The sequence below is a fragment of the Excalfactoria chinensis genome, chromosome Z (assembly GCF_039878825.1).
Source record: "Excalfactoria chinensis isolate bCotChi1 chromosome Z, bCotChi1.hap2, whole genome shotgun sequence".
Classification (NCBI taxonomy): domain Eukaryota; kingdom Metazoa; phylum Chordata; class Aves; order Galliformes; family Phasianidae; genus Excalfactoria; species Excalfactoria chinensis.
Genome location: NC_092857.1, coordinates 21612190 through 21883469, shown reverse-complemented (window position 1 = coordinate 21883469; position 271280 = coordinate 21612190). Strand labels below are relative to the sequence as shown.

Here is a 271280-nt window from a genome sequence, read left to right as displayed (position 1 = left end):
TGCAGTGCATGTACGTTAAGAAGCAGTTACGCTCTGCAGCCCCTCTCACAGAATTAATTAAATTAGTTTTAAGCTGATTTGTTTTCTTTTTGTTTCAGAACATCTTTGAAAGCTGTTGTTGAGGAGACAGTCAGGAACAACTTCAAACAGCTGTCAGATTTAATGAGAGCACCCTACATCTGAAAACTTCATCCAGGAAAAAATAAGCGGCGAGGTGTAACACCTTCAACCCCTTATCACTTGATAGAAAAACAGAACCCTGAGAAAGGACATTCTAGTTATTGGCTTTCTGTACTTCTTCCCAGCCTGTCTTCCGTCCATCCGTGTGCTACGCGATGAATGCGGATATTCTTGCAAGTTAGCTGATTATGCCGTTGCGGAGCAGGTTGATCGCGTACCAGCAACAAGCAGAAAAGCTGGCTCTTCTTGGTTACAAATGAAAACGAAAGCAAAACGTGCCACTGAAAATACTTCCCTAGTATTAAAAAACACCAATATTGAAAATTTGAAGCGTGCGTTAGATCACTGCAGACGTTGGCTATCGGGGGATATTGGGGTTGTTCACTGCTTGCTTGTAAACCTAAGCAGCATATGCCCTCCAATCCTTTTGGAGATACTGACCTTGTCTCTGGCTGATCAGGTGCTCAAGCCAAAGCAGTATTTACTTCAATAACGTAGTTAAAAAGGCTTCTGGCAGTGGCAACATTCACACTGGATTGCTACCCACTTCAGAAAGGCTAAAACTCCAGATCCAACTGATAGAACTCTGTATTAATTAAATTTTTTAGAATTAATGTTCAGCCAGTTTATAGCTTACTCTTACTCTTAACAGCCCTTCTTTTCCAGTTATGCTGTTGACAAAAGCACAGCTGAGCTAATGCCCCAGCCTCCTCAAGGATGCACTCCAGTAGAGGGCTCAAGAGGAGCACCAAAGGACGTTTCCTATGGCATCACAGCTGTGCTAAACAGGTAGCACACATGCCCTTCAGTGTGTGTGTGTGTGCGTACCTGGGAAGGAACAGGAAACCCATGAGTGTGGTCAAGACACACTGGCTGAGACTTTTTGTCCTCAAACACCGCTTTGTTCCAAAAGCTCTGTTTTTTTAAGAGCAAATTCTGCTACATGCAGATAATTGGCATAAGTGGTTCCAGACCGTTTTTTAAACTTAAATATTTCAAAGAAAAGTTAATTACCCGTTTTAAAATCTACACTATGGTGGAAGTGGGCTAGAGAAACAGGTGAGCGCAAGAAGCGGCTAATTAAAACAATCCCTTTTTAATACTGGTAGAAGTCGATCCTGGTTTTTGAACAGTGGCTCAGTCATCAGCTCCACATCTGTCCGGCACCCAGCCTGAACATGTGCTGTGTGCTGATGGGCACTGGCAGGGAGCTGAGCCTGCTGCTCCACATGTGGGCTGGGCTGAGGCGGGGTCTGTGGGGCACAGCAGGCACTGAGGGGTGCTCCAGCACCAGCGCTCAGCCACGCTCAAGGCCAGCCCTGGGCTTGCATTAGTGGCTGCTTTCACAGGGCTTGTGAATCACCCAGAGGAGCAGTGTATTGAAATTAGCCTTCTACCTGTGCAGTAACAATTTTTAACACCTGTAAGTAGCTAACGGCATACTTCCATAGACTGACCAGGCTCCAGTGATAGAGAGATGAATTCGTCCCAGTGCTTCTGTGCCAAGGCTGCATCATTCCTTTTTTATTTTATTATTATTTTTTTAAATACCTTTGAAAATTTGTTTTTACAAGTAGTTCTAGTAAGTGACGGGACACCACAAGTAATGCAACCGACTGCTTTTCAGAAAGGAATGTCATTTGTGGCAAGGTCTGTTATTTCTGCTGATTTAGCTGGAAAAGGTTCCACGTTACATGTGGTTCAAAAAATGGGAAAAGATCTTCCCAGCCATTGAGAATTTGGCACGGCTTCCTGAAAAATCTGAATTTCTTAAGGACGTAGCTGGTTCTGGGACATGAGGCATCCTGATCTATGATTAAGAATGAAGTTTCACAGGCAAAAGGAAGAGTAATACCATGGAAGTCAAGCATTTGACGTACATTTGTACAAGAGGCTAAAGCCCAGCTCCAGCTGTTGGCATTCACAAAATAATGCCCAGCTGTGCTCTGGAGTGTTATCATCTGCTTGGGATTTGGGGGATTTCAGATAAAGGCAGAGTTGCTGTTTCAACATACGTTAAAATGGTATTTCTAACAGCTGCATCAGAATCAAGTGAAAACCAGTGTTAACAACAGCATCTCTACTGAGTCAGGGGAAAGAAAATAATGATGAGCCTGCTAGACAAGGCGCTGCAACCTCATGTGGCTGAGTTTCAAGCAGGAGATGTAGGTAGGGATGGTAGGGATTCAGCTTTAACTGTTCAAAGATCTGTGTGAACTGCATCACGTCAGCTTTGATCTCTCCATCATAGACTTACTTACTGTCTGAGAAGGCACTGCACTTTAAGGAAGTTCTGTATGAAAAAGCACCTCAATTGAAAATACGGTACGGTACCAAACCAGGCGGTGATGAAAGATTCACAGGTGAGGGGAGCCCTTGGAAACGAAGCCTCGTTAAAACAGGCTTCTTGGTTGTGTAAAAATAAAATGTGCTGGCTTTTACTATTTTAAATCCAATTTTTTTTTAAAGTGACCAAGGTGGGTAAGGCAATCCAATCAATCAGAATTTATCAGCTACGTAAGAATATCCCCATTTATATATACGATTCCTCACATCCCCAATCTGATTAATATACTCCACAGTGTCCTGATAACATAATGAAACTAAAAAATCCCCAAGTGTTTACATTCTCCTTTCTCGGGATCCTTTCTCTGATTTTCATTGCCCAGCAAGGAAGAAAGACCATTTCAGTAGTTCAGGGCTGGAATGCATGGGGCTCAATCACACAAACTGTGGTAACTGGTAAGTGGATCTCCTCATCGAGTCAGTGGATAGCAGATCGATATCCAGGCACTGGTATTTTTTTCCCACTGGAATTAAAGGAGGCAGATAAGGTTTTTTCCTTCCTCTATTTCTTCTTGCACTTTGTCGCTGGATGTGGCGATTTCAGCTTGCGCCGAGAAGACCGCACAGATGAATGTCAGAATAGTGCCACCAATCGCCGTGTAGAAAGCCCAGCCCAAGGAGCAGTCTCCCAGTTTGTAAGCAGAAGCATAATGTCCACAATAGCTTATTGCTTTCTGGCATCCCCAACCTGCAGGGTAAAGTATCAAGCCTAAGATAAGGAAGAGGCCTAGAAATAAAAAAAAGAGAGAAAAGGCAGAAGTTTAATAACTCGTAAGCTTAGCAGTGAACGAAACACATTAAACGGCAGTTAAAATAGATACAGACACTGCTGACTTTAAGTGCCAGACCTGGGCACAGACAGCTCTGTCTCATCCCTCAGCTACTGGTTGTTCCTTAGTGTATCCTGTGTAGTTTTGTCTCAGCATGGGGCTGTCCTGCAGTTTTTTAATTGTGCAAGGGTTATTTCACATGGTAACGACCTCGTTCCTAGGCTTACTCTCTGTATTCCTCCTGCATATCACTGCTACATTTACACAGCTTGCCAAATGTTTGGACATCTCACCTACTGTTTGTATTTGGTGCTTTTCAAATACTTACAATTCTCTGCATCTACTTAAATTTTGTATTTAGCCAACCCTCATTCCACTTTATTTAGTCATTCATAAATATATGTGTATCATCTTCTTTCATCTGGATTTTCCCTACATCTGTTTTCTTAACCCGAAAAGAACAACCTCACATAGCACTGCTTATCTGTCCACATTCAGACACAGCAAAGAATCACTTGGCACATTCAAGAAGCTTCTTTTGCAATGAGGAGGTTCTGGAGTCAGACACAAACAAGTGGATGTAAATACCCACTACCAGTGCACAGGTGATGCTGGGATCCTCTGAAGAAGGGATGCTGTTACTTATAGCTTCCTTTCTGCTGAGGACCAAAGTTAGCAAAGCAGTGAAGAGTTTCACTGTGGAGATGAAAATGTTGTATGAGAGCCCCTATACATATATCAGGCTATCATGCTGTCATGCAACCTCTGCTGAAAATCACTGTGCCTTAGAAACAGATCATCTCCATGCAGCACGGTACACAGATACTTGTCAAGACAGCCCATAGGCATCTGTAGCTCCATGCTGTTTTCTTTAAGATTTTACTTAGAAGAGCAGGAAGAATTGCACAAAACAGCTGAAAGACAACCCGTTTATCCAGAAAGTGAACACAGCCTTCCACATCCTGTAAGCACTACCCGATTTATTTCTCCTGTCCTAAATAAAGCCCTTTATTTAGCCTGGCATGCTGAAGAAGACAGCTGATAACAGCAGTATTCTTGGCGCTGGCTGAAAGTTGTGCTTTTTGTTCATTCATAAATTTAATTTCAAAATTTCTACCAGGTCATCAAAAAGTCTTATTTTATTCTCTCTGCTACATTTACTACCAAGAACACCCGTTAAGACTTGTTCCCATCTGCAATTCAGTTAGAACTGCCCATTCTGCAGCGCATTCGGTTTCCTCACCGGCTGTCCAATGTCTATAAAAGCCAGGTATTTCACAAAAGATTGTCCTTCCTTCAGCATTTCCCTAACGGTAACGCCACGGGCGAGAACAATCTAAATGCCATCATTTAGGGCAGCAAAATCCACTCGTGAATGATACCTGCTCTGTCTGAGGGGATTTAATCGCTGTTTACATTTAAGAAGCAATGACAAATTTTGTGCAGTGATTCCAGTCCAACTGGCCAAACTACATTAAGCATAAAGTACTGCTTTGTCTTGGGCAGACCTGGATAAGCTGTGCTTTCATCTTGCTGAGCCCAGCAGCTGTTTCAGACTAAACACCAGCAGTTTCTCTCCTCTATTCATCACTATCTTCCTGTTCAGCATTAACCAGCAGGACTAAACATTGTATTTCTCTAACCGTATGTAGGTTCCAGCTGCCATTTTTTCTAAGGATCACAAACCCTTTGATAGTTAAAGATCTCCAGCTCTGAATTAAGAAGCCAGGCATGAAATGCCAAAGTAGCTACTACTGCCAAGTTAGTTTTTAAAGCCTACCACCCTATCAGTAACAAACCCGGAGGTCCGCGTTTCACTCCAGATGGCTTAGTTACAAGCAAGTCTAAGAAGTCGCATCCATCTCTTTTAGCCAAAGCCAGAGCACTGAGCAACTCTTGAGAGCTCCTGCTGCATAGCATGGGCCCCCATGCTGAAAAGCCGCTACCAAAATCTCAGCCACCTCTAAAAGGCTGCAGCACCTCTACGTATTCAACAATACGCTACTGAATTAAGACTTTTTTAACCTTTTTTAAACTTTTTCTTCTCTAAAGAGTGAAGAAAATCCCTGTAGAAATGCAGAAGGCAGCCCACAACTCGACAATCTACAGTTATTCCCTCAGTTAAGATGATTTGGAGAAAACTCCTGAAGTACGGGCCATGACCATGGACAGATTCTCCTTCCCACTCCAACCCCTCTACTACCTAAGCACCCAGCCTGCGTTCTACTCCATCCCAGTGCAGACTCAAGGCTTCTCAGCACACTCCTCCTATCGCTATCGCTCATGTTTACCATCACTTACAATTTCATCAGTATCTGGTTCCTTCCTGTTAGGAAAGGTTAATAAAGATTACCTAATTAAGTCAATTCAACACACCCACAAGCAGAGATGGCACTCCTTGTGTTTCATGCTAACTAGCATGAAGTGGAGAGCTGCAGACTCGTCCTGTGCTCAGCTCTAACCTGCAAAGCACAGTGATGGAGCTGTGCGGGCTTCAGAAAAGGTTCTCTCCATAGGGATCTCAAGTGAAAAGGTCAGGAAGACCTTTGCCTGCTGCTTCCCAGTCACTACAGAAGAGGTGATGGCATGTTGCAGTGATTCCTGCTGCTTAAACAAAATGGATGGAAGATTTTCATTATCCAACAGCAGAGAAAACCACGGGCTACAGCAGAAGTCAGCAACCAGCAGCACTTACCTGTCCAACTAGCTCTAGCCAGAGGCATCTTCCAGAGACCACAAGAAAAGAACCGCTGTGCTCCTGGGAACACAGATGCAGAGGGAGGGAAGAGAGGCCTCGTGTGGAAAGAACAAGCTCAGATATATCTGATACCAAGGTCGGATGAGGCTGTGATACTCCTTGGAAAGTCAAGGTCTACTTTTAAACACGTGAAATGGTTAAATGTAATACGAATAGCTCAGCAGCCTCTGTGTTCTTTCACCTTTAACCCAAGGATTGCTGCTCAACCATTTTAAGAAACGCAAAAAAGCCAGAGGCATGTTTCTGTGGCTAATGCCGCAGCCTTGATCTATGCCTCAAACACATGCAACAAGCTGCAGCTGAGCAAAAAACAGTTACAGGATAGCATCTGGCCACACTGGAAGACTTTCAGCACTGAATTCTCATACTGGTGTCCACAGGGCAGAGCCTGGCTGAGCCCCTCACATCTCTTTGCTTAATTGCCTGTATCTCTCCTTCTCTGCAGCCACTCTCAGTCCCTGGGGCTTGACCTGCCTGCATCTCTCTCACCTGTTGTTATTTATTTGCACTACTGCAGCACTTGGCAGCTCTGCTGGTAGTTTCTGTCAATAGCTGGCAAACTCTTCTTACACAACAAACAGAGCACAAAGAACAAACCAGTTAACCCACTGGCAATAGTGTTTCATTGTGGTTCTAGTGGGTAGCAGTCCTGCTCACATCAGGGTATTAGAACTACATGGATGCTCTTGAAGGTTCATTACAAGCCAAACCATTCTGTGATTCGAGGATTCATAGCCAGACTGCAGCAAGACAGAGAAAAAATGAAGATCAACTGGTTTTCAGCTGCTCATGCAAAGCACAAAACACGTTTTTGTTTTTTGAAGCATCCACGGGCAGATGGCAGAGGAGGGCACTGGACAGGCTGCACGGAGCTGGGCACGAAGCTTCCCATCACTGAGCATGGGGCTGTCACAGGAGGCATGGGGCACACCTGCAGCGTTCATTTATGTCCACTGTGCACAGGGACATGGGAGCAGCTCCTAGCACTATACTCATCTGTGTATAAGAAGTTCTTGTCTGGATTGATTAAGAGTTCTCAGGGTTCTTGACTTTGACTCAGTTACTCTTAAGCTCGACACATTCAAACACTGCTTGTGTATTTAATCCGCACCATGAGGCTGAGGCACTGAATGCCATAAGTTAAAATTGAAGCACTTAAGCTCCTGTTGGCCATAGAAATACAAAGCTCACTGTGTGTTGTGTAACTTTATGTCAGCACAATCTAATGAAGCAACAATTATCTCACGTCGACAGTTTGTCTTAAGATGAATCTGGCAGGAGGACAGTAAATTATAATGATAATGATTTCCTTTTCTTAATAAATCTTTTTTATTTTTATTTTTTTGCTATTGTCCCAGTGTATCTGAACAGAAGCCAATCTTCAAAAGGAAAAGCAGAGAACAAAAGTCTGGTGCTTTAGCTGAAGAAAACTTTCCTGCAAAGAATCCTTTCAGTTCCTCACTCTAACGCACAGTAAATGAGTTTTAATGCACAGCCAATCCACCTGTTAAATCACTGCTGTTTGTTCCCCATGCCAGGACAGCAAATCAATTCTGAAAGCATGACATGAGGCTGTTTTCCACTGTGCTTCTCTGCAGCCTTGCAGAGCTCAAGTTTGCTCTGCTGAAGATTCAACCCCCCCCTCTTTGCACAGCTGCACTGCTATGGGTGCAGCATTAATTACATTTTTCCTTCTGCTAGCTGTTGCCAGCTTTCATACATGTTTCTTCTTTGGATTCCTTAAAACAGAGGTTCTCAGAGCAGGCTGCATAATGCAGTCAGATGCTTTACGAACAACACAGGAAAACTATTCAAATAACATCTCATACAGCTCACTGGTGTACCTCTGTCAGCAGAGAACATTTTGGCATGTTTCACTAAAGGGAATTTGCTCCCGTAACATTTTATCAATCCCAAATCATGTGCTTTCAGAAGAAAGCCTTTAGAAATACAAAATGTAGGCTAAACTTTATGAGGATTATTAGCCCGATCCCATTACAGCTCAGACAACCCATTAAGCACTTGCCCTCAAATGCTGACCCTAAAGCCAAACTTCTCATACCGAGAAACATCAGCATGGACACAGCAGAATGCTCTGACAAGAGGAAAAGCTTCTGAAGACAGTCCAGAAATTGCACTGATTTAAAAAGACGTTTTTCCACCTGCAGCCCAATGCTTTCCCTCCTGGCGGCCTAGAACTGCAACAAGCAAGTGCTCCCCATTTTTCATGCTCTATAGCAGCGTTGCTAAGCTAACATCACAGAAAGACAACAGATCAGTCTGCCACTCCGGGCATCTGCATGTCACATCACGTGCCGGCCAGCAGCAGGGTCAGAGCTGAGTAAAAGCCTTCTCGTTCCATCCTTGGAAACAACCCTCAAGAAAGGGTCTGTGCAGATGCCTGTTTAGATAAGTGAAGGCATGCTGTTTAGTTCTGACAGTCTTCTGCGCAGCTGCTGTTGTGCCATATTAAATGCAGCATATACTAACACAGCCAATTTCCATTGCAAAGCTTGAAACTATCTTCTCATTTCCTAGCAAAATAGTGAAAACAAGCAAACAAAAAAACAACCAACCCAAAAGACCAAAACCAAACAACCCTTCTAAAAGTCTGCTGAAGATAACAGGGAATTAAGCAGCTGTGATCAATGAGGTGGCAATGCAATAGGCTCCCGCAGAGCAGCACAACCCAGCAACAGCACTGCAGCAGACAGGAGTGGAAGAGGGAAGGTGAACCTTGCTCCACTCATGTGGAGACCTCCTGGCGGTGGAAAGCAGTGACACTGCTTTTCTTCCCTTCTGCACAGCCACAGGAGACCAGTGCTCCGCCCCAAGGGCACGCAACAGCTTGGCACAACAACCACACCTTTGTTTACCATGGGCACGTTAGCAAATGCGTCAGCGTGCTACATGAATGCCTGAAAAATGTCATGCTTCAAGTATGCACACAAATGCACCTCACCGTCTTAAACTGAGCAAGCTTTTGCATATGCGGACAACTGTAGCGACAGCCTCGGCACACGGTGGACATGGTGGACGGCCTCTATGCTGAACAATCGCAGTTCCACCAGCCACTCCTAAGCCTGGCCAGCCTGGGCCAGTCACAGAGCTCCAAGTCAGGCGGAGGGGGTGGAATTGCCCACAGAGGCTGGGACAGGACCACTGTGGTGCAGCAGGCTGGGCACCGCAGCACAGCCCACATCCTGCCCACGGCCTGTCACGCTGCATGACCTCCAGCAGCCCCGGCAGCCTTCACTGGAGTGAGGCGGCACACACACAGCAAGAGAGGGGAGAATCTGTGAGCACAAGTGCCTTGAAGATGGCCTGTCTGGAAACACTGCAAAACAGAAGAATCTGTGATTTCAAGACCTATCTCGATACTGCCGTCACTGTGGGTTCACATCCACGAGGGGATCTTGCTCACATTCCAATTCATTAAGCCAATCAAACATGCATAATCAAATAATGTTTTTGACGTCATTACTGATATTAGGGTGTAAAATAGGACTAAGAATATGTGGTGGAGGATGTCCACGACAGGAGGAAAAGCAATGGACGAGAAGCTATTATCACTATTATGTATATTTTGCTACCCACGGAAAGAGCCAAAATGAGGCCATCTTATTAAGCCTTGATGTGGGCTGCTTTGGCAGAACGACAGCATACGGGCGATTCCTGCGTGGCGTTCGGGGTTTCTTGGGTTTAGGTTTTGTGATTGTTTACTCTTCTGCTTGCTCTTCTCTTTAACGAAGCGTAAGCACACAGACTCCTCTCTTCAGGAGCAGGGAGGCCGAGCTGCATCCCAGAATCACAGGATACCCTGCGCTGTGCCAACCCTACGCGTCACGCCAATGTGCAGGCCCTGACCGACCACCTGTGTGGCTGCAGCACCTTTCTGTGAAGCAGGCCCTGTTGGTGTGCTCACACACACACGCAAGCCCTGCCCAGCTCTGTGCTCAGAGCACCACGGGAGCCAGGCACTCTGCTGCGCCTTCTGTGGGGCTGCCGCGTGGCCACCGGGGTTTGCCTCAAAAGCCAGCGAGGTAGTACAGGCGTTTTTAATCTGAGATGGCCTGATGGCAGGCTTGAAGCAGCTAAATGAGTAAGTACATTGCAGTGGTTGAATTTGGGAGGTTAGTTAGTTTGGAATGAGAATACCAGATGATGTCAAACTGTCCATCTGCGAAAGAAGCAGGGGAAAAGACCCAGAACATTTCAGTGCTTGCTGTAACTGTTTTCAGTGCTGTCCAATTGGCTGTTGCCAGTGGCCTCCTAAACATGAATCGGTTGTGCAGAATCAGCAGAAAGGGAAAGAAAAACACCTCGTGACCAGGGCTCCGCAAAGGAGCTGCCTTGGCTGACACAATGAGGTAAAAGGGCCCTGGGACGTTTTCTCGTTCCATTACATTTCTTCAGTGCTGATGCTGCAGTGCAAGCCAACCGTCCCCACCCCTCTCTGTCTGCTGAGCCTGAGCTGATTTCTTCTTTTCTCTTGTGTTTGCGTGAAGGCACAGCCTCTGCATCTAAATACTCTCCTACAGAGTTCACTGTTCTACGTAACAGCAGCACCAGTCTTGGCTCTAAGTCTGACAGCAAAAATCCACCCTGCAGGAGAGGCAGCCAACTGTCCCACTCCACCAGGCAGCGGGGAACGCAGACATCCCCAGCCTCTCAGCATCGGCACAAGTACTGCACCGCTGCACACGTGCTGCAGGAAAGCACTTCTCAGGGTGCTGCACAAGGCTCCCACACTCAGCACCCAGATGGAAGGTTCATGCATGCTGGCTAAGAACATCAGCTGCTAATTTTTGTTAGTGAGAACCTCAGCACTGACATCCAATGAGTGTCTGCTGATCCCTGTGACCATCACGGTAGCACAGGAGGCATGCTGACCTCCAAATCTAACTCAACACTAAAAAGCTTCACTTTATCTCTTTAACTGTCCTTTAACTACTTCTTAATACTGTCCCTCAGGCTCAACAGCAGTTTAGCACTGGAACTCATTTTCCTTCCCTGGCATACTTCCTCCTGCTCCAAATCAGCAGTCCCCTTAGCTTGAACTTTCAGCAGCCATGTGTGTATTGGATGCCGTGCTGGCAGCTGGCCATATAGGTTACAGGAAGCACTATACCGCAGACAGCAGGAGCAGTTCAGACCGTCAGGATTTCCATTAGAAATCCCCACTCCCCACCCCTTTTTCTTTCTTCCCACCCCAAGAATTCAGAATTCTGGCATCAGAAAAGAAAAAATTCTAAGATGAATCCAAGAGGAAATATGCTTTTGAAAAATGCATGCTCTGCATTTTAGAAAGACAAACAAGAAGTTCCCTTGCCATTGAAGGCTGAACTGCTCTGGCTTCGCTTTCCTCCTGCTCGGGCTCCCAGCCAAGCAGCAGCCTCAGTCACCTGTGGGCAGCGGTGTGAGCGCGTGCGGTGCTTCCCCCGCGCACCAGCTTGGCCTCTTTGACACAGCAGTGCTTCTTAACAACATGCACAAACACCTGAAGTGCTCCACAGCCACAAGCCAACCTCGGCCTCTTCCAGCCTCTGTACTTCAAATGGTTCCACAACTGCAAAAACGGAATACTTTCCTGAAGAAGATGTTCAAAAAGTCTGCCTGGACTTCTTGCTGCTGGGTGGTAATTATCTATTTAATTACACAGCGCCTTTCTTTGCACTGTCTATTGCAGGGAAAATGTTCTTTTCCAGATGAAACAATCTGCAAATACTTCTAAAACCAGGACAACTGATTACTACTTCTACAAGTCCAGAGTGAAAGACACTGCAGCCTGAAAGCAAGTGGGAAGACGTCAGGCCCCGTGACAACAAATGGCAAGATTTCAAACAGAAGCTGTATTTTCTTCCTGTATAGTTTTTTATTTCTAATTTTCTGCAACGGCAACAACGACAGAAGCTCCGTGGACCAGATATCTGCATGGCTCCTATCCACTGATCCAAACGAGGGTTCGTCAAGGGACCATACAAAAAGATGTGGCTTTGTGTTAGTAATTTCACCGTAGGCATCACCCAGGTCACAGCCACTGTTGCTAGACAGAAAAGATAAATCCAGTGTCTGTTATTGTCTTTTCATGATGAATTCCAGGAACAAACTCACTTGCTGTATGTTTTTAATTATATTAAATCTCCATGGCAAAGACATAGAGATTTTAAATGAGATTAAGTCTGTGAGTTCCCGTAGATTACTCTGTGTGGGCGCATCTCATCCTTGAAAATGAAATGTTTGACATGCTTAAAAACACTGGGCTGATATATGCTGATAAACAAAATGATTTTGCAAATTCTTGTTCCTCAAGAATATTAATAGTTCACATCTGAAAGAATGATCTTAAGCTGGAGACAATCACGCTGGTCTGTGTCAAGCTGTTCTCTGGACGGGGCATTAGTTCACATATCATAATCCTCACACAGATTAACCATGCCAACAACTGTCCTGCTAAAAACATGCCTAAGTGTTTTTCAAAGCTCAGGAACTGAGAAAGTTGAAATTAACAGCTGTGATAAGTCATACGGAAAATACTTTCAACTAAGTAAGCAGATGCTGTAATGCTACTGGCACAAGAGCAGCAGTGGACCCAATAAAATTAATCTTGAGAAAATGAGTTGCTAGCCACAAGGCGCCTGGCTGCAAATACTGGCAGCGGTATTTCTCATAGCAACAGTTTCAGCAACGTGACCCTTCGGTTACCCAGTTTCAGGCCGTGTCATTTATCTAAATCGTAGTAAGGGAAGCGCTTCTCTTCCCAATGCAACTCAAAAAAAGGACTTAGCTACCTCTTCGCATTACAAACGCTTGCTCCACCACATTGTTCAGTGCCATCCTTTTACAGGCACAGCTGGTTTGGTATTAAAACCCAGAACTGTCACATCTGCTCACAAACGGATGCTTTCCAGAACAGTCTGCTAAGATACAAGAATCTACTTCCTGCCTAATCTGATGCTAGACTGTACGTATCTTGATATGGCACTGGAACCAGAAGCAGAGTTATCTTTTCAACAGACACGAGCCTGCTGCACCAAACAACTACTTGTACCCATCTCTCACACAAACATAACTTTAAATGAAAAGATGTAATCTCTTAAAAAACAGGTTTCATGGATTATTGCAGAAGTACAGGATAAGAAAGCGGGGAGCTAAAGCCTTCCACTAGCTCTAATTTGCACTGCAGAGCTGCTTATTTGTCACGCTGGTGCTGGTAGTATTGTGAACCAGGAGGGACTGCTGAAAAACATGTCATTTTTTATTTGAAGGACATTCATCTGCTCCCATAATCTGAACAGAAGCAGCTTGAGCCAGCGTAGGGATCTAATTCTGGTGCAAACGCACAAACCTTATTGTGGGTGACAGAAAATAACCCATTTGCTTCTATACTGCTTTACAGTGCTTTAGGAGCCACTGTCCGCCACGTGACACCTCTGTGATCGGAGGAAGGTGAGCACAGCCCTCATCCAGGCCGAGGAGCAGTCGGGACCCCAGTCAAGATACAGCCAGCACCAGGGCCACCACTGTCCTGGCAAGGAGTGGTCAAGATGGACCCCTCGTTCCAGCAAACAAGTCCCAACTCCTCACTTCTGCTTTAACCAAATCACAGTAAAAACTGAAAACATCTGGTTAAGAGCACCACCAGGAGGGAAGGCGGAGGCAGCCTGTGCCACTGCCGCCTCCTTTGCCAGTCCCTGAGGGCAGCTGGTTGTGGCAGGACCACTCTTCTTCCTTCAGACCACCCCATGCACACACCGCAAAGCACGGAACTGGCACACACAACCAGTCCTAGTGACCACAGAAAGCCACACACTGCTCTGCCTAGGGCTTTCCAGCTTCAGACTGCATTAGTTACTTAATCCCTGCAAACCTATGTTATAAACAGTAACATGACATAGCTAGAGTAGATCCGTCATTTCAAACAAAGTACAGTCAGAGCACAAAAAGATAAGCTCTGTGACTGCAGCTGAACAACGCAATGGGCTGGCCAAGGGGAGAGTTTACCGTCAGGTATGACTTGTCAAGCACACGCCCTTGAAGGAGGTGGCTTAGCATGAAACCTGGTACGCAGGGTGTACAGCTGCAGGCCCTGCCCTGGGGTGTTTGCTCTCACCACAGCCATGGGGCACCTGAGCTGCCCCAGGCCTATGGAAAAATCACCAAAGTAGTGAGTGGGAAATGAACTGCCTTAGCATGAGGATTAACTTTGCTCTCTGCTGGTAACAAAGGAGAGAAGTTTTTTGTTGCAGAAAGAAATTCACACAGAGAGAAAGCACTGAACAGCAAACAAAAGAAACATCGGTCAGTTCATTTTGGCACACCACAGACTGCAATCCCACTGCCAATGTCAACGCATTACATGCTGTGTAGCTATAAATTTCAGCTGTGTTTGAATAAACACCAGCATATAGAACCACTCTGGTTCTGCCTAATGTGATCTCCCTGTAGATACTACAGAATTGCTGTGTTTCTGTAGATGAGCAGCACAAAAATTAGCGTTTTTAGTTGCTCTCAGAGCTCACGTACCTGCAATCCCTTGTAGCAGCCCACAGACATTAAAAATACTTTTCTTCATAATACTCTGCACACACATAGTAAAGACAGACACAAACGCCACGGCGCAGAGGATCAGGATTCCCACAGCTAGGAAAATAGCGGTTGCCTGCCAGAACCCACTGGCAATCTCACTGAAGTTTTCAGCATAAGGGCCACAAAGCGTATCTCGCCTGGAGAGCTGCATGTGAGAGATCCTTGTGCAGCGCCCGTAGATGCCCAGGGTCGGGCGGTAGGGCTCCTGCGGCCCCCCCGTTCTGTTGTCCATGTCGTCTGTGCTGACCGGCTTGGCTTTGCCAATCAGCCAGTCCGCGCTCATGAAGGCGATGAGCTCCGCAAAAGCCACTACGATGCTCAGGAGAGTCCATAGCATCGACCGACACGTTACAATGACATGACACATATTGGTGTCCACTGCTTGCGAACAGTGAGGCTGGCAGGCTTAAATCCGGGCACGAGGAGGAAAAGGTTAAATAACAGCAGAGAAAAGGGACCACGAGGAAATCGCTGCTGCAGCACCGCTCGCTCTTTCAGCTCTCACAGCAGCCAAGACAAAACTCCTCCGGAGAAAAAGTGAACTGCTACAAGTTTTGCAAGCAGCTCAGTCATTTGTTCTCTCCGCTCAGTTCCTCCTTTCTTCTTGCGGGGATGCTGAGCTCTGAAACGCGCTTTTCCCTCTTACTGCTCATACTGGCACATGACGCTCCGGGCTGGCGGGGAAGGCCGTGGGGACTGCCCACTGCTTGACATCACGCACCTACGGGAAACAGAGAGACCACATCAGCAGCAGGAAAAGCCCTCGCGCCTCCGCACAACCCAGCAAGCTGAAACCCCCGCGCGCATCCGCATCCACATCCGCATCCACATCCACATCCACACGCCGAAGCTCTCCGTGCGCGCTGGAAGCCGCCCGCCTCGTCCCGGGGGAACGACCGCTCCGTCTGCCCGGCGGCACTCACACATCCGCTCGGTCCGTCCCGCACGGCCGCGCGCCGAGCGAGCTGCCAGTGATGTCTTGGTGGCGGCCCGGTCCCACCCACTCCTCCAGCACGCCCACATCATCAGCCCCTGCCTGAAATCACCACGGCTGCCGGCGGCCCAGCACAGCGCCTTGGGCGCGTTCAAGCCGTTTTACAGCCGCGGAGTGGATATCTGGGCGAGGCGGGGAGCACCTCGGTCGGGCAGGAGCGCGGCGCGGCGCTCCCCGGGGCGTCCCCTTCTGCCGCCTGTGACAGCAGCCGGGGGACGTTCCCTGAGCTTTATACTTCCATCGGAACGAGAGGCGATGCGGAGATCACTGCGCTCCTCACTCATACCCTGAAGCCTTCCTTGAAATAACAGATGAATCAACACACTTGTCTCCGCGCTTAAACTTAATGTGTCTCGCTTGGAAAGAGGGGGGAGAGCAGGAAATGCAGCCATGCTGCCCCTCAGCAAAGGGAGCGCACCGCTCCCCAGTTCTACTCACAAGAAAGCCCAGAGGCAAACAGTGCCTCATGCACTCTGCCAAATGGAGAGGGGTCAGCAGGTGCCAGAAACAAACAAAAAGCCATTCCCATCCTCCTTCCAGGTCTCTGAGCTTTGTCAAGGAGTGATGGGGTTGGTGTGTAATTTTGTAGCAGTTTCTGAGCCCAGCGGTTGAATCCTAGTCCCACTGAATGCAAAAGTAAAATAAAAAAGCAAAAACAACTCCAAAACCCTCAAAATTCCATACTGGCAATTTCTTCTCCTTCCTACCCTAGGAATTATGGACTATCCACAAGATCTCACCCCCATTACTCTTCTTCCCCACCTTGATCCACAGGCTCCTCCAGGACTTAGAGAGCTGTGTGCTGAGCCTTTCATGCACACAACCGAATTTCACTCCCCCCCAGTTCATGGTTACCGTGCTGCCTGGCCTGGTTTTCTGACAGATGCTCCCACATACCCTGCCTGGTATTGGGCTTAGAACAAAGCCTGCAGCTTTCAGCCTCTCTGTTGTCAATGGTCAACTAGAGAAAAACATCAGAGAGCACCAGAAAGACAAGCCCAAACCGACAGTGCATGTCTGGTACTCAGCTCATTTCATGGCTTTACTAAGTAAGTTATGAAAATGGACTAAGCTAGATGTTAGCAATTGGCAGTACGCATTTAGCTGCGCACTCAGCTGTACTGGGACAGCCATTCTCTTTCCATTTTTTATTCTGGAAAAGCTGGGGAAAGCATCGAGTTTTCAAGCAACCTGACATACCAATGACTCGAATACACCCTTTGTAATAACAGAGAACTAAAGTGTCAGCCTGCCAAAAAAAAGTTAATTCTCTCAGTATTTCCACTTTAAATAACAACTGGAATGTAGGAAAAGCATACATGCTTCTTATGTCAGAGGCATGATTAAATACAATTTAATAGAAAACACCTTTATTTTTCCAGAGGAGTTCCAAAAAGAGTCTGAATTTTTGTGTAAGCACCACTCCTGTTAAACTCATCTTTGTCATTAGTTGTGTTTTTAACTGCGGTGCAAAGGACCTAACAGTTGAATCACAGCTGGGACACATCACTCTGTATCTACATCAAATGATAAAATGCAATTTACTGAATGCAGAAGAGAATAAAGTTCATATTTACTTAGGTAGGTGGAAATTCCAAACGAACATTGGAAGCCGTAATACATGTCACTAATAAAAAATGGTGCGTGCGTATTGGAATAAGGGAAAGTAAACACCACCATGCCCTTTTTTCATTTAAAATGCAACCATACACAGTAGTGTCATGTTAAGATATGAGCATCTCCAAAAAAGTCAATGCATGAGCAGAACTGCCCGGTCAAAAATGATAGGAAAACTGCGTCAAATCTCAGGACTTCCATGGGATATACACTTCCCAGGTTTGCTATATGGTGAAATATTCAGTGTGTGAAACTTAATGAACGCCACCAGTAACAACAGCTCCTCCTGTCACACTTACCTTTCAAAAATGAAACCTTCACAACCCAGGTTATTTATGTGAAGCACACAGATAAATCTGTTCCTGTGCTAGTGATAAGCTGAATGTGAGTGCTACTCCCCTCATCTCCTGTTATAGCTCAGAGGACAAAACCACGCTACAGAATATGGTTCAGGGGTCAGAGGAAGGGCAGGAACATTTCTTACCCATTAGACTCAGCACAGAGAGGTTGCAGATGAAGTACTGAAGACTATTCACAGTTTGGTCATGTTTCTGTAGTTAACGTTTTTGTTCCAGCCGGTATCGCCTTGAATTTCTGAGTGATTTACCCAATTCTCACACAGCTCCAACACGCACACTGTACATCGGAGCCTTTCCAGCCACATGCTGCACTGTGCAACTCTGTGCTTCATGAAGCTGCCCTCCAGCACTTTTCTCCCATCTTTGCTGGACAGAAACTCAAGCTACTTTCTTTCCAAGCTGAAAACTAGCTGTTTATTCCACCTCAAAGTTTCCCATCCCTTGACAAACTTTTTCCATGACAGAGCTGCATGTTCTTCACAGCACGCCACTCAATATCCACTTCTGAGAGACTGTCAAAATATTTGCCTTGACAGCCTGAATTCAAAATATACAACAGTTCTTTAACCCCTTTGCTATTATCTCACTCAAACCAACTCTAGTTGAGGAGGCAAACTTCTTCCTGCAGGCTCATCTCCTGGCCATTTGGGTTTGCCCCTTTATTTACTGCTGTGATTATCCATGTGGGTGCTGCAAGAGGGCCCCATCTGCCCCAGCGCAGTCCAGCCCAGCCCCTCAGCCAGGTGCTGCATTTGGACACACTACAGGTTCTTTTGGAGGGCAGAGCAGGTGTTTTAAAATTCAGGTCATTCCAGCCAGCAGGTTCCCATCGTGCCCCTCCAAAAAACGTGAGGGCAGCAGCAAACCCTGAGTAAGGCAAAAGGGCCCTCAAACATTTTTCACTGTCGAAGACAAAACTATCTAGAAACTACACCTTCACTTTTTCGGTTCCCTTGTGGTCAAATAAATTATGCATTAAGTGAAGTCTAACGAAGTTAAAAGATGTTTGATCCTCACAGCAACCAGAGAGGACAACGCTGAAGGCAAACTATTATTTTGATTGCTTTAATCTAACAAAGCAAACTGAGCTTAAAACATCACTAAAATTTTCCTTCTCTTCAGACATAATTTTGACAGCCAGATATTATGCCTCAAATTATACTTACACATCTCTTGTTAAGGATTTTTAGCCACTGCCCGTACTGCACAGCACTGCTATATCCTCAGTAAATGAGTAACATCTTATTTTCTGAACTAGATAAGGAATCACACTTGCCTCCATTTTGCTCATGCTGCCAAAACCAAAAGGTCAGAAGCTGATCCAAACTATAATATTAAGTTTTTGATTTTAGAGATGTTGAGCTGGAGTTTTGCTCTGGCATACCACACAGATAGGAAGGAACAGCTGCAAAGTTCAAATTTGAGTCAATCACATACCACTGCTGTTTATTTTAAAAAGTGTCCTACAAGCAAAGCACAAGAGTCCCGCAAGTACCTTCCAGAACAATGTTATGGCCAGGCCTTTATGCTCTCCTTAAGAGTCTGACTGGAGGGGGCTCATACCAAACCCACAGCTCAGCTTTCACCCTTCCCAGCCTGGTTCTATCAGCTCAAGAGTGAGAATAAATCATCTTTAGATAAGTGGCTTTTGGCTTGGCTTAAACAAACAGCTGAATGGAAGGCCACACAGACTGCTGAAATGACCCCAGTTTGTAAAATGAATCCAGGCACAATTACAGCCTTTATTCTACAGTTTGCCATAGTCCAAAGCACGGCTATCCAGAGGAGCTTCTACATCTTGTTTACAAAACACAAGCTTGAGCATCTCATAACCAAAAATGTGAAAATCCTAGAAGCTTGGCTTCTGCTTTCTCTGAAGCATTGTTCACTAGCAGTTACAAACGCTGTGAGAATGCTTTGAACCACCAGAGTGGAAGTAACTCCTATTTATGTCGATGCTTGCAAACTCACACTTTAAAACAAATACAGCTGAGGCTCACACACCAAGGGTCAGTCACTTCAGACTGACCCTAGCCAGGTCAGCGCAGGGTACTGCGCTAGGCAGCTCCTTCCCTGGTGCTCTCACAGGCCAGTGGTCAGTGGAAGGCTCACTCTGCCCAGCAAGCGGGGACAGCTCACAGCATAAGCATTACAGACTGTTCATTTACGGGTGAGTGACACATGGCAAATTGGTTTGCTACCCTGAGGGCTGAAGACAAAGAAGACAATAATCTGGGAGGTAGTGGATGGCAGGATAAGGAAAGAGAAAGAGGAATAAAGCAGGGAAAAGAACAGTTGTCATGTGAGTTGGCTCTAATGGCGCTTGGCCCCTTCTTGGGATGTGTGTTCCTGCAGGAGGAGCTGCCCGGAGGAGCACTGTTTCTCAGGAGATACCACCACAAAGATCAAGTCACTCTGACAAAGGGCTATCCCCACATGGTTACATGTGACCTGCACGTGTAAGAGGAGGTACATTCATCATATTCTGCTCTCAAAATGTAACAGGGATGAGGACTAGTTCTTAAGGAAAAACAAGTTGTCCTAAAAGGTTAGGAGTAAGCTCTCTCTGCAGGCCACGAGGAGATCTGCTGACACTGGTTTGTGCTAAGCAGCGCGCTCACCACAGGAAACACCTGGGTCATGAAGAGGCAAGGCATTTGGATACTTCAGTGTGTCATTGTTTTGTTCTTTAAGCGGAACAGATTTCAGAGTCATCAAAACATTCAGAGTCAGATAACAAAATAGGAGCAGGTGGTTTAAAACTGAAGTGGTAGCATAACTTCAGACATACTTCATAGAATAAAAAAAGGATCCCCTCCTCGTTCCATTCACCATCTTGTTTTCATAAAATTATTGCATACAAAAGTAATACTTATGAGGAACAGATCTTTTTGCTTGAAGAACTGAAAGCAAAGCTCTGAACAGTTGTCACTTGTGAATTAAAGAGAGTAGATATTTGCATATTATAAATATTTAACTATTATAAAGCTGTACACAGCTATAAATGAGTGCATTATTGTGACAGGTTGCTGAAAAACATACCAAATTCTGTTCAAAGACAGATATGTATGTCTGTATAACAAAGAACAGCTGGTGACCGGGGTCTACTGCAGGCCATCTGAGTAAGAGGAGCTTGTTGATGAGGCCTTCCTGTATTGAACAGACCAGCCAGAGGCAAAGCGTTGCTGGACCTGGTGCTCATTAGTGCAGAGGAGACTGTTAAAGATAATAAGATCGGAGGCAGCCTGGGCTGCAGAGACCATGCCCTGGTTGAGTTTGTGGTCTTGAAGAATGTGGGCATCACAAAGAGTGGAGTCAGGGACCCTGAACTTCAAGAGAGCAAACCAGGTATTTTAAGGAACTGTCAGATGAGATTTGCTGGGAAGAGGTCCTTAGAGACAAAGGAGCGGAACAAAGCTGGCTAGTCTTCAAGGATGCCTTTCTGAGAGTGCAAGAGCTCTCCATCCTTCAGAATAAGACAGCAGGCAGGGGAGGCAGGAAATCAGTATGGCTCAACAAGGACCTGCTGATCAAACTGAGGGAAGTGAAGAGAAAATACAGGCAGTGGATGCAAGGGTGCAACACCTGGGAAGAATACAGTGATGTGATGCTGTCTGGCTACAACAGATATGAAGAAGACTGAGGTATTCAAAGAGTTCTTTGCCTAAGTCTTAAATGGCAGCCAGGATTCTCATGCCCCTGAACCTCTAAGTGGAAACAGGGGAGCAAACTTCTTCACTGTAAGGGCAGAGTAAGTCCAAGATCAGCTCATGAGAGTGAATGTGTACAGGTCCATAGGGCTGGATGACATGCATCCCAGGGTTCTAAGGGAGATGGCTGATGTGGCTGTCAAGCTGGTCTTCATCACATCTGAAATGTCGTTGTTGTCAGGTGAAGTCGCTGGGGACTCGAAAAAGGGGAACATCATTCCTTTTTACAGGAAGGAGAGAAACTACAGGCCAGTGAGCCTCACCTCAGTGTATGGGAAAATCATGGAACAGATCCTCCTGGATGACATGTTAAGGCACAGAAGAGACAAGTCAACATGGCTTCACCAGGGGAAGGTTCTGCCTGACCAATCTGATGGCCATCTACAATGGAGTGACGACACTGGAGGACAAAAGGAAGAAAACTGATGTCATCTCCCTTGACTTCTGCAAGGCCTTTGCCATGGTCCCCTACCACATCATTATCTCTAAAATGGAGAGAGATGGATTTGAAGGATGGACTGCTGAACGAGGATGAGGTGGATGAGGAATTGGTTGGATGGTTGCAACCATAGAGTTGTGGTTAATAGCTCTCTGGCCAGGTGGAGGCCAGTAACAGCAGTGTCTCCCAGGGATCAGTCTTGGGGCCAGTACTCTTTAACATTTTCATCGATGACATAAATTATGGGATTGAGCCCACCCTCAGCAAGTTCGCTGATGACACCAAGCTGTGTAGTGCAACTGATACAGCAGAAGGAAGGGGTACCATCCTTGATGAACTTGAAAGGTGGGCCTTTGTGAACCTACCCAGATTAAATAAAGCAGAGTGCAAGGTTTTGCATTTGTGCCATGGTAATCCCATATATGTATAAAACTGGGAGAAGAACTCCTTAGGAGTAGCCCTGCTGAGAAGGATTTAGGGGTCCTGATTGATGAAAAACTTAAGACGAGCCAGCAGTGTGCACTTGCAGCCCAGAAGGTCAGTGGTATCCTGCGTTCCATCAGAAGAGTGGTGTCTAGCATGGAGAGGGAGGCGACTGTTTCCCACTGCTCTGTCCTTGTGAGGGCCTATCCAGAGTACTGTGTCCGAGTCTGGGGCACCCAATATAGGAAAGATGTGGAGCTTTTGGAGAAGGTCCAAAAGAGAACCACAAAGATGATCCAAGGGCTGGAGCACCTCTCGTATGAAAATAGGCTGAAGGAACTGGGCTTGTTCAGCCCGGAAAAGAGAAGGTTGCAGGGAGACCTCGCTGTGGTCTTCCAGTATTTTAAGGGAGTATATAAACATATGGAAAATCAACTTCTTACAAGGCTAGATAGTGACAGGACAAGTGGGAATGGTTTTAAACTAAAGGAAGGGAGATTTAGATTTGATGTCAGAGAATCATTTTTTACTGAGTGGTGAAGCACTGGCACAAGCACCCGAAGAGGCTGTGGATGTCTCATCCCTGGAAATATTCAAGGCCAGGTTGGGGGTCTGGGCAATCTGATTTAGTGCCTGATCTAGTGCTTGGCAGTCCTGCCTGTGGCGGTGGGGTTGGAACTTGATGATCCTTGAGGTCCCTTCCAATCCAAGCCATTCTATGATTCAGTGTTACACTGCTAACAGGGAAAGCAGATTAACAATACATCATGTCTTAGTCATGTTGGAATGATGTAATATACCAAATATAATTAAATTCTTTTGGAAATTAGTTAAAATTCACTGAAGTATCATTATCTATTTCTTATTTCCCTGTGTTTCATTTGAATTATGCTCTATTTATTTCAGTTTTCCTACTGTTTAGTATCCATGTGCCAAAATGCCCATATTTTCTGCATGTCAACAGGTTTAAACAGGTTTAGAAAAAAAAAAACAAACAGCATCTATTGTTCTTCCTGATGCAGTGCAAAGTTATTCCACCCCATCCTGCAAACAAATTCCCTCCTGTCATGTCACAGAAAATCTTACCTAATTACAGGTGGATCTGCATATCAAATACATCACTGAAGAAGAAATGAATAATAATTTTAAAAAAAATAGAAAAAAAAAACAACAGCTAAAACGCACCATTCTTTTTCTGACCTCATTAAAATCTGTGGCAGGACTCCCACTGATTTTTACAGGGCCAATACATCACTGAAAAATTACTAAAAGAACAAGAGCTTCCAAATTTTCAGACCAACTGCAGGGGAGATTTAAGCACAGGACTCATTTCCCTCTTTTCTCATCCAGACAAAACTTTACATATTGCTCCCACACTGAGATGAGATCAAGCTAACTTGGGTTTCCAACGTCTCTCTTAAACTGCAAATTCTCATGCAGGAGATTCATTCCATTGCTTCATATTTATTTACAAAAGTCCTTAAACCTTCAGCCATTACATTATGTTTTGAAAACTTACTCAAGATCTTCTGTAATTCCAAAATGTAATAAAACTTATGAGGCAAGGAAAAGCTAACATGTATTATTTCTATTGTTGTATCTCAAGAGAAAATTACACATCACATAAAAAATCATTACTAAGGGAGCAATCTTGGCAACAATTACTGATAGTCTAACTGCTCAGGAATTCACCAACTGGGAGTGGAGTCGTGAGTTTCCTTTCTCACTTTCCCACTAGGTCACTGAAGTCTCAATACTGTAAGCATCTCATCTGAAGCACCCTTTCTTGGTCACCTAAAATATTACATCTATCAGGAAGACTCAAGTACTGGGGTATAATCATTTCTATCGTCTCTTAAGTTCAGCTCCTAAAGGACTCTGAAGCGGGGATGGAGAAAGAGTGTCTGGGAGGAAAATGAGAAGTCAGAAGGAAAGCATCACTAATATTTGATAGTAAACAAAACCTTGCTATTTTTGTGCTAGGAATTTTTACCTTAAAAGGAAGCCAGGCTTTCACTGTTTAAATAGTTAATAGTGTGTACATGAGCTAGAGCATCAGCCCAAAAATACTTGGAATCTGTGCTTGCTGTAAAAAGAGTTCAATCCCATGAGTTCACTGTGACAGATTTGGAAATGCTCTTGATAATTTATGAATATTTCATTATGATATTTATTATAGAATATAGTGGTTATTGTTTAATAAGAGACTGGTGAGAAAAACACACAGGAAAGGAAAGAATGGCTCTATTATGCCACTTCACAGAAAGCTCTGGAGAACTGCTTACTAAAAAGACAATACTATGACAGGAAAACCCTTGCAAACACGAGAGATCAAAGACACAAGGGCTGTTTAGGAAGAAACAGCTTCTCAAACTGAAGGGAAACTGTTTCAGACAAACAAGTTCTAACTCTAAAACAGATGATAGTGCTGTATTCCCTTCCCCGTTGTGGACACTTAGCAGAGTTATAAATGGTTATCCATCTGCTGCTGGGGCAAACACCATGGGATGGGCACTTCTGCTGACATAAGACCTACAGTTTGACGGCTGCCCAATAAAACTCAGGTTGTTTCGGTGTGTCTCACCCCTTATTCCTGTAAGCAATCACCTCCGTCATTCCCTCCAGAAAACCACCATCAGTTCACCTACCAACAAAACCAGGAGCTGGCACACCTATGATGCACCTGTCACATTTCAAAATGTATGCCTTCATTTGATTTCCCCTTTATTAAATTGAAAACAAAACATCCTCCCACAAATCAATATGCACGAGCACCGTAGCACAGTAAAATATACAAACTGGGATACGTGTCAGAAATGACCTTCTTGAGCAAACACTGAATTCTTGTTATGCAGGAGCTGAGAAGAATTGGTAGTGACGTAAAGGGAACCAAAAGGGTCCTGATGGATCAGAGCTGGCATGCAACTATGCACACCTTTGTGTGCAGACATCTGAGTATCTGGACATCGCATACAATAGTAAGCAACAATAAGTGTGAAAAAAAGTGTGAGAAGATTGTTTTATCTAGTCAGGGAAAAGGCAAAGTGCTCAGAGAAATACAGATACGATATCTCTGCAAACATCTACCAAAGGTGAGCTATAACCACAGTTAATAGCTAACTATTTAACCACAGTAGCGAGTGAAGAAAAAAGATGTATTGCCTATGTCATTAATTAATAATTAAAGGAATGGAATACGCATTTCAGCTTAAAATGGGATCTCACAGCAGAGAGTTTGGAAAAATTTTGACTAGTAATTCAAATTCTAGACAACCATTTTAAATAATTAGAAGAATCCAATGATTTATTTTAGCAAATGGATTCAATTCTGAAGTCAAGATTGGACGTAATTCTGAAAGTCATATACAGTTCTAGCTTGCTTTGTGCACTGTGAACAATTAGATGAGGGAATCGTAATAATCCTTTTTCTATCCTCAAAAATGCATACAACTGTGAAAATCAGCAACTAAAATAATTTTTTTAAAGCTGAAAAGGACTAGCTGGTAGAAAATCTGCATCCCCCCCAATTGTACTTTCTCTGAAAATGGCCCACAGTCTCTCTCTGCTGCTGAAGTTCAGGTTGGATGTCAGGAAACACTTCTTTACCAAAAAGGTTGTTAAGCACTGGAATAGGCTCCCAAGGCAGGTGGTTGAGTCACCATCCCTGGAGGTGTATAAAAACCGTTGGGATGTGGTGCTCAGGGACAGGATTTAGTGGAGGGTTGTTAGAGTTAAGGTGGTATGGTTAGCTTGTGGTTGGTCTTGATGATCTTTAAGGTTGTTTCCAACCTGAGTAATTCTACTATACTATGGTGTTCTGAGAACTAAAACTGGAGCTGTGCATGAACATGCACATATATAAGGCAAGGCTATGCCTTCTTGCCTTCCAGACAGATAGAAAAAGAAATCAAAGGAAAAAGATGTTATAGCCATCCTCATTTTCCAGATGAGGTGTTTCTCATCATAGCCATCCTTGTTACATTCATATATCCACTGGAAACTGAACCTGAATGCTGATACTGCAGATCCTGAACCCACAGTGGTTTGACATGTGTCATGCATTGTGCCTTTCTTGTCCTCACAGTCCTCAACCACTTGAGGATTCATTTGGACTCTCCTGCCTGGACTTGCTGCAGGCAAAGGTACGCGTCATTTTCTGCTAATTAGGACCTATGACAAATGATATCAAATGAAAAGATTGTGTCTCCAACAGTAACTTTTATCTACCTGATCACTGAGAAACAGCTTCGTAATTACACTGCAGCTCTTATTCCTACCATATTCACTATAGAAATAAATAACTCCCACTGCAACATTACACAGCAGTCTGATCATCCTGCAGGGAAATACAAATTAATTTGCAAAGAGACAGACTTAACTCTACAACTAGCCTGAACTTTTCTCTAATTGTGCTTGAGTGTAGAATATACCTCTGTCGTAACACCTATAGAACATGCTTCTGCTCAAATGAGTACTTTATAATAAAGAGAATAAGACAGATAATAATAGCGTATTAGAGAGTGGACTTCAGGATAGACAGCCTTTCTGCACACTCTTTTCTTGTTAAAGCTTTCACAGATTAATCCTCATGAAAGCAAACACAGCCTACAAACTAACATAAACACTGCATCTGATTGTATCACTGCCAAAAGGCGTGAAGTTCTAGACTATGCTTCCCCTTGAGAAACGCAAATAAATCAAAATAAAAGCTACATATCTGAAGATCTCCCAACACTTGGATGGATATCTATTTCTTAGATCCCCGTATGTCATCAACTTTTAGAGAATTAGTCTGCTCTGTCAGTCTCAACTCCTTAATTGATGTTAAGATGACCTGTACATGTATTTTTGCTGTTGAATCACCCTGTTACATTTCCAGCTCTATACAGACACAAAATTCAGTGCAAAATTAAAAGTTCCAAGTACTTACACAGTACACTGTCTATCATACAGCTATCAGTCTTAAAATAATTCAAAAGTATATTGACTTTTGCAAATTGATAATGGCAACTCTTAGCATCAGTTTCTTGTTTAAAACACACAGTTTCAACTCAAATTTTATATTCCATTTCCTAATAAATACTTGTCCTAGAAAACCAAGTCACTTCATCAAGGACAAATTTAAGTGGTCCCTGATAAATCAGTAACATTTATAAAATGGAGAGAAAATAAAAACACCAAGATATGATGTTTACTTAAACAGTTTATCAGAATTTTATTCTTCCCCCAGTGTCACTAATTCACAAGGGTCTTCTAATTTCACACAGTAGCAATATTTGGATATAATCCTCCATATTTTACTCAACACGTAAGCCAATTCTGCACTGGAACAAGCTTCCTAGTTTGCACATTTGTCTCTTAGAAAACTCATCAAATTCTCCAGGTCCACTTCTTAAAACTGTTGCTTTTATTTGGACTGTAAAATCACAGTCCTTCAGGTAGATCACTGCCTCTAATATTGCCTTCAATTTCTGTCAGATTATGCAGCTCTTCTACTACACTTGCCTATTTGGTCATGTCAAGACCTTAGAATTAACCCTTCAGAAAAAGCTAATACACAATCAAAACCATTTGGGTTATAACACATTGAGTTTTGATGTTTTGTTTGTTTATTTCTTTTTCAAAATGCTTAGCCTATGATCTCTTACTGCTGAATGACAACGTTATGAGATTGGACTGAAGTATCAGAGGAAGGAAAAATGAGCGACCTAAACATGGAGAAGACAAAAACATGCAGGTAGAGAGCCAAAAGGCAACACTACACTACAGCCAGTTTCCTATGCCAGCAGGGCTTTGTTTTGCTTTTAATAATGTATTCATGTACTGCAATGCTTTTCAGCTATCTATCCGTTACTGACCTTCAGATCTCCACTAACACATACAAAAAATCTATTGTACAGACTTATCATTTTACATTATATACACATACATATATATTTTAAGTGGCAATATTCTTTCCTTATAAAATCTTGTATTATTCTTGCACAGAAGTTGTTTCAGGAGATTTATTTATTTTTCATTTAAACAGAGAAAAGATCAGGAGACACTGATGTTCTTGTTTAGCATTAACCAGTAAAAATGCTTATATAAAAGGCATAAAATTTCCCAGCAGCTGACTTCAACAACTCATCATTTCAAAGCATTAAAAAGAAAGAACTGTTATATATTCAGCCACCCATTCAATAAATCAAACTGGAAGCAAAGCAGTTGCATGCACATCAAGTACCATGCCCATCTGCAAGCACTGCTGAATGAATAGTGACTGCAACACATACAGTTCATCAAGCTTGGCACCTCTTGCAGAGCAGGCCCCTGTGATTCTGAAACTGTAAGTAAGATGTATTAAGCATGTCCAGTAAATGCCATCTTTATCAGAGTAAGGGGTTATTTGGTTTTGTATTGTTTTTCTTTTAAACTTTATTTCACTGTCTACAATAAGAGCTGACTGATTTGTTGAGTGTTCTGTGTAGGATAAACTCCAGAAACACCCTGCTTGGTTGCATTTAATTTTCAGTTACATTTTCCATCCACTTTTCCTCTCACGCTGGGGAAGTATAGTCCTTTCCATGTCAAAAGTAAACAAATGAGCAGGCTGAGCTGATCACTTTGGGTCTTTTGCTGGAAAGCAGGGATGAGAGACTCTCAGAGCTAGATCCCCTGTGGATGTGCCCAGGGGCTGGCTGGAACATGCACACAGCTGCATCAGAGCTGACAAGCAGTGCAGTCGGAGCCTTTGTGGCAAGCTCTCTTCTCCCGAAGCCCTTTGTGCATTGCGCAGGCCCTGCATCTGACCTTGTAGAAGAGAGATTCACCTTGACTGCTTGCCTCAGTATTTGGAAAAACTTTCTGAATGCCAAGCTTCAGTAGCAGAGCTGTCACCATTGCTCAACAGCTCTGCTGGTGACACCTGCATTGAATTTTTGAGTTCCATGACTTGCAGCAGCAGCTCTGTATAGAGTAACTAGAAAACAGAGCTTACCTTTTACTAAAATTTGCAGGCTTGTCTTTTCCTGTAGATCTTCTGATCTACAGTAGGAGATGAGCAGCAATTGTGCTCATTGTGTGTTCAGGTTGCATATCCCTGACTGTAAGGGTAAGAGGGTGTAAGCACCCTCACATCCGCTTACTATATGGGTATATCACAAGACGGGGAAAAAAAACCATTTGCTTTATTCATTTTTCACTAGAATCAAAATGTGCCATTCTATACCAGTAATAATAAATAAAAAGCAGAAGGAACTTAACTTCAGTATTTACTTCAGGGACAGGTTATAACTAACATGGACCAGAATAACTGAAAAGCATTCTCAAGAGTTTAAGAAGTCTGTTTATCTAGAATGCACCCAACTTGTCTCCCAGCTGCAGATTAAAAGAAGAAACCACAGGAGTTTTGCAGCAAAGCTGCTCTCATTTGCCATATGCTGGAGCCAGATAGCACTTCCAGCACGCGCGCAGCTCCGATTCTCTTTGGTATTCCAGAGGCAGTAAATCTTTGAGGGCTTAAAAACAACAAAGCTGCAATGAAATATGCTGCAAGAGCAATAAGACATATAGCTCCTCTTTCCAAATATGAAAAATATTTTGTGTACTAGGATTCTGGTTTCTTTATGAAATGTTACAGTAACGTCACATAACAAGGTACTTGGGAAATTGGTTTGTTCATAGAAAAAGCAGACAGGTTATGTTAGATTGGGCCTGACATGTAAAACTAACACGCTGGTCACAGTTATACCTATAGGACAATCCTCTGCTCTGTTTTCAAAGCAATGCTTATGTTTAAAGATTGTTTTTATTTATTTATTTTATTTTTCTTTAACAGGAAACTATAAAAAGAAACAATAAGCAGAAAGTACATAAACTACAAGCAAATGCAAGGAAGAGATAAGGTGAAATACTAAAAATAAGTCTGGAGGAGTTGTAAGTGTGGCCAGGAAGGAAAGTAACAGTAAAACATCCAAGTCTTTATGCAAATATGGTTAAAAAAGAAAATAAAGCAAAAGGGACCAGGGAGAGGTAGGGCACAGTGGGATAAAGCACACTATGAAAATGCAATATAGTGCAGAGGAAAACTGTATATCTAAGAGCAGGCCATACCAGCATTACTATTTTCACAGAAAATAAGTGTGGTAAAATAGGAAAGACTGAAATTATGGACGTGCAGTTGCCTCAGAGACTGATACATGCTAATAGCCTTGCTGCTGAGGGCCAGCTTGGAAAGCCTGTGGTGTTCTCCAAGGACAGCCCAGCAGAGCAGCTCAACAGCACTGACACCTCCCTGCAGCACTGGAGGAAAATAAGCTCTGCCTGACCTCATGAGCAGGTGTCCTTGCTTCAGGCACTTCTGAGCTCAGGATGCTTCATACCACTTCCACTACAAAGTACAAAAGAACCCGTAGTTTTAAGGAAAAGATATCAAATCATGACCTAGGAAATGGGATAGGGCATCTCACAGGACTCTGTAGAAAAACAGTAGATAACTGAAACATAAGCAAAGAAATAGTTAGTGATGGGTCAAACTCTGAGAATACTTGGAGAATTTGTAAGAAGTAGTTTAATGCAGGCAGCAGGAATTTATCATCCGTAGTCAAGACTTTTCAACATGGGAGAATGCACTCATGAAACAAACGAGAAAATCACCCCAGACTCAACTAACAGCAAGGAACAGGGCATCTAAGAACTCTTGTAAGCAATTATCTTTAATTTATAAAGGCCAGGAGTTTATGAAAATGAGCCTGATCTTTCTATGGTGTGCTGATTTATAATGACAGGCTAAAATTCAGAGCTTAAGCTATATGTATATATTTTAATTTTTAATTATTTTTTTTTAAATTGGAGTAAAAGATCAAGAAGAGTCTTGTGACAACCAGAAATATTCATCCCTTCACACATCTTAAGTACTTTTGTCTTCTGAAAATACCATTAAGACACACAGGGAAAAATGCTGCTAAAGACAAGTTCACTTGAAACTGATACTGGCTACAAACTCTTATTAGAGCCCAGACAATTCAGGTTCCTATGGGCTGAGCTGCAAATGAAATGGTTACTTATAAGAGAGAGCAGCATTCAAGAGTTCAGTACTGTTGCTATGACTCCTAGAAGTTTTAAATCACATTGCAGTCATGCCCTTATGAGTAAGTATGACTATTGCTTAGAAGGCAGAATTTGTAAGAAACTTGGTTTTGAAATAGTTCAAAAATAATTGCTTATCAGCACAGTGATGCATCAAATAAGGATGAGTTGTTCGCTTTCTCTTCTGCTTTATGAGAGAGAAGAGAAAAAAAGGCATTACTGACTTTTTGTTGGTAATATATTTACATGGTAGTAAATCACTAATCATGATGCATTTATACAACAAATGAGTCATGGAAACAATTAATGAGGAAAACTTCTATTTGCCTTTTTTTCCTCACTCTGTTGATACACAAAATTATTGTATTTGCATCCATGCTGAATAAACAGGGGATACTGTAACAATTTGACTACTGTACCTTCCTTAAAGGGACATTTTAAAAGAATTATTTATGTCTACCCTGGGAAAATACAGTATTAACAAAGAGCACGTGCTTAATTTTGACAATAATCACACAAGTATATTTAATTCAATTCAAAGCCATGCTTTGAATTTGACACAGTATCTCAGGGAGGCTTTATTCCTCTTCTGATGAGCTGTTATGTATCCTGTCAAACAAATGTACTGCAAAAAGAAGTCAGGGAGAGAATAGAGAACACTTCCACCCACTTTTTATCCCCAGTCATGAAAGCAAGACACTGAACTCCATCTGATTCCAACAGCAAAACTCAGGCAACGCTCGCTGGGCTGGAGTGGTGACACTGAGCGTTCTCTTTGATTTTGAAAAGATTTCCTACAAACATTCTGCAGTAACTTGTAGTAAGTAATGCTATCTAAGTCCCTGTTAAAATAAAACTGTGGTTTACAGAGACTGTGGCACTGATCTTTCATCCGGTTAAATGTTTTCACATACACTCTGCAATATTAAGACACAAATCTCCTCGGTGAGTGAGACAGAATTAATTTCCCAGAATAAAATAATATGCAACACTGAGGTCGCAGATATATCAGACTTCTCAATTACTGTAATACTTTTCAAACTATAGATATGTTTATGTAGAGTTTGTTTACTGAGCAGAAAATTTTCACAGGATATGCTTAGAAATGTTCAGTATCATTTGAAAATTCCAGCTCCATCTCCTACGGTTTATGAGGTCATCGTTTCCACTAGGCTCCCCTTGCCATCTGAGCACAGAAATACAAACTGCTTTTGAGCCTTAGCATGAATCTACAAATGTAATCTTAGAAACAAAACAACAAACTGACTCAGTTACTGTGTTTTCACTTAGATTGTCTGGTATTCAGGAAGCTGGGCTGATTAGTAATCATCTGAGAGTGCCCTTGAAATGATGAGTGACCTTTTAAAGTTCAGAAGAATAAACATGTATCATGAAATCATTGGGAAACAGCTTTTCAAAGAAAACAGGTAATGGAGAAACTTAGTTGAGGGCGAGTGTTTGGCTTTGTGTCTGTCACATCCTGGCCTTAATGTTTTGAACATGACATTAAGTTGAGCCCTCCCTAAAAAAGAGGGATGCTTATTTTAATTGTGAAGCAGAGAAGCAGACACTTACAACACAGTGACACTGTCTGTATATTCTGCAACACTAGCAGCCTACCTATGTTGAAAAATCCTTGTGCTTTGTTGACATGTTGTCAGCTGAGTTCCCAGTAAGTCCATTTAGGAAAACTTATGTGGTGGTTTCTATAAAGTTCACTAGCAGCTACCAGAGACCTTGCTTCAAAAAGAAAGAGACACAGCACAAAATACAACGAAAAAACACATTAAGCTAGAACTTATTAAATAAAAGATAACCCTTATGATCTCTTGCAACATGGCAGATGTGATCCTAAGTAGAGGAATTCAAGAGTATCCTCGCAGAAGTCAGTAACTGGATATAGTGATATATACCTACGTATGATAAAAGCAAGGATCTTGGTAAATATCATGAACTACAAATTAACTGACATCAATAAAATTAAACGAGAAAAAAGAAAAATGAAGTAATACTATATTGACGAATTTTGGACAGCTCTGTTGTTTCTTCAGCCAGAAATGATAAAGGAGAAGGAGACAGTCTTTCACTGTATCTCGAGAATGTCTGTATTTGCTCAATGTCCAGAAAACTGCAGACAGACAGACAGGACATGGAGTGCTTCTGGTTGAAGGGACAAAAAGGGGAAAAGATCAGAATACCCTCTAACTTGAAAACTGTACTGTTCTCCTTCTACCAATCAGAATGAGGTGATGAATGAGTGTCATAGGTTACCCTAAAATGCAAAACCATGACAATGAGGTCTCATTTTTACTTCTCAGAAGTACTTGAAGCATCCAGGAGTCTGGACATAGTGGTAACAAAGAACATCATTCAGTTATTTCTTGAAAGTACAACATAAAGCAATATGAAATCAAAAAGAAAACATCCAATAAGGATAAGCTACAAGAAAGATAAATCAAATCTATAAATACAGATGGAAGAATAGCTTGCAATATTACAGAAGAGGATCCAAGTATAAAATGAATCACAACTGAGTAGGAGTGAAAAGATATGGAGGGAGGGAAAAAAATAAAAAAAAATTAAAAAAAAATTAAGAAAAAAAAAAACCTTAAAAACTTCTAATTCAAGGATGTGTCAGTACTCACACCATGACACAGAAGGCAATGAGATTCCATTCACATCCAGTGCTTATCACTTTATTATAAGATGTAAGCAAGAAAAGAGAGTCCAGAGGATTGCAATAAGACTGTCCACAGATTTTTAAAAAGTGAAGTACGAGAGAAGATCTCAGGAACATCTTGTGTGAAAGAACAGGTCCATAGTAGGTTATTAATTAAGATGTGTAATAGAAGCACTTTCCCAGAAATAGCACATAAGCCCTTGGCAGAGGGATATTTTATCCAACAGTTTTGTTCTCCAATATGAGAGACTAGCTGATTAGCATACTTGAAACCAACAGCACTGCTGAATGAGCTGTAATAAAACAGAAAGAAAAAAAACGTCCTGTGTGGGGTTAACTGAAAGATCCCATTCAAAAATATGAGTACAGATTTTCCTCTACCTTTCTGCCAGTTTCAAGTTTCAGCAAGAGCCACAAAAGCAGCTATAGGTGTGTTAAGCTCCCACTGCAGTATGGAACTGCAGTAAGAATTTCAGTGAGCTTTGAAAAGAGCTTTCTTTCACACTGCAATCAGTCAAACTTGAGATTCATGCCCTTCACACAGCCAGCCTATAAACTGCAGGACAACAAATCAGCCAAATCAAAACAGGATGTGCAAGGCAGTTGCTGTGTTTCTTGAACACCTCCTCTGGGATGCAGATGCAAGGCACTCATGGGGATTTGCATTTATTTCCAAACCCAGGTGATGCACATGCTCAGTGCAGTGCAGAATTAATTATAAAGTTGAATCCCAAAACACAATCTGCTGCTTTGCTTCCTGATGGCATTAGCAGCATCTTCTTTGTATGCCATCAGAGCTCAATGGTATTCTTCCTAAATTTACAGTTAAGCTAGCACAGAGCTTCTCTGTGCTTCACTCAGTAATAGCTGCAAGTAACAACTACTTAACTCTCAGAAAAAAATGTTTAACTGACATAATTGGTTGCGGAAAAATTTCAGTTTGGGTACAAGATGAAAGAATGTTGTTGCAGTTAAGTCTAAAACTCCATCACAAATTCCCCATCAAAATGTAAGCTCTGTCTTGCTACAGACATTGTTCAATGCTTTCCACTCTTAAAAGACGTTTTCATTTTGGACAGTTTTGCCAGAATAGCAGTTTGGGCTGAAACTTTGCATGCCAGATGCCTGCCCGAGGCTGAATCTTCTTGCACAAGTTTCAGCCACACAGTTTGGATGTTTCAGAAAACGAAGCTACATTTTTCAGCGTCAGAAGCTTCTGGTGACATTTTCTTCAAGAAGAAAAGATATTCCTGTCAAATTTCAAATGCCTGTTTGCATGACAGAGAAGTAAGATTTGTAGTAGAGGATAAGATCTTCTAGTTACTCCAGCTGGCATGTGACACCGAGGGCTACACATTCACCCTGATTTGGAAGCTGCAAGACTTACCGAAGTTAGTTTAGTAAATTCAGATCTCTAAAGACTGCATCACCACTTTGCCCACCATTCCCTCAAGCCAAAGTCCTGTCCAGAATGCAGAGTCACCATCCCCAGAGGAAAACATGTGTTTTCCATCAGTTGCACACCACAGCAGACCAGAGCTGGCATGGGAGCTGAAGACAGGGAGCACTCTCTCTCTTGCCAGAAACTGGGAGATGCTTTGGAAAGAAACAGTCAAAAAGCTTTAAAAGCAAAACAAAAAAAAACAAAACCCAACCCACCAACCACCCCAACTAAAACAATAACAGACACCACAGCACGGCTGGAGACTAGGTGGGCTGAAGAAATGAAGTGAGCTGGAAGACGATGAGGGACTGGACTTCTTTTCTAAGAGACAGAGAGGGACTGTCCCAGGGACACACCAACCAGCTTACCGAGGGAGAGCATCCAGTTCTGTAAATGGTAAAAGGTGGAAAAGCACATAAAAGCAGGGAGAATTTATTTTGCATGAGTAATCTCAAATCTGACACTTACTCACAGAGTCCTGAAACTCTGTGTGACAACATTCTTGAAGCTCTTTAGTTCTGCATCTGCAACACTACTTAACAATGTCCACTCATACTATTTTGAATGAAACTGGACACTTTGGCAAGACTGTCAAGCTTGGAAAATTAAAATTGACCTTTTTCTCCCCAGTTCCTATCCATACTACCCTCCTACCTTCCTTGACCACTCTGGCCACTGCTAGATCCTTCTGTGAGGTGAATGAACCTACCAAATAGTAACTCAGAAGGAAGAGAGGAAAGAAAACCCAGGAAAGAGCTGCTCAGGCATCCTCCAAGTGAGTCACACAGCTCCCAGCAGAGATGAGAACACCCACAGCCAGAGGTAGGAAAGGGCAGGACTGCACAAAAGGGAGCGAAGAGGGAGGAGAGCAAGCCCCCCCTGGTCTTCAGTGTAGCAAGTTGAAGGATATTTATTTCCACAATTACAGAGTGGCAAATCAAAGCTTCAGAAGGAAGAATAATGGAGTAATTTGGCCTACCTGAAGTCAAGCTATTATCTCTGTTCACAGACAAGCAACATTTAAGAAAAGCTGCTGAAAGTCCTCCTCTCCCTACAGGTTATGGCCCCTGAAAACAGCAGTTTATTCCTGAAAATCTGACAAAACTGTTGGTATTTCCATGTTCACTGTCACAACTCTACTGTGACCCACTAGAATTATTTCACTTGAACAGTGCCAACGTGACTCACAGGCTGGCGTGCAGTATCCTCCCCTTAGAGAGCTAATCTCATTTCTCTGCTGGTTAAAAACCAGTACCATTTTATTTAGTCTCTCTTACATTTCTGTAGCTCAGTTATACTGGCATTCTGCTCACTTAGAGTCTAAAACCAGCAAAGTTTTTATTAAAAGTTCTTCGGACCATACCCATGTTAGAGTTGACACTACAAAGTTTTTAAGTCTTTTTCTACCATTTTTTTTTCCTCTAAACAACAGCCTGCCAAGCCCAGCCCAACTATGAATCCAGAAAACACCTGATAAATCATACAATTAAACTCAAGCCATAAACCGGTCAGCAAACCAGCACCCAGCTGTAATAGGTGTGTTTGCAAGTAACAGTAGCCAGCAGCAGCGCCTCTGGTTCTGGATGAAGCAGTGCAGCCTTCGTTTGGCACCAACACAAAGCTGGCATGCAGCTGCCGCAAGATCTGGTGAACCTCATGTTGGCACATCAAGAACCTAAGGGCCTCACTAGATCCCAGACAGCTGTCAAAACTCCCATGCTGAGTGAGACCTCCCTTGTATTCCAGAGACATCTGGTGAAAAGCATCTCTGTTGCATCAGGGCTTGTTGCAAAGAAGCTAATTATAGACATGAAGCTATTATGTATCTTGGAGCAAACACTGACGTGTGCAATGGACTTCTCCTACTTCTTCCCTGCAATTCAGTCCTTACTTCACAGAGGTACGGATCCTGTTGAGGTTTCTCCCCACTTCAGGATCCTCTTGGCCAGAGTTGTCTCTGCATCAGATCCATTGCATGAAGCCTCCTGGAGTGAGGAATGAGGACTGACACATCATTCTCCAGCTACAGACTAGCACCATTCACCACAGCAGCTGGCAGATCAGAACCCTGTGCTGAGCACGGAGGAGGGAAATAAACAAAAAACAAAAAACAAAACAAAACAAAACAAACAAACAAACAAAAAATGTATCACACATCAAGCAGTCTGCAGCAAGACAGAAAGACTCTTGCATCACATTTCTCTTCTCATGCTGCATTCAGGGCCTCTTTGGCCCAAACTCTCTTCCTGACCTCATCTACTATGACAGTCCTCCAAGGCCTGACTTAAAGCTCGTTTCCTCTAGGGAGATTACCAGTTAGAAATTGTAGCTGCATGAGCACATTTTAGAAAAAAAAGAAAGCTCAAAAATATGCACAAGAGTGTCCAAGCAAGCTTTCAAAGAATGAGCTTCCAGTTGGTTTAGTCATTCAGTTCCAGCAACCCTCTTCGTTTCAGTTTCTTATCTCCAACACACTGACTTTCTCGTAGGGTCCTTTCTGGGGACAGAGTACTTTTGAAATCTGAACAACGGACACTAAATCCCAACAGGAGATTAATGAGAGGAGGCTTCTATTGGAAGCTTCCCTGGGCTCTTTGAAGGTAAAATGTATTTGTTGAGAACCTCCATCTCATTCTAGAACATTAAATACTGATTACTTGTTATTATACACACAATTTAAAATACATTTGCTCTCTGTCACGTTACGTCCTACATGCAAAATGTCCTCTCGGAGTTTAAAAGAACAAACAAACATGAATCACTGAATTGCAGGGGTTGGAAGGGATCTCCATAGATATGAAGGTTCCAAACAATTAAAAACTTTTAAAAGTAATATACAGTGCAGAAAGACACAGTACATCTGTCTATATGTGCAAACAGTTCAGAAAGCAATGAGATTCAACTTCCAGCAAAATAATAAAAGCATTAATAAATTTGTACTTAAGAAATAAATAAATTCCTTTTTCCCTTCAAGAAGAGTTGATACTAACTGAAGTCTTTCAGTTTTCAGATAACAGACTGGAAAGTATTTCTCCAAGAAAGATGAAAGGATTTAGGTAATGCAGTATATACTATTAGAATTCCCATGTTTGCAGCTCCTGTGGGTGCTGGGGGAAAGATAATGCTTGATTGAACTGCAGATACAAGTCTGTTCATAGACTCAGATGTGATACGGAATAAAAAACTACTGCCCATTAATGTACTGGTAAAATACCTGAAGTCTGCTTCCCTATTATTTTTAACATAAAAACATAGTTTAATATGAGCTTAGAAACAAATGAAGTCCAGTGCAAGTGTTACACAGGCAGGTGAAGGCAAAGAAAAATTACTTCAATCTAAGAATCTTAAATGTGTATTTCGTTGCCTCTTTGTTCCACACGTTTCAATTGTGTTTGTCACATGGTTCCAGTTCATGTAATGATCTATTCAACTTAACCGCCTTTTATTTTCATCTCTAATCACTTTTTAAAATGTGCATTTTTGTCATGACAAGATTTTGCTAATATAAAAATATTTTTTGGATACTTATGAAGCCCTACTGTATTCTAACTCTGATGCGGTAGATGGTTCAAAAATGGAAATACTATGAAACAAACACTCAACAGCACATTTCAACAGAGAAATCTAAGGTCAGAGAGTGAAGGATATGGAAATCCAGCAAAACTCTCCTTAGTCCAGAGCCAAGACTGCCGGGACCACCAAACAATCCAAACAATCAACTGTATTCTAGTCTTCATGGAAATGCAAACACACTCTATACTGACAAAACAAGTTTTAGTCCCAAACAAAACAATTCTGAATATTGACTTGGAAGATGTGTAAGAGTTTGCCACTTACTCCAGGAAAGGCAGGATTTAACCTGTTCAATCCACTTTCCAAAACACTTCCTGTAAGTGACTACCTGAGCTGGATTCAGATTTGATCCCTTTGTTTCAGCTTGCCACTGAGAGTAAAAAGTCCCTTCTGTCCCTAGAAGAGTCCAAACAGTCCAAAACTAAGCACTTCTTTATAGGATGCTTGATTTACACACATTACAGAAGAGAACTAAGTTAACTCAAAATGCATCTAAAAGAAAGGCTGCAGCTTTTGTGGCTAACCTGGCCTATATGAATAACAAAAACACCCAAACAATTAAAATTTCAAGCTAGAGCATGAAATACGTCCAGCCTTTAGTGTTTTGTATTGTCTCAGTTTCCCCCATCTTTCAAATTGTCACAAATTGCCTCTGTGCCAGAGAATTTGCCTTTCCTTGCCCCAATTCAGAATGCTTGTTTATGTGAAATACACTGCTGAGTTAGCTTTCACCTCTTGTGTCTCATCATAAATTATTCTGCCAGGCAGATTTACTAAAAGCTTTTACCGCTACTTTAGCAATGGAGATTGAAAAAAAAAGAAAAGAATGCTGAAATGGGGAAAAAAAACACAACTTCTTTCTTATTCTCATACTTAAAAGCCACATGTGAAGAAGTCCTCTAAAACCAATCCTATTTCAGTCACTGAAGTGAAAAACCTTTCAGGGCCTTTCCTAGTGTAATCCAGGCTGAGAAACAAATTCACAGAAGCAAAATAAAGCAAGAAAATGGAAACTACAGAGACGTGCAGGGCTGAGTTAATTGGCAAGAGGTGACCTTGTGTGACAATGCAGGAAGCACTATGAGGTGAAGGAATTAAATGTCATGCCTAATGTCTCATGTTAATGGCTTAGCATGCCCAAGGAGAGTAAAAATCTATGTAAAAGTGAAGTTTTATACAGTATATTCAGGTTATTCTCTCAGCCGTTTATCTCATACTCCCTAACAAAGTGCTCAAGCAACAACAGGAGGAGTTCCTCCATACAACAGCTTTTCCTTGATTAGTTTTTGGTAACATCAACACCATTCACGTAACAGTTGGCTGATAAATCTATGCTTTTTTTTTTTTCCCCACACAGCTTACACAAAAATCACATAATGTGACTGGTTTTTGTGTCTGTAGCAGCAAATTTGTTGTACGGGACTAAAGATTACACTGGGCTCCTTTAAGAAAAAAGCAAAAAACAGAAAGCCACAAAACCCACAATAAAAAACCTCTAAGAGAATGCTTGTTATGGAGCTTCCCCACAAGTTGAATTTTAATGCTTCCAATATCCACGTTCTGAAAAAGACCATTCACAATGCTGAAAATGTTGCATTATTACTTGACTGCTTCCATCAGCTAGCGCTGACAAATGTTTGAAATGAATCTGAAAAGAAAATTCAGTCTAGAGCTACTGCACTGCTTGCACGCTCTCATTAGAGCATACTGAGAGAATACATTCTCTCTAACCTCTCAGAGTTAGAAGAAAGTGACTGGAAAAAATACTGACTGTAACTAGAATAGGATTTCTGCTCTAATGTAGTAATTCTGGTGTTTTTGTTTTTTCTTTTTTTTTCTTTTTATTTATTTCTATTTAGATAGAATTTTGGGATAGAGAGAGATCTGTATTTACCTCTCCCTTCCTGTCATCCATCTCTCCCCCACAAGCTGCAACTTGCAGGCTCTTCATTTACAGCTGTCACTGCTATTATCGTAAAAGTAAGGGAAAACCCTAGCTTTTCACACTACCACTTGGCAAGTCACAGGCAATTCCTGACACAAATAGCTGATGCATGAAGCCAGATTTTGCTTTTCACTAGAAAGGAAGCAAGGTTAATTTAAATGTTCCTTACAGTCTTCTGAAAGTTGTTATAAATTGTGTTTAATGCCAAGGACTGAGTTGTGAGAATAGGAAGTATTTTGATATGCTTATCAAAACTTCTTATCGCTTCTCTCAATAGCTTGGCTGAGAACACTGTAACAGACAAATAAAACAGAAGAACGCAGATTCATTTCACAGGTATTTTGAAAACACACTATACAAGTCATCACACATTGGGGTGTTTCTGGCTTTGGTCTACCAGCATTACCATAACATCGACCACTACACCACAATGGAAGCAAGACACATCAACCAGCTAAGTCTTTTTTTCCAGTGGATGCTCCTAAAAGTCTTGGAAATATTCAATTTATCTACCTAGCTCTGTATCTTTCTAACATATCATTGGGAAGAAGCACACCCCCACTGCAAAAACTTCTTACAAAAAGATCTGATGTTAACCTTCAAAAAACCTGCACTAAACTTTTTCAGTCTTTAAGCAAAATTGTAAATCTTTGTAATTGTGTGCCTTTTTTCCTGAAGGAAAGCTATATTACTGCTGGCTGATCTGATCTTTTGTAAAATACCTTTGAGGAGATGTGAGATATGATTTAGTAGCTTGTGGTAGCAATGGTAATGGGAGAACAGTTGGACTAGATGATCTTGTAGGTCCTTTCCAACTTTGTGATTCTATGACTCTATGGAAACTCAACACATGAGTGATCTCAGGCATCCACAGCTTCCCTGGGCAGCCTGTGCCAGCACCTCACCATCCTCCCAGAAGAGCTTCCTCCCAATATCTAATCTAAATCTCTCCTCTTTTAGTTTAAAACCAATTTCCCTTGTGATATATCTCTATCAGACTGTTAAAAAGTCACTCTGTCTCCTCTTTATAAACTCCTTTTAAATAGTGGAAGGCTGCAAGGACATCTCCCCCACAGCCTTCTCTTCTCCAGGCCTGTCTATCCCTCACCCTGTCTTTGTATGTGAGGTGTTCCAGCCCTCCTAGCATTTTCCTTGCCCTCCTCAGGAACAATGGAAAAATTTTGACAAATCAATGACAAAAACAAGACAAACTGGGAAAGTGCCTTTAATCATGGAGATACCCTGTGCATACACGAAACTTAACCTTAAAATACCATTTATTTTTAAGAAAAGAGAGGTAATTATTGTGATTCTATGTTTGGGAACTACAGTATTGCAAAATAATGCTCTGCATACTCGTTTTACTTCTGCATAAATATTTACATTGTATTAGAGGAAGAGTAACCCATGCTCTTCCCTCCCTAGATTTAAGCATCACCACCAAATTACACAAGTCATGGCTAACTGGAAACAGCTGCTAAGCCACTTGTATCTCCTTTGCTTTCTAATACCCACTAATAACTCAAAGGGATCATACCTTACATCTGCTTCTCTTCTACATCAAAGTTTTAACAGATAGCTTGTAAGTGAAATTGTCATAGAAGCTGAGTCTTGAGGAGATGCACAGAGAGCTATTCTGTTGTTACTGCAGATGTTCCCCTCTGTACGTTTACTAATAGCTGCCTGCTGAGTTTTAACATTCCTGAAGCCAAGGTTTCCAGATGTCTCCTTCAAAATGAATATGATTAACTAGAAAGTTTATGTAAGACAACATACAAGTCTCTTTCCCCACATTTTTTCCCCTTCAGCCTCTGATATTCACAGTGGAATTGTATGTAATGTGTAATGTGTATTTGCTGCTGTAATCCAAACATGCACACCAGTATTCTCAAATAAAGACTCCACACCATAAATCACTACTTTCACGTATCAGATACAGCCCCTTAAGGTCACCGGAATTGATCAGGCCACAAAGTTTCACTGCCTCTTCCTGCTGATTTTGCTTGGTATGACATAAATGCTCATCACCACACAGACTTAGTCACTTCAGAGATTATCCATCAGGCTTGATAACGCATAATGAGATACAGAGGCTCAATACACTAAAATTTAATGAAAATTCGCCATAATGTAGACTTTACGAAGATTTTTCTGGCCACTTTATTTTATGTGGCCACAAGCAAATGCATCTACTTCATTTTCAAAAGCCTTCTGCATTCAAAAGCAACTAAGATGTATGATGCACACATCCAAACTTTCAAATAACATAAAGTGAAACCCTGCCAAGTTTCTTTATCAAATTCATCAAATATTTTCCTCTTTCTCTTTAAGAATGAAAGCAGTCACCCAATTCTTATTAAAATTCAAACAAAACAGATTGTAGTGACAAGGCCGGCCACAGTGATTGCTGTATTTTATTCAAGGGTTCAAACTGCTTCCAGTCAGCAACCCTCAACAATGGCCTCTGAATATGCATTCAGGCGCTTCTTTTTTCAGCAACGATTTTATGAAGATGTACACACACAAAACAGGTTCCATGCAGACAGTATTTACTGCCTTTCCTGCCTTCTGCCAGAATTTTTTCTTCTTCTTTAAACAAAGAACTACTGCTTTTCCTAATGGAATGAACATTTCTAAAGCCCCGGAAATCTAGCTGCAATTAGGTAATATAAATCAAAACAATAATGAAGCACACAGATGACCCAGTTTTCTAACCAACATAGCAGGAAGCCTTTTTGAAGTATACCTAGTGATTTTTAGCACTAGCATACAATGTGCTTTTATCTATCTATCTACAACTATTCTCCTTTCCCACAAAAAGAAAAAAAGAAAAAAAAGAAAAAAAAAAAATCCCCACAATTCTGCCTTGAAATAAAAAGAGTGAAAAAAAAGGCATGAAATAAAAGGCAATCCTGTTCACTACAACTAAAAGCCACGGTCTCTTTGGGAAACAGAAATAATTCCAACTTTTTAACAATAGGGAAGACAAACCATCTTCCATGAGCTATTATCATGAAAGTTAATCACTTCAAACATGGATAATACTTCAGGATCTTAACCTAGCAAGGCCACAGGCCAGAAACCAGGGCTTTCATCTGAAATGGGAAGCAGCTTCTTCCCTGTTGGCTGTTTTAGAACAAATACACATTTTTTTTGCAACTGCCATTTACATTCTTGTCACAGTCTGTCACATACACCTATGATAAAACACTGATTTTCGTGAAGTTTCAGATTTAAGGAAAGTTAATGGAGAATTAATCAGCTTGATATCTGCCAACATCAGCTGGTAAATGACAAGCTGAAACAACCGCAGACTATTCTCAAAAATACTTCAAGCATGTTAGAGAGAGATTTGATGAAAGAACATTTCAGAACAGTTTTGGCACAACATTCTTCTTGAAATAAAGCACCATGGACTTTCTGTTGACCAGCATTCACATTGTTGCTACAGAACTATATCTATCAGCTTTCTTTGTCTTCAGCACCTCTTTATTTTCCTGCCATCCCTTCATGCGCTAAAAATCACCTTAAAATGTGTGTGCAAGGATAACAGTAAGAATTGTATAACGAGACATCAGACTGTCAAGAACTGTGATTCTCTTATTAATCAAGGGATGAGAAAAGATAATGAATCTATCTCTCACTTTTGGGGACTAATTATTATTTGTAGCAAGCACCAGCTCATAGTAGAACAACAAAGAACTGCATAATGCAACTGCACTTCAAAAGATGGCAATTACGAGTAAACAAAATACTGCACTAGAATACTATTCTGACTACATAATTTATATTTTCTACAACACTGCAAACTCCAAGGAGAGAAATGAAGGGAAAAAAACATTAGTTAAACAACAGTGAAAGCTTTCGTCTGAATACCTCTGCAGGAAGGCCTTCCACTCAGCAAAGAAAAGGCTGAACCTTACCTTTGATTTTAGTACTACTCAGCACATTGCACATAGCTTCTTAAAATGTCTACGTGGTTTAGAATCCCTACTTACTCTTTTATTTTTTATTATTATTATCATTATTTTTCTTCAACTCCACACATAGTTGTATGTGACCCTTAGTCTACTTTAGAAAAGAAGTTAGCTGCGAAGGATTGCCAGGTTCCACGAGGTCAATAAATTCTTGGAAAAAAGGGGTACAATTCACTTCACCTTTTAAGAAGAGCAAGTAGGCAATTCCATCCTCCAGTAAATAACGACAGTACTACATAACATTAATATTAATTAATATTAACATTTGGGAATTAAAATGAAGATGACCTGGGACACTGCACCTCATTTTACTAAAACTGTAAGGCAGCATATTAACCCGCACAGCTGCAATCAACCCTTGTTGTGCAACCACAGGATATCATTTGCAAGTCAGCAAAATGCTCCAGTAGCTGGAAAACTTTCAGTCTAGACCGTTATCAGAAGATGATCTGAGTAATAACAATAATAAGATCACGAAGACTTGTGCATCCATTTAATTAAAATAATAAGCTCTTTAATAGAATATATACTTCATCATACTTGAGCAAACATCGAATCAGCTCTCATCCATCACTGTTTAAGAATATTTTCCATGGAAAAAACAAAGAACAAAAAAACCCAACCCTAGTCTACTGTCATAAATTTAGATTGAACGATAAAAGCTTTACTCAGCAGCCCTTTTTCTAGACTATACCATAGAGACATAAGACCATTATGACATTTAGAAACAGACTTGAATCTGATTAGCTCTTTTTCTTCTTCCTCAAGACAGAATTTAAACAAACAAAGTCACAAGCTGTAAAAAAAAAAAAAAAAAATTACTAGAACTGAAAAGCAGAAGAAAAAACAATTCCGTTTCTTTCATCTAGATAGACTTCACATTCGAAACTAAAAAACCATCCCTTTTGTTCCAAACATAATTAGAGCAAAAATAAGATGTCCAGTTTTTATCTGCTGTTATCTATCTCTGCTCTCTTCTTTTCCAAGCACTTCTACAACATGTGGCTAAACTTGGCTATATTTCTCTCTGTGCCCATTTTAACAATGTGATTTGTAACTCTAGAAGTGAAAAACAAGGCCTCAAATATAATGAGGTGAAAGAAATAAAACTACTTAATAATGTTCTAGTGAGAGCCTTTTTGCATGCTTTTTCCAGTAACCTGCCATGTTCTATGAAGTTTTAGAATGAGGTTCATTTCAACATAAACTTCAGTTTTAAGGATACAGTCACTGCACACTGAAACCAATAGGAGTTCTTCACCTACATACCTTCAGTGGACTCTGGACAAGAGGTGTTCCAGTTTTACTGCAGACACAGACATATTCTTCCTTCCTTCTAACTTAATTGTGTGCACACAAACATCATGGGAATAGCTCTTGAAAAAGCTGCAGCTGTTTCTCAATTGAAGCATTAAATCCAGGTGGATCATGTAACAACTCTTTCAGTTGTGCTGAATATTCCAAATCAGAACACAGCCAACTTTTAGAAGATGTCTAAACCTGGATGGATTAGGCCACCCTCGTTGGAAAATCTGACAAAATACATAACTTCATTTAATTCTAGTTGATTTAGGCATGCTGCAAATTGCTGGACTGTTACAATAGACAGTGCATCATTGCACCCTCTGCCAACTGGGAAACTGGACAAACATGCACAAACAGCTAAAAAATGTAATAAATCTACAGATTACTCTCAAGTGGAAAATCATTCACTTCCACTTCATCTAGGACTGTTAGACTCTGTCTTATCTCTCATGGATAAGAATGGAAATAGTCACAAGAATACTGAACGCTCAGTTTAATTTATCTGTTTTGGAGAGCAAACCTTTTGTTAAATATGTGACATTTTACAATATACTACCTTCCAATGAATTAAACTGTAAAGATCTGAGCCGCAATATTTAATATCTTCTGTTTAATCAATATGAATCAAGCTAATATTGTCCCTTAGTGAAGGATGAGATATAATTACTTCTATCGGTACTTATACTTTCATCACCTGGCACAGAAAACAAAGTTCCATTATCCAAATACCACTGTGCAGTTCCTATTGATATTACTTTCCTTTTCATCAGCAGGGATAAAACCACAAAAATATGCTGCTAGGTGAATCTACAAGCATGATCCTGGATACTATAGCAAAGCGTGCAACTATAGCCGATATCAATCAAATGATTTCCAGCTCTTGTGATCTTACGATGAATCATATTTAGAGTTCTGATTGAATCAAACTTTTAGAAACCTTGTGGTGGTGTGCACAATTACAATTTCATTACTGTTGTGAGAGGCAAAGGAATCTGCCTCTTCACATGCATGTACCCATACACAAAGCATGCACAGGATACCCGTGGTAACATGCCTGATTATCAAATGCTGTTGCTCAAAACACAACAGATTGTTACAAAAGTGCTTTTCCTCTGCTAATGATAACTTCACAGTGACCATGAGTGCCCACTTATTTGACTTCCAACACATCTTCTCTGCTGTGTACTTTTAACTAATGAAACAATTCTCATATACTCCATTTAGGAAAAAAAAACAAAACAACAACAAACAAACAAACAAACAAACACACAAAGGTTTATCAGCTGGAAAGGTTACGACAGCAACACTATAACATTCCACACAGAAGCCAGCCTGTTCAAGTCAAAACCTTAAAGAACATAGATGAAGCTTATTTTTCTGCTTTCTGTCCCCTTTATTCATTCAGTGACTTTTAGAAGTAATAATCAAAAATGGACCACTCATGTTCCTGCCCCAGAAATCTTCTTAATTTCCCTACTTTTTTCTTATCCTTTCATTTCATTTTCATCCTTTTTTCTCACCATTCTTCTGTTTATGTAAAAGTGGTTTTGGTCATAAAATTATGAAAAAATAAAAAAACCTTGTAGTTTTGTTATAAGTCGTATCAAGCGGTGGGGAAAACGTAATGTTCTGTCCAGCTAGAACAGTTAAACAAAGTCAACAAATGTTAACAGTAAGAAAAAACACTGACCAGACCTTTACTGTTAAAAACTGTTATTCTGTGCATGATTTCAAGAACTTTCAAACGCTACTCAAGAAGCAGATAAGAATCAACACAGCCTAAATTAAAAGCAGTGAGGGGAAGCACGCAGGTACTTCCAATACAAACATAACTTTTAAATTTTTGCAACTCTGAATATCCTCAAAAAATCCAGTAAGCTTTATTTATTTATTTATTTATTTTCTCAGTTTTGCTTTTTCGGAAAAGCAACAACTGCAAACAGAACTGCTTTTCAATGTTAACATAAAACTCTATAAATTCTAACCATTGTCTGAAGCTAACACCACAGTTCTTGCAATCATCAACTAAATTCATTAGGGGAAAAACAATGCTCCTCCTGTCCTTACTTCCAACAGCGGGAGTGTTAAAAGTTATTCTCAAGTTGCATCCAGCAGGAAGAAATTCTGCTTCAGCAGTGAATGCAGCAGATGAACAATGGAGTTCTCTCACATCAAATTCTGATGATGTACCACATTTTACCTAATCTGTCACTTAGTAAGTGATAACAAATGTCCCCAAAGCAAGTACTGTCTACAAAGTAGATTCAAACAAGCATGAATTTAAGAAGAGCAGAGCAGAATGCAGAAAGAAAAACACACAACCAACAAAGAGCTCCTAGAGTGTGTTGTCATTTGCTAAAATAAGCAAGATTGCACTCTGGCTGCTTTTCCTACAAACATCCCCTTCTGGCCTCAGCAAACAGGGGGGAAGAGTGGTGTAATTCTATGGTACCCACACCCTCAGATCCAGACACCCACGACCTAAATGTCAGCAAGCTCTAGCACAAGTCTGCTCCAATTACTGCTTTACACCAAGGCCTGAAACTGCCTCCCCTTAGCATCTGTTAATCTAATTGATTCCAATGAGCCTGTAACAATTAAATATGTTGTTGCAGGAAGCAATACAGAAAGGGGATTTTATATACCGCAGCTGGGCTGTTAGCTGAACAAATGGACTGCATCCCACTCAGGGTTGATCACTGGAGTCCCATTGTTAATCCGTGAGAATGAGCCCTAAATGAAGCTGATGGCCTCAGCAACTGGGCTGAGCTCAAAGCACTCATCAGCTGCTCTGTCACAACAGTGTCCATAGGCAGGAGGTGGAAGCTTCAGAATTTCTCTAGTCAATAAAATTAACAATCCTGGAAGAAAGCACAAAGACTACAAACATGAAAGATACAGGGTGAATCATTCACACCAAAAATAGCATTTTTTCTATGATACATTATGAAAGCTGCAGTTTTAAGTTGGCATGCATTAACAAGGAAATAAAAAACCTGGAATCAAAGTCCTTGTTTAGATTCAAAATATTTCACAAAACGGGAAGTACTGCAACAGTTGAGTAAACTCAGCTATTCCCTCACACAGAATACTTCAGTGCATTTAAATTAGAAATAATGTTGCTTATTTCAAAAGAAAAAGTGAAAATGGAACAGACTGATACCCAGCTTCACATTAGACCCAGCTGCACAAAACTTACGTGTGCATCTCTGCACATTTACAGCTAATTCAGTTTCAGAAGGAATTTTCGAACATGTAAGATACACACACACACGGGTTTGTTGAGTAGGAGATAAAATATCTTCTGTATTATCAGCATCCATTATAAGGAAACAAAGACTTAATTGTAAGTTCTGTTGATCTCTAAGCCTGAACAACTTACAGACTGAGAAAGCAAGCAGTTTTCAAGTGTGCCAGATTTATCACTCATGCAGTTGATTTCCTTTCTCAGTCCAGTCTTAGAACAACTTTGTGAAAGTCTGCAAAATGTTTTGCTCTGTCTATTCTTCTGTGCTTTCTACCTAAGCAGCTAGGGCTAACACTATAATGAGGTGCCACCGCAACCCTAACAGCTTACATGCCTCACATTTGGATACTCCAGAGTTTATTAGCTCACATCCTAGGGGGTAAGAGGTAGGAGGAAAAACAGATGTTATTTACCCTGTGGGAGTCAAGGAATTAGAACCTTTCAACATTTGTTTCTTTAAGAACTCCCTATCTACTTGATTTTATTTTGTTTTGTTTGCTACTCATCTTCTTTATCTGCTTCTCTAATTCCCACCAATCACTGTAAAATTCCACAGGAATGTTTCTAAGTGTTGGGACTTGGCTATTCTTAAGTGAATGCAGAAACTCTTCCCTTTCCAAGGTTATAAACTGAAGAAGGCCTATATATCTGAAATCTTTCAGATTTCAGATCTTTCCTTTTCCTTTCTTTGTGAAATTTTTCCTCACTGTAGCACATCTCTTCTAGTAGCATTGCAAAAGACCTGCATGTAGAAGCAGAATAAACGAGATGACAGTGTGGAACACAGACAGCCCTTCTAGCTGCACCCATAGTAATGACTGGGATGCATTCTCACAATGAACAGAACCAAGCTGGTCCAGCACAGCAAGCTGGGGTGAGCTTCTCCCAAGGACTTCCAGGACAAGATGATGGCTTTGAGCTGTGTGGTAAGGAGCTCAGTTACAGGAGGGAGGGGCACTTCATCTCACAGAGGGATATCTGCATACAGAATACTGAAAACAAGAAATGTCCTACTTAGTTAACAATCTACAGGGTTGGCAAGCCCAAGGAAAATCTGATGGCAGAACTTTTAGCAGCACAGTAGAGGAGCAGGCTAGATTGCACCTTGACAAAAAGAATCACTGGAGCTCAAGAGTAAAGCAGTTTTGAAAGGAGAGTGACTTTTTGACTGTTAGATTCAAGAGATTTCAAGGCCAGGTTGGATGTACCCTGGGCAACCTGATCTAGCGAACGTGGAAGTTCAGTGGCCCTGCCAGGCAGGGGTGTTGGAGCTTCATGATCCTTGAGGTCCCTTCCAACCCAGGTCATTCTGTGATTCTGTGAAATGATGGATAAACCACTGTGTATCAGGCTGGAGTGGACTTGCAGAGTGCGTATAAAGCTGTTGTGATGCGAGGGCAGGGAAGAGATCATTCTAATATGTCTGAGACCTCCTGATATTCAAGTTGTGATGATGTAACCATTATTGCAGATAGGAAACAAAAACAGCCAAAAGGGCTTACCAGATGTCATACTCTGATATTAAGGAGGTGGAAAAGGAACCAACCATGTCTTACATCACAACCACATTGCTTTTAAAAAGCTTTGCAAGTCTCTTATATTACTCCCATTATCTAGCCTAGAAAACATGTACCTCAAAAGTGTTTCAGCTGCTAGTTCCATAGCTGAGATGAATACACAGAACAGATGTGCCTGCACTCATACCTAAACTTTCCTAAGTTTCATGTCTACAGAACTGCTGTTAAGCCCAGATAAAATATGGAAGTCAGAGGATAAGAAAACATAACACTGAAAGAGGGCCTGTCTTCTTTTATGTTTAGAATGATCTGTTTAATCAGCCCTAGATGCTGCATCAGTATTATAATAAACCAGATATCCGGAGTGCATAACATAGCATTCTACAGAGCACTATAATTACCTACTCAGTAAACTTCATCCAAATTATTCTCATTCTTCTAGTACTGGACTGAGATAGTATCTTTAGATTCCACCTAACTTGAAAATTCTCTACTGTAAATCTGAATCCTTGCTACACATTACATCAAATCTTAAGGCATTATCATTACATGAGTTCTGACAAGATAAACTGACATAAGCAGACATCAATCTCTAGAGAAAAAGATTAATATACGTTACTAAATAAGAACACAGACCAGATTCTGCTCAGATGGGGTCAGGACTTCTCAAATAAGAGTCATGGCATGTGGTCAGACATCTTTTGATTCACTTAGATATCCATAGATAAGCACTATCCTGCTTGTATTTCAAAAGCATTATTAAGCCAGCAGTACCTGTAGAATCCCCTTGGCTGTCAGGAAAACGGTCATCAAAATTCAGTAACAAAAAAAGCCACCCTGCTAATCAACCATCAGAGGATGGACTGCTGTCATGGGCACAGGTCAATTTAGGTAACCCATGACAACTGCTGAGAATACCAAGGAGAAAGATCAAGAAAATACTTATTGTTTTAAATACAATGCTGTCTCATCATACGTGCACAAAAGAATGCTTTATCATACTCCTAATGGATTTGACAGCTTTAGAAAGGGATATAAACTGTACCCAATTGCCAGAGGAAAATATCCTCAGCACAATCTGGAAAACTAGTTGGATTTCAATGGGTGTTTTCAACCTAGTATATAATTTCCCTTTTTATTCTCTGACTCAACTTTTCCAACACACACACACACATACACACACACAGACGGAAGGATTTTTTCCTCATTTAATGAAATCTTGAAATCTTTAGAGACTATAAAGTTTTTCATTTTCTACTGCATTAAATTTTACCTCCAAAGGAATCCTTATGAAAATGTTTATCTTCCTTTATTAGTTGTCTAAGTAGTCTTAAAAGTGACCCAACTGAGGACAATTGACAACTTTTACAGCCTCCTACAGGGTAGACAACACCATTGTGCTTTTCCATTAAAAAAAATAAGTGATACAAAAAGTAAACAAACAAACAACTATTGGCCTACCTCAAAATTTGATTACAGTAATATACAAATCATGACCATTTATTATGTTCAAAATATTCCATCAGAATGCCAGTCTAATATTGTAGAACAATAAGATAACAAATTTAAAGACATCCTTCATATGCATCTTCAAGTATTTCACGAGGTACATGCACCACAAGAAGACATTCACCTTTGGTCTGAAATCTTAACTTTCCATCTTTCATCTGTTCCTCCCATTTATTCCACCTCACTGTAAGTCAACCATATTCCTTCACCATTGCTAATGCTTCCACACTTGCACATTTTCCTGCAGGGTGCTGCATTTGCTGGGCTGAGGAAAGCACTGCAACCACACAATCAGGGTGTATCAGTTAATGTCCTTGATTAGGTAACATCTCTATTTATCTACTGCTGTTTTGAAAGTAATAAAGAGTGGATTTTGATGGATATTATCTGTAAAAAAGTTCAGCTACTATCATTTGATCACTTGCCAGCCCAGGCCACTCTCAGTTCACAGCTCTCACAGGATACCTTACCCACCATACGCCTGCATAAATTATTGGGAAAAAATCTCACATTATTTTCCTGTGTTTCATTTCCTCAGTTCATCTAGCCCACAGGAGTTTGAGCTGCCAACAGGTTACTTGCAAATGCACTTGATATCCCTAATTTCTCCCTCTTTTCAACAGTATTGAATCTAACAGTAATCTAACAACTCCAGTAGTTAAAGCTAGAGAGGCTATACGGACATGAGAAAACAAGTCCTCTGTGCAACAGAGAAGAGGGTTAAATCAGAGACAAAAAATGAAAAAAGGAACTGCTTCTTTCACGAGTTTGGTTCTCCTTGATCATAAAGCAATTAGCTCCATTGGTGCAATCTGCACTGCTCTGATTTCTACACAAGGTAACCCAAATCACATCCATTGCAGAAAATACAGTTTGATGAAAACAAAGGTGATTCCTCACAATTGATCTTACTCAAGTTATATGGATTTCTTCTAATTCTTTCCTTGGCAGTTTAATCTTATAAGCAACTTCAGAATTTATGATGGCCTTGCTCCTTAGAAATGATCTGCACACAAAGGCTAACGCATTTGCTTATCTTCCCACATATCTACAGAGTGCAACACACAGATCATATGGTTTTGAAATAAGTCAGTGTGTTGTACTACATCACAGAACAAAAAGAGTAAACAGAACGGTAAAAAAAAAAAACAACAAAAAAGAAAGAAAGAAAGAAAACCCCAGACCATCTAGCATATCTGAAAATGAGCTAAAGATCTTTCCAGTTCCAGTAGTTGCCTGTAATGGAAAAAATGAAGACAGGCTGTTGCCAGAAAAGCGGGCAGTAAGAAATAACAGATGTGAACGTCTCAGCAATATCACTGGCCAGAACAGCCATACTTGGGAGCCGAGTCTCTGCTAAGCTGCAGTGCTCACCTTTCCAGCTGCCGCCCTGCTCCTCTGCCTTTGCTGAATTCACTCAGTGACCCCAGCTGCGAATGCAATTGTCAGGATATATTCATATTCTTGCCGCCATGTGTGGGCTATGGGTAAAAGCTCCTTGACTAGAGTTAAATACTACAGCTTCCAAAGCCATCTGAAGATTTCTCTTCCTCCTTCTCCCTCACCTCTTTTTGTTTCACAGAGTTGGTTTAAGCAGGCAGAAAAGACAGATCCTTCAACACAATATCTCATTACACAAGGTTCACAAAGAAAATAACATCAAAGAAGCCAATCTAATCTAGTGCATACATTTTTAAGCGAAAGGCCAGCAGGTGAAAAACGTCCTTCAAAGAGTCAGCTTCAATTAGAGAAGTCATTTTCAAAGAAGAATGAAGTTGCTAGACAGAGTTTAAAGGGGAAATCACGAACACAATGTCTCCAGAATACATGACAACAAGAACAACTTCTGTCAGCTCAATTTGCAAGATTAAATGGACTTCAATTCAAATGAAAATTAACTAAAATAGAAACCATATTTAGACATCAGAAATATGTCTTGAAAGTGCACTGTGCATCACAAAAATGACTGCTATTTCAGAGAAGCCGATTAAAAAGTAGCGTTAGGGAAAACTACTTCCACTGAAGACTATGTAACATAGCAACTAAATCCAGCAGAAACTAAGTTGGAGTATCACGTTCTTTACAAGCCATTGTTCTGGAACATTCAATATCAGATTGTAAAATGCAGCTCTTAACAAGCATATGTTTCCACGCTATGTCTCATTTCGTGTATTTATTACTCGTTGCTGAAGGAAAAAGAACCCCTTACCCCACCTACCTCCAGCTGCTTATTCCCACTTTGACCTTTGTGTTACAGATAGCAGTTTCACAGCCACAGGACAAACCAGCCCAGCACAGCTGCCTGCTGTCATTTTCTGCATATATATATATACATGTATATATTTTTTTAATCTTCATTTGCTGCTTGCCTTAAACTCACCTCAGATCTGGAGACTGATGTGAGGACTGATGCAAAAGTGAGGAAGGAACAGACTTAAGTGGTACTGCTCCTCCTGGCATCAGCCTGCAGTTGTGTAAGACTGGATACAACATTAAACCATGCTCTGAACAGTATTACTAGCTTAATTTTGGCTGAATTAATACTCAACTGTCTTCAGGATTCCATGTCCCACATGAAGTCCCTGAGACTGAATATCACAGCACAAGGGAAATCGCAAATACTGCAAATGCAACTGGAGAAATGCACGGACACTAAAGAACTGTGAGACACACTGACTGAGCTGCAGCATCTGGAGCAGATGCCTTTCAGCCTAAAAGGACAAGAAATGTAAGGAACAATTAACTTACCTAACATTACTTAGCAGGTGGAAATAGAATCCAAGTCATGACAGGCATCTCCATCCACTACACCACACTTCTGTCTGCAGCTGCAACTGCTGTTTGCTCACTGTATGCCTCATGGTATTTCCTTCCATATCAAGAAATGCATTAAGTTCCAGAAATAACAAAACTGAAATTGCCATTCTGTTTGTTGCTCCAGAAGCCAATTGTCAGTTCAGCCTGTTTTACAGTGTCCACCAGTAATCCCAGTGCCCTCCCAAAGAAAGAACTCCAAACCTTCATTATTTTCCTTATTTAAAAACTCATCTTCTCTCCCTTGTGCTGAGAGATAAAAGGAAATAAAGTGACCAAGTGTCCTTTTATATTTCTGCTTCTATCAATGAAGGCAGAGCACCGTTTTAGGTTTGTATTTTAATGTCACCTTAAATTTCTCACAAGAAGCATACAGAGAAAAATCATAAGTGAAAGAAAAGTAACAGGCAAACCATACTCACAGAGAAGACATACTTATATAGAAAAAGCAGTACAAACTTATAACTTCCTATTAACTCTGGCTTTTAACAAAAGTTCAATCAGCAAGACTGGCTACAGCTCCACTTTTGGCTTCTAGAGAAAAAACTAAAAAACAAACCTGTTTCTGTATTGTAATGTACATAGCACATAAGTGCATCAATAAACATACAAAGCCTTAAAACCTCAAAATTCAATTCCCTGTTCCCGTCTATATTCTACTTTGAGCTACACAGGACTGACATACATTGACCTTCCAATTACATCAAAACTGTTAACAACTTTTCTACTTCAGCCCTAAGATAGGACAAGGCTTCATCAAAGACCTAAAATACAATTCCTAAAGTCATGAAAATTCTGCCATGAGGCAGATGAAGGCCAAAACATACACGAGATGACAGCTGGAACACTACAAACAAATCATGGCTTTCTTTTCCTTGAGGGCTATCATCACAAAAGGAAAGACCTTCAGAAAGACATTCTACTTGCACACCTTCATCCTGGTTTCCCTGTTGTTTCCAAGGCCAGAAAAAACCCTCATCCTACAAAGCCAACTGTGAAGTAGAGTCAAGTAAGTAATACTGCCTGGTGAGGAAACACACTGGCTGGTCAAAGTATGTAGTTTTCACAGTAATCTTTATATACAACATAATATAGTTTCCAGTTACAATTTTATTATTTTATTGCAATTGAACTTCTTCATGAAAGTAGGCGTTTATTCATTTTCAGATGTTCCCCAGACAACTTAGAAGAAGCCCATAAGGAATATCCAGACAATGAGGCCTTTGCTCAGTAAAACATGTGAAGATATGCCACAATATGCATATATTTAGTTATGAAAGTAACAAATGAAAGCAATTTGGTTTTCTTTTTACATACTATATCTGCACAGACTTAAACTTCTAAAAATTGTGCATAAGCTTCTATGTAGACTTCTCAACTACTGACAGTTGTCCACGTCTTCAAGACAGCTTCACATTCTTAATGCACACACTAGTGTTTTTGTTATGTTGCTAAGCACCACAAAGCTCCCTTTTTAACTGGTTCAAGGAACATTGCTATGAAATAAGTCCTACTCATCTGTAAAGGTAGGCAATAAGTAATTTTAAATTTATAACAAGTGCCTTTATTCTTAAAACAGAGCTTCCTAAAGAGCATCGGCCTGGAAGGATTGAACACCTATATTCACTATTACAAAAAGCTGTACGGATTGCCTACACAATGCATCAAGGTTATCCACAGTGCTAAAGAGTACAAGTCCACTTCCCCACAGTTCAGTTTTCATTCCCCAGCAACTGCTATGAACGTCTGGTACAACATATCACTGATCCATAACATGAGCAAGATTCCTGTCTAACTACAGCTGTTTCTCCATTCAACAAAAGACTTAAATATCTCCTTAGTTTCTAAACAAACAGTATATATAACATGTTCTGATGACCTTTAAGCACATCCCCTGATCCTCTGATGAAGTGGGGTCTCACTTCAGAGCATCCCACCAAAAAGGCCATGGTATTAATCATAAAGCATCAGCACTCTGCCGAGGAGGAAATAATTTCAGTTCAAAGTCATGCAATTAAATGAGAGTAAAAAAGTCAGTAATTATTTCACATAAGCCATTACAGTTGTTTACAACATTACTCTTAATTGCACCTATGTCAACAAGCAGCAGCAGTCACAAGCAAGTTTCAGAGTTACTTCTGAAAGCACTGTGTACTTTTTAATTAAGTCTCCCTAACACTACAAGAATGCTTAGCTTGACAGAAGGACAGTTTTGATTTTCAGCATATCTGGGACAAGGGATTTCTGCACACTGGGTATGGTGTTATCAGAGCCCATACATGAAGAGGCACATACCAGAGTTCTGTGCATTTGTAAAGGAACTTCCCTGTATTTCAGTGTTTCATGGAATCACACACTACTGGAGCAGTACCTCTTGGGTACCACCTAAGTTACACAGAACATGAATAATTACGTCACACAGCCAAAGACAAATCCATTTACACATAAGTATCTCAGTGAGGATGAGAATTTTCTACAATTAAAAAAAAAAAGACCTACAAAAAACTATTCAAACATAACTCTCAGAGGCCATAAAGGCAAAAAGGAAAACAAAGACAAGGCAAGAGTATCTCAATGTATTGTGTTTTACCTGTTCTAGGACACCAATAAACAGCATGCACAACCAAATCTACGGATGCTACAAACTCACATTTGCTAACAGCGGCTCTGGAATCAAACGAGATCCCATAAAATAAAAGTATTTCACATACTGTGTTTCAGCTATGGAAATCAGGAGTAGGAAGACTGCATTATTCCAAATAACTTGGCAAGAAAACACAGTTGCTTTATGAAAGATCATTTTTTATTGCCGAAGAGTAACAAGTGATGTTTTTATCTTTGCATTTATAAAGCCCTCTTTGCCAACCTACCTCTACAGCCAGAGAAGTACAAGCAATATATCTATAATCCCATTAATAAAGAAAATTCACTGAAAAAGTACCTGAAATTTTTTAAGTTCTACCTTAGACCCACTCCATGTTCCTCTCTCAAGTCACCATGAGTACACAATTGGCACACAGGATGCACAGAATCAACGTATGTGCCTTTACGAAAGACACTAGAATTTTCAGAAGGGGAATTAGAAACACTTTCCTAACATTGCTGCTTAAAAAAAATAATCAATACTCTGAATAGAGCTGCTGCATCCTCCAGCCCTCATACAGTAGTCAGTCTTAGAGTCAGACAGCATGTGGAAATACCAGATAACATCATCTGAATTTCGTTTACTCACCAGTGTCCTATGTTCTTAGCCTCGGTTAACCACTTCAGAAGCCTGGCAATACCTAGGAAAATAATTGATGCAAAATGTAAGAAAGGTACAGAGCCAAAAACATTAAAACAATATTTATTTTTAGTTTCTGGTGGTTGGAATGGCACAACTCTGCTCACTTGAGACTAAAAGCACACGGGTAACATTTCACTACCATGACACTTCTGCTTTGCCAGAAATGCAGCATTCTGGTCTTCGCTCCAAACCACCAGAGAGCTAAGGAAAATAAGTACATGTGAGGAAATAACACATAAACCACTAAGCATGATCAACATTGCATCTTTTTCTCTTTCTCTACTTTACCAATCTTTGTAGGCCAAGATTTGAAAATAAATTTAAAATTATTTTTACATATAGCAGAATAAAAACCTAAACTACACAGCATATTAAGCCCTGCAAATTTATGAAGCACACCTCCAAATCCCTTCCATCTCATGGAACTCAGTCCTCTAACAAGGGTGGACTCATTCTTTGTACAGACCAGTGGAATGGCTCTGCTGAAATGGAGTTGGGTTAACCATGATCTCAGACTTAGCGCTGAGTAGCAGCACAGAAGGCTGCGAATATCCTGGAGCATATCCATGGGCTAAGCTCTTGTTAATAAGCTACAATTCCCCCTCACCCAACCCTCCTGAAATACATATGTGAAACACCACATCCAGTTTTGAACACTTGGTATCAAAAAAATGAAAAAGGCAATAAAATGAGGTGACAAAGGTATGGTAAACTTGATTTAATGGTACTGAACCAGAGGATTTTCCATAGCAATATCAAATTCTGCATTCTTATAAGTATATCTCAAGAGGCTAAAAGAAGATCTCTCCTTATCTACAAGAATAAAATAAGCTGGAAGATCAGCAAAGTCATTAGAGACTAACTGGCACTTTAAAGGGTGGTTTTACAAGGGAAAAACCCACACAGAACTCTTAAAACTCACTGCTGAAAGCAGAGGAAAGCACCCTGGGAAGACTGGAAATTCAACCAAGGCTTAAAATCATGTCAGAATTCCTGGCATATTGAAAGAAAACAGCAAGAAAACAAAAACAACAAACAACAAAGAACTAGGTAGATGCGATTATTCCAGCTTTTCCCTTCCATCTCAAAGGAGGAATGTTTCCATGCAGTTCACGGAGCAGTTGTCTATACTGTGTACTTTGCAGAGCCACTCACTTAAAGCTTTGTATTTACAGTCAGTTGTAAACTGAGAAGCAAATAGGTTGGACACAGTTAAGAGAACACAGCTATCTTGATAACATCCCTTTGTCACATACCCTGACTTTACACACAACAGGAACAGGGTATGCTCAGGCTCCCCAGCAAAAATGGAAAAAATAATACAGATATATCCGCTGTATCTTAAAACATCCTTTTTAAGGGGCTTTTTCTTCTGATATACTACTGTGCAATACTTCCACGTATTATACAATAACAAGTATCCCAATCAAAGAAATATTTACTTTCTTGAAGAAAGTTTGTATGACCAATTATGTCACTATAAATAGAAATAATTCATTCAATGGGTTCTTTGTCTTTTGCTATCAATGCAGAACAGTTTAAAATTAAAAACAAAAAACAAAAAAACCCCACAAAAACCAAAAACAACAGTATTTAATAGGCGTCATTAAGGCTAGCTTCAGAAGCAGCAAAACAAGGAGAAGGCATTTTATTTAGCAATACACTAGTAGGAGGTTAAAGAAAAAAAAAAGGTCTCTAAACTAATTGTCATAATAAACAACGAAGGAAACTAACAACTTAGGGTTCAGAGCAGCTTTTTTGTTTTTTAACATTTCTTCCCATGCTAAACATGCTCTTTTTCCCCACACAAAAAAGTCATTTTTATTTTGCATTTCTCCAGCATAATGTACCTAATTTGTTCAACCTAGGAGATCACATCACATATCTGCAGACACATAATTCAAAGCAAATTCGAAGCAGCATACTATGGAAAGCAATAAAACTTGTAGGCTACTTCAATGAGGAAAAAAAACCCACCCTCAATTGATGTGAACTACGAGAAACATTTCACCCAAATGCACCTGTCCTGAAGTTTACACCTAATAAAACCCAGATGTACTCCTAATACGCTGCTGATCCATGCTTTAATTCCTGTTTTCCCACCATACCACCTCAACCAAGAAAGTGGTACAGTCTAGTTTTACACATCGTTAGAATTTTTAAACCAAATAGTACATTTTTTATAATCAGTTCCCACAAAACGGAACTGAATGAATACAGCAATGTTAACAGACCTGCACCATGAATGAAAGATCCCTCCTAGCCCATTACCTAATACAATAAGCACCTGAGAGATCGAGTCGAATTACCACATTTCTTTTACAAGTCATTCATTACCAATTGGAACAAAAAATACGTAGATTCATTTTTAGCAAAGTTGATCACTGAAGTGAGTTGTCTTTCTGTGTTTATTAACCTGAGCCTAAAACTTTATTTGAAATAAGTAATATGAATCATCAGGTAAGAGTCCGATTTCACACACTGCAACCAACAGGAGCTCAAATGTTAGCTGCAAGGATAAAAGGATATAAATAGTTTACTTTCAAAGGTGTGTAAAAATACTTAGCAAGTCCACTTTTACAATATGCTTCCTAAGTCACATCATTGCGTCACAGAAAATAAAGGTAAGTCACCCTCACACATCAGCAGTGTGAGTTACACCACAGCCAACACTTCGGTCTTTCTCCATAAAACCCATCACTTCTGAGAGCTCGAGAGTGACCAAATGCCTTCCCTCACTAAGACAGCCAAACACAGTGAGCAGTTTTGCAGCAACCTCCCTAGCAAGAGCCTGTTATTCCCAGTCACCAAAGATTTCTGAAGAAGAAAGCTGTTCTAGATGGCTCTGGCTCAGCCATCACTGTGATTGGCTAGACAAGAAGTGACACAGAAAGCAGTATTACCACATTGCAGTCAGGGCTTCTTTTCTTAGTGCAGACTGCTTCCTCCCTGGGGTTCACCTGAAGGAAACTACCTAGTCTAGTACAACCAAAAGCTCATTATCCATTGCTGCTCTTAAACATCAGTGGTGACAAAGAAGGAACACATAGAGCCCTGGAACAACTGCCGAAGAAATCAACAACACAGGTGATCTTCTATTGTCTACTTCTTGTAGGGGGTAAGGACACTGAAAAAAAACATTAGGATCCAATTTATAGACACTTCATGTCTGGTACCACCAGCAAATCTTAGGGTATTCTGGTGATGGAATAACCTAGACAGCACCAGGCTTAAAGGTATTAGGTAGGTTTCACCTCTCTAAAAGGGGGAAGAGAGTCCCTGGGGAAAAGCTAGCAAGGTTCACTGGGTGGGTTTTAAACTATGTTGGAAGGGAGCGGTAATAGCAAGCCTGCCCATGGCAAGGTGTGAGACAGCCTAGCTACACCAAAAGGACAGGGTACTACTGGGTTCTCAATCTGCTGTCCTGAGATGTTCTGGTGCCACTGCAGCACACTTGAAATCTTACAACAATGAGCCAGGGACCACTGAGGCAATAGGAAAAAGCAACAGGGAAATTCAAGGGAAGTATCCAAAGGAATTAAGGAGTTATCCTCCAAGAAGGCAATAAGACTGGCTCCCAGCTGAAGTGCCTATCTACCAACACATGCAGCTTGGAAAATAAGCAGGAAAAGTTGGAAGCCAACATGCTACTAGAAAAGCATGACATAGTTAAGAACTCTGAAACCTGGTGAGATGATTTCCATAACTTGACCTTGGCTATCTATGGCTACTTGCAGTTTAGAAGGGACAGATGAGACAGGAGGGGAGGAAATTATGCCTTCTACATAAGGGAAGGAAAAAGAGTGTGAAGAACTGTCCCTGAAGAATGGCCATAGGCAAGCTGAAAGTGTAACAGGTAATAGACAGCTCCAGCAGGGGGGATGCAATGCTGGCCCTGTTGCTCAACAATGCAAGTGAACTAACTGGTGATAGCAGGATTGGAAGCTGCCTAGGCTGTAGTGAATATGCAGTGTTAGATTTCATGCTCCTGAGGGATACGGAACAGAAAAAAGGAAAGTTAGGACATCAAATTTTAGGAAAGCCCATACACACCTCAGGGAGTGAGCAGACAAAACTCTCTGGAAAACTGTCCACAAGGGCAAGGGAATGGAGGTAAGCAAACTGATCTTTAAGAAAGGTTTCCTTAGGGCACAAGAGCTCTCCATCACCAGGTGTATGAAGTCAAGAATGTCTCTCCCACTCTAAGTGAATATCATGTTTGTGACCACCTGAGGAATCTTAACCATAAATCTATGGGAAGATACATGCCAGAGTCCTGAGGGAAGCATAGTCGCCAAGCCACATTCAATGATACCTGAAAAGTCATGGCAATCAGGTGAATTCCCTGGTGACTGGAAAAAAAGACAATGCCATACCCACTTTTAAGAAGTGTTGAAGGGATGATCCAAGCAACTACTGACCTGTCAGCCTAATCTTGGTGGCAGGGAAGATCACGGAACAGATCCTCCTGGAAGATATGCTAAGGCACATGGAAGAAAAAGAGGTGACACAGGACAACTAGCATGGCTTAATAAAGGGCAAATCTCACCTGACATATTAAGTGGCTTTCTCTGCCAGCATAACTGCAACAGCTGACAAGGGAAGAGCCATCAATATCACCTACCTGGATCTCAGTGAGGTCTTTGACACAGGCCCTAGAAATTTTTCTCTCTAAATTGGAAAGATACGGATTTGATGAGTGGACTGCTCAGTGGACAAGAAAGTCATTGCCAGATCGTACTGGTCAATAACTTATTACCCAGACGGAGGTCAGGAGCAAGTGGCATCCCTCATGAGTCAGTACTGGGACAGATGATTTAATACCTTCACCAATTATGTAACGAGTGGGATCAAGTGCACTCTCAGCAAGTTTGCAGGTGACATCAAGCTGTGCAATAGTCAGTACGCCTGAGGGATGAGACTGCCATTCAGAGACCTAGACAGGCCTGAGCAGTGGGCACAAGTGATCATCCTGAGGTTCAACAAATCCAAGTGCAGTGTCTCACACCCGGGTCATGGCAACCCTCACTATCAATAAAAGCTGGGGGATGAAAGAGTAGAGCACAGCCCTGCCAAACAAGACTTGGCGGCACTCACAGATGGCAAGATGGACATGATCCAACAACGTGCCCTCACCACCCAGAAAGTCAACCAGATCCTGGGCTGCATCAAAAGATGCAAGACCAGCAGGTCAAAGGAGTGCTACTCTGCACTGGCAAGACCAGTACCTGGAGTACTGTGTCCACACGTGGAGTACTCAGTATAGGACAGACACTGAACTGCTGCAGGGCGTCCAGAATGATCCAATCTTTGAAATACATCCCACAGACAGACCAGCAATTACCAGGCACAAGCAGGCACCAGGCCAACCAGTAACAGATGGGCTAGGAACAAGCAGACCTGCAACACCACTCCAGCACAGACTGTCTGCTCCAGCTGGCTGAAATGGTTTTGTGGCCCCACAGGCAAAGGTGTGAAAGGGCCTAGGGGAGGCTGAGCAGGAATGCTGAGGCCCAGCAGGCCCCTCAGGGGCCCAGGCATTTGTTCGCTAATTAAATACTCTTAGCAGTAGCAAGTTCTTCAGCAATGAACTAAAAAAACTTGGCAGGCTTAGGCTATTCTTCTTCCTAAATGTCAACTGGCTTAATAAATAACAACTTCTGAGGAGTATTATTAGCATCCAAATTATTGCCCCAGATTACCACACACTGTGGCCTGCAAAATGCTAAGTTTACAAATAAAATAGTCTGCTGGCAGAAGAGGAACAGAAGAACTCCAATCAAGACCGCTCAGCTATCTTCTTATAAAGGCCTGCAGATAGCAACTGCAAAGTTTTGCTGAAATGTAAGCACTGTTTCATTTAATTGGTAGACAGCCTGAGACTGACGTAGAATGCAGCATGGCATTGATCTGTCTAAACAGAAAGACATTATCTCACAAGTGCATATACAGTCTTTAAATCAGAGGCTGTGGTACTTGTTTTCAATCCAGCACCTCTTTTGCATGCCAAAGTTTTATTCAGAGTACTGTCCTGGTGATGCAAGTTGTGACTATTACAACTCAATGAAAATAATCAGTAAAGTTCCCAAATGGCTTTATAAATTCCCTACAACACTGAGTACTTCTCTGACACAATTCAATTAGGAACCTGTTCTGTGGCTTCAACTGAAATAAGAAACCTCCTTAAGCGTTATCTTCCCCACTCTCCACTCTCACCCCGTCACCGCAAAAAAGCAGAAGAGTTTTAACATTTTACTGCTTTATAATTTAAGGCAACCAAACATAACCACAGACTGGCTTACTAAGACCAGAACAAGATTTCAAGATTTCTGAAAAACACATGCTTTATCTTCTTTATGGTTCTAGGATGACAATATTGTAAATACTGGACTTGTCTCCATGCTTTCCTAATTTTTTGCATCTTCACAGTTTTGATAGTATATACACATAAAAACCAGTGTATAAAATAAAAGCAACCACAGCTATGACAGTCCTTAGTAAGCCTTCCACCTGTGAAAAGCACCTTTTTAATCATGAAATTCTTCAATGACTAATTTAATAATTTTGTTAAGTAACAAAGCCTAGAACTTAGATCATTTGGCTTGACCTCAAAGCATAGTTTCTTCTACTGAAACTAGTTTGACTGAATGTTACCCAACTAATAGATCTACTATGCACTCAGACATTAAAGTTAATACCACGCTGCATAGGACACCATCATCTTTATTTTCAACTGTTCTCCAGCTTGTATCTCTGACACAATATAAAATGAATAAACAAAGAAGAGACTTTGAGCAAGATAGTGTGCCTTTCTTGAGTAAGGTCATGTTACGAAAACAAAAATATTTACTAAATTTTTATCTGCCCAATATTCCAGCTCTGGAGAACATCCTGCCATTTCTGCAGATGCCTAAGAAGTTCTAAGCCATCTTCATCTAATCTGCTTTTCTAACAGGAAGTTAGAAGCCCATGGTGAGGTATTTCTTTGATGCTCATTCAAAGAAATGTTAGTAAGCAACCACTTCTTGGTTAGTGTTAAAAATAATACTCAGTTTGCTGCTGGAAAAAATAGTCAGCCCCAGGTACAGTGGAAAGTGATCAGAAACTAACAAAGACATGAATTATGGTTTTGTTCACCACAAAGAGGCCTTTGTCTTTTTAGTTTTTGTCATTTTCATCTTTCTCTGGACCCAATTAGCTTAAACACAACTCTAGATCTTCTTTCCAGAAAATCAGTCTCTTCCGGTAACATAAGAAATAAAACCAATGGGTTTTGCTTTCCTGAAGCTAGTAATATCCTCTTTAAAGGCTGTTAGAGCTCACATTTACTAATCTGTAATTATTCCTTAAATTCCCAGAAAAATAAAACCATTTGGATCATTTGGGGTTGGACTTGATGACCTCTAAAGGTCCCTTCCAACCCCTATAACTCTGTGATTCTTTGAATTCTATTAATTTTATTTTGTTCTTTAAAATACAATTCTCAGTATAATCAAGAACTAACTTCTTGATGAGCGATGAGCTCCTAAGTAAGTAAGTAAGTATTCTTCTAAGTAAGAAGAAATGAATATTTTTAGCAAGACAAAAAAAAAAAAATAAAATGTATGTTAGGAGATTACTTGACAAGCCCAGATTCTGCAACAGCCTTACGAACAAAAGTGGAGGCAGGAAGCCTAAAAAGTTTTATATGACATGATGAAAGGAATTACATACAGCCTGACTGCTTACAATACCAAGGGAACAGACTCATAAGACTCTTCTCATACAAAGATCTGTATTTTTTTAATATATATATACATATATATATATATATTTACAATATGTTAGTATCAATTATCCATGTACTTATTATCTTAAAAACATAACAAAACCCACTGTTAAAAGCAAGACATCCATTGTAAGTCTGTTTAAAATGCTCTCAAAGTATTATATGTCAAGTATGCAATTTTAATTTAAGCTTTACTAGCCCTGTAAGATTATGAAGTCTGCCTCATGATTTTAACACTCAAAGGCAGCTGACAACTGTGTTTATTAAAAGTCATTGACAAAATTCACAGTTATGTGTAAAGAACATGAAATACTTAGTCATTTATGTCATTCTAGACCAAGGCTAAAACCAAAGAATGGTGGAACAAAGATACTTATTTTGAATGTTATTAGCTCTTTTTTCTTCTGTTAGGTACATAAACAAAGTAATATCCATGAAAAAATAAAATATTTTTAAGCAAAACACGAAAAACTAATGTCAAGCAGACCACTCCAAAAACAAAAAAGAAAAAGAAGAAACTAGTCCCTTCACAGAGCTCACACAAAGCAGCCTTACAAAATACATACAAAGGTTGTGGTTTTGTTTTTTTTTTAAGGATCTCTCTAGCAGACAATTTAAGAGACAACACTTTTCTTGAACATTCACAAACATTTCTGAAAGTTTCTTCCCTCAGTGTCTCGAAACATTACATTTTGCTATTTTATTAGCAGTTAACATTTTAATTTACATTGGCCATTTCCTTCTTAACAGAATAAACATAACAATAAATGTGCAAGATGACAAGTTCAGGTTTGGTCAACAAGGCATTAAGAAATGGGTTCCCATTTCTACTCCAGGGAAGGCAGTAAAATATATCACCATTAATGTCCTCATGGCCCACTCCAGTTTTGGGGGCCAAGAAAATCTACAACTGAGCTCACAGCTGTTTTAACCCTTCAATACGATACTACCATGCTAACTTTAAAATTCCCAAAGGAGTTTAATAACTTTCAAGAAACCAGTATCAAATCCTGAAATAAGACATTTCTTGTCTGTTCAGTTGAGCTTGTCAAAATCCAAGAAGCAATAAGGCTGTTATGATTTTTTTCCCCTTTTTATTTGTAGTTTCATGATGGTAAGTTATTTCCAAGCGTGGAAAAAAAAAAAATCTTTCATGTACAAAGTTTTACGTGTTAAGAATAGTTTAAATTCTGCATCAACTGAATGTTCCTATCTCTAAGTTGTAGCAGGCAGTTTTTTTAAGATATGTATGCATAAGTCATATCAGACATACACATACATACATACACACACACATACGTATACATACATAAACACACTCATGTTGGTCCACGATGTTAGAGGAAAGTGTATAGCAGTAGAGATTGAACCTTCCAGCCACTATTCCAGTCCATCATCTATGATCTTTCATATCAACCATGAAATAATGAGCAAATTCACCCCAAGAACAAGCATGATGGAGTTTCTTAGGTCTTGTACACTGATTCAAATCCATAATTCTGTGAAGTTTGAAACCGCAATTCTGAGTCCCTAAACACTAACCTTCTCTCCCCAGTTACTAACTTTCTGAACTATTTGTATGGGCTATCTATCATTTTAAGTGATTTTTCCAGTGCAGGCCGAGTTTCAAAACACAACATGAATACATTTTCTTCCATAATTGCTTTCTTATGGTATTCCAGCAATTGAATATTGATTCAAAACCACTTAACAGGCAGAACTAGCTGCTTTAAATCATTGCTTTTGAAAGCACACAGATGATATGCAGCTACTTTACTTCCCAATATCCTTTGCTGCATCAAAAGATTTTTCAAGTAAAGGAAGATATACATATATACACAATATCTCTTTCATATTCACATGCATAATATACTCCAGATCAACTCAGGTGGTCCCCAGAGGTTTGGGCTCTTTAGAAAGAATTAAATATCTAAGTAGATACTTGTTCATTTATTAGCACTCTTTTCAAAGGACTGTTCAGAAAAAGAACCCCAAGAAAAAATGCAAATTGTCCACTCCATGCTCAACTAACAAAGCACCAATTCAGTTCCCACTGAGTTCCAGTTCATTTTGTGTCCACATGTAAGTGATTAGGAGTACATTGTTTGAAACTTAATTCCACATCTGTTCTTCTGTGGGACTTGGAAAACAGATGAATTTTTCTGACAATTGTTTGCAGAGAGGATAATCACATGCATGTGTAATAGTATCCAAAGCGTAAGGGGAAAACACCAGAATCTAAGAAGCTTTTTTTGCTGAATATTTTTGTGTCTTTTCTAAGATTTAAAAAAAAAAAAAAAAAAAAAAAAAAAAAAGTTCTCAGATGGAAATCATTAATATGCTTGAGAAGACATTCTCAATTCCCTATAACTCAAAAAAAAAAAAAAGGAAAAAAAAAAAAAAAGAAAAAAAAACACAAAACTTTTGTTCTTAATAGTCTTCATTTCATGTCCCACTAAACTTACCCATTAAGTGATCCATAAGGTAACTTAAAAAATAAAATAAAATCAATCCTGCAAAAGTGGCAAAAGCTCCAGCACAGAAAATACATGGTTTCTTCAAGGAGTTCGGCAGCTGTAAGGCAGAACATTCCAGGCTAATACAGTATGAGAGCCAGCATCTTGTGAAAAGATCACATGCTTAAGTGAAGGATATAATTTCTTTAGATCTTCATAGAAGACTGATAAGCACGGAAAAGTAGGTAAGAACTCTTCACTGTATCTGCTAATGGAAGTGCAGACAGCATCAAAGGGTGCTGGGGAATGTAAGGTTCAAGAAAACACTTCTTCCATGTAAGATGCAGTCAGCAGCCAACTTTCTAATTTGCTTAATAACTGGACAAGTTAATGACACAAAGGTCCACACAAACCCTGCCTTCTCTGAATCAGTACATCCTAAAGGAGCAGAGCAGTGGAGATGATGAGAGCATAAATGTATACATCTGTTCCCTAGGCTACTGGCTATCGTCATATCTATACTGAGCTAAATAAACCTTTGGCCTACTTTTGCTTAATTACGGCCTTACAGCATTATCTTGGTACTTGAACTGTACCTATAATAAGTACCAAAGTGATGTTAACTGCAGTGATTCAGGAAGAAATACACAGTGAGGGTTAAGCTTGAGGTAACAGCTCGTCATCTATAAGGCCACGTCAAAGAATGGCTAAAATTTCAGATTAGACACAGCAAACTGATGAGTCAGTTAAAGAAACAAATACATCATCTTCCAACTCCTGCAATCTTATTGTGAACTCCCTGGTACCTGGTGATCTTTTAAAACAGCAAATGTCGGAGATGCATGATTAGCTCACACCATAAGAAGTGTTTCCAAACTTTTCTCTGTGCTCATTAGGAATAGAAATGGCGATAGAAACCAAACAAACCACAAAATCTGAAAAACAAACAAACAAACAAACAAACACTGCCAAAATTCCCAATGTATTTGTAAGATTAAGAAAGTATTTATTTTCATTTTGCATATATATGTATTTTTTTTTTCTTTTTCCTTTTTCTTTGATGATACTGGCAATAGTGGAAACAAAGCTAACACTCAGAATTCCCACAAGTGGCCATTTCTGAAATACTGCATCACCTCTGATGAAACAGATCAAAGCCATGAATGAGAACCAGGTGGGCTTCCTGAAGTAGGAAAGTAAAAAAGATACAGAAGAAAAATACATTTCAACTAGCAGAATGCTTATGACATGAAAAAGATGCTCTTCAGAGCAGGAAGAAAGTCTGTTTTCTACAGCAAAATAAACTACTGAGTTGTTGGGTTTTTTTGCTTAATTCTACTAAGCAAAATTGTTATCTGACATTACTTAAATGGAACTTTAACTTAAAATGTGCAGGATAACCCACTCCATAAATCTGAAGATATACAAAGAACATGCTGCAGATGATAATTTTGTATTCTCAAATTATGAATTATGAATCTTGAAGAATGCAGTAAAGATGCAGAGCATGTGATAAAGCAGCACTGTGCTTTGGAGGAAATATCAAATCTGTATTAAAGTCATTGAAGAACTGAAAGGATAAGCAGTATTGTTTTACCAAGGATTGAAACACTAAGTATGCCCTTATTTATACATCAAAAGTTGACAGATTAGGCAGGCATGATCATTGTACCCATTAAGAGCCATTGATGTATCAGCCCAACTCTACCATATACAGTGTAGATAATAGTGACTGAGTCATATGATTTCATTTGATTTAAGGCTCAGAGAAAGATAGTGTGAACAAAGTTCCCTCCCACACCTTTAGTACTACTGGTACTGGAACAGCACCGAAGTTCTCCCAGCTTTCTTTCCATGCATTATATGCAGTGAAACAATTCTTTCACTTTGAGCATCTTCTGCCAGTAGCATTTCACAGTAGCATTTCACAGTATCACAGTATCCTGTGAGTTGGAAGGGACCTTAGAGATTTCCTAAGAACTACAGCATTCACATGCTCTTACACATACACATTCAAAAAAACAGTACACCCACATACTTGTACCCCAAATTTCAAACTTATAGACTTCAGAGACTCATATAGGACTGACTCTTCCTGCAGGGGTGACCAAAAGGCTAAACAAAATTCAATACACGCAGCAGTCCCATGGGTCCCATCCACTTCATCCCTCTGTAATTGTACTAAAAGCCCGTCTGGAGTCTCTCAAGGCATCTGGAGTTGACACTTCTCCTATTTATCCAGCTAAAGAAAGGTTCCCTGCTTCTCCCCTGCCAATACCATGAAGAATTTAATGCATCAGCAGGGACTTGAAACCTGAAACTCCATGCAGTATTTTCATAAAATGATTCACAGACTTGCACCAACTTTTTTGACTTAAAGCAAAGGGTTTCCGTGCAGCAATTTGGAGCTAGATGAATCCACTCATTTCCAGCAGTGGGGGAGGGAGGAAGAACACGGTAAATGCAAACAGCAAACTGATTTTAACATAATGAGAAAGAAAGGAAACCCCAACTGAGTTTCTTCATGTCTTCTTAAAAAGATCAGAGCACCTACTTAATGCCTCCTATGAGAAAAGAAAAAGTAGGGAAGAACAGAAAGAAACACTAGAAAATTAAAGGTGGAAGTAAAACAAAATGAGAACCTACAAGCATGAAGAGATATTTACTTTAAGAGAAGAAAGAAGTTTGGAACCAAATCTTGCTCTTCATCAACACCCCAGACAAGGTGGAAAAACAAACTGCAGCTCAAATGAGTGTCCACATGGAAAGCTGAACAGATCCCCCCTTTTCGAACTGAAAGTTGAGACAGATATTTCAGACAACAGGAAATCCTATCCTACATTTGTGTGTTTGTGTAAGAAAAATGCTCATCCACACTTCTACTTTTATTGTCCCCACCCAGTATAGGTATCAGCAAAGCTAGCCATTCTGCATTTAGCTATTGGAGAATAGAGTGTTTTGTGATTAATACCATTACCTTTTCTTAATTTCCTGCTCATGCAAAATGGCATCTTTTGTTTTTTAAACTTGAAATATCATCCAATAACACATCAGCCATATGATGAGAGACAGTCAGAGGCAGGATAGATACAGTATGGTCACTGAATGCTCAGGAAGGACACCAGCACCCTAGAATACACACTAAAGCTTCTGCAGCTTTTTCCAGCTTCCTGTAAACAAAGACCAGGCAGAAAAACACATTCAGTATTGTACATATGGGTGCGGCATTTCAGTTTCTATGTAAAAGTCACAGAACTGTAGGGGTTGGAAAGGACTCTGAAGATCATCTAAGTCCAGCACTCCTGTCCTCCACAAGACATTTTTAACAGCATAGTCACTGTGCTTCAAGTAACTGTCTTCTGAATTGCTAAAAATACCTCTCATGCTAACAGCATTGACAGGGATGATGTACTCCTTAAGTATATTAAGGAACCATTCCTAATGATTAACTCAAAATATAAATGCACAAAAAAGAACCGCAGTAATCAGTATTAGATACTCTTAATTTCTGTCGTTTCACACACTGGTTCCATTGCTCTCAGGTGTGAATGTGAACTGGGCAACTTGCTTTAGCGTCCCTGCTCAAGTAGGGCTTTGGAACAGGTGACCTCCAGAGGTTCCTTCTAAACTCTGCCATTCAGGGATGCTGTGAATTAACCTATTGTATCAGATTACAAGTTACCGCACTTCTATGAAGTGTGTTCTCAAGTTCAAAAATACTTCAAAAAGCCTCTGTATCTACAACAGCTTATTATTACTCCTACAATCTAAAGAGTTTGCTTTTACCAAATTAGCTGCCACTTTGGAATTTCCAATATGAACAAAACAGTGCCATTCGAAGCACTTTCACATTTCAAGAAGGTGTTTTAACTTCACCTTTTTTTTTCCTGTGCATGTTCATTTTAGTAAGCCTATAGTAGGACTAGGAACTTCAATTTTTATTTTGCATTTATTAACACTGCATACACAATGAACACGTGGCTACGACAGACCACCTGGCAGAAACAACCCTCAGGAGACACATGCCACTGCCACAAGCTTGCTGCATGGACGACTGAGCTCCTCCACGCTCCCCACATAAGCTGGGTGGTGACAAACCATCCATACAGACTGAGAGGCAAGACACCATTGAAAGAACACATCCTTACCTCAGACAGAGTCAGGTAACGTGAAAAGATGAGTCTCTAAGACACAGTTAGCTGTGCTGCAGAGACTTCACAATCTGTTGGACAGAGCCTACTGTTTTAGCATCTTGACTCTCACTTTGCTCAGACTCTAATCAAGTCTAAGTTTAAACACTGTCTTGCCTAGCCTTGAATGCAGACTCCAGTTTTCAGAACCTAACCTGAACAGATGTGTGCTGTAATATGTAAGACGAAAGTAAGTTCTGAACAACCAAACATTTGAACACCGCATGTTGGTGCATCATCATTCACCAAGTCGCAGCACTGTCAATAAATCGGTTTGAAGCCAGCTTCCATTACATTCCTGGAAAACTAATCCATATTTTTGATGTATGGTGGGATCTATGTATGGTGTTTATTCCATGTAAGCTGCCAGAGTCCCACAGAGTTTCAAACAGATGAGAGACATCTGCCCTTAATGCGCAGGTAGTGACTCAATGCTTCTAGTACCTTCCTTTGAGGTAGAATCATAGAATGGCTTGGGTTGGAAGCAACTTCAAGAATCATTAAGCTCCAAATCCTCTGTCACAGGCAGGACCAACACAATACTCACCTGAACTTCTGCAGCCTACCCTTACTGTATCCTATAACAACATGGGTAGCTTTTAACTACTGTGTACTAAGATGTGATACAAATAAATTCAGAATCTGTACTCAGAATTAATGTTTTCTTCACATTTTTCCCCTCATTTTTCAGACGTATCCAGATGAAATACAAATTACAAAGCAGCACCATTTCCCTCTTCCTGAGGGCACCTGCTTGTGGCTGTAGATACAGACATGGCTGCTATTCCCACCTAAACAAAAGCAACCATTACTGACTAAACAGACATAGCCACGCTGCTGCACAGACAGATAAATCCTATCTGCCAAAACAGCCTTGTAAATGACCAATGAAAAACACTTTCTGTGTGGTCTTGGCCAGGACAGTGATAGCTGGAAGAGCCTCTGGAAGACGGATGGACTTAGAAATGCACACTCCTCATCTGGGCACTGACTTCTTCAGTAGGGCAGAAGCTGTGTGTGGTTTCTGCAGCATAGATTCCCTTCTTCGGGCTAGAATCCTCAACTCCCCCAGCAGCAGTTGAGTCCAGACCCTCAGGAAATAAACATCTGGCTCTTGACATCCACACACAAAGGAAAACCTGCTTCTGGGTAGAGAACACACAGATTTGTGATTCTGAACATTCCCACCCTACAGTTGGGTTTTGAGGCCTCACATTTAACTCTTGACAAGCTCTTACTCCTTTCTTTCCCCCTCCCTTTCACTATTTATTTATTTATTTATTAGGGGGGAATCAAGACTCAGCATTTTTTCCCAGGCTTATCTGTAAGGATAAAAGCTCACTAAAATTATCCATTCATAGTTTCCAAGTACTTGCTGCCAACCTCAAAACAGATAGCTTAGGATGGCAGCGCACATCAATACCAAGCTTGGCTCTCAAAAGCTTCATGCCTAACGTAACAGCTTCCAGCTAGCAAGAATGAACCTGAGAGGTAGCTGCTGCTGTTGAACAAGGAAGTTGAATAGAAAAGGCATCTTCATCGTTAAAATTAGCCTTTATAGCTTTGATTTTTATTCATAGTTTTGCAGTAGCAGAACGCTTAGTTGTGAATTGCTTTCAGTTCCTTTAAAGCTTTAACTCACTTTAGTTAATCTTATTAACTATCTACTGCTGAAAATTTAAATGATTAACATTCAAGAACCCTACTACTGTGTGTCTGACTTTCTTCATCAGAGGCTTCAAAGAGTTCACCTGCCAGGTTCTCAAAGTTTGTAAAGCAAAGTCTTGTCCACAGAGAACATTTCTAAGTTTTGTTTAAAGATCTGCGTACTCCTACAACTGACTGCTAAGACAAAAAACTGATGAAGTGAAAAAATGAACTGCACTGCTTCAAGTGCATCCTCTGTAACCAAAGAACACATTCATGCTGAATGCCACTTTGGGTCTTCACACTCAATCCAGCACAGACAGGACAAGGACTAAAGCCAAAATGCTTCTCAGCCACAATCTCAAGGAAACTTGTTAGGCTGCTTATGAGACATCTGTCATCTTTCTGCCTGCATGGAAGAATAACCTTGTTCCAAGCTTCTTTTAAACATTAACTTGGGATGGATATTTTCTCCATTTGTAACATAGGTGATCTGAAGTGGAAGTGCTGTGCATTAATATTTAATCAAATTAACAGAAAAACTGAAGTAGTAAGCAAAAAGACAACTAGAGATAGATGTTGTAATTACTCATGATGATCATTCTTCACCAATTCCCAGTTTTGTTAATGTCTCTATGAAGCAAACAACACTTTCACCTACATACTAAAGCAAAATCCTTTGTTATAAAACACAGCAGAAAAAAGATAATTATGCTTTATGATGTCAGCAGAAAAACAGAAGACCTCTGGGACCTGTGCAAGAAAGCTCTCAGGCCAACGTGTCCAGAATTCACTTCCAATATTTCTACACAACAGAACAAAGCAAACAACAAAATTCCACAGCAACTTTCAATTTTCATATTTATGGAATGATCAAATTCAACTTTAAAGTCAGCATTAACATAAATAATAATACAATGGATATTTGAGGCCATTGCCCCAATGCAAGAAAACATGAAATTCCTCCTAGCACTTAAGAATATTGCTGAATACAACTCTCTTTCCTAATGCAGCTATGCACAGCAAAGAGATTGTACAGTCCTTAGAAGAAGAGGAATGAAAAATAATATACTTTGTCTCTCAGAATTTACATTACTGATTTATACGTTGTGTAAATTACTAGCACTTAAAGCAAAACAATAATTCCAAACAGAAAGCATGAAGTGCAAGCTTCCTTTGCTTAACTGTTTTGGGTAAGTAATATGTTTCAAATGCCCCAAACAGCTTTTAAGTTCAACTATACTAACCCATTTTACAAAACAAATACATTCCTGTATTCAGTCAAAAGGGCAGCTCTACATTTTCCTGGTTCAACACAACGTTAACAGGATTTCCATTTGATAAATGCACCTTTCTTATTTCTGAGTATTACTGAAAAAAAAAACAACACCAAGTTCACTCATCCAAATGAGTGACAGGAGCTTTATTCACAGACTTGTACATCCAGAAAGCCTATCTGGCTGAACATTCTGACATGTGCTCATTTTATGGGTTGTGCTGTTTAAACTAACACCAACTATTTTCATTTTCTTACTTCCCCAACTCATAGATGCACAAGCAATACCACATCCATTGAAGCCAATCCCAGTCAGCCACTGTGGCTATTTGAAATCTTCTGCTTAAGGCCACAAAAACTGTCTCCAGAGTAGTGATGAGCTCTCAATGCTATTCTCCTTGAGCACTGAGAGCTCAGTGCCATGGCTGGATTCTATTCCATACTGTGCAGAAGGCTGCATTCCCTGCAGCATGGTGCCGTGACTTCTGGGGCACCACATCAGTGACTTAACACAGCCCTGGCACTTGCAGACAGAAGAGGTGGGACAAGGACAGAAGGCACATGCTAGGACAGAAAAGCACATGATTGGAGTGCTTGGCCATGAAAAGCAATAATTTATCTGTCATGCAGGCAACAAGAGATATATCAGCACTCCAAATATCTCCCTTGTTTTCAAAGGAATGTGCTAAGGTCTCTTATCTTTGCCCCCTCTCCTGTGGAAATTAAAATTTCTTGAAACTTTTCCCTTTCACAGAGCAGCCAAGGAAAACTGGCATTTATTATCTCCTTCCCCAGCTTTGCCTTCGGGAACTGCAGGATCCAGCAGCCCATCCATTGTGACAGATGGGTTGGATCAGCCACCCCAGCCCCCTCACAGCATCCTCATGTGGGAATGCAGTTACAGGAGTACGGAGAGCTCACAAACAGCATGAGTGTTCTTAGAGCATCTATAAATTGCACACAGACAAATTCTCCAAGTCATTTCAGACGTACTGCATGTATAAACATTGCCAATTTAAAATATTTGCTAACATACATTCAACAGCTTAACTGTTTCAAGATTACAATGAAAAGAGAGAAGGCACTCCTGGCTCTTACTTTCAGCAGGGTCCTCTATTCAAATGGACATTCAGAAAACAAAGAGTCCAGATAAAGCCTACATTTTCTAGAGAATTATTTTTAGCTTTCTTATGCTGAAGGAATTCACTACAGGCTCTCCACCACATGGAACTACGTTCCCACCAGTCTCTCTGTTACAAATTAATGAAAAGCTGGCTGCTCACTCTCTGCCTAAAGGCATCTACCATGCACCATAAATTTCAGTCTTGGGCACACAGATAGCCCGGCTGAAGCTCTGTGCTTCACATTCCTTGAAGCAAGACAGCCTTCTGAGTCTTCTAATACAATTAACTCCCCAGTCCTCTTACCTCACTGCCAGACTTCTCCAAAAGTATCATGTGCACAGGAGAAACTGAGAAGTTGCCTTTTCCTCTTTCAACAACAAGGTGCAGGAAGGTGACGCATCTTTAACTACCATACCCCACCTCAGCTTGAGCTGGGAACAAAGATCTGGAAATCAGCTTTTGTAAAATTGTATCAAAAGCACTCAGTGGCGATCTGAGCATTAGAAGCCCTGCTCTAAACAAGACCTATAAAGCACTTCAGCTGTGTACTTTGGAACAGTGCCTAGAAACAAAGAAACTCCCAGACCCAAGCCACTGTTCTTTGACTGATATTTTATGACAGCAAAGAAAATATAAAATTATAGTACGAACTCATACAGCTACAAAAGAAAAAAGTCATGCTAACAACGAAGCTACTACACATTTGAAGTAAAACTGTTAAAAGTGCTAAGTACTGGCTTAATTCAATTGTTCCTGTTGGTGTCAGCAGTGTCACTTTAAGCTATTACTGACTGCTGTAGTTCAATGTTCAAGCACTAAAAATATTTAATTACGGTTTTAATACTAATCTAAATTTGATCTACTGGGCTTATAAACTTTGCCGGTCAGAATTCTCAGATTGTAAGAAAAAGGGACATTTTACAATTTAAAGCAGAAAAGCACAAAGGGATTGTAAGTGTCTAACTTAAACATGGCAAGTTATTAGTTAATACTACAAGTTTAATCACTTGCACTCTTTGAAAGCCCTGTTTTAAGTCATCATTTATGACCACTGGGTTAGGAAGCATTAGTCTACTTGCCAAAACTGGTGACCTGTTTTCAGCTTCTGTGGCATACAGAGGAAACACCCATCAATATTTCCCCTGAATTCCAAGCTCAGTGTTTCACAGACACTGACCTTTCCTTTCACCTGCTGACTTAGTCTTTATTCCACTCCCCATGGAGTTTTGCCCATCCCCTTCTAAAATTCAGCATGGTATGCAGCTCCAAATAATATCTAGAAGAGAACAGCATGGTCTGGTTCAAACTTGCAACTTCTGGTATAGAGATGCAAACTGCACGTATGTAGTATTCTTCATACAGGATAGCAGGTAGCAAGGATAACCCAATCATCCATGCAGACTTTATTATTTTCAAGGTTCCTGATACAATACGTAATGAAATAAAACAAAAAGAGTCACATTTTGTCAACTCCTGGAGGAGTGAAGCCCAAATTCTAATTGAAATTTATAGTGTGCTTGGCTGCTAATGGAAAACTTGCGTTTGAAATAAATCCTTATATGGCAAAGAGTTCCTCAACTGTGGAAAACTAATTGAAGTAACTCCATGAGCTCTGCTACTAATGATGCTTATTCTTGTCACACTTGTGCTTTGCAGTTTATCAAGACTTATGACAGCATGTTGTAGAGTCCTTTTTCCACTCATGTGAAACACACTCGTTATTCCCTGCAATCATTAGATAATGCTGTTTCCTCCTAATATAAAAATGAGCAATTTAACAGGACTGGGATGTTTTCAATTGGCGGGCCATACAGACCCCATGCCACTAGCCTCACTGTTGAACCTCTATATCCATCCAAACCCCACAGTCACAGCCTGGAGGGCCAACTATGACCCAAGTTGCTTTAAAAAAGGGGTGGCCAGCAGGGAGAGGGAGGTGACTGTCTTCCTCTACTCAGCTCTTGTGAGGCCCCATCTGCAGTACTGCACCCAAGGCTGGGGCCACCAGCACAGGAAGGATGAGGAGCTCTTGGAGCAGGTCCAGAGGAGGGCCACTGAGGTGATCAGAGGGCTGGAGCACCTCTCCTACAAGGAAACGTTGAGGGAACTGGGCTTGTTTTGCTCAGAGAAGGCGCTGAGGGACCTCACCATGGTCATCATAGTATCATAGTATCATAGTATCATGCGAGTTGGAAGGGACCTTAGAGATCATCGAGTCCAACTCCCGGGTTTCGAGCCCCCTGTGTAGCGAAGCGGCACTTCTACCCCTGCGCCACAGGGGGGGGATTCGAACCCGGGCCCTCCAGTGCCGCAGGCAGCAGCTTATACCACTGCGCCACTGGGGGCACACAGTCTTCTGATATTTGAAAGGAGCATATAAAGAGGAGGGGGAATGACTGTTTACAAGGGTGGAAAGTGACAGGACAAGGGGAAATGGTTTTAAACAGAGATAGGGGAGGTTTAGGTTAGATATTAGGAGGAAGTTATTCACAAGGAGGGTGGTGATGCACTGGAACAGGTTGCCCAAGGAGGCTGTGGATGCCCCATCCCTGCAGTCATTCAAGGCCAGGCTGGATGTGGCTCTGGGCAGCCTGGTGGTGACCCTACACATTGCACTGGGGTTGAAATCAGATGATCGTTGTGGTCCTTTTCAACCCAGGACATTCTGTGATTCTATGATATGTTCAGCAGAGCTGCTGTGCTTTTACATTGTGCTTTTTCACTCCTGTATGGCAAATTGCCCCCACTTCTCTGTGCAGGGTCAAAAAGGCACAGCACAGCCAAAAGGGGTTTTACAAAATGCAGTATGTGATGAAACCAAAGACTGTCAGCTGATGGGCAAAAAAGATGTACACTTAGAATGCCAGGTTTCTTAGAGAGAATCTGCTTGCAGGCTCAACAAATTTGGGTCACAATTCAGATGAAATTCACCATCAGATAGATGGATTATTTTCTTTGAAACAAAACTAGGTGTCATTTTGCATTCTGAAGTAACTTAATTCCTTCATAACTGAAATTTTATGTGTCATCTTGTTTCTGAGCCACAACAGTTGTTTATTAATGTTTCTTAAACACAGTGCAATGCCGTAATAAGATTGCCCTCAGTGTTTTCAAATTTTTAAATAAAAATAAAAGGAGAAACCAAACAAACAGCTACTACAAGTGTGCCACAGGTTTGTTTTAGAAGCAGGAATGTGGAACTATCTTTCAAAAAAACCCCACAAAAAATAATCACCATTAATGCCTATATACAGCACAGAGCAACAACACTCTACTTGTGGAAGTCATCGTTTTGAACCACACTTTGTTTTCTCATTAATTTATGGAAGTATTAAATAACTGCACACAGGCATTAATTGGACTTCACTGAGCTTCAACTTACTGAAGAGATCTCAACCAAGTTTTACTGGTGAAAACCTAAAAAAAACACTCTGTCTTATCTACAGTGGGTGGCAGAACTTGCACAGTGTTGTGAGATCAACGCTTACACTGGAGTCCTGTTGAACCCTTCAAGACCAAACAGACTTGACGTCTTAAGCAAAAAAGGAAAAAACAAACGAACAAAAATCACCAAGAAAAAGCACAGAGGCTGGCAGAATGACTAATATACAAAAAATAAAAAAAAAAAAAAATCAACAAGGAACAATTCTCACAGCAGAAACAACAGGACAGCCAATGAAGTGTTAAATCTGAAACAAGGGAATGCTTTTTCTTCACTGTATGTAATATCTAAGTTAGGGAATCACTGCAGCAAAACCATAGACACAAAGTGTAAGTGAACTAAAAAAAACAAAACACCCCAAAACTAAAAGCCTGAATGACAGATTCTCTACTGCTTATTTAACTCATAAATGATTGGGTGCAACCTTCAGCTAAGGAGGCCCCTAAACCACTAATTAAGGGACTCAACCATGGGAAAGAATCACTATATATACTTCATGCATTTCTTACATTTTTCTCCCCAAGCATCTTTATTGGCTAGCTTTGGGAAGAGCACTGAGCAAAAATGACCTCACCAGAACACAGCTATTCTTCTGCTGCCATATAGTACTGCAAGAGGTGCCAAATACTAGATGGAGGCAGAGAAACTGATAGGCACAAGATGTTCAGACTCTCCCCATTCACAAGCAGCATTAATCACAATTTTTATAAACAACGTGATTTACTCTAAGACAACAGATTTGGACAGATTTGTGTGTCATTATTGTGAAAAACAAAAATTACAAACGAAAGAAATTATTCTACCTATCCCATATCTATGAATTTATTCACTGCTGGGAAAGAAGCCATGATCCACAGCCAGCTCTCAAACAGCAAAACAAATTAGGTACAATCACATTTAAAATCTGAGGCTGCCTTCTGTGAAGTGGTTAAAAATCGTTGTGCTTTTCCAATTCCATGGAAATCAAGTCTGGGCAGGTGGATCACATCTGAGGACTATCCCAGTGTACGGTACTGATCGTACCCAGTGCAGAATAGGAAACGTCACCTACTCCAAGATTTAAGACAAGAGCTGAGTTGGAAATATTCCTTTTCTTTCAGTTAATGTAAACTTCTTGAGTGTTCTTTTTGTTTGGGAATCATGACGATTTGTCTCTGCACACGTGTGTGGTTTTACTGATTTGTTCATTTGATTAAGTGATGCGATTCTTCTTGCAGTTGGCAAATTTTTCACAACTCTAATATCAACCCTGGTATCTTTTCTATAGAAAAAGATTTCAAACCAAGATTTAATCACATAATGGAGCTTTTGACATGAAACTAAAGATATGTTTATTTGGGACAGAATTTGCTGCCTGTATTCTATTTACTGCTATACAACAGCCATTGGGCTTCAGCCTGGAAATCTAGTGCAACTTAGATGTCTACAGAAACTCATATTTCTGATTGTCAGTTAGGTGACATATGAGAACGTTTCCTATAGCAAACAAAAACCACAATCCTTTTTGACAAAAAATTCAACAGAGCTACTTCAGTTATTAAGAGATGAGGAAAATCAGACCTTACACATTGGCCCAAAGGGCTGAGGATGTCTCTGTCTTCTTTAGACAGAGGTAGCTCTACTCTCATGATGAATAAAACTTTTGGTCCTCATCACAAGCAAGTCCACTGAAGAAACAAACAACCTCATGGCTCTCTGACAGAACATTTTCTATATGAATACTAATTCCTGTGTGGATAGATTTTTTGTTTATTTTCCTCTTGAATTAAATTGCTCCTATATAAGGAGAACTAGCAGGAGCTAGAAAAGACTTCGAAAGACCATGTCATCCTACTCCTAACTGTGAGATAACATAGCATGGAGGATCTAGCAAACATAGCTAGATCCTCCATGAAAATTTTGTGCATCTCACCTGTTTCCAGAAATCTCTAATTTCAAAGTCTATTCCACAACATTTTTAAGTCATCTATTCAATGACCAACTGCATACACAAGTTGTTGAGAACATGCAGGGGATAAACCACATCATAACCACAGAGTATATCAGGCAATTGCCACCAAAACCTGCAGACCTAAGACACTTGGAGACCTCTCCTCAACCACCTGCGTGTTCAGTCTGTAATGATTCCATGTAATGCTCCTTAGCCATTTTCTAAGAATGATATGTGAGATAGCATCAAGAACAGCACATGTAGTCACTGCACGAAAGAAGTTATGAAGTCAAGATATCTCATCCATCTACTAATCTTTTAATCTACGAGACTAGCAACACTGCCAAGAAAGGAAATTAAAATTGTTTGACACTGTTTGTTCTTGATAAATCTATACTGGCAGTTTACCAACTTTATTATCCCAGAGGTGCTTAAAAAGCAACAATTTAAAAATCATGCAGGGATTAAGGTTTCATGGAGCAGCTTACAGCTCTCTTCCTCTTAAGGTTTTACTGACTGGTTTACAATTCCCTTCATCTTCCCAACTACTTAATAAAAAATTAGAAAGAAAGAAGCAGGGAGTCCAGTTCTGCATTTGCTCTCCTCCAGTCCTCCACAGAGTCTTCTCTTGCCCCCCCAAAGACTCTCCGAAGATTCAGACTAAGGGATCTGTGGCAAGAGGGATAATGTTGAATTTGACTTAGTAACTCTTAGGTTCTATATGAGCTTAGAAAGCTAGAAGTCTGTGGAAAAACAACAGGTAAGTTAATCAGAGTCTTTAATAGTACACTGAGATATCTGCAGAAACAATGACAACTGGACTTCATTTAAAGGGTTGTTATTAGTCATCTAAGTAGAAAAAAAACCTCTGAAGGGAACTGATGGGTCAAATCCATTCCAAAAAATAAAATAACATTATGAGAACAAAAATATCCTAAGCTGCTAGCCTTACTACTTACCTTAAGATGCATCCTGAAGGGCAATAAAACAGACTGTTTAAACAGATGTTTAACAATGCACTTCTGAACAACTCAGTAAACCTCTTTGGCCAGTTCTGTGGAGTGAGGGGCCCACTTGGGTATCATCTTCAGCTATTCTGCTAGGAAAATGCAGGAAGCCAGTGTCTCCATCATTCCGGTCTGAGACACTCCTTATTGCTACAGTGGGAGGCTATTGTACTAATGGAAATCCCCTGTTAACTCTCAGTTTCAGTCAGAACTGACTCTTTCCTGCCAAGTTCTCCCAAAACGTGTCTAAAAAGGCCTGTAGTTAGAAAATTCTCCAAGAGACTGTGAGGCAGCTCACGATGTCAGGGTCAGGAGACATAAAAGACATTCTGACAGCCAGCCAGGAAACGGAGAAAGCAGTAAGAATAGCAACAAGGTGTTTGGTTTTGTTTTAGGTTTTTTGTTTGTTTGTTGCCTTTTTTTTCTTTGCAACTACCTTGTAGCAAATGCAAATGACAGGTTAGCTAGAATGTAGGCTTAACACTGGATTTAGCACATGAACAAGAGATGACTAATGTATTGCGAACTAATCAGATAAAGCAGGCTACCAGCGTTGCCAGTAACTATCCTACCATAAGTGCACTGATTTAAACATTTTTTTACACTAACTTATTTAGTCCTCAAGGCACATAAGAAAACATCAAAAGGTGCCTCTTTATCTCCTCCTCCCCCCACCCCGATCCAAAACAGGAGATGAAAAATTAAAGAGAAGGAAGTTCTTAATGAGGAGGAAAACCGAGACAGTGAAAAGTCCGAAAGTATTTTCTCTGTCCATGTAACATGCACAGTTTCTGGCATTTATGCATTCTGTTTCAATTCTCCAACAGCACTAGTAAGATTAACAGAAGCTTCAAATCTACCTGCAGCTCAAAACACAGAACAGTAGAGTCGTTCCCTTCACCACTACTCATCCATCAGTAAAATATTTACACTTCAAGTTTTATGTTCCTGAAACCTGCAGTTGTGCATGGCTACTGCACAATCCCAGCTTGTTGTGCTCAATGCACCCACTGGACTCAAGCAAGTACAAGGCCCCACATCTCCTGGATGCTGTCAATACAGTGATGTGTCTTCATCAGACACTAGAATGCTGGAGCAGTTGAGAGATTTACCCAAAACCCGGTGGATGAAACACAGTTGAGTTCTGCGTATTAGAGAGAACCACAACGATATACATAGATGAAAAAGGATTGTACCAATACATTTCTCATCCCTACATATGACAAATGTCCACGTTTTGTTATTTAAGTTCAGAACCTGAAATGTGTTTTTGTTGTTGTTTGTTTTAGATAGCATTAACCATACCTTACTGTTCAAGAGGGAAATGGCTGAAATCAACCACACCTTTTCCAGAACATCTCAGAAACTCAAATGACAAAGAATGTGGATCTACAGCAAACAAATGCAGGTAGGCAGGAATCCTTTCACTGGGACTCAGATAAAGCTCCACTGAAAAGGACCAAGATCATAATACCTACAGTAGCACTCAGATGCACTGTTTTGAATTGTATCAGGGGGAAAATGATTTTCCACAGAACGCAGCAGATGAATGAATTAGATTTGACATCCTCTTACTAACCGAAGAGCAACAGGGTTATCAAGTTCCTGATTCAGGCTGATCCCTGCTTGGGAGCTTCCACTGCCTCATATAACTCTCTCAGCTATCAGAATTAACAGTAGCACAGAGACAAGCTGTAACACACCTGTTTAAAACACACCATGAGGAAAGAGAAGTCAAATATACAACTAAGAAGCTAGCTTTCCAATAAATTAATAAAACACATCTACCACTCACATGACAACAACACATCCTGGAAAGACGGCACATGGACCCACAGCCCACTCCATGTTTTTCTTTTCTACAATACGTAGCTCTTCATTAGGTATTTGTTTGTACAGGGCTTAAATAAACACTTTGTTTAAACAGATCCTTCACTCTGGAAGGATGGTTTACAGCTTACGGTTTAAACTATTACAGTGGTGCATACCTAACCAACAGATTGCCTTAGCAATTCACAGACTTACAGAGGAAACATTATAGAAGCAAAAAATTCCAGTGTTTTAACAAAACAACTTCAAACTGTCTAAGAATGAACATCCAGTTTCGCATTGTAGCAACGACCCCAGCAAATCCAGAAGTCCTCTTTCTCTAGATATCCAAGAGCATTGTTTTTCCCCTTCCTTTTTTTAATGCTAAGGTCATTTAGTTCAAGATAAAAAACACACTCATCTGGGCTGACAGACAGATGTGTTCTAGTAAGACTTTGCCAGATAGTGTTTTCATACACATGCAGTGCATCCATTAATCCAATTAACATATATATGCTACATAAGAAGTAAAGCAAACTCATATCATAAAAAAACTTATCAGTAGAAATACAATGTGTATTTCTGAAATATGCACTTTCCCTTTTCAACCTGTTCATAGACAGTCTCTTATACCATTATTTTTATTTAGGATTCGGATTTTCAGTACTGTTTGGCTATCAGAATACTTCAGAATAGCACCATAACTTGTTTTTTACCTAAACCAAAAAGAAACTATATACATACGTATGCAGTGGATATGTTACACCCTTACAAAAACAAACCAAAAGCCAATAGCTCCCCTTCAGAAAAATAATCTACACATCTTCAAAAAAAAGAAAAAAAAAAAAAAAAAAAAGAAAGAAAAAAAGCACTTTTGATCATCATTTCCCATACAGACTGGCACCATATGTTTCATTCACTTTTTTTGTTGGCTTTTTTTTTTTTGTTGCTTATTTTTCGCCCCCCTATTTGTGTTTTTCTTCCCTCTTGAAGGACTACAGCAAGCTCTATTATGCATGAATTCTGAAAGCACAAGTCAGCCAGAAGTCACAAATCTCTCAGAATACACACATCCATCTGTCATTTCACAGCAGGAGAACAATAGCAGCTTGGATATAGACACAACAGCTCACACAGTCCTCACACAGCCAGACAGAAAATCTGCCTTAGCTGATAGCTAGCTGCCTTTGAAACTCCAGACAGATGTTCCTGTGTAACACCAGGATCAATTTATCCTCTTGTTCCTGCGTTTTCAAATTCCTCATTTGTTCATAGCAACCAAAACAGTCAGTATGCTGCTTGCAACCCTTACAGAGCTTTAGGAAAATCAGATTTCAAAGCACAAATGCACAAAGTACACCAGTCTTTAATTTGAATTGTTTCTGCTGTTGGGGTCTATTTAAAAGTAGACGGTCTACAAAGATGGACAAAGAACTGCATGCGTTGCCTGCAGAAACTTTTAAAGCTATGCTTGGCAGCATCCACCGATCTTCTCCGTAAATCTCCTTAAGAGATGTCATACCATGTTGCTTTTGCACTGCTCAAAATTAAACTTCCACTTTTTAGAAATGATTTATTAGACGGCATACCTGTAAATGTCCAAGATAAATAAATAAATAAAATAAAGCTCAAGATAGAAAATGAATCATCTATAAACAATCTACACATTAAATTGCCAAGCATTAGCTGTAATTCAGTTTGAAAAAACAAGTTCCAATAATCTCACCAGGACACCTGCAAAAAACTCTGTTTCTGGGAAACACATTTATTTACTTTTTCTATTGACAGTCAGTTTCTTTGAGTTTTGATTACAGCAGATTTCCTTCACAGGTCACACACATCTCAGAAGTAAACTCCTTTTGAACAACAGGACAGTGACCATGTCATGAGCCTACTGCAACGTTTGTCTCATTGAGAATACACCTCTAAAACAAACTTGACTGCTTAGTACCTGGGGAGATGCTGTGAAAATGAATGCCTTGAAATCATTTCAGAAGTCAACATTTGGGTTTACTTAATTTGAAATCCAAAACTAAAGAACTTCACACACAAGATAATTCTACAGTCTGGAGGCTGGCACATTACCATTTCACAGGTAATAATCTTGTCTGCTTTTGTTCAAAATTGGTATCATCTGCACTCCCTCTTTTCAAGGTCCACCAGAACAAAGAATGGCGAGGGTCCACAAACACAGAAAGAATAAGGAAGCTGGGGGAAGGAGCAGGAAAGAGTAAGCCAGAAAATAATTATATGTATGTTGCTGACAGAAAACAAGCTTTGTGTAACTACCGAATTTGTTTCAAAAATCCATGCATAGCTCTCAAATTTTCAGGCACCAGATATACAGTTCTGCTTATCAAAATCATACCCCTTTTTGAGAATATAAAGCAAACTCATTTTCTTTTGTCATCCCTAAGATGTATTTCAACCCCACCTAACTAGTCAGGGCAATTAATTATGTATTCACTGTTATTCTTTTAAAGTCTGCTGGCCAGGGACAGAATGTAGAACTTGAATAAAGATTATCCCTAATCCAAGACAGAGTACAGCCGAGCAGGGGAAAATGAAGCTGAAACTCTTTGAGAGGGGCTTTGTTTTAATCTGTTTTTCGATGTCAGGAGTTGTTTGCTTTCTCATCTGTGCTGAGGACTGGAATTGCCTGAAGCCACAGACAGCAAAGACAGAGGAGTCAGAATACAGCTGGGAAAGTCAAAAGGTAACAGCAAATCCAGTTCCTCAAGATAACCCACCAAACAAAAGCTAAGCTTGTCACAAAAGAAAATTAAAACAGAATGCCTGCTTGTCACTTGTCTCTGAGCCTGCTGATATGGTTGGTCACTTTCCTTGTACTTTATGGCTCTCCTGAACACATTACAGGTACACTAGATCATCCACTGAAAGGTGATTTACTAAAATGCAGGTTATATTAAGAATACTTTAATTTATCCCCTCTTTCTGCAAGACAGATTATGTTCTACCTAGTAACAAATTGAAAAAGGTCAATTTTTGCTGTTTAGACAAGTAATTCCACAGTCTTTAAAAACACACCCTTTAAGAAAATGAAGTTTGGGGTAAACACTAACTTCCCTTTTTTCCTTACATAAATGTCCATAGACAGAATGGTACCCATGCCTTTAGGAAGCTAAGTAGAAAATGAGTCTTCAAGCACAGACACACAGCATATGGAAACATCCTCCTCTTCTGTCCGTTCTCCACTTTTCTGACTCTCCTATGCTTCTCCACAAAGTAGATATACTGACCGTATTTGCAAAGCGCTGGCAACCAACACTGAAAAAGGTAAGTGCACAATGCTGAACAAGCTTTTGAATAAGGTTCTAGTTACCAGTCAAGTTGTACAGCCACTCTGGACAGAAGGTTCCTGTGCCTATACGTCTATCGTTGATATTAAAATGAAGAATTTTTAATTAATACAGGAGAGCAAATGGATAAAACAGCTACAAAGAATGGTTTTGTGATTTACAAACATTTGTTTTTTCTAGGAAAGTTCTCAAATTCAAATAAAATCTCCCGGCAGAGATGTACTAGATCTCTAGACACAGCGAGATAGTTTAATAGTGCTGGGAAAAGAGAAGCCACAATTTATCTGCAAAGCTGAAGTAAAATCTCTGCCTAGAGGAAGTGTTTAATGCTGGGATCCCTGAAAAGAATACTTTTCTTGCATGTGTTAATATCATCAGCAGATCAACATACCCCTGCCCAGAATTCTCATAAGAAGTCATTAGTTTCACATGTCTAATGTGGTATTTACCTGCTGGACTTTACATAAGCCATTATACCACTTGCTGATGTTCTTCTGGAGACTAGTTCACCAGCACGTCACATCATCTAAACACTGATTTTAAATCCACATGAACCGAAATGGAAGCCTGCAGTCCACCAGTGAACTCCCTCTGCCAGTGTGCTTTGGCAAAGCTTCAGTGCTTTGTTACAAAAAAATAATGGAAACAAGGGAAAAAAGTTCCCCAGCCTAAGAGGTACAGACAGTATCCAGGATACCCTTGCAGGTCTACTTTTTTTGCTTTACAGAAGACCAGAGAAAGGATAGTAAAATTTCTAAAGAGCAAAACAAACTTTCATAAAAACAACAAGGAAAAAAGCCAGCAAACTAAAGTTCCCACTGCAGCCCCTTGCACACATCATTTGTGGTTCCTAGATGCAAGACAATGGACCACATCACACCAGCAGCCGTCATGGCACACCACGTATCCAGCCGCTCTGCCAGCTGGTTTGCCATCCCTCAAAGTGAGCTTTGCCAGGAGGCAAGAGGCTGCAAGCTCCAGTTCACCTTCTATCAGGGGATGGCTCAAACAGAAGAGCCACAGTTTTCATCACAAGTACCAGCACATTTACCAGCTCACACCTGCTGTGCACACATGAAGGCACAGCATAGCTCCTCAGTGAACACCTCTATTCCAGAAGGTTAATGGAGGGGACCTTCAAACAAAGTCAATCAGAAATACCCCTTCCTACAGATGTTCTTCACACCAACAGCCACAGATGTGGGCAGAGAAAAGAGATACCTGCAGTCACTGAATCAGAAGTTCGGTAACTGAGCACATTTCCGCAAGGTACCAAATATTCTGGTGGGCTTCAGAATGAGCTGTGCTTTGCTTCTGCGCTACCACCCATTCCTGACAGCAGATAACAATGTACAGTATTTTTCTAGGATGCAGTCTTGTACCTGGAAAGGCTCACCTTCATATAGGCATTGCCACACCAAGTTAGTCCTCCAGGTACTGCAAACAGCAGCCACAGCACTGTTGTGCTCCTTTTTGTACAAAGCACTACTTAAGATTTCCAAGAACAGACCAGTGCATTTTCCTCTTTCCAAAACTAATATTACTGCTACAGTAATCCTGGAAAAAGTGATACCCAGGGGAGAATCAAACGGTAATGGCAGAAGTTGTGAAAACAAAATGGCTTCCTTCCATCTGCAAAGCATAGCTGCTGGGGACGGCAAAGGGGGAATGCTTTGAAGAGGAATCTCTGCATTAAGAATTTATTTGGAAGTGTCAGACAGACACTGTCCTGCTGTGCTTGTCCCCAATTATCTGGAAGAAGTAAGATGGGGAGCAGATTGCAGTGCTTTGATCTGAAGCGGAACAAGGATGGTTTCATGATTTCAGTTATGTCGTGGCTGTTAAGAGGCAGCCAAGACTGAGATCTGTTCCTAAAGCCTCTCATACATCTTACAGTCTCCCATATCCACTGACCTCCTTTGATCGGAGTGATGAGCAGCCCCTTTTGCACCCAAAAGGAAAGCATCTGGTAGAAGAGGGCTGGTTTGCAACATAGCCACAATGCTGCAGTTTCAGGAGCAGCCCAACAAGTTTTGAGGCTCCTTGCCATCCCAAATGAAACAAGAGGCCTCCTCCTCTCTGCAGATACTTACCCTCACTTTCTCCTCCCCTGCACCTGGCTGCTCAGTATGAGCTCTTTCCCTCCTTAATGTCAGCACTTAAAAGACTTTTTTAGTAATACACTACACTTAAAAGCAAGGATACTTTTTTACTAAAGAGTCATGAAGAAGTGAGCAGCATGTGGGTCTTGGGGATCAGGACATCAGGCAGCTCTCAGATCTGTTCAGTTCAAGGACTTTTAATTTGCCTCCATAGTTTTTGTAACATTTGACAGGAGTCAAGCACATGCATGGATTTAATTTTTGTCTGATGACTCCTGGTATTCCTGCTTCCTATTGACTGCAATAGTGAACAGATACGTGTTCCTGGAAATGGTTCATGCCAATGCCTTCTTCAATCACAGCAAAAAAGAAGGAAACTCTGTCAGATTTAGGAAATACTTACCTAAAAATGTTGAGGTGGCTTGTTTTAATCAACTAAAGAATACAACAGTTAAGCATAAAATAAATAAACAAACATGCACTCCTTCTTATTGTGTAACACAGATAGATCTGTTTGTAGCACAGCACTTCATTAAAATAAAACAAATGCAAAGTGCAGCAATAAGGACATCCTAGCATCACATGTCCTAAATTCTTTGCCATAGACACATTCACAGTATCCTGTGTGGTAACCGGGAAATGAATATACTACATCATGTATGCATAAAATGATCCCATTTCAGAGACAATTGCATGTTTCACAGCACACGGCGCTTCCACATAATACCATAACTAATGGCTGCCACTTCTTTCACTTGAGAAAATAAACTGTAAGATGACGGTAATAACAGCCAGTAATTTACCATCTGATCTTTTTTGGAATACTTCATATAACCAAAAAAAAAACCTACTGCAAAGCTGCAATCTTCATTTTCTCTGTGCAAGCACACAGGATCTCCTAGAACACCACACATAATTTGAATAGCGGTTTAGAATTAAAAGCTGAATTAAAATAATTTACATAGTCTAAAACTTATCTACCAGGTAGCTAACCCACTTGATCACATTTGAACTCAAATTAGATCACTTGAAATATGCCGCAAGTGATAAAGTACTTCTGTAGTGTAAGGTAGCATAAGTTCTAAATCAGGAGGGACAAGATTATTATTATTATTTAAAAGGAAAACAAAACTGAGCCAATTTTCCAGTATCCTGAACATCAGCAGAAAAATGGTAAAATGATTCCCTCAATATTACTTGCCTCATACTATCTGAATACTCCTTAAAGGAGAGTGTCAAAACGATGTTACGGTAAAATTAATTCACAGTCATCAGAAGTGGAAGGGATACTGTCTTAAGCTAAATTCTCGCCTGATAAGAAACATCAACAGATGCCCATTCTGAAAAACAGACCTTTATCCTACTAGTGTGATCACAAGTTAAACCATGACACTGGAGGAACCTCCGGTCCCAATCTAGATAAAGAAATTTTTCTTTAGATAAGGTTTCATTTGCATTCTTCTTTGCAAGCAAAAGAAAGGGCAAGCCCTCCTTCTGAGAGGGTGGGGATTTTACTAACAGCAACCAAAAAAGATAACTAAACAACCCTTTATAACAAATTACCAAATACTCAAGCAAAGCACCTTTTGTGATCAGAAAAGTACCATAACTTGGTAACACAAATAATTTTTGTGTCATTGTTTCATTTGCAACAAAGATTCCAGCAATTCTAGGAGCAGTAACAATGCATTAGGTCATACTGCGAAGAAAAACAGGCATATAACAACACAGTAAAAGCAGAATCACATCATTCGGTCTAGCAGCATCAACGAGCAGCTGACTGGGACTCTTTATCACTTCAAAGATATGTTTCCCAAAATGTGCCCTCATTGAATTCTGGCGGATCCTGAGGTATGCTTTAGTTCACAGCATCACAAGATGTTCTTCAGTTTAGTTTCTTCAAGATGATTGTGTCATATGAAAGGGGAAAAACACTCAAGTTAAGGCCATCCTATGTGCCTTTAGTAGCCCCACTGCTTTGCCCTTACTCAACCTCAGCAAGACCTACCTTCCTAGCAATGTTTCTCTTTTTCTTTTTTGAATGGAAATTAACAGCCCTTCTCGCACAGAAAAAAAAAAAAAAAAAAAAAAAAAAAAAAAAAAAAAAAAAAAAAAAAAAAAAAAAAGTATTCCTTTTCCTCATCAGATGCCACATAAATCTAATATTTGTCTTTCTGGGTATCCTTTACCACATCAATCTCATATTGCAGGTGTCTCCGAAATGATCTGACTGGATTTATACTCACAATTATGCCTCACATGACCAGCACACTACCTGCACACTACATACAGCGAAGCTCAGTTCTCATTTAACGTAGGATAAATGCGAACAGGTTCAAAGATGGTCCAGATTTTTAAACATCCACAATATGCGAGCTCCATACTTGTGCCTGGGAATATCATGGAACGGATCCCCCTAGAAGCTACGTTAAGGCACGTAAGAGATGAAAAGGTCATCTGTGACAGCCTGGCTTCACCAAGGGCAGATCATGCCTCACCAATCACAGGGGAGGCCATCAAGATGATCAGAGAGCTGGAGCACCTCTCCTACAAAGAACAGCTGAAGGAGTTGGGATTGTTCAGTCTGCAGCCCTGACCATGGCACAGAGTTGTAACTGATGGTCTTTGAGGTCCCTTCCAACCCAAGCCACTCTATGACTGTGAACTCAGACAGTAAACGTTAGCCTGCAACAGCAAATGTGAGCTTTAAACAACCAAGCTCTAGCAATCCCCAAAACACACTCCAGAGGGTCAGATATTTCACTTCTTAACTGGCAAAATATTTAATCAGTCTGAATAATTACTTAAAGAAATGTAGATCCCTTGGTTCCACGTCTTTAAACATTAACATTTTCAGTTCGAAGAGAGAATAAGCCAGTTAAATATATATGTGTATATGTATATATATATATATTTAAGGCTATCCACAGTCCATTTTCTTTGATGTGGAAAAACACGCAGTAGACACTAACAAATGGAAATATTTACATATGATAAAAGTTTCTTAAGCCTACTTAATTATCAACTAAGAACCCGGTGGTCTGAATGCTATTTATGACGTTATGGTCCAAGAAACTAACTTAAGTCAATTTTCTCAATTAAAGCCTTCACAACTTGCAGAACAACAACAATAAAAGCCCTGAAAAATGTACCCAGTGAAACAGTTTAACTCAATTGCTGAATAAATCTTCCCATCTCAAACAGCTAAGATCACAGTCTTCTCATATTTCTTTAGGAGAGAATTATGAATTTTACAGAACAAAGCTGACTTTTTAAAACCCATTTATGAAAATCCATTTGAAAAAAAAAAAAAAAAACAAAACAAAAAAAAAACCAACAAAAAACACTAACATATATTAGCTTATCCCAAGTAAACACTCTTAAGCAAACACTAAAAGCACAAGACATTCTACAGAGTAGACAAATTTTAACTCTAATCCTACTATGTTTAAGAAAACCAAGATTACTTCCCTTTGATCTATGATAAAAGCCAGTCAGGGATAGTGTGCAGTACATCTTCCACTGTCTGCCCTCTGTACACTACTCCTAATGGAGCCGGTGGTTTTCAGCTCCTGAGAAAAACCAAGCCTTAAATACTCAGAAATGTACTACAGTGAGAAACAAAAGATACATCATATCACACGCTTCCAGAACATATTAACATATTCCCCTCCTCTTCTCTGGTAATACTGTAAGTGAAATTTTCAGCCATAGCTGGTAATTAATAGCTGGTAATCAAGTTAACATTAAGTTGCTTATATTGACACTTCATAGAATGAATCATAGAATGGCCTGGGTTGAAAAGGACCACAATGATCACCTAGTTTCAACACTCCTGCTATGTGCAGGGTCGGCAACCACCAGACCAGGCTGCCCAGAGCCACATCCAGCCTGGCTTTGAATGCCTGCAAGGATGGGGCATCCACAACCTCCTTGGGCAACCTGTTCCAGTGCATCACCACCCGCTGTGTGAAAAATTTCCTCCTAATATCTAACCTAAACCTCCCGTCTTAGTTTAAAACCATCCCCCCTTGTCCTATCACTTTCCATCCTTGTAAACAGTAATTCCCCCTCCTGTTCATATGCTTCTTTCAAATATTGGAAGGCCACAGTGAGGTCTCCCCAGACCCTTCCAAGCTAAACAAGCCCTGTTCCCTCAGCCTTTTTTGATAGAAGAAGTGCTCCAGCCCTCCGGTCATCTTAGTGGCAAAAGTTTCAAATACAAATCTAACAAGACAATGTATCTGTTTGCACCAACAGCACAGACACATCATCAAGAATCAGCTCTACACAGGGCTTCAAAGTTTCTGCCACCAGGGTGAAGAAGGCCACTCTGCGCCAGGAGAACTTCACCAGAACCCAACATCTGCCCCCACCACCAATAGCAGATAATAAGCCATAATGTCACTTAAATCATGAGACGGAATGTGGTACTTCATGCTTCCCAGGTTAAAGGTTTTATACATTAATATATACTAATAGAAACTAAACATATGGTTAATACTTTGGTTGCTCCACAAGTAATGCCTTGTATTTTATAACACGACATTATTGGTATATTGGCAGTAGAGGTTAAGCCTTCCCTTAAACACCTTCCTCCTTGTCTTCCTGACTATACTGCTCTTAGCTTAAGTGGCACAGCCTCAGGATTCAGCCTCTACTCCCTCTTTCCCGATAATTTTGTATCCTCATATATTTCAGAGGCACCTATTGGATGTGGGTTCCCCATCTGACAGAGGGACATAAATACATGTCACCCATTTTCCACACAAGCTCCCCAGCTAGCTGCCAAAGGAAGCTGACAGCAACATCTCTTCAACCGCAGCAGCTGATGCGCTGCAGGGCAGACCACACCTCCAGACCCTCTGGAGGGGATCTTACCTGAATAGCAATGACCATTTCCTTTGAGACAGGTGTCTCCACTGCAACGGGAGGGAACAGGCACAATTTCTTCTGTGGGCTAACTGCAAACCACAATGTTCCCACTGACATCTCTAATTTTTTCTCCTGACTACAAACAATTGCAGGCACTAGGCCCAGGTAACATGAAACCAGTGCCTAATTTTTCAGCAATACATGAGATACATACATGGGTTTTCCTTGAAACTCTACCCAGCAATTTCTTGACTTATTATATTGTTATAGCAATTTCTGGCAAAATTTTAAAGCAAGCTACTCTGAAAACAAATTTATGAAAGAAAAATGAGACGAGAGAGAGAAAGATTCAGTCTCTTTTTCCACATACAACTCATTTTAATTATCATCCTGAAGGCAGATCAGTTAATTGCCAGGAACAGCTGATTAATCATTACTTTTCTTTTGAGGTAGAAGTCTTTACATACTCAGACAGAAATCTTAGCATGAACTAAAACCAGACCTTGTTTGGCATTTATTTTGCAGTCTGACTCTGTTTCCAAACTATTGTTTCTGCAACATAATGGTAACTCTACACTGCTTAGGTACATACTCTCATTGTCTTTCAACATCTGAAATCAGTTACACCACCTAATAAAGTACTGTATTATGTTTTTCAAGTTAAGCATCCAGATGTGTCTCTAGGTCTAAATCAATATGAAGGTTTTATTTCACAGAATAACGGGATTTTCTTCAAGGCGCTAGAGCAGAAATATAATTTGTTTCTATTTTTCTATACCTAAGGGGATCTCAAGCAAAGAACAGAACTGTAATTTTAAAAAAACAAAAACAAACAAACACCACATAGGTTGCTCCAAAAGTAATGCCTCCTATTTATTTCCATGGAAACTACAACAGATAGAAAGAGCACAATAACACTATTTAGTAAAGCACATACCCAGCTACAAAATGTTCACTTTCAACACAAGTCTCACCTATTAGCTATGCATTTTTTGCTAGCAATTAACAAAAGCCTGCAGGCTGCATCGGTAAAAATCTGCACCAGTGAAGGTGACCACCCTCACTGTCACCACTGCTGAAATGCACCATTCGGCCTCACTGCACTCACATCCACTGTTTGGTCTCCATCAACATTCAGCAAATGTCATTGAATGAAAGTGAATGTCATTTTTTCCACATGGAGTAATTCAATGACGCATCTTTGCTTCATATGCACTTCCATGCCAGACACCATTTTGTCAGACTACCCCTCAGCTGCCATCTGTCTTAAGGCAACAAAATTATAATCAATTACGTATTTTGACTGTATTATATTTTATTTAATATGTTTATATTATATTTATATAAATGTTTACATATACATATATTTAATATATATTATGTAGATATATATACACACATATAGACATACGTATCTATCTACACACATTCTTTTGGTGAACCAACAGTACTCAGGCTGAGAAGACTTAAATGCCAAACAGAGCAGTCTGCAAATGAAAGTATGCCAAAACCAGGGCCTGCAGTGGACACACAGCAAAACGACAATGACAAAAGTTCTTGAAAGGCATCCTGCCTTCTGGACTGAAGAAATGATGTATTTCACCTGGGAAGAACACTGTTCTGTGGGGCTTTATTTTAGATCAAATGCACATGTCGGTATTTGAAATTGGAAATAAGACATGGCAGGGATAAATAAAGCAGTCCCCAGCTGCCACAGTTTATTATCAAAAAGTAATATAACTAGAGAAATTATTTGGATTTACAGATGTTCTCCATTAAACAGAGGTCTTTTGGAATGTGCCGTTTCATACAAGTGAAATCTCCAAACCATGTTCAGGCTTGTGAGGGGAAGAAGATCCATCCAGCCCACAGGTTGCTTCTGGGATGAGTACTGGTGGTCCAGCGCAGGTTAAACATGGCAACAGGCACCCACATGTAGGTGACTGCACTACAAAATGGGCTACCCAGAATCTCACCAGCACAGAAAGAATACCCAGAGACCATAGAATGGCTTGGGTGAGAAGGAACCTCAAAGACCCAAACAGTTCCAATCCCCTGCCATGGGCAGGATTGCCACCCACCACATTAAGATGCCCAGAGCCCCATCCAAACTGGCCTTGAAACCCTATGGGGATGGGGCACCCACAGAATCTCTGGGCAGCCTGTACCACTACCTCACCTGTTCTCTTATTTCCTATCTCTGTAACTTTGGCTTCAAAATCAGCATGCCAACCCACCTACATCACTGCCCCTTTCTGTTATTTGTCACACCACATAATTCTTTTCCCTGTCATCAGTGATTTTTAAATTCACATGGGAAGCTCTTTCTATGCTGCAACTCAGATAGAATTAACTCAGAAACATCCGGATGGCTCCCTTGCCCAGGAAGCCAGGCTGCCTGACCACAGGGTCCCTTCAGGCCTCATCAGCTTCAGTCCCATGACTCTTCAAAGCTTGACAGGGGTAGTGTAATACACTGGTTCACATCACCAATAATATCAGTGAAGAGCCCATAAGCTTATCTGGAAACCCAGCCAAACACCAACAACACCATATTTACAGTTACATTAAACATCAGTCATTTAGCCAGGTCACAGCTTATTCTTTGACTTTTCTCTGTTCTACTCTGTGAACAAAAATGGGTGTTGAAAGGTTAAATACTTGACCTACATTTATTACATCCTTATCTATCACTTGAACTTGTCGGTTTGTGTAAAAACATTACCAAGTTAATTCAAACAGACAAACTTTCCACAATTGCATACTAGTTGGTATTAGTTCAGCACACTTCTCTCAGCATCTGTTAATTCAGTCCCATCATGCCCATCACAACATCAGGCCTCAAGACTGACTTTCCAGGCACTTCCACGCAGCTCACCCAGCACCTTTCCCTGGATGAGGCAGAGCATGCTTTTCAGGTAGCACCCTGTCCTGAGAACTTAATGGTGATGCTACGACAGCCTAAGCAAATGGTCAGGTTGAAGTTACTGGCGAAGGGGGAATGACAAGTGACCATTTCCGGTGCTTACCCACTCACCAACATCAGTGTCCTCTCACCTCCATAGGCAGCGACAAAAATCTCACCATGGCTGCAGCACAGTCCACCCAAACTATGTATCCAACTGTATTCTCAACCTCTCCTCCCCAGCAGCCCATACAAAAAAAAACAAAACAAACACAGCCCCAGCCCCAGTCTGTGTTGTACAATATTAAGTCATCTTGTGTAATCTAATAAAATAGAGACATAACACTGATGTCATCTTCTCATCTCTGAAATCACTCCAGAAGTAAACCAGAAACTGGGGGTATAGAGGGGTCAGGACAGGGATGCAAGTAGCATAAACACAGCAGGGAACTTGTTGTTCAGCTTTTCCAAATTTTCTGCAAGCAATCCTTTGTCCCTGAGGATTTTAAAGGATACTGTTTAATGGTTGATGTTACTGGACTGAAATCTGTTTTCCTATAAACCTGAGAAAAGAGCTACGCTGTCTCTTCCAAATTCTGTGCAACGCTTACTAATAAAAACCTCGCTGTTTTTTCACTCTCATTTGCAGCTATACCATTTCTATCAAGTACTGCACCGACTGTAAAGCTGCAGTTTGCTTTGTCCCCGACACAGTAAACTCGATTTCGCAGTCCTTAACCCAGGGATCAAGACAATCACACCCATGGGGCACACTTAGTTTAAACAAGATTTGCAGCTGGTTCCCCTTTGTATAGGTAGTGATCTAAAATGTATAGTTCTGATTCCTTTTGTTCCTCTAACAGTTGGAGCGCAACCGTGTATCCTGTACAGATTACCACTTACGTACACAATGCAATGTTAAATTACCAACAGTCAGTGCCCAAAGATTTAAGCCACCTGTGAGGTGAAACATGACAAGATTAAGTTCTGAGAGCACTGATTATTATCCAACTCCAAATACAAAAGATTAATGTAGGGAGGAAAAAAACAAACACTACCGAAAAACTCAGTTATTTTTTTACAGGTGGAGATATACACAAATACTGTGCATCTTAGGTGGGCACCTAGAATCTAGTGGCTGTCACTGGGGAGCATTATGTTTTGTGTCACGATGGCCAAAGAGACACTGCAAACATCTGAAAACTTTAAATCAGCCACATAGCTGCATTCAGGAGCTGGGGACCAGACTTCAGGATCCAGAGACTCTCTGGCAATTTTGTCCTCTGAAACAGTTCACAAAAAAAGTGCGTGGACACTCCTCTGAGTTCTAAGGCAATTGGAAATAGGCATGGCATGGTTAATGCTGAAAAGGAGTTCAAACAGTTACTATACCAGCAATGCTGATTTGGTTCTTTAATTAACTGTCCAATTTACATTTAGGATTTCTATACATGCAAAAGTGACTTACTCTCATATATATGAACATAAGTACTTGTATAACAGTACATATATAACAGTGTATGTAGTGTGCATAATACCCATATAACCTTAAGCCAGATCTCCACCTGTACAGCAACAATAACACTGCCAAATGGGTACTCTAATTCAGTGCTTTCAAGAGAAGTAATTTTCTTTCCGTTCAGACCAAAAAGCTCATGTAAACTTAAAATACAAATATTCCATAGCCAAAGGCTGTCCACAGCTATCTCTAGGATTATTAAAATTTTCATCATTTTCTGCTACAATTTGACGCTGATATTTTCCCATGCGGTTAGTAAGCAGCTACAGAAAGGAATGGAAGATTACCTCTCTTCAGTGCTGGTCAGCATCTGAGACAACTTCAGGAAGATCCCAAGCTTTTGTTAACATGAACTCCACAGTGCGTAATGGTCTTAAAAAGAACTGTTCCACATAATATTGCTCTGAAAGCACACCCTCTTGCAAGCAAGCCAGCAGAAGAACACAGCACAGCTTTTTGCCCTCCCAATGGGATGGGGAGAGAATTGGGAGGGGGGGATTGAAACAAACAAAACAAAAATAAAAAAATAAAATAAAATTCAGAGATGAAAGAAAAAAAAAACAACAAAAACAACCCCCCCACCAGTGATACATAACATAATTGCTCACCACCCGATGACCAACACCCAGCCAGTCCCTGAGCAGCATCTGCCCCCTGGCCAACTCCCCTGAGCTTTACAGTTTTTACATCTCACACCAGGAATATCCCTTTGGCAGTTTAGGTCAGCTGCCCTGGCTCTGTCCCTTCCCAGCTCATTCTGCCCAACAGCCCCTCACAGCAGGACAGCATCAGGAGCTGAGAAAACGAAATGTCCTTGGTTCAGTGCAGCATTGCTGAGCAACAACTAAAACACTGGTGTGTTATCAGCACTGTTTTTCTCCTAAAAGCTCCTAAAGCAGAGCATCGTACAACTCCGTGAAGAAAATCAGCTCTATCCCACCTGAAACCAGGATGCTCCTGAACAGAAAGGAGACAAAACGCAGAAGGTATTATTCAACACATTCATTTTCCCTCCAGAATGGAACTGTTTCCCTCTACATCAATAACAGCAGGTTTTCTGAAAGCAACTGCAGGTTTATCACAGCTCATTCATGGTTTAACTATTACTTAGAATTAGCCTTTTTAAGAATTGGAATTTTTCTATTTTATGTTCTAGTATATACACTTAATTCAACTGATAAAAATGATCGAGATATTATTTTTCAATTCATTTCTACAGGGGAAAACTCCTATTCACCAAGTCTCAGAATGCCTAACCTAAGCTAGGCCAATATAGTCAGTTCCACATCTTCTGAGCAAAACTAAACATTTCCCAAGCTGTGCATAGTTTCAGCTCCTGAAGAGTTGGAAGGCAGGGCAGCCTTACAAAATTGGAAGATATTTAAAGCGACAGCAAATGATTAATGTTAGCTCTTCCCTCAACCATTCTGAGACTAAAAGCAAATACAACACATGCAGCGCGGCTCTTCAGAGAAATACAGAAACAACCAGTACATGCTTGTAGACCTTTACACTCTAATCATTTGATACCACACAACAAGGCTCTCATATTGTACCTCTTCTACACAGACGAGGACTGCATAGACGACTATACACTTCCTTGAAGTGGCTGGCCTTCTGGTTCATACCATGGGAAGCAGCCAATGAACATTGTTCTGGTTGGCCTGGTGCATTTCCCAAGCAGCTGCAGTAGTGAGAGAACTGCCTTTTTGGACCCTGCTCACCAAGACATTTGCTTAAAGCTTGCCTCAGCAGCTCAGTGTGTCTGCTGTCAAAGGTACCCCTGCCTTTTCTAGACAGGGAGTGATGGCATCTACCTAACAGGTTATAATTTTTATAGAAAGTCCCATCATCATAAAAACAAAACCTTCATGCCAGCAGCAGCCATATAGCAAGGAGTTGGTATACATTATGTAACTACTTCTGGCTTCCTGTTTTCCTCCAGCTAGCAAAACTGAATGGAAGATAACTCGGACACCGATGTTTCTCACTTGCACTCCCAGGTCTTCTTAGACTCTGCCCATGTTCCAGCTTCCAGCATCACTCATACCCACATAAAAGAGCAACAGTGGATAGCAGTCTATATTCTTGACAAGCTGTGGCACTTTCTTGGCATTGCCATGGATCTTGGTTCTCAAAAGGCTACAAACCACTCAAGTCTCCCTGTCAGACTGGCAGAGAGATGTCTCAGTGCATTTTAACAGTCACCCACTACAAGCATATGGCATTCCTTTTCGTGATATCCACTTCAGGCTGCCAGTATGGTTTCTTCTTACAGATCCTGGTCATAAGTATTATATAGCTGTAAGAGCTTCCTATCTGTAGTGAAGCAGAAGGGTGGGGACTGAAGTGGAGCCCTGCTTTTGTGAGTCAGCAGGGACCAGGTGCCTCCTACTCAGAGTTGTCTTTTGCTGGAACATGATTATTAAACAATCTCTCTCTAATATTATAAAGCTTTTTAACTTCTTCTTGCAGCTCAGCCACTTGTCATAAAGGGTCACCCACCTGTGTGCATCTTGTGTGTGTACTTATCACCAGGAGAAGGTTCAGGGCACTTGGTGCAACTGACTGCATGAACCAAAGTCTCCTATCTTACTGGCTGTGTCTCAGTGAGTGCAAAAGACATCTCTGGGGATTTCCCTGAAGGAGTGCAAGTGCCCATCTCCATACTGGCAGAGATTAAGAGCACTTTTCCTGGTTTTGAACCTGCAAGCAAGGTGCAGCGCCCTGCCTGCATTAACTGCTATCGCAGCTCAAGTTCACTTAAAAACAAAGCAAAAGCCAAAACTGTTCTCTTAGAAAAGAGATAGAGAACAGACAGCTTGGTCAGTCTAGGTCAATGTAAGACATTGAACAGATTATCCCATTTAATTTTAACATATGTGACTAATGTAATCTTTTCTATTTGACAGGAAACAGTTTCAGAGAAAATGATTTCAGTACACAGAGTAACACTGACACGTAACCTACATTTTCTTCATTTCAACCAAATATCACCTTGTTTTCTCATTTCACCACTTAACAAAGCCATTAAAATAAGTTCTGTTTTGCTCAAAAGTAATCCTACCAACCTTTGATCGGTTTAATACCTTCCTCTTAATGTCTTTAATTTTATCATCACTTTTTCATAATAGGAGTCTCAAAGAGCCTGCAATTCAAACAAACATACATTATTCCAGAAAAGAGAGGTAAATTACAAAATAGGGAAGAGATGTGTTTTCTTTTCCCTCTTTCCTAGTCCATAGGTTATTTTCACATATAATAATTAGAACTGATTTTTTTTCACCATGTAAAACTCAGATCTCAAGTACTCTCAACATTTCTGAGCATTCTCACTCTTTCTTACTATCAGTTTTTAAGGTTCTCAGTCCCACCTCCTTTTCAATTTACACTACACAGCTGCTAAATAACAGTTTTCAATATACATCCCAATGTAATGGTTTTCCTGCTGTTATTTTTAATTTGGGAAACTGGATGCTGAGCAAGGGATGATACTACAAGGTCTGTATCTGCTAGCATTTTCTTAACAGATTTCTGTCCTGAAAAACTATATATTTTATAATATATAGTTGACTCAGCCCAAAAGTCAACTCTGAATTTTAGAAAAAAAAATATATAATTAAGAAATCATCTCAATTATGGCCAAATAACACTTTGTTACACATCTAATCAAAGAAAATTAGGGTTTTATCTCTGTATGCTAGACTAGAAATACTATCCCGAAGATAGCTATGTAACAAGTAATCAGATTTTTTCTAATACTAAATAGTATAAAAAGTCAAATACTTTGCCACTTGCTTTTATATATTTCAGACAGCACGTGTCTAAAAACTGAACAGCCTCCATATTAAAATAGCTTTCTATCATGTTCTAGCATAAACAAATGGATGGTGGTGAATCTAGCAGCTGAGCTAAGCAAAGACATCAGTATACAGACAAGTAAGCAAAAGGGAGACAAAACAATTTCCCTCTAGAGGCAGAAACTCATCTAGCCATGTAAAAACAAATAAACAAAAGAAAAAAGCATATAATAATTAGGGAAAATTGTTTATCTTCTGTTTCTGAATTGATACAATAAAGAACAGATACAGCTGCAGTGTGGGCCACATCCATGAAATCTGTGAGGTCTCCTGGACCAGACTAGAAGCAACCAAACATCTATGCAAAAGGGAAGAGACAAACCAGTACTTCATGGTTGCGTTAAGTCAGAGAAGGAGATGAAGATTTCCACTCAGTGATTGCTTTCCCTCTAACCGTCTGACAGGTAAGGGACACTACTGCAGTAATGCAGACCTTATAAATAACGATGCACTACCACCTTCAAAGCAAAGCAGATGAAACAGAAGCCATACAAAACCTTGGCTCTCAGCACAGCCATGTTGCTGGGGGAGGGACCAACTGCTGAATTACCTACTCCACTTTAAGAGCATACAAACTTCACAGGGAAGAAACAAACATCAAGCTTCTGCTGCACAGCCAGGTTTAGAGTGGCTATACCCATTTATAGCAATTTTCCCCTTGAAACCTTCATCTTGGTCACAGATACAAAGAAAGATAATAATAATTAATAAAAATTAAGGCTTAAAATGTGGGTCTGCCTCTACATACTAAAGACAATACTGAAGTGCAGTTTACATTCCTTTCATTCTTCACAAATGAAGACTAGGACAACATTCCTCAACCCTTAATGGAGTAACAGGACATGCCTGTAATGATAAAAATAATAACAGTAATTGAAACTAGCTAAATACAGAGCTACTGTTATGTACAATTCATCCAATATCAAATAATCATCACCTACATGGGATCAAGCACTCCCTCCGTGGGTTTGCAGATGACACCAAGTTTTGTGATGCAGCAGCAGCCAGAATACTACTATACCGCTGAGAAACTTCATAAAGTCACCAGCTGCAAAGAGCAGAATACAAATGAACGCCCACCAGTGGGAGGACATTAAAATTTTAAACAGGACAGTAGTTTACAACAAGAGCAGCAGAATACTTACTATGTGGCAATGATATAAACACAGATCAGGAGACACACATTTTCTTTTCACAAGCAGATTTCAGATTCAGTGTTGAGCCCTTGTGTTCAACTTCTCACCCTCCCTAAGATCTTCTATCCCTTCCTCTCTTCATGAGGACATTGCCCAGTGAGTAACACTGTGCTAGACAATGGCTGTGAGTATTTCTTACTGCTTGAAGTAGTAATGTTAGCTACTCTTATCAATTACTATTCATTTAAAAAACAAAAAACACAAGAAAAACACAACCATACCTCCCCTTTTCTGAATAAGGAGATATAAAATGGAGTTTCAAGCTTCTGAGGCTCTGCAGGAAACCATGAGATATAAACATTATAAAAAAAACAACAACACTGCTTTTTAGAAAAGAAACAGGAAATAAGCTTCATATTTTTTAAGAATTTGACTGGGGAGGGGCACCTATTGGTCCAAGCCACGCCACGAAAAGTAAGCATTAGATAATCTTTTCCCCCTAGACTGCAAACTGGTTAACCATGTTACACAATGGGACTATAATTGCCCATTCTTCATTATCAGACCAACATCTGCCTGAAATGAGTCATGCTGTCTGAAGAATTCAGAGATACTGTGGAGCATGCTATGTGTTTGCAAACATGGCTGAAGTACACTATCACCCTTAACATGCTGGATAGATGATGGAAGAGCATTGGACGTTGCAGGCCTTGACTTCAGCAAGGCTTTTAACACTGTATCCGATGATGTCCTTGTAGATAAGCTTAGGCATTGGATAGATGAGTGGACAGCGGAGCAGAATAAGAACTGGTGACAGACGATCCTCTAGCTGGATCCCAGTGTTCCCCAGGGGCTTGATACTGAGCCTGATCTTGCTCATCACCTTCATCAATGATCTGGATGAAAAGATGGATACTAAGGAGACCCTTAGTAAATTTGCTGATGATGGAAAGCTGGAAGGAGTGGCTTGGCCACCATTCAGTAAGACCAGGACGGGCTGAAGATTTGGATCAGGATGAGGTCCAACAAGGGCAAGAGTAAAGTCTTACACATGGTGAGGATGCATGCATCAGTACAGCTCAGAGGCTGACCTGCTGGAAAGAAGATCTGCAGAGAAGGACTTGCATGTCCTGGCAGACTGCAGGGTGGCCATAAGCCAACCGTGTGCCCCTGTGGCCAAGGCCAAGGGTATCCTTTTTAAGAAAAGCATGGTCAGGAAGTTGGAGAAGTTCTTCTTCCCCCACTGTTCTGCCCAGATAAGGTCACATCTGAAGTATTACGTCCAGTTCTGGGCCTCCCATTTCAAGAAAGATAAGGATCTACTGTAGAGAGTCCAGCAGAGGGTGACAAAGATGATTACAGACCTGCAGCACCTCACTCCTGAGAAAAGGTTAAGGGACTTGGAAGTGTTTAGCTTGAAGAAGACAGAGAGGATCTTCTCAAATACTCAAAAATACCTAAAGGACAGTAGTCAAATGAATGGAACTAGGCTCCTTTTGGTGGAGCACAGTGACAGAACAAGGGTCAATGGGCACAAACTGGAACAAAAGAAGTTTCATACAAACATGAGGAAAAACTTTACTTTGAGTGTGACATAGCACTGAAACAAGCTGTCCAGAGAGATTTTGGAGTGTCCTCTGGAGATACTCAAAATCCATGTGGACGCTTTCATGTGCAACCTACTGCAGAGAACCTAGTTAGCGAGGGGTTGGACTAGATGATCTCCAGAGGTCCCTCCCAACCCCTAAGATTCTGTGAATCTGTGACAATGAATGATTTCTTCACCTAGGCAGACACGGGTTTGAACTTTCACACTATCACATTCAGAAAAATACAAGTGAGCAGTAACAGTACCAATTTCTATCTATTTTTGTTCAGTATTTATGGTAGAAGAAAGTAGATAGGAAAGGGATGTGTTCATTTTCCCAGTTATCCAGCTAGCTTTTCAAACATCCTCAGTGCAAAACATTTTTTAAGGCAGAAACTAATATACCCTGTGTAGTCATACAAGGAACCATGAATGGACAGTAAAATCAATAAACATCAGATTGATGCCTGCCTATGTAGATTATCCCTTGACAAGAACTTTGTGAACACAGACAAGAATTCAGAATGAAAAAACTTCAAATCAGTTATTATTATTTTTTTCATGTTAGAAATTGTCAAGCAAGTTGTTTATATCTTCTAGACTCAAATAATGAAGAACAAAATTCCCTAACAACCCTGAAAGATACATCTTTCTATTGATATTATCAATACACTCTAAATTTAAACTGTGATTCTGACATGGAAAGAGGATAGCAGTAAGGACTTCTAGGAGTATATTTAAATAATGATTTCCCTTTCAAACTTAACCTCTGAACATTATTTTTACAGTTTTCTCCCCCAGAATAACATCTAGTCACATAAAGGCCTGGTGAAAGAATCGTAACTGTGGATACTAAGTTAGAGGTCAGTGATCAGTTAATAGACTGACTGATAGCTAGGCCATTTATCCTTCTTCTTTTCCCTCCTTTCTTCCTCAGCATAACTCAATAGCAAAAGATTAAATGAAAAACAAACAAAAAAACATCAAGATTTCCTTCAGAGTGTTTTCACAATCAGTTCTAACACATGAGCCCCTCAGGTATAGTCCCCAGTTCTCCGACAAAGAACTTCATTTTACTGAAGAGCACTTCAGCTTCAAGGTAGGCTGTCAGGCATATAAACAGTAGCTTCACATTATCTGACATACTACTCACAAGCATAATCAGTTAATGCCATGGCTAAGCCTTCACCTGTCCATGTAGGAGAGGTGTTTGAGTGGAACAGAAAAGCTGGTCCACTCTCTAGTCTAAACAGATTTATCTTCCTTTATCAATTCAAAAACACACAGCTGTGATACTGTTGACTATGACTAACTCTGTCTGGCACAGGTTTAATAAACCTTCAGAGAGCAGAACTGTATTTGCTGTGTGCAAATACATCATCAGTTCAAATATTTACAGGTACCAGAAGATGACATTTGAAGATCAGAAGACTTCTGGGATTTTCAACAGTTTATTCCTAAGGTAGTCATAAAATAGTCCTGAATTAGCATTCACTCAACATGCAAAGATCAAAGGAACTACTGTATACAAACAGCCCAACATAACAAAACAGCACTCACGGCTATTTACAATAAACTTCAATAGCCTCACCTACACAAACCCAAACACTGCTTCTCAGACCTCTGCACACTCCTGCCTTCCCCACCTCCAAAGCCACATACTTCAATTCAGCTCATTACAGACTGTGAAGTAAATGGAGCACTTGATAAACATACTCCAGTGGGAGATGTGGAAGCAGACTACAAATGCAATGAAGGGACATCCTACTACCTACAGTAAGACCCTTGCCTCTGTAGCCGGGCCCCTACTGCAATGAGATAATGAGGAATTTAGCTGCTGCTAACACTGAGTGCACGGAATGGGCTAATACCAGCTACAAAAAGAAAGAAAGCTCTATGGCAGCACAATCACTGAGCAATTTATCCACATCCAGGCAAAGCTGCTCTCCCCCACATCTCAGACTACAGGGAAAAGGAACATAAAAAATTTTAGGAGTAGAAAAATAGAGGGAATATTCAGGTGGTCAGACATGAAGACACCTGCAGATACAATCTGGAACAGAAAGCACTGGCAATTTAACTTCCATAGCCACTTTAGAAAAGCCAGCAATACCCTGTTAAGTGTATCAACACATGACAAAAAAATCCAAGAATGCATATGCAACATATGGCTCCATGTTCATTAATGCCAAAATGCCCATCTAGTACTCAATCAGCAGGTATAATTGCCATGCAGCAAAGACCCCAGAGCAAGTGTGAACACAGTCACATTTCTGTCCAGTTCAGCACCACCTTCATGAGGTCTTCAAACCAGTGCAGGAGGACAAACAATACCTGACCTAGCATTATTGGTTGTAGACAGACAAATAGTATCTGACACAGAAAAAAAAAAAAAAAAAAAAAAAAAATGTTAGCATAAACTTAGTAAAATTCAGGCTGAAAGGGTATGTTTATGGTAGATCTTTGCATCATGTGACTATGCATATTTGATCTGACAGTGAGTGCCTTAAAGATATACCACTGAACCCACACTCCAAATTAATCCAGTAAATCAGTGGCTGGAGAAAAGCCCAATATCCTTCTTCCCGTACCTCTCCGTCTCATTCAGAGGTACAAGGACTTTCTAACTTTTCTCTAACTCCAAAGGCAATCTCACATATTATGTGTTTATGTCAGCAGTTAATATGTAGTATAAAAGAGAAGGGCTAAGAAAGACAGATCTCCCAGACAAAATAAAATTTCACACAACTGCTGGAGAAAATAAATCAGAAAAACCAAGCTAGCATTACAGACATAGCCACTTAGATTCCCCAAACAAGACAACATGTATTATCTCATCTGGCATTTTAGTAAGGCTGAAATGAAACATAATTTGTAGTTAACACCAACTGGCAGAAGAAAGACAAGAGTTCATGGTAATGTCTGTGTTTTGTTAAAAAACGTACTTCTGTCTTAAATTATAAGGAAAATGAATAGGAGGCTTTCAGTATAAAGAATACAAGATTTGTAGATGCTACCCTGAGTTGCTAGCTCAGAGAAAATTGCGTATTGAGTTTATGCAAGTTAAAAAGACAAATCTAAAATTATGTCAGGTCAAATCTTCTACCCAGTACCCCTGCTCTCTCCAAGAGCAGCCAAAAGCAGATGTCTGGGGAAGAGGATAAGAATAGTGTAAGCATTTAGTCATACTTTCCCCAAATACTCTCCAGTCTCCAACAATTTGCAGTTCAGCGTCTTTCAAAGTCAGAGGTCATGCTTATGCATTTAATAATCCCCTACAGACCTTTTCTTCTTTTCATTTTGTCCAGTCTCCCTTTGAATTGCTATAAATTTTTGGTATCCACCACACCACATCCTGTAGAATTACACAATTTAATGATGTGTGAGTGAAACAATATTCCTCTTTTTTTTTTGCTATTCTGAATCCAACACCTTCTAGTTTCATTGATGAGCCCATTAGTTCTCATACTGGGAGAGACAATAACCCCTATCACTCTTGGCATCCTAGGTTTGATTTTATAGAAGTATCGCTGCATCCTCAGTTGGCTATTTTCCTCATCAATTTAAATGTACTTTGAATGGAAAATGCTATACATTTGCACTGTCCTTGTAAGACTTACCTGGGTGTTTCCCAGTTCTAATGGAACCTTCTAATGGTGCATAAATGCAGGTAAGCACTGAAGATATAAGTACCCTCAGGATACAGATGGCAGACTTGTGCCTCACCCCTCTAAGAAAGAATCACAATAACCTAGATTCCTAACATTCCACTTGATTTTTTAACTGTGACATAGTCATGGAAACATTTATTGTCCAAGATCTCATATCTCAGAGATAAGTCAGCCCAGAGACCATCACTTTCCAACCATTGTATGTCTGGTCTCCTTGTACCAACATTTTCATCAGCTCTTTTTCAACACTCAGTTGCATATACTGTTTTATTGCCTAGCTTCTTGGTCTTAAAAAAGTTTTTGCAGGTGCCTGTTACCAGGAATAACACATCAGCACATGTAAATACTACAAGTTATTATTTCTTCCGAATCATGTATTAACAGCACTGTAAGTCAAACAAATCAATGTGCATTTCTACTGGTAGCCTTCCTCTCATGTAGTAAGAAGCCATTTATGTCCACCCTTGGTTTTTTGCTTTCTTGCCCATGCAAAGCTTCTTTGCTTTTGCCCACCATACCAGATTGTTTTCCTCAAGAGCTTTTCTGAATTCTTAGAAACATAAAAATCACCCCTATCTCCATTATCTATGTGCTTCCAGGTCTATAAGCCACTACTGCCCCTTGAAAAACTTATGTTCTCTCAACCCCATTATCTCAGGTTTCCACTAACTCTATTTCTTGGTACACCCACATGTTGCAGACCACAGTCTGCAGACCCTTGTTCCCGTGGTCCCCTGAACCTCCCCCAGATTCCCTGTGAAGCTATGTGAATGTGTGGCAACACATTCACCATTCACTGATGCCTTTCATTACTTAAGTGTTTCAAATAAAACGTCACAGCACATTTAACAGTTACTTCATTTCTGAATTAGTTCTTCTGCACCTCCCAACAACAGTTCCAAACTGACCTTCTAACAAGTCTTCCATGACAAAGAATTCCATTGCAAAAACCTCTATTCATTTCTCCTACTGCACGAAGAAAAGCAAAACACCAACTTAACCTTTCTATTATGGCCTCACCTTATTCCCTGATAACTTGTTGGCCCTACAGACCTTCTGGAGAAATTCCCACTCCCCAGCTTATTCCTCAGACTCTTCATTAACCAGCCTCCTTGCACTCACTTAGTTTTGCCAGAGTTCATCATTTCTCCATTCCTCTTTCTGTATTTTCAGAACTAAAGCCAATAGTCCTGAAAATGCATTTTTCAATGAGCACTGATTCTGCAATGGCCTAGTATTCGTATTATGAAAACAGCTAAGGATGTAGGGCATTAGTTTCTTATGAGAAATATTATCTCCATCACCTGTGGGCTAGCTGAAAGACTTCAGGAGAAAGGAGGCTCTCTCCAAGCATTAACATCTGCACAAATTGCTTTTCCCAACCAACAGGATCAGATGAAGTCCAGTGAATTTTTCATTCCTTAGACTCTTCAATACATACAGCTAAAACACTTGCACTACTAGGAAAATACTTGAAGAGCTGAGAATTCAAAATGACAAACCGGAGGAATGACTTGAGAAACAATTATCAACTTCAGTAACAACATGTGCAAAATGCTACAGGCAGGCAGAAACAATAAGCAGTAATACAAAGAGCGAGAAGGCCATCTCATAATGCTTGGACAAGGATCTGCCTGAACATGGAACAGTTACAGAGCTGCAAGACAAGCACTGGATTAACAAACATGGAGAGGATCCTTCTCCATTTTATTCAACAGCATTAATCCTCAAGGCTAACAGAATCCTAATTCGAACATAAAGCTTCAAAATAGATCTGAGACAGTGAAAGATAACTCAAGAAAAGTAACAAGAATAACTGAAGTAAAAGAAAAAAAAAGCACTTCTGAAGTGAAATAACTGAGCTTGAAAAAACAGTGGGCTAGAGTAGGTAAGAAGCAAAACTAATAAAACACATTCTTAAGAAGAAAAAACAACTGTTTTCTCAGTCCAGTACAGATACAGGATGGTGTTAAACTACAATAAGAAATGTATGAATTTGTGATAACATATAAAGAAAATTTCTCATAGCAAGTTGATATAAGGGAGACTGCTGGGGCAACAACTCTCAGAAGATATCTAGATGATCCTAACTGGAGGCAGATGAATGGACTGGATGAATTCATAAGGTCTCTTCCCGTCCTGTTTTTTTAGGATCATTTCATATAATCACAGTACATCCCAAGCTGGAAGGGACCCACAAGGACTAAGTCCAAGCCCTGGCTCTGCTCAAGACTATCTAAAATTCAAACCATATGTCTGAGAGTGTCATCAAAATGCTCCTTGAATTCTGGCAGTTGAAGGCTGTGCCCACAGCCCTGTGCAGCCCGTTCCATGCCCACCACCCTCTGGTGCAGACCCTGTCCCTGACCCCCAGCTGTCCCTCCCCTGGCACAGCTCCATGCCATTCCCTCGGGCCCTGTCGCTGTCACACAGAGCAGAGCTCAGCTCCCCTCAGCTCCTCTGCCCTGCGCTGAGCACACACAGGGGCCTCAGCCGCTCCTCATACATTTTGCCCTCTAAACTGTCTTCACAGCCCTCCTGCAGACCTTGTCTAATGGGTTTATGTCCTTACACTGTGGTACCCCAAACTGCACCCAGTGCTCAAAGTGAGACCGCACCACAGCAGCGTAGAGTGGGTCAATCTCTTCCCTCATGCTGTGGAAAACAGGTTTGAAGCAGCCTACTCATACACAAAATATCATCTAGTTCTCTCCCTGACCATATCGAAGAAGCTCTTAGAAAGGAAATCTGAGAGCAGCCAAGAGCTGCACGATTACACCAAAAGTGAGGACTCTTACTCTCTGACAGTCTTCTCAAATGCAGATTGAAAGCAGATGCATACTCTGCCCAGTTTAGAGCGTGCAACAACCTGAAATTGTTTGTCTATTTACTGTGCAGCCTGTACAGCACACAACAGAAAAACTACATAAATTTTGCCAATGCAGGCTGGTCAAACATCAGTGAATCAGAATATTCTTAAGGGGCTATTTTAGCCTCAGCTTTTACTCTTTCATGTTAACATGCGCCATTCCTGCACTAAGCAAACTCAAGACAGGCTGGATATTTCTGTTCTTCAAATCTGGCTGCAATGAAAAGCAAACTCTAATTCAAGCTGTCAGGGCTGTCATGGAATGTGGTCTGGGTCACTTTGGCATAAAGATTGGTTGAAGGTAATTACACTGATTTTATGCAGCCATGATCACAACTAACGTCTGAATAAACAGACATGCACAACACAAACCTCATGCACATTTCTGCAAACTGGCTACCTCTCTTCAATTATATGGCATCTCAACAGAGCAATCAGCTGGGCAGTCTGCGGAAAATCTTGCACACTGGCTGTCACGTACTAAGTTACTAGTAGCTTAAAGAAAACCTAAAACAGTGAGAAAAATGAGAACTTAGTTAACTCTTGACAGATAAACCACACCAGAATAGCAATGGCATGAGAAAAATCAATGCACAGATAAAGAAAGCAGGCAGAAAACAACATTGCTTGAAACTTTCTCTTAGGCATAGAACTATCTCGTCATTATCATGCTAAACTTGGCCCACCATTTGATGTTGAATTTGTAGGTAAAAATGATTTTTTAAAAGCACAGAAACAAATCCTTAAATATGACTGAATTTTAATATTAGCATATAACTTATCTGTGCAAGACACACCAAAGGAATATGCATGTGCTAAAAGACTATAACAAGAGCACACGGACATTAAAATAAAGCTTCTCTCAAATGCATTTGGCAGCATATAAAACTGGTGCATCAGCACCAACACCAACTTTAGAGGGGTGGCCCGTTTTTGAGAAAGAAGGTTCAGTGCAAACTCTGAAAAAAAAAGAAAAAAAACAACACTGTTTACAATGATGTACACACTGCAATTCACTGACCTATGTAAACTTATTTGGCCTACAGATACTCTCCCGGTGAATACGGTTATAACATCTGTAAACACAGATGGCACCAACAGGCATCCTCTATCTGCAGCTTCAGCAGGTCAAATACAGCACCTGAATTTATACTCCGACATCACAGGTGATTCTTTCCAAACATTTTTAAGGGGTTACGACTAGAAGCTGAACTAACACCGCAGCAACCCAAACCCCGGCTAACTTGAGATGTCACACTACTTGAATGAAGCTCCTTGAAAATCTGTTTGGCTTTTAGCAAACTACTACAACATTTCAGTCTTGAGGTCATTCAAGTTATAACTGTGAAAATTAAGATGTTGATCATTTCTATCAGCAGTAAACTAAGAAAATTCTAAAGCACGATAACAGAAGAACCTACTCAAGATAAAAAAAAAGTCTTGCAGGATGAAAAGGCCAATAACACACAGACATATTTTAAGGTAAGTATCAACAGTATTATTAAAGCCCATTAAATGATTATACCTACCAAAACGTACTGTTATTCATTTGGAACAAAGTAACAGCACTGCTGTTGTTAATGGTGGGCTGTCATAAATGACACACAAGAGCACATTCAAAGTATGCAATGTCTAATGTTCTCAAAATGAAGGCCAATTAATAAACTCTAATGCTAATTCAAAAACCAGACATTTTCACAGACAAAATTACAAATACCCTGAATAAACACAAATCTAACTATAGCTCCAGTCCTTAAAGTAATAAGACAGTATTAAGGCAGAATAATTTGAAATGGGCATGGACATCAATAATAAAGGAAGCTAAACAGATGCTTTGGCAAAATTGTTTCATTAGCCTTTTTGTAGCACTACAAGCTGTTTAGAGTTGAAAATGAAAAGATCTGAAGATCAGCTTAATGTACAGTTTCTGTGTGTTGTTCAGATACACCTCACAGTTGTCTCAGATGGCTGCAACACAATACAACACTAAGGCAGCTTTGTTTCCTCGTTCTACAGTATTTCCCTTTCTTAGTTTACCATTTAGTTTCCATGCTCTCACCAGGGACCCTTAAAGCCTTAAAAAAACAAATCTAACCAACAATATTTAAATCAATGTAAATACGAGATGTTTCCAGGCAAAAATTTTGCTGCAGCGCTCTCACCATGTAGGTATGTTTGAACAGCCTGGATTCTCCCTTGAAGCACTGACCATCTAACTTGGCCACAGAGCTCCAAAATGTAAAAGTCAGTATGATTACAAGGACCAGGAGACAAGGAAAACTATAGAAACAAATCTATAGCAACAGACCGATCTATTCAGTTATTATGTTTTACTGGACTTTAGTGATTGTGTCAACCACAGAGCTGTCTCCAGTTATCTTCCACTGTGACTTACTGCGCTTGGTCATGGAAAAGGTAATTGCCCAATTACTATACTATTCCCCAAGTTGAGAATTTCAGATATATTCCTGATTTGCTCATACAGATTGGTTATATTTGGGTCATTTACTTGACTTTTGCAGCAAATTTATATCTTAATTACTCCTTCACTGTGGATTTGCTTTCTTTGGAATTACCTTCCACAAGACTCTCTTCTAGAAAAATACATCTAAGAAAACTGATTATTCTATTCTCTGATTAGCTCGTGTTAAAATGCTTATCTCTGATCTGACTGACCTCCAAGATTCTATACAGTGACACACAAAAAAAAAAAAAAGGTAATTGAGAAAAAGATCTCAAATCAGCAGTAGAATATTTTCTAAAATACATTAATTACATTCTACAGCATAACATGAAAATGGCCAGAATTATTTGCTTTAATTAGAAGACTGTTTCAAAATAACATACTAGAACTGCTTTTTACACAGCCTTCAGAGTGCATGACCGCACCACTCCAGCAAGGTAAGAAGGCAAGTAATAACGACATGATTTTTTTTTTCTTTGCTTAACCAAAGCCCTATGTTTAGTTTAATTCCAGTTCATCTGTAATTAACGTGCTAATTGTAGAGTAAGACACCATTTTAGCTCCACATTTGCAGACAAGACCTGAGGCACTGTGACCTGGGAGAATCCTATCAATTCTTGTGAAAACTGGAAAACCAGAAAGTGGAAAAGGGCCAGTCAACGCTTACCAGACGTGTCAGCTCTCATCACATCAGCAAGTATCTTCACACCAGCAAAAAGGCTCTGAGAGCAGGCAATGCCTTCCAGTCACTCACCACCACTGCCCCCTCTCCCACATGCGTTATAAACACTGACAACCTCCACTGATCCTCAACAGAAGGAAAAATTGGGAACTGCTCTAGGTTAAGGGAGGCTGGGAAGGACAGGGACACAGAAGAGCTTCTTGCATTGCCAGCTGGCAGCTGAGCCCTGCTCCCTGCCCACAGGCTGGGTGGAGAGGACAGGCAGCCCAGAAGAACAGTATGTGCTAGCACAAAGCCCTCTGACAGGGTTGGTCCTACATGAAGGGCTTTCTTCCTCTTCCTCCTGCCCTGGAATGAGCTGGCCTGAAGGCAACGAGGAAGGGAATTTCACAGACTTCTTGTTTCTCCTATGGACAACTAGGAGCCTGCTGCATTTAGAGATGGACCGAGCAGCTGTGTCCCCAGTTGTGACCACCACTTCGCTTCTGCGAGAAGCCATCCTAATTGTATGGCTTGTGTCTAATGGAGGAGGAACTTCTAGAAATACAAAACTTGGAGAACAGCAGTTGTATCCTTCACATCACTCAGAACAATCATTCATCCTCAAGATTTATTTTAAGTGTCTACGCTGCCACAGTATACAAAACAAAACCAGGCCCCTATCCTGGGGCAGCTACCAGACCCCATGCAGCCCAACCAGGCTCTCCCAGCCTGGCTGCCTGCAGTACAGCACCCACAGTCCCTGCTGGCCAAAGCATACACCACCATGAGCACTGTGCACAGCTGCACATTGCAGCACCAGCACAGTCATAGCAAACCTAACCCAGACACAGCACAATCAGGAACAAGCAAGCAAGGTGATGCATAGGCAAGACCTCCAATTAAGTAGGAAGAAAAGGAATTTCTGTACTTTCTATTGCATGCAACTCCGAAAAATTAAGTTCTTACAAACAAATGACCCAATACTGTTACTTGCCTAACACTCAGGTACATCAGCACCCCAGCACTTCCCAGAATGCATAATAAAAACAGATGATTAAGGCCAAAAAGATAAAGTGGGCAATTTCCTAACCACTTATTAAAACCACACCATCAGCCAGACAGAGAGAACTTGAGAAGAAAGCAATGAAATGAGTGGATGGTGTTTGCTGCCATCATACACAATGGCAATGGAGTTACAGTGCCATGAAATCGTGTGTCTGAGATGAAACTGCACACTAGGGGTGGATGATCTGTGTTGTACCCTGCATTAATAAGATGCGAGGAAGGGAAAATACTCAATAAGATGCCATAGATTAACTAGGATTACACTTCTGCAGCATGTTTTATTCAGAAGAATATTGACTTTAGTGCCACCAATGCTTTCTAACAAACCCTGCTTTGTGCACAGCAGATATTCAGACCCCCATGAGGTTTCAATTACCAAAAATAAAAACAAAACTTGAGGATTCTCTGCAGGTGTGCACTCACATGGCCAGAATCCAGAGCAGGACTGGGACAGAGCTGACATTTTCATTAAGGAATCTGCAGTTGTGCCCAGGGATGTTTTCCTAACAATGCCGTACCTTTTAATTAACACATATAACGTTTCCTTCCAGATGAGGTCAGCCTGAGCTTTTTCTTCTTTTGTTACTTCTCACAGCCCATCTCTTACCAGGACCGGCGCGCTCGCCGACGCCTGGCAGCACCCGGCCCTCCGGTACCGGTACCGGTGGTCGTGCACTTGGCACAGCGCTTGGCGGACTACACTGGAACCGCACCATTGCGCTCACGCCTTCCACATGATGGAATCAACTCAACAGACCTCTACCGACGTGCGAGCCCCCTTCCAAAAGGCTCCTAAGAAACAAAATCCCTCTCAGGCCCCTCAACGGCAGAGGGTAGAAAGGTGCAGGGAAGCAAGAGCACGTTCGGAGGAGCGCTAAGCGCCCGCCACGAACCTCACCTTTCCCCGCGCCGAGGCTGGGGCTGCCATCGGCCGGGACCTCGTGCGGGTGGTTACGAGCGCCGGGTAGCAGCGCGCTCCCCTCTGGCTGCCGCTCCCCCTTTCCGCATCCCGCCCGGCAAGGAGCCAGGGGGCCCCCGCGATCTCAGAGCCCTCCCGCCCCGGCCGAGGCTCCCCGAGTCCCAAGGAAGGATTCTATGATTCAATGAAGAGCTTCCGCTGCCCCCCCGCGGGAATGGAGGGGATGGGGCGAGCAGGCGCCCTCTGGCCTCACCGCTTCTCGGAGCGATGCGGGCACCGGTTGGCTTCCGCCGCGTCCCGTCCCGTCCCGTCCCATGGCTGCCGCCCAGCCGCCGCTCGGGCAATGAATGGAGCACTCCCAGCGCTCCGCTCTCCGTCTCCCTCCTGCTCCTTCCCTCCCTCTCTCGCACAACTTCGGCGCCTCCGCCTCACCTCCCGCAAGCAGCGCCCGCTCCCCGGCGCCTCCTGTGCGCTGCCGCTCCGCTCCCTGCGCCGCCTCCGGCCAGCGCCCCGCCGGGCTCGCCCTGCGCCGCTCCCGCCGCCACCATGCACCGAGGGAGGAGGAATGGGAACCCGGCGAGACCCGACCCGGCCGCCCCCAGCCGGAGGGAGGGAGTGCGGCGAGGGGAGGGACGCGGCGCCTCTGCCCTGCCCACGACAGCCGCCTCCCCGCCCTGGGCTGCTGGATGGGACTCGACGCGGGGCGGCGCTGCGGGCGGCCCGGGGTGCGCAAGGGTCCGCGGGGCCCCTCGCTTCTGTCCCTGAGCGGCCGCCAAAGGGGAGCGCCGCTGGGAGCAGTCCTCGGGCGGCAGCGGAAGCCGAAGTACCGAGAGTGAGACCGTCGGGCGTTCGCTTCCACTGCGAGAGGGGCAGCGCCGGGCCCCCATCAACCGCCCGCTGCTCTTCGCCATAGTTAGAACAACTGTTAAAAGAGCTGTAGGTCACAACAGCTGTATGTTGCAACAGCTATATAGTACAGTAGGTCTGCAGTAGCTGTAGGTTACAACAGCTGTACAGTACAATAGCCATACAGTACAATAGCTGCTATAACAGAAACAGCCATTACTCTCAAAACGGCCCTACTCGACCTTGTCTTAGAGGACGCGTTACAGAGTGGGAATGGTGAGCTCCTGCTTCCACACATTCCTCCTTGTCTGGACTGTCTGGGGGAAAAAATAAATAAATGAATAAATAAAATAAATAAAAAATGCAGTTAATTACAGTTAATTGCAGTTATACAGCTTCCACTGCAAGAAAGCACCTCAAATTGTCTGCAAGGCATCTACCTTCATTTGTTTGTTTGTTTTTTTCCCTCGGAATCTTTTCCCCCTCAGAACTAATTATTTCCCATCAGTCTCCCTGTGAAATCCCATTCATATTCTACCAGTTCCAAGGAAGCACACAGTGGTACCGGCTTTTCAAAAATGTTGTACTTTGTAAAGCGTTGCCAGATGCCTGGTTCTGAGTGCACTTGTGTCTGGAAGCAGTGATCCATGAACATCTGCAGAGAGAATCTTCTCAGGCTGGGACTTGTCCCCCACAAGCCTGTGCTGCTCCAGCCCTTGTGTCCATATGCATACACTGATAGCTGCAAGCATGTCACAGGTGTCCAACTTCATCTGGCTTCTCCCAAAAGAAAGCCTCACTTGTGAGAATGGAGCCGACATTTGTAATAGGGAGGCCAGCCACTAAATGGGTGAATAAAATAAATCACTCCGGGTATCTCAGGGGCATAAATGAGCTGCTGCAGCAACGTAAAACTTGATTTGATGCGGCTCATGACTGTAAGAAAAGAAAGCTTTCTCTCTGCAGCTGTCAGCTCCTTCCAGGAGCACTGCATTTGCAGGAGCTGAATTCCTCCTTCCTGCAGCATGCTGACCTATGCATGGCCTTGCCAGCAGCCAGGGCTCCTAGGGCTTTTGCAGGAGGTAAAGAGCCATACCAGGTCTGTCTGCTGGGCCCCTGCTCCTCAGAACAGCAAAACCTAGTGAATATTTTCACAAGTGTGTAGAGTTAGGAGGAAGAAACAAGCATAGATAAACAAGAAATATGCTCATGTAGAGGAAACATTAAAACATTTGCAGGTAAGAAGATAGAGCATGCTTTTGTGCTTTCTCATGTTTATCTTCCAAACTTGTAGCCTTAGACTACTTTTACCCTTTCTTTGTGGATGAGTCATCAACTGCAACACTCTAACTCATGCTTTTTATGAATGTATGTTTTTTGCTGTTCCTACTAAAGGCTCTGAAGATTCACTTTTAACAAAATAAGGGAGTCTTTGTAAAGCTGAACTCTCCGTGACCTCCAGTAGCTGCTTTAACATACAATAGGAGACAACTCAATAGGTCCGTCCAAAAATAAACATCTGTTTAAAGAATATTTTTATCCTAGAGACTTCAAGCAAACAGAGCAGTTGCAGTGGATCTTGATAATACAAAATGAATGCAATAGATGCATTAATTTGCAAAAGCTCGAAGCCATTTTGCATTCCAGGGTCTGAGTGCACTTTGAGCCGCTCTCCTGAAGGGATGCCTCTACCACTTTCAGGCTGGAGTGCTCCCTCAAAAAGACACATGCCCCATGGCTTTCTAAAAGGACATGTTGGGGCCATGAGAACCCACCCGTGACATGAACTAGGAGTATAAAAGCAGCACTGCAAATGTTCTTGTAGCAAAGATCTCTTTTTCATTGCTGATCCTAAAAAGATAAAGTGCCTATGAATTTAATACAGATTACTTATATAGTAAGGAAATCATCATTCAGTCCTTGTTATATTCATTTATGAAGTTCTCTGGGTTTCCCTGCCATGTACAGATGGGATAAGGAGGGCTGTTGCGATGGTTGTTGTGGCAGTGGGCCCAGTGCTGGCAGCAGCCCCTTTCTCCTTCTCTGTTGCCTTTAGAATAAAACCAAGTGTTTGAAGAGGAGAGGGAGGAGAGACTCCACTGACCAGGTCTCACAGATGGCCAAGTGCTGGCACAGGGGCCTCTCTAGGCTGAATGGAGACAGCTTCCCTGTCAGGGTCTGACAGAGCAGCCTACAAAGGGCCACCAGACCTGCAACTTCACAGCTCTGCAGCTGGAGTGATGGAGTCTAAAAGCACAAATGCTAAAGCAAGCTCTGAACATTTTGTGTTGTCAGATAGTCCATCCCATACTGGGTGCTGTCTGGTCATCAGAACTGACATCTGCTCTTAGATTTACCACACAGTCCTTGATGGAGAACCTTTTGCAGTGAGCAGGGCATTCGGCTGTGGGGCTGAACAACTCTGGGGTTTAGAAAAGCTGCTACACACAGGTAGGTTTCCTGGGGAGGAAGGGAGCAGCACTCCAACATCACTGTGAGGCCATTCTGTCGTGTTTGTGCATCCTGCTGAGGTCTGGGGCTCTGGGCATCGTTCTGTTTCAATTTGAAAAGATTATTTATTGGAAGTGGTGTGAGGAACTTGTTAATTCCTCCTACTAAAGCACCAGGGTTTTAAGGCTAACCGTCAAAAATGTTGTCTTTGATGTGCAGATCTAAACATTTCTATTTTGATTATCTGAAAGGCAACAGCACAAACAAATTATTCATCTCCAGAACTTTGCACATATGCATTATACAAACAGGAAACTGAGATGTCAAACAAGCACACTCTGGATTAAGGAATATATTGGATGGAAGAGATGATATAATGCTTTTTTCCTCTCACTCATAGATCTTCCCAAGTATTAACTTCACAGGCATGCATTTGTTTAGACAGTTTTCCTCCCTAAACACTGGTTTACTGACAACCACAGATAGCAATACCTGACATCATTCTGACTGATCTATTTAAGTTCTCCACAGACTATTAGAATGAAGGATTATTTCTCCCTGAAATTTCCTGAAGTTCACCTGAACAAATACAGCCTTGGATGTGGCCCAAAAAACATTTTCTGAAGGTTGTAAGAATAGAATATAGACGGGGCAGACAAAACAGGATAGCAGAATGTACGACCAAAGAGGCTGCTACATCCAAACAGCCAGGAAATAGCACATAGGTTGGAAAGCAGACGAACTCTCTTTGGCTCAGAATGAAGCTCTAACTTAGCTCTGTGAACAGACACTGGAAACTATTAAAAATACTGGAGAAGATACAAAAATGTCTATATGGTGCCTACAGAAAGCTAAAAATGAACGAAGGGAATATCTTGGCTGCATTCTGCAATTAGAAGTAGTCATGCTAATCAATCCTAGCTTTATAAGCTTCAGGTGTATGCATGTTACAAATGTACCCTGGTTTTATTTACAAAACTGTTTCTTTTGTAGGTCTGTAGGTTCTTCTTTCGTTTGTCTGTGGTATTTGTTCGTTTGCATGTTTCCAGCTTCTGGTAACTGGAGTTCAAAAACCTTATTGCTACAGGAGAGTGGAATAAATTGGAACATTCTACTGAAGTAAGTGGTCTGAGTATAGATACATACAGCAAATAATTTTGTCAGAGGAACATAACGAACGCTGCTTGGAAGAACAATGTTATGGACTGGACTAGTCCTGAGAACTCTCATGTGAATGGCAATTGCCAGAGGGACAAAAGCTGAAGAGATAAAAAGTTGAAGAGATAAAAAAAATTTAAAAAAATTAAAAAAAAATTAAAAATGGTGGGAAATACACAGGAGAAATGACCCAGCTCTATAAGAACTGAGAAATCAGAAGGAGCAGTGAGGGCATGGATGTTTCTCTGCTGCGGTTTGTTTATACGTTGCCCCCTGAAGAAAAGTAAGACGTAAAACATTTACTTGTTATCTTTCCCATGTAATACTTACTCTTGTTTACAGCTCCAAAAATCTTGTTTCCTGGAAGCACTTAGTTTTGACATCATTCTTCTAGTGTCAACTAGCATATGGTGTTACAGAAAATAATCTCATCACTCTGCTCAGTAACTAGTGACAGTAGGGCCAAAAAAAAAAAAAAAAAAAGTCACTTGAAGAATCTGAGCCTGGGAAACCCATCTGTTAAAAGCTTGTTTTACCATAGGAAACTTGGTCAGGATCAGCCTCATACTGTATTACAGAGTGAAATGATGGCCTCCTGGCCAGAAACATCTTTATTACATTCTAAGCAAATCAGACAAAAACGCCAGTGCCTAGATACAAACAGGAGAACACTGAGAAATAAATAACAACTACTGAACAGCATTTTTTGGCAGAAGTGTTGTTTAAAAAAAACAACTGCGGAGGGGCTGACTGTATCATCACAGATTGTTTGTAATGCAATGGACATTTTGGTAGAGATGAGAAAAGCCTGTGGTTAAGCTGGAAAGGACATTCAAAATCAGCACCTTATGTTGAAGTTAATAAAAAAAAAGGGTGCAGCATCCTGAGTGGGTAACAGCAGTATCATATGGAATCCATCTATCAAGTGACAGAGATGTGGAATTTTTAGTTCAGGCACAAAATATAAATTAAAGTATTTTAGCCATGGACAGATAGAAAATGATGTCAGTGATATTAAAGAGAATCAATATGCAATATTTAGCCTATCTGCATGTGAGGACTGAGGAAAAGATCCATGTTGAGTGGTAGAAATCCACTCAATGCACACATCCATGTTGTGTGCAATGAGAGAGAAAATGAGAGGAAGACTTTGAAGGAAAGCCTGGAGCTGTCTTCAGCTTTCTGATCTTGACTCAATGGCTTACTCTAAAAATATCCTGAGAGATTATGTGAGATTTCTGTTTCTACAGAGAAAGAAGGCTGGGGCAACTCTGTACATCCTCACATTAAGAAAGTTTATTTAATTGCATGGACATTATTTTGATTCCAGGAACAAGTAAAAGGAAAGCAAGGACAGAGCTGCTTAGAGATTCTCTGGGAGACAGATTAGGATATTCTTCCAGACATGCAAAGCTTGCAAGACACTGCCATGCACTGATTTAAAATGAAAACAAATTGAAGAACGAGGTCAGTTAAAATTGAGTGTTTTGAAGACTGAGAGCCAAAAAGAAGGAAATATCAGAAGAAATGAAGGCCTTTGGTGGGTGACAAGAGGTATCGTTGGCCCTGGCTGGGTATTCTGGTCTCACATTCCAACTCTGAACCAAGCTCAAGAGTTCTGGGGACAGTAACTGTTGAACTAATTTGGGACTCAGACAGTTTTTTACAAGCAAGAATCCACCTCTGTTTCTTAAGGGGGCTGTAATTGATTGCAGACACATTCACTGAAGGGATTCAGATTTATCATGATGTCGAATCTGTATTTTTGAAACACATATTATTGCAAGAAGTATGAGCGAAGCTGTCTAGCCAAATAAGTGCTGCCTGACACAACAGCAGCAACAGCTGCTTTATCTCTTTAGCCATAATTTGGGGCTCTAGGTCAAAGAATATTTTTAAGAGCACTTTAAGGCAGTAATTCATGGGAATTAAAATTATCAGTATTCTTTCTACTGAACAAACATCAGCATCCAGTAGGCATAAATAATTAAAAAGGCTGAGTTTAAAATATGACATTCATCTATTGGAATTCCCACATTAATACCCAGCTATGCTAATCTGTTTTTCTTCTAATGTCTTGAAATCTCTTTTCATGTCCTAAGGAACACTAGGAGAAAATGTACAAAGTCAAATAGATTTAATAATCTTGAGCAAGATTCTATGCATATAATATTTGAAATTACCCTATCAGCTCATATGTCAGTTGAAAAAAGCAACTTCGATATGTTCTTCAACTACTAGATTATTTATCACAAATGAGGCATTTTCTAGGACTTTGTCAAAAATATCCTACAGTTCTACAGGCTGTGTTACAAATTATGAAAGGATTTAGACTAGTGCTATTTGTAATTACAAATTTCAAAATTATTTAATATTTTTCATGTAGCACTGCTCACATCACTAGAAATAGGAAAATCTCAAAGATTGTAACACTGTCAAGTTGTCCAACGTAATTTACAATTTCAAGGAACTGCATAAGAACTGGAAGGAAGAGCCATCCAAACCAGCTAAGAATATTCAACAGAAGGGGCTTCTTGCTGCACAACTCCAGCTTGAGAATAACTGCAACATTTTTTTAGAATAAAAATGGATTCCAGAGACCAGTCCCACCTACAGAAGGACTCAGCCATGAGTCCCCCAATGAGCCTTTCTATGCTATATTCAAATGGAGTGTCAGTGAGACCCAGACCTGTGCAAACCCAGTTACAGAGACTGACTGCTCTCACCAGCACTTGGTGCTCCGTTCAGACTAATCTCCAGCCCCACATTCACAAATGGACAGTGCCTGGGACCTCAGGATCATACATGCTGACAGTAACATTGCCAGAATGGAAAGGCAGAAAAAAGATCCTTATCGCTTTTTGTTGTATTCTATCTCAATTTCCACATCTCACAGTCTAATGACACTGTTCTCACAGAAGGCATAGCTCTTTGCAAGAGTAGATAATGGCAGGACAAAGGGAAATGGTTTTAAGTTGAAGGAGGGAAGATTTAGGTTGGATATCAGGGGAAGTTTTTTATCAAGAGTGGTGAGGTACTGGCACAGGCTGCCCAGAGTGGTTGTGGATGCCCCATCCCTGGAGATGTTCAAGGCCAAGTTGGCCAAGTTGGATGGGGCCCTGTTGAACTAATCTGGGACTTTGGGCAGCCTGGTCTGGTATTAGATGTGGAGGTTGGTGGCCCTGCCTGTGGCATAGGGGTTTGGATTCATGATCCTTGAGGTCCCTTCCAACCCAGCCCATTCTGTGATTCTGTGATAATGATGTTTTCCAGTCTAGAAGTCTGAATTTGTATTTCATCAACAGCTTCTTTACTTGTCAGCTATCTGTAATGCAGTTCCTTACCATGTTTCTGTAATCTTTTCCCTTGCTTGTCTCATATGGCTCTAGTTTTACTCTATTTCCTTTTCCTGCTCTAGACACAACTGTACTGAAACCCTTGTTTTACCTGAATATTAATAATACAAAATGATTATATCTGTCTCCTAAATTAAACTAGATAGCAGGATCCATCTGTTAGCTCCTTATTTACTCTGTCTTGAATCACGCTTTCATCTTGATCTTTTTTTTTTTTTCCTCAGAAAAATTTTCTTTATGTTTCGAATCTTATTGACACTAAATTTAAATTAGTAAGCACACATTCTAGGGCTTTTGCCAAGACTTTTTTTTTGTTTTGGTTAAGCCAGAACTCTGAAAATAAACAGAAAAAAAAAAAGAAAAAAAAAGAAAAAAAAAAAAAACTATGCAGAAAGGGCTGTTCTGTGTTTAAATCTGAGTTTCCTGAGAAGGAGAAAAAAAAAAGTGTTTATCCACATGCTCGGACTTTGTTAGAAAATGCTCAAGATTTAAAAAATGAATTCTTTGAGGATAAACCATCCAGACTATATTCACTGAAATGAAGAGAATGTACTTCATTTTTCCAGAAAGCAATTAGTATTGAATGTATAATTAAAAGAAAATAACATTGAGACAGTTTCCGTTCTTAAGTACCTGCAACAAACATCAGGTATTAATTGAAAGTTACACTGTTCCAGGTTAGAGCGGCTCTCTTGTGGGAAAGGACAGCAATACCATTAACTCAACCCTCTTAGTGTATAAGGCTAGATCACATTCATGTCCATGGCCTCACTCGAGTAGTAATGTGGCATGCCAGATTAAAGAGATTCATATGTCTTATGCAGCCTGGGGGCAAATGACAGTATATCTCAGCACATCATCATTTTGGAACGATATTTCAAAGTAGAGGATCAAGTCTACATGACTTGCGAGAAACTAAACTTGCTAGAAGAAACAATCTGTAAACTAGTCAGGAGAATGCCTTTTAAACTTGCCTCCTATTTTTGCTATGGTCTGTCTATTGACTCTAGCACTGACTCAGGCCAGCAGGCATTTCTTCCTTCAGTCACTGGTAACAGTCATGAGGATGTAGAAATCTCAGTGAAACTGTGCAAACTACAGACTATTAGCTCCCTTTGGTATAGCCATTCTGACTTTGTTTAACAGTGCACATACTGAATAAAATTGAGAAAGTGAACAACCATTTGTGTAAAAAATATCAGACAAACTTACCAATTATATATTATTTTGAAGAAAACTTTTAACTACAAAACTCAAAGACATCTAGGAACAAAAGAATGTTGTGTCAGTACACTTATAATCATTTGGTACTTGAAATTAATAACAAAGTGATAGAATTCCCCTTTGGATAATACTGTAAAGCAAAGTTAATGCAAAAACTCCATATTTTAACATCACACATATAGCTTCATATAGAGCATAGTGCTACATGAAGTTTCTTTGACAGTATTGTTCCTTTCCATTAAAACATTTAATTTCTTTTAAGGAACACTGTCACTGTTTCCACTTAATAGCAGCCTGTATTTGTTAGTAAGCCACAAAATGTTCATTAGTCTTTCATTTTTAAATCCCACCTAATTGAGGTTACTGTGCTTTAGCAATGAAGTGTTGTGCTGAGCAGAACGCTGGCTATAACTTCCAAAACAATTTTAATGACTAATAAAGTCCTGATGAAGTAACCTGATAATTAGGATTTATGACATTTCCCTGTACAGAGAATTGCCTTTCTCCACTTATTCACTGAAAGCTGAATCCATCACTTTGTTTGATATAGTATCTCTACATAAAATTTATAGAATGTGAAAATTAGCCCCAATATAAATAACTGGGGCCTAAATAGCTAGACTAGCCTTTTTTGGTCTAGACACTGAGGATTCTGGACTACTGACTGCTAAGCTTTTTGAAAGATCAAGCCCTGTGTGAAAATACATATTTCTCACTATGTTTGTCTTTCCTTTAACAAGACAACTTGCATTTTCATAACAATTTTGTTCACCTTACATATCACTTACCTTCCAGGTTTATATCTGTGTATGTTAGCATGGGAAATCTTTTGGGAAATTTTGCTCAGGATTCTCATTACTATGTTACAAAATCATAACTTTTGCATCTTTGTGTTGATCACTGTCTTAGAAAAAGATTTCTTGAAATGATCTGGATATTAAGTACTTCACCATGGCTTAAGTTTCTCTTGTAGGCCATTTGTGTGAATTCCTGTATGTGCAGTAGCAATAAAGTTTTCTGATGAATCAGTGGAAATCTCTGTGACATAATCAAATAATCGCATTGCAATATTACAGTCAGTTCTGGCTGCTGGACACATTTCAGCAGTACATAACCTCATTAAAGACATTCAGTTAATGATTTCTGAGTTCTCACCCTTACAAGCACTAAAGCAGCCTTCTACTTCTGAAAGATCCTCACACGTGCTGCAAAGGGCATTCTGTCTTGTCACCCTTCATCTTTAATGATTTTGTGCGCAATCAGAAAAGTTTAAGTTGCTATGTTATGTTTTCCATCTCTTTAGGAATTAATTTAACTTTTCAAGAAGTGATGGACGATCCACGTAAAAGCACAAATGAAAACTCTTAGCTGGAGATAACATTAATGATACACTATGCTGATTAATGTCAGGAATTCACGCTTCCATTGTTTGAACGGATAAGATGGAATCAAAGAAAGCAACGTGCAAACCCAGTATTTGCATTGAGCTGCAGATGGCACTGATCTTGCAAGGACACTGCAATTATCGAGAATACAGAAAGAAGAAATAAGAAGTGAAAATTTAAATACTACAACGGATTAAAAGTAAATTTTGCTAACAATGATAATGACAGGGCTAACAGACTCAAGAGGAAATGGAAAGGAAGAAATTAATTACAGAGAAAAAAAGGCATATATTGACTACGAGTGGGTTGCAAAGCCATTAGAGCATGTTTCTCCTTCAGCACTGAAACAAACCCTGAAGTGCTGTGGTAAGTGAAGAAAATTCTGATATGCAGTACCACACTAGCCAAATTAACAGAAAGAGCAGTTTCATCATATAATGGTTTTATTTAGGTTTACCTGCACTTTATGGCTTGGCATCATAGCCACATTCAATACTTAAACAGTACATCAGCTGGACTTCACAAAACACACTATAGGGCTGGTCACTGCACTGTAATAAATCTGTTAACTATCCCACTGAAATCTTTAAGATACACAATTTTATTATGTAAGCTAGTTTTAACAAAACTGCAAATTTCAGTTAGTTCTATTTCCCTATTTATTACTTGGTTTCTGTGCAAAATCAGAGTAAATAAGAAAACTGGAGAGAGAAAAGTAATCACAACAGGAAAAGGCATGCAGGGATGGTTGTATATATGGAAGTAGCTAGTGCTTCACTTTCTAGCATGCAAACTAATGTCAGTTTGCAAAGTCACTGAATGACAGGTAAGCAAAAGTCGTACCTTAACTTCAAAAGTAATTCAGTCGTGTTTGGCTGCAAATCATTGAGGTGACACTGGGAGAAGTTCCTAAAGAAGAATGATAAAGTGAACAGGGGAAAAAAACAGAGCTCTTTGTTCTCATAGAGGGGAGCATTAATCTTGGTGGGGAATTCACAGCATAGCAGTGACGCACTCAGTAAGAATGGCCATTCTGAGCACTCCACAAAGAAAAGAGATGATAAGGTCATTAAGAAATACTTCCATACAGCAGTTTCAGATCTTGCACTACACAGGAAAAAAAATAAATTAGGATTAAAGCCACCATTAATACGCAGCCTCTGGCTTTGGAATAGCAAACAAAGAAAACCAGTCTCTCATGGCAAAGTGCACATGGTTTTGCAATGATGCAACACTGGCAAAATTAACAAAACTCTACACTACTTCTTTGGTACAGCACAAGCTTTTATTTATGCTCTCTGCTTACTGTGTATATGCCAGTCTTCTGGATTAGTATTTTTTGAATAGTTGCAGTTTATAACAAGTTAGATTTTTGTGGTTTTGACTATCTGATTTCAATTGAGACATCTGGCTCAGAGGCAAATAATGATCTTTCCAGAACTGATTGTAGGCCAAGCGGACTCCAGTGAGCCCAGATATACCATACATAGTAAATCAAAGAGGGATTCTATTTTTCTCACCTTTGAAATTAACTGAAAGCCCATTAGAGATGTGACCTTCATTAGTTTTCTTCCAACTAAAATAAATAAAGCTCTCCCTTTAAAAAAAAAATAATAATCACAAAAAACAGCACAGTTTGTTTCTTTACAATCTGTTCATTCAGGGTATGAATCCAGAGAATATTTTGCAACTCACAGATCTACTGGGTTTTTTGAATGGCAGGTACCTTACATGTTTGTTATATAAACATATGCATAGATACAGAATTCTAGATGAGAATATTTCTCTGTTCTTGGGGAAACCTTTTAAAGATTACCCTAAAATGAATGCTCCATTTCTCAGTTCAAACCAATGGCAATCATGGGTTAAGGCAGAGATCCAAAAACTGAATAAATATAGATATTTTTAATTTACAAGTGAACATATCAGCAGTAATGTCATTTGCCCACTCTTTACATCCTATCCTCCTTCCCCCTGCCTCCCCACCCCAAAAAAATAAATAAAATAAAATAAAATAAAATAAAATAAAATAAAGGCTTTTCAATGGAATTATTTTGGTCTTAGAAACTGTAAAATAAAATCTAGCAAATGTTGAAGTTTTCAGCTAGAACAGTTGTAAGCAATTCAGTTAGTAAATCAAAGCCCCGGGGTCACATGGCTGTACAGTAAGTGGTACCACACTCAGCATCTTCATATTGCTTTATTTTTATCTTAAATGTTCAGCCTAATCAAATGAAAGTTGTCTCTGTTTCCCTATTAGTACATCCATTAAAATTCAGTTTCACTGATTCTAATTTACCTTTTTTTTTTTTTTTCCTCTAGCAATTTTAACTGTATAATTAGGATTTCCTGCTGGCACTTCCTTTTAGTTTTTCAGATTACATTCCTTCTTTGTTTAAATGCAGCATGCTTTACATCTCTTACATATTCCAGAACAGTAACAAAAAAAAGCCCCCCAAAAAAAACCAAGAACAAAAACCCACCACCAGAGATGGTGAAGAATGCACAACTGACAATTAAGTCAATAGAGAAAGTTGGTATAATCCACCCTCAACACCAATAGCACATTCTGTCAACTCAGCTGAAACTGACAGTATCATCACATTTGAGATAGGGGTGCAATTATGGCTGGAAGATTCCCACAGCCCTGCCAGATTCCTCGAGGGGATTAGCACTTGTCTGACTGCAGCACACAACAAAGACATTGTTAAAATATCAGTGCCCCAATCAGGAGGCATTTGGAGACTTTGAAGTTTGAAAAAATAAAACAACACTGTGGGAAAAAGAAGTAGCTACAATAGCTAAGAGCAGTTTTGTTCACCTGATTTCATTTGATGATCTGCAGTTCGACTAGTGCTATATTCTTAACAATTTCTCAATAAGAAATTAATATTTAGAAATTAATTTTTACTTCATCAAATACTTGATAGCTATCTATCAAAGAATCAAAGAATGGCTTAGGTTGGAACAGACCTTAAAGCTCATCTACTTCCAATCTCCTGTTGCTGGCTGGGCTGCTAGCCACCAGCTCAGTCTGCCTTCTGAGTAAAGAATTTCTCCCTGAAGTACATCAGCTTCATGTGCCTTCCCTACAAGAAAGAAATTTAAAAAATATAAAGAACATTAACTGTGGGTTTCAGACTCATAATTACAGATACAGAGACTGAGGCTACACTTTCCCACACTACTGCCAGTTTCCCTACCTTCCAGCTGCTGAGGTCAGAAGATAGTGCTGAAAGTCTAAGGAGGTGGATCTCTTGAGAACAGGGTGTAGTAAATACATTCTCCACTAAATCTCTCTCTGCTCTGTAGGTAGTGAATACTTTTCAGCTGTAAAATATTCACTGTTAAGAATGACTATGAAAAATATCCACATAATTTCTGAAGAGCATAAACTACTGTGCTGGAATTCATAGTTGTAGCCTCCTTGTAGTAAACATACAGAATGTGCAGGCTTTTATTTTGCTGATTTATATTAATAGTTCTACATGATGTTATGGTATAAATCTGAGCTAAATGTCTATACCAGAAGCATTAACGATAGGGGTGTACTCCAGCTCAAGGTGAAAGGTTTCAACAAAATCTTGCTATGATTTTCCAAGAAAACTGAACTAGCTGCAGCAGTGGATCTCTCAGATAGTAGTTTGAAGAAGCATTTCAAAGTCCGTATCTTTTCAAGAGCATCTCTAACAGGTTAGCCACAAAAGTGACTAAGGATGCACAAATGCAGCATGCACAGGTAATGGGAAGCAAACGTGTTGAAAACACAAACAACAACAGAAGATTTCTTAACACCACTCCCCTCACTACATTTGCTCCTACCATAAACAGGTCTTACAGAAGTTTACTCAGTTCCAACTGAGTCTGCAGCTCATATTACACTTGTCTTTCACTCAAATAATCTGATTTTTTTATTATTTTATTTTATTTTTCTGTTAGCAGTGATGTTTTCTGATGAAATCGGGGGATATATTTTCACCAAGATGAATTTGAACAAATCCTACACGAGACTACACAGCCAAATGAACTGAATAACTTCCTTAGTCCAGAGACCACAGACTTTGTAACTGCCTTTATGAAAAATAAATCCATCACTCACAACATCACAAGAAGATAAATAAGCAGAAATGGCAGCAGCTAGGAAACCTGCAAGGGAATGTGTTTGCTCTGTGCAGTAAATTAAAACCATGTTCAACAACCAGTGCAGCCAGTGGCCATGGGATGAGCTGGGACAGAAGTACGTTAGGACAGATATAATGTGCCCACAAAAAAAAAACTGCCAGTTTTTCAGATGTGTCTCTGGCTTTAACTGTCATATCACTGACTGAGAAATTATGAGCCTGTCAGAAAGAAATTATAGGCTGACTCGTGTTCAGTTACTCCGAGCATGAAAAGATCCAATTGTTACTGCTACATAAATATGCAGAAGTATGCCACCACGTGCTTGCAAGAGACCAGAAATTAAAAATAGAGAAAAGGGACAAAGATCTTGACAACATCTGCGTGAGACTTAATGGTATAAGCCAGAGTAGCTCATTTGGCCACAGTAGTGCTGTATATCAGCCTTCTAACATGAAGATCTTGGCTCTACTTTGATTCCCATTATTGTTCTGAAGTTAGGAACATCAGGGTTGGAATCAGAGAAACTCTCCACCATGAATTCTCAGTGAAACATGCGTAACTAGATAGTATAACAAGAGCAGGAGCTGACAAGAAACATGCCAAGTTTTGAAGCTTTCAGTTTGTATATGCCAGCAGATGACGAAAGGTGCATGAATCATTTGCAAATGCTGTGTTATTTGAAAATCTGTTCCGCCATCAACTTTTTTGTTTTGTTTTGTTTTACTGCCTTTGAGAGAAGAGGAATTAAGAGTGTCGAATTACAAAGCAGAATTCTTACTGCTGACCAGAAAACATTGGATTTCCTTGTTCAGAGCCTATGGGAAAGAACTGTAGCTGCTGATATGGGTTTTTGAAACTTGATTTCTAAGTAGCAACATAAATCTAAATACAGGTCCACTTAAATGCTATAGAAATCTAACTGATTTACTAAACGTTATGTCTATACAGGCTTTATTATAGGACTTCTGGAAGAAAACTGTATCTAAAACATATCTTTTTCTTTGTAGACTTTGTGAGAAAAGGAAATGGAGATTAAAATATTTTCAGAGAGGAAATTGAGACTGCAGTATTTTCAAGACAGTGAATTTTATTAATGATTGTTTCAAACGCCAGCAGAATTGTTTTGAAACTAAAGTTGTATGAATAAATCTGTTTGTTATCTTCCTCTGGAGCTGTAACTAGCAAAAACTTATTTAAATGTAAGCACAGAAAAAACAAACAAACAAACAAACAAACAAAAAACCTAAAACTAAAACAAAAGTAGAACACTTTAAATATATTTTCATATAATTAATTTCAGGCTATTAACTGAGAAAGTAAGTTTCTCTTCTTCCCGCAAGGACATGGCATGGCAGCCATTGGTATATCGCATTTGCAGAATGTTCAAAATAAGCCCATCATTTCAGAGCAAGGAGACATTTACCAGGAACAAGATACAAAGAGTTTTCCTGGATTGCAAACATGATTCCAGTTTAGCTTAGAGGTAGAATAATTAATGTCAATGTTTATGCTGCACTTGTCCATTTGTTTAATATATCATGATCAGGCTCAGTCACTATTTTCACAACCTTTTAAGAAGGCTCCGATTACCACTACTACACAGAGTGAAAAGAGTGGTGATCCTCCAGAAACTGTGTTTTCATGGATAAACCCACTCTGGTGAGCAATTTCAAGAAACAGTTTGGATTCACAGAATCACTGTAAATGAAATCCATAGAAAATAATAATAATAATAATAAAATAAAAAAGGTATTTTCTGTACATCGAGCTAAGCTTGAAATGTAGACTTGCTAGAGCTGAAGACAAGCTTTCACTTAATGCTCTCAACAGTCATTTTTACATCTTTCAGAGACCCATTAAACTGTTTTTGCTAATGAAGCAGGATAAATGTAAAGCTAATATAAAATCTCAGATGTCCCTGAACAAGTGAATTAAAATGGTAACTCCTAGTTCATGAGAGTGCTGTGAGAATGCACACAATGAATAAAGTGTCCAGCACTGCCTGTGAGCTACCAAGTGTGATCCCACCAAGTGATGTTCCAGAGCAGAAGTTTAGATCTCATGAAATAATTTGGGTTGGCCACAGATGTCCTGATTAAAGTTTTCTATTCATTACTATAGGCTTTATGCCCAAAGCTGCTCAACAGAGTTCTTTATTTTTATCACTGTCTTCAATGACAGAATCTGGCAGCACAGAACTGTGGCTTTGGTGTAGTACCTTGTTGTGGATTTTGAAGACTTGTCCAAATAAGCACTGCATTCCTTAGATCCAAATCTAGTTATTCTGACCCTACTTTTTCTAACTATAGTCCGGCAGGAAAAATATAGCTGCCTGTGTTGCTTTTGAATTTAGCTAGAATTAGGGGAGCAACATCCGTTAGCTGCTTTGATGATGGCAACTGATAGTCACTTTTTAGAAACTTGGCAGCAGATATATCGCCAGCCTTTCCAGTCTCTTTCCACTCCACCCCAGAAAAATAACACTCTCAGGAGGGAACACTAACGCAACAAGAACTTAATGCATCATCCTCTTTGCCTCAGCTAACCATGGTATGTAATTATCACAAGGGCCGTCACTGAGTACATCCACAGTTGGATGACTGACTCACTCCACTTGCCTTGTGCCAAGGTGTTCTTACTATTCACTGTAGCAGTTCTGCTCTCTATAAATGAGCTCATGTGCATGTTGTACAGCTGCACAACAAATCTGAGAACAATGGAGTCAGACTTCTCAATTCAGCTTTGGTCCTCAGGTAATTTTCTACACGAAATATTTAGCCAGAATTTTCCCAGGCGATAACCTAATCTGAAACTTAAAGATCTGAAGTTTAAAAATCTCCCCCAAACATAGAACTGGTGGTTGGTTTTTTTTATTTCTCTTAAGAAAAACACTGCTTTCCTATTACAAAGCTCAGCTTATTTATAGCTGAGATACACAAAACCTAGGGGTGCAGTTAGGGTGGGGCTGGAATGGGCTGCCAAGGGAAGGGCTGGGTTGGACTGTACTGTACTATACTGTACTGTATTGTAGAAAGGATTCTCCAGGCTCATCTCATGGTTAGAGCCAGGATTAGGAATACAGTTGTCACAGCTCCAAGTCTGTTAAGAGGCGTTATTGATGTTGAGCATCCTCATCTGGGAACTCTCAGACTCTAACCTTCGGGCCAAGATCCCCATTTCAGCTCAGCACTGGGCCTTTGGTCCTTCCCTGAGCTGTCTTTAGGCCCTGTGTTGTAGACTTGTTTCCAGACCTATCTCTGTATTCCCTGAGCTGGAACTCCAGAATGGACCCTAGAGATGGTACCTGCTTGGTACTTTCTACAGACCCTGATACCAGTCTTGCAAGGGACTGAGCCTCATCCTGAAGACCCTACAAGTCCAGCTGTGTGGCAGATGCCCCAGGGAGCTCTAGGATGAGAAGACAGACAACGTCTAGGGTCCAGCTGAGGGGCTGCCATTGGCAGCTGAAGGCTTATCTCCTCACAGTGCTTGCCTGAGAAGCTTTTTCCTCTGGCCATGACCTGGGGTCTTGAGTTGAGGCTTAGCCCATGGCTAGAGTTAAGGTTAACCTTCAAGCTTGGACAGCTGTAAATCCTAGGGTTAGGAGCGAGTTAAAACTGTAGCCGCCCATGTATGTTGGGTGACATGGTTCTAGCAGATGGGGTAAGGTCCAAAAAGAATTATGCTTTGGCATCTTTGCTATCTCAACTACAACTTCATTCTTAGGTTAAGAATCACATGAAGTTTTAGAGTTAGATCTAGCATTAGTGTCACGGGTAGTACAGAGATAAAGTCTGGGGTCCACTGAGGTTGTGTATGCAATAGTGATGTCAAAAGGGCAGGCTTCCGAAAGAAGCATCTCAGGATTCCTTCACAAAATAAGAATGCAGGTCAAAGGCTCCACCCACCTCTCCCTCATGTGAGAGCTATGGTTAGTGCTATGAGATAGCCTCAGGGTCCATTTGGAGAAACGCTTGCAAGTGGGCTGCCAAATGGGAAAGAATTATCTCTTGCCAGCTACATTCTGGAAACAGCTTGATCTTCCTAGGCTAACCACAACCCATGGATAGATTTTGGATTACCACATATTGCATGACATCATATATATATATATTTTCAAGATTTAATTATTTAGATTGCTTTTCCTATTTCTCACACAGGTTTCCCAGGCCATGGGATTTCAAGCATGACTACACACACAGAATACATGTCCCGGTGTGCATGACTTTATCACACATCCTGTATCAACGGTTCTGTCATTGTCATCCCTTCCATCAAGACTCTTTAATACGTCTGCAATAGGGTGGCACAGGTATAATAGGACTCTCAGTGTAACTTCAAGCTCATTTATAATTTCCTAAAGAAAACATGCAAGAGCTTTGGAAATCCCTAATAGTGTTACTACTTTTAAACCGCTGTTACATGAGACAAACTTCCAGAGGCCAACAGGAACAGCCTCTGGATCTTCAAGTCCATCCAGACAACAAGCGTTTAAATTCCGAGTTCTACTGTTCAGAGATTATAAAAGGGATTAAACATAAATGTTTTATTCAAGCCCCCAGGTATCAACATTAGGAAAACTGAACGAATTATTTTCAGTCTGAATTTAAGGCCTTAGACTTAAGAACAGGCCCAGACTTTGCTTATAAAATCACTACTTCCTTCTTTGTGTGCATATTTTTGTAAATAAGGAGTGCAGAATGAACATCCCTCCTAAACATGGTTACTTTTCCAAAGCTTAAGTAATTTTTACAGTATACAAATGTACACTTTCACATTCAAAATCCTCAGGTGTTTGCTACATTAAGAATGAATCTTAAATTAGAAAGAATGCAATCAAATTTTCCTTGGAGTTCAAAATGCTTGCATTTTTGAATATCGTTTGAGTCTCCACAGAACATATAAAGGGTTCTGTACTTTCTAATTTGAAATAAGTGCAGAGTACATGGCTCTTTTCTGATGTTGACCTGAATGTGTCAACCAGCTGTTTGTCTTTTTTACTCAGTTCAACTAAACTATTTTACTCAGGACCACTCATGTCAAATAATTAGGTACTAAAATATGTAATGAATTGTTGGAGAAAATAATGAATCCTTGGATGTCGAAATATATCATCTCTTTGTACAGCAAAAGGAGAAACAGAGAGTGAACTTAATACCTCATGAAGACAGAAATAGGACACATTCTCCTCCTGACAGATAAACTCCTAGCAGCAAGGTACTAAAATGCACACTGCAGGACACAGATAAAAGAAAGCATATAAAGGCTCTACTTACCTCTCAAATTAATATTTGTTGTTGCTTTAGCCAAGGGGCTGACATGGATGGGAGACTCAAATACACAGATTATTTGAGCTTTTGCAAGTTATTTCATGCTTCTTTTGTTTCCATGAAAATGGGCTTCACAATAATAAAAACAGTATCTGTTTTAAAAACATCACTGACCGAAGTTTCCACTCTTGTGGGTAAGCCAGCACCAAAAATCATGCAATGTAATTGCAGGATGCTGAATGACATACAGGAATGCAGGGCAGAAGTTCCACTCTCCCTCCACCCCCAAGTCCAGGCCTTTTTATTGTGACAGCCACATCATGTAATTGCTTTGCAAACTAAAATGTTATATGTGTATACTGAGAACAGACACTTTCCTAGTCTTATATATCTATGAGAGCAGACACAGTGCAAAATGCACTAAAAAAAACCCCAGCCAGCTCTTTCAAAAGTGACAGTAATACAAATGCATTGGGTCTATTTGCCTTGCCTTATGAACAAGGGAATGATTGTCAACTTCTCCATCTGAAATTTGGTAGCAAGAATAAATTAACCACATGTTTTGAATGAATAAGGAATAGAGGACTAAACAGATGGAATCTCTGATATTTGGATGATTTATTTCAAAAAGGAAAGACATTTGAAGGCCAAGCTGCATCAGTAATGCATAAAATAAAGTAACAGTAACTCCCCAAGTTGTTGTACTGATGTTTCCTATAATCTCATATTCCAAATCTCACATTCCATATTTTACTAATATGTATTACAGAAAATTGGATAATGAGAGTTAGGATTGCAGTATTAACATCTAAGTTATAAACTAGGATAAATAAAGAAATTGGTATAAAATAAATACATCAAAACAGTGAGGAAAGGGGAGTGCAATAAAATATTTTTAGAGCCATAAGATGGAAGCCTTGTCAAGCCACCATGACTTATACAAAGGTTTTGTTGATAATGTTTTCCATTCCTTGCTGTGGACAGCAAATAAGAGAGTTTGAGTCTCAGATATCACAAACTATCTTCAAAAGCTCAAAAATTAAATGCTGCTGTGTGTGAACAATTTAAATGGGTTTTAGAAAATGGGAGAAGATATGGTCACATGTCAGTTTGGAGACCACATCTTCATAAAATAATTACTTTTTAAAAAATATATTTTATAGATAACGTGAAAGTTGGTAAATGTGGTGTAAAAGAGATTCCATCACAGCATATGTACTTTATCAGTGAAAATTACATTATCTGAAAGTAGGCTATAAACAAACAGAAATAGTTCCTCACACAGCGTGCAGTTAAACTGTGGAAGTGTGGAAGAGGACTGTATGAATACCAACAGTTTACAAGGGTTTTAGGAAAAGCTGAATGACCTCCTAAGAGGTAAAATATCACTGATGTTAACTAAATGCAAGAAAGTTAAATCTCTGAGGCTGTGAACCATACTTTAAGAGACAATTTGGAGAACTTACACATATGCTTGCCCAGTTTATACTCTCCTGTAACCATTTGCTGTCAGCCAAGGACAGGTGAATGGAAAAGCACTCTGAAACTTAACTTGAGAAAGGACTCCAGAAACTATCCAAACCACAGGGAACATAGATTTCCCCACTGTAGAATAATTATTGTCTCCTCAACTAGTTTTCTTCTTTCCCCAGCTTCAAGGCTGAGGAGAAACAAAGACAGATACTGAGACCTTGGAGTGTGTCCAAAGAAGGGCAGCAATGCTGTAAAGGATCTGGAGCACAAGACTTATGGGGAGCAACTGAGGGAACTGGGATTGTTTAGTCTGGAGAGGAAGAAGCTCAGGGAAGACCTCATTGCACTCCACAACTCCTTGAAAGAAGGCTGTGGCAAGGTGGCAGTCAGCCTCTTCTCCCAGTCAGAGACAAGACAAGAGATAATGGTCTCAAGTTTGCATCAGGAGAGGTTCAAGTTGGATATTAGGAAAAAATTCTTCTCAGAAAGAGTGTGAAGCATTGGAATATGCTGCCAAGGGAGGTGGTGGAGTCACCATCCCTGGAAGTCATCAAGAAATGTGGAGATGTGACAATCGGGACATGGTTTAGTATGCACGGCAGGGGTGGGCTGATGGTTGCACTAGGTGATCTTAGAGGTTTTTTCCAACATTCTATGACTCCACATAGAATAGAAAAAGTACCAACATAAATGAGTAAAAGTGACAAGGACATAAGACTGGGGAAAAAAGCTGTACTGATAAACAGCCTTTTGGATAGCTTTGGCTTCATTTCTGCTTTTAGGAACATACTGAAGGTGCAAAAGACAAACTGGATTTAAAACAGTGTAACAGAAAATCACCTGTATCAGAAAGGATTTTCTGTTTATTTTCACATATGTTTCAGTTTTCCTAAACCTTACCTTTTCATCTTTTTATTTAAAAAATATACAAATTCTGTTAATTCTCATTCTTCGTGAATCTCTTTGCCAATAATCAGCACACTTCCTGGAGGAAAATGGCAAAAATGTCTGCAAAACTAACTGGACTTTGTCCTAGACCCTGAAAATAGGCCATTAGATCCCTACTTTCTTGATAGGGTGACAGCTGAAGCTTTGCAGCTTGAGAACTTGGCTAGGGACAGCGAGAAGTAAAACCAGAACTCTGGCTAGAATCCAGAGACTTGATACATTTAGAAAGCTGGTAGGTTGATTTCGCATCAATTTGATGAGTAACGGGGAAATGTTGGTTTGTCTGGTTTCTTCATGGCTCAGAGCCCACTTCAAGATGAAAACAGTCTCTTCTACAGTGATGAAGAAGTACAGTCTGAGTAGGGTTACTCATCACAATGGCAGGCAGTAAGAGTAAGGCTTTTTTAATTGTAGAATGGTTGAATAATGCATGCTGAAAGGCCCTTTGGAAATCATCATTTGTTTTTCCCCCACAAAAGCAGGCCCAACTTCAAGTTAGACCCAACATCCGAGTTAGATAACACTGTTCATGGTCTCCTTCAACCCAAGTTTGAACATCTCTGAGGATGGGGTTACCACTGCATCACAGACCCAACATTTGACAATCCTCTCAGTGAGATTTTTATTTATTTATTTTTTCTTATATTGAATTAGAACTCTCCGTGGGCCTCTCATCTTTGTGCATCTCTGATGGGAGTTTCCATATCCTTCATCTTCTCTATGTCCTCATATTAGGTAGTTAAAGATAGAAGTTTCCCCTTTCTTTCTTCTCCAGTCTAAGGCAACCCATTCCTTCTACCACTCCTTATTTGTTCTCCTCCAAATGATCATATTCCTGGCCCTTAAGTATTCCACTATCTCCCACACACAGGGAAACCCAAAACACTCTGCTGAGCAGAGGAGAGTAAGTAGTTCTCTTCATGTGCTGGGTACATTCATGCCCATATAGACAAACGAGTGATTGGTCTTCTTCACCAAGAGAGAATGTGGCAAATCCTCTTCAATTTATCATCCAGTAGAACACCCAGGTTCTTCTTCACAAAAATGCTTCCAGTCTAGTCAGAGCCAAACATGACCCCGCATGGGGTTATTCTACATCAGTTGCAATACTTCCCTTCCTTTGAACTTTATAACTTTTGGTTCAACTGTTTCTTTAGCTTGTCAAGGCTTTTCTGACTGCCAGCTCTGCCCTCTAGCTGTACACCATTCTCTTTGTGTTTTTGATGTGTTAACAATGAACAGGAATTCAAGATTTTGCTGTATTATCAGAGGTTGAGGGCTTTTTCTTACTCTCAGAATTCTTCATGTTGCCTTTTCTAGATAGAGGAGTATGTTAAAGGCAAAGATTGTAATGTCAACTGATGTGTTTTTTTTTTTGTTTTGTTTTGTTTTGTTTTTTTTTTTTTTTTTTTTTTTAATGGGTAACGTAGCAGCTTTCAGTAGAATTTATCTCCTGGGTAAACATGAAACAATCTGTTTATTCCACAGGAGAGCTCTAAAGGTTTCTGCTGCCATGACTCACTGCAGCTTTTTAACAAACATCATCCCTTTCAGAGAAGGAAGAAACATTTTGCTTTCTGCTTTAAGGGCATAATGTTAAAAAAGAATACTCAAACAACAGATTTATAATTTTATCAATATTTCACAAACAATAACTGGGAAGGAGACAGAGAAGGACTGAAATAAGATTTGGATCGTATTTTAAGAGTAAGAAGTACTCCTAAAGAACGAGTGAATAATGAATTCACAATTAGCAATAGTGTAACAAGATAAGACAGATGTGACAAGGATTCTGAAGTCCATAAATCAAACACTACTGCAGGCATGTTCTGCAGAATACAGTGTTGTGCACTATGCCCAAGGACCCCAGACCCCAGTTGCTGCTGGATCACACTGGGGATCCTCATCAGGATAGAACACAGGCACTGAACGTCTATAATAGTACTGAAGACGTGAGAGCAGCTTTTTCACCACATGAGGATATTTTTCAGACAACTCATATTTCTCTTCAGGATCACGAACAATATCAAATAGCCAGAGTCTCTTCGTTGGTGGATCATATGACTGAATCTGTGACTCATTGAACAAAGATGGTGGAGGGAACCAATGACTGCAACCTACGGAAACAGGAACAGATTGTTAATTCCCAGATACAGAGCAGCAATGGAGAGGCAGAGTTATACTGTAAATGAGGAAATCAACAGGTTCCCCTGATAAGTCACTGGCCAGTGACTGTAGCTGCATTGTTAGCCCAGCACCAGAATCTCTCTACTCCAAGACTACCTATACGTAAGTTATATTTGTACTAGATTTAAAAACTTGCGTGTTGCTGAATTTCAAATCAAATAATTTCATGGACTTTCTTCTTGATAGATTTTCCAGTGCTGAAGAGGTCAACCCTGTAAAACCTACTTGCAAAATGAAAGAATATGATTGGATTTTAGAATGCCCCTCCTAGATTCATGCATCTGATCAAAATCCTGAAAAAACTAGCAGAATAAGTAAAAGAAATGGTGATATAGTAAATAGAATAAAACTGTTTGGGATGGGGTAGATACAACACTGTGTACAAGAAAGAGTTACTTGTTACCTGGGTATCCAGTTAGTAACTTCCATTTTCCATGACGGATTGCTGCATGCATGGAGATATTGAAAAGTGTATTATCCCATGAAAAAGAAGTGATCTGTGGTAAAGATGTCCTGTTGTCAATGCCAAGACCTTAATAAAATAATAAACTAAGTTATATACGTAGCATATAAATGAGGTTACGTTTAGAATTCTGACGGAAAGCAAAGCAGAATAATTCATTTACTTCTACACATTGCATACAGAATTTGTTATATGTACATACAAAGATCAATGCTAAAATTCAGTGGAGATGCTTAACTCTTGGAAATTAAACTGCGGCCCCAAAAGTGATTTGATTACCTACAGAGAAAGTTACTCCTAAGGCCAGATAACAGGACTCATATACAGATAACATATGCTTATCTCGTATTATGAATATGAAATAAGAACTCTAAGAACTGTAGATGCTAAACTTGTTCATAAGACTTAGAAGACTCTGGGATAAGTGCTATTACTGTTATTTCTGTTGGACCACTCCAGAAAGCAAGCTAGGTCTCAGCCTGTATCCACACACCAGAGAGTGGACTCTGTGTAATGACTGGCTACATTCAGACAGAACCACATCTGTCAGCTTCTATGACAGAACACTGAGAGTCTGTGAAGCATGTTTTCATGGAGCCTTTGGTAGGAAAACTAGTTTATGGTGTGACCCCATAATCCAGAACTGCAGCAAATTCTCAAATGTTAACTATGCACTGATTCCCTCTCAAAAGGAATATTTGTATGTTCTTTATATGAAGTAGTTCAGAAGAAAAAATTAAGACGTATACACTAGGGATGAGGAGACCAGTTTCATACTGAAACAAAGACAGATTTAGACATTCCAGGAGGATCCAAACCTTCAGCCAACTTTCATATTGGCTTTCATAAAAAAGCCATGTTTACAAAAAAATCTAAGAATTTTACAACAATTCAACCAGCTGACACCTACTTACAAAGGACTATCAAAGAGCAAGTCTATAATCGGAATAGGAACATGACATAAGGAGAGGACAGAAACAGATTATGGATTTATATCATTTTTCAAGAGATATTTTCAACCAATTTGGGGAATTTGAAGGGCTCAGCTGACAGATTTCTGCCTGTAAAACAAAAAGAGCAATTAGTGAGAGGTGCAATGATTAAATGCAATCCAGTATCAGAAGTAATACTAGAGGACTCTGAAAAGAGGAAATTTGGTATATCATAATAGGGCAAATATATATCAGACAGAATACAGAAACCAAACATTTAGAAAAAAAAAAGATTGGATGTAATTTCTCTGTTTTTTGTTTGTTTGTTGTTTGTGAAGGTCCTGCTAAGTTTCTGTTTTATTACTGGTCATCATACCATGAATTAGTTTTCTCTTAATAAACATTTATTGTAAGTACTCAAATTCTCTGTTTACATCAGATTTGTATAGAGTTCCCAGGTAAATAAGGCTAGAACACATGTTTAGAATTTGCATGCACAGATTAAGGAGGGCTGAGCTTAGCTTACATCATGGAATACTGAAGTTGATGGAAACAAAAAAGAACCCATCCTTTCCCCCTTCAAAAAAATACCACATAAACAAGAGAAAAAAAATTGTAAAAATAACACAAATAATCTTTTCCGGAACATTAAAATCTCATGCAGTCATGTGATGCCCCTATCAGATAACAACAGTTTGAAGATTTATATTGGCTGCTTTTCCACATCATTACACCACATATTATTCTGTAATACTGTTTGCTAATGGGAAAACTCATCTTTGCCTTTCACTTGCTTAAAGAGTGCAGTGAAGGACATCTAGCAGATCAAAAAACATAGCTATGCTTTTTAAACATTACATCTCAAAATTACGTGGTCTAACAGCAAGATTATTAAAGCCTACATTTTTTATGTTTATGGTTTAGCGAGGAGAATATGCTTCTGATTGTAACAGTGTGTGAAGCCATAGCACTGCGCAATATAAATGATTTAAAATACTTCAAATAAACAGTATGGAAGACTGCATTTTAAATATACCTTGCAAAAATATGGGTGACAAAGCCAAACTAATTCTGAACTAGGAAATGCTTTTACCACAGCTCAGCGTTGAAGTTGTTTGATATAATATTATCCCTGAGGAAACTATTGATGAGGAAAAGATAAAGAACAAGAACAAAAAGAAAGTTTATGGTCTCTGGAAGAGTGGGCAAGCTACTTATGAGGATTACAGGAAGTGAAGCTATGCAGGGAGAAAATTAGGAAAGCCAAAGCACAGCTAGAACTGAGCTTGGTTGCTAAGGTTAAGGAGACAATAGAACCCTGTCAGTCATGTTGATACACCCATTTTTAAATGCTGATCTTGTGCCAAAGAGATCTGCAGTCTGTTATTCAACCAAACACGTAACTTCACAGGCAACAAGAGTCAACTGCTGTCAGATACACCAGCAACAGAGAACAGGCTGGTGATTGAAAGAGCTCTACACAGAATATTTATAAAACTATCAGTTTATTATGTTATATAAGCACCAGATAAAGTACTTAGAAAACATTGCTCAATATGAGTTCTGTTTCCGCCACATGATTCTCACCTTAAGCTAGAACATTCCTCTCCCTGCTTTTACCTAAATTTCTCATCCCAGCTGTTAAGCTTCCAGATCTGCCTTCTTTCTTCAGCTTCTGCAATTGCAGCTGAAATGCAATATCAGGCAGTCTTTTGCTGCCATACAGATTTTACAGAGATCCCTTTTCCAGGTCAATAGATTAAATAAGTCACATCTGTTTTGTTTCCCTTGCACGATAAAACACTTGTTCCTTAAGCATCTAAGAAGCTACTCTCTGCACTTGCTCTAGATTGGTTTTGATATCCTATTTCTTTCTCTTTTCTTCTTTCTTTTAGCATGGTTGACTTGGCAGTAGCTACAGGCCCATGGACTAATTCAGCATACTGAGGGCAGATACTTTTTATGGATCTAAGTCTAACCTTACATGCTCACATACTTCCTTCACAGGCTTATGTATCTAAAATGTGATGCCTTTGCCTGTGCAGAGGCTAGACACTTTATTTTTTGCCATTTGCTTACCACTATATCAATATCTAATGGAAAACTAAAGCTTAGCTTCCACTTGAAACAATCCATACAGCCTTCACTATCATTTTTCTTATTTTCAAGCTCAAGGTTCTCTTTACTGAAGCCTAATTTATGACCCTTACCACCTGCTATATTTAAGCGTACTGATGGAAAATGATAATAACTTTTATTACTTAGGAAAGCAGTGATATTTTGATACTTTTAAACATTTAATACTATGACAAATTGATCCAAGTGTTATACTATTCTGTTTGAAGTTGTAGGTCACCAAAAAAAGTATTCTAAACTCAAATAGCATTTGTATCTCTGTAGAAAATAAGACAAGTACTTCAGAAAATGATGCCCTGGGATAAGTGACTTTGGAGTACATGTCTTATTTCAAAACCATCCTTAGTGTCAACAGCTTGCAAACTGATTTCAAGTCAGATTCTAAAATGAATGGAGGTGGCCAATCCCCACTGTCCACAAAAGAAGTTCATGATCTAAAATGATGGTACTATGCCAGATTAAACCTATGATGGAATAATTGTATGAGTGACTACATAAATAGGACTTTCATCCCCAAAGAGAAACAGCACAGAAATGTGACACAAGGTAGTAATCACAGACTGAATACAGAAGGCATACTAGTCTCTCATAACATAGAGCACCAAATAAATCATGAAGCAGCTTATTCAAAACAAGCAATAGGATGTACTTCCTCATCACAAACACAACTCAACACTGTAACTCCTTTCCAAAGGATGTTGTGGATGCCAAAAATTTACATGTGTTGAGGGATAAAGAAATGTTCAAAAACTGCAAGAAAAGTCTTCCAAGGATTATTAAAGACCAAAATACAATGTAATTATCTGGAGATCCACTAGTTTGCTGCAGGTTTTCAGGGTATACAGTAGATATAACTTTATGTACTTGCACTCATTCGTTGTTACACAGTTGCTACTGTTGGAAATAGGACAGAAATAGAAGCAAGACAGATTTATTTATTTTCCTAATTATATACAAGATTACAAAATTACATTAGGTTCAGGGCAAACAAAGTATTTTGTTTACAAAAGGAAGGGTTACATCCAAGTAGATTTATGCAATCCCTTTTGTTACATTAATCACTACGTGTACTTAGCAGCAGGGGTTGAAATTTTTGTTGAGTATATATGACTCAGATTCAGGTTTAGCTATAGTCTCAGAAACACATATACACCACAAATCATTTCTAGCATACCCTCTAGTTATTTCCAGTTCTTCTACTACTACAGTACAGTACAGTACTTTGACCAATTGATGCCTGCGTTGCCATTTGGCAGTTAAAAAAGAATGGCTGATCCAGTTTTACTAAATTTTACAATTTCAAGTGTCTTATCAGGAGTCTGTAAATCAAATCTGTATGTTTGCTAAGTCCCATGATAGGTTTCATTGATACCACTGATATTTCATTAAACATTTAATATTCTGTCAAGAGTAGCCACTAAAAAAATATCATTAAATATTATTCATATATATATTAAATACTAAAAATATTTAAAAATAAATATTATTTCTACTTTACAATGAAAATATTTCAAATACTCAATGGACATAATCTGCTAAAAAAAAAAAAAAAAAAAAGATTTCATAGTAGTCAACACCTGCACCACATAAATTTGCAAGGCAAAAAAGATTGAAGTCTGAACTTTCTACTTCTTTAACTTTGTCTAATATGTGTATTTGTTGCAAACATTTCACTACATTTAATAAACGTACAGAAGAGTATATTAATTTAGAATTTCCTCTCTAATTTTTAGTCATGAAAAGGAAGAAGATCGCCTGTAAATTTCCATCTGAAATATAAAAAACTGAATAAATATACAGAAATATATTTTACTCATATGTGTAGGTATGATACTTGTAGAAATTCCCACAGCTCTCCTTTTTCCCTCTGACAATGATACCAACTCAATTGGTAGAAATCTAAAATGCAGAGACAGAAATAGTACACATAAAAATAGAATATTCTGCCTTCAATATGTGATTAAGATTACAAAAACTACCCATGCGGAGATTAAGAAGTTCTCTTGGTTGGTAAAAGACCACAGAGCAGAGAATTCTCTCTAACATACCATTTAGCAAGAGACCAACCACAAAATTCAGAGGTCTAAATAATATTACTATGAAGCACACTACATTTCTGTACACTATGGTCTGTGATGCTAGAATGTAAGGAGTAAATACAGGGTATTGGATACAGACAAATAAATGTTAACTTCTTGATTACTTGGGAAACAGAGCCTTGCCAAAAGATGTAATCTAGACAACCCACACAAGCACCAGTTTGGAGAGTCCACGTCCCTACAATTTTCCAATATACTACACCATAACAGAAGCTTTCATCTATAAACATCTACATACAATCAGAGCCCTTTACTGATAATAGAAGCAAAAGAAACTCATACAGTCAATTCTTCATCAGTAAAGCAAAAACTAAAGCAGTTACCTATATTGTGCCAAGGAACTGATAAACAGAAAAGTAACAGCATCCTCTATATCAATTTTCTGTATATAATAAGAAATTCAACCATATGTAGGGAATATATGATTATCACCTTGTCACACAAGTATTTATGTGTATTATACTACATGGGTATCTACATGGTTTAGAACTTGCTTCTATAGAAACCTTCACAGTTTACAATCTATATTGCTTCCAGGTGATCTGTTCGCAACTAAAAAACGTTCTCTGTAGTTCTCAAAACTTGTTTCAGTAGAGCATTTTCTGGCTATGCAACTCCTTCTATCACTTGTTTGGTTATTCCATTTCAAGACTTAAATAACAAATAAACAGGATCCACACAGACCAAAGCTTACTTCTTATACTGTATGAATTATTTAAGGAAAGTGGAAAAGGTAGAGAATGTTAAAGCTAAGACTTGTCATAAGAAGAGAAGATAACATTAATCATTTTGAAGAAATCTGTCTGCTCTTTACAATGAAGATCAGGCAAATAAAGCATAGCTTGAGTTCCAAAAGGCTCCAGACAAATGAATTAATTAGCCATGAGATAAGAGCAAAGATCATCACATCAAGTAGGTGGCATCTAATAAAACAGGAAACAAAGTTTTATTTTCACATTGGACACATCACTGGACTACTGAAGGAATTCGTGCTGGGGTTCATGCTGTTAGATACTTTCCAAATGACCTTGAGGAGTGAAAACTGAGATTACACAATCACAGAATTGTAGGGGTTGGAAGAGACCTTTGGAGATCAATGCAAACCCTTGCTAAAGCAGGTTCCCTATAGTATATTGCACAGGAGGGTGTCCAGGCTGAATTTATTCAAATAAGGAGGCTCTGCAACTTCTCTGTGCAGCCTGTTCTAGTCTTTTATCATGCTCAAAGAAGTTTCTTCTCTTGCTCATAAGTAACTTCCTGTGTTCCACCTTTGTGCCAGTATAATCAGAAGCCTCATTTAAGGGCTGACTGCCACAAGAGAAGGATCTCTGTCTTCACTGGATTCTGTCCAGTAGCTCTTTATCTTTCTTGGAATGGGAAGCCCAGAAATGGACACAGTACTTCAGATGTGGCCTCATTAGGGTAGAATAGCAGGGGCGGAAGAACTTCCTCAATCTGTTGGTCATACTTTTTCCTAATGTACTCCAGGATAACACTGGCCTTCTTGGCCACAAGGGCACACTGCTGGCCCATTGCCGACCTGAGGTCCAGGATATTTTATGTTCTTTGCAGAAATCTTTCCAGCAGGACAGCCCATAATCGACACTGATAAATTCAGTTATTCCTCTCCAAGTGCAGGACTCCATGGTTGCCCTTGTTGAACCTTGTAAGGTTCCTCTCTGCCCAACCTTCCAGGCTGTCTGTGTTATTACAAAGTTTGAGGAGTATAACTTATTTAAAGGCAACTGAAAAGAATGACAGAAGATGCTTGTGAAACCAGATGAGTGGGTGCTAAAACAGGCAATGATATTTAACACAGATAATGTGTGAAATAACAATCCTAAATTCACATAAAATACTCTAAGGAACTCCAAGGACAAGATCCTTCCTTCCTCTGCATGAGCAAAAGAAGGCTTTTTCCATCTTGTGTGATGCCGAGCCAAATGCAGTCATGTTAATCAAATCCCTAATTGACACAGGATATACCAAGGTAACACACAGGCTGAATACCAAGGTAACACACAGGCTGAATAGTTTTGTCTGTCAATATATTCAGTGCAGCTACAGTCTGGACCTGGACCCGACCTCTTCAACAACTGTCTAGATGTCACCTACAACTCCAAATGGCAATACTACAAAGCACACTCCCACAATAAGAAAAACTCAAACATGCTGAAACACTGAATGAGTTACAGAATTATTTGCCTGAGTAGTAATTTTCTGCTTCTAGTAACACCCATCTTCCAGCTAGACTAGACTGCATTCTCTTAACAATCTGGTCTACATCCTCAAATGCAATTATATATATTTTTTTTCCAGCCACCAAAGTCACCAGGGAATATTTCCATGGTTTTGTATGACTTTGTATGGCATCTCAACTTATTGCTATCAGAATGGGTACAGCACCTCTCTGATCTTTTGGTCTGCTGCTGTTGCATGATAAAAGAAAGCTCATTTTGTTTGTAGGTACTACACAAGCAACATTTGTTATTAGGACAGCACTGCAAGAGAGTCTTGTGTGTCTCTCTCAGGAGGATTACACACACTGGATGGTACTGCTGTGCTTGCAGACATGGAATTAAACTCAGAAGATCCCAGTTTGGAGGGGATCCACAAAGAACACAGAATCACAGAATTGTAGGGGTTGGAAGGGACCCCTGGGGATCATCACATCCAACACCCCTGATAAAGCAGGTTCCCTAGAGTCAGATCAGACATATTTCTGCCAACACAACCTGGAGAGATACATACAGTAAGATTCTACCAACTATGCCTTTAGAGCAAGGACCACATATATAACAAAGCCTCATCAAACAGCCAGAAGAAGAGAAACTACTGCACTGAAGAAACTAACACTTACATTATTGCCCTTTCTCAGCTTTTGAGAACAGTGGTGTCTCTGCTTATGACTAAAATAGATACTGCATTTAAAACACTACAATCCTGTCCATACAGTTTGTGAAGTGATTTAAGTCAGTCACTCCAGGAAGATGAGATTTCAAAAGGTACTTTTATCTTGCAATATCAATTTCAACTTTTTTTTTTTTCCTTTTTAGTATTATGTTAAGATTATACTCTAAAATACCGAGTGACTAAGAAGCAGTTTCTTTACTTAGTAAAAGTGTTTCTGCTAGAGAGAAGTGAATATCTCAGTGCATTACAGAGTAGAAATGTGCTTAACAATTTAACAAAATACTGGGGAAAAGACACACAGGCTTTTACCACTAGAATTTAAAACCAACAAACAATAACTCATATTATTTTCATAGTAAGGCAATGCATATGCCTTCTTGCCTCTTGTGATCTGATTAGTAGCCTATAAAAACCACAGAGGAGATCCCCAGACAGAAGTCTGGGACTCACAAACCAAAAACCACTTATATGTGAAACTAAGAGAGAGGATATTTTCCAGTATGTTCACTGCTATGTTTAAAATCAACATACTGCTTTAATGATGCAATAAATCTGTATTGTATTCAATAGCCCCTACATACTGCTATATAAACAGCAATAGTACCATTCTATGCTGTCTCCATCAAAATAAGTCCAAAGCTTTTCACATCACTCCTTCTTTTCTAATATAAATCATTTGAATCTTTTATCAGGATTTGAAACACTTACTTACATGATGCCCTCTAAATAGAGAATACTTCATCCAACACAACAGAAGAAAGCCAGTCTTCAGTAGCAGGCACCCAAACAATTGGCTATTTATAGGAGTGTGCCATCAGTAAGAGAAATAAAAAGTGGAGAAACAAACTGTAACTCCATTGCAGTACAACTTAGAAAGCCACATTATAACTCTTCTTTGTGGTCAGAACTGCTTCCCATAATCACATCTTAGGACTTTTATTGAATAGTATTTTTCCAATTGTCCAATAGTTTCCTACCTACAGGAGAAAATTCTCAGGTCACACTGAAAACTCCATACAAGTACAGGCTATATACATTATTTTTGTCCAGTACAGCAATTAGAAAAGAGATAACAATTTAATGATGAACTCACTTATTTTTTCAGTGAGCTGGAAATAAAAGAGAAAGCTCAGGCCGATTTAATATATACTTTTAATAAAGGGAATCTGAAAGCAAAGGGTTAAATTCACATGTGGTTGCACCTGACAGAATGAGAGATTGTCTCTCATTTCTAAAAGATCCAGTCCAGCATTGGGGTTTTAGGGACCCAAGTTCCTGCCCCAAATATTCCTGGTTGATAAACAGGGTTTTGAACTGTGAGCTTCCTTTCAACATGAATTTATCCTGAACAAACTGCATGAAATTTCAAGATGTGAAACAGAAAATAGGTAGAAGTTTCATACATCATATAATACATGTAAATACTTAGTTTGACATAAGAGAAAGCAAGCATTTAAGACAGTAATGGGGTATTTAGATGCGTTTGGGTAATGTCAATTTCACTCATACCAAATTCATTCATAAAGCTTCAAAATTATATAAGAACTTATAGAAATTTAGTGCACACACAATGTGAATCAGATTCTTACCTTTTTGCTGTCTCCTAAATTTTAACTTAATGATCAGCATGTTTTTCTAGCACCCACAGATGCAAAATATTTTGTGAGAACAGGGTGGTTTTGATTTGCAGGCAGTCTGGTTTGGTGCTTAAACAATCATTCTACAAATCAATCCAATGCTGAATTAGAAACTTTACCTTACATCATAAAAACAGAATGTTAACTGGAAATTAAATCAAGTTCTCCTTCAGTATGTTCCAGTAAGGTAGTAGCTAGTTCTGGGGAGAACAGACAGAAGGTGACAAGACATCCTCTTATGGGAACATAAGAACATCATCAGCTTGGAGTGAAGGTCCTTTTAGCAATTGGAAAACTGTACTCTACACACTGTACAGCTGCACACATAACAGAAGAAGTACAAATCTATGGACTGGTTCAAAAATACAAGCTGACATTGGACCTCTGTTCTGTTTGAATTTATTTTATACTTTTGGATTAAGCATCAACTTGCTTTACATTATTTTTTTTTTTTCTGTTCCTAAATTTCACAAGATAATATAGCAAATGTGAATCAAGCTTTTCTCTAATTACCCAATATACACACTAGGCAATGGCTATGGTACTGAGAGAAGCGAGAGTACTACATATTTCATTTCTGTCAGTGAATACTTAATACATTCTCTGCCAACTATCTGAAAAACCTGGCTGTTTCTAATGTAGCAATATAATTTCAATACTTATCTAAACTACCCAGATGAACTAACCACTCACTTGCAAGAAAACGAATCAGATGGGAAGAGAGTATTTCTCTCCTCTTTTCATGTTACAGCAGCATGAAAGTTTTGCATAAAAATAGATAAGGATGACCTAGGCAAAATCAGTTTTAAATACAATGCACCTTTCCATTCTGCAGGTGTGCAACTAGGTCTGTAACATATGTTTCACTAGAGAAGGAGATTCACCTGGTGCTGGCCTATCCTGCACTGTAAAGCAATACAAGAATTATCAGAGCCTTGTATTAAGCACCAGCAGCTGATGAAAGACATGCATGTCCCTCTATACAACACAGAATTAAAAAAAAAAATAAAAAATTGTCTTTGGGTACTAAGTACATTTGCAGCAATTTCAAGTCTTACTTGTCCCTAAAGAGAAAACATTGTGATGTGTTTCTCACAGATGCATTAGGAACTTCCTAGGTGGTGATACATTGAAAATATTCATCATTTTATTAAAAATATATGAATGAAACTTAATGACAAAAAATTACCTCTTGCTAGACTGGATTCTCAGTGGCTGACTGTTGCTAGGTTTTCACAGTGAAATGCAAGCAAAAGCAAACTGCAGGGAGAATTTTCAGAAATCCTCTCACTTCCTCTGGCAAAATGCATATTGCTGTCTTGGGATAAACATAACACACGTTGCTCCTATTACTGATTGGGCACTGGGATCGAATGCACTCAGGCTGGTCAAGTGGGATATGATCAACTCTGGCTAAAAGTGCGGATCTCACCAGTTTGGTTCTCTGCAATAGACTCTGTTGATCACTGCAGCGAACTTTAGTGTCTGAAATACCTTCCACAAAATGCAGGGAATTTTTAAAGCCTCCTCGTGAGAATTCAGCTTTTGAGAAGAATGTTTTTAGACTAATTTTTAAAATACTGCAAATTTTGGGACCTAACTAAGGAATAAGAGGTAACACCATAAATGTTTAACCTATTCCTTCATGGGATACATGATTGTAAGAAACTTTTTATTTTTCTTTGTATTCACTGAATATAAGACTCCTTTTTCTATGACAGGAATTTTCCAAAGAGGTGAAGAAATAAGAAGGAGCAAATGGAGGAAACAGAAAAAAAAAAAAATGCTATGGATGCTTGCTGTGATACCACAGTCATCACCATCCACAATAAAGCCCAAATTAAGATCTTACTACATGTCTCGGAAGATATATATATGTTAAAGTCCTGATCAACACCTCCTCTACTACACTCGTCATTCAGTTTTTTTTTTCAGAAAAAAAAATCTACAGAGAACTATAAAAACAAAAACAAAACAAACTATGGAAAAAATTAAATGCAGAAGTACCAGTCCAACTTTATTGAAGAAACGTTCTGAGCCCAAGCAAGTTATATGGACTACATTAATGAAAGTATATATAAGAGCATCTTGCTTGTGATCAGACTGCTTTTGCACATGCATATTTTGCATTGTTTTTTCTCATATTAACAGGCCTATAGTCAGGTCACAGTGCTTAACTCGTGCTGTCTTATGAAGCACTTCAAAAAAATCTCAAAGAAATGAAAGTTTAAAGTTTAACAGCTGCAAGATAGCACTGAATAATACTTAACCTACTTAAGTAGTATTTTCCCTCTTCATGAAAAGAAAGAGATACCATCAATATGTGAGCAGAGCAAGATCTTCATGGTTATTTCCAGGTCTACTACAACATTATGGACATGTTCATAGGCAAGATGCCTTAATTAACAGGATACTTGTGAGAGTCCATGAGAAAAATGAGAGTGTGCAAAAAGGGATAACAAGTCTGCTACGGTTATCTTGAAATTCAGATGGGTCTCTGGGCTAACAAGGCCTTTGCAACATATACTTTTAACCAATTTCTCTTTTTTTGAACTTTGATGTATGGATCAATTATTTCACCTCAATAACGAAACTGCAAATGTCAAGGGCTCCTCCAACCTGCGCTGTGACAATGAATTACTAAAAAAATAATGGCTTTTGCTACTTCACTAAGGAAAGACATTTGGTGACCTTTTGCTGCTTTATAGCAATAATGAGTTTTCTTCAAAACTCTGAGTCTTTCTGTTACATTATTAAAATAAAAGCATTTGAGGAATAGCCAAGGCCTCAGACACCCATAATGTCACGGTGATGAGACATAGGTTTGTGCCACAGACAAACTCACACAGTGAAGTTCGCACACCTTAATCCACTTAGCTAAATGTTGTGAAAAAAACAAAACAAAACAGTTTCAAACTAACCTATTACCCCTTCCAATTTCAGTTTTCTTATGGCAATTTTTTATTCCAAATAAAAGATTTACATGAGGATACCAAGCACAGACTCTTGTAAACTGTATACCCTTCTAAAATTAATTTCAACAATAGTAAGCATATTAAAATATTCTTGTTTCAAAGTACTCTTCACCTCCATTTTTACAACAGATTAAGACTGTAACTTAAATAACATTCAAATTAGTAACAGTAGTAAGAAGTATCACCAGGAAAATCAATAGTGTGAAGCACTTGTCAGCGTTATTACGTTCTTACACAAATAGAGAATGGAAACATGAAAGTTATTCTAAACAAGAGCAAACAGATTAATACAGCCTACAAGATAAAACATCAAAAAATGAGAGGTAGCAAAATGAAGCACTTAACTTTCACTTTTCCTGGGAAAATATGAAACAAACAAACAAACAAAAAACTATCTTTTTGAAAATCTTTTTTTGGTTTGAAACTCATGTAATAGTATTTATGTATTGTGGTAAGACATCAGATGTCTTGCTGAGATGGCCTTCTCCATGAAACATACAAACCCACTTGTGTTACAATAAGACAGCACTCTAATAACAAAGAAAATTGAGCAGTCCATAATCCAATATTAATGTCCTGCGTACAACTGAAACTTTAGATGCCCAGCTCAGAGATATTTCATTTGAAAAATGTAGCATATGAGTCAAGAGGAACAAAAACATAAAAAAAAAAAACAAACCAAAAAACCAGTGTTATGTTTAAGTAGGTATTGGACATAATGAAGCATAAAAAAGCAGTAATAACAAATTCCTGAATCCCAGCCATCATATTGGTGCTGGACACTTAATCAAGTGACCTACCAATTCTAAATTCTAAAGGTGATCACCTACATCTCAAAGGAAACATGGAATAGTTACTTATGAGACTCACCAAAAGTGCAACAGTGAAGAATACTATAATGATATGTCAATGTACAAACAAAGGCCAAACTTCCCAAGCAACACCTCCAAAAGAGCTACACCACAGAAACTGCATATAAACAGCAGACAAAGAGAAAGCACTATTCCACTATTCATTTGATCTGAACAGCAGTGAGTTGGCTGGAACTATGGTCTCCTATCAGCAAGTGGGGTTGAGATCTACCCAGAACTGTCAGACCCACATGAAAGCAGCAAGTGAAGTTGCTGAATGCCATGCACAGATTCAGGGTCACACGTTGGCAACTCCTGTGTTATGCAAACACACTGAGTCATTTGAATGTATGATTTACTTGTAATGAAAAGATGACAGATTCCAGATGGTCAGCATATGGACTGTTTAACTTTGCAGAGAGATGGAAATTCAGAGAAGTAGTGCATCTTTTCCCCATTCTTGATCACTTTCCCATTCCAGCTGTCATATTGTAAGCCCAGTCATTTAAAGATACCTATTACTTCTTCATATCCTGATTCTCCAAGGATGATTTCTAGGTCTCAGCCTAGTAGAGATTTGGTAGTACATTTCTCCAACAAAAAGCCCAAGGAGCATATTCATCCATGCATACCTACGCCTGTTTTACACTTCTGTTGCTGAATAAATCCATTACCAGAGACTGTTTTTCTTTTCCCTTCTTTTTATAGTTCTAAGGAAACTAGATCATCAGTATTAAAATTTGAGAAGAAATCACTTCTGACCAGAAAAGTCTTAGGAATCATCTTTCACCTGGACACTGTAAGTAATAAATGGGGCCTGAAGGAGCCTGGAATGTCTATTTCTTAATCAAGATTAATCATTTTGGTATATGTATAGATATAATATATAATGCTGCAGCCATTACAATGTAATTTTAATGCCGATGAATGGCATATCAGTCCCAGAAACAAAATGGTTTCCCTATTGTAATATATCATATGTTCATTCTGCACAGAGTAGATTTAGCTCTTTATAAGCAATCATTTATTTTGGCAATTAATAGTGCAATATATGAGGTAATGCCTTTCTACAAATGTCAAGGAGAGCAACGTAAAGTTTTATTTGCATTGAGAAAATGAATCAAAGCTTAGAGAAAAGTCACAGAACGTTTTTACAAGTTTTCTGTCTTGGATGTCAGCCTCTGTGTATAGATATCTTCAAAATAAATTGTCTACAATTAGTAGCCTACAGTTTTATAATGCCTTTGATGTTCCACTTTATGGTTAGGTCTGGAATTTGAAAGGAAGGTGAAAGTTTTTTCAGTCCAAAACAGCCCCACCCAACAACATATTTATTTTGAATACACCATTGTGACTTAAAGTTTTAAATTACTTTTTGAAGAGAAATTGATTCTATATATGAAGTCTACAAGACTTCGTAAAATCCACTATATTCATTAATAAGTCAGATTAAAAAATAATACAGTACGTACTGACAGATTCTTATTAACAGCTCTGAAATAAAGTGCGCATTTTCTTTTACCATGTCATTTAGTTCTGATTCTCAAAATAAAACTGCTTTCTGTGGGTTATAAAGTTTCAATACGGCTTCAAGACAGACCTACTTGAAACGATGCTGTGGCCAGGAATATGTTCGGTTTAGCAGTTAGGGGAATTTAGATTTAAAACCAGTTGGTTTTTAATTCAGCTGAATCACCAGAAATTGATTGAATGCCATAAGACTATCTAAAAGAAAGCAGATATTTCACAATGGAGGAGCTGACATCATCCTTACAGCTGCCAAGCCATCAACAACTTGGCTTTTTATAAGAAAGAAAGAAAAAAAAGATGACGTTACAAAAATGTGGTAAAACAATTTTGTTTCTTTCTTCCAATGAATGCAAATCAGATTTTGATTTATGCAACTTTTCAGTTACTTACATATTTTAATTGAGATTTCTTAAACAATTTATTACAGAGAAAATGATACTGTTTGAACATAATTCTAGCTTTCTGGTTTTAATTTTCTTAATTTCCTACTGAAGTCGTAACAGAAAATGTGACTGTTTCAGACAGAAACCTGGAAGACTGTAAGTCTTTCATACCAATGTCCTGCCTCTATGGAACTGCAAACTCTATAGTAAATTACCATGTGATTGAGGCATGTTTTGTGGGTGTTTGTTTTTTTTTTAATGAAATGAACTGGATAATGAAGGAGAAACAAAAACGATGGCTTTCAGCAAGGAGCGAAAAGAGCAACTGCTCCAAGCAGACAAGGTCTGTCTCCATATGCAGAGCTCAGCAAACTGGTTTAGCACAGCAAAGTCCAACAAAAGGGTGCAGCCCACAGTTTTCCCTGAGGCTCTGGTGCCAGGAACAGCCAGCTGCCAGCTTTAGGGGGACTAGCTGCCAGCTAGGAGGACTGGCTCTAGCTCTCCACTTTTAATTGCACAGCTCTTCTCACCCCACCTTCCACTGGCACCCATAAGGACATTCAGTGAGCCAGCTGATTCAACCCAAGTTAAGAGGAAAACAACGTTTCCCACTCAAGGTATGCAGGTTCAATCGGCCTGTGGAGGCACTTGACTAGTACTAGAACAGATGCAAAACAAGCATCACGAGCACGTGACTGTGAATGAGGAACAGCCCAAGTGAAGGATTTCTCCAACAGAAACCTGCTGGATCACTTTTCCCCCATATTATGAAATAGAAACCTCAAGGTTGGTAGGTCCAAAGCTAAATAAGAACCAGGCTCATCTTTCCCTGGAAATTTCTTTTTCTCCCTTCCTTTGTACCAAAATGAGCATTATATTAAGTATCCAAAGTATATTCCAAGGAAAAAAAAAAAAAAAGCAATTAAAATTTGAATCAATATCTGATATTCTTCATAGCCTGGCTATATGAGTAACGTTGGTAACTCAAAGGAGAGGGTGACTTCAGTGTCCATGCTCTGTGGCCATTCCCTCTGTCTGTCACTATACATACAATCCCATCTGCTTCTAGTCATATATTTACTAGGTAAATTTAAACAGATGGCTGCTTTAGTAGAAATCTGCTCCTTATTCACCCCACCCATGCCTCAGGTTGTAAGCTGATTCAGCAGAAGCCTCACCCTGTTGTCATGTCATTTTCAGATTCCCCTCAGGGCATAGAAGAAAGGATGGGAGAAAAAGAAAGGCAGGCTGGTCATTTTGTCAGTATATTACCACCACATTAGCCTCCGTAACCCCCATACTCTATCAGTACTGCTTTTTGGAGATTTCACTCCCAGGTTTTCATTCTGTTAAAACATCACAATTTTTATGATCTGTAAACCAGGTCAGTTAAGAGAGAATGGATTATTTTTAATCTGACCATTCCACTGGGCTGCCACAGGTAAGACATCGCCTGAGGGAAAATCTGCAGTCAAGAATAGGAACTCCTTTTTAACACTGATAAAGACAAATGAGAAATTAAAGTTTAAAAGACCGCAATACGTTTTAGACCACTCTGAGCTTTTACATTTGAATTAAGAAAGTCTTGAATTAAGAAGGTAACAACTTGAAACAGACAGTAATATAATGACTGCCAGCTTTGCTTTCTAAAATGAAACTGCGGATGAAATAGTTCACAGTGTTTTGCTTCTTATATTGCTTAGTGATAATAGGAATGAAATATAGTACTTTGATGCAAGAATACCATGGGTATTCTTATATTTTATTTCTATTATATTTGCTACTAGATACAAGTTCTAGAACACGGGCAAGTAGCTGCTGATCAGGAGATTCACCAACCTGTTGCAGTAGCAATGGTTGACGCCCAGATGTTGGGTAACAGCGCCCAGACTAAGAACTTGAGAAGCTTACCCCACAAGTGATAATGATTAATATGATTAGATCACAATTCAGTTTTCCTGTTTGAGACAAAAAAATCTGTGAATTACATGGGGCATCCCCTGATTCACTCGACTGAAAATACATACTATCAGCTTACTTAGAGATGAAGATAGATGCGCTCATTAAATAACCTATACAGAAAGAATGCACACAGTGTATGCAACAGTACTCAAGAGTTTAGGACTAATGAGCACCCATAGAACAATAACTTAATTCCCTGTGTGTGCATAACTACAATGATCAGTACTCTCCTGATAATCCTCAACTTCCTGTATGCTTTCTTTGATTATGTTTAATAGTATCTTGACATTTGGTTTCCTACTTGCCCTTCTAAAGTACCCTCCAAGCCCAAAGGTTTAGCTAAACTCTATCTTCTACTCATTATTTTCTACTCTAATTACTAAAATAAATGAATAAATGTTAGCAAGATATAAATATCACGACCATGATTTAGATGAAGTGATATTTTAAGTGGACTTGAGCAAGGGCAAAGACTACTGTCATAATAATTACACAGGAGGCAAGAAAGAACCAAGAGAAACAAACATGCATTCATTTTAGCATTGCGGGAAATAGAATACTTCAGTCTCCAAAAAGTTAGGACAAAAAACCACTAAACAGTTATGGAAAGAACAAGACTTAAGAATGATGAGTGCTTTAACACCTCGATGATAAGAAGACTACATATGGGCACTTTAAAATGCTTTTTAAAAACATGCAGAGTTGTATTGCCAACATGACTTATTTTATCCGCAATACAAATGCCAATAACATTATCATGGGTCTTGTTCTAAACTTGTCATTCAAATACAAACTAAACACTTGAAGAAATTGTCTGAATTAATTACATATTGTTGGTTCTAATTACTTATTAATTACATATTGTTGTTAGTAATACAGATTTCTAAACAGAATTTTTAAACCTTGCATACCACAGCAAAATTTCACTATATAGTGAAAAACAAAACCGCAAATACCCCGATTTGTCCTACAAAATACAGAACTATTCCAGCTTCCAGTTAAGAAACGGACTACATTCTAACAGTGCAAGTACAAGGAAGGATTCTTGCCCCCCAATAATAGATTACTAATTAATAAATTCGGTGGCAATAGAAATGGCATGTTAAAAAAAGGAATGGTGGTTTGTAGAAGTACAGTTTTATGTATGTTCTACCACGTATAACAGGGAAATACCTTCAGTTAAAACTATCAGTAACACAATCACTTACAGGCAAATCTTTGAGGAATGGTATCATTAAATCAGAATTAGGAAGAATGTGATACATAGAATCACAGAATCACAGAATGACCCGGGTTGGAAGGGACCTCAAGGATCATGTAGTTCCAACCCCCCTGCCTAGCAGGGCCACCAAACATACGTCTTTACTAGATCAGGTTGCCCAGAGCCCCGTCCAACCTGGTCTTGAACACCTCCAAGGACGGGGCATCCACAACCTCCCTGGGCAGCCTGTTCCAGGACCTAACCACTCTCCTAGTAAAGAACTTCCCCCTAACATCCAACCTAAATCTTCCCTCTTTTAACTTAAAATACATTCTAATTTTAGACGTCATTTTGCCTGTTCTTGACCAGAAGTGTTATTAAGAGAGAAAGTGAAAAGCAACTTTCTGAAAAACACCAGGCACGTCCAATCTACAGCCTGCCTCGTGCTACAGAGATGAAGAACACACAGCAAAGCTTTCCATTTTGATAAAGGAGTTTCAGAACAGGTTTAAAGATTGCAAACAAATAAAACAAACAAAAACAAACAAACAAGCATCAACTTATGTTTGCAAAACATAAGTAAAATTTCATCAAAAATCTCCAGTGAACACCTGGAGAAGTCAATAAGAATTGCAACCACTGTCATCAAGCCAGAGTGATACATCAGTTTCACAAAAACAAGGCCAAATATCCCACTAGTTTTATGTTTTTTGATGCTCTCTGTTTTAATATTTTTAAGAAAAATACTAAAAGTTAAAATAGTTTGGTTATTTACGTATTAGTAGTATTGTATATATTATGAGAGCTGCTCTGAAATTAGTTCCTCCTATGTTAATATGTTGGCCCATGACGTCACAGGCAGATGTTGGTGGTATGGCAATAGAGGTTGAGCCTCCCCACCAATATTCTGTTATGCTTTATTGCCATGTGACAGACAACAGCAGAGGAGAAGTCTTACAAAATGGCATGAAAACTCGTGTGAAGCAAAGGTTTGTACAGAATTCCTACATGCACAAGCAATGGCATCCACTGACATTCATCATTGCTTGCTGAATGCTTACGGAGACCAAGTAGTGGATGTGAACAACAGCAGATCACAAGCACCATTGCAGATTTTTATGGTGTAGTGTGCAGACTCCTCTTCATCGCTAAGGAAAATGCATAGCTAATAGCAGGAATGTTTTGCAGCTGAGAATTTGTTCTATCAAACTGCTTTATTGTGCTCTTCATACAGGTTCTGTTTTCCATGGTAATAAATAGGAGGCATTACTTTCAGAGCAACTCGTGTATATGCAGGCTAAGACAATTCCTCTTTATTCAACGAGGCCCAGGCAAGTCAAAAGATTGGACACCCACACCATACAGGGTGCACAAGGACTTGCAGGTGGAGATTTACATTTTGTTTCTCATTACTCCACTTTTAAATAGCATATAAAAATATTATGAATTTACAGGTACATACTCTCCTCCCTCCATTCCTGGTAGTTGAAAGCCACATTTCATTCAGAATAAAGTACAATTTACTACATCTTCTGCCCAGCTGCCTTGTTCTGTGCTCAAATTTCATGCAACAAACACACACATAAAGTAAAGGCATGCTGGATGTTGTGTACAGTAAAGAATCATCAGTGTATGGCTTCATGGAAACAATCTGTGGGAGTATTTCCTGAGCTTAGGCTTCTGAAAACTTCCTCTTCTCATCCCCTTTATATTTAAAGCAGGAAACTGGCTATTTAAACACCTCAGCTGTGCTCAATAACAGCAGCTCCCACATGGAAATGATGGTCTCTGAGGTATACCTCAGAACACATTGTGGCATAGCATTTTACCGGGATACTACAACTCACTGAGGATTCTTTGAAGGGAAATTGGAGTAGCTATGCCTTAATTTCATCAGTATGTAGGAATTATCTTCAGGCAGTATCATACAGACAACATTAGTTGTGCACAATGTTTCTCCATCTCAGAAAAGCACTGCAGAAACAGATGTGCCTTGCAGGCCACCTTGCCACTTTCCTTCCTGTTACCACGGCAAAACTTGTATCTCTCAGGAAAGTAATAGATCACAGTTCCCACCAGACTACTATTCCTATGACTGGATTTACTTCATTTAATGCAATACAGAAATGCTATAAGAGCACTGGAAAGGACATGTTCCAATGTTCTGTTTGAAAAAATCTGCTTGAAAAGTATGTAGTCCTTAGTAAACCAGTTGGGTTAAATCATAAAAAAGACCGTGTCCAAAAAGCTATGGAACTGGCAAAGTTAAGTTCCAATTTATGTGACTAGCATTAAATATTTAACTCGTGTGATTATGGAACAATAGCAAACACAAAACTTGGAACTTCTAAGCTTCTCACGAACTCACGTTTTCCGTTTGCAAGGTTAACAATATGATCACATTAAATAGACACATCAAGATATGCCTGGCTGAGCATTTCATTGGGAGCTACCTGCCAGTCTGGAGCACTGAAGACAGGATTTGGTGGTTTGTTTTGGCTGTCTGCCTTGCTGTGCACCTCAAGCACATGGCTGCTCCTGAACAACTCCATGTCACAAAGTACTGTATTCATTACTCAGCAGTGCTTCAGAGCTCTGCAAAACGGGAAGTGTGCATTGGTCATGGTTCAGTAAGGATTTACCCAGGGTATGATGTTTCTGTATTTTAAAATGAAATGCTTTATCGAAAAGCAAATGGCATACTACATTATACTGTTTCACCTAGAAGGAAATACTTTACTTAAGGGAAACAAGGAGTATTGCAAAGATAGTCTGTATGTTTTATGACTCTATACCAGTGGCATACTCACATGGGTAATCATCCACAAACATGGGATCTATGTTATGAAGCAGTTCCACTCTGGGGGAAGGTCTTCCTTCACTAGAAGAGAAAGAAAATATTGACTTCATTCTACAGCTCATTAGGATCCTACATGTTTTATTTCAGTGCTCTTCACACTAACAAAAAACTAACTCATACTGATAAAACTAATCTGAATGTTCTCTTCCAGCCCAGTAACAGTACCTTTTGCCCCATCTACCTTCCTTGACTTTAATGGAATGTACTGTGATTATCCGCAAGATTAAATAGTATACCAAGGAAGGATTTTCACTATTACCAACTTTAAAAATCAAATTTAGCAGCATAAGGTGACAACTTAGACTTCCTCTGCTTCCTTGTGCTTGAACAGGAATCATCACCCTAAAGTGCTGAAAGCGTTTTGGCTGTCTGCTTTAAAAAACACCAGAGGCACTGGCTAACCCTTAAAAAAATTCAACCTCTTCCTTTTGTAGAGACAGACAAAGATTATTCAGATACTCCAAGCCTTCCTCTGCAAAAATAAATAAAAGTAAAATAAAAATAAAAATCACTTTCTCCAGCTATTAGGCCCATAGTATGAAACCTTAAGCTACCAAGAAACTCTCTAAAGAAAACCCAGTCCTGAAAGAAACTTAATAAACGAAATTCACTCCTTAAAAAGGGCAACATGGGTAGAAATTAATAATTAGAACCTTGTCTACATCATTATAAGACATTATTGTATTATCTGACTGGGAACATAAACATTCTCAGTTTTTAGACACTTTTAGAAACTTCCAAACAGCTAAAACTGTTCTCATTTATTGTAAGTCTCAAAACAGTCAATGTAGGCCACTAAAACTCTTGACATTAAAAATAGAAATTGAGGTAATAAACTTAGTGGAAAACTAGTAGAAACCAAAAAATGGCTGTTAGTTTAACATATGTTTCTGTGAGACGTATTTTATAATTGAATCATATTTACACAATTTAAACCTTTCAATATCAACTAATTAATACTGTTCCATTTCACTTCTAAAATCATTACTGGATGCTACACATTTTGAGAAAATAAAAAATAAGAGGATCAGATGAGAGGCTGAAGTTATTCAGATAATACAACCTTACAATGAGTACAGAGGAAGTACAATAATTGACCTGTAGGCTAATTGGTGGTCACATTACTGAGTGACCTGGAAGGCACTACCAGGTGCCTGTCTATACGTAACAAAGTTTGATCTTAGATTTAAGAGAACTTTATTGCCTCTAGATGCTTCATTTTCAGCTGCTGTCAAGTGTGCCTTTTCCCAGCTGTTATTAATACTATTATGAATCAATTAGTGCAAGTTAAATTAGGACGTGAAATCTAAGTTTGTATGTGATTTTATAGAAGCTGCTTGGAAGACACTGTCATTTTCGTATGTGAATTTTCAGTATTCTTTCAAAAATGGAGGCTTACAAGCACTACAACAGGACATCAGGAAGGAAGAAACAATGTCCTTTCAGTACAGAACTCAAACTCACATCAAACTTCCCTTTCCCTTTGCCTAAACTCATCTCTTTCCAATTTGCAGAGGTTTGCAGCTGACCTTAGTCCCTCCAGATGCCCTACGTTAGAAATATACACAGCTAAATAAGAAAGCTGTAGGATTCTCTCTGACATCTTACTTCTGTAATTTAGCAGGTTTCATTGTAACCACAACAACAACAACAAAAAAAAAAGGTCTAAGAACATCTGGATATTCAGAGTTAGCAGAAGAATTAGCAAATGTATGCTGAGAATATCAGACTATCTTCTCCTTTTTAAAATCATATAGAGGATGTACTGCTCTCTAGTGAATTTTAACAAATATCAACATGTGATCATTCACTTTAATTGCTGTCAAATAGGCAGAAGGTGTCCTTGGGGGGAAATCAAGATTTTTCAGAGTAAATATGTTTATCTTTCATGAAAACATCCTGAGTATCACTCAGCAAAAGCATTTGTATCATCTTGCACTTCTTTGGGTTATATCTGTATACGCTTTTCTTAAATAATTTTATTCTACATGTTCTGGAAATAAACATTACTCTCAGCTTTCAATTGCTCTGTTTGTACGCAGTTATTTATACCACAAATAGATGTGAATGAACTTTTTCCAAACAGTTCTTCAAGTTAATGTCACTATTTAGTAAAAAATAAAAATAAAAATAAAAATAAAAATGAAAATAAAAATAAAAATAAAAATAAAAATAAAAATAAAAATAAAAATAAAAATAAAAATAAAAATAAAAATAAGTTGTTCTTGCTTCCTATTTCACCCATTCAAATCTGATCTAGCATCACAAAAATACAAAACTGCATACGCGCCAGGCAAAAGTATCGGAATAACACCTGAAAAAAGATTTGGAGAAATAGTAGTTATTCTAACCACATTTCATTCAGAATCTCTTAGTGTCTATCACAGTGCGTCACTGCACTTCTTTTTTTGTTTGGTTAATGTAAAACAAAATCCTTCTGAGCACACACGTATTAGATATTCAGTACTGAAAAGCAAAATATATCAAAACAATGCATCAACCAGGACAGACTTCTACATCATTATTTTGCCTCACATCTCTGTTTCAATAAATTAGAAAGCATATGGAAAACAGATGTTTCTTAGAGATGCAAGTGCCTTTTGAGAAACATGTTGTACAGTTCAGATTCCTTGACTAGCTGTATTTTAGTATTGTATTCCATTCACCGTTTTTGCTATCCTCAATTGCTATTTTTGAAAAACAGTAAGTGATATTTCTACTGGATTTTAGATATCATTTCTAATATGTACATGGTCTTAAGTGTTCCAGCTACAATGCGGTATTACAAGTGATAATCTAAGGTACAAGATAAGTGAAATCCACCATGATTTATGCAGAATGTCTATAGGCTGTGTTAATAACACCCAGTTTAGAAGGTGAACAAGATCTGAACATGCAGGTCACTTTGACAGGATGTAGTTATCTGAAGATAAAGAACAGTGAAGACTTCTGATGCTCCAACAGAGGCAGAACAGGAAAAACAGCACCAGCAAGGGTACCAAATGGCATAACAAAAAACCGTGCATGGTCACCAGTCTAAGAAGAACACAGATGTGTCCATTGACCTCTGCACCACTGCAGCTGTGGCTGGGCAGAAGTGTTGTGAAGCTCAGCTGCCAATGTGCTGCCTCAGAACACCTGCCCTGGTGCCTGGATGCAGGGCAGACTTCTTAAGATACTCACATTTTGGCAACTGTGTGTTAGCCGTTACTCTGTGAGTAAAACCTGTTTTACTTCAGTTTCTGTATAAATTAAATTACATTTTACTGCAATAGGTCCCCCAATGGTACAGTGCTGCAATGCTATTCCCTCCAGTACTATGTCAGTAGATGAATTTGGAAAGAACAAACAAGTTTTGAGCTCAAAGGCTCTGTCCAACAGCTTCTAAGCAGCATACCAATTTTTATTCAAGAAAATAAGCTCAAACAAGGAGAACAAAAATACTGTATTTCTGCAGTTTCATGCATTGTGTGAAGGGAATTTAAACTATAAATTGGTAAAAAGCAGTGCAGAAAAGGATATATATATTTGTCTACAAGAACCATATGCTTATGAATTTAAGTTTTTCATGTCCCATTTGCTCCCAGCCATTAACTTTTCTTCTGGTCCTTCAATCAAAATTTAGCAGAGGAAGTGCAAAATGAACAGCTGTGGACACATGTGGTTTTCAGCTCTATTTACCACAAGAATTTAATATTAATCAATGTCGTGTTAGTGAAATTCCTAATTTGGACTACCAGTCACCCTAAAATAATCTTAGTTTCTTTTAGGATTTCAGAATTTATATTTATTCTCTCTGTTTTTACATCATTACCAACATAAACACTTCATTTAGTATTGAATAATTGCTTTTGTAATTGTATTTACTCATAAGTATCATATTAAGAAAGGTCCTTTAAGAAACTATCAATTATCTGTAGATAAAGATCAAACAGCTTTGGGAGTGGCTCCAATACTGTTTTGACTTCTGAGATTGTCTGTGTTGTTTCATACAACTCTTTGAAAAGATGGTAAAATCAATATCCCAAATTTAAAAACTTTCCCCCTTTGATTAAATACATAAGCACATTAAATAGTAGGCTTGGGTACAAAATTCAACAACAAAAATCCTTGAACAAAACAAAAACTTACAGAAGCATATGCAGCTAATTGTACTGTATCAGGAAAGGAAAAAAAAATACAGACGTAACATGTTGATAAGCGATTAATTTCCATTTTTCAAATGAGGCAGAATCTTAGCAAATTTCACTCATTAAGAGCTACCTCATCCTAGAAAAGCAATGTATTTGAACTTTCCATTAGATGTCACCAAAAGGGCATTATTCCTTCACTGTTTACCACCCAATTGTCAAGCGACCTTTTGAGTTATGATCATGAAATTTAATATACTCATTTCTCCTGATTATATGGGAAAATCATGTGAAATTGACATTTATGCTGCAAGGCAGACAAACAGCAGCCTGACAGTTCACAAAAAAATGGCCTTTCCTCCATTCTGGACAAAGGCCCTCCAGCTGGCACAACTGCAAACGTATGAGGACAACTGTTCCCTAGCAGTGCTAGTAAACATAACGTTCCATAAGAGATGAGATTAAAGTGACATGAGTGTGCAGGGGATGCACAGTTGTACCCTGTTATTCCTCACATACAGTTTTAACACTGAAGTAAACTGATTTGAGAAGATCAGTCCGCCACAGAGAATGCTAGTTTGAAAGGGAATCCAGTGTAGACAGAAACTCTGCTGGTAGGTGGAAGAAAGGTTAGCCCATGGTTAAGCAGTACCTCAGGATCTTGCTGATGCTGTTTTTCTCATGTTAATGTCAGCAGGTAAAACATTCAGCTGTGTCTGGCTCAACAGAAGATTCAAATTCTTCCAGGCAGTTAATGGCCCACTACCCTCAGGTATATATATATACATGCTTATCTTCTTCCATTTGCAAGAGAGCCATGCAGGGTACCGGTGCGCAGGACTGAAAGCTCTCTCAAAAATCCAGCTGGGATAGAACACAACAGCAGAGCTCCCCAGAAAAAGAGACACCACTAAGAAAGAAATCAGGCTAGCACAATAAACCAACTATTATACAAACAAAATAAATCTAAAGATTTGTTTTTAACTCCTGTAATTTGCAGTTTACGATGCTAAGATACAGGAAATGCATGTTAATTCATGCTAATGAACCATATAGGTTGCTTATAAAAGTAATGCCTCCTGTTTGTTTCCATGGATAATATAACAGATACACAGAGCACAATAACACTATTTGATAGAGTAAATTCTCAGCTACAGAAAAACTTTCTTCAACATACTCACTACCATTAGCTGTGCATTTTCACAAGCAATGAACAAGAGCATTCACACCACACTCAAAGTGGAGATGACCCACTGTTTCACAGGTGTTATGATGGCATCAACAGCCCAAACAGATGGAAGACAGAAGGCACCAAATCTGAAATATATGGTGGGTATCATAGGACAATCCAGGCAAGACTGGCAATGTGCTCCATGCTCTTCAAAGTGCTGTAGGGCCTGGCATTACTGTGTTGTAAGAGAAAGGCTGTCTTTTTTTTTCCCACATGACTCAGGAAGTTTGAACCTTCAGCTTAGTCAGCATAGTGGACTAGTGGTCAGCGCTGACAGTTTGTCCAGATTTCCAGACATTCATTTGGAAGGATCACTCTTTTCTTATCCCCAAAGCCAGTGCACATCACCTTGCCTGCTGAAGGATGAGACTTGAACTTTTCCTTTGATGGTGAATTCACATGTCGCCACTCCATGAACTGCTGTTCACACTCTATCTAGCTGCAGTAACAACATATCTTGTCACCACAGGATGCAACCCAGGAAAAATGTCATCTTCATCCTTGTACTGGCTCACAATTATGAAAAATCTGCATATAATGTTCCTTCTGTTCCTGTGAGTGCATTTGTGAGCACCTGCTGCCAATTCTGAGATATTCCAATGTTTCCACCACCATTTCCAATGCACTGAAGCCAATATTCAGTTCCATGTACAGCTCACTGGTTGCAATCCGCTGATTCACATGGATGAGCTGATTGAGATGCTCTTCATTTTGCGGTGTGACAGCTGTGAATGGCTGTCCAGAACATTGTTTGTCTTTTGTCACAGTGTTACTACTGCTGAAACGCAGTGCCCACCACCTCACTGTGTTCACGTCCACTGTTTGAATGTCAGTGGGTGCCATTTTTTCTGCATGAAGCAATTCAGGGGCACACCTTTTATATACACACACTTCCATGTCAGATGCCATTTTGCCAGGATGCCTCTGATGCCGTCAGTCACACAGCAGCAAAATGCAATGGAATATTATCAGGAAAGTTCAAAGTCTACTGCCTTAACACCAACATTCACCCCTGATTTCATGGGCCAACATCATAAAATAGGAGGCACTAATTTCAGAGCAGCCCTCATATGCAGTATTGTATATACTACATTTCTGTATACACACACACACAAAACAAGTAACACACAATGCAATTGCTCACCTCTCGCTGACTAATGCCAGTCACATAGACGTAGCCATTCCCATGGCACAACCCACCTAGTTTCATTGGTGAGCACAAAGCCACAGGGCATGGAATACTCCTCTAGCCAGACTGGGACGCCCATCCTGGCTATGCTCCCTCCCTTCGAGCTTTTTGTGCATCCCCAGATTCCTTACTGACAGGGTACCACACAAAGCTGAAAAGTCCTTGGATCCATGCATGCACTGCTCTGACTTCAGGCCAGCCCATGATCTTTCCCAAGATTCCTGTGTTTACACCATAGTCTCAGACATATGATGTGTGGAGGGGACCCTCCCTTTGAACGTGCAGCCCAGCACAGGCAATTGGGGTGCCAAGAGTTGTCTTCAGTACCAACCACTTCTGAAGCATTTCAAACCCCTTCATATGCTGCCAATTGCTTTTTCAGTTGGAACAGAGCAGATCCACTGTATTCCTGAGTACAAAACCCTAGGGATCAACCTCAAGTCTCCTATGGTGTTTTCTGCCATAGGCTCCAGGTGAGGCCATTCTCCCCAGCTGCAGTGCAAAGCACATTTTTATATCTTGCCCTGTCCAGACTGGCCCAAGGGCTACTGCTTGAACTCCCTCTCATTAATTTGTTCAAAGACTTGTTGTTGCTCAGGACCCCATGTGAAATTGCTCTTCCAGGCCACTCGATAGAAAGGGTTTATAATCAGACTGTAATCTGGAATATGGATTTTCCAGACCCACAACACCTCAGAAAGCTTGTGTTTCTTATTTGCTAGTTGGTGGAGACATAGCAGCTATTATGCTGATCACATCCACGGGGACCCGACATTGTCCATCTTTGCATTTTAATCCTAAGGACCAGATCTCCTGTGCAGGCCCCTTGACCTTACTTTGCTTTTTGGCAAAACTGGCTTTCAGAAGGGCTGTCTTCTCAGAAACTTCCTCTGCTGTGTGTCCCACACATTGATGTTATCAATGTACAGCAAGTGTTCAGGAGCTTCCCCCTGTTCCAGTGCAGTTTGTACCAGCCCGTGGAAAACAGCAGGGTCCAGGAGCACTTTTCAAGTGAAAGTAAACTGTGGTGTAGCCAACTCTCTGCCACCAAAACAACTGAGAAAAACACACAAGTCCATTTTCCATCATACTACCTCACATCCTCTCCACAGTCATGCAAGTAAGAACACAGGGGAACATGGTGTATTCCCACTATGTCCCCTCTTAAGCAGAAGAGCACTTACTCCTAATAGCTGAGGTGTTGGTCTACAGGGGTGGGGGAGAAAACTCATTTTCTCTCTTTAAGTTGCTGAACTGGTGTCTCCATAGCAGACGTTCAGATCCATAGGGAGGAAAAGACTTTCTTCATATTACTGGAGTTGGCCAGCAAATTTATCCACCATTTTTCCCTCTCCGACTTTCCAAGTCAATATTGCCAGTGACTTCACACACACTTCTGTAACATGGATCATATGCCCTTGACTTCACTTGGATCTTTGGATAACTCATCGTTATCCAGGTCAAGATAAAGTGTCTTAAGCACGGCTAATTCCCACAAGTACCAGATGCTTCTTCTCCATGGTAATTCACTTGCTGGTATTACATACTTCTACCTTGATGTACAACAGGGGTTGCCTCCGGAGGGTGAGGGGTTGCCCCCCTTTTCCAATTGCTTTGTCAGCACATCTTTCCCAGAAGAGGGATCCCAGCTGCTCGACTTGTCTGGCCTGGTTGACTTTCTGGTACAAAAGCAGGGCCTGACAAAAGGCTGGATCAAATCCAGAGGCATTTTCTTCCTCTTGAGGGTGCTGAATTGTGTTGACTACTGCTTGATAGGCACAGGAGATAATCCAGCACTGTGAAGAGAACTGTTACCTCTGGCACTGTCAGAATCAGGACATACCTTTTCAAAATGTATCAGTTTTTTTAGAGTCCCACACATATTCATGGCTGACATCTGAAACCATCAGAGGTGACAATTGTTACAGATACCTGACTATATCCTCCCACACACACTGCCACGCCTAACCCCACTCTGCCTCAGGCCAGATCTTTGGTTGATACTTTTAGGCAGTAATTTAACCCTAGACAAAACTGCAGACGTAGCAATAGTATCTTCCTAGCTAGAATATCTCAAGAATATTCAGAATTAAAAATATATATATTTTAACTCATTCTGCAGAGAGGAGTGTACTTGTTAGTAGTATCCAGGATAAGATTCCTGAAATGCGAGAATGATGGCAGTTCTGAGTACAAATACTAGATTAAGTTCATGGTCCATGTAATTTGAGCGCATGCAGTATACAGATCAGCAAAACCATAAACAAACTTAAGCCAGACCCCATAGACAATAAACAGTAAGAATTAAGAAAAACAACTTTGAATGCAAATAAAGCAGCATTATGAATGAATAAACCAATGTTGTGACCAGCAACTATCAGTCTAGTATAATTGCTATAAAATATTAATTCTCAACCCTTTGAGCCTCATGTTAGGTGCCAAAAGGACTTTTGTGGTTTAACCCAGCAGACTACTCAGCCTTTCAATCACCTCCACCCTTCTATAGTGGGACAGGGAGAGAATATGAAAAAGGTGAAGCTTGTGGGTTGAGATAAAAAGAGCTTAATAGGACAGAAAAAGAAGGGAGATAAAAAAAATCATAATAATTCAGATAAAAATGTACAAGCAAGTGATGTGCAAAACAACTGCTTATCAGTTCCTAACTGATGCTCAGCTAGTCACCAAGAAGGGGCAGCACCCAAGGCCAACTCCACCCTTTTTATTACTCAGTATAATGTATGAAATAGCCCTTTGGTTAGTTTAAGTCAGTGTCCTAGTGCCCTCCCAGTTTCTTATGTGTCTCCAGTCTCCACCCTGGCAAGGCACTGTGAGAAGCTGAGAATTCCTTGACGTAATGTAATCAGTTGCTCAACAACAACTTACACATTGGTGTGTTATCCACACTGTTCTTTTTGTAAACTGAAACACAGCATCAGACTAATTACTGTGAAAAAAATAATCTTTTTCAGCCAAAACCAGTACAGGGCTCCAGAATCCATTTCAGTAGGATAGAAGAGAACATTACAAGAACAGTTTTGAAATATGGACTAACTGAATCTAAGTTTTAACTGAAAATACCACAAGGAGACATCACCAGAGCTCCTTTTGATAGCTTGTTCCAGTGATTAATCACCTTTATCAGTAAATGCCTTTTTCATTTATTCTTTTACATTCAACTTATTCTGCTGAGCCCACTGCACCAGTAACCAGCACATGTTCATATGTACCCAGTGCCCAAGTCCAATATCCAGTATTTGTGATATCATTTTTATTATACTACTCTTGAGGAAAAATGTATCAGATTTAACTCATTTTCCTTTTAATGCACTGAAGACTTCATTATCTGAGCTAATGGGGTCTGGGATATCCCATTTAATACACACAGCACGAGAAGTACACAGAATCAGTCAGAGACCAGTTAAATTTATTAGGTATTCATGGTCTCAGTGCCAAATCAGCTAGAGCTAAGCTGCCTTCTCTACAGTCATCTAAGTACTGCACTTGCTTAAATCAGGTTCAACATCACAAACTCAGGAACGAAGTCAGGTTTATCACCGCATCCAACCTCACAGGCATTCTGAGACAGTGGACAGTGCAATACAGATTCATCCGTATCCATCCAAATGCAAGTTCAATTAGTTTAATGTATGGTTAGATTTCTGACATGTCCAATTCCCAAAGCATACTGCAGAGATGCCCAGCATGGCTGGGTCCGTGTAAGTTACTAACTTGTACTTCACACTGTACAAACCCATTTCTGGAAGATAGAAAGTTCTTGAAAAAAATATACTGTTTTTGTGCAGCACTGCATGTGCACTAATAAATTCAGCACACCTAAGTTAATACATTCCAAAGGCCCTTCATCTGGGAAAAGGATTAACCCGCAACCTTGATAATTTTCTCATCAGCAAGAACCTGTATCTTCCCTTCAACTAGGGAAAATAGTAACATTTTTTACTCTATTCAGCTCTGTTCTGTAGGTTGAATAAATTTTTCCCATATCAGAATTCTTACTCTGTGATTTGACATGCAGGTTACCTGATAGTTTTCCAAACATCAAAGCCATCCAAAGGCTTTGTGCCATTGGTATGTCCTCCAGCAAGGTGCACCAGTGTTGGCAGCCAGTCAGAGATATGGATAAGTTCATGACTTTCTACACCTTTTTGCTTCAGTAAAGGACTTGCAACAAAACCTACTCCTCTAACTCCTCCTTCCCAGAGAGTCCATTTTCTTCCTCTAAGTGGCCAATTGTTTCCACCTGCCATAGTCTGTCCTCCATTATCTGAAAAAAAGTAATTAACCATAATCAGTGGTAAGAAAGGAACAGAACAATCCTCCATACAACATTTATTCACCCATTTGAGAAATATACATATATTTTTTTACAATCTAAGCATGACATAGGAGTTCATACAACGTACTGAATATATTAAGAGAGTATTTAAAAACTAAGTCAAGTCTTGCAGAAGTCTTAGAAATTACTGGGCAAAAACAATACCATATTACAAAGCAATGATTCAGAAAGTGACGTTTAAAAACATCCCCTGACATTAGACAGCTCAAGTTTCTGGGATCAACAGCTTAATTTTAATTTCAATGAACCTGTTAGTGAATTTCAAACAGATTTGAGATGCAGTAGCAGACTTGAGCGTGGAAAATGGCAATGGCAAGAGGAGGGATGTGGCTTAGTGAACTTCTGATTACAGGAACACAGAAATACCTACACAAGTCAAAGATAGCTCATGTAACTTTTTAGCCAGGCTTCCACATTTGGAAAAACACTTGGATTTCTAAAATTGTCAGGATTAATGATTTGAGGCAACTTTAGTTACTACTGTATATTTCTTCTTGTTTATACCTGTTTTAATGATTTCAGAACAGTAACTGTCAACAATCTTTCTACACATGACTTTTCTGCATTTTAGTATGCTTAAAATTACTTTCAAAGCAGTCACTGAACTAAACTTCATTAAAAATTGTCAAGTTTCTGTTTTAAGTACTTCCCAATTAAAATACTGAAATTTTAGGTAAGAAACAGGAAATTCATGTTCAGTGCACTACAGACTCCACTGTAATTGCCAAATGATCTCCCTTCTGTTTCACTAATTAAGGAGCAGTGTAAAACACTACAATGAATATTTTTCTACTGAAAGACTCCTTTTGTTCTAGTATAGGATTTTCAAAGGTGGAAGCCTTAACAGTTGAAAAAAACAGCATGATCTGAAAAATACAAAGTATTCTGTGGACCAATTAGCCCCCAGGAAGGCTGCATGGGTTAAAAAATAATAATGATAAGGTCAAGAGCTTCGCCATTTTCAGTACAAAATACAGGGAACAAAATACTAGTTACCAATATTTCTCACAGAAAGATCTTGAGTATGGAGACCTAAGAATTCAAGCTGTTGTCTGATATAAAATAAAAAGACATCAGTTCTACAGTCCCTTCTGAATTCAGTGTGAATAGGAATTCCTGTCAGGAATAATGATGGGACAGAGTTCTCAGTAGCTTTTAACCTTTGAAGAATTACAGTGTAGACTAGATGCCTTTTACTGTTAGAATTTAGTTAAGATTTGATTCTACAATTTGTCCTAAGTATATTTTTTTCTCCATATGACAAGCTACTAACTTTCCATATCAGTTGAACAGTAATATTCAAGACTGCAGAAACTAACATACCAGCAAACAGGAAGGAATTAGAGAAGCAGAGTGAGTTATAGAAGAACTAAGACAGTGTATGTTTCCTGGGTTACAGTCAGATCTTTATGTAGTTTTTTTGTTTTTTTTGTTTTTTTCCTGAGCTTTCACCATCTGTAGTTCAGTTAATACACTCAACACTGTGCCAGATTCATTATGCAATAAACTGCTTGAGACAAGGCCTCTATCCAACACGAATCTACAAGTAAGGACTTGTGTGCAATACCATATGTAGTATATGATTAAAAGAAATGGGAGGAGGGGAACTATGTTTTCTTGTTTTGCTAGCTTATCTGATATGCAAATGAAAAAACCCAATATATGAGAAAAGCTTCATCCCACTCATTTTCAAATTGCTAATTTACAATTTCCTTCTCCCTAAGGAATTTATGTGCAAGGATTGCTTTCTGCTTCAGTTCTTTGCTGAGCAACCAAGAAAGTTTTGAAGTATGGAAAATCATGGTTTCTGTTCTGATTCTTGACATTTTCATCCTAGTGAATCAGAATAGAGTTGATGATGCCAGAATAAACCATACCAATGGTTCATACCATTTTTAAAAGTTATACTCGTGTATTTCTGAATGATTTGAAACATTATCTGGGACTTCAAAAAACAATAACAAATTAATGAGGAGAAACTGTCATAACTTTAAAAGATCATAATGGTGCCTACACTGATTAAATATCAAGGAATAAACAAGAACTCAATGACTGCATGAGATGTAGACCTGGGAGAAAGTAAGGCATAGAAAACCACTAGAGAACTGTAACTCATTTTTGGGGGTCTAGTGCATGTCTAGACAACAGGTCATAAAGCAGACAACTGCTGTGTACACACCTTTGCCCTAAGATAATACCCATGGATGTTTTTTTTGTTTTTTGTTTTTTGTTTTTTGTTTTTTTTATATATTATTTACTGATGCTAAAAATTTGCATGGATTCAGAAAACCACTGAAGAAGTTCAAAGTTAAAATATCACTGATAGCTCTTAAGTGACAGCTACTCTGTCTCAGGAAGATTTGAATATTTTCACAAGATTTTGGGTGAAAGGGCACCAATGATGAGTTCTGAAACCCTTTCCCAACCACACGATGCCAGATACTGCTATAGTGAGAGGATACATATTCAGAGGGATCCTTTGTCTATAGGAGTACAGCCATTCTCAAATTGTCCCAAACAAGCTAAATCTTCATGCTATTTCTCACTAAAACTTTATGTTATTTTAGCAAAGTATCTTGAATGTGGAATGCACTCCGTAGTACATATGGAAAATTCCAGTAGCTTAAAACACACACTTAACATCCACTTAGGTAAGAGATAAATAGAATCATGTTCTATGCAAACTTCATATCCAATTTAGAATCCACTTCAAAACAGTGTTTCCTCAATGATTGATCATCCATTTTTGCAACTGTTTCTCTCCATGACTCATCCTAATACATTATCTCAGCAGACGGTCTCCAGAGCAAAGCTTTTATAATCAAAGTACCTACAGCTAGAGGCTCTGATTTATAACGCTTCTTAGCAAAGCTTCAGCCTTGCTACTTCAGCTGAAAGCAGAAGCCCCACCCCCTCAAGCATGATCCTTCAATAGTCTCTGTGCTGGAGACAAACATCAAGTATGACATTCATTAAAAATAATGGCAGAGAAGTCTGGAAAAAGAAGTGAGCATATTTTTCCTACTGGTAAGAATAATTTTTGCAATTACTTCTGTATAATTTAGACTTCAATAATACCCACAACATATCATGTGCGTTAGAAAAATTATAAAACAAACCAGCTCTTGCTCATAAAGAAAGGATGAAAGTGAAGAGAATAATTCTGTAATTAGAAATGATAGTACATGGCGTAAATATAACCTAGCTAATTTATTCAGTACTGTTTGTTTTCTCAAATGGAAGAATTATGCATTTGTAATGAGCTTTGTTGTTGTCTCGGTTTGCTCTGATGGATGTTCTGCTATCTCTGTGTTCCCTTGGTATTCCTATCAAACCCATCATTTTGTGCTAACAGGAGCACCTGAAATGTTCTTTATAGTTCTGACAGGGTCTTCTTCTGTAAGATGCTATTTGAAGTATATGTATGGTAAACAGCAAAACAAGGACTGAATATACAAAAGATGCAGAGAAACAAAAGTATCCCGGCAACTTTTAAAGTTTGATTTGAGCAAAGTAGCGCACACTTGAATTGACTCCAGCTTTGCTGACTACAGAGAAATCTGAATTACAAAAGACAAACAAACAAACAAAAAACTCAATTATATGGTTGCACTGACTTGGGAAGGGGTATTATTCTTGCTGTGTAAAAAAAAAAAAAAAAAAAAAAAAAAAAAACTGTAAAAAGAAAATTAAACATATTGACAGTTCTAAGCGCTATGGAGATATTCCCACAGATGCTGGATTTGAGGGAAGGGAATAGTCTAATAGTCTCAGGGAGAATAGTCTTTAAAGGGCAGTAGATAATTCTGAGAATCAGGAATTGGACAAAAATCTCTAGGAGTAAAAGTTAGATTAATCTCTGATATTATCAACCCCCTGCCAGTTCACATCTCCTGTGAGTAGCATAATTGTGTTCTAATTTTGTGTTGGCCCTCAGTAACCAAAATATAAGAATCCTCTTATAAAAGAATTGCCATGCTGAGCAACTTCAGTGCAACTGACGCTAACAAAAATTTGATCTAGATCTTAGCAGATCTAAAACCCTAAACCAATACAATGCCTCCAGACTGTTAATAGCAATGCTTTTTATGTCAGTTTTTCCATACAAATGTATTTGTGGGAAGCACATCTTTGATAAAATAGATTGATTTAAAGCTCCCTGGACAAAGTATTCTTTGCTTTAACAATACACAACACCCTAGGTCCTCTGAAGACTGGAGAAATTTACCATACATTTTGACAGTAAGTTCTGCCAGTAAACAAACAAATATGCATATATAGTTCTCCTAATGCTAGAACTATTCCAGTATGCCTTCAAGAGCAAAATCATTCCACTTAAGACAATTTTTACAGTCTTTCAGTCATGTGTCCATTTACATTCAATCCCTATCTCTCCCCTTCCCCCTTTCTCTCCCCCTTTTAAAGTCAGTTCAATGCTGTTTACATTGATATACTTCAGTGGTCTAAAATGAAACAACAAAAATAGCACTTTCCTTCCAAAACATTCAAGATGAAATTCAGATAATATAAACCATATTCCAAAAAATCTTTGTATAACTCTCTGTATAACTGGATGTTTGTCTTTCAAAATATTGTGGGTTTTGGTAAAGGTAATGAATATTTTAATAAAAACTTTTCAACATAAGCACAACAAAGCTTGTGCCTCTTTTCTGTACCTTTAAAAATGAAGGACAATGCTTTTTCCCTCACAGTCATCCATTTTATTAATTAATATTCACTGTTATATACATAAGAAAGAATTTAATTTGCTGTATCTGTAATCTGTAAACTGTCATAGATGTAAAACGGGAGTTCTTAAAGGAATCAATAAACAAAACTAAACAGATATGCCACTCTGTTTCTCCCAAACTCTTCTCTGAAGAGTTGCCAGCTGCCTAGCAGTCTGACAAGTGCATTATATCTATGCAGTGATGTGGGACACATGCAAGTAGTAAACAGTTTAATGAATATAGCTTCTTTGAAGAAGAGTTTGATAACAAAGAATAGGAATGAAGCAATTCTGAGAACAATAACTAATAAAGCATGTATAAATTCCAACCTAACAAACTTCAGTTTGACAAACTTTTTAATTGAATGACACTGCAACAGAAGCAGCAGCCTACTTCAAATAATTAAAACAAGCCACATACACAACAGATAGTAAAAACTATGGGAAAAGCTGCCTGGCAATTCCATTGCAGCAATCTACTTTTTCTCCAAGAGGCTAGAAGGCTAGATCTTGTTTCTACTATAGCAAAGTAACTTACTGTCTTTTTTTTTTTTTTTTTTTTTTTTCTTTAATAGAGCCCCCTTTTCTTCTTACGTTCTTCTTATGACCACAACAAAGCTAAACCTCACCTCACAGTCCTGTTGACACGCCTGGCAAACTGCTCTAGATGAGCTCATTGCAGAAGGTTTCCTGAAAATTCCCCACAGATCCATCCAGGATTGTATTAGATGCTGTTATTAAGCAGTTTTAATTCCAGTATTTCTTTTCAAGATTTTCTGTTCTCTTATTGTTTTCCTACAGTAAGGAGCTGCTCACAAGCCTCCTTACAGAAAATGTTTTTAACTTCTGTATGTTCTAAACCTTCCACTCTCATAAAACAATAAAATCAGAGGCTTTAGATTTGTAATATATATTATACAACCTTGCAATGGCAGAACTGTAATGCTAAGTTTGTATGTTAGTAATCCTAATTATCATAACAAGTTTAACAACTGCTTTTGGCATTTGTGGAATAAAAAATGCTTCAAAAATGTGGAAAACATAACTCTTAACATAAATAAATAAATAATCACAGCATATAATGAATTACTTTAAGAAAAGTAACAGTCTTAACAGACTCCTTTTCCCACTTACCCCTCCCCCCTCCCAAAAATAAAACCAAACCCAAATCAAACACGTAAATAACAACCACGAAAACCCACCATCAACAAAAAACAACCCACTTTCAGTGCAAAAGCCCACTAGGATTAACTATTCTGGACCATTTTGATGTCTCAGTGGAACAAAGCCTGCATAAATAAATTCTAGCAATAAGTAACAAAAGTTATAACTAAAAACATCTACATGCATCATATATCATCATAAGAATGTTAAATTTACATACAAAATCCACGTAGGCACCTACAATCAGTGTCTAAACCTTAACAGATCTTCATGCATATATATTCGCTACACACAGAGAAAGAAAAAATCAACTAACATTTGAATGATGTATTCAATAAGGAGTTGATAAAAAAATAAAATTAAAAAATCAAGTCATGTGAAGAAATTTTTTGACTGTGTAGCCACTTCATTATCCTATTCAGAACCCAGCAAAGGAAAACCATTCTATGTATTATATATAAAAGTGCAAAGCAAAGGAAAATTTAAGCACTGAGGATAATATAAATGCAATTAGATATCACATATCTATTCACTTCCAATTGTTTATCACTTACAGGTGCTACTACAGTCCATAAAGAGCAGATTCAGTCTAACAATCCTGGTCTGTGCAAAAGATACCTTATTTCCTGAAAACTGTTACAAAAGATTTGCCAAATACTCTTGCTGTACCAACAGTGCATTTCTTTTATATTTTTTTCTATTTTTCAGCAGTGCTTAATCTCCTACATTTTTCAACTGTTGAAATTTTTCTGAAGGTGTAAGAGAAAACTCCCATGCTCCAAAATTTCTCCTCATGGGCCCCTGCAGTAAGCTGATCTAGCACACATCTGTCTGATATATAAACCATGCTAAGCTCTGTTTGAAAGGTTTGTCTGAAGCCATGCAGTATTTTAAAAGTGAGAACAGACCAGGAAGAAAAAAAAAAAACAAAACAACAATAACAAAAAAACCCCCTAAACAATAATTGTTTAATTTTATAATGCAAATCTGGACACTTCAATATATTTAATCAAACCAGAGCATCAGCAAAATAAAGGGAAAATGGATTATTTCAAGCTCCGGATACTCCTGCAGCTAAAGGCTGCATCAACTGCATATACCGTAGCATAAACATTCACAAAGTGTCTGAAAGGCAAATATGGTCAATAATAATTTATAGCACTTATTCCAGTTTTTTACTTTTGAGTAACTGATTGCTTTGTCAAGATGAGAGAAACAAAACTACTTCTTTGCTTTGTGGAGTCCCTTCCACATGCTCCATCTTTTCATTTAAAGTCAGGGCTGTAGGTTTAATTTACAAGACTTCTAAAACTTCATTTTAAAGTACATCCCCCCTCTCCGCCTACCATCAGAAGAGATGGGTTTATGTGGTAGACAGACACTCCTCCGTAAGCAGAGGAGTGACTGTGAATGTGGTAGGCAGCACCAAACTTCCAAGTGTAAAGCTTGTAAGAGCCATAAACTGTCCAACTGTTGGCAGTATCTAGTTGTTTTCATTCAGTAAAAGCATTTGGAAGTTTATTTTGAATAAATTTGGGTTGCTTCCTCTGCTTCTGGAAGCCGTGTGAATTCACTTAGAACAAGTGTAGTGCTGTTATCCAAAAAACAGTAATGGCTCTAATTAGGGCACATTTATAACAACATTCTGAGGGAAAAAGCGGGAAGTCAGGCAACTGTTACTACCATACTTACAGACAGTCTGTATAAGCGCCGATCAGCCAAAACTAATGTATCTATTTTTCCAAACAAATGGAAAATGCCTGACCTGAGGCCTGTCGGATTTGTGCTCAAGTTGCAGCTGTGAGGTAAGAGAAGATGAAGAAATTCTAACATGTGAGAACATGATCCAGACTAAAGCTAGCTTTGTATCTTTTACTCATCAGTCCTGTACAGCAGATTTTCCTGAATTCAGATGCAGCGAAAGTTCTAAGATGTGCATGGACTGCAGAGAAGGCTGCAAACATCAGAGAACCATTGTTTCAGGAAGAATATCTTGACCTAACATTATTCATTTTTTTTACATTTAAAAAGGAAAAAAAAAAAATCAAAAACAAAAAAACCCACATAACTTCCAGTCTTGTGGAGCTGCCAAACTTTAGAATTACATGCAAACAGGAGAGACAAATGATCCAATTTACATGCATTAAAGCCTCATGCTTATGTCTAGAATCTGCATCTTCCATCATAATATCCTGTACCCCCTTTTCCTCTGTGTTTATTTGAGGAGGACTGTTAAGATTGCACTTTGTCACTTATCTTACCCAAAATAAACAGAGCAATCTGGAGCTAATTTAAGTGGTTTAGCATATCAGGATACAGCTGGGAAAGATTTTAAGAGAAAGGCTCCAGATGAACAATAGCAGTGTGCAGCCGAGCAGCAGCAAGCACAGGAAGGCTGAGCAGACAGGCTGGCAGACAGCTGTCAGCCATTCCAATAACAACTCCTGCAGCCAGTGTTAACTAGTCAGCATTGAAACCCTCCAGCCAGCTCAGGAACAGCCACAAACAAAACAGAGAATTAAAAAGTTCACTTGAGATGACGGGAGTGTCAGAGCCAGAATTTAGTGTCATGAGCATTTCAGTTGTTCTTCGTTCATCTAGCAACAGCACAACTCCTGTCTGTCTATGATTTTTATAGCTCATCTGCAGGGTCCAGATGTCTTTTTTTTTTTCCCTTGTTAATATTAAGCAGGCAGATGCAATGCCTTAACAGTTATGAGTTGATTCAGGCAATTGGATGAATTTATACATCTGTTTTTCACATCACTTTTCCTTGAGAGGAGTGACTAGAGCTCTTACCCACTTGGGGCCCTACCTATACTCAGGAAATCTTGGCACTGTTCATAATCAGAAAGAAACACACATCTACTGGCATAAAACATTAAAATGAAACAGAACTCTTTCATTATTACTTGCAATACTGGACATTCGAAAAAAAGGGTAGCAAGTGCCTTAACAAATGTATCTTTCTTAAGCCAACTCTCAAAAAAGCATATAAACCACAAAAATTGAAATTCCACCTCACAATTCTCCCAACCAAATAAATGTAGAAAAGTAGAAAGAAAAATCTTTGTAATACTAGTCCTAAACTTTGAGGGAGGAAAAGAAAAAGAAAAAAGAAAAGAAAAAGGTGGTTAATTACTTTGCAATCTGTTGTAATCATTCTGTCTATACTGTAGTCTATTTCATTTTCCTCGAGATGACAATTAAATGAAACAGATAAGTTTAAGTATACACTGACAAGATGAAAAATATATCTGTCTTGAACCCATATATTCAGCATTGTCTGAGCCTATGGTAGCCCTAAAGCTATCCTAGCTTTGGCTAAATGCAATCAAGTTTACAGAGGAGGAAGGGGATTATATGATAATATGGTGGCAAACAAACACAGATAATAATGAAAAGAAAATGAAGGTTAAATAAAGACTGTTCTTTCCCTTCAGTGATCTAAGTTGCATTTTTAATTAGTTTCCATAAATTTAGGATTTTCTGTACTGGATTATGTCACCAGGATGGGGAAACAGCAGAGAACAGGATGCCAGAGAGGCTGTGGGTGCTCTGTCCCTGAAAGTGTTCAAGACCAGGCTGGACGGGGCCCAGGGAAACTTGATCTTGTACCAGATCTGGAGGTTGCTGGCCCTGCCTGTTGACACAGGGGGTCAGAACTTAATGCTACTTGGTTGATTACAACCCAAGCCATTCTATGATTCTATGGTGGTGTGAATAATGCCTGAGTAAAATATTGCCAAATAGAAGACATTAAGTTGGCTGTAACTGAACACATTTCCCTGAAATACTAATAAAAAATACTAGAGTGTTTTTCAGAAGTACATGTAATGTTCTTCTTGTCCTTCTTAATGTTGCCCCATTAATGCAACTTTCAAGGGGGTAACAAGGAGAAGCACTTAAAATTTGTTGCTAATAGAGATTATTCTATTCAAAATGTATGACTGCCTTTCCCAATTGCACGCCAAAATAAGCTGTTTTCTAATTGATCTCATTATCTTAATCACTGCAAAATACCTTTGAGACACTATGGCACTTCAGTAAGGTCACCAGCAATTTCCTCTTGGAAAGGCTCAACCTTTCTGCAACATCATCATCCTTATCCTTGAACTTTCTGACACTTTTGATCATGTTTCCTGAATCCTGATGTCATGAAAGCTCTCCTCTTGCAACGCTCCACCATTTCTGACCACAGTCAGTTTTCAAGTATATATTCTCATTTCTTTCAATAGGTATCTGTCCATATTCACAACAGAAAAAAACTTAAAGACTTAAAGGCAACACTCAAGTTGCATATCTTGTCCTTAGTAGGCATTGTAGTCTGAGGTTTTCATGCCTATATGTAACTAGTAATCATTCCTTAGAAATTTTATCATAGAAAATTTATCCTTTTCAGGTCAATTAGTTTCCAGTTCCATTCACAATAGTGGTAATGAAGGAAAATTCATAAAGCACTGTCAGGTTCATTGGTTCAAATTCAGTATTTCACCAAATAGCTTTGGACTGCCTAGTGTCTTGGTAGACACTGTACAGGCATACGTAAGTACATACTGTACTTAAGTACAGGCATACTTAAGATGGGATGACATCACCCTGTGATTTGAGCTCCCCTAGCACCACACTAAAAATTGAAGATTTATCTTCCTTGTAAATGCTTCTGCTTTTCTGAGCTACCATTAACCAACCCACATATCTGAGCTGAGAACTCCTATCTTTTCATTACCTTCAATTTGAAACAGGAGTTGATCTTCAAAAATTCAAATTGAAGTCTTTCTCAGCATTATGGAATAACTGACCCACTAAATTACTGAAGGCCTTCAAGTTCTTGTTCAGCCAAGTTTCTGTAAGTTGCTGTAAAATGTCCTGTTTGGTTCTGACCAAACTAATTTAAAGAGTTAAGATAATTAAAAGCTCTCAGATTGCACAAGAGGCCAGAAGTCTTTCAACAAAGGCTGGTGCATCTGCATGTAAGCTTAGTCTCAACTTATTTCTTTCAAAATTATCTCAATTAATAAACCAAACCCACTATAACTACTGAGAATGTTCGAGCTACTCAAGGTCACTTGAAGAGAATCACAGGAAGCCACACACAGTCCCTGTATGCAGCTGAGAGACCCCAGGGGCAATCACCTGTGATGAGACATACAGAGGGCAGAAAAACACCTGTAGGCAGAAAAAAACACCAATAGAAATAAGCCGTTCCACCCATCAGCATCACTGTCCATACAGACATTTCTGAGACAAGCATTTTCTTTTTTTCTTCTCTTTGTTGTGTTTTTATTTCTGTTGTCTTTGACTTCCTGTAACTATAGCTGCTGACTGGCAGTAGTTTACATCTCCTAGTCAATGTGAATCACTTGTGGCCAGTAATGTGTAATTATTAAGCTCTCTTGAACATAACTTTGCTTTTTCAGTCAATCAGAAGCACTAGTATAAAGCTTGAAGCCAGATTTATGCAGCATAACATGCAGTAATTCCAAGAAGAAAGAAATGATTTTGTGTATTTGAAACCTCAGCTTTCTACATATAACTTTCAGGAAAACAATACTGGAAGCCACTGTTCTTTTTTTTTTTTTTTTTTTTTTTTTTTCCCTTCCCGTGTGAACAGTAATAATAGAATGCAATTGTAAGAGTTTGGACTTGACAGAAAAGCATATGCAGGATGTCATGCTTAAGATCCACCTATCACAAATGCTTATTTGATTTCAAAACGTGTTATAGTGTTGTAGTGCAAACAAAAGCAGACTGAACAATTATTAAAACTACCATTAAATTTTGCAGTTGTCAATATATTTCAACTCTTTCTCTGCCAATTTGTTAAAATATTCCCTTGCAACCTATTAGAAGCAGTGCAGTACTCTGAGACATACAGTCCCCTGCATATGATCAGTAATAATCTTCTGCAAAGCTTAAACACACAGATTGCATCTAATATAATAGGTTCATAAGGAAAAGTATACTCTGTAGTTGCTGCATTATTACTTTTGCTTGAAGCCATTTGCCTTAAAACACAAAGTGAAATTTCTGCTGCTGCTTCTTCTCAACTAAGTTCAAACAACTCTGGAATCTTAATGAGAATTCAGGGTCAGTATACACAAAGCGCTGGCTATATATATTAACATGAGAAAATGCAATTGGAGGTCAAATCTCAAAACGAGCACAGGCAACATTCTACATGGCTGCAGTGCTGAAAGTTCATACAGTAAGTGTGGGTGTTTCTTCCTGATTAAAGAAAGATTTCCAGATGAAGAAATACTTAATACTAGTAAGAGACGTATTCTAGTCATATGAGACAAATGAAGACACCCAGAGTTGCAAAAATTGCAAATGGTATGAAGACTAGCAGTAGGAACATATAGCAAAAGCAGAGAAAAGATTAAGATGGAGCTGAAAAAAACTGAAATAGTCCTCATGAAATGGAGGGAGAAATTAGCTTATTAGTTCAAACTTTAGTGTGAAGAACTAAGAACATACAACAGACATTGCAGTAAGTGGTCTCTAAGCCAGTTTTACATCAGATGTTTACACTGTCTGATACACGCATCCATGGCCAAATCTTAACACCCAGGACTAATGTTAAGAGCTACTTTGAAACTCTCTCTCCTTGTTAAACTTTATTTGTAATAAAGAAGAAGACACTTTCCATGTGCTAGCCTTCACTATCTTGCAGATTTTTTTTCCCAACATTAAACACATCCCTTATGCCTCTAACACTGTTTCATTAAAAACAAGCAAGCAAGCAAACAAACAAACAGAAAAAGAAAACATTCTCTTCTGTGGGTACAGGAGACAAACAACGCTATGATCTACCCATACAACACCTACTTGTGATAATCTCTTTTCATCTGCCTCAATCCTACAGATTACTGGGAGATGCTGGAAGCGCAGTTTTTCATTCAGCAGTTATTTAATTTATCTACTTTTGCTTACCATTTTTTCCATGAAAATAGACACTACAAGATTCCCTTAGTGTATGTAAGTGCATAACCTCAGACAAAGTCCACCTAGTCTTCATCTCTATCCTACAGCTGGGAGGCTTAATGTTCTGCTTTTGATGCTCATCTCTCATCATTTCACAGTCACAAAAAATTTGTTTCCTTATACCAGATTATTTCATCGTGGTCCAAACTGACTCCCTCATCTGTGCCACAACATCCTCTCTGCATCTGCTCTTCATGGTTGCTATATTCACTGCCATCCTGTCAATGATCTAAATGAGTAACATGAGTGATGTCTTTAGTCTCTACTACTTCTGCTTGAGCATCCAGGTATCTTCTAAGGCTTGCTTCCACCAGCCTTTTGAAGAGGTGTTAGAGAGAATGAGTCAGCGAGGGAGTGAGTGGGTAGTTTATGTTTCCTGCCCTATTTTTTTCTCTTTTTAAATCATCTTAAGGAACTCCTACTATTAGCTGGTTTCTTTATTGTTCTTCACTTCAGGGTGTATTTCACTAGATCACATTTTCATAAGTATATCCATGGTCTCTTTTCCAGCTCATCTTTCCATCTGCATGTCAATGTTTTTTTGTTTGTTTGTTTGTTTTTGCTATCTATATAACCTGATTTCTTTCATTTGTTTCAAGACAGAGGACTTAAAAGTGGCAGCTTTTCTTCTGCTGCCTACTGTGCATTTTACGTATGCAATGACTCTTATGCTTGCAACAATGCTCCCAGCCTGCAAAACCACAGTCTTGAATTATGAAAACTACTTATTCTAGCCAATCAAATACACAAAACTGAATAGAGATTTGCACATTTTAATTTTTTTTATCCTATCTTGCTAGATAAACACAATAATTTATTTCACAATACATATTTTTTGGCAGGACAGAAGTCACAGTTGTACTGTATTACCAGACTCAAACCTTCTCTTCCATCCAATTGTGTGATCAATCTGAAATGTCATTCAGAGGAAAACACGTAGTACAGAAAAAAACCACTCCAGCAGCAACAAGTGCTGCAAAGAAAAGTTCGAATTCTTCCACTGGCCAAGGGGAGAGTCTTTACAAAGTCTCTTAAGAAAGCAATTTGTATTTCATGGCATGTTTAGTTCCTTCTAAACATCTATTAGAGAAATGGATGATGAGGAAAATTGAAAGTTCTGAAATCTAATAATTTTAGCTGATACGATATCTGATTACAGAATAGGTGTGATTTGGAAAGCCTACTATTTATGTCCTTTATTTTTTTAAAACTTGAAATCTGTAAAATGTACAAATTCCCAGGCACTGAACATCTCTATATTCAAATGTTCTAAGTAAATTCAGCTGGTTATATTTACTTATGAATTAAAGCAGAGAAAAAAAATCTTATTGCTTAACACATGCTAAACTGAAATCTTCCCCAGATATAGATCTATTATGTTAAATACACAGGAATAACATAGATCATAGAATGCTTAGAGTTGGAAGAGACCTTTAAAGGTCATCTAGTCCAAATCCCCTGCAATGAACAGGGACAATACAGGATGATGGAAAGTGAAAGTGAGAAAATAATATAAAAGATAGGTGCACTGAGCTTTAATATGGAAACTCTATTTTTTTCTGTAGTTTAGCCTTCACGCATTTATTTGGAGTGTGCTTTAATTCTGAAATATTCAAAAGTATAAAAAACAGATGTTCTAGCCAAGCCATAGCATGCTTGTGAACATAAAGGTATGAAAAAGAAAGGAAAATGCAAAGAAAGAACACAAATTTGAAACAACTCAGCATGGATTTGAGAAATATTTTCCTGATAATATTAGCGCTATCCAATATCATATGCAGCTTCTTCCAAATGCTTAACCCAGACTAGACAATATCGTACACTGTTTCTGTAAATCAGTGGTAGATTTGCCTTTAGTTCCAGTATTGGTCCACAAAAGCAAGAGCTTGCTGTGGTACAACATAACAAAATAGGTGGCATTACCTTCAAAGCAGCCCTCATAAATGGGAGGCATTACATTTGGAGTGACCTACATAGATAAGAAAGTAGTTGGTTTGAAAAAGGCATACATTTGGTTATATTTTAATATTTAGTATCTTTAATAGTATCTGATGATTTAATAGTACCTAATGGATTTGTAAATTGATAACCATAGTATAAAACAACTTAGAGGATGAGGAATACTTAAGGTTAGGAAAGGAAGTCATGAGGAAAAACAAGAAGGCTTATTTACCCAGAATTTTTCTAGGATACAGTCCCTACTCAAAGTGAAAGACATTTCACCATTTGCTTACCCAATACAGGCAGAACAATCAGAGACTGCTATATTCACCAGATCTTAGTAAAATAAGTACAGACTAAACTCCTTCCCTCTCAAGTTTCTGCTGCATTTCCACTGTGCAAAAACTAAGCATGGGGAAAGCTTGAAAAGGATTACAAACACATTTTGAATACTTCTTTTCCTTTTCATCTTGTGCTTCTGCCTTAGGAGACTTCTCAATGAATCATAAACAGCAAGAACAGACTTGTCCTCCAATCCCGCACCTCACAGCACCTACTGTGATCCTACCAGTTTGCTGCCATCAGCCAGGAAGCACAATCACGTCAACAGAACATGAACTACATAACAAAATGGACTGGGGACACATCATTAACTATCTATAACAACCACCACACTGGATTACTGAAAATGTTGTGTTGTCATCTCCTTTGTTTAATTCTATATTTTTTCCAGTATTGACTTGTTGATTTTTCAATCCAACATTATCACATTCTAAAAGTCAAATGCGATTCAACATTGAATACAAGAGGCTATTTAGGTTCCTTAAATTCAATTAGATATTAATGGAAGCAACCAGTATAGAAAAAGATGGCAGGAATAACATGGCATGTCCCGTTCATCCACAGTTTGGTTCTGTAAGCATTTGTTAGAAGCTAGCACTCCTCTGCAGGACTGGGGATTCATGTGCAACCATGCTCTTATACCTAATCACTACCATATGGAGGCCAGTGTAAGGGTCCATCCACAATGAAGCAGAACTGGAAAGTCTATTAAAAGTTAACCGTGAAGTTATTTTATACCTAACTTATAAACCTTAAGAAGCCAGCCTAACAACATCAGTCTCAATACCACTGAAAACAGAGTATGTCAGCTGAGTGCCTCACACTACACATAGTGTTTCTACATAGTTACTTTCTGAAGTTTGCAATTATTTTAAAAATAAGTAAAATGAGTAACATACAACGTGCACACAAGCTTAGACAAAGGTAAACAAAACACAGACAGTGACATAAAAACAAAGGATGGGAAAATGTCAACTTCCCCATAACTTTCTTGTATTTGTCCATTTGTGTACTGAATTCTTGTACACAAATTTTGGATATAACACTTCCATCAGCCACCAGTATCAAGAATATAAGCAGACACTTGTTGGGTTTCAGTCAGGTTTTTGTTTTTTCCTCCTCCCAGTTCTGAGGGTGAATTTGGTATAGGCAGGAGGGAATTAAATAGCATTTACTAGTGCCAGACACAGCGTGAGCAAGCACTAGACAGCTTCAATGCACAGCTCTGTAAATGCATCTTATTTTTGACCTCCCACATTCTTTCTGAAAGTCTAGGTCAGAGAACAGAACTTCGGAGCCTTTCTTTTATACAGTTGAAGCTCATGATTGTGGCTCAGAGTTAAACAGAGAGGACTGTCAATAGCAGTGGTAAAAGATCACATTTGGAGAAAATTTCTCCCCTCTGATCTTCACAGCATGAATGCTGCTTATTCTGTACATGTTCCAAGTATGGAACTCCCATTGAGGTTTTGTTTAAGAAAAAAGAGAGAGAGAGAGACAGTACAGCATACAGAGCAGAGATCTACACTGTGGATAAGCTACCCACAGCATGAATTAGAGAATAACTTTGCCCTTAATTTGAACTCGAGTTCTTTCCTATTTCTCCATATTGCATGTGAAAGATCCATTTGTTGCTGCATTTTTGAGTTGTGCTAGAAGTGTGACAAAAATGTAAGCACACTCCCCTGATGGCTAGCAGGAAACATGCATTTTCAGGGAAACAGATGACTTTCATTTAGTTAAGATTTGCAGATGAAAAAACGCCTGTTGTATATTTCACTATGATGCTGTATACACTCAGTGGAAAGAGAAGCCTTGAAGGTTCAACACAAGCAGGAGAAAAGCTACTTAAAGTCTTCAGACAGCTGATCCACTGTAATATCTGTAATACTTAATACAGATTTTTGTGTGTGTATCACCAAAGAACTACTGAAAGCCATTCAGTTAGAGGCACAGAGGAAACAGAAACCTACACCTTCTCCTATAAAATTCTGCTCATGTAATTTTCATCAAGATTTAAGTGCACCCATAGGGCTTTCATTTTCCATCAGGAGAACGTAATACTTCTGCCGCATCGTAGCACCACGTTTTTACAGAGTACTGTTCAGATAAATCAACTTTTCTTCTTCAGCTTAACAGAACTGTCTGTTTATTCTCCTGACCGTTCTAACATGGGAAAAAAGAAAAAAAAATAAAAAATAAAATAAAAAATTGATCTCATGGAAAAAAAGATCTTTATAAAGACTCCAACAGTTACAAACACGGCCTTCCAACAGCTGCATATACAATGTCCTTTTTCATTCTATTCTATTCTTTTTTTTTTTTTTTTAATCCCCTGACTTCCCCAGTGCAGTTTTAGCAATAGGAACAATCCAAGTGCAGATAGTTTCAAGGCAATCATTTTACTGTAAGCAGCTTAAGCAACTAAACAGGTCTCAGAGTTAGAGACTCTGCTCCATCAGGTCAATATTAGCATACACAACCAATTAAACACAAGAGAAATACAAAGGCAAATTTTAACCTAAAACCAATGTCAATAACCTGAAAAACTTCTCATATGTCTGCAGTAAGTAATTTAAATGAGACACAATTAATTCTGATACACAGTATAATGAATTTTTTAACACTATCATGGAAAGTAAACCAGTATAGGAATTATACTCTAACGCAAACTTTTAACAGGGTTTTAATTATTAAATGTCATTAACATGTGAAATTAGCTGTTTTCAGCATTTACCATTACCCTCAGTCTGAAAAAAGACAAAAAATAAAAAAATAAAAAAACAAGAATTGATAGGATGGCTAAGTAAAAGCTTTAACCAAAAATGGTCAGTTATTAACACCGGGTAAAGTCAATTTCAGAGTTTACTTACAAGTGAACTTCACTTTCATTACCGGCATTTCCTTAAAGCAGGAAGAAAAATACCAGATTCTGGCTATGCAGGAATTTTAAACACAGCTTGATAAGAAGTGAGTACCTCTGCCATGAGGTTACCCTCTGTTCAGGGATTCAATTTCAGAAGTTTTGCAAGGGAAAAAGTAGGAAAGGGCAATGGGATTTAATGCCATAAGAAAGAAAATAAAGCAAACAAACATTTCCTACAGAACGTTTCATGTTTTCACAGGATTTTAGAATAAAAAAAAAAAAGAAAGTATATTTCTTGAGTATCAATATTTTCTCAGCTTTCATTTTGATATTAATTTCCTCCATAAGGTTGAAATTAATTTCCTTCATAAAATAATATTTCTACTTTTCATAACATAATTACAAGATAGTCTAGATGTTTCATTACAACTATCTGCAACTTGTGACATTAATTTAGATGTCACCCATACTTTATTGGGGGGAAAAGAATAATATAAGAATGAAAGTCAATACTGGTATAAGAAACACCATACACATGCCAGCAATGCATGCTTGCAGCCCAGAAGGCCAACTGTATCCTGTTTTACATCAAGGGAAGCGTGACCAGCAGGTCAAGGGAGGTGATTCTGCTCCTCTACTTTGCTCTCATGAGACCCCACCTGGAGTACAGCATCCAGTTCTGGGTCCCCAGCACAAGAAGGACACAGCGCTGTTGGATGGGTATAGAGGAGGGCCACTAAGATGATCCGAGGGCTGGAGCACCTCCACTATGAGGACAGGCTGAGAGAGCTGGGGCTGTTCAGCCTGGAGAAGAGAAGGCTCCAAGGAGACCTTGTAGCAGCCTCCCAGTACCTAAAGGGAGCCTACAGGAAAGCTGGAGAGGGACTTTTTATAAGGACATGTAAGTGAGAGGATGAAGGAAAAATGGTTTTAAACTGGAATAGGGTAGATTTAGACTAGATATCAGGAAAAAAATTCTTTACTGTGAGGGTGGATGCCCAGAGAAGCTGAGAATGATCCCTCCCTGGAGGTGCCAAAGGCCAGGCTGGATGGGGCTTTGAGCAACCTGGTCTAAAAGAAGGTTTCCCTGCCTGTACAAGGTGGGTCGGAACTAGGTGATCTTAAAGGTCCCTTCCAACCCAAACAATTCTGTGATTCTATGATTATGTGCACCTTCCGTTATTTCTCACTCACAGTCTGTACTGGCAATCAATGCAAGTGCGGGGGTAAGATGCACCTTTTGCTTGTAGAATAACAAACTTAAACAGTCCAGACAAAAGCTGTCATTGAAAGTGCTTGCAACTTAGATATATACTTAAATAATGCAGATGCTCTGTCAGTTTCTTTGATGACAGTACACCGAACTTTTCAGAGTTCCCTGACAGGACTGATTAAAATAGTTTTTCAGCAAACCTGCTATAATTGAGGAGGTATACTAAAAATTCTGTCTGATAGCACATCTAACAATGCAGTCAGATAAGAACTTTTCCAATCAATCTGTCCTCTAGCTGCTTTAGACAATTTAAATCTAAGTCTCCCTAAAGTTGCTTCCCTACAAAAGGGAATGAATGGAAGTTTACTCAAGAGCAAAGACATAAGGAAGAAATAAAAAAGATATTTTAAAAGTCCAGTAAAAGACAGATCCCTATTTTTTAACAAAGACGGAAAATATGCAACATTTTATCAAGCAAAAGCCAAAATATGCTTTAAAAAAAAAAAAAAAAAAAAAAAAAGAAAGAAGGAAAAGAAGCAATATGCTTAAGATAAAACAAATGAGAGTAAGAATTCTTTAATAGAGAAAGATAATATAAATTTCTAGAGAAAAATACATGAGTATGTAAGAGAGGCTGTATAAACATCAGTAAGTACATCCATGAGAATCTATTCTTCTATTAATCATAATTCCAAAATGATTATAAAATATTCTGGAGTGAAAACAGTCAAAACAGAGGACTTATGTAGTTTTTTCTTAGCAGTATTAAGCCCTGGACTGAGCAGAAATACTCTACATATTTTACTGTTCAAAGCCCTCAAATGGCAACAAAGAGAGACTACAGTACTAATCAACTTTTAAGAAATGTCAGGGCATACTGGAAGAGAGTGTGTTATGGGATGTTGCTTCAAAGCAGTTTGAAATACTAAGAAGCTGAAAGTTAAATAAGACAGCAGATACCATCTCTAATACAGAACTGAAAACAGAAGTCTGATTTGTGTATTCTAATGTTGGCAAGTGTCCACTCAAATAACTCGCTGCATTTTGCAAGAACCTTAAACACATGCTGAAGACAGCAAAACCTCTTACCTTAAATATAGGCCTACATTTGAAGCAAAACTTGGGCTTTTAAACCAGTGTTAATAGTGCTGAGCTAAATTTATACAACTAGAATGCTTATTATGACCTTCGGGTATTTTAAATCAAGGTTCTCTTCAGGAAAGCTGTAGTTACAGTCTCTTAACATTTTCTAAAAAGAAAAATAAACTGTATGCTGTTATTTTGTATTTCAAATGGGTAAAAGGCCACGGACACTAAAGACATTGCTGCATCCATTTTTATCTCCTTTGCTTAAATAAACAAGGACTTCATTTTCACCACTGATTTTATCAGTGTAAAGCATTTGCACCTGCAGTATAAAATGTGGAAAGCAAATTCTGTTTTACATTGAACCAATCATGAAGTTGCTTGTCTCTTCTACTCAATACGTTAATGTGATATGACTTACTGTCTTTTTTTCTTTTTTCTTTTTTTTTTTAACTTATTCACCTGCCAAAATTGCTAGTGTATCTGTAGAAAAAGACCTGCAATGCTGATGTACATTGTACATGTTATGCTGAGGGGTGGTGAGATTATACTGATTGTCAGATGACTTCATTCTTGGCCCAGTATATCCATCAGGCCTTTTATTTCTTTTAAAGAGAAACTGGAGTTCTATACAATTTGCAGAGTCCTTGTAAAATGTTCAGTAGTTCCATTTACCAGCTGGCATGTTTTCAAGTGAATCTTAATTGAGCCTCTACAAACATCAAAATGTCAATTCTGGCTGTAACTAAAGAAAAGAACAGTAAATGGTAAAGCAAAACCAACTGCAAAACTAGAGGCTTCACTTCTTTTTTCTCTATTGTTTTCCAAAATTACACTTACAGAACTAAATGGTTTTTTAAGAAACTTGAGGGTGTCTTTATGGTCTTACACCTTTAACTACTATGCTGAGAAGAAATGCAGCCACAGCCCAATAAAATTATGAATACTATTTATCATTCCCTAGTCTCCTCCTTGTAGCCTTCATCCAAGCTCCTAAATTAAGCTTACTGATTCTTAACTTCATAACATAGGAATAATTATCTTGATGATAACTCCTAGTCACATATGAAAATGTGTCTCTTTAGTCATATGGAACAAAAGGAAGGCCTATAGGTTCAGAGCATTGAGCTGGCCCTACATAGCAGAAGAAAATGTTTAAGTATGCTAGAAAATAGTAGTTAAGAAAGAAAGGGTGAAGAGAAATCTACATACAGCATGAACAGAGCAGCAGAAGGCAGAATGTAAAACAACTGAGACGTGTGAGGGAAGGTATACTTTCATTACAAGGAAAGTACCAAACAAGTCTAGAAAGACCTAAAGCCAGAAGAGCATAGAAGAACACTAATTTTACAACAACAGCGACAGCATCAACAAAAACCATGTAAATCCTCTCAGGCCACACTGCAGACGGAACTTGCATGGTCATTAATTTAAGCAATACCATATAGGTGCATACCAGTATTATAACTATCAGTGCACACTAATATAATACAGAACAAGAACTTGCAATGAGATCTCACATAGCACAGTTCTCTGCATAAGACACCCAACTGCAGGCCCTCATGTTTCATTTCAACCACTTCATAACAACCATTATAAAAGACACCATCTGCAAAACTGATAGATAGAATAGAGAAAAGTTGAATAGATTTCTCACTTTTTGAAAAGCACTTAATGGTTTCAACATTTGATTTTTTGGAAGCTGGGTCTTTAATGTAAGCAATGTTTTATGTCTGTAAGGAACAGTTGTGTGAAGGAAAGAGAACACTGGAAAAAATGAATCACTGCCCTGTGATCTGCTTGATCTAGGCCCAATTTTCTTGCATTTCAATCATTAAATACCACTCCTACCAGTTTAAGACTTCAGTTAAGTCAAGAGAAGTCCCATTAGATAAGAGATACTAGATTCTCCTGTCAGAGTTTTTTGTTGTTTTTTTTTTTTTTGAAAAGCATATGAAACTGACTATAAAATAACTACTGTTACAAGCAAGGTATACTGTGGTTATTTGGGAAAAAAAAAAGAAACATCCTATAAATAAAAATTAAATTTGTCCCTTTAATTCCATCATACTCTGGACTTCCAGCTCAGATGTCGTTAGCTTTATTCCACAATGTACTGAAAAAACATTACTGCAAAAATTCTACCAGGACCCCATGAACAAAGATTGGATTTTTTCCACATGGGATAAGTATTGGTATCATTTTCCATATGGCTTTGCTTACTTTCAGTTCTAAATATGAAAACATTGTAAACGGAAACAGGCACAGAAAAGTTATCAAATCCTGTTAGAGACAAAGCCTGGACACACATGCAACATCACAAGGGAAAAAGGCTTGGACTTAAACTGAAATTCCAGAGCAGCTGATAAACTCAAAATAAATCACTACGTTTTTATCAAAATTTGACTTATGCTTTTCAGATTTGCTTTTTCGGGGCTGTTGGTTGATTGTTTTGTTGTTGTTTTTTTCCTCAGTGGTGTCCACATAGAATGCACTTGCTATTTTGACAGCCCTAATGTGTAAAGCGTGGGCAAACAAGCAGTTTTTAACAGGCGGCTTCCCACAGCCAACCAAACAAGAACATCTATTTTCCTGAAATCCAGCCAAGCAGCTGTATTTCAAATAGGCTCCATTTCATTCCTAGTTTGGAAACAAAGAACTCCGCTTTATAATCCATTATTTGCATTCGCCTAAACTGACAGGCCTCTGCTTCTCAGATGCAATGGGCCAGTGAAATACTTTAAGCCAGAACTGTGCAAAAATCATGTTACATGTAAGAGGAAAAACGTGTTTTGGTAAAACTGACAGTTTGTGCCTTCTGCAAACTATGACAATTTACAGACTGATCAGAAAGCCACCTAATGCTCAGGACATATGAATTTGGTAGATTACTCACAGTAAGGATTCAGTTCCGATAGATATTCAGTGACTTCAGTGGCAAGTAAAAAGTCTCCAGTTTTACTGCACTACTCTGTATTTACAGCACTATTTTTACTCCAATAGGAGCACCCTCCATTTCCACTGATAATTCCTGAGAACTGTTTCAGTCACACATTAAAAAGCCATAAAAGGGAGGAGAGTTTTCCTTACAGCTTGAGTTTCCTCTTTCATCCATCTTCCGTAATTACAAATTACATTGAGGAACAACACAAAGGCCAGATGTCTCTGCATTCAGCTCATTAGACATAGTATCAGCACTGTACCAAAGATATTACTGAAACTATATAATCAAATGAACTTACCAGTAGAGAAAACAAGAACAGTGTTATTCCAAAGACCATATTTTTTCAGAGCATCAGTAAGATTTCCTACAGCTTCATCCATAAGAGACACCATTCCTGCATAACGGCGCCTCTTCTCATCTTTAATGGAGGAATATGGTTTCACATATTCTTCAGAAACCTCAAGAGGTTCATGGACAGACTGAAAAGCAAGGTAGAGAAAGAGGGGCTGGGGTGGAAGGGAGAGGATGTACATTAGTTCAACACAAAGCACTACATGCAAAATAAATAAATAAATAAATAATGCTACAACTCATTAACAGGTACAGGAATTTATTCTAGACTTCTGATTTTAGTGTTTGGTAAAATCATAGAGAAGATTATTCTAGGAGCTACTGAAATACACATGAAAGATAATACAGCCCTTAGTTATAGCCAGCACAGGTTCACAAGAGGATGGTCTTGTTTAACTGATTTAATTTCCTTTCATGACAAGGTTATCGATCTTGTTGAACAGTGGAAGTCAGTAGACCCGGTCATTCTGGAGTTCAGCAAAGCTTTCAATACTGTTTCTCACAGTATCCTTCCAGATATAATGTCCAGCATGCAGCCAGCCAAGAACAGAATATGGTGGATGAACAACTGGCTGATGGGCAATGCTCGAGGTTTACAGTAAATGAGGTTACATCAGACTAGCAGCCAGTCACTACAAGATACTGCAGGGTTCCATTCTGTGGCCAGTTCTCTTCAATGTTTATATAAGAGATCTGAATCCAGGATTTTAATTCATACTAGGTATATTAAGAGGACCTCTGATAAAAGACCAAAGGTGTGAGAAAGCATCAACTGTACCTTCTCTTCGTAACACAGTTAAGAGTTGTTTCTCTGAAAATGATCCCACTAAGCTTTCCACTCTCTTTGTAGGAGAGCAACCAAAACATGCTGGAACATTTTTATGATTTTTACAAATTCACTGCTCCCATTATTAAAAATAAAATGGAGAAGGGTAGTAGGTCAGGGTTGTGCGAACTGAATTCATTTGGACAGGGAGAAAACATGAGTTTTATCAGTGCTACTTCTCACATTTAGCTGTTCTCCATGTAACCTTCTGAAAAGCCCAGATACAAGCTCTGCATTGCTATTTCATTATTATTATTATTTTTAATAAATATTCCCCAGTGCAAGTAAGAATTGCTGACACTACCTTCTCAGTTTTATGACTGGCTATTATGTCTATAGCTCTTTCTGTAAACAAATTCGTGGAGTACATGTTTTTAAACCCAGTTGCAACTTCTTCTCCATCACGGAAGTCCAGAGCACAGCGTGTTACATTCTTTGCTTTGATGAAGACACAGTGATCATGAGAATAATAATCCTCACTCCCCAGAAGATAACCTAGAAAGGACGGCAAGTAACGAAGTCCGTTTAACATCACAGAAGAAGGGGAAAAGAGCCAAATAAAAATGTCAAAACTTTAGAGCTTTTGACATTAGGAACTCATCCAACTTTTAATAACCTGTAGTGATAGAACTAAATAGCTCAATGCTTGACACACAGACTTTTTATTACTATGACAGATAGCAATTATACCGCTCACAAAATAGTCTGAAAGCAGTTCAGTGACATTTATGTTCAAGTCTGTTATAAAAGTTATAAACTAACACACTGTTAGTGAAATTAGTGACCCCAATAATACTATGGATTTATATCTCGTATAACTTTGTAAACTTGCTTTTTCATATCAGGTTTTTCTCTCTATTGGAAAATTTGGACTGTTTTATCTTAGCACTTGTTCTAAGTGTTTTTTTTTTGTTTGTTTGTTTGTTTTGTTGGCTGTTATTTGGTGGTTTTTTTTCTTATATTTATTTAAAAGCACCAAAACATGAAGTTTCTTTAGCCATAGACATTTCTGATCCACTGCTGCCACCAACTGGTGTAAAGAAGATATTACAATTTAAAGATAAAAAACTAGAGGTACAGATTTGCTCCCATCAAGAAATACACTTTTAAGTGTTGAGTGCCTTTTTTTTTTTTTTTTATTGACCAGAAACAAAACTCTTTTAAATCATTCAAATATCGTAATTATTGCTTCTAGAATTAGATTTCAGATGTATACTTCAATACCCTAGAAAAGAACCAAAAAAAAGGCAAAATCTGCAAAATTATACTCTGAAGTTCCGCAAAACCAAACTAAAATTGAGGATAAAACTTCAAAATGGAAAAACTCGACTTGAATCTTATTCAAGAGCTTCAACTATTATTAGTCATAAGTATAGGAAGAAGAGATATTAAATCACAAAACAATCCCTCCATTTTAAGGTTAAAAAATAAATAAATAAATAAATAAAATAAAATAGAATAGAATAAAATAAAATAAAATAAAAAAGGCTTTTCTTTCAAAGCATGGACAGTGATTTTGCATGCCTCCTTCAACTAATACAAACTAAAAGTTTCATTTCTCTATTTTGAGTGTCCATTGGGGGAGACGCTATCAAGCTTGCTAAAGAATGAAAAGCCTCTGACTGCAACCAAAACCTAGTGGAATTAAATCAACATAACAGGGTATCAAACCACCACATTCTCTGAAAAAGAATTCCCTTACTGTCATGCTGGGCACCCACTGAGCATACTTAGAGGCAACACTGGCCCAGTATTAAATCCTGCTCATTCCTAGGGTGAGATTTCACAATGAATGTAAGCCTGTAGCTACATTTGTGCTGTCAAAAAGAACACAAGCCCATTGAAGAGATTGAAGTAGGCAGACAATAAGGTAAGAAGAATAAACATTCAAGCAATGACCCATGATATTATGATCCCTATTGAGGCGTCAAGCCTCAAGCTCCCTTAAGAGTCAAGAGACAAAAAACCTAAGGGAACTGTTCTTCCCACCATTTTCAACTTGAATCATCAGTATCTACAAGGGAACTTAGCACAACCCAGCTCTTATTCTGGATATTGCATTACAAGAGCGTGGGCTTCAAAAGCATAGATTAAATTTCTCTATCTTAATTTCCCTGCTGTAAAAACTGGGGAGTGGTAATTTATAGTGATAAAGTTATTTTCAAGATGATGTGTTTTCAATTTTTCCATTCAGTGAAAGATTTAAAATCCAAGCCAGTGGATATTACCAACTTCGTATCCAGTTTCAGGTGACGTGGGGTGTGTTAGTGATAGCCCCATTCAAATAACACCAAGGATATTCGTGCAAAGCTATGAAACATATAATTAATACTTGGAAAGGAAACTTTGTGAGAGGAAAAATATGTAATACATAGTTACAAATTGCTTTGTAACATAAACATAGTTGGACAATCCAACTCTGGCTTTTTGTTTGTTTGTTTGTTTTAAATCTAGGTGACCTTCCTATCTTTTAAATTAAGTCTTCTAACCATCATGGAACACACTCAAATGAAGTTCTTTAAAGATAAACACTTTCTTTAGAGGGACTCAATACTTACGGCATTTTCTTCAATAAATTGTAAGGCTTGGACATACATTTAATACAGCAATGCATTGTAAACACGCTTCGCAAATAAGCATACACAAGCATTCATTCACTTACGCACTTAGAGTAAATCTGTCCTTAGAAGAATCAAGCACTCTTACATCATTATTAACAACACATTTACTGCACAGATTAAATCTACCCATTACCAAAGTAAGTATCAAATCCTCTGCGGGTTGGAAGGCATTCCTTCCTGTACATCCCTAAATGCCACTTTCCCACCATGTGAGTAGCATATCCTGCATCTTTAAGCAGCTCTGGAAGGAGTTTCTCATCAAGTGGTAGACAGCTGGGCTGGCACGGCCAAATTATTTGATGTTGTAAACCTGTATGGATCTAGCAAGGAAAAAAAAAAGAAGAAAATCACTTACAATGCAGTGACACATGTATGCAGGCTATATATCAGATCCAAAAGTAAAAAACACTATACAACAGGCTAGCATCAGTTTTAGGGCCTGTTTTCACCGACATAGCACTGAGGAAGCTCAGAAACCCAAAGACAGAGGATATGGAGGAAGACAATGAAATATCACTGCTGGTGTTAAGAAGCCTCTTGTGCTTCCACTCAAAAATCTACCAATTAACAACTACCAAACTACCACTACATTCTTTCTGTTAGACCTCTAACTACTCCATCAATGTTTTTAAACCTAACAAGTGGTGAATCGTGTATCCCTTCACAAAAGTATGACCAGCAAAGATAATCTGATTAGAACATTGTGTTCAGTGGAAGAAACCTCTTCTATGACTACATACCATAAGCTGGGTTTTGCTAATTCCCTTACCTTTGACAACATAGACAGTGGGATCAAGTTTACCCTCAGCAAGTTTGCTGATGACATCAAACTGAGTGTTGCAGGTCATATGAGGAAGTGACGCCATCCAGATTGACCTAGACAGGCTTGAATAATGGACCCAAGAGACCCCAATGAGGTTCAACAAAGCCAAATACAAGGTGTTGTACTAGGGTTGAGCAGCCCTGTGTAGAAGGACCTGGGGGTTCTGGCAGACAAGAAGCTGGACATGACCCAGCAGCGTGTGCTTGCAGCCCAGATGTCCAGCAATACCCTGGGCTGCATTAAAAGAGGGATGGCCAGCAGGGAGTGGGAGCTGACTGTCCCACTCTGCCCTCATCAGGACCCATCTGAAATAGACGGTCTTGATCTCAAGCCCCTAGTAGAGAAGTGATGCAGAGTTCAGAGCTGTTAGAGCAAGTAAAGAAGAGGGCCACAAAGATGATCAGACAGCTGAAGCACCTCAACTACACAGAAAGGTTGAGGGAGTTGGGTTTATTGAGCTTGGAAAAGAGAAGGCTCCATAGAGACCTTGCTGCTGCCTTCCTCTTAGGGATCTTATAAACAGGAGCTGGACTGACTTTTTACACACTCTGATAGTGGCAGGACAAGCAGCTTTAAACTAAAACAGTACAGATTCTATTAGAAGTTAGGAATAAATTTTTCACTGTAAGGGTGGTGAGTTGATGGAGACTGCCCAAAGAAACTGTGGCTGCCCCATCCCCGGAGCTGTTCAAGGCCAGGCTGGATGGGGCACTGTACAGCCTGATCTAGTTGGTTTCATCTCTGTCCACAGCAAGTGAACTGGGTGGGCTTTAAGATCCCTTCCAAATCAAGCTATTCTATGATCTCCCACCAAAAAGAAAAATAACAACAACAAAACACCCTTAAACCTAGGATAGAAAACACACCATGCATGTTTCTTTCTGGCTCAGACTCTGTGACAACACCTTAGCCAACTGTAACACCGTGAATTCTTACTATCTTTGTGATTGGTTAAGAGAACTTGCAGCAAACCGTTAACTAGTGAAACAGAACTGTAACAATCTTGTGAAGGCCTGGACACAAAAAGCTGCACTGTAACACTCCTCTGAAAAGTTGCATAACAAACACATGTTGTGTGCAAGCACAGTGCAGAAATCAAGAGTTAGTTGCCTTGCTTAAGGAGACCTTGGGTCCCCCCCTCCAACTATGACCCTCCATGACTGCCATGCAAAGGGAGAAGCACAGCCAGTACAGCATGTGCATGGCAAGTGGTGCCAGACACCTTCTGGCTGGCAGCAGCTCCTGGCCCAATTGGAAGGGGCCATCACATGGCATAACAGGCACTGCCAACCTCACAGCCAGTGGCATATGCCCCACCACATCCTCAGCCACTTCAGAAGGAGATGGACTCACAGGCCAACATGGGATCTGCGGTGGTGGCTTGCTTTTCTTTTCTTGTTTTTCTTTTTGTTTTTTTCTTTTTTTCTCTCTCTCTCCTTTTCTTCTCTTTTTCCTCTCCTGCTTGCCTGTCGTTTAATAACATTTAATAAATACAAGCACGCTCTTGCTCAATCAATACTCTGTTCTGAGTCTTAACTTGGATGGGTTGAAATCAACATAATGAACCACAAGCCTCTTCACGCACACATACAAGTTCAAATATCTTATTTACAAAATATTCCTAGTAAACTGCCACTGTCAAAGCACAAAATAAAGACTGAACTCCAAGTATTTCCAAATTCTACTTGTTTCTGACTGCGACACTGTTTCTGACACTGACCCATATCTAAATAAGCATATTAAGTATAAAATGTGTTCTAGAAATGGTCAATATGACAAAAATGAGAAATTTACATTAAAAAAATAGAAGGAGTTGGTAAATAAATAAATAAATACATAAATTACATCCTCCGATTCCTTATTACTCACTTTTGATGTTTGGAAATATAGCAAATGTTGCTTGCAAAGGTTAAGTCCCATCTAATGCAATTGCTCTGAGACAACAAGAGACAACATCCAGAATGACAGAAAGACATTTACTTTCATTCCGAGCAGTTTCTCTGGCAAATCACTATGATTAACATACACATACAAGACTTCTTTAGAGAAGGAAGATGTTTTGGAAATACACTTAACCCTCTGTCATTTCCTCCATTTTGACCTTGCTAAATTATTCTTTTTCCTGTCTTTGCCAGAGTCGCAATAAAAAATAAGAGTTAAAAGGGGGGGAGGGAGGGAAGGGACTGGGAAAAGGGAAGGAAGCAAGAAGTACAGCAGAGTATGAAGTACAACTCTTGTGCGATAGAAAAAAACAAAAGCAGCTCATGAGCACACTACAAAGAAGTGAGGTCAGGTCAAGACTCAGTCAAAGGACACACAAATGTATGTGCTGAGGGTATTATATGAAGGAGGACGTGAAGGTAAGAATGCATTTAAATATCTAGAAAAATAAATTACACACAGAATCACAGAATGGAAGGGGTTGGAAGTGATCTTTGCAGATGTCTGAGTCTGACCCCCTGCTAAGGCAGGTTCCCTAGGGCAGGTCACACAAAAAAGCATCCAGGTGTGTTTCAATTATCTCCAAAGGAGACTCACAACCTCCCTGGGCAGCCCATTCCAGCATTCCGTCACCCTCACAGTAAAGGAGTTTTTCCTCACACTCACATGGAACTTCCTGTGCCCCTTGTCCTGTCTGTGCGCATCATGGGAAAGAGCCCGTCCCTATCCTCTTCACTGTCAGACTTTAGATATTCACAAGCACTGATAAGACCCCCTCCTCAGCCTGCCTTCTGCAGAACGGCCCCACATCTCTCAGCCTTCCATCACACGGGAGATGCCCCAGGCCCTTCAACATCACCGTGTCGCTCCGCTGGGCTCTCTGTTAAGTTCCCTGCCTGCCTTCACCTGGTGAGACCGGAGCTGTGCACAGACCGCACCAACGCGGCACATCACGCTGGTGCGGCTGGATCTCCAACCACGCGCCCGCCCAGTTCTGAAGTGCACAACAAAACAGGACAGTGCCATGGACGTCTTTCACAGCACGCTGCCGCTGCCTTTTAATCCACACAAAGCAGAGAGCAGCTCGGCTTTTCCGAAGCAGAGCACCTCGCACCAAACCCCGTTTAGTTTTACCCTAACGACCAGAAAGTGAAGAAGTGACGGGTTTGTTTTCACCGAGCGGCAGCCCCGCTCCAAGGCCGGCAGGCTGCTCGCGTTACAGCCAGCCGAGCACCAGCCGCCCCCGCCGCTCCCTACCTGGTAGCGGCCGCTGAGGAGCTGGCTGCGGGACGGCGTGCACAGCGGCTGCGTGTAGTAGCGCTCCAGCCGCACGCCGCCCGCCCCCAGCGCATCCAGCCGCGGCGTCCGGATGGCCGAGCCATGCCAGCCCACGTCGCCCCAGCCCAGGTCGTCGGCCAGCACCAGCACCAGGTGCGGGGGGGGCCGCGCCGCCGCCGGCCTTAGCAGGCACCACAGCAGGCACCACAGCACGCACAGCCGCCCCATCCCCGGCCGACAACCAGGAACTGCGCCGTCGGCGAGCCGCCCCGTTCGTACTCGCGGCCCGCCTCCGGGATGGGCCACGGCCGGGGGGCGGGAGCACCCGCTGGAGGGAGCGATGTGCGGGATGCGGGTGGTGGGCGTGCGGGTTGGGGCGCTTTTGCTTGCGTACGCGGGGCCGTGGTAGCTCTATCTGTTCTTCGCGTGCACCGTGCTCTGCGAGTTAGAAAGGTTGGGCCCAGCCACCCGTACGGCAGCCCTGGGGAGTCACGGTGCCTGTGCCGCCGGGAAGCGGCTGGGTGTGTGCGATGGCCAGCGCCAGTAGGAGAAAGTGCGTGGCCTCCCTGCTGCCCTGGTCCCCTACCGCTCACAGCCCTTCCCCTGCGAAGCCGCGAGCGACAGCGGGTTTTGCTCTTGGTTTGGTTCACGTGGCTGAGAGGCCTGGTTCTGGCTCTGCTTCTGAAATCTCCCTTGTGGCAGTTACAGTGTAGGAAGGAAGTGAAGCAACCCAGAAGCAGAACTAAGAGCTGTGTCAGCAGAGCTGTTTCTTCAAACCATTTTATCTTCTAAGGCAATATTGTAAATGACTGGTAACCTACACAAAAATCTTGATGTAAAACTCAGGCTGTGGAAGAACAGAAGGAGCTGTCAGCTGAATTTTGTACATCCACAGACCACAGAAATATTCCTGCATTGAGTTAAAAAGCAAACAACCGTATGTTTCACATTTACCTGGAATGGTACATGCTTGCATTCCCAAGTTTACGTAGCCATTTGTTAACAGCTGGAAACTGTATTTATCAGTTAAAGGAAAGTCAATGCTGAGTACACCAAACTCCTGCCTATTTCGTTTTGGTTCATAAATCTCTGTAGAAAGTAGGTTCCTGCTCCTCTGAATGAAGACTATTGGATAAGCCCTATGAAGCTAGCTAGTGGTTATTATAGAAATCCCAAAGGATTCCCTGCTGGCTTGGAAACAACAGCACTGACAAGTGATGATGTGTTTTTCTACAATGATCAATAATAAAATGATTTATATTATGGTGAGAAGTTTGTTTAACCTTAATTTCAGACCATTAGTAGTTCTGATACCCATCTAGACAAATGATACTCTTTTCCCAGCTTCCAGGTATTTCTCCAGACCTACTGATGGAAGAAGTGGAACGTATCACAGAGGCACTGCAAAGAAAAGATAGGAGGGGAGACTGGAACTGCACACAGTACACAAGAGATGAAAAGCCATGATGAAAGACAGCAGAGAAGCAAATGAAGACAGCACTAGTAAGTAGATTATATATTTGACAGGTAATGCAAAGTGCCCAGGAATACCAAGCAAAAATAATCTGATATGAAGAAATGGAAAGAAAGCAGAATATGAAAGGGAAGAAATGTATTATCATTTTGCTGTTAATTTTTTCTCTCATAAAACACAGTGAAGAATGAATTGATATCGTTGATACTGGTTCTGTTACACCTAGATCCGTAAGTTCTATATCTTTACAGTTATTATTGCTGTCTTTGTATTATTTTATTCTGCATATCATACCATGTTTATCTTTTCCCTGAGTGAACTTCTGATGCATGGAAGGTTCTAGAAAAGAGCTGTTCCTGCATCCTTTTGTTCACCTCAGCTTTAGAACTGGGTGAGAATTAAGGAAATTACACAGTTAAGATAACCAAATTCTTTTGTTGCTCTTGGAAAGAGGCTTATCAGCCATGAGTCAAAATCAGACACTGATACTGGAACAAGAAGCAGTAAGACTTTCCTAGAGTAACTTTTCCCTGAAGTAAATTCCAGGATTCCTGACAAGCTGATATGTGACAATGAGTTATATTTCATTTGTTCACATTTGATTCATCCTGTTTCTAAGTTTGGAAAGTCCATATTTTTAGTCCAGGCTCTATCTGCAGTCATAGTTGTCTCAAAAAAAGTTGTGTATTTTGCTAGTTTATTTGTCTTCATTCTTGTTAAAATCCCATTCAAATGTTACCACGTTCTTATGGAAATTATTCTTGCTCATTCAAAATAACTTTGAAAATCTACACAGTGTTGGTGAGAATTGCGAAGTTTGCATTAAAATTCATAGCACCTACTTATCTGATATGTTTTCAAAGGTAAAATGGTGTTTCATCTCCTCATGTAGAGGGGTGTCAAGATTTTTTTCTGTTTGTCCTGCTAACCCAGCCTTTTGGGATGTCCTGATCTACTGACACACAAGCTTGAGTATTTCAGAAAAGTAATTTACATGATGGTTAATCTAAATTAAAGCATCTTTCTCAAATGCCTTACTGAATAAAGGTAAAAATTTTCAGCAGTCCGGTGTTATGATTATCTGTAAAATTAGACTCGTATAGTCTACATAAGGAGAAATTAGTTGATGGGAGGTTACAGCTGGAAATGTGTTGTGCATGTTATTCCTTATCTTTTGAGCAGGCTGCAGAAAGTCTGTACCTTGTACCGTCGGACTGATGTGGTTGATCTCTTAACTAACAGCACACTTCTTCTGAACTGGAAAGGGTTACAAACCCGATTTTAACTTCCAGTTAGAGATGTGGATGGCACAAGTGAAACAGCGTTTTGTATAACAAAGTTACTTAAAAGAATACATGACTGCCTGCCTCAGAATTACTGTTACTGTACAATCCCAGACATCAAGTCTAGTGCATCTGCATATTCACTGTTTGCATATTAAAATTCAAAACTACATCCATAAGAATTGCTCTAAATAAAACACTATTACACTGTGTTGTATTTTAGGCTTCTTAAATCTTCATGGAAACTCTGCGGCTGAATGCCTCATTAAAAACAATGTCCCCTTTGCAAAAAGTAACACCTCTGATTGGTTCAGCAAAGCAGAATCACAAAAGCAAAATGGTGATTATTTCAGAGTGGATTTTTCACCCAAGACAGTACTACATGCAAACTTCCAAATCTTTTCTGTCTTTTATTTTTATCTTCTTTGTCAACATGTTGTAGGCGTCAGTGTGGAATAAATCTCTTAACGTGCATAAATATTCACTACTTAAATTGTGTTTCTGCTGGTATTTTCTATTTATATATTTCCTTCTTAGATAAAGATTTAGATGCAGTAATTGGAAAAAAATCATTTTAAGTATTATTTGTAGTCATATGAACTTTAGAAATGTTTGTCTATAGCCTGAAGGTGAGCGTTGGAAGTTATATGGTGTTACAGTTTAAAAGAACTGATAAGCTATCGTGGAATTCAGAAGTCTGTTTTAGTAATTCAGCAAGCTCCCACAGTTTACATTATCCCAATCCCACTTATTTGGGTTATCAAATATAAAAACCTCATCTCCCGTGGATTGCATTTTTTTCATTGTTAATATTTCTGTCTATCAACATACACTTCTAACTACTGCTCAGTCTACAGTTAAAGGAGCAATGGTGGCACACATGACTATTCACATTTAGACCAGTAAATCCTCAAGACAGTATTTTAAGTTCCTTTCAGAGACTGAGCAATAACACGTACATGTTATCTACCAGCTCATCTATAGGAAACATTCTTCATTATTTCATGTAACTGCTACATCAAGAGTAAGATTTTGATCATTTCTGACAGGGTGATACATAGAGCAAAAAAAAAAAACAAAACAAAAACATCAGCAATTCAGTTTGCCTTTAATATTGTTTTTATTACTTTGTAATGATTCATGGGAAAGATTTCCATTCTCTTGTGAGCATTTTTGTGCATAACAGTGATATTATTTTATTGATAAGTTTGTGAAGTTACATCCAGTTGTAAGGATAAGCTACTTTAGCCCAAGGACAGATGAAGGATGAGCTATGAGTCTCTAGGTGAATGAATAATTTGCTATTAGTCTATACTAAGAGCAACCTTTTCCTCTGCCTGAATTCAGATCTGACAGCCAAAATCTGAGCAAGCTGAATCAAGGATCTACTCGTTCTCAGCCATTTTCTGCTCTCAGCTGTTACTGACAAGAGTGAACACATACTGGTCCATCAGCTGTGCTTTGATCTCTGAAATGAACAATGGATATAAGGAAGCAAGAAGGCAATGCCATCAAATTTCTCAGTGAATAATGGCAATCAGGTTCTTATGTTCAGTAATTAAGGACCTTGAGTAGTTTAATTCTCTTAATTGCATGCATAGAAAAAGAAGTATTTCATACTGCACGATTTCCTGTATTCTCATTTGTGTTTATATTTTGGGACTTTGACCCTTTCTCTGAAGGCGTGTTCTTGTTGGCTCGGTCAGCACCAGTGGCTCTTGTATAACAGCTGCAGAATAATTTTTTCCTAAAAGTTCAACTTCTAACTTCTGTCCAACTTTGCTGAGCTCTATGGGAACATATGCAAAAGCCAGACTCTGCTTAGCACTATAGCTGAAACTTCCAGATGTGGTGTTGCCAATAACCTGAAAAAAAACAAACAACAAAAAGCCAAGTCCTTAATGCATATATTCAACATCAGCTGAGTTTGTTGGTTGGTTGTTCTTTGTTTGTTTTTATGATACACAATCCAGAATTAGTGTCTGAGGTGTATATTTCGTATATGACGTAAATTTCAGGTGCATTGTGCTGTTCATAACTTCTCTATGGATAGCATCACCTAAAGCTGGCAAACTTTTGCTCCCTGAAAGTTTATTCCTGTTGCATTCAGCTCAGTTATTACCAGTAACAAACACTTTACACATGTATACACACAATTTATCTATGTATAATAGATACACAATGATTTAATTGCTATTAAGTGTTTCAGTGCAAAATCTGACCTGAAGTGTGAGTGCCTAAGCTTTACTGGTGTGTTTTTTTCTTTTAAGCAAATAACAGAAATTGTCTTAGAACAATGATTAACTTGTAGAATGACTTAGTTCAATAAATGGATGACCATACTTCAGTCTCTCCTGTTCCTGTGTCTGTGACAGCATTCAGTACATAAACAATGCTGTTTCCTACCTGAAGATTAGAAAATGGTGTCAAGGCTTAGAATTCGTCTGTGCCAGCAGAACAAAGATAATTATATTCACACTTGATACACAAAGTAAGATTCTGTTCACAAATTAACTTTAGTTTCTTGTAACATGACCTACAGTCATTACCTTGCCATTATGCCACACGCTTTCATTTCCCTCTGGATCAACATCATCTGTTTCCAGGGTGAGATACACCAGTCGTCGTTTGAGTCCCTTTTCTTTAATCTGCTTCAGTGTTTTCTTTCCTATAAAGTCTGCTGGCTGAGAAAATAGAACATAATGATGATATTCAGGTTACTTGAGTTTCACAAGGAGGTCAGAGATAAAAACATTTATATTTGTCTTATTCATGTTCCTAGCACTTAAGTATTCTGTATGAAATACAGATCAATTTTTTTTTGACAGACATTGTATCTTGAATCTTGATGTTTTTATATTGGTACATTTCATCTTGGTAATTTTATTCAGCATCAGCAACCACTTCTGCTACCTGTTACAGTTCCATGCTGATGCCTCTGTGCCAGGGTGCAAATCTGGCAGTTTACTCCATATTCTTGCTTTAACCTATGTATGGGGGAAAAACCCATATCTACCATTTTAAGAGATTAAAAAGCTTGTTAGCTACAGAATACTACTGCCATTTTGAGTTCCCTTTTCAGCTTGTCTAGTAAAATACATATAGATGTTCATCTTTTTAGAAGCAGGCTGCATAAATGCATGACAAGTACTGAGGGAGCCATCTGTAAGTCTCTGCATAGTAAAGGATATATAAGATAGTGTATACTGTATGCAGTGATGTTGAGCTGGCTGAGATGGACTGATTCTACAGCCAGGATTTTGTCTACTGTTAGCTGCAACACTGACTTTTCTCACACTACTATTTAAGACTTAGATGTAAACTTCCTTGCTTGATCAGCTGGGAATTAATTGAGAAAACAAGCCATAGGAAGAGTTGTTACAGACTTTGTGCTGCTAGACAGAATGTCTCAAGTGCCTAGAGAGAGCGCTTCACAACACTGCTGATAGCCTGGCTGAAGTATGTCTATGCCAGTGTACACAGCATGGGAAACAAGCAGGAGGAGTTGTGAGCCACATCATGATTAGAAAACTATGAACTGATCGCAATCACAGAAACATGGTGGGATGATTTACATGACTGGAGCACAATGACTGAGGGCTAGAAACTTTTCTGAAGAGATGGACAGGGAAACTGCCCTCTTTGCAAAGAGGAGGATAGAGAGCCAAGACCTGCCTCTAAGAAACAGCCATGACTGGGTTAAGAGCCTGTGTCTGAAAATTAGGGACTGGACTAATAAAACACATCTGAGGTCGCAATCTACTGCAGGAAACCTGACCAGGGGGAGCATGCTGATGAGGCCTTCTTCAACTACAAGAAATATTGCACTCATAGGCTCTCATCTTGATGGGGGATTTTAAACTACTTGGATGTCTGCTTGGAAAGCAACATGGCAAGCTCTGTCGAGGATGCTGGTCCAGGTACTGAACAGATCAGTCAGGAGTGAAGCATTACTGGACCAGGTGCTCACCAACACAGAGGAGCATATTAAAGAGATTAATATTGGAGGCACTCTGGGCTGCATGCTGTGGTAGAGTTTGTGATCTTGAGGGAGACTGCCCTGGAAGAAAGCAGTCAGGATCCTCAGCTCCAGGAGAGCAAACTGGCTGTTTAAGGTATTACTAGATGAGGTCCCCTGGGAAACTATCCTTAGGAAAAAAGTGCTGGCTGCACTTGAAGGATGCCTTTCTGAGAGCATGACAGTCTCTGTCCCTGAGTATAGAAAAACAAGCAGAAGAGGCAGGAAGCCAGCAGGGCTGAGCAAGGACCTGTTTTCAAACTGAGGGGTAAGAAGGACATGTGCAGCCAGCAGAATCAGGAATGAATGGCCTGGGAAGGATACAAGGATGTGGTCTGGACGTGCAGAGATGGGATCAGAAAAGTCAAAGCATAGATGTATCTGCACTTGATGAGTGATGTGAAAAATAATAATAAGGGGTTCTACAGGTACACTAAACAAGTAATGGAAATTGTACTCTCTCTGATAAATGATAGGGGAAAACTAGCTTCAACAGACAAGGAGAAAATTGAGGACACAATGATATGGTCTCGCACCACATCCTTATATTTAAATTGGAGAGATAAGTGTTCAAAGGATGGACTACTCTGTAGATAAATAACTGGTTGGAAAGCTACAGCCAGAGTGTCACGATCAATTATTCTATGTCCAGGTGGAGGCCAGTCATGAATTATGTCCCCCATAGGCTTGTCTTGGGATGGATGCTCTTTAGCATCTTTGTCAATAACACAGATAATTGATGGAGTTGGATACCCCTTCAGCAAGTTTGTGAATGGCACCAAACTGACTAGTGCATTTGATATGACAGAAGGAAGGAATACCATCTAAAGGGAACTGGACAAGCTTGATAAATTGGCCCCTATGAATCAGATGAGGTTCAACAAAGTCAAAAATTGTGTTTTGTTTGTTTGTTTGTTTGTTTGTTTGTTTGTTTGTTTGTTGTTGTTGTTGTTGTTTGTTTGTTTTTGTTTTTTTTGCACTTGCATCAGGGCAATCCCAGACATGTATACAGACTGAGAGAAACTGAAAGCAAGACTTGGGAGTTCTGATAGATGAAAAGCTTGGCATGGCCCAGAAGGCCAACAGTATCCTGGGCTGCATCAAAGGAAGGGTGGCCAGCAGGCAAAGCTGTTGCTTCCAGTATTCAAGGGAGCTTATAAACAGGAGTAAAATCAAATTTTTAAACAAGTAGACAGTGACAGAACAAGGGGGAATGGCTTTAAGCTAGAAAAGAGCAGATTTAGATTAGACATCAGGAAAATATTTTGCTCAGAGTGTGGTGAGGCAATGGAACAGGTTGTCCAGAGGAGTTGTGGATGCCTATCCCTGGAGGAGTTCAAGGCCAGGTTGGAAGGGGCCTTGCACAGCCTAACCTAGTGCCTGATTTAGCAGTTGGCAACCGTGTCATGGCAGTGCAGTTGGAACTAGATGATCTCTGAGGTACCTTCCAACCTAAGCCATTCTATGATTCACTGTTTGTTTTGGTTTTTTTTTGGCATAGGTCAGGCAGAACAAACAATTTGCAATCAACTAATATGCCAGATGCACATCATCCTGTCCTGTGGGCAAGAAACATAACAGCAGTTAAAAGTTCACCTAGCTGTTTAGCCTTTGCTGAGATGAGTAGCAGTGAAAGCTATTTTAAGACACACGGTCCTAGGTCACCGTGACAAATCTTCTACATCTAAAGCAGAATTTCTAGCCATCTGATGAGAGCTAAAGAGAAAAGGAATGAAATAATGTTGAAAATATCAAGATACTATTTCTGGTATTGTTCTTTAATTTCCATTAAGAATTACAGCCTATAGACCCCAGCAGTTATTTGAAATACACTTGTGATGAGTGCTGTGCTTATAGTGCGATATTCAGAATGCCAAGTTCTAAAGTTCTGCTCCTTGTGAGTCAGCAGCGAATGTATTGTACTCAGAATACAGACAGCACAGTTAGAATGTGTTCTTATTTCTGAACATCTTATTCTGGTTCATATACGTCTACTTCTAGTCTCAGAAGAAACCACTAAAGTACCGATGACTTTTGAAAGATTGGATTGTACAAGCAATGGTGGAAAGCTGCGGGTGTCAAGAAGTGGCTAAGGATCAGTAAGTCTGAAAATCAGTGTGGACCAACTGAAGATAAAGGCAGACATTATACCTAAGTATCACGAATGCTCCACTCTGAAGGGCAGCACGAAATACCGCCCAGATTAGACAAAGGACTGGGAGAACTGATTTTAGAACTCTCTGGATGTTGCTAGAAAAGCATATAACAACAATCTCAAATCTGACAATAGACAGCAAAAGGGTGGTTCCTTGTCACTTTTCACAGAATTGCTTTTGTGTTACGAAGGAAGATTTATAAAAGGAATCACCTACAACTAGAAACACAAATAAGACGGCATACCAGAGCACATCACAGAGTAGAACACTTTGCACAAGACAGGTATCTGGGAAGCAAATATTCTACAGGTGAGTTTAACACTGAATTAACTTCCCCCCAGCCCCCAGCATGCCAATGTAGTACATGGTATTTAGTCTCAAGGAATTTACCTGGAACTGAACACAAGAACTCAAATAAAATGGCATGTGCTCTAGGCCTCCAACTGCAACCAGGAAGTTAGGTCTCCCCTCTTCCAGCAGTATTATTTTACTGTGCCCATTCCCTTCATTGATTCACCCTCAAGTTTTCCAGAAAAAAAAAACCTAAGACATTGGAAGTGCATTATCTCACCACACTGACACAGCTTGTTCTTGTTTTTTTATGGAGTATTTAGATACTTGTGAGTGCATAAATAGAGAGAGAACTGAAAGCCCTTAAAACATGTATCATTTTCATCAATGTGTGTGTGTTTGTGTACTGTTGTTTTTTTTAAATTCAGGACTTCCAGTTAATTGTTACCTCTCTAAGTTTCTTTTTTTTTACAAACGGGTGAACAGTTCCATAAAAATGAATGCATCAGTCATAATGAAAACCTTGAGTATGACCTGGTAGCATATAAATACCACTCTAATGGGTCACTTCAAGATTAGCTGTATAGATGATAGTTAATTCCTGTTAATCTACCAATTACTGTAACCTTAAGGTTGACAGCAAAAAGCCCTTGACTTCCATGGTGACCATTACGGAAAACTCGAGGCAGTTTACAGGTTTTATAATCTACACATTTCTGGATTGTTCTCTGTCTGTTCTTTATGGATAGAAAATGCAATTCTTGCTGAATTAATTTCAACTGCACCAGACCTTCTGCCACCAGGAATACATCATTATATTCTGCATGCTAACTGGAGATGGATTTGGCAGCTTTTATACAGTGGACTAGTTGTTTGCTGATTTAATCCTTAATGGTTGATATTTTTCTTCTTATTAGAATTCTGTCCTGGAAAAATAACCTAAAGGTAACCCAGAATTCAAGTTCTGCAAAATACACACACACACCGACATAAACACACCCTTCAAGAATGAATATATGTATCACAGAATCACAGAACTGCAGGGGTTGGAAGAAGCCTCCCAAGATCATCGAGTGCACCCCCTGCTAAAGCATGTTCCCTAGGGTAGGCAGCACAGAAAAGCGTTCAGGTGGATTTGAACTATCTCCAAAGGAGGAGACTCCAAACCCTGGGCAGCTGGTTCCAGTGCTCTGTCACCCTCACGGGTAAAGGAGCTTGTCCTCATGTTCATATGGAATTTCCTGTGTTCCCTTTGGTGCACATAGCCCCTTGTCCTGCCACTGGACACTGCTGAAAATAGCCTGGCTCTATCCACTTGACTCCCACACTTTAGATATTTATAACCATTTGACACAATGGAAAGTGATTAATTCAAATTAACACTGTCTATTCTTGGCAACTTCTTCCTGTTTCTTGGACAAAATCAGTAAGTTGAGTTTCTGTTTCTTTTAAGTCATTGCGTTAAATAGAATATTAAATACAATGCAAGATTAAATCCATTCAAACTAGCACAACTTATTAACAGGATATTCTGCAAAAGAAAGGGGAAAAAAAGGGAAAGAAAAAAAGAAAAAAGGGGGAAATATTAAATAATTCCAACCTCAAACAAATGTCAAATTTGTATTTGTTCCTATTGTCTCTTCACTTAAAAGAAACCCAACATGAAATGGAGTAACAATACAATGCTTCATTACTTAATGATTCTCATTAAACTAAGCCTAAAATACAGAAGATTTTCCAGTATTTTAATATATGCTCCCAAAGCGTTAAGCTGGGGCAGAAGTGATATTTTTCACAGTAAGTAAAAAGAATCAGGATAAGGACAACAGTATTTAGATTCACATTCTTTAGTTTGAGTGCACTGAAAATAAAAGAAGGGTTTAGCTCTTTATATACTATTTGTAAAGGAAAATTAAACCACGGTGACAAATCAGTTACAGTTTTCAAACAGCATAAAGCTTAGGGGAGGCCACAGGTTATCCAATTTATTAATATATCATACATTTTCCCTTGCCATTCTCCCCATCAGGCTTTCACCTTGTATCAATTACTCTGTGTTTGTTAGCACTAAATAAGAGCACTTAACGGTTAAAAAAAGAACATTAACCAGTGAGGTGATTTTAGGCACTGTGACATACCCTGGAAAGTTGAACTCACTGTATTTCAAACACGCTTGGTGCTCATTCCAAGGCTCACGGATCCTAATTCTAATTCTTCAATGAGTTGCTTAAGGAAAGGAAATACAAAGTGCGTACGAAGCTTCAGATTTTCGTTTTTAAACTGTGCTGTTTAGTGGCATAAAGTCTGGGTTTCCTGGAAGAAAAACTGTCAAATCCCTTCAGGAATAACTGGCAGCAAAGATATGCAAATCTCTTTTAATAATAAAATGTAATTGTCATTTATTTGGAATCCTTCTTACGCATGTGGGCATACAGCCAAATTATGTACACAAAGGCACCCAGCTGAGTGAGGCAGCACCAACAGATGCTGCAGTCTGCTATAACCATGGCACTATAACACACTGGAGACAGCATCAATGCAGTATTTTGAAAATAATTATTTTTACTTGAATGCTCTTGAGTAATTTCAGGGTTATGCACCAAATGGTATCAGAGGGTGATAGCTGAAGATCCTTTTCCTCCACAGGTAGCAAATATTTGAAGAATTTGCTTTCCAGCAGCAAACCAAAGCTGCAGTTTATATTGCATTAAACAATTTTCTAAAGGATACACAGCCAGTCAGTATGTGTGGTACCTTCGTCTTTCACTTCACCTTTCACTCAGTCAGCCCAAGCCCTTCTTGAATGCAAACAAGCAGCTCTAAAAATCTGTTTAAAACAAACTGATGATGAATTATTTTTGCTCAAAATTCCTAGCTTGGTGAGTGCCTATAGCTTTATATGACCCAACACAGTGGGAAAGACCCAAGTGTGCATTTTATACAGAAAACAAAACCTCTGCAGATATTTTCATACCCTGTGTAAAGTGATGGGATAAAACCTTTGTTTTCATGACCCCTCTAGACATCCAATGAAACAACTACAGTGTATGAATCCACTTCCATCTCCTTTTCTTCTTTAAAGAGGAAGTGGCACAGAACCTTATTCTGGATTATGGAGTGGGGTCAGTAGTTACTACTATGTTCATCCCTCTCTGAACAGGTGGGATGCAAATTGCTGAAAGGGAATGCTGGACAGACCTTAACAAAAGGGGGAAATTACAGAAACTCTTGCAGGTTCACCAACATCAGAGTTGGAACTGTGCTTCCAGCACACTTGGTCGGCAATTGCCAGGCATTTCATCCCTGAAGCTGCCTTATACAGTTTATACTGCATTTTAGGAACAAGAAAATAACTATTTATCACTTGCTATGGTCCTGCCAACACAGGACCATTATAAAGTCAGTGACTAAGTAAAACAGAAATTCAATTAAGAAAACATGCACAAAGGGCTAAAAGTGGTTGTTTTACAAGTTACCACCTTTCAGTCCTTGTTCCACCTGTATGAAACCTTTGTCTCCTGCACGTGAAAGATTTTTATTTCATATCACTGCCTAACAGTGCTATAGGCCACATAATTTGTGTGGAGTCATCAAACATTACCAAAACAGAAAAAGAGCATTTTATATACATCATGATACAAATGGCTACATACACTGGAATACTGCAGAGAAAGAGAGGCAGCATGTATATTCTCCTCTCTGCCACTTTTCCCATGCTTGTCACTTAGTATCACTGTTTTTTGTAGCCAGAGCTACAGAGGGGCATGGTAGAACTAGTAAGTTCTAGTGCTCCCTTTTGGAGAGATGGTCTCTGTGGTTGGGCCAGTTCAGCCTTTTATTTTTTGGTGTTCCCTACCAAAACTGCACCCGTAAAATGATGCAAAAAAAAAAAAAAAAAAAAATAAAAAAAAAATAAAAATAAAAAAAAATAAAAAAAAAATAGAATAAATATGATAAAATAAAATAAAAATAAATAATAAGATCCTAAAAGAATATTTTGTTCTGTGCTTTAATAAATCAGGACATACCACTATAAACCACGATTTAGAGTGTTGAGGCCCTGGCACAGGCTGCCCAGAGAAACCGTGGACGCCCCATTCCTGCAGGTGCTCAAGGCCAGGTTGGATGGGGCTGTGGGCAGCCTGAGCGGATGGATGGCAGCCCTGCACATGGTGGAGGGTTAGAACTAAATGACCTTTCCAACACAAGATATTCTGTAATGCTATGACATGGTAACACTAGAAGAGTGGAAAGGAAGGAGATACACAACTGGGCAGATCACGGATGTGTAACACTGAATTTACTACAAAAGGAATAAAATATGTCCAACAGGTGAAATACCAACAGCCACCACTGAATTCCAATGCAAAGTAAGAAGTGGTAGGATTGCAGTTTAAGAAGCACTTTTTATGCATTTTAAATGACATTTAAATGCAATATTGGTGGAGACAGAAACACTGAAAAGCTGACAGGGAAGGAAAAAGGAAATAAACCGGGTTAAAAAAAACCTGCAAGTATCATAGGCCTAAGAAAAAGCAAAGGGGTGGAGACTGTGGGTAATATATAACCCCGGAAGAAAAGAACTTTGAATAGAGAAATTGCCTCAATACATAGACAGGACTGCAACAAAGAAACACTGTCTCTAATAAAGGTATTTCCTACTAAAGGAAAAAAATGCTAAATATTGGCTAACCTCTTAGATGAGTATATTAGAACAAAATCCCCACGGGTTTCTGTCATCTGCTGCCTTCCGCCCCCAAAATTGCAGCGAGCTGATGCTGCACACACTGCCCAGCAGATGGCAGTCTTGCATATAAATCACGGCAAGTTAAACGCCAACAGATAAACAAGGAATTTTGTGTCACAAGAAAAACAACTGTTGCAAAAACAGATGTATCCTTTTTCATCCTTAGAGACATCCTGTGAATTTCCTGACATGGACCCTACTGAATAATTTGTAACAGAGTGCTTACTCGTGAGTAGAAAGTATGGTGTCTAACAAAGAATATTCAGTAAAAACAGTTGAATACAGAGACTAGAGATACTTAAAAAATACCTCTCCTGAAACTGAAAGATTTTCGTGTGAATTCATAAAAAGGATGTGCACACTAACTTAGAAATTCTATTATCATCCCTCCACTTTGATTTAATCACATCCCATCCTGCCCATCTCCACGCGGAACAAACACCATCAACAAAACAATAAGGGAGCACTAAGAAGAAGCCAGACAAAACCATCTAGAACTATGAATCTTTTCACTGAAATCACGAGGAAACCAATTTAAGCTTTTAAGAATTTTTCATGTTCCTTATCACAAATAAAATGAATGGTCTCTACACACCTGAAGCTGATGCATATACTAAGCTTTGCATAATACAAAGAAATACCAAGATTTTATTGGGAACTTGCATCTCCTTATGTTTGTCCCATAGATTTTTGAATAGGCTCTTGTGTAAAATAACTTTGATCGTATTACCTTCGCAGGCATTTGGTTCTTCATTCACTCTAATCTGCTTATAAGCTGCTTGTATTTCCATGACTTATGATTCACTTACATTGAAGTGAGCTGTTTTAGCTGTTTGTTGTGCGATAAGAAGCGCTATCCAATAATCAGCTGAATGGTTCATTTTTGTTTTAATCTACACAGAAATAAGCACTTTCTGCCACTGGGAGTACACAGTTTCCATCAGAAATTTCCTGCAGACCAAGATGTCAAACAAGAATAATCTGTTATGGCCTTGTTTTGTTTTTTAAGAAGACGAAAAATGTTTGACAATAGGAAAGCTGATAGCCACAATAAAAGAATACTTAGCTCGTATTCAGTCATAGTGTCCTGTAGGAAATGCTGAAGTCTACACCATGCCAAATGAACATCAAAGCCAGAAACGGGAAATTGTAACTAAAAATGGGATTCACCATCCTAAGCTGCCAAAAAGAAGAGTAAATAATCTCACATGGCGCTTCATGCTACACTGTTTAGACTGCTTCCAATATCTGAGTTAATTCAGGTACCTCTGCAGTGTCAACATACAGCCACAACTGCCCTCTTCTCTAAGTCAATAAATAAACATCGATTATTCCTTCTTCACGTTTGTTCGACAAAACTAGCAAATGTTTTCAGGCTGACATCCTGCTTCTATGACAGAGGTTCTCTTCACACCTACTTATCTACAGTATGCGTAACCATGAAGAAAAGCATGCAGAACAGTAAAAACCAAAGTGTTTCCTGCATATTAGTGCCTTCGCATATTCTGCATGGGCATCTTGTCAAGCAACAGCTTCCCTGGCTTATGGCAGTTTTCTTCCCATACTCAAAAAAAAAAAACAACAACAAAGCAAGCAAGCAATCAAACTACCAGAAAGAGATGTATGGATTGGAAAGGGAAAGAAAAACTAAAAAAAAAAAAAAAAAGTGATGTTTTCCATTCTACTATATAATAAGAATAATGTGTATAATAATCGTGTTTTCCATTGTATTCTTCTCCAGTTCAGCTGATGTTCTTCTCAAGGTTGGAAAATCATTGATAACATTATTCTGAAGCACCAGATTTCCTTTGCACATCATTTTATCTCAGCAGGGAAAAAATACACAGCCTAATGGAGACAGCTGGAGCTTTGCTACATGTAGGAACTCAACTGACATCTCTGGGAGCACCTTGCTTTCCAGTGGATAAGCTCCATAGCTGGGCAGGAATAACTCTGGAACTTGTATTTTGTGATACAGCACACACTGATGTTAGACTGGGACAAGAATGGATGCCTTCTTGGATTCATTCCTCTTACTGCTAGTACACTTGTCTCATGTAGGTAAAAAGCATAATTTTATGTCTAACCTGAGTCCGTAACTCCTGCATATCCAAAGATAAAGATCAGTAGCTTATCTAGTGCTGCAACTTAAAAGTTGGAGCTGGCTTTTCTTAGGTTAGAAACTTCACATCCATTGTATATGTGATCCCTGTTTGAGCTGATAAGCTAACTGGTAGCAACAGGTGGCATCGGAGCTGCACAGGAAGAGATTTCACAGTGTTTCATGGAGAGTTTGGACACCTGTTTTATTTATTTGGAACAGAAAATTACATGCAATTTCTCTATCTGTTAGACAATAATGGGTTCTGATTTTCTAAAATATTACTATCATAAGAAAACGAGGATGGCAATAAAAGGAGATAGAATAATGATTTTTACTTGCATCACACATTTCAATTCAACTAATCCCATTCTCTAAACTGCAACTCAGACAAGAACAAGTTATCAACAGGGATCTCCTCAGAAATTCTACCAAAACTTTTATTTTACTTTATTTTATTTTATTTTATTTTATTTTATTTTATTTTATTTTATTTTATTTTATTTTATTTTATTTTATTTTATTTTTTTACAGATATACTAGTATTTGACTTGTTTCATTATTGTCAATCAGCAGTTATTCTAAAAAATCTACTGATTTTTTTTCAGCGATTGCTGTACCAAAGCAGTAGGCAGAGATGACGATACTACAGATAATTCCTTTAACAAGACTAAGCAGGTAAAACATTTTCACAACACAAATGGGTTTGTTCAGCCCATACATGTGTAACACGTGCTTTCAAAAGCACATAATGTATTTTTCTAGAAAAATAAATCAAATTCAAAGAGACATTTTTTATATAGACAGCATCAAATGTAATACTTGCAAGTTTCCAATCTAGTATATACTCTTGTTACTGAGAACCATGGAAAAAAAATACATACATTTAAATCTGTACTTAGTACTATATACTGCAAAAAAATGTTGCTCAGCTCATTTTCTAGTACCTGTTTTATTTTAGAGACAACAACAATTTTTCTTTTCAAACACTGGAAAGGATAACTTTGCACATAATGGAACATTCTCAAAATAATGGGACATACCTTGTTTAGCTTTACAAAATATTCCAGTCCAGCTTCCAAGGGATTAGTGTCACAGTTCATCTGTTATAAAGAAAAAAAAAAACAAAAGCCATCTCTACATGGTGGTCTATAGCAGGTTTTACCTTTAAAAAAAAAAAATAAAATTATTATTATTCTGTGCATCTTTCTATTTATTTCTGAGTCAATGTCATCCACATTGCTTATGTGCAACTTCCATCTGAATATACTGTAAGCTTCCTCATACATGATTTCAAGCAGAATATCATACTATCCTTAACATAAAGTGTAGATTCATAACTCCTGCACTTAAGTTTCAGTGTGCAAAGTAAATACACATTCCAATCAGAAATGAGAGGTTTTTTTCAAAGCAGAATGGAACCTGCAGAAGCATGAATAATCAGGTTATAAAAATTAACTGCCACACACCAGAATGCCTCAGCTAGAGACAAAAATAAAACACAATGCCAGGTTTTCTTACTGCCTTCCTACTGGGGGAAGGGGGGGTAATGGTTTGTTGGGCAGCATTACAAGCGAGAATGAAAATAATTATCAGTGAACAAAGCAAAAGTACTCCTAAATGCCCAGCATTTTATCTTCCTCGTTTCTTTCCTTTCCAAAGGAATCAGGCAAAAAAATCAGGTAAGTAGAATTTTACTGTTTTTCCCACAGTTCTCTAGCTCTCCTAAGTATTTCCTTACTTTACTTACTAATGGGAAATAAGTAAGTTACAAACACATGATAAAGCAAGAATAACTGGCCTCTCATAACATAATTACTCAGAAATAAAACATTTTCAGAACCCATCTGCCAAATCTTTGATTTCAAAAGCCTAAACTTAGCAAGACCATCATAATTTTGTGGTACACAATGGGCAAAAGTATCAGTGAATCAACACAAGTGTCTCCCTGCCAGCAGTGCAATGGATTACAGTAGTTATTTTTTCATTTACAAAAGACACTGTTCAAAATTACAGTACTTTCATCTCAAAACAGATCTATTTTTATGCTAAACTTAGAAACTGGAACAAAAACCAAATACTATCTTTGTTAATACAGACTAAAAGCTGTATAGTCAAAGTGAAATAAAGAAACAGAAAGAATAATAAAAAAAAAAAGTTTGACTTCCTGACCTCTGCCCCCCAGGCTCGGAAACCCTTTTCTAGCCTTAAAGCATTCAAAGCATATGTTCCAAAGTTGTCAATTCCCTCTTTTTGGCCAGCATCCATGATTGCATTGTAAAGAGCTGCAGAGTCTTCTTTCCTATGATACAGTTCCCATCCCAATTCACCTGTTTGACAAACAAGATTAGTATTTCCATCAACTCAGCACTGAAACAATCCTAGTAAATGCAGTCTGTTTGTTGGTAAAAAGTAAGGAGCAGCACCGTATTTGTTCATGTTATAGGGTCAATTCTGCTATCATACAGAAAGCCAATTTCCCTGTAAGAACCACAAGAGGATTCACGCCCTAGTTCTTAAGCAGTGATAATATTATTCTAATTTAAAATGTTAACTGACATCTAAGTGGGGGAAAAAAAAGACCCAAAATACTGGCAAGAAAAGATCATGTAACAAAGTTGCACTTAGGGATGAAGCTTAAGACACTATAAGCAGGTGATGAATCGGCAAGTGAACAGCACATGTAACACTGCAAATAAGCAAAAAGGGAACATTTCATACTTTGCACACTAGAAAGAGAATATGAATTTCAGTGACTTCAGCTGCTTCAGAAAGCTCTGAATTCATTCCATTGCAATAGAGATTTACATAAAAAAGAAATAAAATTAACTCAGAAAAGCAAATATTCCATATTTCAGTGTTACATTTTAAAAGCACTTGACAAAAAATATACGGTAATCCAAAGCCAATTCCTGACGTTGGTTTTGCAGCAAATACCACAGAGGTTATCAGAACTGCCCTTTTGTTCTGTAAAATAAATATTTACACCACAGGATATTCTAGAGAAGAGGATCTTGGAAAATTTGGAACCGACCATGACCAGATTACATCTGAAAAATCAATGTGCTAGGTTTCCTCACACATAAAAAAAAAGTGTGGTGAACCTACTTAAGAACATATAGCGAGGTTTATTATTCAATATACTTTTGATTATACTGATTATATTATTTTTTTGCCTCTTAAAGAGTCTTTCTTCTCTTATCACTCACCTGTGTAAGATATCCTTATGGCAGTAACAGCAATATCAGACAGTTTCAAATGTCTACACTGGAGAAATTTAAATGAGTCATCACTCAGATCCTCAGCTGTCAATTTCTGGAGGACCCGTCGTGCATATGGACCTGCTATACCCAGTACTCCCATCTCATCGGTCACGTTTTCTATTTCAACTTTGTATCCACCTCTCACTACCTGCTCTTCTATCCATCTGCGTGTAAAACACAACAATGACATTAACCTTATGTATCCAAATATAATTGATCCATATCAAGATTGAAAATGAAAGGTTTTTCTTACTGCTCAAGTTCTGGTGAGGTAACTGGTAAAAGAACACAAGTGTCTAAGGTACAGTGAGGAAAGTGGGAGAACTTAGATATGCTTTTTCACAGAATATTTCACAGAATCCCAGAACAGCTGAGGTTGGTAGGGGTCTCTGGGTCTATCTGCTGCAACCCCTGCCCAAGCAGAGACACCCAGAGCAGGGTGCCCACCACCATGACCAGGTGGCTTCTGAAGATCTCCAAGGAGAAGATTCTGTGGGCAACCTGTCCTACCGTTCTGTCACCAGCATAGTAAAAGAGCTGTTCCCTAATGTTCAGACAGAACAGTGTCCGTTGTCCTGATGCATCACCACTAAAAACAGACTGGTTCTGTCCTCTTTGTACCCGTCCTTCAGGTATTTATATACACAATGCTGAGTTTCCATTTGAGCATTCTCACATCCACTCTGAACAGTCCCATCTCACTCAGCCTTTCCAACTGGGAGAGAAGCTTCAAGTCCCTTCATCAACTTAATGGCCCCTTATTGGATTCTGTCCAGTATAGCTATGTCTCTTCTACTGGACTGCCCAGAACTAATCACACTTTTCAACATGTGGCCCCATCAGTGCTGAAGGAAAGGATTACCTCCTTCAGCCCATCAATGATACTACTGCCCAGGATACACTAGCTTTTTTTCTGCAAGGCTCGTGTTCAACCTGGTGTCCACCTGTATCCTGAGATCCTTCTCTACCAAGCTTCTTCCTGGTGGTCTCCAGCATTTATTGTTACATTTTTCTGTTTCTCTCCAGGTGCAGAAGTTTGAACTCCTTGAAATCTGTGAGATTCCTCTCAGCCCATTTGCTTGGCCTGCTGAAGTCTCTCTGGTTGGCAGCACAATTCTCTGGCAAATCAGCTTCTCCTACCAGTTTTGTGTCCTCTGCAAACCTGCTATTGGTGCACTCTGCCCTATCATTCAGATCATTATGAAGAAGATGTTTTATATGGGACTGGACTCAGCACGAACCCCTGGAATACACCAACATTTATGTGCTTCCAGATAGACTCTGCACCACTGAACACTGGGCTCTGGTTTCAGCCATTCAGCCAGGTTTCATTCAACCTCACTGTCTGTCCATGTAACTCATAGCTTGTCTACAAGCTTTGACTGTGTCAAAGCTCATAGTGAAGACCAGGTGGACAATACTCACTGCTCTACTCTCACCTATCAAGCTAATCATTTCATCACAGGAGCATATCAGTTTGATCAAGCATGATGTCTTGGCAAATCCATGCTGACTGTTAAGAGAAAGAAGTAAAATCATAAAATTATAAGCCTTGAACACAGACCTGCTGCTGGATTCAGAAGATGTTAATAAAACCCCAGTATACAAAAAGAGTAAGCATCAAACAGAATGAACGTGATGAACCTCAACATAAATTTCTGTGCTAACATAAACGTACAAATGTTATTGTTGGTTCCTGAATGTGGTATTTAAAGTACTGGCAGCAAGTTCAGCGTGCAGTCTTGCTCTGATTAAAAACTAAAGCTGCGTACATCTTTCAGGAAATTCACAAAGTAAATGAAAGGTTTTTTTCTTTAAATTTTATAAATTATTGTTTTGTTAAACAGTGTTTAATGATCTCAGGCCCAAGGAACTACCAAAAAGCACTGCGGAAATTCCTCAAAGGTAAATTCATTAGGCCTGTCCTTTTTTAAAGCATGGGGCTGTTACAAAAGTGCAATGTGCATCATGTATAAGGGTAGTAAATTTCAGCTTTCATGTATTGATTCACTTTGTAGAACTGTTGTCAGAAACTATAGGTAAGAAAAAATCTTCTTTTTCTGTATTATGTGTGTACAGGCACTAATAACACAATAAACTGTATAAAATCTGTATAAAAATGTATAAATCTGATTGAAAAGAAAAAATCCATTGCATCTTATTGACGGAAAAAAAAAAAAAAAAAAAGAAATGGAGTCAACTTGCAACTGCTTCTACCTCCTTTCTTTCACTTCACTTTGTAGCCCCAGAGCCCAAAGCAGAAGACATTATCACAGTATCAGAAATAATACTATTCATCTCCATTAGCCAGGTCAGTGCCTCTGGGGTCACCGTGTTAAAAGTCAGTTCTCTTTTTTACGTAAGAGAAAACACTGAAAAGAAACAACCATGCCATGTTCCATCATACAATGCCAAACACAAATAGGTTCAATAATAAAACAAGAACTACTTAGATTAAAGCATATTACATAACCGTCAGTAAATTATCCACCAATTATCTGACACTTATTAAAAAGATCTCTATATTAATATGATTGTATGGCATTAAGTACTTACGATATCAAAAATAAGTTTACCTCAGATCATGAAGTTCTGACCCTGAGCCAGTTACAAGCATAAATTCCCCTGGATACAGTTGAGACACTGTTAGCTCAGCATAAACTTTTCCTCTGGGTGTCAACATATGGCTTATATTTGTGGAACCAACCTACAGAGTATAATGCCTAGTTAGTAAGGATGCAGAGAAAAACCTCTGAATTTTTAATCATTGTTAAATATGTGGAAATACACACTTACTTAACAACTTTTTATGCTTGTTCCGCTATGACCTAACAGGAGAGAATCATCCAAGCTTAACATTTACAGGCTAAATTCCATATTTTTCTTCACAGAAATCAGATAAATAAAGATCTTTGCAAATATTTTCTGGTTGTGTATTAAATGTTACCAAGAACGCCCTTTAGATGCAAACAGATCCAATAAATTTGAGTTTGTTTGCTGATCATCAGAATTAAAAAAACAAACAAACAAACAAACAAACAAACAAAAAACTAATACAGAACATTGATGTAAATATTGTTTTTCAATCATGTGAATAACATTTTCGAAGCCCAAAAGGATGACATATACTTTGTCTCTTAATTTAAAGGAAAAACCATTAAGTTTGTTCATGTTTTTGTGCCCTGATGTATTCAATTTTTTCATATTCTATCCAGTTCTTGCCTATGAATCAACATCATTGTATATGTGGATCTGATTCTGTATATAAATGTTTTCCCAAAAGGCAAAATTTCAACAGGTATTTAGCTATGACTGTTACATGTACGCGTGTTCATACAGACACCATCTGTACAAACAGAAATTTAAATGTGCTAGAGCTGCTGCTCCTGTCTGATTCCAGAGAAATAATTTTACCTCTCTTATTTCATTTTGCTTTCCTAAAAACCTCATCAATCAGAAAAAGCCTGGATTCCAGTCTTCTGAACAAAAAAAGTGACAGTATTGCAGATACTGGCATCCTTTTACAACGTCATACTACATGAGCAGAGTTACCAGCACATTACAGGTACGCAGTTGAATTTTTGCAGTCTGATGCTGGTCACATTCAGTCTGGTTTTGGTACAAGTGACTCTCTGGTAACTTCACTGCATTACTTCATGACTCAGACAAGAATGAATGATACCAGACAGCTTAAATAATCAATCAACTCTCGTGAAAGCTAGATTTTTAAGTGTACTCGTACACCGTTTGCTTTGTTTTGCTCTTTCTTTTTCTCCTCAGCAACTCTTCCAAATCCTACATAAACTATTCACTTTTGTCTTCATAATTTCCCATTTAATGTTGCTTTAACTTCAAAATATAAATATATTCAACAAGTGTTAGTAATGCCACCTGATGATAGTCACACCACCTCTACACAAAGCTGGAGAGAAGACTTTTAAACTATTTAATACAGTAAAATATATGACGAAATATATATGGCTGTTTAGGATCTCTTTTTTCTCTCTGAAATCTATGGGACATCTTTCTTGTGTACAGGCTTCATATCCAGCTGGCCCTGAGCTCTGAGAAGACTTCTAACTTCATGACTATAGTTTCAGTGTACTTAATGTTTTCCCCGTGTCTCCTCCTTCTGCTGTCTAAAATAGACAAAACCATAGTCTATAGCCAAAAACAAAAAGTGTAATTCCAACCCAGAATAACAGAACCTCATAGCTGCAGCACTTCAGAAAAGAACAAGACATACCTTTTGATACAAATCATTGAGTCACAGAGTTGTTGACATTAGAAAGGATCTCATATACCACTGACCGGTGCTAGATCTCTGCAGTTAGACACTAGATGAGAATGGCTGACAAAGCAGGAAGACAAAACGGACTCAAGGAGCACTACCATGAACTGAGGATCAATAATAAGAAACCTGAGTTAGTTTGCCAGTGTGCCATTTTTCCCATTCTGAGTATCTGTGAGCAGATTCGGAATTATGGAGAGAGGACAGGTGTGAGTTTGAAAGCTGAACATCTTGAACATTTGCAACCCCACCTGCTCTAGGCAGCCAGATATAAAAGACAGTCATTATGAACTGTGTGGAAAACAAGCAAGAAACAAATTTGAAAACAAAACAAAACATTCATTTGCAGATTCAGGAAAAATACAAAATCCAGCTATGGTCTGGCAAGAACACATCCCATTGCTATCCTTTGCTACTTGAAGCTGCATCTTAGGTAAGCAGCTTCCAAGTTATTCAAGTATTATTGTAAATGAATTCCAGGTTTTCTTTAGATCAGGATTTGAAACACAGAACATTTTGTCTGAATGTGAGAAAATAACGTTTTTAATTTGAGCCTGACAAAGCACTGGAATGGAGTGCCCAGAAAGGTTTTGGAGTCTTCATCCTTTGAGATATCCAAAACCCATCTGGACACAGTCCTGAGCAATCAGCTCGAGGTGGCCTCCTTTAGTAGATGTTCAGACAAGATTACAAGAATGAGGATTCTTATAACATCAGCAACTCTGCCACTCAATGATTTGCATCAAAAGGTACATCTGAGAGCTACTTTAGTACAAACTCCACCGTTCCTGCTCCTGACATTGAAATTTCTTCAAAAGACAGGAGTGCTTGGCTATCTGAAAGATATTATGACAATATTATGTCACATTTTCCGTTTCTGAAACACATCTTGTTTGCCTAAATCTTACATTAAAACAGTTATCACAATCCCATTTACCTTTGGAACAACATTTGCAAACAGATGATCCAGCAGCTTCACAGAATCAGCACCTTTTACTTTAAACTTGCCAAATGGTGTCAGGTCAATCACACCAACCTTTTCCATAACCTGTTTGTACTCACGACCCACTGGATCAAACCAGTTTGTACGCCGAAAACTGGGTCTGAAACAGAGTGTTCATACACTGAAGCCACTGAAGTTTCTTCAGTTCAATAAGAGATAGACATTCCAATGTAGGTAGCTTACCCAGTATTTTGCTTGGTCTAACATAGCTTAATGATTAAATCCTCTAACAACAGAGAAAGATATGGGTTCATATTTTATCAACCACTTTGTAGAATAAACTGAACTCATCAAATGTTGGAAGAAAGTAGTAGTCTGACATACGTAAATTTACAGAAAAAACAATAATAGAAGATCAACCTAGTAGACACTTTTAGCTGAAACAACTAATCAATGTATCCTTGCCTTTAATCTAAGTCATCTGGCCCTTGCTGACAACTTATTGGACAAAAAGAAATATATGAATAATCTATAATTTACTTGTATCCAGTCTCATCTCCAGGTTTGTAGAACCAATGAGGTTGTTCCCATCCGGCATGAAAGCCCATTGAGCATTTTGTTTTCAGCAAATCATACAGCCCACTAGACCTCTCTGTTGGTCTCCCAGCAAATCTTTCTTCTTTAGGGTAAATAACTAGAGAAGAAAGACAAAAAAACTGCATCACAGGACAGAATGTACAAATGTGTATGTGAACAGAAATCTAGAGGCAGGCTTTGTTGGAATTGATTTTCAGAATATATGTACAATTAAAAACATTTTCTTACTAATGTTATTAAAACCGTAAGATTCTCTTGCTTTGGCTGCTGTGTATTCTGTAGTGGTCCACTTTCCGTAGCGATTAGGATCTAATTCTATCAGGTCAAATGGAGGCTCCCCTTCAAGGATCCAGTCACTCAGGTACTTTCCTATGCCACCAGCATGTATAATTCCATACCTTTAAAAAAACACAGAAAGCCCTGCAGTGCCAAAACTTGCCTTTTTTTTCAGTCAATACAGCACATATTGCTACTACATCCCCTAATTTTTCCTTTTTGTTGTTTGTTCCACTTTGTCTTGTTTTCCAAGATTACATTCTTTACTGGCAGATACTTCTACTGCACCATGAGTAGCAAAACTCCACAGATGTCTGGTAGTTGTAGTGCTTAAGACTACAGAAAACTCTGTATCTGAAGTTCAGAATTTAATAGTCTCTGCCAGGAATATTAACAGTTAACATTAAATAAAGTTCTCAATTAAATGATACCCATTAAATACACTTTCTAGCTACAAAGTACATCTTTTACAATCAAATTTGATTAAACCAGACTCAGAATTGAAAACAAGACTAAGACATTCTAGCAGCTATGGTGAATATTCTCTTTACAGAGACAAGAACGGCAGAGAAAGTTAAGAGATAGTATTATCAAGACAGTCTTAAATAAATTGGAATAATAGCAATATTTTTTACATTGCTCCACAGAAAATCAGAGAATTGTGGGAAACTAGGGATAAAGCTAGGAGACTTCTTTGCAGTGGAGCTGGAACTGAGAGCTGTCTTTCCTTACTTGATTTGCCCTCTCCATGCTCCAGTCCTACAAAGAGAAACAGGTCCAGAAAATTTCTGCTAAACAAATACACATGGAGGAATTTTCTTCTACCAGTATGCAGCAAAAGCCTGTCCTGTTTCTATCTGGTAAGAGGGTGACACATCAGGACACAGAGTTCTTTTGATGGAAATTTGTACTGAAGGAACAATAGAAGACATCAAAGTTAAAACCTCACAAATGTTTCACACTCAAAAGTTAAGAAATGATAGATCCAAGGGTTTCTTACTTAAGCATTTTGTACATATTTTGATCTTTCAAATGCTCAACATCTTAATATCCTTGAGAAAACAGCAATGTATGAAACATGATGTTGTGTTGAGGGACATGGTTTAGTAGGAGCTATTGGTAATAGGTGAACATTTGGACTTCTAGATCTTTTCCAACCTTGGTGATTCTGTGATTCTATGTTTCTGCCCCACAGCTAAACCAGACAGATGAGAGACAATGATCTTTGGTGTACTGCAGTACGTGTGTACAATTCAGCCTGCATAAAGCCAAACAGAAACATGCAGTGCTAAATTAAAGGCATCTAGGATTTTACACTGAAATGATTAATGGCAAATAATTAATAACACGTGATTTAAAACATTTTATACTAATATATCTGTGAATTAGTTTCCCATGTCTCAGAAAGGGTCCAAATATCCTTGTGCATAGACAGCAAATGAAAACAAATTCTTAAGCTATTTACAGAATGCTCCAGTGAGTAGAATAGAAAAAAAATCTTGAAGAAATAGTAAACCTGTGCAAAACCAAAATTGAATTAGGATGCAATAGTTCATTCTCAGAGAGTCACACTCAATAGTGAAACTAAAATAAACCTGAATTGCTGCTCATAAATTTTCTGTGCCCTCACACATATAGATAGATAGATAGATAGATAGATAGATAGATAGATAGATAGATAGATAGATAGATAGATAGATAGATCCTATTGCACATACATAAGATGATGATTTAGTCCTATCCCTTAGCCCTGGCACTTTCTAGCTGTAGAATGCCTGACTTCATAGTCTCCATGAGATTACTTTGATAGAGTGCTGTTGTTATAGGGATATATTTTCACAGTTTTGGGGGGTTTTGCAGTGGCTTTTTTGTTTTGTTTTGTTTTTAAAATAACTAATATCAGGCATTTGAGCACATGAAGTAGTTCTGCCAAACATACTCCTTTAGGATGTTCATCAAAAATCTTCAGATTCACATGATAACAGCTTGTAAACAGTCACTGTCTAAGTGCTACTGAATAGCCAGCCAATTTTGGTGTTGATTTAGTTAGCCAACTGTGAGATATTCATGGGTTTCAGTTTTGTAAACATAGCTCCAGAAGACATTATAGCCACCCCAAGTTTCCCTTCACCATTAACTGCATCCAAAAAGCAGGGGTAATGCAGCACAGAGCCCATTATGGATGGCAACAGCTCAAATGTAGTGAATTTTTTTTTATCTTCAGCTGATGGCTGGTGAGATAATGGCACAGTATCTCCATGGGCAAGACAGACCAGGTGCCAGCCCTGCAATGTGGAGCTGCTATGACAGGTACAAAGCTGCACCTGGGCTGACTGGTTTCTGCATTCTGCAGAGTTTTCCAACACTGACTCTGCACATATAGCTCACTACCTATGGTGCTCCCAGCAGAGTCCACATCATCAAAGATGTTAAACTGCCTAGGGTGCCCAACCCCCTCGTCAACTCAGATAAGGAGAGCTGACTGTATTAAAAAAGAATAGAATCATAGAATCATCAAGATTGGAAAAGACCCATAAGTCCAACCATCCACCATCACCAATAGTGCTCACTAAACCATGTCTTTGTTCTGCTATAGTTTGCAGTGATGACAAGGTATAGCTGTAAAGACCGGTACAGCTTAGAGTTTATCTTCATATGGAAATTTAGAGAAGCCTGCCTTAGAGAACACAACATGTCATTCTGTTTTCTTTCCTTCCAGTTCCTGCCAATGATATTCTGCTCCATGCAATCTGCTCCATCATCTCTGTCCTATTCCTGTGCCGTACTTGCTCATGATCCCTCCTCTCTGACTTTTGAAGTTTTCCATTCCAGCCCGAATTCCTAGAAAATCCAAGTCCCTGAACACAGTGGTCCCTGTTCTAGTTACTTCATTCCAGGTTCAGCCATTTTTCTACACTGAATATTTCTATTTCTGTAGGAAAACTCCTATTCAGTCTCTGGCTGTACAACGTAACTGTGGATAGAATTCAAGAAAATCGAGTGAGTCTCTGTTAAGTGTTTATCAGCCTTAACTTTTATAAAGACTAGTGAATGGGCCTCATCTATAGACTTCCTGAAGAATGGCAGAAAGATATGTCTTCTAGGTCACTGCTGTCAGAATGAATGTGAAGTTCATTCTCAGCAAATAGGAACATTAAGAGTTCTTTGAAAGAAAGACTTCCACCAAAAAAGCTTAACATGGCAAAACAACATCCCTGACAATAATCTCATTCTTTTGAGTAGTTATACTGCCTTGACGCCAACTTCCCTGAATAGAATGCTAGCCTCTTGTTAAAAATTTCAAAGCTATAAATAACTGAAAGCAGTCTTAAATGGGAAGCATTGAGCAACCTTAATAATAAACATGCTACATGCCCTGCTAACTATACTTATTAACCTCTTTGCACATTAAAATGCCTAGCATGCTGCTAATTTTAGATAATAAAAATCCTCTAAACTAACAGCACTAAGTCCTCTGTCACAATGTCCATTCCAGCTGATTGTGAGATAAGGATTTGCTAATGCACACGAAAAATTACAACACCGGCAGAAACATCACTGCGACCCAGAAGTGCAGAACAGAGTCAAAAGTCCCTGAAAAGCAGACAAACTAATCCAGTGACAGCATTATAATTGCAACCTGTGCCTATATGTTCAGAGATTAATCAAATTCCTGAAATAAGTTTTTTTTAAGAGACTTAAGCATACAAACTGGTCTCCAGTTATTCCTGTATGGAACTTCTGATTCTGCTCCCATTGATGCCAATGAAGGAAAACAGGCTCCAAAGTCTGGCAGCACAGTAATGAACTTAAATAGTCTTTCTAGTGAACTAGGGCTAGGCAAACCACTTTTGTAACTGTAAGTTCTGCAAATGTTACTGAAAGATAACAGTTTTGTTGGTTCTTTTTTTTTTTAATCTAAGCAGCAAAGGTGAACACCTTTCACAATGAATCATTGCAAAATTACCAAACCCTTTTATTTTGAGGGCCTCAGAAAGCAAGTCAGTGATACTGCCTTATCTTACAATCTAAGGGTTTGTTTGGTTTGGACAGAAAGAACACTAGGAAAAGCTTAGCTGGATTTTGAACAGCAAATTAGGCAATTGGAAGAGCAATGTAAACAGAACGTGTTCAATAACATGCACCTGGAATTGCATTCACTTCATTCTATCAGTCTTAAGACAACAGGCAAACTAAGACAATTAAAGATAAGTCAGCAAGAGTTTTACCACTGACTTCAGTGCAGCCAGACTATATAAAATGCAAATCAGACTCAAAGAAAATATCATAGTGGGCAGAAGAGAATAAACACCAGTTGTCATATTAACCTCATCACAATAACCTCAACTTTAGTGATACCATTTTCAGCATATACTAAGCAATTTATGAACACAACATAATTCAAAATGATGCATAAAACAAACTGGAAAATTCAGCACTTTCAAGGCTTTCACTTGCTAAGCAGACAGTACCAAATACTACTCACTTCCTGCTGCTTCGTGAAATATCACAGATATGGGATAGATTCAGAATAAAAAGAGGAAACAAACTGAAAAAAAATTTTTGCAAAGTTCAAGCTAGCTATTATTTTAATAATATGACAGGCAAAATACGTCACAACAAATTTACTTACCCAAACCCAATAGCTACCCAGTAATTTCTGACACCCTGATGTGGCCCCACCATAGGAAGAATGTCTGGAGAATAAGTAATAGGACCTGAAACTGTGTTTATGATGTTTGCTTGTTTTAGAACTGGAACCATTTCCATAGCAGCCTCAATATATTCCATTATTCTGTCTAAATCAGACTCAAAAAGTTCTTTTCCAAAACCTGTGGGAATATCATTATATACTTGTTAATTACACTGAAAACTTTAAATACAGTTATGCTAGATACATATAGTTTGTACAGAATTTATCAGTATGTTCAAACTTTTACCACACTACATGAGAAAAATGGTGTGTATATGCCCCTAGTTATTTGCAGGATCAAGTTTACTGTCACTGTCTTTTATGCATATTTGTTTAACTCCAGGGTCATGCAAATTCAACAACGAAATAGAAAAGAGCTAGAGAAAGACAGAAAACTTCCTTCCGCGTTAATAAGATCAATTTATTTATCTCATTATGGCAACAAATTGAGGGGAGAAAAAAAGATAGAGCTTGGGTCAACTTATGACTTCCATGGCATTTACTGAATTCCTTGATATATTTCAGTCTTTAGTCTGTGCACTGTAGAAGGACTTGTCACTAGTGGAGGCAGTAACCTTGGGAAGCTGTGAAAGTGTCATTCAAAGCCCAACTGCTCTTCATTAGGAAATGACTTCTGTGGGTTTTTATTTCAAACATCAATACACTGACTTAGGATAAATTTCTGTGAAGAAGTTAGCGGAAAACTGGAGCACACATGTAACACAGTTATTTTTTTCTAATAATCAGCAGTATGGCAAGTTTGTAATAATTTCATACAAAAATTCAATACAAATCTACAGCTCTCTTCCACTTACATCTGAAAGCAGTACTTTGTTTAAGACATTTCTTTGCTGCATCTCTGCTCCTATTGGAAAACCACATTACTTCTGAGAGAACAGTCAAAAATTGAAAGCCCCTGTCAGTACACTGGACAGGGCGTTAGCTTAAAAAAAACACCCCATTCAGATGCAAAAGAGTGTATAAAACAGATTTAGTATATGCATTTAATCACAACAGACACCTATTCAGAGACTAGGCAAGAACATGTTGCAGTTGTGCATTTTTATTTCTACCTTTTTTTGTTTTTTACATTAGAGGTCGCGACTATTCTTTGAAAAAAATAGTTTCTCTGTTTCAATCTCTATCATGTATTGCAAGTATTTTCTGTTTTCCAACATATTTGGCGTTTTGACATGGTGGGAGTTATACAGATTAAAACATATGCTACTGAGTATCAAATCTAAAGATTTAATCTTTTCAGTTACCTGGCGGGACTCCATTTGTGACCCAAGAGTCCTGCAGCTTCATCTTCTCCTGACTTTCATATGGACCAAATAGAAGACCATCTCTTTCTTGCCTTAAATAATATGATCCTTCTAAGTCACGAATCACAGGCAATTCTGTTTTTAGGGCTTTCACTTCAGGGACAGTTGATGTCACAACATACTGATGATGGACAGGTATGACAGGGTGCTCCAGGCCAATCATTTTGCCTATTTCACGGGCCCAAAATCCTACAGAAAACAAACAAAATACTAACATTCAAACACTTTCCATACAATTAATGGAAAAAAACAGTAAAACATTGTCTAAAAGCATTCTGCTTTGTGGAATGTGAAGAATCTATTTCATGCTTTCACTTTTAAAATTATTTCTTGTATTATCCAGAATTACTTTCGGTCAATGATTTGACATACTTGTTACTAATTTTACCACCATATATGTATATATAGGTACTCAAAAACATCACTGAAAAATATATTTCCAAAAGCTCAGAATGTAATTCAGTTATCAGTTCCACAACCCTGAAGGTTTGTTTCAAAGTAGGTCAGCAATGCAGAGAAATCAAATACACAAGCAGATAAATTAGCTCATACCAGAGCTGTTGTCCTAGCCTCTTACTCTCAAACAAAACAGCTAGAATGCTTTTCCAAGAGAGCAGTGAAGTCCTAACACAGCAAGGCAGTTCCTTCATCTGTTTAATTTTTCCCCCTTCTTCCTATGTACCATGCAAATTCTATTAATTACGCCTTCCAGGTAATAGTCAATTCATTATGATTTTCCTATTGGCAAGTATTGAGCGTACTTTCTTGCAGTTGTCTAATTAAATGTTCAGATATAAACCACAGAAAAAGCAAGTAAAAATTTCCCAGTCCTTAAGCCTGCTCAAGGTCCTTCATGTAAACTTAGACAGATAAAATAAAAGCCTAATTCTTCTCTGCTGGGGTCCTTTCTGACCAGTTGTTTCTACCTTGTTAGACATATTCACTTAATGCGTACTGGTGATGTACCAGTGTCTTCTTAGTTTGAGGTCTGAAGCAGGGCTCATGTCTGCTGTGAGGTTGTAATGTATTGATGAAAGAATAGAGCAGATACAAAAGACTGAGATGGCAGATGCTCTTACAAGCTCAGAATATCCTTCAACATCACTTTCCTGATTCTTTGGATGAAAGAATGGAAACCTCAAAAATGGGAATGAAAGCAGAAAATCCAACAAAGTAGGAATTTCAGAGGAGCCTGTGGCAACACTGTTAGGGTTTGGGAGAAGGCAGTGTCGAAGAAGAGGCTGAGGCAACAGGGCCTTTCAAATAAAAGGCAATGGGCTGTATGTACTCCCTAAAAGGAGGCCGTGCAGACTGGTTCCTTTATTGGTCAGCTCCAAATTCTAAGAAAAGCTATCAAGATTTGCTACCTAACAGAGCTTCCCCTTCTCCTAAAGACTACACTCTTGATGATCAGCTTAACACGCAGTTTTTCTCTCTTCTTGCAGTTTTTTTGCAGCTTACTTGGCTTCTGAAGTAGACTTTTCAGTTCTACATTTTCCAAGAACTGGTCAAATTTTAGCTCATAGGACCCCAAGAGCACTAACATGCCCCAGTGATCTCAACTGTGACATTCACCTACATCCCTGCCCATGGGTCCTGTAGCCCCACTTCTGCTCCGCTCAGTACCAGTCTGAGCTGGTTTGACTGGAGGTGTGCCTGTTTACAGCTCTGTCACAACCATGCCTGTGCCTGGCCATGGACCTCATTGATCCAGACCCTGATCTGTGGACTACTTTCCAGGTTGGCCCCTCAACCCAGTCTCATCACCATGGACCTGCTTGTTGATAACTGAGCAGTCTCTGACCTTGGTTACTACTCACTTCCTGTCTTGTCTGTAGCCTGGGATCGTCACTATGGATATGTCTGTGCATCTTCCACACAAATCGTCTGGAAATCTAGACAATGGGGAGATGACAAGTGCCAGTCTTTGGCCTCCCCCACTCTGTCCCTTGCACCGTTTGGGATGAGACCCTTGCTGGCAAGATCCCTGCCCTGCTGGCCTTATTTCCATGCTTCCACAGAGAGAACCATCCCATGCTGCTGGCTGACACTAACTTGGGCATACATCCTCTCATCTCTGGCAAGGCCTAAAGCCAGGGCAATTAGAAAAACTGAGTTGGGCTATGCTGGCTTGGAGCCATTATTTCGTGCCAGAAGGGCTGTTAATCCTCTATTTAATATTCCAAGCCAGCCTCAGGGTCTAACACTCAGAGTTTTTAAAAATACCCAGTTTCCAAGAGGAAGGTTTTCTGTGGTAATTCATTTGACAGTTGCTAACAGCCAGGTGAAGAAAGGGACAGTGAAATCCAAGATGAGGAAATTCAGACAATTGAAATAGTAAATAGTTCAGTAAATAGTAAAAAAAACAACAAACAGTAAATCATGTTCTGCATTTATCCTATATGCAAGACCTGCATTTCCTCCTGAACTGCAGCCACGTTACTTGGGGAAACTCACGGACAGAATAGTTTTTAAGTTGGTAAAATTAGCTCAGGTAAGATTGTGCCATAGTTGTACACCAATTCAAAACATCTTCTTAAGGCTTTTGAAACCTGATTTATGCTTCTTAATGCAAAGAACAACCAAGAAAACCCCATGAAGCTGAATTTCCAGCACATCTTCAAGAGTTTCCCCTGTTATTACGTGACAAATACAAATGTGATTTTAAGCCCAGGCTCAGGGGACCTAAAGATTACTAATTAAATAATTAAAAAATAATTCACTCATTTACTAGGCAGTCTGCACACTACCCATTTCTATCAAGTCCAGGCCATTGACTAGTCAACTACAATCAGTCTTTATGCAGGTATTACAGTAATTTAACAGTGCTTTAGATTTCACAGAAAGCTTAGGGTTAATTTATTTAAATTATATAAAAGAGAACTCTTCCCCCTGAATCAGCAAAAGGTCTGGTCTTTTACTGTTGCTCTTTCCAGAAATCTAGTAAAGGTCATACAACCAATACCCAATAATTAGCAAAAGTATTAATTGCATGCCTTGATTTTATAAAGGGTTTTGTGAGTTCTTCTATATTAAATCTTCGTGCAGGACAAGCTTGTAGTAGTCAGTTAGGAATGTCTCAGATTTGAAAGCAACTCTCTCATTTTCACTGTTATGATTTAGGAACACTGTAACACTGTAGATGTGTTAACATGACTACATATATATGTGTGTGTGTGTATATATATATGTATGTATGTACATATATGTATGTGTGTGTTTGTAGATATATATATATATATACACATATGATATACATATGATACAATTGAAAGTTACATCAAGATCTGTAGGGAACTTATTTGGGCATTTCCAGACCACCTCCAAAGAAAACAGTTTTAAAGTAAGGTCAGTTAATGATCCACTGAAGAGTGAAAAAATTGAAATAGCACATCTAGCATCACATGCTCTTTTCTTGCCAAAATTGTTTGGACTTAAAAGAGATATTTGCAAAATAAATAATACTCCAGGCATGATATTCAAATAAATTCAATATTTCTGCTTACTTGTTAAAACAAAACTAGTTTGAAAACATATAGAGAGCAAATATATTCAAGATCCTCGGAGAAAGTAAAAATGGTAGACTTAACATAACTTTGCTGCTTTCAAAACTGTTTAAAAAAAAAAAAAAACAAACAAAAAAAACCCACAAAGCTAGAAAAGCATTAATTTTCCAGAAATACATGGCAAACAATTGATTTTAAACTGCCAATAAATTAAAAGCAAGTACTTTAGGCATGCTCAAAATAAAATCTTACTTATCGTGCTTCTAAAAAAAAATTCATACTTGAGCTAAATGCTCATTTAATTGTTCAAAACCACAACAGCTGGCATTTACTAAATGAAATATATCATACTTTCTTTGTTTAAAGTTTTTGAACCATGTGCAAAAGCCATTATAAACACAAAAATGACAATGGAGAGAATATGTTCTCTAAAACAAAATTATAATTGGAAGCAGATGTCAAGTCCTATCACAGATAGAAGAGATAAATGAAGGCATAAATTACATCTCAAGGACATTTATAAAGATTAAATTCTAGAGACTGCAAAACATCTGATGCAGAACTATTTACTGGTGATATTACTGAGCATATCCGTTCAACTATGTAATTTATCTCTTGTATTTAAAAGTAGAGAGAATCTTCCATCACTACATATGTATAATGGTAGTGTACAGATTGTGCACAGGCCTGAACATGTGTGCTTATGTATGCATACATACAGTGCACAAACAAACTAAATAAGCTATTTTTTTTAGATTTTAATCAACTTTCTGTTATGAGTAGGCAGAAAATCACTCTAACAGCCTCAATGCTAGTTAGTTCGTGTCAGAGATTATTTATTAGACATCTACTCTGTTCCAAAATTGAAATCTCACATAAGGAACAGCTAAAGTTTAAACTAGTTTGTTCCAATTTCACGGCAGATGCTGGTTGAGGGATGAGGGAGGAAGAAAGAATGTGGAGAGCCATTCTGGTGGAATGAGATAAGGCTGAGAAGAAGAATAAATGTTAGCTGAAGGAACATTTATAAGAGATATGGTTTATTCAGTATTAAGTTCACATCCTTAGCCAGAATGCTAAGCAATACATGCTTCCAAAGTTCATTTTGGCTGAAGAGTGAGCAGTATATTTTTTGGTTTAATAAGATATGAAGTCAGAAGAAGACTATGAAAAATTTGTAAGGGCTCATTTTGATTTTAACAGACTCTGAGAAGCAGCTACTAGAGAATTCTGCCTAGTGATGTATAAGCTAAAGATGAGTACAATACAAAAATTTAAGGAAATTACTACGTCTGTGAAACTCATACTTCATCCATATGATGCTGAGCCAATGTTTTAGAATTATAAATATCTACAAGTTTGGGGTCCAAATAAGAAAAATAAGAAGTCTGACTGTCAAAAGAGATCCTCGTTCCATAATATTGGAATGTTTCCAGACTAATGCATCCATCCTGTCTAAGAAATGACACAAGGATCCCAGTAAGAGAAGTTATGATTTTTTGTAACTGAATGCTGTCATGAAACAGTTCATGTCCCAAACAAACTAAGAATCCAAAGGCAATCTAAATACTGATGCCCTTCGTATTCTAAGTGCTTGGCTTTGCAGTTTACATAAAATTACTTTAATGTAGTTTTCCTGTCTGTGTGGTTACCTGCTTTCTAATAAGCACACTGAACTCCTCTAGACCTCTTCAAAATGTCATTATGGCACAGTGCATTGACATCATGATAGTCCATGCACAGAAATTCGATGTAGACTATTTCAGAAAGACTGACAGCAACAGCAGATGACTAACTGTGTATGCAAGGCATACAGATGAGAAAGCACACTTTTCAGTGGGTTTCTCAGTCTTTACTGAAAGCCTGGAATGGTCTTGTACAGCGCTCTCTGCATTCCTTACATGAAAGGGTCACCAATACATAAGATTTTTCTGTCCAGAGTACAACTGTTTTAATTCATTCCCTCCAAACATCTCACTGTTTCAGTCTTCTCACCACCCTTTCTCAGCTAGTTTGTTAGTCTTCTTTCCAGATGCAAGTCAGTTTCCCTCCTTTGCCACATGCTGTCCCACCTGCTCTGTCTTCCTTCCAGTCCACTCAGGTCTACCTTTCTCTTGCTTCTTTTATTTCTTTCTTCTTCTGCTTCTTTAATCCTCAGTTAGTCCAGGCAAACCCAGTTTTCAAATATCCTTATCTCTCTCTCTCTCTCTTTTTTTTTTTTTTTTTTTTTCCCAAATAAAGAGCTCCTCTGCTTTCTATAATGAAACATATCGGATCTCTTCAACCTATCTCTTTTGTGTCTCCTCCACTGTTGCCTTCACCACAGACTCTCACAGTCTGGACATCCTTATTCAACACCTCTCAGGTGCTCTAGCACAGAAGTTGCCAGGGCTCCCAACCACATTCCAGCACCTTTCTCAAGAATCTCACTCTTTCAGATTACTGCCTTCCAATCCAATGGACTCATGTTTTAAAGTATTAGCCATAGTTAGTGTGTCCAACAACAGGAGGAGTACCTGTCTCATTCAACCCATTTAGGAAAACAAAAACAAAACCTGTTTCTTTGAAGTAGAAATATCAGTTTGGCTTCTTTAACAATATGAAAAATAAAAATAGCATATTGCAGTTGGGAAATCTTTATTACGCTGTACAGATGCATTGTTAAGCAAAGTGCACATTTATAATACTATACAAAGGACAACAAAAATCTTCCCTTTCAATGATATGTGGTTAAATCTTAGAGAAAAAATAAGTTATCTTGCTTGGTACAAATTCTCAGTCTCTTTGAAAAAAAAAATGATGAAGATATTTCTACTTCATTTGTATATCCCATCTCCCTAAGTAGTTCTCATAAGATTGTAGAGGTCAACGTTCACAGACTGTCTCTTCTACACAACTTAGTGCATAATAGAAGGAGTCTTTTCTGCTTCTGAAATCTAAGAAGACAGTCTAACTAGTAACTTGTGGAGACAAACCAGAAAGAAATATTATTAATGCCTAGTCAAGAGCAACTAACTAGAGAGCTAAATTTTCATAATAATGTAAAGTAATACACACAGAGTATATTTTACCACAAACCAAATGAATACTCAAAACCCCATATATTACTCACTTCTGTAAATCACACAATTCAATACTGATCCTCAGTGGATCTGGTTTGTAAATCGGAAGAGAATAAAAATGATTACGTTAAATCCTACCTGCAGCATTGACAATTCTCTTTGCTTGAATTACTCCAAGGGGAGTTTCAACGTCCCACGTCCCATCTGATCGAGAGTTTAGATTAGTCACTTGGACTGGATAATTTAATTGGGCGCCATATTTTCTGGCTCCTGCAGCCAAAGCCATTGTCAAAGAATAGGGATCTATATGACCATCTCCAGGGTTATACAGGCCTGCTAAAACCTAAATGGAGGAAAAATCACAGAAAATGTAAGCATATAAAAATCAAGATCAACTAATTTTGTTTCAAAAATGCTTTATTTTCTAAATGTGATCTACTTCTTTGATTTCTTAAGTAAAACTTAAGGAGACAAATCAAAATAAATTTAAAAAAATAGAACATTAAGACTTAACAGTGGCCCTAATGAAGTAAAATTCCTCAGTTTTCCCATGTAATTAAAGGCTCCAATGCTTTAGAATTATAGCATAGAGTATTCACTAAAATCTGAGTGATTTCATTCATTTCTTTTTTCACTGAAAAACAGGAGTTTCTCATACCGCTTGTATGAATAGGCTCTAGAATTAAATATTTGATCAATATTTAAATGCAGTAGAAGTTATTTTTCATAAGATTAGGTTCTTTACCTTATCCATGTTCAATAAGGGGAATAGCTCTTGCACTTTCTCAGGTGTAATTAGGTATTGCTCTGTTGGATGCCAACCAGCACGAGTCATTTGGTATCTGAATTCATCCACCCTAGTAGGGGTTGATGCAATTCTGATGCTGCCAGGCTGATGAAACCCCACAGCCTAAATGAAACAGTAGAAGAGAAATAATGCAAGAACCTTTACTTAACTCCATAAATGCATGTTCCCATACTGTGGAAAGTCCACAGAAGTTTTGTGTCATTAGCACAATGAAAATGACTCATGTAAGTCAAGCATTCTTGAAGGAACAGGATATAGAATAAACTCTTAGATTTGTTGGGTTTTTTTAAATGTTATCAAATTAGCTTCCCAAATAAATACATAATATCATCAAAAAAAGTTCTAAAAAGCTTCTGTTAAGATCTGATTAGTATTTGAATTTACAGATCCACTTTCAAAACAGACAATCACATCTGAAAATAAATAACAGTTTATATTAAAATTTATCACTTACATAATTTTTTATTAAGATAAGGCAGAATAAGCCGAGCTGACCAAGCACTTTTATTAACACAATGAATAATCTCTCTCCCTTTTATCTTTATAATAATGTAGACATCCTTACATATTTAGACACCATATTCTCACTTTTTGGTATATATTATGTACTTCATCTTTTCTCCATTACTTCACAGGAAGTTAATATGGCTTTTAGTAGAACTTCCAATGACAGTTTGCTGTGCTATCTTAGGTAGCTATAGAAAATGGCAATAGAAAGAAGGAAAAAGCTTTTTAGGACAATTAACTGATTAGTAGACTAGTACTATGAGTATCGTGCAGTTTCTGCTATAGTATGAAGCAAGCATGAGAGTAGTAAATGAATGGTTGAATGATGCCAGATAAGGAATACAACTCCCTCTCTGCATACCCATTCCTTAAGTCACTAAATAAAAACATGACTCTTAAAGGGATAGGAAGAATTGCAGCAATCTTCTCAAGTACTATCTATCATATCATATGAAATTAAAAGTGGACATGTTTAAAGCAGGAATGTATCATAATCAATCCATTCATTCCAGATCCTCGATGCTATTTTAGTTCCTACACGAAGCTAAAGTTGCAGACACTCTATCTGCTGAACTTCTGAGATGTTTGATGAAAACCATCTTCTTAAACTTCAGAAAGATCTTGGAAACAATCCTAAATATTTACTGATGAAGCATTGCATCAGACTTTAGCATTGACATGCAGGCAGAAGAATATGTTTAAATAAAAGGTAAGCCTTATGATAGTCCCAAACTATTACATACAATCTGTCCATTCCAAACTTTTTTGTAAGCCTATTAATAAGATTTATAAATATTTGAATTAATACTTAAAAAGTCAGTTACCTGGCCGGTCTCTTCTTCCAGCTTTTCATAGAGCTTGATGCTGTAGGCATGGATTTTCTTCAGGTTTATTCCAGGGTGAAAATAAGTAGTTAAGCCAGCCTCAAAAAAGAAAAAGGAACAACAACATAGTGATACGATTAGAAATGCAATGTTTTCTTTCCCTCCCTTCAACTGTCATTCAAAAAGGAACTGTCAAGATACTGTAAAGAAAAGCAACACATGGATAGAGACAAGTGCCATGAAAAGAAAACCAAAATTCTTTCCCTACTTAAGGAATTCTTCTCTGCACACATGTTTTTCCACCTGTCCTTTCTCATCAAATTTGGCAGCTCCCGATACTCTTGCAGTTGTCCTCTCCTATAGTTTCCTTTCTTCCTTAACTTATAGAGTTGTTTCAAATTGTTTGGAAGTGACACACAACCCTCATCAACTTCAGTCTCTGCAGTTGTCGTGTTTCAGAAGTAACACAACAAATTGGTATTTGTATTTTGCACACTGTTTTTCTAGGTTTGACTTCAGAAATCTGAGGAGCCCTTTTGGGTCCATACAAACGTGAAAGCAAGAAGTTACCACAGCCTTTTCTGCATTTAAGAAAACTATTCACTTGCTTCCTCTAGAGCCAGCTGTATTAATCTAGTGACATATACTTAAAATAGTTAAGCACATGTCTCCGCATCTTCAGAATTCAGCATCTCACTGAAATCCTTCTTCCAAGGGAAAAATCACATTACATTTTCAAGCTAATTAACTACATTGTTTTAAATATTTTCATAGTGTATCCCCCTTAGCTGACTAAAATAGATCTTATTCATAGATAATGACTGCTTTGCTTATTAATTCAAATTATATATGAAGGATGTATTTACTTACATGGATATATTAAAGTACAGTGCAGTGTTTTTTAAAATAGTTAAAGGAGATAGACACCAGAGTTCACCTTTGAGCTCATAGCCATTTTAAGGTAAAAACAGCAGGGAATCCACAGGTAAAAGTTAACACAAACAGCAGAGTTTTAGGCTAGCCACAGTGTAAAAAGATTTTCCTACTTCTCTTCAGGTGGATTTTATCTTTCTGATATGTTAAAGTTTATATACAGCACCATATTGTACCAAACGAGTGAAATTACATATTTTTCAGTTGCGAGAGTATTTTATTCATACATTTGGCTGCAGTTCCCTAAGCACGTCTGATACTGTTTGTTACCCAAACAATCTGAGTTTAAAAACTGTCATGCAAATCTGTAGGAGCAAAAAGTATCCACCAATGGCCATGTTAAATGCAAAACAAGAACCTTGAATTCAGGAAGTCCTTAGGATAGATAAATACTATAAAAAATATTGCTCATCCTTTTCTTGTTAGGATATGGCATCATCTATATGATATACACATACATACATACAACAGAGACTGGGTATTTGAGTGCTTTTGATCTCACTTGATTCACGCAGCTTTATGAACACATTATTTAATTTCCTCAGTTAACTAAAACCCAGGGCTGCTTCATTGCAAAATCTGTAATTAAAACTTGCTTGCTTCCTAAAAAATAAGCCCTAAGGGTTGTTTTTTTTTTTTCTCTTCTGTGTATGTAACAAATAAATATATAAATAAAAGCAATAAAATAGGCACTGAAGTGTTTACATTTCTTCAGCCATTCACAATAATCAATGTGCAGTTCATTCATTTGCACCTGGAAGTTGTGCCACCTCATATTACTTTTACTGTCTTCAGTTATTTACGAAAATGTTCTCAGTTTGATCTTTCCTTCTTTTTCTAAATTTTCTAAATTTTCTAAATAATTTAGCAATACCTTTTCCAAAGTTAAGGAAATTCCATGTTAGTGGCCACTGTTCTTTGAAAGAGCTTGATGCTGTAAGCATGGATTTTCTTTTTCATTTGACTCTGAAGTCATTATAACCAATGAATCAAATTATTTACAAATTAGCTATAAAACCATGCAAAGTGCATTTAATTTCAAGAATCTATGACATTTTTAAGTGAAGAAAGGAATTCTAAACATACTTAATGCCTTTGGCTTCTCATGAAGAATGTTTCTGATTTCAGAAATGTCATGAGACAAATATAACTTGACTGGACCACAACAAAATTAAGATAATATAATTACAGAATAATTTAGGCTGAGTAGGTCCTCAGGAATTCTGTAACCTCATGCTTTATGCAGGGTCAGCCGTGAGATCAAATCAGTTTGCCTGGTGTTCTCCAGTCTGGAAAATCTTAATGGACAGAAAATGCCGTTTGTCCATGGACAATTATTTTAATACTCTGCATCTGTACTTGATAAATTTCATTAAGTTTTTGTCATTCCATCTCCCCAGTCTATCCAGGTCACTCAGTAAGATCCCTGAAACATCCCTGCCCTTTCCTGTATTGACTGGTTCCTGCAGTTTGTTGTTAACTGCAAACTTGACAAGTACACACTTTTGTCATTTGCTCCAGATCACTGATAAACAAGACAGGTCCAAGGACAGACCCACGTCTGACCCAACTCACTTGTTACCAAATTTTGGGTAGAGTATGATCCATTAACCAGTACCCTCTGAGTCCAAGCATCCAGTCTTTTACCTATTAGTTGTCCTTGCCATATTGTCCATAAAATCTTAAACTGAATACATAAGTATTATGGGAGTCATAATAGTCTTGCTGAAGTTTGGGTAAATTACATGAGCTGCTCTCTCCTTGTCCCCAGTTTCAAACATTCTGACATGGAAGGTACTGGATTTGGTCAGGTATGTTTTACTCTCAACAAATCCATGCTGACTGTTCCCAATTATAGTCTTTTTTATGGGCCCAGACACACATCTGAAACTTGCTCCATGACTTCCTAAGAACCAAAGTAATGCTAGTTGCTGGCCTTTAGCTTCCCAGTATTCTCTTCAGCTTCTTATAAAGTTGGACACTTTTGGCCTTTTCCAGGTGTTGGGTATTTCCTTCAACACCAAAGTCTTTCAAAAATGATACAACAGCAATCTTGCAATGCCATCAACACATCCGTGCATTCAGACCATGCGAGCCAATGTACTTGCATAAGCCAAGTTTTAATTGTGCCTGTCCCAATACTTATTCACTGCTGGCTGTTCCTCTACTCCCCAGACTCTGTAATCAGAGAGGCACAAGAAACTTTGCCAGTGGAAAGTAGTAGCGAAGGCATTGAGAACTTCAGACATATCAGTGTTCAGTGTGGCTGAATCATCCACCTCATACAGCAGGAGTTCCCCATTTCCCTTCTTCAGCATTTTACTACTAATGTAATGCTGGAAGCTGTTGGCCTTAATCTTCCTTACCAGTCTTAACTCTAGTTACATCCCCTTTGCATGACTATACAGGTTTTTGTCTTTTTTAAAATTACCTGTTTATAGCCTTTTTCTGCTTCCACCTCCTGTGTATTATGTTTTTGCACTGAAATGCTGTCATGATTTCCCTGTTTAGCCTAGCTGGCCTCCCAGAATGCTGTCCTAAATTTCACGGTAAAACATTCTCATATTTGAAGATTCAGATTCTGCACTATTTCTGTTAAGGTAGATTTTGTTCCTGTAGGTGAACATGAGCGATGAAAGTAGTTTTCTTTTGAATGGACATTACACTATAAAAACTGACGCAGAGATTTCAGAGCACGTTTATAGATTAGATGTTTATATTTTGATGTATTTTTGTCATTTTATTTGAGTCTGTTCATTATTCTGAAGTGAAATGGAATAAGCACCACCTACATCCACTCTTCTCACAAGCTTGACCAAATCTTAACAAGTTTTTATTTGTCTTGTGCTGTGATTTATTAACTATCAGCAGCAAAATCAACTGAAAGTTGCAAGAATCGCTATTATGTAACAAAATGATACATTACACATTTTCTTACAAAACAACTTTTCAAAAAATAACTACACAAAAACTACTTGTTGAGTGAGTAATATATGCATAGTTCAGTACTTAGAGCTTCGATAATTAAGACTGCCAGCAGTCTGATCTGCAGTATACTATGACTTCAAGGACTCCTCAAGTTCTTGAAGCCATAGTTCTGACCTACTTTACATTCATGTAATAGTCATTACTTTGTTGTGGTTAGGTAGTAATAAAATAAGAGCAGCACACGCCCCATTATTTCTATCTACTCATTACTTCTCATCATTCTCATTGTTAGAAGAAAAGTGTGCATACTATCCATCCTGTTTTCATTTCAATATAATGAAAGTCAGACAAATCTATCTCAGACCTGAGACACGGAATAAAGTTTTGGCAGTAACACTGACAGCAGTATGATCTATATGAAACACAATCCTGAGCTCTGGCAGGACTTACTGGCCTGTGAAAGAGAGAAAATATGGTACGTTTTAGCAATATCTGAACCAGGCTTTCTCAGATTTTGGGGCTGCAGATGATATGCTATGTGCCATTCAACATGCTGATCACGTGTGTAGTTTTCATTTACACCTTGTACTGAATCACTTTGAGGAGGCCACTGATACATATACAGTACCTATTGCAACAAAGAAGTGACAGTTGCAGTTTTGATCTCTTTGGTCTTGACAAGCAACTTTTTCATCTTCAGATACAGCACCCTAATACTGAATTCAATAGAGAGCAATACTAGACTGTCTATTTTACTTCATAGCTATCCATTTTTTACCCGTCTCCTACTGTACTGATCACCGCAATCTGCTGCATCTCAGACTATAAGGCAGCCCTCTGAGTTGCCTCAATCTTCCTGGCTGTGGTACCCTCCCTGTCTTTAGAACAGAGCTCTTCACCCAGTGCTCCATCGTTACATTCACTAAGATGTGAGAGAAAAATACTGAAGGATTGGTTTACATAGTTACAAGCAACAATCTAGGGGGACAGTATAACAAAAAACCTGTTAGAAACAGATTCCCCCTTCACCATTTTGGTATCTTATTGAATGAGGGGATTTTTAAAGATTTTTATTTTACACACACATCATTATGTATATGCACTGGCTAAATAGAATTCAGTCTGTGACTCTCATATGCATAAAGCAAATTATTTATCCAAACATATCACAATCATCATTCCACTTTGAGAAGTGTGATCTGGCACTTAGTATGGACCACGTTGTTCTGTTCTCTTTACTGCATCAGCTATGCTATGACTGGCTAAAAGAAATGCAATTACCGTATTGTGTTTTCTTAACTCTACAAAGTGTATATTCTTCTGTTTGCAGAAAACCAAGTAAAATTAAACATAAATACACTTAAATGTCTCAGGCAGTGTTTTTTCTAAATATCATTTTTTTAGTATTATTGTCTTGTAAGGCTCCAAACATACAAAGCATGTGCGCCATAATGAAGCATTTTAAACTTCACAGCTCCTCCTCTGGGAAAAGTATGAGGATACAAATCAAACATGATCCATTTGAGTCATCCTCCACTTGGATACTACCTATAAATATTGCACAAATGCTCTATCATATTAACAGCGCAAATCCAGAGACAGCAAACTGTTGCTTTTATATCCACTTTTATTACTACAGACAGGAATAGCTTCCTCCTAACATCATCTGGGTGTAGCTCAAAATGAATGTAAAAAGCATCTATTATTGTGGCAAGCTTTATTTTATTTCATTATGCTACCTACTCCAGACACTAACAAACAAAATCTGTAGTTACATACGTGCACACTGTACAACACTGCATCCAACTGACTAGCATTATAAGAGGACGTGTCCTCACTTGTCAATATTACACATATATTTTTTAGCTCTTTTCCTAAGAGTACAAACAATTGGCCTTACAGAACCATGGTGTGCAGTTGTTATTTTTGCTCCTCCACAATTCCGTGCAATGTCAGAGGTGGCAGGAAAGAAAGTTGTTGTCTCTAACGAGAATCAGTTTCTGGGACACTGATATTCCAAAGAACTGGACACTGCTGTTGCTTCGCTATCACCTGTCTTTCAGGATAGAACATTTATTAAAAATGATTGTGCATAAAGTGCCAAATTTCATGTTTTTGGCTTATGCATCACTTCCAGTGATAAACTGTGCAGTATACGCTGAATTACTTATGAAGCAAAAATTTAAGTTTAAAAGACCCAACTTCAGTGAAGTTTAAAATCTCAATCCATTTAATTACCAATAATGTGTAATAGCACTAGCAGTTACCTTTCGGCAATTCCAAAATGCAGTCAGTATTTGCTCAGATTGTCACAGATGAGGAAAGCATACTTGTGGATAGCTAAATCAACTTTCAAACACAGGAAGTCTATACAGAACCCGGTGCTAAAATTGTAACAAACTCTTGTTAACCTCAGAGATTAACGAAATATTCCTTACTGCATGCCAAGTAGATCCTGCAGTGAGTTCAGATTTTTCCAGTAGAATGACATCCTGTAAACCAGCCTTAGCCAAGTGATAGGCTAGACTAACACCAACGCAGCCGCCTCCAATGATCACCGTGTCTGCTCTATCTTTCAGCAAGGAAGGAGACTGGCTTTCTTTCCTAGGGGAAACAGAACAGTACAGTTACAAAAAGACAGTTGAGCATTTGTCCATTTTCACTGATTACAGCTCCAGACATAACACAATTTCGTCTCTGCTTGGGAGTCTATGTGCCTTAGAACTTAGCCTATTCACATTTTTCTTCTTTTAAAGTAAACGCTCTTTAAAAAGTCTTAATACATATGTATTACTAATAACTACACAAAGCAAATGTAGCTCCAATCCTAACTTTCAGTCTCTGTTATTTGTCCCATTTACTCTTATCTCTGGTTCTCATTTCTTAATGACAGCCTGTACCCCTCAAGTAGCATAAAAATCTGTCTTCTGAAAATTGTGATCAGCGTGGTTGTGGTCAATGGGGCAGAGTCTCGTTTGAGGCCTATAGCTAGTGGTGCTCCCCAGGGTTTTATACTGGGTCACTTCTACTCGACATCTTCATCAGTGGCCTGGATGAACAGACAGCATGCACCCACATCAAGTTTGCTGATGATATAAAGCTGAGAAGAGTGGCTGACACATCAGGAAGCTGTGCTGCCATTTGATGAGACCTGGATTTGATGAGGCTGGAAAGCTGGGTAGAGAAGAGTCTTATGAGGTTCCATGTGGTAAGTGTATATTTCTAAAACTGGGGAGGAATAACTGCACACATCAGTACAGGTAAGGGGATTACCTGCTGGAAAGAAGCTCTACAGAGAAGAGCCTGGGTGTCCTGGTAGGCAACAGGTTGGCCATGAGCCGGCAGTGTGCCCTAGTGGCCAAGGACAACTGTACCCTGAGATGCATTGAAAAGAGCATGGTTGGCAGGCTGGGGGAGGTGCTCCTCCCCCTCTACCCTGTCCTGGTGAGGCCACATTTAGAATACTGTGTCCAGCTCTGAACTCCCCAGTTCAAGAAAGACAGGGGACTATGGGACACAGTCCAACAGAGTGCAATAATGATGATGAGGGGCCTGGGGCATCCCCCTCTGAGGAAAGGCTGAGACCTGTGACTGTTCAGCCTGGAGAAGACTGAGAGGGGATCTTATTAATGCTCATGAATCTCTAAAAAACGGGTGTCAAGAGGATGGGGCCAGGCTTCTGTTGATTTCGCTGGGTGGCAGAACAAGAGGCAGCGGGCACAAAACAAGCACAGAAAGTACCATACAAACATGAGGAAAAACTTATGCACTTAGATGGCGCCAGAGCACTAGAACAGGTTGCCCGCAATACCTTCTCTGGTATTCAAAACCCACCTGGATGCTTTCCTGTGAAACCTACTGTAGGGAACGCTACCTTTTGAGGAGTAGCTGAGGGAATTGGGATTATTTAATCTGGAGAAGAGAGGCGCAGGGGAGACCTTATCACCCTCTTTAACTACCTGATAGGAGCCTGTGATAAGGTAGAGGTTGGCCTCTTCTCCCATTAACTATCAATAGGGGATGGCCCCCAAGTTTCACCAGGGACATTCAGGTTTGTCGTTAGGAAGTACTTCTCAAAAAGAGTGGTCAGGCACTGGAAGAAGCTGCCCAGGGCGATGGTGGAGTCACTGACCCTGGAGGTGTTCAAGAAATGTTGACAGGTGAACAGTTGGACTGGATGATCTTGGAAGTCTTTTCCAATCTTGGTGATTCTATAATTCTGTGAACCTTCTTTTGCGGGAGCTAAGACTAGATGGTCTTCAGAAGTCCCTTCCACCCCCACAATTCTCTGATTCTGTGGAAGTGCCTACTTAAGAAAGTTCTTTAATGTGTTAGCAGACTACATCAGTGTTCACAAAACAATGAAGCTTAGCTTTTATTTCCATGTTCTGCCTATTTTGACATTTTACTCTGCTAAAGTTAGAGCATTATGAAAACAGGTTTTCCTCAATTGTTTGCGTACAGTCAGTATGCTGCACTGCAGTTCCAGTCACTTTAGGCCAGCATAAGCCAGAACAGATACCAAAGGCAGCCCCATCCTTCTCTACCTTGCGTGATCCTCCCCTCTGCTCTCTCTTCCAGGGACTGTGAAGCAGCAAGCAGATCAGGAAATGTATCCAAATTAAAACCAGCCATTTACTGGATGAGTGAGACGAGGTCAGACCTCTTTGTGCAGGAGATGTTCCAGACAGCTGTGAAACCACAGCATCTGTTGCTCAAGGACAGTTAATCAATACTCATTTAATTTTATCTCCACACTTCTACACAGCTTTTTGCTTGTTACTTTTGCCAACTTCCCTGACATAAGGCTATCTAATGTGTAACTGATCTTTCACCTACCAGCACTCAGAAATCCAAGCTGCCAGTTGTTCACATTATGAATTATCTTACAAAATGGTATCTTAGATACAAACGCAGGGATAAGCTGGCATGCTCACCACGTGGCAGCAAAAGAAAGCAGAGAAGCAGTGGACACCACGAGTTCACTGTGTTTGACCAGTACACGCTTACATGTGTTTTTGAGATTACATATTAATCTTTTTCCAAGTTATCATTAAGCTGTTCAATGGCCTGATGTGAAAAAGCAACAGCTCCTATACTGAATACTGTACCGAGGTACACATTAATCAGGGTTGAGCTTCTTTTGCATTTTGAATTCATACCCTGGCCCTCCATTTTTTTCAAGCCAGGTCAGAACCCACTAAGTCCGTCTCCTGCAACCTCCACTACTCACCCAGATACAGCAAAATGTCCCTGTGTGTGTGCCCACATCACCCAGAACACAATGGGGGGCACCTTGGCACACCGACCCCAACCCCGCGCAGGTCTGCTCTCCTGCAGGCGAGGCCCCCCAGGCGCACACCCCGCCCCACGGACGGACCCCACGGCCCCGCGCAGCGCCCGCCACGTGGGTTCGCCTGTCTAGGGCGGCTGCCATACCTTTGCAGGTAAAGCCACCCGGGAGGGACCGCCGTTATCGGGGCCGGCGCCTCCCACACCTCCCGCGCGTCACCACAGCCAGCCAGCCAGCCAGCCCCGCTCCCGCAGCCCCTCGCAGCCCCCCGGCTCAGGGCCCGCACTCACCCTCCCCGGACGCCCGAGGCGCCGCCGAGGGCCCTCGAGGCAGCGAAGGGGCCGGGACACACGGCGCGGCGCGGGAGCGGCAGCCGCCGCAGGGCAGCCCGCAGCATCGCGCTCATCCCGCACAGCTCAGGGATGCGGAGCGCTGGCGCTGCGCCTCTCCCGGCGGGCGGACTCCTGCCCCGCCGTGAACAGCCCTCCCGGGAAGGACGCCGGTCCGCCCCTTGGCTGCAGCAGCCGCACGGGTCAGCCGGGCAGCGCAGCCCGCCGGCCGCCCACCCTGGCCTCGGCCGGGACGGGCGGGGCCGAGAGGGTGCGGCGGCTGCCGGCGGGGTCAGGAGGTCAGGGGCTCGGGGGGCGAGCCCGGCCGGGGGTGTCACCCGCAGCGCTACCCCCGCGGACCGCCTCCCGCCCGAGCTATAAAAGCGCTGTCCGAGCACCGGCACAGTGTCCCGCTTCGTGCCTAGCCGTCGGGTCGCAGTAGGGCAGCCGGCGTCCCCAGACGAGGAAGATGATGCCGATCGCGAAGACCCTGAAACAGGGCAAAAGGGTAACTTTCCCCACCCCTCCCCGGCTCGGCCCCGCTACGGTGGCCCCGCATCTGCGGAACCCCGCGAGCCGAGCGACCGCGCCGGGGGCGGCGCAGGCTGAGAGCTGGGGGCTGCGCCGCAGCTGCTCAGCGGGGCCGTGCTCGGGGCCGGCGGCCGTGCTGCCCCGCCGCGCTCCCGGGACGATCTCTCGCTGGCAGCGCTGTGTACCCCGCGGGAGAGACCCGCTGCTCCTGCGGGTGAGGCACGGTGTGGGGGGCTGCAATTAAGGGCGGGTGGTAGCGGTGCCTGCTGGGCACCGAGCTTCTCAAAGTGATCGGACGCTGTTGTGGGATAGTCGGGTGTATTAAATTGAACTTAGTGCTGCTCCAGCCCTTAGAATTTTTCTTTGAACGCACAGATTGCAGCCACCAAATCTATTTTGTTTTACAGTATATTTGGTAAGAAAATTAAACAGGATTTGCAGTGCATTGAAATTCTGAATATTATAAGCATAAACCTTCATTAGGTGGGATTTCTGTTTCCAGCCAACTCTATTTAAAAGCCCCAAACTGCTCTTCCCTCGATTGATAGGACTGAATACCAGCAGTGTAACACGAGTAACCACCCCCAGTGTGTGCATGCCCTTTGCACTCTCATTCAGCTGAAGAAATAAGTCAGTATGAATTTATTCTGGCATCAGCTGTTCTGCCTATTAAGACAAAACTCTGAGCAATGTGTGAATCAAACACCAACATATAGGAGTGCTGCTGCCTGTCACTGTTTGGCAGGGGCACGGAGTGACACGTTCTACCTTCTTGCCAGGACAGTGATTTTAATAGTAGGACACCTCTTAGAGCTGTTTTCATTCATTTTTTGTGTTTATGAACTCTGTCCCTTTCATGTAAACCGATTGTAAATGGTGGGCACAGCTTACAATGTGAGTTTCTGAATGCTTGCTTTCTCTTCACCAATGGAAAGGTAGGGCATAGGTGGAACAAGCATGCTGTCTACTGACATTGTTCAGTTACACTCCTAAGCAAGCTGGAAATATCTTCATGCAGTCATTTGTACTCTTTTGGTGAATAGATAGATCATTCTGGAGAATGCACTGTGTGGTGCAGTGTCATTCATGGTGGTAAAAATGAAAAAGATGGCTTGAAAGCCATAGATTTCATTTATCTTTCTTACTTTATACCAGATCTGTGTGCTACTGGGTTGCCACATGGATTAGTTTTTACCTAGTTTAGGCGTGAGTGTACAGCTATAGTTAGCTGTAAAGGAGAAAATGAGCTGGTTGTGAACTTACAACACCTAAATGCTGTTTGAACCAAAGGTATTTCATTCCGTGAGGAGAAGTAACAGTGGTATGGTAGGGTAACATCAATCTACAATAAGTTGCAAAAAAGTGATTTTGAGCTAATAATATGGATTAAGTACTGTCTTAGTTTGTGTTGCTTCTGTGTATCAGAAGTGAAGGTTATTTTAAAGTGCTGTTTAAAAAAGCTGTAACTGAGGGTAAAATGCCATTAACTCCAAGAAGTGACTTGTTAAAAGAAATAAGTCAGTGTTGTAGTGCATTTAAATGTAGTACCTATATGTGACAAATCTAGTCCCTCATTTTCAATCAATCAGCAGTGCCTGAAGTTGTTTTTATCGTCAAGGCTTTTCCCTCTGTGCTCCTGTTCCCTGCACATTAAACTTCTGAAGCAGGCTTTGTTCAACCTTCCTTGGCATGCAGGAGAGGGAAGGACTTAGAAATTGGTTCCTCGGCTGCTTTTCCTTAGACCCATTTGAGTCATTCAGCCTAAAAATTATTTAATTGCAAACAATTTTCACAAAGCTTCCCAGCATTTACATGTACAACAGAGCTGCCATCTGCTGAGGAACGACTGGTGGGCTCACTGAAAGTTGCTCAGTTTTGTAGATACGATACTAGAGGCTGAGTTTTGCCGAGCTCCTGCTGAAATAATGCTACAGTTAATCAGATTGTTGTTTTGGCAAGTCCACAATGTGCAGTAGAATGAGATGCAAGATCTGCAAGCCAGCACTTTGCCAGGCTCACATATCTGCACAGCAGCCCCATAGCCTTACTGCCGTGTCAGCACCTGAGCCAAAAATGCTGACCCTCTCAGCAGGGCTTTGAACCTTGGGGCAGTTGCACTCTGAAGAGACTTGTACTAGACCTGTCTGAGATACACGGTGCTCCTTGTTGGGAGGATGTACTCTCATCCCTCCTAAAGGCCATCAATGAGACATTGTAGATGTTTCTCTTTCTGATACACGTGATAGGATAAATGAATTAGCAGAGAAATTATCAAGATACGCTCTGAGTACACAAACAACACTCAGCTCTGTCCTGATGGACAGACGGCTTTTCCTTTTCTTACTCTCTCAGGTTTCATTTGCTCAACTGCTAAATGTGCCATCAGGAAAATACAGCCATAAATTTTTTCATAAATTTTTCTCTTACCTTTGTTAATATCTGCATTCATCCATTTCTTGAAATCTTGTGGAATTATGGTAGTAATCTGTTTGTTGCATGTAGTAGTAATGTTCAGAGTAATAGCACAGAACACACTGAATGAAATACAAAAAACAATGTCTAGTAGGTGCAGTTTGCTTTCATGTATTTCACATGGAAAGCCTGATTAAAAAGCCACTTTTTTTCTACTACTATTATTTCAAGAGAATTTCAAGAAGGAAATAGATGATATTTTTTTATTAGTATGGTGTTTCTGTAGCCCACAAATATTTCTGTCTTGTCAAATATGGGCAATGACAGCAAGTCACATATGGCCATGAATCTGAAGAACTGTAATTATTAACCTTTCCTCTTGCTTTCTTCCAGGGTATTTTGGAGCGCTTGGATGCTGGAGAGATTGTGATTGGAGATGGGGGATTTGTCTTTGCCCTAGAAAAGAGGGGATATGTAAAAGCTGGGCCTTGGACTCCCGAAGCAACAGTGGAACACCCAGAAGCAGGTCAGTTTTACTGGAAAATGGTAGTCCTGCAATGAAAAGAAAAGTGGTTGGAAAAATAATTAGTATGTAGGACTTGTAGCAGGCTTTTAAATAGAAATGTGTCTGTGGAATTAGACACTGTGAAGAACAGCATAAGAATCTGTAGATCAAAAGCTCGTCTTACCTCATACTCTTCCTGTAGCAGTGGCTAAAAGCAGTTGGCGAGGGAAAAATGAGTAGTACCTCATTATATATAGTATAGTGATACCTCTCCAGAATGGAGGACCAGATATGGTATCTCTGAGTTCAGTAATATTCTCTCTCATGGACTTGTCCTGTCTTGAGCCAAGATCAAATTTATCACTGACAGCATCTTGTGACAAAGAGATCTACAAGTGGCTGCCTGTTTTGTTGGATTTGACCATTCTAGGATTTTATATTGCTATAAATGAATATTGTCTATGTATTATTGTTTTTTTTTCCTGAAATAGTGGCTTTAAATAAACAATTGAATGGGAGTGGAGTATTAAATGTATGTGCCTCCACTGTGAAATGGGGAATGAGAACCCAACTGTTCCAGTAAAATAGAATCATTTTCTGTGCCTCTCTTGTTTAAAGTAGTAAGGGGGACAAAATGAGCAATTACAGTGTCTTATAGCATAAAGTCTACTTAGCATAAATAGTGCTAAAACAGGTTCTATTAGTGGTTAATGTGCATTCTGTTTACCTTTTAGTACAACGCTTTTAATTCTAATTATCACATCTGAGAAATAGCACTTGTGTTACCAAGTGATTCAGTCTGGGAAGGGTCTATTTGTTATGAGCTAGCATCAGCTGGCTTAACCCAGACAGTGCCAGTTATCTGCCTTGCTGATATTCTGCTTTACACTGAGTTCTTGTTCTTAGGCAGTGCTTTAAAGGATTAAATGTGCCTTCAGTGGAATTTTGCTGTCTGCTTTTTTTGACACATTTTTATGTAGAAAAGTACTTTCATAGATGAATTAGATGTGCAAAATGAGCACGCAAACCTGCTTTAAGTAACTGCCTAGTTGTCATTGGTTAGAGCTCAGCCATCTAAGCATTACTGTTGATTTGATGGTAGCTATCTATAGAACATACTGTTTACATCTGTAACCACTGCAACAGTTTAATAAACCTTTTTATAGGCTATTTATAAACATATACTCAACCAGGAATATGGTCATTTCTTGTGGTGCACTGTGCTGCCTGCCTCCCCTCCATTACTGATTTTTGCTCCTGCGTGTTTAAGAGTCAAGTTTCTTGGAAAGCAGGTGTAAAGAGCACAAGGAGCAACTGTCTGGGCCAGCTGGTACAAAATCCATACAGCTAACAGCCCCCCTCCTCTTTGTAAGAAAAGAGGAAAGAAGAGGGGTTTCTTAGAATGCAGCGAGGCATGTGAAGAAGGAGAAGGGAATATATAAGAAAAGGCAAGTTGAACGCCATTCACTCTGTTGCAAGAGAGAAGTTCTCTGAGACTGACAAATGTCCTGAGCCAGATCAGGTATCTGAGCTACTGCCCTGCATGGGGCAGCGTGCATATGCACTCTCCCCATCTCCTGTTAGCTAAAGTCTGTCTATTGTTAAATGTCTGACTTGTGGTGAATTGAAATGGAAACTCAGTGTGATATGTCTAACTCCTAAAATGCATCCAATAATTATTCATCATTCTTTGGCCTTACTTGTAGCTCTTAACCTCGTTTTTCAAATGGTGGAGGAAGCCATAGTTTGAGTAGTATACTAGAAGTCACACAATAATTTACACAGTGGTTTGGGATTTTCTAATAGTGTCATGCAGGATGTTGCAGGCTTTAAAATAACAAAATATTGTGGCTGTAATGATATCTGCATGGGTTAGAATGAGGTTTGGGCTGATATTTTACTTATAAGGCCATTTTTTCTCTCCAAGTGTGGACAGGAGACTCCTGAGTGGGTCTGTGTAACTAACAGTTCGAAGTAAGTTTCTTGTTTCATTTGCTTATCTATATCGCTGTCCTTATTCACCCAAAGCCCAAGATTTTTTCAGAAATGCATCAATTTTAAATGGAAATCAAACTAACTGTGGGTAAATAAAGCTGATTTATTATGGAAGTCAGAGCATTTGTGAAAATATTTGTAGGGGTTTTGTTTTGTTTTTTCACTTTTTCCCATTTCCTGACTAGTTTTCACCATTATTTTCTATTCTCCCTCATGTGGGAAAAAAATAAAACCAAAAAACACTTCAGACCACTAGAAGCATGTTAGTCACAGGCATGTTTCTATGATCTATTTTAATGCTGTAGGAAGTGGAATTCTCTCTGAAATAGTAAAGTTTTGAATTAATGTAGAAATGGTAAAAACTGAAATCTGATCCTGGTAGCTTCGGAGATTCCAGGCACTTTCTGATCTGTAGTCCTGCTACAGTCTGTGTTCCTGAATCGGTCCCTTTGGCTGCAGGGTAAACAGGCACTGTATTAAGTCACACTGTGGTTGGCCAAGGCTGTAACTGAAAATGAAATACTGCACCAGCAGAAAAAAGTAAGCAACACGACACTGTTCCTTCACTGGAAGCAGATGTGCTTATGTGATTGATGCTAGCAACTTCTGCTTGAGCTTTCCTGTTGCAGAATGCTTTATGTGTGGTAGCTGAAGGCAATAATTTCATTATGACACAGTCACACAGTTTGCTAATGGCACAGATCGTCTGTGGACAAGGAGGTATGATAAACCAGGACATCAGGAAAACTTTCCCAAACATCTACTGTAAAATCTTCAGTGATCTCTTGTTTGTTTCCAATATCTAGAGGTTAAATGATTTCATGTACGTGCTATGAACTGTTGAATCTTTTAATACAGTCATGATCTAGAAGCTGAGAAACTGGCTCATTGTTTCATTTGCTGTTTGTTTTGCTTGTTATTCCCTGCTATTCCCTCACAGGCTTTTGCTGTTGTTTTTTTTTCCTTTCCCTTCCCAAACTATGATACATTTCTGTCATGTGAGACTGGGAGGTGTGAAGGACTGCAAAAAAGCAGGAGATAGGTGTGAAATGCACGACAAAACTGGATTTACTGATAGAAAACTGAGTAGAAATCCTCAGTTATTCATAGCAGGGAATATCTAAGTTTTCTACCAATTGTTTAAAAGCTGGGATGGGGAAGAAATTTGGCATACACTACTAGTACTACTCTCTCACAGTGGCTTTACTAGTAAATACTATATCACTTTTGTCACAGTAACATTACTTCGGTAAGCACTTAATTTTAGAATATCAGTATATATCAGATATTAGAATATCAATATATATCAATATCAGAATAACTGTACCAAGCATCTCTTTGTCTTTTTTTAGTTCGTCAGCTTCACAGGGAATTCCTCAGAGCTGGATCCAATGTTCTGCAAACATTCACCTTTTATGCCAGTGAGGACAAACTAGAGAACAGAGGCAACTATGTAGCTGAGAAAATAACTGTGAGTAGAATACTACTTTGATGGAGATATGAAGTAAGTGAATTCAATTCAAAAGGTTCCTTAGAGTGATTTTTTTGATCATTTTTGAGGACCGAAAATGAGATGATGCAATCTCAGAGTTTGGAACAGTAAGAATTGATGTGGTTAAAGGAGAAGATAGTTACAAAATGGGACTAGAGGATACCCACATTGTACTTTTCTCATCTGAAGAGATTAATTTACTGGGATTTTGATATGAAGAGAATTCATTTGCACAGAGAACAAAATCATTTGGGAGTGGAGAGGGGAAGAAGTGCATTAACACTCACTGAAACAAATCAACAGCTAAAATGGTGACGAATCCTAGAAATTAATGACTGGTTTAAAAGTACTGAATTTTTTAAGATCATTTCTTCAGTAAAGTAATAACTAAAAACCAAGATATGCTCTGTGGCCAGTATTCCCATCTTCAAGTATAAGGGTAATCTGGAACAGCAACAGAAGTACAGTTGTGGTTTCTCACTCTGCGCACCAAGGAGACATAAGATGCTGAGTGGCTTTACTAACTGCAGGCCTCAGCTCACCTGGGACTTTGGTCATAAACATTTCTAGATAGTTCCTTTGAGGCTAGAAGACTTGTTAGTGTGTTTTCCCTGATCCTTGTTCCCTTGGTCATGTTGTCTGCTTCAGCCTCTGGAAAAGATACTCTTGGGTGAAGAAGATATTGTAGGATTTGAAACTGGACATTAGTGAAACACTTGTGGCTTAAAATTGAGAGGTCACTGTTATGCTAAAACTGTTGTACATGTCAGGCTGAGCTATTAGCGCATTACTTTCCAATCACAATGTGTGTCAGCTCTCTCATCTATGTAGGCAGCATGTTAGATATAAAGAAACACCTGAGAGCCTAGTTTTTTTTTTACTGCTTTCCAGTAAATAAGAACTTTGGAGACATTTTCTATGCAAGAGAATGTGAGTGGAATTAATCAGAGTTTTGCATATTCTAATGAGGGGTGGGGGGAAACACTGATTATAAATACTGAGGTAATGTACACAGCTTAGGAGATACTGATGTGGGAGTGATTCAGAAGATGCTGATGGAGTCAGAACAAACATTTTAATGAATATTTTCTCATTTCTCTTATATCCATTTAGAATGGATATGTTCTAAATTCTACATTTTTATTAACTTGTTCAGACCAGCTAACTGAGTTCCTGTATATTATGGGTGCTCCTATATATTATAGGTAGCATATGAATGAATGCTTTATTGCTGCATGTGGCTTTGCATTTACAGTTCAGAAATGTTTCTGTCACTACAGTTAAAATTCCAACTCAAGGGTGAAAAAACCATTCTCCCATCTCCACAGAAACTGTTCAGTGTATGAAACATCGGTCAATGTTTTCTGACCAGCTTTACTTGGAAATGCAGTATCTTTACATTCAACAGATGCAACATTTAAAATCTGTTCTAGAAGCCTGTGGAACAAACCATGCTGCAACTCCTGCTGTCATGCAAAATAAGAGGGGTTGGAAGAGTACCAATGCAGCAAATACTTTGCAGCAAAACTTTAAAGACTCACTGCTTATTCTAGACTCAGGTTCTCTGGGTTTTGCTTAGTGTATGTCTCCAGATCCTGGAATTCCCAAATGTGAATGCGAATTGCAAATGGAAGTCACTGTGTCAGGATTAATGTTAAAAACATCTTGACCTTCTGGAGCATCCATGAAACACTTCAGCTGTGGGAAGCCTGTTTCTGAGTAACCCATGGGCCACAAACAGACCTGCTCTAGCCAGTACTTACTACCTATCCTAAATAATTCCTTTTCAAAATTTTTCTCCCTCAACTTAATGCCTCTTTCACAAGCTGTTCTGGACATCTCTGAGTATAGTGAGAATGTCTTTCAGTCTAAGTGATTAATTTTATACAGTGCTAAGTTCTGCCTTGATGTTATTAAATTGGCCATTCTAATATATGTGATAATTAATTATATCTTTTTTTTAAAAGGTCCTTAATAGATCCATATAAATATCTTGCATTTTGAAGATTTTCAGAATACTAAAATAAATTTAAAAAGAATGAGAAATTAACTGAGGTAACTACATATTACTTCCATCCACGAAAAAGAGTCTTTCTGACTCATTTTCTAAAAGACAAAGAGAATTATACTTCATATCAAATATTTGCTTTTTCTAGCTTTAGTTGTTTAAATTGTGTTAGAGGTAGTATGCTTTTTATTAGTATTTGATAGTGTGATATAATAACTTAGAAATTTGTTTTCTAACACTTGTTACTTTTTTGAAAGTTTGCTGATCTTTCTGATCAATATTATTTAAGAATGGTTTGACTTTTGTGTGTGTTGTGCTCTAAAACTTCATGCGTATCTCTGAGGTAGAACTAATGTAATCTGTATTCATGCAGGGCCAGAAAGTGAATGAAGCTGCTTGTGACATTGCCAGAGAAGTGGCCAATGAAGGCGATGCTTTAGTAGCTGGAGGAGTTAGTCAGACACCATCATACTTAAGCTGCAAGGACAAAGCAGAGGTTAAAGCAGTCTTTCGAAAGCAGCTAGATATCTTCACGAAGAAGAATGTGGACTTCCTCATTGCAGAGGTACACTTGTAGTTAAAAATAAGAAAAATGCACTCAACTGATACAACGTGTTAACTTCCAGCCTCCTTTTGGGATTGCAAGTTATGTACTGCTTCCTCCTTTAAATTTTTTTGTTATATCCTGTTAGCATCAGAAGCTGTTAGTCAATACTTAACAGCATCTGCAAGCATTCGAGAATAGGCCCTTGAAGCATACATGTCTTAGGTCAAATTCTATACTGGCACAATTATTATACTTAAATACAATCCTGACTAGTTTCTGTTTCCTTATGTACTCTGCAAGCAGCAAACTATGGTGACTTGATAGATAAAACTAGTTCTTCAGGGATAAATCCTTCACTAACCCTCTACATAGGACATTTTTAAGAGTACTTGTTTATTTGCTTTATTTGCTGACTTCTTACAATTATTTTTTAATGGTATGGTCAGTGAATTCAACAGTTTTGTTACAGTTTGTCATTGTGTTATTCATGAATTTGGGATCTGAATTAATATTTATGCTCCGTCTCCAAGAAATGAAACTAGTTCTGCTTTAATGTCTTTCAGTATTTTGAACATGTTGAAGAAGCTGTCTGGGCAGTTGAAGTCCTAAAAGAATCGGGCAAGCCAGTTGCAGCTACAATGTGCATAGGTCCAGAAGGAGACATGCATGGTGTGCCTCCTGGACAGTGTGCTGTCCAACTGGTGAAAGCTGGTAAGAAACTCTTTTAATCTGACTTTTAAAAGTATGAAAGAAAATGAATTTCTTAGGCATTCAGATACATGAATAAGTTGTTTTTTTTTTTTAACTTTTTCATAGAATCACAAGGTTAGAAAGGACTTACAAGATCATCTAGTCCAACTGTCCTCCCATTAACATTGCTACCACAAGCCTCTAACCCATATCTCATAGCTCTTCATCCAGATACGTCTTGAACACTGCCAGGGATGGTGACTCCACCACCTCTCCATGCAGTCATTCCAGTGCCTGACCACTCTCTGAGAGAAAAAGTTTTTCCTTATGTCCAATCTAAACCCCTTTGGTAAAACTTGCGGCCATCTCCTTGGGTCCTGTTTGTTGCCTGGGAGAAGAGGCCAAGCCCCTCCTCATCACAACCTCCCTTCAGGAAGCTGTAGAGTGCAGTGAGGTCTCCCCTGAGCCTCCTCTTCTCCAGGCTAAACAATCCCAGCTCCCTCAGCTGCTCCTCATAAGACTTGTGCTCCAGACCCCTCACCAGTTTTGTTGCCCTTCCCTGGACATGTTCTGGGGCCTCCATGTCTTTCTTGTAGTGAGGGGCCCAAAACTGAACACAATACTTGAGGTGCAGATTCACCAGAGCTGAGCACAGGGGGATGATTACCTCCCTGCTCCTGCTGGCCACACTATTTCTAATGCAGGCCAGGATGCTGCTTCTTGGCCATCTGGGTGCACTGTCAGCTCATGTTCAGCCCAGATTCAGCCTACACCCCCAGGACCCTTTTTTCTTCACAGTCATCCAGGCACTCAGCCCCAAGCCTATAGCGCTGCATGGGGTTATTGTGGCCAAAGTGCAGGATGCAGCACCTGGCCTTGTTGAACCCCATCCCATTCACCTCAACCCAGCGATCCAGCATATCAAGATCTCTCTGAAGGGCCTCTGCACCCTCAGGGAGATCATACTACCTCCCAACTTGCTGTCATTCTCAGACTTACTGAGGGTACTCTCAGTCCCCTCACTAACACAGAATATTGCAGCTAAGAAGTCATATTAACCAAGATGGTATTGGGAGCGGTAGCCACAGGTATCTAATGCTGAGTAGAGGAAAATTCTAAACAAATTCCTTTTTGGTTACAGCAACAGCCCCAGGTTCTGGGCTCGAAATTATAAAACATAAGCAGAATCCAAAGCAACATTTGATTCTATGCTTTAAGAACTTTCTGGAGTACAGTTCAAATCCAGGATGAGAAACAATGTCTTTTTGTCTAGGAAAAGCTGTATTTTCTGCAGGACAGGTAGAATCATAGAATGATTAACTTGAAAGGACAGAAGGAATTAATAAGTGGCATAACAGATGATACAAGGGCTTCATTATATCTGTCCTGAACCACTCTTCACTTGGAGTTAGAGTTAAAATCCCAAGGCAGAACCTGCATTAGAAAGCTGCTAGATAATTGCTTATGTGGCTGTGGATGCTTTTCATCTTGGTACTTCATCTGGAAGGTGAAGAGGAGAGCAGCTGAAATGCAGATGGTTATGATCTGCCACATGAAAGCTGAGACTGGTTCCGGCTCAGCTGCCTTTTCATAGGGCTGGTGTAGAGAGGCGCTGTGCTGTGACTAAGAACATTCACTACCTACTTCTTGAGAATACGTGATTTAAACAGTTGCTGTCCTCCTTATAGGTGCTTCTATCGTTGGAGTCAACTGCCATTTTGACCCAGATACTGTGCTGGAAACTGTGAAACTGATGAAAGAGGGCTTGCAAGCTGCTAATCTGAAAGCCCACCTGATGTCTCAACCACTTGCTTTCCATACACCTGACTGTGGGAAGCAAGGATTTATTGATCTTCCTGAATTTCCCTTTGGTAAGGCATCCTTTTTATTGCATACTTCTTTTTTTCCTGTTGAAAATTGAAAGTATAAGATGTTCTTTTATACAATAAGATGAGTCCCCGCTGTCCTGCCTGGCATTCTGCATAATGGGTTTGAAGTGTAACATCAGATTAAAGTTCATCCACACAGCAAGAGTGTTTCAGTAGTACTATAGCCTGAGAAACCAGAAGTAGTATGTCCTTTGATGTTGCTAACAAACAGATAGGCAATTTGGACATGTGTCATCACTCATGTGCTCAAGAGAAATTTCATGAAATCTGAAAGACTCAGACACTTTGTATGTAAAAGGTTTTTGTATTCTGGGGCTTATTTACACATTGGATGTAAAAGATCACATTCTCCTGAGAGGACTAAATAAGCCAAAATACTGTTAAATTGGTTTGAGAAATATCTCTGTTCTCAGACATCATACTCTCTTCTTTTCAAATTCAGTTTATAAGATAAGGTAATAAAACAAATTAATTTGTGGAAAGAAATTGAAGTAAATGTGATTTTCCAGGAAGATGCAATTATTAGAAAATTCCTCTCTATAAAGGGAAGTTTGAAGCATAAGTGTGAGGCATTCATTAGTCAATAAAAGCATGATGATGTTCTGAAAATATTCTGGGATACTGAAGTGCCAGGAACTCATTTTTGCTATTCATTCCTTCATACAACTCCTCTGATTGCAAGCAAAAAGATGAAACAGATCCAGAAAACAGTCAAGTGATTTGAAGGATTCACTGTTTGGTTTCTTGCGGTTCTTGGCTTGAGCACTACAAGGAGCCTGTGTGAGGCCTTAGTTTTCAGAAATACCATGAAGCAATTGCAGAAGCTTGGTTCTATGAGTATTTTCCAGTACCCAGAATGAGCAACTGATGACTTGATCACAAATAAGCAGTTTGGCTATTAAAATGACTTAGTTAACTTTTAAATGTGAAAGATAGTGTGCAGAAGAGGCACTTAGATATTTGAAATGTAAAAGGCCAACAAAACCTCATACTGGTAAGCTCCAGCATCAGCTGTCAGAAATGTTTATAAACCATTAGAACTTCTTCCAGTTTTGTGTCTTCCCTTTTGTGTTACTACAGTTATCCTCAAATGCCACCAGTAAGGCAAGGGCAGTGGTTTAGAAAGAAATGCGCTGGTCAGTCAAAGCATACCCAATTATTTCAAGAATAAATGCATGGAAGGGCTAAATTTAGGAGTCAGTTACAGTCTTCTAATCAATGAAAACATCAACCTTTTTTGTACTATAAATGACTGAACATTAAGCTATAGTTAATTAATTTTGAGTAAAGATAATACTATAAAAAGTCATGAATTGAAGACAAAGTATTAGATAAGTTTGGGGAGGGGAAAGATGAAACAAACAAAGAAACAAACAAAAAAAACAACAAAGGAAACATGATTTATGTGGAAACTTTTCGTTGAATGTTTGTTTTAAACTATCATGCTCCCTGTGTGTTGCCAGCTGATACAGTGCAATCTACCCCTGCTTCTTTAGAGATGTTCGGCTGGTGCTGTCCTTATGCTTCAGGAGCATAGGAAGTTTTGCATCATTAAATCTAGCTTAGACAGTTCAAACATCTACATTTACCATCAGTTTTCAAAACAGTGTACGAGTGTTTCAGTAACATGATTCCTCAGTAAAAAACCTAAGGAAGTGGAGTGTTGTGGAAGCCCAGTATATGAATGTCTTTGCAGGTCTGGAACCAAGAATCATCACCAGATGGGATGTTCAAAAATACGCAAGAAAGGCTTATGACTTAGGAATCCGCTATATTGGAGGCTGCTGTGGATTTGAGCCATATCATATCCGAGCAATAGCTGAAGAGCTGGCTCCTGAAAGAGGATTTTTGCCATTAGCTTCTGAGAAACATGGTAGCTGGGGCAATGGCCTGAGCATGCATACTAAACCCTGGGTCAGAGCAAGGTATGTATATCTGAACTGTAAGGCACAACAAAGCAATCCTTGCAGAGGCTTATATTGGCCCATAAAGCAGACAGAATTCAGAGACCCTATCACCTTAAGTTTTCTACATACTAATAATTTTGAGGAGTTAAATCTTATCTGGGAGTAGTGAAAAGTATGCAGAAGCAGTAGAAGAGCTCCAAAAGTTGAGGAAAAATTAATGTGAAAGTAATTCATGAAAGTTAAAATGGAAACCTAACACTTTATCTACTGACACTTTTATGTCAGTAGTATATAACATTTTAACTACTGACAGCTTAGAGTGTTCTTTTTAAGGATGAAAAGATTTATTTTTTTTTAACAAGTGTAACATTTATTTCTATACTTCTGTTCATCTTCCTGTATCTAAACATGAAGTCAGAGTTTTGCAAGTCAGAGGATCCTTTGTAATGGCTGCAGTTTCTTTAGTACTGTGAGGTGCTGAAACAAATGCTGTATTTGCTTTTCTTTGTTTTAGAGCAAGAAAAGAGTACTGGGAGAATCTGAAGCCTGCTTCAGGCAGGCCATACTGTCCTTCCATGTCAAAACCAGATGGCTGGGGAGTGACCAAAGGAGCCAGGGAGCTGATGCAGCAGAAAGAAGCAACAACTGAACAGCAGCTGAAGGAGCTCTTCCAGAAACAGAAATTCTAATCTGCTGCAGTTGTTCTAACATCCTAACATTCAGACATCTCATCCTCTGAGAGAAGTCTTGTGATGATTAATACCCTGTTAATCAATTAACATGTAACGAAAGAGGCAAAATGCAAAGAGAATGTGATTACAAATGAAATATGAGAAGCTTTGATAATAAAATCTTCTCTGGACAAAGAGTTTGGGAAGAGGTTTGGATTCTTATAATAGATCTTCTGTTAGTTAGCTAGATGCCATTGACTGGGTAGACACAGAATACATAAAAAGCAATACTAGGCTCAACTGACCTGTGCATAGACCAGAAAACATCTATAAACACTACTGTACAGTTGGAAGAGTAGCATGGTTAGGATGGTGTTATAGTTGGAAAGGTTTACAGGTGTTATAGTTGGAACGATTATCATGGTGAAAAAGAAACAATTAAGGAAGAAA

At 39.2% G+C, this 271280-nt stretch overlaps 4 protein-coding genes, 1 long non-coding RNA gene and 1 pseudogene across 5 annotated transcripts; 2 read left to right on the top strand and 4 right to left on the bottom strand.

Moving 5' to 3' along the window:
• Positions 1–737: 737 nt before the first annotated feature.
• Positions 738–2944, bottom strand: LOC140263968 (uncharacterized; annotated as a pseudogene).
• LHFPL2 (LHFPL tetraspan subfamily member 2) lies at positions 2604–15753 on the bottom strand. Its single transcript, XM_072358969.1, has 3 exons — positions 15567–15753; positions 14581–15364; positions 2604–3253 (listed from the first exon to the last, which is right to left on the bottom strand). The coding sequence occupies exons 2-3, from the start codon at positions 15008–15010 to the stop codon at positions 2997–2999; spliced, it is 687 nt and encodes a 228-aa protein (XP_072215070.1). The 5' UTR covers positions 15011–15364; positions 15567–15753; the 3' UTR covers positions 2604–2996.
• Positions 15754–141980: 126227 nt separating this feature from the next.
• On the bottom strand, positions 141981–207789 carry ARSB (arylsulfatase B). Its single transcript, XM_072359581.1, has 8 exons — positions 206515–207789; positions 202627–202813; positions 200177–200367; positions 198994–199201; positions 175108–175351; positions 164470–164540; positions 142981–143109; positions 141981–142507 (listed from the first exon to the last, which is right to left on the bottom strand). Exons 1-8 carry the CDS (start codon positions 206761–206763, stop codon positions 142242–142244), a joined length of 1545 nt encoding a protein of 514 aa, XP_072215682.1. The 5' UTR covers positions 206764–207789; the 3' UTR covers positions 141981–142241.
• On the top strand, positions 206560–210778 carry LOC140264093 (uncharacterized). Its single transcript, XR_011906001.1, has 3 exons — positions 206560–206688; positions 207880–208038; positions 210640–210778. It is a non-coding gene; the product is annotated as an uncharacterized lncRNA (long non-coding RNA).
• Positions 210779–210941: 163 nt separating this feature from the next.
• On the bottom strand, positions 210942–256275 carry DMGDH (dimethylglycine dehydrogenase). The gene is made up of 16 exons (XM_072359580.1): positions 256145–256275; positions 253000–253165; positions 246701–246799; positions 245307–245471; positions 244700–244904; positions 237934–238182; positions 236609–236807; positions 231928–232097; positions 231643–231796; positions 231097–231262; positions 228445–228575; positions 225815–226032; positions 224778–224935; positions 223649–223708; positions 211842–211976; positions 210942–211157 (listed from the first exon to the last, which is right to left on the bottom strand). Exons 1-16 carry the CDS (start codon positions 256258–256260, stop codon positions 210942–210944), a joined length of 2607 nt encoding a protein of 868 aa, XP_072215681.1. The 5' UTR covers positions 256261–256275.
• A 278-nt stretch (positions 256276–256553) lies between these two features.
• LOC140264092 (betaine--homocysteine S-methyltransferase 1) lies at positions 256554–271022 on the top strand. The gene is made up of 8 exons (XM_072359583.1): positions 256554–256691; positions 259520–259652; positions 262979–263097; positions 265500–265691; positions 266237–266384; positions 268052–268234; positions 269949–270177; positions 270674–271022. Exons 1-8 carry the CDS (start codon positions 256653–256655, stop codon positions 270846–270848), a joined length of 1218 nt encoding a protein of 405 aa, XP_072215684.1. The 5' UTR covers positions 256554–256652; the 3' UTR covers positions 270849–271022.
• Positions 271023–271280: the final 258 nt, after the last annotated feature.

What these genes read in the sequence shown, in the direction of transcription:
- LHFPL2 (XM_072358969.1), bottom strand. Translation starts at nt 15,010, where the DNA reads ATGTGTCATGTCATTGTAACGTGTCGGTCGATGCTATGGACTCTCCTG. An exon ending in GCTGCTACAAGGGATTGCAG is followed by an intron (nt 3,254 to 14,580) that starts GTACGTGAGCTC and finishes TTTTATTTCTAG; the next exon opens with GCCTCTTCCTTATCTTAGGC.
- ARSB (XM_072359581.1), bottom strand. Translation starts at nt 206,763, where the DNA reads ATGGGGCGGCTGTGCGTGCTGTGGTGCCTGCTGTGGTGCCTGCTAAGG. An exon ending in AGGATTTGATACTTACTTTG is followed by an intron (nt 200,368 to 202,626) that starts GTAATGGGTAGA and finishes CGTCCTTTCTAG; the next exon opens with GTTATCTTCTGGGGAGTGAG. An exon ending in TGTTCTTGTTTTCTCTACTG is followed by an intron (nt 175,352 to 198,993) that starts GTAAGTTCATTT and finishes ACTTTTTTTCAG; the next exon opens with ATAATGGAGGACAGACTATG.
- DMGDH (XM_072359580.1), bottom strand. Translation starts at nt 256,260, where the DNA reads ATGAGCGCGATGCTGCGGGCTGCCCTGCGGCGGCTGCCGCTCCCGCGC. An exon ending in GCCTCGGGCGTCCGGGGAGG is followed by an intron (nt 253,166 to 256,144) that starts GTGAGTGCGGGC and finishes TGTTTCCCCTAG; the next exon opens with GAAAGAAAGCCAGTCTCCTT. An exon ending in GGAGATGAGACTGGATACAA is followed by an intron (nt 231,263 to 231,642) that starts GTAAATTATAGA and finishes ACTCTGTTTCAG; the next exon opens with ACCCAGTTTTCGGCGTACAA.
- LOC140264092 (XM_072359583.1), top strand. Translation starts at nt 256,653, where the DNA reads ATGATGCCGATCGCGAAGACCCTGAAACAGGGCAAAAGG. An exon ending in CCCTGAAACAGGGCAAAAGG is followed by an intron (nt 256,692 to 259,519) that starts GTAACTTTCCCC and finishes GCTTTCTTCCAG; the next exon opens with GGTATTTTGGAGCGCTTGGA. An exon ending in TGGACTTCCTCATTGCAGAG is followed by an intron (nt 265,692 to 266,236) that starts GTACACTTGTAG and finishes AATGTCTTTCAG; the next exon opens with TATTTTGAACATGTTGAAGA.